General features: G+C 50.1%; 73 protein-coding genes across 73 annotated transcripts in view; 36 read left to right on the forward strand and 37 right to left on the reverse strand.

Annotated features, from left to right (window-relative positions):
- The window catches only part of CTRU02_213926 (cellulose-binding protein), a gene marked incomplete at both ends in the record, with an annotated part of 1,494 nt that extends 1,452 nt beyond the window's left edge, over positions 1 to 42 (reverse strand). Inside the window, one exon of the mRNA XM_036724481.1 lies at positions 1 to 42. This exon is cut by the window's left edge and continues 1,452 nt beyond it. Within this exon, the coding sequence (XP_036583601.1) occupies positions 1 to 42 (42 nt within the window).
- A 663-nt stretch (positions 43 to 705) lies between these two features.
- CTRU02_213928 (uncharacterized protein) lies at positions 706 to 2,236 on the reverse strand (the record flags this gene model as incomplete). Its single annotated transcript, XM_036724483.1, has 5 exons — positions 706 to 1,030; positions 1,084 to 1,179; positions 1,236 to 1,612; positions 1,675 to 1,748; positions 2,032 to 2,236. The coding sequence occupies 5 exons, from the start codon at positions 2,234 to 2,236 to the stop codon at positions 706 to 708; spliced, it is 1,077 nt and encodes a 358-aa protein (XP_036583602.1).
- A 2,227-nt stretch (positions 2,237 to 4,463) lies between these two features.
- On the forward strand, positions 4,464 to 6,363 carry CTRU02_213929 (FAD binding domain-containing protein; the record flags this gene model as incomplete). The annotated part of the gene is made up of 6 exons (XM_070206155.1): positions 4,464 to 4,559; positions 4,644 to 4,908; positions 4,966 to 5,129; positions 5,207 to 5,378; positions 5,475 to 5,787; positions 5,865 to 6,363. 6 exons carry the CDS (start codon positions 4,464 to 4,466, stop codon positions 6,361 to 6,363), a joined length of 1,509 nt encoding a protein of 502 aa, XP_070060187.1.
- Positions 6,364 to 9,054: 2,691 nt separating this feature from the next.
- Positions 9,055 to 10,338, forward strand: CTRU02_213930 (uncharacterized protein; the record flags this gene model as incomplete). The annotated part of the gene is made up of 2 exons (XM_036724485.1): positions 9,055 to 9,372; positions 9,448 to 10,338. The coding sequence occupies 2 exons, from the start codon at positions 9,055 to 9,057 to the stop codon at positions 10,336 to 10,338; spliced, it is 1,209 nt and encodes a 402-aa protein (XP_036583604.1).
- A 1,109-nt stretch (positions 10,339 to 11,447) lies between these two features.
- Positions 11,448 to 12,536, forward strand: CTRU02_213931 (1-aminocyclopropane-1-carboxylate deaminase; the record flags this gene model as incomplete). The annotated part of the gene is made up of 2 exons (XM_036724486.1): positions 11,448 to 11,629; positions 11,684 to 12,536. 2 exons carry the CDS (start codon positions 11,448 to 11,450, stop codon positions 12,534 to 12,536), a joined length of 1,035 nt encoding a protein of 344 aa, XP_036583605.1.
- A 2,450-nt stretch (positions 12,537 to 14,986) lies between these two features.
- CTRU02_213932 (putative F-box domain-containing protein) lies at positions 14,987 to 15,589 on the forward strand (the record flags this gene model as incomplete). The annotated part of the gene is made up of 1 exon (XM_036724487.1): positions 14,987 to 15,589. One exon carries the CDS (start codon positions 14,987 to 14,989, stop codon positions 15,587 to 15,589), a length of 603 nt encoding a protein of 200 aa, XP_036583606.1.
- Positions 15,590 to 17,514: 1,925 nt separating this feature from the next.
- CTRU02_213933 (heterokaryon incompatibility protein) lies at positions 17,515 to 18,585 on the reverse strand (the record flags this gene model as incomplete). The annotated part of the gene is made up of 1 exon (XM_036724488.2): positions 17,515 to 18,585. One exon carries the CDS (start codon positions 18,583 to 18,585, stop codon positions 17,515 to 17,517), a length of 1,071 nt encoding a protein of 356 aa, XP_036583607.2.
- A 616-nt stretch (positions 18,586 to 19,201) lies between these two features.
- On the reverse strand, positions 19,202 to 21,263 carry CTRU02_213934 (C6 finger domain-containing protein; the record flags this gene model as incomplete). Its single annotated transcript, XM_036724489.1, has 2 exons — positions 19,202 to 21,002; positions 21,214 to 21,263. 2 exons carry the CDS (start codon positions 21,261 to 21,263, stop codon positions 19,202 to 19,204), a joined length of 1,851 nt encoding a protein of 616 aa, XP_036583608.1.
- Positions 21,264 to 24,273: 3,010 nt separating this feature from the next.
- CTRU02_213935 (uncharacterized protein) lies at positions 24,274 to 24,834 on the forward strand (the record flags this gene model as incomplete). The annotated part of the gene is made up of 1 exon (XM_036724490.1): positions 24,274 to 24,834. The coding sequence occupies one exon, from the start codon at positions 24,274 to 24,276 to the stop codon at positions 24,832 to 24,834; it is 561 nt and encodes a 186-aa protein (XP_036583609.1).
- Positions 24,835 to 25,589: 755 nt separating this feature from the next.
- On the forward strand, positions 25,590 to 27,034 carry CTRU02_213936 (N-acetylglucosaminyltransferase; the record flags this gene model as incomplete). The annotated part of the gene is made up of 5 exons (XM_070206156.1): positions 25,590 to 25,618; positions 25,681 to 26,124; positions 26,196 to 26,627; positions 26,678 to 26,788; positions 26,845 to 27,034. 5 exons carry the CDS (start codon positions 25,590 to 25,592, stop codon positions 27,032 to 27,034), a joined length of 1,206 nt encoding a protein of 401 aa, XP_070060188.1.
- A 930-nt stretch (positions 27,035 to 27,964) lies between these two features.
- CTRU02_213937 (uncharacterized protein) lies at positions 27,965 to 29,062 on the forward strand (the record flags this gene model as incomplete). Its single annotated transcript, XM_036724492.1, has 1 exon — positions 27,965 to 29,062. The coding sequence occupies one exon, from the start codon at positions 27,965 to 27,967 to the stop codon at positions 29,060 to 29,062; it is 1,098 nt and encodes a 365-aa protein (XP_036583611.1).
- A 1,095-nt stretch (positions 29,063 to 30,157) lies between these two features.
- On the forward strand, positions 30,158 to 30,380 carry CTRU02_213938 (uncharacterized protein; the record flags this gene model as incomplete). The annotated part of the gene is made up of 2 exons (XM_036724493.1): positions 30,158 to 30,212; positions 30,271 to 30,380. The coding sequence occupies 2 exons, from the start codon at positions 30,158 to 30,160 to the stop codon at positions 30,378 to 30,380; spliced, it is 165 nt and encodes a 54-aa protein (XP_036583612.1).
- Positions 30,381 to 31,208: 828 nt separating this feature from the next.
- On the reverse strand, positions 31,209 to 32,127 carry CTRU02_213939 (alkaline ceramidase family protein; the record flags this gene model as incomplete). The annotated part of the gene is made up of 3 exons (XM_036724494.1): positions 31,209 to 31,855; positions 31,909 to 31,982; positions 32,042 to 32,127. 3 exons carry the CDS (start codon positions 32,125 to 32,127, stop codon positions 31,209 to 31,211), a joined length of 807 nt encoding a protein of 268 aa, XP_036583613.1.
- Positions 32,128 to 32,836: 709 nt separating this feature from the next.
- CTRU02_213940 (uncharacterized protein) lies at positions 32,837 to 33,223 on the reverse strand (the record flags this gene model as incomplete). Its single annotated transcript, XM_036724495.1, has 1 exon — positions 32,837 to 33,223. One exon carries the CDS (start codon positions 33,221 to 33,223, stop codon positions 32,837 to 32,839), a length of 387 nt encoding a protein of 128 aa, XP_036583614.1.
- A 678-nt stretch (positions 33,224 to 33,901) lies between these two features.
- Positions 33,902 to 35,198, reverse strand: CTRU02_213941 (ligninase h2; the record flags this gene model as incomplete). The annotated part of the gene is made up of 2 exons (XM_036724496.1): positions 33,902 to 34,141; positions 34,203 to 35,198. The coding sequence occupies 2 exons, from the start codon at positions 35,196 to 35,198 to the stop codon at positions 33,902 to 33,904; spliced, it is 1,236 nt and encodes a 411-aa protein (XP_036583615.1).
- Positions 35,199 to 38,175: 2,977 nt separating this feature from the next.
- On the reverse strand, positions 38,176 to 43,606 carry CTRU02_213942 (rRNA biogenesis protein; the record flags this gene model as incomplete). Its single annotated transcript, XM_036724498.1, has 3 exons — positions 38,176 to 38,709; positions 38,761 to 43,131; positions 43,187 to 43,606. The coding sequence occupies 3 exons, from the start codon at positions 43,604 to 43,606 to the stop codon at positions 38,176 to 38,178; spliced, it is 5,325 nt and encodes a 1,774-aa protein (XP_036583616.1).
- A 561-nt stretch (positions 43,607 to 44,167) lies between these two features.
- CTRU02_213943 (uncharacterized protein) lies at positions 44,168 to 46,988 on the forward strand (the record flags this gene model as incomplete). The annotated part of the gene is made up of 3 exons (XM_070206157.1): positions 44,168 to 46,178; positions 46,231 to 46,510; positions 46,565 to 46,988. 3 exons carry the CDS (start codon positions 44,168 to 44,170, stop codon positions 46,986 to 46,988), a joined length of 2,715 nt encoding a protein of 904 aa, XP_070060189.1.
- An 885-nt stretch (positions 46,989 to 47,873) lies between these two features.
- CTRU02_213944 (insulinase) lies at positions 47,874 to 49,607 on the reverse strand (the record flags this gene model as incomplete). The annotated part of the gene is made up of 1 exon (XM_036724499.1): positions 47,874 to 49,607. The coding sequence occupies one exon, from the start codon at positions 49,605 to 49,607 to the stop codon at positions 47,874 to 47,876; it is 1,734 nt and encodes a 577-aa protein (XP_036583618.1).
- An 858-nt stretch (positions 49,608 to 50,465) lies between these two features.
- CTRU02_213945 (fha domain containing protein) lies at positions 50,466 to 52,446 on the reverse strand (the record flags this gene model as incomplete). Its single annotated transcript, XM_036724500.1, has 3 exons — positions 50,466 to 51,101; positions 51,173 to 51,269; positions 51,338 to 52,446. 3 exons carry the CDS (start codon positions 52,444 to 52,446, stop codon positions 50,466 to 50,468), a joined length of 1,842 nt encoding a protein of 613 aa, XP_036583619.1.
- A 5,598-nt stretch (positions 52,447 to 58,044) lies between these two features.
- On the reverse strand, positions 58,045 to 60,830 carry CTRU02_213946 (vacuolar protein sorting-associated protein 16-like protein; the record flags this gene model as incomplete). The annotated part of the gene is made up of 4 exons (XM_036724501.1): positions 58,045 to 58,296; positions 58,406 to 58,487; positions 58,600 to 59,842; positions 59,894 to 60,830. 4 exons carry the CDS (start codon positions 60,828 to 60,830, stop codon positions 58,045 to 58,047), a joined length of 2,514 nt encoding a protein of 837 aa, XP_036583620.1.
- A 650-nt stretch (positions 60,831 to 61,480) lies between these two features.
- Positions 61,481 to 62,219, forward strand: CTRU02_213947 (Autophagy protein 16; the record flags this gene model as incomplete). Its single annotated transcript, XM_036724502.1, has 3 exons — positions 61,481 to 61,568; positions 61,617 to 62,002; positions 62,064 to 62,219. 3 exons carry the CDS (start codon positions 61,481 to 61,483, stop codon positions 62,217 to 62,219), a joined length of 630 nt encoding a protein of 209 aa, XP_036583621.1.
- A 333-nt stretch (positions 62,220 to 62,552) lies between these two features.
- CTRU02_213948 (histone-lysine n-methyltransferase) lies at positions 62,553 to 64,125 on the reverse strand (the record flags this gene model as incomplete). Its single annotated transcript, XM_036724503.1, has 2 exons — positions 62,553 to 63,474; positions 63,557 to 64,125. The coding sequence occupies 2 exons, from the start codon at positions 64,123 to 64,125 to the stop codon at positions 62,553 to 62,555; spliced, it is 1,491 nt and encodes a 496-aa protein (XP_036583622.1).
- A 1,835-nt stretch (positions 64,126 to 65,960) lies between these two features.
- On the reverse strand, positions 65,961 to 66,992 carry CTRU02_213949 (F-box domain-containing protein; the record flags this gene model as incomplete). Its single annotated transcript, XM_036724504.1, has 1 exon — positions 65,961 to 66,992. The coding sequence occupies one exon, from the start codon at positions 66,990 to 66,992 to the stop codon at positions 65,961 to 65,963; it is 1,032 nt and encodes a 343-aa protein (XP_036583623.1).
- A 1,316-nt stretch (positions 66,993 to 68,308) lies between these two features.
- On the forward strand, positions 68,309 to 72,201 carry CTRU02_213950 (uncharacterized protein; the record flags this gene model as incomplete). Its single annotated transcript, XM_036724505.1, has 2 exons — positions 68,309 to 68,675; positions 68,747 to 72,201. The coding sequence occupies 2 exons, from the start codon at positions 68,309 to 68,311 to the stop codon at positions 72,199 to 72,201; spliced, it is 3,822 nt and encodes a 1,273-aa protein (XP_036583624.1).
- Positions 72,202 to 72,865: 664 nt separating this feature from the next.
- Positions 72,866 to 73,902, reverse strand: CTRU02_213951 (NmrA family transcriptional regulator; the record flags this gene model as incomplete). The annotated part of the gene is made up of 3 exons (XM_036724506.1): positions 72,866 to 73,200; positions 73,256 to 73,676; positions 73,729 to 73,902. The coding sequence occupies 3 exons, from the start codon at positions 73,900 to 73,902 to the stop codon at positions 72,866 to 72,868; spliced, it is 930 nt and encodes a 309-aa protein (XP_036583625.1).
- An 816-nt stretch (positions 73,903 to 74,718) lies between these two features.
- Positions 74,719 to 75,700, reverse strand: CTRU02_213952 (nucleoside-diphosphate-sugar epimerase family protein; the record flags this gene model as incomplete). The annotated part of the gene is made up of 2 exons (XM_036724507.1): positions 74,719 to 75,384; positions 75,446 to 75,700. The coding sequence occupies 2 exons, from the start codon at positions 75,698 to 75,700 to the stop codon at positions 74,719 to 74,721; spliced, it is 921 nt and encodes a 306-aa protein (XP_036583626.1).
- Positions 75,701 to 76,922: 1,222 nt separating this feature from the next.
- Positions 76,923 to 78,269, forward strand: CTRU02_213953 (uncharacterized protein; the record flags this gene model as incomplete). The annotated part of the gene is made up of 3 exons (XM_036724508.2): positions 76,923 to 77,424; positions 77,480 to 77,849; positions 77,909 to 78,269. 3 exons carry the CDS (start codon positions 76,923 to 76,925, stop codon positions 78,267 to 78,269), a joined length of 1,233 nt encoding a protein of 410 aa, XP_036583627.2.
- A 613-nt stretch (positions 78,270 to 78,882) lies between these two features.
- Positions 78,883 to 79,472, forward strand: CTRU02_213954 (uncharacterized protein; the record flags this gene model as incomplete). The annotated part of the gene is made up of 2 exons (XM_070206158.1): positions 78,883 to 79,079; positions 79,205 to 79,472. The coding sequence occupies 2 exons, from the start codon at positions 78,883 to 78,885 to the stop codon at positions 79,470 to 79,472; spliced, it is 465 nt and encodes a 154-aa protein (XP_070060190.1).
- A 583-nt stretch (positions 79,473 to 80,055) lies between these two features.
- Positions 80,056 to 81,009, forward strand: CTRU02_213955 (short-chain dehydrogenase reductase sdr; the record flags this gene model as incomplete). Its single annotated transcript, XM_036724509.1, has 3 exons — positions 80,056 to 80,539; positions 80,609 to 80,782; positions 80,840 to 81,009. 3 exons carry the CDS (start codon positions 80,056 to 80,058, stop codon positions 81,007 to 81,009), a joined length of 828 nt encoding a protein of 275 aa, XP_036583628.1.
- A 457-nt stretch (positions 81,010 to 81,466) lies between these two features.
- CTRU02_213956 (uncharacterized protein) lies at positions 81,467 to 84,301 on the reverse strand (the record flags this gene model as incomplete). The annotated part of the gene is made up of 3 exons (XM_036724510.1): positions 81,467 to 83,691; positions 83,745 to 84,072; positions 84,188 to 84,301. The coding sequence occupies 3 exons, from the start codon at positions 84,299 to 84,301 to the stop codon at positions 81,467 to 81,469; spliced, it is 2,667 nt and encodes an 888-aa protein (XP_036583629.1).
- A 3,206-nt stretch (positions 84,302 to 87,507) lies between these two features.
- CTRU02_213957 (uncharacterized protein) lies at positions 87,508 to 87,804 on the reverse strand (the record flags this gene model as incomplete). Its single annotated transcript, XM_036724511.1, has 1 exon — positions 87,508 to 87,804. The coding sequence occupies one exon, from the start codon at positions 87,802 to 87,804 to the stop codon at positions 87,508 to 87,510; it is 297 nt and encodes a 98-aa protein (XP_036583630.1).
- Positions 87,805 to 91,786: 3,982 nt separating this feature from the next.
- CTRU02_213958 (uncharacterized protein) lies at positions 91,787 to 93,486 on the reverse strand (the record flags this gene model as incomplete). Its single annotated transcript, XM_036724513.1, has 4 exons — positions 91,787 to 92,509; positions 92,581 to 92,818; positions 92,886 to 93,109; positions 93,178 to 93,486. 4 exons carry the CDS (start codon positions 93,484 to 93,486, stop codon positions 91,787 to 91,789), a joined length of 1,494 nt encoding a protein of 497 aa, XP_036583632.1.
- A 956-nt stretch (positions 93,487 to 94,442) lies between these two features.
- CTRU02_213959 (uncharacterized protein) lies at positions 94,443 to 95,354 on the forward strand (the record flags this gene model as incomplete). The annotated part of the gene is made up of 1 exon (XM_036724514.1): positions 94,443 to 95,354. The coding sequence occupies one exon, from the start codon at positions 94,443 to 94,445 to the stop codon at positions 95,352 to 95,354; it is 912 nt and encodes a 303-aa protein (XP_036583633.1).
- A 1,393-nt stretch (positions 95,355 to 96,747) lies between these two features.
- On the reverse strand, positions 96,748 to 97,137 carry CTRU02_213960 (uncharacterized protein; the record flags this gene model as incomplete). The annotated part of the gene is made up of 2 exons (XM_036724515.1): positions 96,748 to 96,851; positions 96,927 to 97,137. 2 exons carry the CDS (start codon positions 97,135 to 97,137, stop codon positions 96,748 to 96,750), a joined length of 315 nt encoding a protein of 104 aa, XP_036583634.1.
- Positions 97,138 to 99,223: 2,086 nt separating this feature from the next.
- On the forward strand, positions 99,224 to 100,381 carry CTRU02_213961 (transposase; the record flags this gene model as incomplete). The annotated part of the gene is made up of 1 exon (XM_036724516.2): positions 99,224 to 100,381. The coding sequence occupies one exon, from the start codon at positions 99,224 to 99,226 to the stop codon at positions 100,379 to 100,381; it is 1,158 nt and encodes a 385-aa protein (XP_036583635.2).
- A 437-nt stretch (positions 100,382 to 100,818) lies between these two features.
- CTRU02_213962 (uncharacterized protein) lies at positions 100,819 to 101,931 on the forward strand (the record flags this gene model as incomplete). The annotated part of the gene is made up of 3 exons (XM_036724517.1): positions 100,819 to 101,136; positions 101,213 to 101,276; positions 101,351 to 101,931. 3 exons carry the CDS (start codon positions 100,819 to 100,821, stop codon positions 101,929 to 101,931), a joined length of 963 nt encoding a protein of 320 aa, XP_036583636.1.
- Positions 101,932 to 103,762: 1,831 nt separating this feature from the next.
- Positions 103,763 to 104,554, reverse strand: CTRU02_213963 (uncharacterized protein; the record flags this gene model as incomplete). Its single annotated transcript, XM_036724518.1, has 2 exons — positions 103,763 to 104,401; positions 104,543 to 104,554. 2 exons carry the CDS (start codon positions 104,552 to 104,554, stop codon positions 103,763 to 103,765), a joined length of 651 nt encoding a protein of 216 aa, XP_036583637.1.
- A 4,256-nt stretch (positions 104,555 to 108,810) lies between these two features.
- Positions 108,811 to 109,961, forward strand: CTRU02_213964 (coq5 family; the record flags this gene model as incomplete). Its single annotated transcript, XM_036724519.1, has 3 exons — positions 108,811 to 109,254; positions 109,352 to 109,439; positions 109,495 to 109,961. The coding sequence occupies 3 exons, from the start codon at positions 108,811 to 108,813 to the stop codon at positions 109,959 to 109,961; spliced, it is 999 nt and encodes a 332-aa protein (XP_036583638.1).
- Positions 109,962 to 111,085: 1,124 nt separating this feature from the next.
- CTRU02_213965 (uncharacterized protein) lies at positions 111,086 to 111,970 on the forward strand (the record flags this gene model as incomplete). The annotated part of the gene is made up of 2 exons (XM_036724520.1): positions 111,086 to 111,448; positions 111,533 to 111,970. 2 exons carry the CDS (start codon positions 111,086 to 111,088, stop codon positions 111,968 to 111,970), a joined length of 801 nt encoding a protein of 266 aa, XP_036583639.1.
- Positions 111,971 to 112,101: 131 nt separating this feature from the next.
- On the reverse strand, positions 112,102 to 113,774 carry CTRU02_213966 (Carboxypeptidase 2-like protein 3; the record flags this gene model as incomplete). The annotated part of the gene is made up of 2 exons (XM_036724521.1): positions 112,102 to 113,489; positions 113,543 to 113,774. 2 exons carry the CDS (start codon positions 113,772 to 113,774, stop codon positions 112,102 to 112,104), a joined length of 1,620 nt encoding a protein of 539 aa, XP_036583640.1.
- An 826-nt stretch (positions 113,775 to 114,600) lies between these two features.
- Positions 114,601 to 116,295, reverse strand: CTRU02_213967 (major facilitator superfamily transporter; the record flags this gene model as incomplete). Its single annotated transcript, XM_036724522.1, has 3 exons — positions 114,601 to 114,729; positions 114,785 to 116,062; positions 116,137 to 116,295. 3 exons carry the CDS (start codon positions 116,293 to 116,295, stop codon positions 114,601 to 114,603), a joined length of 1,566 nt encoding a protein of 521 aa, XP_036583641.1.
- Positions 116,296 to 117,621: 1,326 nt separating this feature from the next.
- Positions 117,622 to 118,785, forward strand: CTRU02_213968 (inosine uridine-preferring nucleoside hydrolase; the record flags this gene model as incomplete). Its single annotated transcript, XM_036724523.1, has 2 exons — positions 117,622 to 117,722; positions 117,795 to 118,785. The coding sequence occupies 2 exons, from the start codon at positions 117,622 to 117,624 to the stop codon at positions 118,783 to 118,785; spliced, it is 1,092 nt and encodes a 363-aa protein (XP_036583642.1).
- A 41-nt stretch (positions 118,786 to 118,826) lies between these two features.
- On the reverse strand, positions 118,827 to 119,525 carry CTRU02_213969 (uncharacterized protein; the record flags this gene model as incomplete). The annotated part of the gene is made up of 2 exons (XM_036724524.1): positions 118,827 to 119,068; positions 119,123 to 119,525. The coding sequence occupies 2 exons, from the start codon at positions 119,523 to 119,525 to the stop codon at positions 118,827 to 118,829; spliced, it is 645 nt and encodes a 214-aa protein (XP_036583643.1).
- Positions 119,526 to 123,465: 3,940 nt separating this feature from the next.
- On the forward strand, positions 123,466 to 124,442 carry CTRU02_213970 (gpi anchored protein; the record flags this gene model as incomplete). Its single annotated transcript, XM_070206159.1, has 3 exons — positions 123,466 to 123,679; positions 123,728 to 123,799; positions 123,871 to 124,442. 3 exons carry the CDS (start codon positions 123,466 to 123,468, stop codon positions 124,440 to 124,442), a joined length of 858 nt encoding a protein of 285 aa, XP_070060191.1.
- A 595-nt stretch (positions 124,443 to 125,037) lies between these two features.
- CTRU02_213972 (DNA ligase I) lies at positions 125,038 to 128,074 on the forward strand (the record flags this gene model as incomplete). Its single annotated transcript, XM_036724527.1, has 2 exons — positions 125,038 to 125,141; positions 125,185 to 128,074. 2 exons carry the CDS (start codon positions 125,038 to 125,040, stop codon positions 128,072 to 128,074), a joined length of 2,994 nt encoding a protein of 997 aa, XP_036583645.1.
- Positions 128,075 to 128,271: 197 nt separating this feature from the next.
- CTRU02_213971 (uracil phosphoribosyltransferase) lies at positions 128,272 to 129,114 on the reverse strand (the record flags this gene model as incomplete). Its single annotated transcript, XM_036724526.1, has 3 exons — positions 128,272 to 128,678; positions 128,761 to 128,860; positions 128,932 to 129,114. 3 exons carry the CDS (start codon positions 129,112 to 129,114, stop codon positions 128,272 to 128,274), a joined length of 690 nt encoding a protein of 229 aa, XP_036583646.1.
- An 850-nt stretch (positions 129,115 to 129,964) lies between these two features.
- CTRU02_213973 (CrcB-like protein) lies at positions 129,965 to 131,644 on the forward strand (the record flags this gene model as incomplete). Its single annotated transcript, XM_036724528.1, has 1 exon — positions 129,965 to 131,644. One exon carries the CDS (start codon positions 129,965 to 129,967, stop codon positions 131,642 to 131,644), a length of 1,680 nt encoding a protein of 559 aa, XP_036583647.1.
- Positions 131,645 to 131,854: 210 nt separating this feature from the next.
- On the reverse strand, positions 131,855 to 132,873 carry CTRU02_213974 (NmrA family protein; the record flags this gene model as incomplete). The annotated part of the gene is made up of 3 exons (XM_036724529.1): positions 131,855 to 132,217; positions 132,271 to 132,447; positions 132,499 to 132,873. 3 exons carry the CDS (start codon positions 132,871 to 132,873, stop codon positions 131,855 to 131,857), a joined length of 915 nt encoding a protein of 304 aa, XP_036583648.1.
- A 2,725-nt stretch (positions 132,874 to 135,598) lies between these two features.
- On the forward strand, positions 135,599 to 137,164 carry CTRU02_213975 (uncharacterized protein; the record flags this gene model as incomplete). The annotated part of the gene is made up of 1 exon (XM_036724530.1): positions 135,599 to 137,164. The coding sequence occupies one exon, from the start codon at positions 135,599 to 135,601 to the stop codon at positions 137,162 to 137,164; it is 1,566 nt and encodes a 521-aa protein (XP_036583649.1).
- Positions 137,165 to 137,747: 583 nt separating this feature from the next.
- Positions 137,748 to 138,212, reverse strand: CTRU02_213976 (uncharacterized protein; the record flags this gene model as incomplete). The annotated part of the gene is made up of 2 exons (XM_036724531.1): positions 137,748 to 137,841; positions 137,908 to 138,212. 2 exons carry the CDS (start codon positions 138,210 to 138,212, stop codon positions 137,748 to 137,750), a joined length of 399 nt encoding a protein of 132 aa, XP_036583650.1.
- A 2,843-nt stretch (positions 138,213 to 141,055) lies between these two features.
- On the reverse strand, positions 141,056 to 142,084 carry CTRU02_213977 (uncharacterized protein; the record flags this gene model as incomplete). Its single annotated transcript, XM_070206160.1, has 2 exons — positions 141,056 to 141,709; positions 141,869 to 142,084. The coding sequence occupies 2 exons, from the start codon at positions 142,082 to 142,084 to the stop codon at positions 141,056 to 141,058; spliced, it is 870 nt and encodes a 289-aa protein (XP_070060192.1).
- A 608-nt stretch (positions 142,085 to 142,692) lies between these two features.
- On the forward strand, positions 142,693 to 143,085 carry CTRU02_213978 (uncharacterized protein; the record flags this gene model as incomplete). Its single annotated transcript, XM_036724533.1, has 1 exon — positions 142,693 to 143,085. One exon carries the CDS (start codon positions 142,693 to 142,695, stop codon positions 143,083 to 143,085), a length of 393 nt encoding a protein of 130 aa, XP_036583652.1.
- A 479-nt stretch (positions 143,086 to 143,564) lies between these two features.
- Positions 143,565 to 145,579, reverse strand: CTRU02_213979 (cytochrome p450 oxidoreductase; the record flags this gene model as incomplete). The annotated part of the gene is made up of 7 exons (XM_070206161.1): positions 143,565 to 143,961; positions 144,026 to 144,297; positions 144,353 to 144,591; positions 144,669 to 144,819; positions 144,866 to 145,076; positions 145,153 to 145,285; positions 145,372 to 145,579. 7 exons carry the CDS (start codon positions 145,577 to 145,579, stop codon positions 143,565 to 143,567), a joined length of 1,611 nt encoding a protein of 536 aa, XP_070060193.1.
- Positions 145,580 to 147,309: 1,730 nt separating this feature from the next.
- CTRU02_213980 (MFS sp general alpha glucoside:H+ symporter) lies at positions 147,310 to 149,207 on the reverse strand (the record flags this gene model as incomplete). The annotated part of the gene is made up of 5 exons (XM_036724535.1): positions 147,310 to 147,498; positions 147,570 to 147,961; positions 148,035 to 148,369; positions 148,436 to 148,911; positions 148,986 to 149,207. 5 exons carry the CDS (start codon positions 149,205 to 149,207, stop codon positions 147,310 to 147,312), a joined length of 1,614 nt encoding a protein of 537 aa, XP_036583654.1.
- Positions 149,208 to 150,967: 1,760 nt separating this feature from the next.
- CTRU02_213981 (regulatory protein (AmdA)) lies at positions 150,968 to 153,666 on the reverse strand (the record flags this gene model as incomplete). The annotated part of the gene is made up of 3 exons (XM_036724536.1): positions 150,968 to 153,335; positions 153,404 to 153,455; positions 153,564 to 153,666. 3 exons carry the CDS (start codon positions 153,664 to 153,666, stop codon positions 150,968 to 150,970), a joined length of 2,523 nt encoding a protein of 840 aa, XP_036583655.1.
- A 786-nt stretch (positions 153,667 to 154,452) lies between these two features.
- CTRU02_213982 (zinc-containing alcohol) lies at positions 154,453 to 155,549 on the forward strand (the record flags this gene model as incomplete). Its single annotated transcript, XM_036724537.1, has 2 exons — positions 154,453 to 154,966; positions 155,020 to 155,549. The coding sequence occupies 2 exons, from the start codon at positions 154,453 to 154,455 to the stop codon at positions 155,547 to 155,549; spliced, it is 1,044 nt and encodes a 347-aa protein (XP_036583656.1).
- A 785-nt stretch (positions 155,550 to 156,334) lies between these two features.
- CTRU02_213983 (uncharacterized protein) lies at positions 156,335 to 156,781 on the forward strand (the record flags this gene model as incomplete). The annotated part of the gene is made up of 2 exons (XM_036724538.1): positions 156,335 to 156,460; positions 156,518 to 156,781. The coding sequence occupies 2 exons, from the start codon at positions 156,335 to 156,337 to the stop codon at positions 156,779 to 156,781; spliced, it is 390 nt and encodes a 129-aa protein (XP_036583657.1).
- A 965-nt stretch (positions 156,782 to 157,746) lies between these two features.
- Positions 157,747 to 159,354, forward strand: CTRU02_213984 (uncharacterized protein; the record flags this gene model as incomplete). The annotated part of the gene is made up of 1 exon (XM_036724539.1): positions 157,747 to 159,354. One exon carries the CDS (start codon positions 157,747 to 157,749, stop codon positions 159,352 to 159,354), a length of 1,608 nt encoding a protein of 535 aa, XP_036583658.1.
- A 763-nt stretch (positions 159,355 to 160,117) lies between these two features.
- CTRU02_213985 (uncharacterized protein) lies at positions 160,118 to 160,527 on the reverse strand (the record flags this gene model as incomplete). The annotated part of the gene is made up of 2 exons (XM_036724540.1): positions 160,118 to 160,411; positions 160,477 to 160,527. 2 exons carry the CDS (start codon positions 160,525 to 160,527, stop codon positions 160,118 to 160,120), a joined length of 345 nt encoding a protein of 114 aa, XP_036583659.1.
- A 606-nt stretch (positions 160,528 to 161,133) lies between these two features.
- On the reverse strand, positions 161,134 to 161,986 carry CTRU02_213986 (putative glutathione s-transferase; the record flags this gene model as incomplete). The annotated part of the gene is made up of 2 exons (XM_036724541.1): positions 161,134 to 161,337; positions 161,387 to 161,986. 2 exons carry the CDS (start codon positions 161,984 to 161,986, stop codon positions 161,134 to 161,136), a joined length of 804 nt encoding a protein of 267 aa, XP_036583660.1.
- Positions 161,987 to 164,106: 2,120 nt separating this feature from the next.
- On the forward strand, positions 164,107 to 165,410 carry CTRU02_213987 (alcohol dehydrogenase; the record flags this gene model as incomplete). Its single annotated transcript, XM_036724542.1, has 3 exons — positions 164,107 to 165,112; positions 165,175 to 165,270; positions 165,319 to 165,410. The coding sequence occupies 3 exons, from the start codon at positions 164,107 to 164,109 to the stop codon at positions 165,408 to 165,410; spliced, it is 1,194 nt and encodes a 397-aa protein (XP_036583661.1).
- Positions 165,411 to 166,785: 1,375 nt separating this feature from the next.
- Positions 166,786 to 168,350, reverse strand: CTRU02_213988 (protein kinase-like (PK-like) protein; the record flags this gene model as incomplete). The annotated part of the gene is made up of 2 exons (XM_036724543.1): positions 166,786 to 167,571; positions 167,673 to 168,350. The coding sequence occupies 2 exons, from the start codon at positions 168,348 to 168,350 to the stop codon at positions 166,786 to 166,788; spliced, it is 1,464 nt and encodes a 487-aa protein (XP_036583662.1).
- Positions 168,351 to 171,116: 2,766 nt separating this feature from the next.
- On the forward strand, positions 171,117 to 172,678 carry CTRU02_213989 (serine/threonine protein kinase; the record flags this gene model as incomplete). Its single annotated transcript, XM_036724545.1, has 3 exons — positions 171,117 to 171,506; positions 171,568 to 172,302; positions 172,403 to 172,678. 3 exons carry the CDS (start codon positions 171,117 to 171,119, stop codon positions 172,676 to 172,678), a joined length of 1,401 nt encoding a protein of 466 aa, XP_036583664.1.
- Positions 172,679 to 175,063: 2,385 nt separating this feature from the next.
- On the forward strand, positions 175,064 to 175,688 carry CTRU02_213990 (uncharacterized protein; the record flags this gene model as incomplete). The annotated part of the gene is made up of 2 exons (XM_036724547.2): positions 175,064 to 175,483; positions 175,560 to 175,688. The coding sequence occupies 2 exons, from the start codon at positions 175,064 to 175,066 to the stop codon at positions 175,686 to 175,688; spliced, it is 549 nt and encodes a 182-aa protein (XP_036583666.2).
- A 1,000-nt stretch (positions 175,689 to 176,688) lies between these two features.
- CTRU02_213991 (benzoate 4-monooxygenase cytochrome) lies at positions 176,689 to 178,341 on the reverse strand (the record flags this gene model as incomplete). Its single annotated transcript, XM_036724548.1, has 4 exons — positions 176,689 to 176,870; positions 176,928 to 177,624; positions 177,697 to 178,218; positions 178,276 to 178,341. 4 exons carry the CDS (start codon positions 178,339 to 178,341, stop codon positions 176,689 to 176,691), a joined length of 1,467 nt encoding a protein of 488 aa, XP_036583667.1.
- Positions 178,342 to 181,451: 3,110 nt separating this feature from the next.
- On the forward strand, positions 181,452 to 183,130 carry CTRU02_213992 (vitamin H transporter; the record flags this gene model as incomplete). The annotated part of the gene is made up of 4 exons (XM_036724549.1): positions 181,452 to 181,617; positions 181,672 to 181,922; positions 181,981 to 182,921; positions 182,980 to 183,130. The coding sequence occupies 4 exons, from the start codon at positions 181,452 to 181,454 to the stop codon at positions 183,128 to 183,130; spliced, it is 1,509 nt and encodes a 502-aa protein (XP_036583668.1).
- A 2,644-nt stretch (positions 183,131 to 185,774) lies between these two features.
- On the forward strand, positions 185,775 to 186,679 carry CTRU02_213993 (endo-beta-glucanase; the record flags this gene model as incomplete). Its single annotated transcript, XM_036724550.1, has 2 exons — positions 185,775 to 186,545; positions 186,599 to 186,679. The coding sequence occupies 2 exons, from the start codon at positions 185,775 to 185,777 to the stop codon at positions 186,677 to 186,679; spliced, it is 852 nt and encodes a 283-aa protein (XP_036583669.1).
- Positions 186,680 to 186,976: 297 nt separating this feature from the next.
- On the reverse strand, positions 186,977 to 188,016 carry CTRU02_213994 (7alpha-cephem-methoxylase P8 chain related protein; the record flags this gene model as incomplete). Its single annotated transcript, XM_036724551.1, has 2 exons — positions 186,977 to 187,212; positions 187,269 to 188,016. The coding sequence occupies 2 exons, from the start codon at positions 188,014 to 188,016 to the stop codon at positions 186,977 to 186,979; spliced, it is 984 nt and encodes a 327-aa protein (XP_036583670.1).
- Positions 188,017 to 189,849: 1,833 nt separating this feature from the next.
- On the forward strand, positions 189,850 to 190,144 carry CTRU02_213995 (uncharacterized protein; the record flags this gene model as incomplete). The annotated part of the gene is made up of 2 exons (XM_070206162.1): positions 189,850 to 190,011; positions 190,130 to 190,144. 2 exons carry the CDS (start codon positions 189,850 to 189,852, stop codon positions 190,142 to 190,144), a joined length of 177 nt encoding a protein of 58 aa, XP_070060194.1.
- A 797-nt stretch (positions 190,145 to 190,941) lies between these two features.
- On the forward strand, positions 190,942 to 191,837 carry CTRU02_213996 (uncharacterized protein; the record flags this gene model as incomplete). The annotated part of the gene is made up of 2 exons (XM_036724552.2): positions 190,942 to 191,273; positions 191,333 to 191,837. The coding sequence occupies 2 exons, from the start codon at positions 190,942 to 190,944 to the stop codon at positions 191,835 to 191,837; spliced, it is 837 nt and encodes a 278-aa protein (XP_036583671.2).
- A 3,484-nt stretch (positions 191,838 to 195,321) lies between these two features.
- On the reverse strand, positions 195,322 to 195,891 carry CTRU02_213997 (uncharacterized protein; the record flags this gene model as incomplete). The annotated part of the gene is made up of 2 exons (XM_036724553.1): positions 195,322 to 195,559; positions 195,713 to 195,891. The coding sequence occupies 2 exons, from the start codon at positions 195,889 to 195,891 to the stop codon at positions 195,322 to 195,324; spliced, it is 417 nt and encodes a 138-aa protein (XP_036583672.1).
- Positions 195,892 to 206,624: 10,733 nt separating this feature from the next.
- On the forward strand, positions 206,625 to 208,130 carry CTRU02_213998 (uncharacterized protein; the record flags this gene model as incomplete). The annotated part of the gene is made up of 1 exon (XM_036724554.1): positions 206,625 to 208,130. One exon carries the CDS (start codon positions 206,625 to 206,627, stop codon positions 208,128 to 208,130), a length of 1,506 nt encoding a protein of 501 aa, XP_036583673.1.
- Positions 208,131 to 211,461: 3,331 nt separating this feature from the next.
- On the reverse strand, positions 211,462 to 213,558 carry CTRU02_213999 (heterokaryon incompatibility protein; the record flags this gene model as incomplete). Its single annotated transcript, XM_036724555.1, has 2 exons — positions 211,462 to 213,077; positions 213,162 to 213,558. The coding sequence occupies 2 exons, from the start codon at positions 213,556 to 213,558 to the stop codon at positions 211,462 to 211,464; spliced, it is 2,013 nt and encodes a 670-aa protein (XP_036583674.1).
- Positions 213,559 to 215,135: the final 1,577 nt, after the last annotated feature.

Consider the following 215,135-nt stretch of genomic DNA (forward strand, 5'->3'; position numbering starts at 1 on the left):
GAGCAAGATGGCAGCCTTGGCCAAAGTCTGTAGCCAAAACATGTCTACTGATGGTGTGCCAAAACTGTTTCTTTTCGACTGTTGGCTGAAATGTCATAAACCCCGAAGTAGCAAGGTACAAAGTTGGTTCATATACGACTTCGTCCCTCCGCAAGCCCCGTCGCTACGAGCGCTTAGGATTCCCCTTTTGGGCGGGCCCCAAAACATTCACATGGGTCAACAATGCCCCTCAACGTTGCGTCACCAACGGATGCCGAATGCGGTGTAACTCAAGTCTTTGACTGGCAACCACATCTTTTGCGCAGACGGGCGTTTTTTGTTTTTTGTTTTTTTCACTCCCTCCCCAACTTGTTTGAATAAATACAATGGCCTATTCAAAGAACATGGCCAGATCGCCGGACAGCTTGAAATATGAGATCCACCCCAATAGATCGAGGTCAGCGCCAACTAGTGTGCACAAATGACTGGCTATCTTAGTGACTTAGCATGCTGCAGCTAAGACGGTTATTGTACTATTCTTTTTTCACTAGTTTGAAAAGAATAACTGAAGTTTGATAATGAAGCTATGCTAATCTAAGAGTAATGGTAAAACTTATCGTTATTGAGTATTATTTAACCCATGTTTAAAACAAGTACTTAGGTATCGAATGGGTATCGTGGTATTCGCTCTAATAAGTGTACGATGTCTATGGGCCTCATTGACATCTAAGCCCAAATGTGAGGGGATGCGTACCCTTCTAAGGATACTGGGGTCTCAGATGTCATGGCCAAACTTTTGAAATCCATCAAGCCTTGGTGGAGCCTGTAGCCGCTGACAAGCTGCTCATGGTACATCTCCTGTGAACTCGTCATCTCTGGATCTGGGTTGGTAACCTGTCCAGATTGCTGACTAGGATCGGATATGTGTATAAGGTACGGTTTCTTGGAATCGGTGGAGCTCGCGCTTCCTGATTTCGGTGTGAAATGCTGGACGAACTTGCGTAACGTCGGCATGGAGCCGCAAATGATGAACAGATTTGTCTCCACAAAGCTGTATACTAATAAGGAAATTGTTTTAGACGTAGAGTAGAAAGAGTAACATACCTCCACACGTTTGCCGGGGCGCTATCCCATGAAGGATCGCTGCTTCTTAATAGTCGTGGTAAGAGTATTAATTTGATTACGGAGGTTGCACAAGTCCTCGAGTCAGTGTCAGCAGGTCGGTTAGAAAAGTGCCTTTCCAATGCGATACTTACATTGAGCCCACGGCAAACATGGCCAGAGCCCCAAGCTTTTTCCCAATACCCATGCGAAGGCTGCATATCATTGGGATTGGAAGAACAAATAGGATGATGTCGGTGATGATGTTGGCGACTGAGTTGGACATGTAAAGTGTGTCGGCGTCGATACAAGTTCCCCAGTCTATGCGAACATCAAATCCTTTCCTGATTGGAGCGCATCGAATGATCATGGTGAAGGATACTGCAGCCGTAGTGGTGGCAACAAACAATATTCCCATCCAGACTGCGACACGATACTTCTTTTGTGGCGAGAGTTGAAGGTAAACCGTTAGAAGCGAAAGTTTGCTAAAACCATTGCATAAAACGAATGTCGGACCCGCAACATACGTAATCTTGAATTGTATAAGCCAAATGTCTTTGTCGTTATTCAGCCTTTAATGCAAGATCTTCTTACCAGCAAGTAAGACTCAAATCGTGTGAGCGGCATATCCCAAGCATGTGAGCACATCCCGCCTTCCGTAATCGAGTCTGGAGTTCAAATATCAGTAGTCGCTATGTTAGGAAATGAACTTGATGCTTACCAATGATCATTATTTGCGTTGTGACGGACGCAATCTACTTATTGTCTTTTCGTCAGGCACAACGACGATATGGAGATGCAAGGAAAGCTCTTTAAAAGGCCTCAAACAAGTCCACTCACCCAAGCAAAGAACATGAAGACTAAAGACAGTTAGCATATAATCCAGGCATAGAACATGCATTATTTAGACCTTTCAAATATCATTCCAAACATTATCGTATGCCAACTTACCATCATCAACCTTCAATCCGTTGGATAACCAAATTTTGGTATAAAATCTTTGTAGCAACGCGATAAAAGCGATAGGGCAACCGATGCTGAACACTAGGTAATGTTCCAACACCAGGTGTTGTTGAGGATGATTGAAATCGACAACATAGCCGACAGGCGGCTGCGAAAATATTTCGGTGCCGTTGACGGTCGGAAATTCGGGCATGGTGCTTCATGAGGACGGATTGCACCAGGCTTGGGAAAAGTTGAATTCGAGGGCGTACACTCCATAATATGTAGGAAGTTATAGTTAATGTTCATACACCACTGTTAAACTTTGTTGGGCCATTAAACTACTTCATCTGCGGGTAGAAAGGATAGCTAGCTTGGGGCAGGTCGACCTGTTTCTAAGTATTTGGTGCCAACCTTGTTGATCAACCTTACCCAAGTCTCCCCTCACCTCTATCCTCATGATATCATTATTTTCAACATTGTCACAGATATGTATCTTGGTGGTTATTACTTTATCGCTACTGACCTAGTGAAAATGACACTGAAGCAAGATGTGCTACCGAGATGGCTTCCTCATATGTGCCTACCTACAGTAAGGTACGATTGCCCCATGGATCAAGATCATGTAACCACTGCAACGTACCACTGGTATTATTAGTCAGATGCCGACTCACTGAATCAGATGAGTTCGACTACTTCGAAGAGACATGATTCATGATGGATGATGGATTACTGATTCATGATGCGATTAGCCGCTCGGGTTTCATTCAGGCATTATTACTGGCGTAAGCAAATCTTCTTGTGAGCAAGCATTGAACCACGTGCCAATGTATCGACAACAAAGCTGTCATCCTTGGTCGTACATACGAACATCGGCACCCGCGGGGTATTCTTTTATGTGCCTACTGATCACCGTACCGTAATTCGTGGAAATTTCCGGCGAAAAAACAGATCAGAACGTTTATCCTGGGACGGCATGCCAAGAACTCTATCCGGATTTGTGTTAAGGTTTGTTCAAGTGCTTCCAGATCCTAAGGATTCAAACATTTCTAGCTGTCGAAACCCTGCAGACACGTTGCGAAAAAGGCCCGTGACAAACGATAGTTTGAGAGCGAAACCATTGGAGCCCAAAAAAATGTACTACATAGCATGGACGCTGCGTAAAACTTCTGCGGGGTACCATTGAAGCTTTGAGGAAGGAATGGACTGACCCTGCAAGAACTTACGAATCATGAGTTGGATGTTCTGCTCGGATCAATCCACAGGTCTCATTTGATGTCTGGCGGGAACTATCGAAAGACTGAGCTCAAGCTCCGCATGTCAGAATACTTGGCAAAGATTGGCACAGATGTGGTATCCACATGTCATCCGCTTTTAGATGAAAGGCTGCACCAACATCGCCGTCTAAGCGGCATGACCAATGATCTCTCTGTATGATCCGCGATCCGATCCGTGATCAGCAAACCTGATGGTGCCATTGAACATGATGAGCCAGGCAGAGCAAGCCCTGCATTGACAAAAAAGGAAGTTGAATGAAGTGGGGGTTTGATTGCAAATGATTTGATTCTAGGATGGACAGCGAAACAATAGGATACGATCCAGCTGAAGCAGGCAATACGAGACAATTCTTTCGCAGATCACTCAAACCTTTAAAAGATGATCATCCTTAAACGCTAGTTTTTCTTGGTAGTCATCTGAGAGCTAGAGTTTGCATTTGCGGGCCTGATCGAAAATACTGTCATGATTCGACATCTGAGCATCCCCTTATCATAGAAGCTACTTTTGTCTGATAGACCTCAGCACCATGTAATTGCTAAGCGTGCGTGGAATTTGCAGTGACAGTCTCTTCCAAGTTCATACGCTATTACCAGCGGCTTCCTTATGAAATAGGATCCAGTATATCTTGGAAAGTAAACCTCTCCCTTCGGAGGCTTGGAGTGAGACAACCTCCTTCGAACATCTTGAAGCAAGTCCACTCGCGTGGGTAGTCGACTCATTGAATTATTTGTATCAAGAGACTTTGGGTGCATGGCTCCACTAATACTACATGCTGAGGGAGAGACATGACTTTGACTGCTTGAGATTCATCAGCCAATTTATGCAAGGACCTCTTTCGGGCGTATTTTGAGGTTGCATGCGCGCCTTACACGCCACACTTTCGGGACTTTAGTAGAGCCATATGGAGACCACCTCGAACTAAGACATTTGAAAAGAGTAGACTGAGCATGATGCAGTAAACATAGTCCGTAAGTCGAGTACAAAAGACTTCTGACAGTCAACTCAACGCTGCTTGACGTCCGATATTCGGTACCTAGTTGCTGATTGTTCTACTCAATCAAGAATGCTAACTCTTGTCTAGCATTGTCTGTCTATTAAGCCCAGCAAACTTAATTCGATTCAAGTGCAAGCGCAGGAATCAGAGCGGTTTCAATCGAGCAACCATGAAGATGCCTACTAGTCCAACAATCCTTGTCCTCTTGCTCTCTTTAGCACTGGGCACTAATGCTGGTAACGCCCATGACCCAAAATGCATTTGTGTTAGCTCAACCCCCCTTCACTCTTGATTCTTCCCCAGACGTGGCACACGCTTACCGCTGTCCTCGTACTAACAGCCACAGTAGTGCTCTGCTCTTGCGAAAGATCCTGACCTGAGGGAGAAAGTCCTTTTTCCAAAAAGCATTCCTTACCTTGCCCGCCTGGACTCTTACTACTCCGCCAATGCGGCACAGGAACCCTGGTGCATGGTACTGCCAACCACCACGTCTGATGTGTCACGTGTAGCGGTGATAATTTCCAAGCACCAATGTCCATTCGGAATACGCAGCGGTGCGCATTCAGCTTTCAAGGGATCTAGTGGATGCGCTGAAGGCATCACCGTTGACTTAGGTAACACAACTTTTGACGAAGGTTAGAAGCATTTGCATTAACAGTTGGCTTCCTTAGGTTATATGAACACTACAACATACAATAAAACAAATGGTATTGCTTCCATTCAGCCTGGATCTAACTGGGAAATGGTCTTTTCCTCGCTTGCTCATCATGGGGTGACTGCTGTGGGAGGTCGAGCCTCAGTTGTTGGCGTAGGTGGATTTGTCACTGGTGGCGGTGTAAGTACACAGCTTTCCTTTGGGCAAATCAAGTCCTGGGACATGTGGAGATTCTTAGCTGATTTCACTTTCGATAGTACTCTTTTCATACCAATTCACACGGATTTGCGTGTGACTCAGTCGCCAATTTCGAAGTCGTGCTCGCCAACGGCACAATAACAAACGCTAATGCAAAAGATAACGCCGATCTCTGGAAAGCCCTGAAAGGTAGCTCCGGCAACCTAGGATTTGTGACCCGAATAGACCAGTGTAAGAAAGTTTAAACTTCTCATGTCCAGAGGCATTTGACCATGCTACTGGTGATCCCCTGCCTAGTAGTATGAATCATTGTTAATCTCAATTTAGATGTTGTTAACTCAACAGATATGTGGGGAGGTCTGGTCAGGTATAATCTTAGCCAAAGAGACAACGTCTTCAATGCCTATATCGATTTTGCCGACAACATGGCGAAGGACCTTGCGAGCCAGAACATTGTGGCAATGTCTTGGGGTAGTCAGGGGTATGGCCATAGTGCCATATTATCAAACATAGATGCCAAAGAAGCTCCTCCGGCTTTTGACAAGTACATGGCGATCCCTACATCTTCAAGCACGCTTCGCCTCGGAGCCGTCGCAGAGATAGTGCCGGAGTTCACTGGGCCAACCCCGCTTGGTCTTTAGTAAGTCCTCCCTCCTTTTAAACCCAAAGAGTTACCTCAAACTTAGTCGACTTACGTATAATTGTTATGGCTACTAGTGCCAACTGGATTGTAGGCCAGTTCAGAAATGATTTTCGTATGATGGATTTTATCGACAAGAAGCTTCAGCAGTACGGTACGATGATGGAGGAAGCGGCACCAAAGGCAAAATTTGATGTCCTTGTCCAATTGCAACCGTTCACCCAGTCAATGGTGGCCCACGGTCTTAGGAAAGGCGGGAATGTCCTGGGTCTCGAGCACGTGGTTGCTGATGGGCCTACAACCAACTGGCTCATCGTTCTGACCACTGATACCCTCGAAACCCAGAAAAAGATTCTTCCACTGGCGCTGCAATACCGCAAGGACATCAACGCACATGCTAAGAAGCTTGGAGTCTACAAAGAATGGACGTATCTCAACTATGCTTGGGCTGACCAGGATCCGATTGCTACTTATGGAGATGACAATATTGCGTTTCTCAAGCTTGTTGCAATGAAAGTTGACCCCGACGGTGTTTTTCAGAAGCGGAGGAAAACAGGATTTAAACTTCCAGTCTAAGCCGAGCAACTTAGCTAGTAAATGGGTGATAGCGAAGCTGTGTATGGGGTTTGGTCTAGATTGGGATATATTCAAATGCACTAGTACATGGCATTACAGTATTACTGACGGGGAACAACGCTTTCAGCCAGCCTAGGCGTAACTTCTCCACCTATCTCATTCCCTTGTCGACTGTCTAGAGGTTGAACTTCATTCACCTTTATCTCAAATGTTACTATTTGTGACTTCCCACGACATCGGCGCTGCAAATCTCGTTGACTTGAGTGTCAATCACCGCTTCTTTCCCAAACACCCGGGCACCTGAATCTTCAGTAAGCATAATAACCAGTTTAACGGCCTCCAGTGCAATGAATATGCCGTGCTTGTACTATTCATCAAACTCATCAAGAGGTGGGGGAGGAAAGAGGAAATGACAGGATAGAAAAGAGCGAATGATACAAGGAACCCAATAAAAGACGTAAAAAGTATAACTCATATGTTACATCATTGGCATCACTGTCATTCCAAATAATCAACATTAAACCACCGATAGTCGGCGCCCATTCAGCTGCTCAGCAGAGACTCACTCGCCAATTCGTACGATGCCAGTACCAAAGTTCCGAGCCTTCAGAGTGAAATAGATGTGATAACTCAGTAATAACTTAACTTTACGCTGCCGCAGGGAAAAGAAGTCGCAAACCATAACACCCATGATAGGTTCAAGGAATGCCTAGTTCCGAGTAGGGGCATCGTTGCCTTTCACAAGAGCAGCACAACAGCCAACCCAAGTGATGGTATCAACGCCGTCATCACAGTCAACAGTTGATCCGACCAACATGGCCAGCATAAAAATGGGACCATACACTTCATCGATGCCGTCGCATCTCGCGCAAACTGCTGTCATCCGTCTCTGTGGGCTGTTCTTGAGTATCCCTGAGAGGTTGACAGGTCACCGCAATTGCGCGTATCGGGGATTTACCGATGGTGGACTTGAATAGGCGGCAGTCTCATCGCTCAATTGTAAGAAGGTGCCGGGAGAACAGAAGGCGATATAATCATGGGCCCGTCAGCGACCGTGAAAAAAAAGTCTTGGGGGATTGAGAACGCCATTTTCTTATGATGTCCAAGCGGCCGAGCTGCAGTGTTCCCGCGGCGTAACAATAAAATCAACAGATTCGCTGAGGCTATTGTTGGTAAAGTCATTGGTTGTGAGTCTGCGAAAGTTCTCCTCAGGGGGAAGATTGTAGGCGTAAAGAGGGTGACACGGCTGGGCCACGCGTATGGTGAGGTGGTATCGCCGGTACATCTACAAGCAACAATGGTTTAGGAAAGCAGGGGATTCCGTTGAAGAATTAGAATACCCTTGGAAAGAAAGTGAATGTAGAGGGCAAGGAAGAGGTAAAGTCATCTGTCAGCCTGGTTCAGGCTCAGGATAAAATTCCAAATATTGCTATCGTACGGATCCTTGCGGGTACCCCGGGTTTAGTTTGCGATTAGTTTGCGATGCTCAAAACGGCGAGGCTACCTGCCTATAACTGTATTGTCACCGCCTTTTTGTTGTGGTTATTGGTCTCATAGCCTTTGAAAAATCGACATTTACTGTCCGCAGTATTGAATTTGATGGATTGAAGAGATTTGGCATGGATGACCTGGACTATATGCCACTCTGAAAGTTCAAAAAGCCTCCAAGTGTAACTGATGAGTGTCAGCTAGTCGCATGAAATACCAATTCATACACTCGAACGCGGGGAGGAAGATTCTTTTAGCTCTTGCGGAAAACAGGCATTTTAACGCCCAGAAAACCATCAATGAGTCGCTTCAGTGGTGATCAGATCCTCATCGACCCGTCATTTCGGGGTAACAGCATCTTGGCTAATTGTGCCAAAGCCTCGAGAAATGGCTCAAGTCCATCTATGAGAAATGAGGAGCTGCGGCAATCTAAGAACGAGTTGAGAATGTAATTCATGCCGCTAATACTTACTCGGCAGGTATGAAGCTCAGGAAAGATTCTTCGGCTGGCGGCGGAACCATGTACTGCTTTCCACGCCGTTAAAGAACAGACAGGCATTGAGGACGTCAACTTGCAGTGTTCTTACTGGGGTGGGATAACGCAACTAGACTAGTCCCATGAGATGGTGTGCCGAAGACACCCTACAATCGGAGCATTTAAACCGCCACGTTGCGAACGTGTCCTACCAGTCGGTTAACAAATTACTACGGGTACAGGCGGAGATTTCAGACATGGGGGAACTGCAAGCGACGAAGAAACAGATGGTACGATTTGAGAGATTTTTCTTTTTGGAATAGCACTGTAAAGCTTAAGAAGACCCCGGCTCCGTCTACCGTAACCACGGAGCACGACATCGGCGCTGCGGGGCATCCCGATCGGCGAACCCCACACCCATATTGTCTCGCGTCATCGGACGAGCTTCGCGATATGGGTCCCTGAGCACGCCATCTGTTGCGTCGAGCTCGACAACCTCTCGAGCCCCTCGAACCCTCCATCCCAATGGACTGGTTGCCGGTGATAAAGAGCGCAAGGCCCCCTTGCGGCGTCAGAGTTTCTGGCGAGTGAGGGGTAGATCATTGCTCTCTTTTCTTCCGTGTTCCCTTTCTCCAAATCCTTCAAAATCAATCATTGAGCACCGTCTTCTTTTCCCCTCATTGTAGTTCTTAAACACACATTTGATACCCAAAAACTCTGTGTTAGCCATGGCACCGGGTATTCTCATTGACGAGCCTGCCCAGGCTCCTGTCACGCCCTGGAAGGGCAAGAATGACGATGCTCCCCGCGACATCTTCCCCGATGGCATTAGAACCTCGGGACAGCACAACCCCCTCTACGATACCCTGCGACCGTATGAGGAGTTCCCCAAGGAGATTACAGGCCGAACGGTCTGGCAAAAAGAGGAGTTTGAGAACCACCCCGAGAAGTGGACGCACCGCTTCACCCCCGAAGAGGTCGAAGAGCTTGGCCGCACATCTGATGCTTTTATCGCCAGTGGTACCCCGCTGACGGGCATCTCCAAGGTATGTCAACTACGGTGCCCAGTAACGCCAATTGACCTGTATTTCCATCGACGATACTAACTCTCCTCCTTGCAGAGCAACTTTCCTCTCCCTACATTGGGCAAGGCGCTTACCGATCTCCGCGAGGATCTCCTCAACGGCAAGGGCTTCATTCTCTTCAAGGGGTTCCCTGCACAAGAATGGGGCCCTCACAAGACAGCCGTCGGATACATGGGCCTCGGTACATACCTTGGCTACTTTGTCTCTCAGAACGGCCGCGGCCACGTGCTGGGACATGTTAAGGACGTCGGCGATGACCCGACTCAGATTGACAAGGTGCGAATCTACCGCACCACGGCTCGGCAATTTTTCCACGCCGACGACGGCGACCTTGTCGGCCTTCTCTGCGTTCACCGCGCTGCCGAGGGTGGCGAGAGTGATCTCGTCAGCATCCACGCCGTCTGGAACGAGCTGCAGCGCTCTCACCCAGAGGTTGCCGAGCTGTTGACCAAGCCCGTGTGGTACTTCGACCGCAAGGGTGAGGTGTCTGAAGGTCAAGAAGAGTGGACGAAGCAGCCCGTGTTCTACATCGAGAACGGTGGACAGCAGCGCGTGTACTGCAAGTGGGATCCGTACTATGTGCGCTCGCTCACGCGGTTCTCCGACAAGGGCATTATCCCGCCGCTGAGCGAGGAGCAACTGCATGCTCTCAAGACTCTTGAGGACACTTGCCAGAAGCTTGCGTTGCACATGATTTTGGAGGTTGGCGACATCCAGTTCCTAAGCAATGCGCACTTGCTGCATGCCCGAACGGCGTACAGGGACTACCCTCCCCCTGCGCCCAGACGCCACTTGCTTCGTCTGTGGCTGTCGACGCCCGAGACGGAGGGCGGATGGGCTTTGCCGTTCCCCGACAGCAAGGAGAAGAAGCGCGGTGGCATCCAGGTCAACAACACTCCTCCTCGCGCGCCGCTTGACGCCGAGTAAACGAACCCTGACGGGATCTACTGTTTGGAAACTCTGCTTGTATAAACTACATGGATGTTATTAGCTCCATGCATTTGTTCGCAGCGAAAATTGATTACGAAGAAACGCACACATCGCAGTCATCTCACAATCCTGTGTTGATGAGATGGAACACCGGGAGGAAAAGGATTCAAAGGGGAATAAAACATATGTCTTGTCGTTTCGTTCATTGCCATTTGCGTGTGGAGGATAGGGAGAAAAGAAAATAGTCACACTGCAAAGTATAAATGAATAAAAAAAGTAAAATTGCTCATGAACCAAAAGAAAAGTCTCAAACCATTATGAAATGAGAATAATCACGTTCGAAGTCCTTACAGAACTAAAGCTGATTCCGACCTCCGGGAAGTGAGCGGATTCCGTGCCCCGGGCAAGTCCTCCGATCTCGTTAGTTCGGCGAAGTTGCCCGCCAATTTCCCGCGGGAAACCCAGTTTCCCGGCTTCTCCGTAGGGTTGCCCGAAATCGCGTGGTTTTCCGGTCGCGCCATCGCGGGGTCGTTGCTGGCTGGAACAGTGAACACCCCGCGTATGATGTGACCGAATTAGCGACTGCGGGGCACCTGTCTTCCCTGAGAGGAGGGGGAGGGGTTCCCTGAGACACAGTAAAACGCGAAGATGGAGGGGCAAAGGCCTCAGTAATGAGAATGACGTTCAGTGACATCAAGCAAATCTGCCATCTCGCTGTGTATAAGTCTTGGGCAACAAAACAGCTCCTGTCATATTTCAAGCTAACTTTCTATCTATTAAAATCTCAAAAAAATCTGTGAACCGTTCAGTAAACATCATTTTTAGCAACAGTCGTTACCTCGTCGATAGGACATTGATCATAGCCTCCACAATCCCGCCTCTTCCCGTTGCAGATAACGGTGGACCATTACTATCCACCCGCCCGCGTTTACCCCTCGAGTCAGCTTATTAGTCTTGGCTTCGACTTTCCGACGTCGCTGTCCTCAAGGTATCGCCATCGTGTTATTAAAGACGGCATCTGTTCGCCATTGATTCCCTCAGATGGTCTTCTACAGTCCCTTCTTTCTTCCTTAGATACCCCTTTCTGCATAACAACCATCATCAAAATGTCTCTCCTCCCAGAGCCTTTCGCTAGCATCCCGAGGGAATCCTTCCTCTTCGGCCCCTCTCCCATTGAGCCCCTCCCCCGCATATCCGCTGCTTTGGGTGGTAAGGTCAATGTTTATGCGAAGCGTGAGGACTGCAACTCTGGTCTAGCCTACGGCGGTAACAAGACCCGCAAGCTTGAGTAAGTCCATGGTATTCTTTAAGTTTCCTGGGGCTTGTATACTGACAACATCAGATATCTTGCTTCTGATGCTCTCGCCCAAGGTTGCGATACCCTCGTCAGCATCGGTGGTGTCCAATCCAACCACACCCGTCAGGTGACGGCTGTCGCCGCCAAGCTCGGCCTCAAGGCCGCCCTTGTGCAGGAGAAGTGGGTTGACTGGGAGGACCCTGTCTACGACAAGGTCGGCAACCTCCAGCTGTCCCGCCTCATGGGTGCCGATGTCCGTCTGGACCCCTCCAAGTTCGGTATTGAGCACAAGAACACCCTCGCCTCTCTCAAGGAAGAGCTCCAGGCCGCCGGCCGCAAGCCGTACTACATCCCTGCCGGTGCCTCCGACCACCCTCTTGGCGGTCTTGGTTTTGCCCGCTGGGCATTCGAGGTCGAGGCTCAGGAGAAGGAGCTGGGCGTCTTCTTTGACACCATCATCGTCTGCGCCGTTACCGGATCCACCATGGCTGGTATGGTCGCCGGCTTCAAGCTCGCGGAGAAGAATGGCTCGCGCAAGCGCAAGGTTATCGGTATCGATGCCTCTGCCACAGTAAAGCAGACTTTCGACCAGGTGCTGCGCATCGCGAAGAACACTGGTGTCAAGATCGGTCTTGAGGAGGGTGACATCACTGAGGCGGACATTATCCTGGATGACCGCTTCCACGGCGGCATCTACGGTGTTCCCGACCAGGTTACCATTGACGCCATCAAGTTTGGCGCCAGCACCGAGGGCTTCATCACGGACCCCGTCTACGAGGGAAAGAGTCTGGCGGGCATGATGGCCCTGATTAAGAACGAGGAGATCCCCGCAGGGAGCAATGTCTTGTATGCCCATCTGGGTGGCCAGCTGGCGCTGAACGCCTACTCCGGCATGTAAATTTTGACGCTTTAACGAATTAAATACCCCTGAAGCTTTGTTGATTGTTGGATCATACAATACCTTGATGACTCGCTGTGTGGTGATGCCGTCCCAGTGGGCCTAAATACGTATTGATGCTCTTGGGTTGCAAAATGTAATTGTCGTTGTTGCTGAAGGATTGTCGACGGCGTAAATCGCGTCCTGGACTGTCCATTTTTGTGACAGGAATAAACTCATCTCATGATAAGGGGGAACGCTCTCAGGTATCTCATCGACTGCGGCATGGCAACTGGTGCATAGCCTAAGGGGTACGAACCATCAAGCATGGGTGCTGTAACTTTCACTCGAATAGCGAGCATTATGTTATTTAGTATCTGGAGAAAGTTGGGTCTTAAAATGGAATGGTTCGTATCTGTTGCCATGCCGCAGTCGATAGGATACCGGAGGCCAGCATGTTGTCATTAACCAAGTAACTTGAGCCTATGATCAGAGAGAGATTGCTTTTGTGTTCTCGATGATTCTCTCGGCCCATGCAAACAACTGCGGCACAATTTTCAGCTCAAGCTCTTCATCTGTCACTATGGCGTTTAAAACGATCGGCTTTTATCACATTTGGGTACTACCGTAAGCCAATTCAAATACCTACGACTGCCCCAGCAATCTCAAAGATAACTTTGCTTAGGCGTAACGATTAGGCATCAGCATATAATAAGTATACCGAACCCGATGATACAACACCTGCCATGAACAGGTTTCAAGCATTTACAATCAAGGAGGAAATCTAGAGAATGACGCGGGTTGATCATTGATATTACGTATAGCCAAGAAGAAGATCAATGTTGAATACAGTACCTATTAAAGACATTCTCAAGTTAAGCTATCTTGGTGCATACCGTTATATTCAAAATAAGTTCAGTATTGGTTACAGTCCTGCTCTCGACAAAGCCAACACGAAGATTACCTGGCTGTAATAGTGTCAAATTAGTGAAGCGCCTCGTGGTTCAGGTCCAGACAACACACCCAATCAGCTTTACGACCCTAGTGAAAATATGCCCAGCTCTTTGTATTCAGAACATTGAGCTTCCCCCAGATTTCCTCCCCTGTCCCATCCTTCCTGTTGCCTCAACTCAGCCTACCCCGCCTACGTAGCTGACCTACCACAGCACGCCGATCGTGTCTTAAACAAGTAGCCAAATGGCCGGGGCCACTGAGGCCGGGGCCACTGAGGCCGGGCGGTATCTTCTGTATGCCTCTTTTCTTCTCTTTCTCGGTCTATTTATCAACAGCATGGCTAGGCTTACCTCCTAAAATCGAAATTGAAATGAACGAGAGGCAGAATCACCATGGTAGTTGCTATTGATTGTGATATGAGTAGCAAGCTTACATAGACTTCTTAGGGGGAAGACTAATAACAATACTGTTATTGGCGGCAATTATTTTTCTCGTTTTACTTTGCCCTTCTCTCAGAGCAGGCCCAAAATTTGATGCATCGGGCATCGTGTTACGTACTTGGATGCTTACCCATGGTGAATCAAACTAAGTAAGCCTTCCTTTTCAACAAGAGGTCCAACGAGCAGACGCCTGTCCAAGCCACTCTGAGATGAGGTTACACTAAGCAAGGGCACCATACGCAATCACTTTGCCGGGTCCGGAAGTCGTTGTCTCAGAAGAAGGTACTGTACAAGTTGCCGATCCTTCATAGCCACCCCCAGTACCGTTGCGGTGTCGTAGATAAAAACAGTTAGCGTCTTACTTCCAACCACTCACCGTCCCGTATGTAATGTGGCTGTATCTGACATGTTGAGCTGGAATTCCAATCGTCTTTTTGAAATCTCACGATAATAAAATCACTAGGCTTAGCCCTGCTTCGCGTAAACTCATGTGGTACATATTGGCCGTGTGTGTGGCAATTTGCACTTGGCAGAAGGCAGGCTCAGACGTCGGCTTACACACGTGATGGGTACGTGTTTAAACCATCGTGACTGTCATTGGGTCGACTATGTTGGGCTCCTCATCGTGTTTCTGCCCTGCCTTACTTCCATGAGAGACATGATGCGGGGTAAAGGATTTCGGTGAGAAGAGGTATGAGACGGAAAGATATCGTGAGTGGGTTAAATAGCAGCCTGCCTCTCCATCCCATTTGAGCGATAGTAATTCAACAAGCCTGTCATCCAAGACATCCTCGCAACACGTGCTTTGTTTCCCTTAGAGCAAGCACATGTACCTGCGGTAAACGAGACCACTTCATATACCTGAGAACACTGCTTACAGTCAAATACTATTGATTGTGGTTCAAAGTTTTGTTCTCCAAAGAAAATTCACAGAATCTAGTGACGGACAATCAATCGGTAGCTCATCCTCAAAAAGTCGAATAGCACCACTACCAAAACATCGTTATACGAGTTGCGGGCCCAGGCGACACCAATACCCTGTTACGTTTCCTACCTCCATATTCGCATTGAGCAGGCATGGATTCTCCAGATACTGGTATCCATCTTGGATGTCAATGCCAAAATCTTCCCACGCAGTCTCAACTGAGGATTACCGATCTTCCTCCGGAAATCCACCACTACATCGTAGATTTCTTGGATCGGATCGACAGTACGTGCTTTGGTTTGACCAACCGACACTTCTTTGCGATTCACCAACGCAGACATGGCTCTGTTCCACTTTCCACGGGACGAGACAAATTGAATGATATCGAATGGGTATGGGGACTTGCGACGGCAACGATTGACAAAGAATCGGGCCTCACGAGCTTCGAAGCAGATAACAGAGCAAACGTTGACCAAAAGTCAGCATCAGCTGGGGAACCTACAACTCCCAATAAGCCTTACTGTCGGATATGTAACTTCCTACGGTGCGAGCTTCATAGGCACTTGAATGAATGGATACCGCGAAACCTTGAGTACTGCTCGGTCTCTCAAAGACTTGGGCCACCAGCATTAAAAGATGCAGCTGACTATTGCCACAGACGTTCTCCCAGGGACCCGCGAAGATGTGGCAGGCATCATCCGAGAGTCCCTGCGGAAACATCAACCTGTCAGCTGATGGCAACGAAGGACGGTTGAACGAACGGTGCCAACATCCACGCACTCGCATAGAGTTATAGTTCCGGTAGAAGCTTATTATCCTGTCCTATCTTGCTTAGGCTGTGTAGCATCGACTATGATTAAAAGTCAGCTCCTAAAAATCAAAACTGGGCTACATCTTCAATCCAACTACCCCGGACATGTGTTGCATGAAACCTGCAGTCAGAGTGGGAAAGGAGATTACACGAGGCAACCGACCTGCGGTGTGTAGTCTCATGTTAGTCAAGATACCTAATTGCAAGAAAAGAAGAAAAAAAAAACTACAAAAAGATACGCTTGTCAACCGCTGACGGGAATTGAGCCCGACGTGGGGGTCGAACCCACAACCTTGAGATTAAGAGTCTCACGCTCTACCGATTGAGCTAGCCGGGCGGCTGAAGCGGTGCCATTGGCTGATGGGTGCTTGATTCTGAATTCTTTTGTTTCGTGGGAAACCTGGCAGTCAGTGGAGCTCTTTTGTTGTGGGTCATTGTGTTGTGGGCTTCAGTTTGGGGAGTGGGAATGTGCTCATGAAAATAAATGCTAGCGGAACAGAAAGACACAGCGTCTACAGCGCTTCGCCTAAGAACAGCCTGAAATAACAGAACAATCGGAGTGTGTTGATAAACCTAGGAGAAAAGTAAAACGGAGAGAAGATAAGAAAAATTTTACATGTATCAGAAGGGCACACTACTTTGGAAATCTACCTATTTCGCAACCTTATTTCCCCAAGCATCTTCTGCAAAACAAAGAAAACTCTTCAGTAAAAATTGAGTATACTGACAGTCTACTTTTGTTGAGTTTGGATTACCCAAGAATAAATTCTTTCCACTCTGGTCCAGGCCCATACCCGTCCTCGAGCGCCGTGTTGTTGATCCAGCCAAGCCCTCTCCTTTCGGCAACTGGGCCGTTACATTCAAGAAGCATCACAAAGTATTTTGTGCTATCGTGCGAGGAATCACCGTAACTAATTATCATCCAGGCCTCTGAAAGTAACGCAAACTCAAATGGGCCCTCGGATTCAAACATGGACGTTTCTTCCAATGCGTCTAGATGAGCTTCACCAATGACGTTCCCATGCCGGGCCAAAATCGACACCTCTCCTTCAAAGATGTTCTTCATTCGGATTTTAAAGTTTAAGGATAGAGTCCAGAACTGTAGGAACGGGTAATCCAAGCTTGGAAGCTGATATGGGAGATCCTCAGTAGGGTATGTTCGTGATACTAAAAGGCCAGCTAGCAAACCATTTGGCGGTTTAAACGGACGTCGCTTCCTGTATCCTGGGATACTATGATCTCCGATGGGGAAGGAGTCGTTTGCCGAGGGATCCCAAATGGGATTGACGACACCTGAGGGGCTTCTCTTGTACCATATGATCCATGTACTATCCGCCAACCATCTGTTAAGATCCCCAAATTGTAGCATTTCGCGACGTTGAATCAAGATTCCGCCTCTCCAGCCGGTCCACGAGTAGCTTGGAAATCCCCGCCGCCGGCGGAGCATCTGGTCTATTCCAGTGAACACCATGAAGGCGTCAAATGCTGCAGTTGGAATACCCTGGAAGAAAATGCATCTGGCTTTCGTAGATACTCTTCGAATTATACCGGACATTGCACGAAGGATGTCGCTTTGGTCTGTGAGACCTCTTTGGGTGTAGTAGAGAAGCATATTTGCGAAGTCCTCTACTGGTTGGTCCAAGCTTGCCGCAAGAGGGAGCATAGATGACCAGATCTCATTGTCCAACGCAAGTTTGCCCGGCCGAGGTTTATGGTCGGTGAGGTGCTCAGCGTACACGTCCTCTCTGCAGCGGAAGAACACTTTGTTGTCTACGAAGTATACGGCACGTCGAGCAAGTAGTTGTTCTTGGAAGCTTCCGTAAAGGGGTCAGTTAGTCAGAGCACATTTTGTTTGTTGGGTTTCACTTCTTACGTCCATGCCCTTGTGGAGTGAACAGAGCATTTTAGCAGTCGATCCAATGGAACGTAGACTCCGAGGTATAAGCCCTCCAAAATGCGAGATGAAGTGTTCACTTTTGGCCGACTTCCTTCCTGGACACCTGGTAAGCCGGCATTGGCATTGTGTCCAGAGGCCGCTATGATGGTCAACCAAGACCTCTCATAAATTTGGTCCATGACATTAACGCCGAGACTCAGGTCTTTCGGCTCATTCTGCACAAGACAGATTGCATCAACCCAGAGATACCGTGCGCCGAGCTTGCGCACCAATTCGATCGCGTCTTTAATGGTTCGGGGAAGAGCACTCCATGCTGCCTTGATTCCACCCCGCCGCAGAAGCTGCGGTCTATTGACGGTGGATAGCCTGACGCTGGGAACTTCTCCCCACACATAGCTTAGTGCAACATACTGTGGAACTGTTCGTAACTCCACCAGACACTCATTTGCGACATCGATAAGTCGCAAGACGGGTAGTCCTGGGAAGGTTTTCGAAAACTCGAGCGGTGGGACGTAGCAGCTTTCCTTGTGAGAAGTTGTGCAAACCGATATCCATTTCAAGAGGCGGTTGACGTCGAAGACAGGATTGATTGCGTGCTTGAGGTAGATGTAGTGAGCGTCTGCGGCTGAGGATGGTTTGGTCTCAACCTGACAGATCCAGTTCTGTAAAGCCCCGGCGTCAATGGCAAAAGCATTACGCCCACCAGGGCCATTGTTGTAGTGCCAGGTGATTTCGACGTCTTCTTGCAACATCAGCATCTTTGCGGTTCCAGCTGTATCTGTTTGATATAAACTGTCGTATGCCCGGGTCACAATCTTGCAAAAAGGACAGGGCCTGAACTGAACTCTTGCGCCATGCCCCAGCGACCAGCGGTTGACTTTTTCAGTGACTCTGAGGCCCTCCTCTGCTTTTTCTCGCGCCGCAGGGGTGAATGGAATTTGGCGGCAGTATTGACATAGTGGCTCTAAAGGCAGGGCTGAGGAGCTTTGGGAGCGCTGAGATGGCTTTCCCGCGCCCTTACTGTATGTCTGGTCATTTTGCATGGTCAGGTAAGACAAGGACGCCGGGTAGGGCCTTTGCAGTCCTAAGACAGCTTGAGCAGAGAAAAAACGCGGGGTGATGAGAAGCAGCTGACAGGCATCGGTAAGCCGCATCAGTCTTCGGCTTCTATCACGTGGTGTTATCCAATCCACGATAACAGAAAAAGCGGGTGCTTAATCGGTCACCTTATGCAAGGTGTAGTAATATCCGCACAGAATGACCAACACATGGGTATATTGAAATAACGGATTGGTTTCAAGTGTGGAACAGGTGGAAAGCAGTTGATAACTACAACTCCGATAATAAGCTCAGCTTGATTTAAGCCTACTTCCCCAGATGTCGTTCTATCTATTACCTAATCGAGGGGGTTGGATGGCATCAAGAATGCCGTGAAAAGTCAAATATCTTCCATGTGAAGGGAAAAGTCTAGGTAGACTTGAAAACTTAAGGAACCACAACAGCACCAGCGAGTGGCTTACCAAACAACATGGCATCAAATACTGATGTACAAACCACTTGCACATTACTGTAGGCATATTTCACCAGTTAATTTCCGCAATCGTTCAAGCAAAGGGTTGCGAAAGAGTGGTTGGCCGGATAATTTACTGGTGACTATATTTATGGTGCAGAAGCAACATCCTTGGCCACCCACCTAGCCAGCTCATCTAACTCATAACTGCCACACTGCAGAAGTAGCCGTTGGTTATAAGGCACCTGAATCCTCTTCGAGCCCCCTGTTTCGTCTGCAACTGCGAGATCTGCAAACCGGTGATCCGTAGTATAGTCTTTGATCCGCATCTCTTCCGCTGGCAACGAAAACAAATGAGCGTTTTCCCGGTTTATCTCTTCAATCTTGGCGTTATGTTCCCTTTCTATTGTTCGTTTTCCTACAAGGTGCAGATTCCTCAGTGTAATAGGCTCGTTGCGCGCTGTTGCGAGCCCCCAGACGATCATCCAGGCCTGATACCGGATATCAAGCCATCGGCATTTGGTTACAACGAACTCCAGAAGAGGAAGGTAGCTCATTTTGAAGTTGAATCTGTACTCTGCCGATTCGGCTGGAATCTCCAAACAGCTTTGGTATATCTCCTGTGCAAGGGCCGTAATACGTCTGAAACTGTCCTTGAAGCAGTCATATACTGATTCATCATGTGACCGGCAGATGCTGACGCATATCTTTGCAGTCAAATACTTCATCTCAGTCTCTGCACACACGATGCCAGTGTGTGATGGTAGAGGCTGGTCGGTGCCGTGCCTTGGCTCCCTAATAAATACCGTAAATGCAGCGTGCCACTTGTCGAAAGCGTTGCAGATCGCAGTCTGCTGTTCGTCCATGACTGGCCCCTTTGAAGCCAGTCGCGAATCTGTCCTCGATTCGGGGCCTGCCGTGCGTATATACCTAATGGCGTCTAGTATAATGGCATCCATTGCGCTCTGCGGCCTGTAGATGCTACTGTCCTTGTTGAATGGCCCCAGGTTATACCTAGGAGCGCCGCCATGAGTCAAGTCGAGGGAGGGAAACCCTGGTCTGTCATAGAAGCATAATTGAATTATACTTAGGCGATGAAATTGGGGGAGAACATTGATGACTGTAGAGGTGGCGAGCTCTTTATAGTCTACGTTGTTCAAAACGTCGATTCCCGAGGCAAGCTGTTCCATTGCCGCCTGAAGGCCATGCCGTAAGAACTCCACAGTAATGAAGAGAAGGCAGCCAGAAAGAGTAATGTTCACCTCGTTGTGCACTCTAGGGTCGGAATCACTATCATACTCATGTTGCTGAGGAGAGGCCACAGGATTTGTTAGCCCAGAGCACGACCCTGATGGGTTTATCTCCGGATTGGGTGTTATTGATAACCGGCTTGTTGAAGAAAGACTTGCTGGGGACGAGCTGGCCGGCGAGTTGATAACATTGGGATGGCCTAGATGGTGGCTGCTTCTCTTTGTTAGGTCACCCACTGGTTGACTGTCCACGCCCTCTTTCTGCTTGCGGGTGTTCCCTTCAAGAACACTCATGACTCTGGTGTAAGGATCAATGGCGTACCCAGTGTTCCCATCCTCCAAGGCATCATCTGAACATCCAGGCATGAGCGTGGCAATGGCGGCCATTGCTTGCCGAAAGGCGGGTTCGGTCCTGCCCATACGCGGCATTATATCGGTCCAGAACTGGCCCTCTAGATGCCCTGGCATCATCGGCGCAACCTCGCGTCGAAAGTGCTCCATGACTTTCTCCTCATCCATGTCCCCGTCCCATGCGGCCGATACATGTGCCAACGCAGCATTCAACCGCGTGGTCCTTGAGCGGGCCCGGGCAAGAGCGCGGTTACTGGGAACGACGACAGCATACCCATCACACTTTCGCCCGGTGCTCGTGCAACGGACGCATGCTGGTTTCGCCTCATCACATTTCACTTTACGTGATCTACCGTAAGGTTTTCAAGTCAGTATGAGATGATCAGGTAGAGATGTCTTTCCGTTTGGCCAGTGATTCCATGAAAGCCCGCCGTTGGAGCTCGGAGCCGGATCAGACCGCCCGGATCGCGTAGACACTTCAGGCTTTTGGGCTAAAGCCAAACAAATCTGTGTGATGCGCGGCGACAACATCAGATCATGGGGAATGAGAAAACACTTACTTGCATGTTAGACAACCGGTTCGGACCTTGGGTTGGCCCTTTCTTGTCATTGTAGCTCGAATCCGGGTTCATAGAGAAGAGATAGGTACGAAATAGGCCGCCCTCGATCACAGCTAGCCCTTAGGTACCTCTACCCGCAAGTCCAAGGCCACGTTCACCACTACCTGCAAAATAGCAGTAGTCCAGTGGTGCAGGCACAAATGTGCAAGGGGGAGATAAAAAAAAAACCCTCCCCCCAAAAAAAAGTCCGAGGCGACCTATCGAGAGGCTCTGATGATCTAGAAAAGACTTGTTTCAAGTTTGGAGGGGCAGAATCAGCCGGCCGAGAGATTGTCAGCGACCGAGGCTGTGGGAATTTGGTGCCTCAATAGTTTTGCGCCAAACGGTGTGCGGTGGTATCACTTCCGCCTCCCTGCGTCACGGTTTGGTTCTTAATTTGGGGGCCGCCGCACCAAGCCGTTCTCGCTGAATCAAATATTATCTCCCCTGTGCATGTCATGTCACCTGAGAACCTTGGTTCTGTGTTCAATCCAACATGGCGCTAATTTTGGTCACCACGACTTGGCGTTGGGGCCGGGGATGTTGCTGAGAGTGGTCCACCAGTTTGGCTGCTGGTGGCCGTATGGGGAAAATATGCTGCAGGAGACCTCGTTCCTAGCTCTCTTGGGTTATTATGGTGCTGACTGGGCAAAATACTGTGCCTGTTGGCGGCCAGCGCGGGTCAAATCAGGTCATCGAAACGTCAAAGAGCCTAACTGTTAGGGCTCGGATATTGACAAGACGGACGAACTTAGTGTCAGGATTCTAGACCCTGCCATGTCAGCTCAGCTGTGCCAATAGCGGACCAATAGGAACGTGAAGATTGAGACCTCGGAACGAGATGAGTTCGGGAAAAGCTCGCATTTTGCGTGCCCGTCCTCACTGCCGAAAAACATGGCTTCAGAGAATATGGGTCCGTTAGCAACGAAGGACGTATTGGCACGTGTCAGCGTGGTCCCTTCAAGTAGACAAGCTTGCCTAGAATGGCTTCTGTGGCTGGTTCGTAATTGAAGGGAATCGACAAGTGGATCAAGTGTTACTGACGAAAACTGTCTGACGCATTTTATTGGCCTGCGGCTGATCCTATCATCTCCCGTCTACGACGTACGCCTTACAAAGGACAGGGATTACTAGGAGGATTTTCAATGTTTTGATGGCCATTGGTACTCATCCCAATAATCGATACCAGCCCCTTCCATCTTGCATATTCTGGTGTGCGATTTGAAGATTTAAAGATGGTGAAACCCTCAATTATCGAACGATTGGGAAATCATACCGCTGTTCCATGGTGGTGGCTTTGTTAACTAACTGAATGCCGAGCGAGGATTCACCCGCAACTACCTTAGTATATTCTGCCCAGGCAGTCGAATGGGTAGTCCGTGTGGCAAGAGAACAATGCATCTGAGGAGTCACGACCTGTTCCTGTAAGAAAACAAAAGAGACTAGTTAATCGGTTGCGAGCTAGTTGAATTTTCGCTTATAGGTCGGCACATGGCCAAACGACAATGAGCTTCGGCAAGTAAAATCGTCTCAGCATAAGCCGCCTTGTCACAAATGGGAAACGGTTGGGAAATAGAAACAAGGACTGATCGTAATATCTGTGCCAACTCAATCAAAACATTCTAGCCATTTGCGAGAGATTCAATGGAAAGGAAAGGGGAGAGTAGCCTCGCTTACATCGAGCTATTCCAATTCGCGACTTAGAGGCTCCCCATACTCACGATAACCACATCATCTAGACCCGCCTTGCTAGCTCAATCGGTAGAGCGTGAGACTCTTAATCTCAAGGTTGCGGGTTCGACCCCCGCGTGAGGCTCAAATCCTCACCGCGATTGACTTAATCCAATCTACGGGTTCATCTTTTTGGAAATTTTCCTGCCTGGTGAGAGAAACCGTCAATAATGTCAATGACTGCGCTCTAAACGAAGTCATGTCCAAAACTTAGATTGGAACACTCGCCCGTTGGCGGGATTATTAGCTATTTTACTTTTTTAATGTAACGGGTTGGAGGTTATAGTTTCGTTGTATTGGTAAAGTCGTCTTCATAGTTGAGACTCTGGATTTCAAAACTTGCTCTCACACATTTGCATTTTCAGTTGGGTGAAGTCTAATCGTTGTTCACGCACGAGCACACACGGGATGTTCTTGAGAAGCTGTGATTCGTCCTTTCGCCTTGCGGTATTTGGCCACCAAGGGTCCTAGAACAACGACGACACGTGACAGACACATTGGGTTCATACCAAACTTCTTATCCTGGTGCGATATCCATGTTTCAGGTTTACTTGATCATGTACCATGATCCTGGCGCTCGCATCTGCATAGAAATTGGAGCAAGGAATGGAATTCGAAAGAATGCTAGACAACAAACGCAGCCCCAAAGCTCAGAGAATTCATGATAAGCACTACTATCTGAAAATGCGGGGTTTCTCTAGATATTTTAAAAGTTCTGGGACCTCAGATTGCTCAAAGTATTGCCGCCACCACACTCTCCAGCTTAGAGAATGAAACCGCGTCGTCGGCCGAACCGTACGAGCTGAGCCAAGTAGTCGACCTATGAGTTGTGAATTTGTGCTGTCAACGGCCCGCGATGAAAAATGTGTAAGGACTTCGGATCACAATGAGTTGTGACATGCATTTGTTGTAGGCAAGCTACGTCTTTTTAATGGCGAGGAATTATTTCCGAGTCCGCTTTCAACTTAGCACTTGCCGAGCAGACGAATATTACTGACCATCACTGACTGTTGAGCCCGAATTGCGGTTGGTACATGAATATGCTTAGTCATGTGGCATTTCTCTCGACTCATTTTCACTTTTCCTGAGGGTTGCCGTAAACGAGTCTGTCAGTAGCTCCGAACTTCACCTCAACAGGTCCCACCTCAGCTCATCTTTCCTCCCGCACCTAACTTGTTGTCCTGCAAATACATTGACACTCGCCTCGAACGATTCTTCGGCCATATTGGTAGCCATAATCACAAGAAGACCCGAATCCCGCCGTAATACGACAAGGCTGCTATAGTCTTAATGGCTAATATGATGCCCGCTCATCAAGATGTGTGTGACGCTTTCTGCTCCTCTCAAGATTTTGGGGGGTTTTTGGACGACTTCATCCGGACTCTCAACATGGTTACACCGCTTTGGGAGTGTTTGACCATAGGCCTCTTAGCTCTTGACCTTGCGATCACTCTTCACGGTATCAGTTCTAAGATAGCAGATACCGTTCTGTTGGAAGCACATGCAAACACCACTACAGTGCTTGCACTCACTGAGCTGATCACCCTCATGCAGCTTCTGCAAATGTTTCTTCCAGCTTATCCCACCGACGAATTTGAAAGCCTTGAACTGTCTAAAAAGCTTAGGGATCATGTGCACTGCAAGTGGATAGGCGGACTGTTCGGCACATATGGAGCAGAGTTCGCTGCATCTATCCCAAGACTTGACGAGGGCGAGCTAAGGACCTTTGGTCTTTTCTTGATTCCTGTCGGAATCGCCGTTGTAAGGAAATGGAGGAATTTAAGGCGGCGCTTGAGGGAATTGCGGAGGATGGAAGAGGAGGAGCTAATCGCAGGAGTGTTTCGAGGTTGAGAAGGCTGGAGATTATAAGTTCCGTAGATGGCTTTGCGTTCTACCAGTGCATGTTCAGTATATCCACATCATCAAAGTAAGGAGAATACGAGAACAAAACCAGCTTTGTCATCCATTTTGTTGAACTTGGAACCCCATGCTGGAGACTCTGTGACATGTTAATTTGAATAGAAGACTGGAGTTTTCCCAATGGTCTCACCAAGGCGTATGGATTTCTTGTTTTTCCGTACCTTTGACTTGATCTTGAACGTCTCCAGACTTTAATTGCACAGAAACGTATGGTAGATGGATGGTCGAATGTTTTCTCAATTCAGCGACCCATAAGTTATCAAATACAGGCGGTCCGATCTCCTACACTACGAACCAGCAAGAAAGAGGATGTTTCTTTGAGCCATCAAACAGCTATTTTTGCATTTCGTATTCAGACCGATAAAAATATTATACTGAAGTAGGAACGATCTTTCCACCTGCCGAATCCGTTTTTTTATTCACCAACAAGCACTTTCTTTAGGCTGGACTTGTGGGTCTCGTCGCTCTTTCCTTTGGTTGAAAGGAAAAGAAACTCAGGCCTCACTTTCACTTCAACCAAGCCTGAACACCCGCGACGGTGAATAATTCTGCAGAGCCATTTCCTTTCTAAATTCTGTTCATCAAGTATCAACACAGAAAACCCTTTCTTCTCATCACCGAAGAAAGATTTCAACTCTCACGGATCGCCAGTCACAAACCAGCACAACCAAGCACCAAGCAACACAATGGAGTCTGTGGTCCTCGGCACTTTCTGGTAAGTTCCACTCTTCTCCAGAACTTAATTCTATCTGGAAACTCACGGGAATTGGTTCACAGGGTCTGGTACCTTTATGACGATGCCCTCACTGCCCGCCTGGCCAAAAAGTATCAGTCTCTGCCTCTGCCTAAGGAGCCCTCCTACTCCAGCAGAGACGTGAGCATCATCATCCCAACTATCGATACACCTGATACTTTCACGGACTGCCTTCGTCTTTGGTTGGCCAACAATCCTCGTGAAATTATTATTGTCACCATCGAGCGTGATCTCCAGCGCGTTTACGACCTCGTCAAACCAGTTATTCCCGAAGGCGAGGAACGCATCAGTCTGATGACAGCTGACTATGCCAACAAGCGAGAGCAGCTAGTTGTAGGTATCAAGGAGGCAAAGGGTAAAATCTTGGCCCTTGTCGACGATGATGCCTTTTGGGGCTATGAGGTTCTACCTTCTCTTCTTGCTCCCTTTGAGGACAATAATGTTGGCGGTGCCGTGGGCAAGCAGAGGTACGTTGAAATTTACTTGTGTCAAGCTTCAACAGTGTAAACCTTCCAGTCTAACAACTTTCGTCTTGTAGCGCCCACATCCCGAAGTCGCGTCGTGATCCTGCGGTCATCACTCCTTGGGAGGTTGCTTCCCTTCGATCCCTTGACAACCAGAACAACATCCAGGCAATCCGTTTTGCTGCTGATGGAGGCTGCTTTTGTCTTGTCGGAAGAACTCTCCTGATGCGAACTGAGATCGCTATGGACGTCCGCTTCATACATGCCATCACTCACGAATACTGGCGCGGCAAGCGCCTCAACACTGGTGATGATGTCTTCATTACTCGCTGGCTTCTCAGCAAGGGGTGGGATGTTAGCATTCAAAATGCTCCTGAGGCAGAGATCACGACCAGTGTCATGCGTGACTCCAACTTGCTTCGTCAGATGACCCGCTGGCAGCGTAACGCAATCCAGTCATTCCTCACCACTGTGGTCTACAGTCCGGGCATCTGGAACATACACAAGTGAATCATCTCATGAACAATCCTTGGCTCCGTACCTGACATCCTCACAGGAAGCATCCTTACATGGCTCGCAAGATGATTGAACGTCTTCTTCGTCCTGTTCTGGCATGGATCCATATTGCTGCCTTTATTCAGGGCTTTCGCAACAGCTCGTGGGTAGCGTATGTCCTCTCGGTGTTCCTTCACCCCCAGATTTACCTGCTAACATGTGCCTAAGCTATTTCGCCGCCTTTTGGTACATTTGGAGAATGTTCAGTACATACACCCGCTTTGTCCGCCGCTTTCCGTGGGCTTCCAGAAGCATCTGGGCTGCTGTCCTTCTCGACAACTGCCATCCGATTCTTGATGTGTACGCATGGATCACTCTCAGCACAGAGGCCTGGGGCACTCGCAATGAGGATGCTTAGATAACTGGATGGCACTGGCGCCAATTAGGATTTGGTTTTGATTCCAAGGCGGGGTGAGGGACAGGCATATAGCAACAGGCTTGGACAGTTGCACAAGAACGGAGACGAAGGAGAAACACTTCACTAGAGCAAAGAAGCAGCCTCCTAGTGAAGAGAATTGCATGTAACCTAGTTACAAAAGCCGAAAATTCACTATTCTGGCCATTGAAGTGTGTAGTATCAATCTTGCCTCGGATGACAGTTTCGATATGCTTTTCTCCCTGGGCGCCGGGTCGGGCCGTGGGCCGTTCTGCAACTAAATTCTCTGGCATCATAGTTAAACGTTCATTCTTTAGATTTTTTTTCACTTTGCCCTTCTGAGTTTTCATGCCTCAGCAATGTAAGCACGTGACAGTTTCACAATCCCTTGGCCGAAGACCATTTTGTCTGACTGTCCACGGAAGTGATTGGGCCACAAACTGAAGCTAACCTGCACTCACTTTGCAACTAGGTCAAATTTTAAACCTGGTGACCCCAAATCGATCAGAAATCAAGAAGATCATGCAGCTAAATTCTCCCTTACAGCCCTACGATAACGGGTAACCCAATCGGGCGTCTTGTGGCGTCCCTTCCAAGTCACCAACCTCCCCTATGAGAGTAAAGGGCGATTCAGATTATCAAAAGCTTACCAGACATCTGTTGTCAGCGGCGATATCGCCGAATGAGCGCCAGATCGATTTCAAGAAGCCACATGATGTGGATTAAGTGATTTCAGTCCGCCAAGGCCATCTTTTCAATTTGAGCTGCCGGTACTCCCTTGCGGTCGATGGTTGGAATTTTGGCTATTCCCTGCTTGCTCAGAACATCATTGAGATTCACCAAACCTTGAAACTCCTACAAACTCCAGCAATTCTTGAAAGTCTGAGAGGCGTTCACACAGTTAAGCTAGCAATGTCGGAGCTGGTCGACGTTGGAAGTGCCGTTCGATTTAGGGACTGGTACAGCTATTATGGCCATATCTTCCAGAATATATCGACGGGCACGTGTAGTGAGTCTCTCGCCGCCTACATTGCCGACCATCAACAGTTCGTCACACCGACATGCGACCTTCACGTCGACTGCATACTCGAAGCAACCTCCGAAAGCCTCAAAGCAAAGATGGCCTCTGCTGCCATTTTCCTCGGTATCCTGCCGTCTGTACTGTCCATGCTGGGTCCATCCATGACCCAGCTCGCCCTCCTGTCTGCTCGCCGACCTATCCTTTCACTCTTGATTTCGGTTGGCAGCCCGGGTTTCTACCTTGAACGACTCTGCCGCCTCGAATCTCCCACCCAAATTCTGTCCATCGTACAAGGCGAGCGGTTTATACCCAGGCTCAAGAGCTCAAGATGGGGAGTAGTGGTGGGAATAGCGGAGTACATCTTTGTGGCAGGTTCCGTGCTCAATGTAATCAACTTGGCTGTCAGGGTAGGCGATCGGACCATCATGAGCTTCCGATGCAACACCTGGTTCCTTCCGCTTATATGGGTCTTCTCCATAACCTTTCTCTTCATCGTCGTCGCGATTCCATTTCAGTTCTCGGCTATCGCCAAACACATTCGGAACTGCACCGTCGAAAAGATACGTATGTCTGTTGACGCGGGACGGGGAAGCCCGGAAGATGCGCAGTGGTCTCCGCCCTCCTCAAGGACTGAGTGGCGCCCTTCTTCCACGGTCAATGTCGGAACAGTCAGGCAGAACAGCGGCTTGTCAATCTCCCAGTTCGTGATCAGAGAGCTGACGCCGGGTATGCGACATCCTGCTGTGAGAATCCACGAGCTTCCCGAGTTTGAGCCATGGGTGGCATTCTTGTTTAATGTTGGGTACCTTCTAGCTGCATTTCACGTCCTTTTAGGCACTTGTTGGTTTTCCTCTATTCTTTTTGTGTCTCCAATAGATGCCATTGGCGTCATCATGAGATTTTTCGGTTCTGCTGCGGCGTGCAGGCTTGTTGTTATGGTAGAACTTGCTAGTATGAAATCACAAGAGTTGCCGCAAGACGAGAAATGAAGGTATGGCCACCCAGTTTGAGAGGAATCAATTTCATTTCAACTTGCATAGACAATCGGTTCATCCCATAGAATAGCACAGCGACATACTCCAATACTACTTCAGGGTCTTCAGCTGCTAAATCTATGAAAAAGTGTCAACCCAATGTAAATCTTGGTCAAAAGCACAAGCGAAGCTAAGTCACCTCAATTCTCTTCTGTCTCAACTTTCATGGAGCTCACGTGCGCTTATTGACAGGGCTTCCGGACTGACCGTTCGTCTGTAAATAGGTGTGACATGTGTCAGACCATGCATGATGAACGGTTGGCTTCGGAGCTGAAGTAGCATGATTCGTTATACGTCTCAGATCCAGATGGTGGTCTGAGTTTGAACAGCAAGTAAGCCAAAGTCAATTTCTAGTGGCACCCAAACACTCGAAAGAGCCAATCAATACCCGGGCACACATGTTGCTGTTCAATATATGGAAGACTTATCAAGCATAGCAGTTTTAGCATCCTTATATGGCCAAGCTGTTTAGTCTGCCCACCGGTCTCCGCATTCACTGACGATTCGCTCAGCTGACATCTACCTTCAACAGTTGTTGATTGTTCTTATCGACCTCCCTACGTAATATCTTCGGTCCATGTCGATTCATACAATAATGCTAATGGAAGCTTTAGATTGGACAGTGGCTGGTCTCAGGACTTTTCAGCTTGAAACCGGCCTTCACTGGTGATGAGATCTAGACTGGATGATAGCTCAGCTCACCTTCGGCAATAAGCTTTAGGTTATGATACTTTCATGGGTTTGTAACTCCCGGAATAGAGCTTAAGACTTTTATCAAGCCCATAGCATGAATAGCCGCCGCGTAGCCTGTTCCACTCCTGTAACCATGCTCTCTACAAGCCTCAAAGCGCGCTTATGTGTTGAACAATAAAACGGAAAGCCAGCTCACAACAAAGGGCAAAATATAAAGAGTCACAATTTTCGCTATTGAAGTACTTCAGGTCAAGGAGAGACACAACAAAGTTCCTTGATTATCACCGCAAACCTACATCAATTTAAAATCTTTCTGCTGCATTTAAATATCGACACAAGCACTTTATTTTCATAACCATGCAGTTCAAGACATCTCTCCTCGTTATCATTGCTTCATATTTGTCTTTTTCCAGTAAGTCCTCTTTTCTTGTTACAACACATCAAATTCTGACCCAAAACCCTGTCAATAGTGGCTTGCAAGGACGCTCAAGGCAATGATGGCCAATGCAAACCTCCAAACTTTTGCTGTGCTGCCGATGGATTCCAATGTGTTTTTAGGGAAGAGTGCAGTAGCAAATAACAGTTTAGAGGAATGACATCTACTTTCTTCTTCCACGTTCTATCACTACATTTTCTAAGCTGCGGCGAATCGATCGCCTTGCGCGCTTATTTTACCAATTGAAACCTCTACCTGATCAGCTGACATGTCTGGCTGTGTTAATTGTGCGATACCTCTAGTTTTCCATTGGTACGATGACTACTGGATGCGACCTCGGCTCGTTTAATATCTAATCTTACCACATTGAGGGGAACGACGAATGTGGTTCGACACCACTGTTGTTTGCCACGGAAGGTGGACATGTTGAGATGGCCCGTTTTCAGCTGGAAAATGGTGCAAATATAGAGGCGCAGGATCAGCACGGCTATACGCCGCTTGATTGGGCTGTTAGATCCAGTGACTTAGAAGCCAAGAAGTTGGCAGAGTTGCTTCTGGACAACGGCGCTGACATCGAAGCACGTAACCGGTACAAGTACTCACTTCTTGCAGTAGCTACAGAGATCTTTAACGAAAAGAAGGTACGGCTTCTGCTCAAGGGTGCGTGGGTATTATCGACATGCTTCAAGCGGCAGGGTTAGGTCAAAGCAAGAACGAATTATGAATGAATTTACTGTTCTTGACTTATTTTAAAACGGTTATGTCGGATTAGGTGTTATGCCACAGGTCAAGGTGAATACAAGAACGACATTGTTGATTAGTGTGTTGGGTATTCTATTCTATCTTCAATGGCCAGTGTAAATATTGACAGCCGCATGCTTCCCCATCACTCGCTTTGAGACTGCTGTTCCTGGGCACTTGAGGTAATCAGCGTCGGATGAATGATGCCTGTGTCTCCAAAGCATCATCTCTTCATCTTGTCTTCTTCTCTGCGCCAGAAGGGTCAACAGTAATCTGTCTGATCAACCGCATATACCAACTCGCACCAAGGGCAGTGAAAATATGCCACCACCCATGCAACTCCAGAAACCACGCCACAGGCAGCCCAACGGCTTTTCTGGCAGCTCTTAACTCGGCGCAATAGTCCAAGTCGATATGCCACAATGTGAAACCAAAGATCAGGGCCATTACCGCCTTCCAAAAGTAACGCATGAACGCCTTCTTCTCCTCCTTTGAGTACAGCCCGGTGCCATAAACAAGGTACAACGTCCGCGGCCAAACGAAAGTAAGCAGCCCCGTAAAGGTCATTACGTGGATAAAGATGTCGCCGGAACGAACATAGATGACGGCCATAGTACCGATTCCAAGCCACAAACCCGCAATTATGAGGACGCGGACAAGAGGTGATTGGCGGTGCACGTACAATGGCTGAACCAAGGAGCCGGCAAGGATGAGCATGGAAAGGTCGTCGAGAAGTTGAGTTTCCTGATGCATTGTCCCATGGAAAATCCCGGAGAATATGCCGACTAGTAGGAGCCCTATGGATTGAATGTCCAGAGCCTGGTACCAGGGGACCGCAGCCTTGGGGTTGGCGCGGGGGTACTTGAGAGCCAAATAGACTGCCAATTATTTAGTGCGACAGAAACTCAGTCACTGAGTTGGGGCTACTAACTGTATGTGGCATTGGAAATGCAGTTAATGAATTCCGCGATGTACCTCGTAAAAACGTAGTCCTCCTCGCAGAAGCTGAGCAGAGCCTCAGGTCAGCATCTTGTCGATCGGTGAAATTTTCGGCGGCTGCTTACTTGGCCTTGCTGGTGGGATAACCCCAAATGCCATCCCCGGCGGTCGGGTCCTCCACAAACCGAAGCGTTTGATGCTTGTGACTCATTGCACTGGCGTGTTCTCAAAAGACAATATTCGCAGCCTCTTGTTGGATGGTTGTGATGGAGAGACGCGTGAGTTGACGCGACTCGAGGCTGTCGTGAGAGAAAATCTGGGCCCAACGTCGATCGCGGACAATAGGACTAATCGGGCTAACACGACCGATGCGCTTTTCTGTAGGGGTCCGGGAGAAATGGTCCGGATCTTTGGAGTCCAGCTGTCGTTGTCACGCACTTTCTCTCGTGGTTCGTCCGGTCTTTTTAGGCCAAGAAGACAGATAACATGTGTTCGGGAGAGCAGGGAGGGAGGAACCCACGCCCTTGGAAACGAAGGGTCGCGTAGCTGCAGGTAACCGAGAGCCCCACAAGCGGATGGGTTCCGCGACCCCGCGGAGGCCGGGGCCGGCTCCGATACGGTACGGCCCCCACTATCTCAGAGATTGAGCCGAGGCTTCTTCAACGGTGGGTCGGCGTTGAAATAAAATGAGGATCTCGCCGAGAGTGAATGTGTGTACATGTAATCATACACAGTTTGAAAGTACCCTCGGTATAGCCCGTTGCGATGAGTTTTGTAAATGTCTTAAAGATGAATGTTCATGCTTTACTACCAAATTGTTACCTCAACTTTTCCTCAGCACTGCCATCTGTTCATATGTAATTCTCAACCCTTTGTTGTTATCCTAGAGTATGGAGAATTTCTTCCTCGGCAAGTGAATATCATGTCTCTTCGCGCGTCTCGAAAGACCCTGAAATTTTCACGGCCCTTATTTTCCCTCTATCCAGAAATTGGTCTGTGTCCATTTTCAGCCTCTCTGCAGCCTCTCCGCTGTTTGTCGCTGCGAAGAATGCCTGCGCGGCATCGTCGTCCTTGAACACAACTTCCACTACGGCGTCTGCCTCGTGCTCCACATTTTCTCCCATGAGCACAACGGGCTTGCCATCGTCAGGCGAACGCTCGATGTACTTTCGCGAGTGCAACAGCGGAAACAGCGAGCCGGTGAGTTCCCTCGTGAGGGGAACGTGGACGTACTCATAGTGATCTTTGAACTCGGCGTGTGTAATGCCCTCTTTACGATGCAGAAATAGCAGCATCCGAAACGTCATGTTAGCCCGCCGTTACTTGGGGTCCTGGATAGGTACTGATTGATTTGGCGTGAGAATTTTGCTCTTTCTGTTATGTTGGAAGGATGATGCCGTTGAACTGCGGCGACTTTGTGGGGTGGTGGAGATAAGTATCAGCTCGAAAGTTTAACAAGATGACGATATCGTACGTGACATCAGGCGGATTTTCCAAAGACTTCGGACCGAACCAACCCTCGGCCCTGGTTAATCCGGCTCATCAGCAGAGCACAGGAACCAGTTAACGACAATCTTGCTTCAGAAACTGATTGAGGGAGAAGCTGTAACTTATGATTTTGAGTAAATGTAACCAATTTGTCGCAATATTTGTGCTGTCGTTTTCACTTTTTGGTTTGACATGTGAACTAAGAAGCTTGGAGTTAAAATCCTCTTTTCCCGGGGATTTTGTAGTGATTCTATGTGAAGTTGTATAACCTTTATATGCCTTCTGCAATAATTGAACTTTCAAGTGGACATAACTGTGCAACAAACAAGTTATAGTAGTATTTAATTATGATACAGTTGACTCGTCACAAAATGTAGCGATGCCTATGTACAGTTTGCAAGTCTAATAATAACCCGGCCACCCCTAATCCCCAACAATAATTATATAACTCGGCCTCTAATCGATATTATTTTCAAGAAAATAGACCCTGAGGCCTTCTAGTTGCGAGGGTTGACGGGGGGAACATCGACGGAAGCAACGTCGCCGTTCTCGACATCCTCAGCCACCTTCTTGGCAGCGCCCCTGTTGCCGGAGCTGTTGAGCCACTTGTCAAGCTTATACTGGTCAAGGATGCGGTAGCCCTTGACAACAGGGGGAAGGACCTTGGTGCATTCGGTAAGCTGGTTGATGTTGTCGACTCCGAGAAGTGAAAGACGAATGTATTCTCTGGCGTAGTCCTAATTTCATCTTTGTTAGTAAAAATGGCCCGATATTAAGCTTGTGAAAATTGAAGCATACCTCGTTCCAGTGGTTCTGTCCACCGGGGCCAGCAAAGTCCTTGAACTCCTTCCTGGTCTCGGGGTGCTGGGCAATGGCGATATCACTGGGGAACTTGAAAACACGGGGAGGAGAGCGGTCGCTCAGAGTCTCCTTGTAGTAGAGAACGTCCCAGACACCAGGGGTGCTGTCCTGCGGGTCGCCGGCGCGGGACTCGTTGACGAAGTTCTGCTGGCTGGTGGTGTGGGCGCCGAGGAGAGCAACCAGGCCGTGCGGGCCGATGGTCTTGTCGCGGAAGAGCTGGATAAGCTGGTCGGCCGGCTGGAAGGGGCTGGGCAAGAGACCACCGGGGGCCGGGTTGGAGCTGTCCTTGCGGCCGACGTAGGTCTTGATACGGGGGCCCAGGGGGCAGATGACAGTGGCGACGTTGGCACCGAACTGGATGAAGTCGCCCATGCCAATGTTCCAGCCCATGGCCTTGTACTTGCCGTGAAGCTCAGCGAACCGCGCGGCGACCTCGCCGAGGCCGCGGTTCTCAAACCGGCCAATCTCGGAGCCGCTGAGGATGATGCTGCCGTCAGCACCACCACCCTGCGAGGCGGTGGCCTTGGACCAGGTTCCCGCGTCGTGGAAGCCGAGGCGCACAGCGGCGTGCGCCCACTTCGTGCAGCGGCCAGACTTTCCAGCCATGAACTGGTACATGTCGTCGGCGACATAGCGCCAGACACAGCAGGTGTCCTTTCTGCATTTGTCTGAGTTGAGGTTGGGAACGTTGTTGTAACGATCGTTGGATTCGGGGTCTCCCTTGCCCTGGAGAATCTTCTTGATATCCTTTCCGACGGATGTAAGCTGGCGATCCTTCAGGGTAACAAGGTCACCAAGAAGCTCATTGGAGTCTCCTTTGTCCGCTGCGCGGGACATGATCTCGGAGATCTGGTTGCCCATACCCGGGTAGGCGAGAGTGCCGGGCACCGAGGCCACGGCCAGGGAGGTAGCGAGGAGCGATGTAAGATGCATTATGATTTGCGTGTAGCGAATGTATTATGAGAAGAGAAGATAAGAGAAACAGAGAAGGAAGCGAAAGAATTAGACCCGGTGTGTGGTCTTTGTGTGGAATAGAAAGGGAGAAGAAGAAGAAGCTTGACCCGATGAAGAGAAGAGAAAAATTGATCCAAGGACGGAAGATGAAGATGCCTTATATCATTCTGGCAAGCCGAGTTGTTGACCATCAAACACAAACATGATCTACATGTTTAGCTCACCGGTAACTAGGGTGCCCTCGGACACGAGAGAAATCCCACCTGGGGGAGGAAAAAAAGGGTCGAGATTGAACGTGCATGACTATTCCTCCGGGACAAGCCTCTTAGCTGCCCTCGTACCTGGGGCTAAGCTGACATCGGCTTTCTCAACTAGCCTGAATAGACCTCCCGGCACCAAACGAAACGGATGGCCGTTGGGGTACCATGGCAAACGTAGCCTCCAACATCTAGCGGCTTGTGCCTCACCCATTCTCGAATACGCTAAAGGAGATGGTAACCAGACAATGACACCCCGGACTTTGCGATGCCACAACGAAGGAGCAGGAAGCATATCACGCCTAGGTTGGCTTAGGTCTAGCCTCCACCAGCATCAGCAGATCTCTCTGTGTCGCCATTCGTCGGTGGTGGGCAGTGGATAGACAGACGTCTGATCAGAATAAGAGCCCCATGCGCCGACGCCGCCGCTTCTCGCTCGCTGCTACTGCAATGCAACGCACGCTAAGCCAAAATCTAACAATAGACGCACATACATAGACCTACAAGAAAAGCGTACGGTGGCCTCCTCAGGGATGAGCTGACCGTGTCCCGTCTCCCGCGCCCCGTCTTACCGTGCAGTCACCGGGGCGGCGTCCTCGTATCGTGCAACTTGGCACTTGGAAGGCGCCGCGCCAAGGACGACGGCGCGGGGATTGGACGATGATTGTTTAAGCTTCTCTGCGTTTCAAGCGCCACAAAAGGGTCCTATCAAGGAGAGAAAAAGGGGGGCGAGACGAACAGACGCCCCTTAGTTCGAACCGAACGTAAGGTGTGGCGTAGCACCGTCGACAGTCAGATAGGTGGACAAAACTCAACAACACCTGTAAAGAGACATTCGTTGCCTAGGTTGCGGTACGGTTTGTCGTCTATGCGAGCACGATGGATTTCGCATACAGACCCAAGAAGACGGTAAGGCATCGTGACTCGCGTGGCAATTGAGCTGGACAAACGTTCCCCGATGGCTCGAGTCTTCTCTTTTTTTTTTTCGATGCTTCTAGCTCGTCAGTGTGTCTGTCTCTGTCTCTCTCAGCTGCCGCTCCCGCTCCCCCTTCTTCGTTCCCAATCCTGGCGCTATTGAACGCCTCAATGCGCTGTCAAGGAATTGTTTATTTTCTTACTTTTATCTTCGTTCTGATTGGAACAGGAGGTCGACATGCAAAATCCGATGTCGATCAAGCCTAATCGATCCTGTGGAGCTCTAATGTTGGCCGGCGTGCTTCACAATCCCATGAATACGGGGGTCTCGTTCGGATTGAATGTTACTCCCGTACATATACGAGCACCCCCACATGTATATCGATCGCTATGCGTTCAATGCCCTACACATGTTACCTTACCGGTGAGTAAAGGGGACCCTAGAATTCCAGGGGTAAGGGTCGGTAGGGCAGAGACGGACGCACGAGGAAAACAGAGACACTGACCCCATCCAGCGCCTTCTTCTGTCTTGCCCTGTGCTTCTGCAGCTGTTGGTGCGACGGTAAACCACGAGGGAATGCACTCAACTTCGCAGAGTCAGTGTGCATTATGCATTGGCATTTCCTATCTTCGGACGAGCCCTCTCTCCTGCGACGCAGATACCGCTGTTGGCGGCTGAAGTTGTGTCAGAGATCAACCCCATTTAGACGCCGCTCGATCGTTCCTCAGCCGACCGGTCCATGGCGACTTTGTTTGCACGTCGATCAATCAATCAATGGGCAATGTTCATCCCGAAGGATCCGTTGAACAAGCTGAGCAACTGTAAAAAGGTTGGTCTATTATGCAAACAGGGAGCTTGTTCCTAAAAGCGGCCATGTGTTGCAAAGTTCACCGGAAAAAAAGCAAAAAAAGAAATTCGCAGAAAAGGTGAAAAAGCAAAAAACCAAACAAGAGGCTGCGGCATCAGTAAGCTGAGCGCGGTCCAAGACTGGGGGAAACAAACGTGGTGTGTGTACAAAATTAAAGCAGTGGCCTATTTTCAGGTGTGGCGCATGAAATCCAGGCGTAGCAAACTAACGGGTGGCCAGCCCTTCAGGCAATCCGGCCATAACCAGTTTGCTCACCGGTCATCATCCCAGCATTTAAGGAGGGTGTAAGCTTGGCTCACCTCAGCACCGAAGCCTGCAGTTTGGCTGCATCTTTCGTGATAGTTCCGGGTTGGTTGGCCATCAGAATACCTGCAAATATCGTAAGTTGTGATGCGAGGATGGAGCAACGCTCTCGGTAATCGAATAACTTTTGAACAAGTGCGACAAGTAGACAATTGATTATTGAGAGGCGGCCGCGTATCCCCACCGCACATGAGATATCTTTCAGTTCAAGCCGTTTTAAAGATCTCATCTCATCTTGACCACACCTTGGAACGACGCAAAGGATGCCACTTACCGATACTCGAAATGAGAATTAATATGAATCCCAGCGTCGATCTCGGGCATTCGCTGAACTTTCTCACCTAACCCAGGACGCTAGACTCTATACGGCTGCGTGAGGTGAGCTGTAAGTAGAAAAGCCCAGAGCAGACCACCTCAGAGCTATTGATTTCTTGCAGATGCACTGAATATCCCGTGTTATGCAGTTGAACTTTGATCTGATATTGACACATAAAAAAAATAAAGGCTCGGTCGAACCTGACAAACAGGGTGATTGGCTGGTCAACCCTATGCAAATTTTCATTACCTCCCAGAACTTTTCCGATTGTTTCCCCAATACAAGGCGCTCCACTCCTACTCGTCGTCCTCATCCTCCTCTGCCGTAGCTGCTGCCGCCTTCTTGGCGGCCACCCACTCCTGTGCCTTGGCCATCACCTTGTCCCGGCCCTTCGGGCTCAGCTTCTCCTCCCAGTCTGCCCAGCGCTTGAACCACTTCATGGCCTTCTTGGGCTTGAGGCCCTTCGCCTTGGTACCCCTCTCAAAGACATCCCTGATAGCTGTAGCATCCGGCTCGGCAGCTGAGAGCTCCAGATCAATGAGCTGGCCCCAGAAATCGAATCGCTTGGGCCAAGTAGCCAGGATTGTCTCGAACGTCGTACGACCACGCTCAGCATCGCCGTTGGGCGACTTGAACTCCAGAGCGGCAAATCTCGCCATCAACTGCGCGGTGTGGCGCTGCTCCAGTGCTTGTGTCGCACGTGGTAGGAGAGCGCGCGCTCTGTCGGGCTCATTCATCGTCACGTGGAGGAAGTGGGCGTAGTTCACCCACACGTCCGGTGACTTGGACTTGAACTTGTTGACCAGCGACTGGAAGACATCATCGGCTTGCTGTAGGACTGTGTTAACGAGTTTCTCGTCATCATAATGATCAAGTCTTACCTTGAGCTTTCCGGATTGGATGTAGATGCTGGCCAGGCGCTCGTGAACCTCTTGTTCGTCGTTGTACTGGCAGGCGCGCTTGAAAACTTCCTCCGTGGAAGTCTTGGTGCCATAGGCAACCTCCAAGTTGAGGTAGGCAATCCAGACGTTAAGCTTCTCGGCTTGCTCACGGATGTTGATGGTCTTGATAGCCCGCTCGGCGACCTCCCGGGCCTTGGAAAGCTCGCTAACCTTCATCTGGTGAGCCATGTACTCAATCCAGAGCTGAGACGAGTCAGGCTGACCCAACAGAAGTCGCTCGTAGTCGGTGGCAGTCTGCGGTCCGTGGGCATCGAGGTCACCGGTACGGTCAACCTGGATCTCGCCCTTCTTCTTCTTCTCCTTCTTGTCGGTCGCAGCAGACTTCGCAGCTCCGGCCGATTCATTGTCTGAATCGTCGAAAGCGTCGCCTGTCCAGTCGTACTTGCCAGCACCCAAGCCCTTGGGCTTAGCAGATGACTCATCCATATCAACGTCGCTTTCCTCCCCATCGGACTCCTCCTCGTCGTCCTCCTCATCATCAGAGCCGTCCATGTTGTCCGTTCCGCTGATGGTAAATTGAACGCCACCGTCACCCATCTCAACATCCGAGTCCTCGTCGCTGTCAAGCTCTGCGCCTCCGTCCACGTCGTCCATATCGCTATCTTCGTCAAAGTGGCTCGGCTTAAGGCTGAATGTAATACGCCTCTTCTCGTCGTCAACGGAGATAACCTTGGCCTTCACAACATCGCCCTCGTTGTAAAGCTTGCGGGCGTCGGCAACAGGCTTCTCAGCCATCTCGCTGCGATGGCACAGGCCACTGACGTTGGCTGAGTTGTCCACAACGATGAATGCGCCAAACTCTTCCACCTTGCGAACCTTGCCAGTCACGATTTGGCCCTCCTTGATGTCCTTGTACGAAACGGGCGGGGTGTAGTCATTCTCAACAACGGAAGCCTTCAGGTTGAGTTCGACCTGGTTGATGGCAGTATCAACATTGATGACACGACCCTTGACCAACTGATCAACCTGGAAACTCTCCTTCCAGTCTTTGATGTAGCGATCAGAAAGGTTGGCAATCTTCACAAGGGCAGACACGCTACCTCCCAGCTGAACGAATAGACCCTTATCGGCAACATTCTTCACAAAGCCCCTAATAATATCTCCAGACGAAAGCTGGGCCAGCGAAGTGATTTCGCGGTCAGCGACAGGTGATGTGGAACTGAGAGTACGGGAAGGACGCGTAGATAGTCTGAGTCTCTTGTTGCTCTTGTCAACCTCAACAACGGAAACCCTGATGATCTCGCCCTTGTTGAACTTAAGTGTGTTTGCCTCATCGTAATCATCGCAGAGGTCGACCACATGGACAGGACCAGAGACAGAGTCGCTAAGCTTGACCATAAGCTGACGGTCATTGACCTTGGTGACTCTTCCGGGAAGAACCATGTTCTTCTTCAGAGAATCCCATGTAACCTCGCTGGCTCCAGAAGAGGAACGAGCTGACAGATCCAAGTGGCCCTTATCGGCATCAACGGACAGGACACGGACCTTCAGGGCTGATCCGACAGGGAAGTACTTCTCAAGATTGCCAGCGTGAGACAAATCGTCCGAAACCTCCATGATGCTGATTCTTCCACGGACGGTCGGGGACAGGTTGACCCACAAACAGTTCTTTCCGTGGTTGTTGACAAAGGCGACGTGAGAGGAGCCGACCTCAACCTTGTCATAAGAAAGGAGCTCGACTTCCTTGGCCTCGAGGTCAGCTTTCTTGGCGGTGAGTTCGATTAGGGAGTGCGTTGATCTATGAGAGAAAGGTAGGAAGCGGTAGTTCTTGGAGTCGTGGATGCCAATGGCGCGGACACGGATAATCTCGTCAGGTCGAATCTTCTTCAAGGGGTTCTTGCGGTCGGTGATGTCTTCCCACTTGTCGAAAAACTGCGAAACGTCGATACGGCCTTGAATGTTGTCGGCGACCTTGACGTTCAACTGTGTGTTCTTGACGGAGGTAACCTTGGCGTTCATCACAGTACCCAATGCGACATCGTTGACGTTGCGGATCTTCTCATCGACAGAGTTCAGAGCAGCAGCAGCAGGGGCGGCCTCTGGTTCCTCAGCAGAAGCCGGAGCGACAATGATGCGGTTTTGCTCAGGGTTGGAGGAGATGATCTTGACCTCAATAGACTGGTGCTTGCGCATGCCAAAAGACTCCTTCTCTTGGTCGTCCTTGGGCAGCTTGGACTTTGGCAGAATCGCTGTCAGGTTACCACCAAACTGCACATAGACGGCATGGGGACCAATCTCTCGCACGTAAGCAGGAGCAACTGTGCCAACGGTAGCGTCATCAGAGCTTGACAAGAGTTTTCCACTCTTGCTAGCCTCGACAAAGCTGGGCTTTTGGGACAGAATGACGGCACGACGAAGCTCGTTCTTGTCAATGACAACCAAATCGGACAGAGTCTGGCCGACGTGAATGCGCTTGAGAGCGGCCTGAGTCTTGCTTGCAGACTTGTCGGTCAAGTGGCCAACGCGGAGAATGGCCTTGAGACCGCTTTCCTCCAGGTCAACGAAGACCTCATCTTCGGTCTTTTGGGAAACCTTGGCGGAGACGAGGTCTCCAACCTTGAGCGCCTTGAGAGCTGCCTGCTTGTCCAGACCGAAAGCTGAAGGGTCCTTGCAGGAAACAACCAGCTTACGCTCCTCAGGCACCACACTCAGAACGTGAACGCTGACAACCTGGCCCGCGCGGAAATGTTCCCTGGGGTCCTTAATGTAGGCTTCACTCATCTGCGACACAGGCAAAAAGCCTCTGATATCACCAAAGAACTCAAGACGAGCACCATCGGCGCTGACAGATGTAATTGTACCCAGGGTCTGCATGCCAACCTCAACATCGTCGTAGTTCTTGATAATAGCCGAATCCGAATTGACAAGCGTCTTCTTCAGAGTCAGGCGAAGCTGGTGCTTCCGCAGCCTAATGGAGAGCACTCGGGCCTTGACCTCTTGTCCCTCTCTAAACTTCTTCTCAGGGTGCTGGAGCTTGACATCGGCCAAGTGTGATTCGTGAACGTATCCAGAAATGTTTTCAGCCAACTTGACGATCAAGCCGCTAACACCGCTTCCGCCGACGATCATCTTCTCAATCTTGCCTGAGACGACCTCTCCAATGGGTACGTCCTCCAGACGGATGAAAGCCTGTTCAAGAACAGACTTCTCGAAAGAGAGAAGAAACATTCCATCAAGAGGACTGTAGCCCACAACTCTGCCGCGGTGAGTCGTGCCGACCTTGTAGGGCCCGCTAGTCTCGTACAGTGCGTCTACCTTGCCATCCTTGACACGAGAAATGTGGACAAAGCCGGACATGTTGGGAATACCGGTGTCGACGTAAAGACCGATCTCTGGCTCAACTTGGCGTACAGTACACTTCTCGACGAAAGAAGCAATAGGAAGCAGATCAAGAGGAGCCTTCGCTCTGCTGCCCTTACCCGATGCCTTGGACTGCAGGTTGGTAATGTGGGGCAACAGAGACATACCGAGCTTAGGTTCTCTCGCAGCCGGGAAATTGCAGATGATGCGTGCCTTGACACGGCCGCCAACCTTGTACTTTGCTTCGAGGTCGACACCATCGGGGCCGACGCCAGAGTGAATTAGATCAGCCGTAACAGGCAGGTGACCCAAAAGCTTGCCCTGAAGACCTCTCTTGGTCACTTCGGTGAGCAGGACATCGGCCAGAGTACCGGGCAAAAATGAGCTGATGGTGGGTGCATTTGAGGGAATGTTCGAGGTGTTGCCAAGCTTCTGGGGATCCGTGGAGAGCTGAACAACAATGCCGGTGACGCTCTTGACAGCGCAGAGGCAGACAGCACCGGGCTGAAGGCTGGCCTCGTCCATGCCTGGTCCAACCTCCTTCTTGGACAAGAAACCTTTAAGGTCTCCATCAATTCCCAGGTTCATCTCATAACCGTGGTCTTGCACGCTGGCAATGGACGCCATAAGGGTGATGTTCGCCACCACATCGTCGCCTGAAATGCCGGTGTTGGTGTCGACAGGTCGGAGAGACAGCTCAATGCGTCGCTTGGCCTTGCCGCCAGCCGAGTCGTCGGAAGTCGAGAGAACATGTGCGCGAACGTATTGTCCAACCTTGAACATCGAGTTCAGGTCAACATCGTCTGCCTCGTCCTCCGCTTCGCTTTCGTTGTCGGAGGTTTCCATAGCGCCTTCCAGTTTTGAGTTGATGGTGTCCGAGATCGCAGCAATCGAGACATGTCCAGTCAGGTTGTTCGGTAGCGCAATCGTGAGTTGGACGGGATCGATGTGGATAATCTGACCCAGGACCAGAGAGCCCTTCACCAATCGCTATTTACCCAGTTAGTTTGCACTCTTACCAGCAGAATGAACGATTTCCCCTTACCTTGAAATTCAGACCCTCAATCTTGACCGCATCCTCATCGCGGGCGGGCTTAAGATCCTTGGTCTCCTTGGCCTTACGTCTCTTCTCCTTCTTTGCCTTGCTCTTCTCGTTGACGTCGAACTCGGCCTCTTCCTTGGCAGCATCTGCCTTCGCCTCCATGGTGATCTGCTTCTGCTCAAGAGGAGTGAGGACACTGCCGCCTCCACGAGGAAACAGAGGCTCTTCATCCTTGAGAAGTCGGGACACCGCAGGCGCCTTGGGGGCGGGAGCGTCTGCTGCAAACTTCTTGTCCTTGCCGCCGTCCTGCTTGCGGTCCTTGGTGGGAGTGTCGCGTTTCGAGGGGCGTGATGACTTGGTCGACTTTGCCGACTTTGATGGAGGAGTACCCCCGGGGGCATCCTTCCTCTTGAGTGAGCTCATTTTTTCGAGTGTTCCGCCCAAAAACCAGGTGCAATTGCTTGCAACAGTCCCGGACTCGATGTTTTGGAGAGCGGATCAAGAAAAAAAAGAGTCCAGGGACCTATTCTCTTTGCGACTCCACCCCGAAATTTTCAGGCCGATAAGCGATAACGATAAGACATTGTCTTATCGGACCCAGGTGGATACATGTGGCATTGAGCCCGCCACAAACGACGGCACGCCTCGGCTCACAGACGCCCACCGGATGCAGCCCAGTCCAGGCCAGACCACCTTATCTAATCAGAAGGATGTACAGGTAGGCGTGGGCAGTCCAGGGTCATTTGGAGGGGTTGGCCACCCGCCAGCCAGGTAGTGTAATTAGTGCTCGCAGCCAGATCCTAGCCAAACACGGCCACACGCCGCTTCTCCAGGCAACCTACTCAACAAACAATAATTACAGGGCTGTTGTTATTATCCTTCTCCCAACCCCAAATGACGAATTCTTAAAACGAACATGTGGCAGATTGACTTCGACACTGCCAACCTGAACTTCATTCACGACTAAGCTGCCCTCCCCGCGTCATGTCTCCTCGAAAACGCCAGCGACCTAACCCTTCTGAGTCGAGCTCCTCTAACCCACCAGCGGCAATTGCCCCTGCGACAGCAACGTCGGCTACGTCACAGGTCACAGCCGTCTCAGAACCCGTCAACCGGCCAGCGCGAGCGATGCCTCTGTCGAGGGATAGGAGCGGCAGCGAAACCAAAAACATTCCCCAAAACACACAAAAACAGGTAGTTAAAGATTCCTCTTTTTTTTTCGTTTGTTACATGTATAGATGCAGGCCTCTAAACAAGATGGCGCAGGTCCGCAAAGCCAGAAGTTGGTACGGCTCTTGGCCGCGCACCCCCAAATCTTCTGCCTCAACGCAACTTGCACGAGAAACGATATTCGGAGGCACCCTGAAGCCGTCTAGTACACCTGATTTCCGACGATTCGAGTCGAAAAGAAGCATCGATTCCGCCAGTTTTGACGGGCCGGCAGACTCGTCGGCGTCACTACCCCAGATTCCGGAGAACGGGGCAACGACAGGGGAGGACACCACAATAAGCAACACAGATAGTGATACCACGAAGGGGCCGGCATCGGTTGCGAATGATACTGCACAACCAGAGACTCCTGCAAAAGTCGACGATACAGTGAAGGCTACCGAAGAATCACATGTTACACAGCGACCGGTGACGGCATCGAGTTGGTTTGGCTGGTTAGGACGCTCCCCGGCAACAGAAACGGAGACACAAACCACAGCGCCGGCCGAAGAACCACCCAAAGAGGCAGAACCTCCGAAAGAACCCGAGGTTGAACAGTCACCACCCGAGGAACCATCAGCAACAGCGGCCCCAGAGCAGCCTGTCGCGACCGTGCCAGCGCCGACGACATCGTGGTTTGGGTTTTGGTCCTCCAGTACCCCTGCAACCCAGGCACCCACAGCGACCGATACCGCCAAGCCGGCAGACGACCCCAAGGTAACGAGCACAATGGCGCCGCCTGCGAAAGATCCAGAGGACGTGGTGATGGAGGACGCCCCAGCGCCTAAACAAGATGCTCCCCCGAAACAACCGTCGGCCGGCTCTACTTGGGCATTTTGGTCTAGAGATACACGCCCGAAGACAGAGGGGTCAAAGACACCAACCACTCAACCGGAATCCGGCGAGTTAGCAGTCATTGGTCAAGGCTCAGAGGCGCATCCTGAGCGAACGACTGAGATGAATGTAGACCAAAGCCAACAACATGGTTCTGTCAAGGACGGCAAGAACGGCAAGGCTTCAAAGGATGCAAAGTCAGTCAAGGGCGCCAAGCCGGGAACCGCATCGGCGCCGTCAACATTTGGGAGGAAATCCAAGAGAGTCCGCCCCCAGTCCATGGACATTGATGTGCAGTCCAGGCCTGAGACGCCTAATCGACCAGAGTCGGCAGCGTCTTCAAGAGCTTCCATCACCGAACCCGTCCAGAAAGAGCCGCCTCTAAAACCTGGAACACCAAAGAGTACCACCCAAGAGACTCCAACGAAGTCGACACCATCAAACCTACTGCTCCCTTCATTTGGAAGCACATATCGCATGAAGGATAACCCATCCATCATCAAACAAATCACCTCGCTACTACTGCGAAACCAACAGCCTCCCGCCAATCATGTTTACAGAGTAAAGGAGACACCAAAAGTTCGGAAAGCACTAGCCATCGGAGTCCATGGTCTGTTTCCAGCCTCATATCTTCGCCCGATGGTTGGTCAACCCACGGGAACGTCGCTGCGTTTTGCAAGTCTATGCGCCGAAGCGATCGGGCGATGGGCAGACGCCCACGGCTGTTCCGATTGTGAGATTGAAAAGATTGCACTGGAAGGCGAGGGTCGGATTGGAGACAGGGTGGACAACCTTTGGAAGCTCCTTCTTAACTGGATTGAGCAGATCCGAAACGCAGATCTTATCATACTGGCGTGCCACTCGCAAGGTGTGCCAGTTGGCGTGATGTTGCTGGCAAAGCTGATCGATCTGGGTATCATCACTAACGCGAAGATCGGAGTCTGTGCCATGGGTAAGTTTATCAAATTCGTTGTTTTGGAGAGATTGGGACTGACGACCACCAGCCGGAGTTTCACTCGGGCCATTCCCTGACTACAAGTCCAGCATGGGCATTCTGATGGGGTCTGCTAACGAGCTATGGGAATTCTCTAATCCTGACAGCGATATTTCGAAGAGATACGAGAATGCTCTCAAGGAGGTTCTCCACTACGGCGTCAGAATCACATACATCGGCAGCATCGACGACCAACTGGTCCCTATGGAATCTGCAATCTATTCCCCTGCCTCTCACCCTTACATTTACCGCGCCGTTTTTATTGATGGCCGAATCCACGCTCCCGACTTGTAAGCAGCCCCCTCTCTTACGTTCACGCCCCGCCCATCTAACAATGGTCATAGCATCGCCCATCTAGTCGGCTTCGCCCTCAAGCTCCGCAACCTGGGCGTCTCCGATCACGGCCTCGTACGAGAACTCTCCACCCCGCTCGCGGGCAGCCTTTACTCGGGAGAAGGTCACTCCCGACTTTACTACGACGACCAAGTCTACGACCTCGCCGTCACTCACGCTCTTGAGACCGCCGACGTTAAGCCTAACATCCCTGCCGTTGTTGCCCACCGCCGCGACGTAGCCTCCTCCCTCGCGAACCCGAACCCGTATCATCTACCATGGATCATGAGGGGACTGCTCGAGGAGGACTATGTTCGTACCGAGCTTTCGTCCGAGACGGAAGAGCTACTCCGCCAGTTTGACGACTGGAAGCCTATCACAAAGGCATTGAAGGATGTGAAGTACCGGCTTGAGGCTATCAGATCAAAGCTTTGACGAACGAAGGCATCAGACACAGAGCCACTGGGGGAAGACTACCCGTATTATGCGCAAGCATTACCTTATTTTCTTTTCCTTTCTCTACGGATAATCATATTGGAGTAATCGGGCATCATCAAGGGGGTAGGATGTTTTTTCGAGGCAAACCGCGGAGTTTTTTTTTAGTTTTTTCTTCTGTGGTCTTTGGGAAGTAACATCTAGATTTTTACACGGGAGAGCGTATGACAAATGGTGTTCACGCACCGTAACCAGACGAACAGATACAATATACCAGACTTTTCTTTTTTTTTTTTATTCACATTTTTGTTTAAATTACAAGACACGAAAGTGATTTCAGCACCCTTTGTCATATATGAATTACCAAGTTGAAGGCAAACACCACTATCAGGCATGGAACTTAGAATTAAAAGATGAAGTTTGGATTTTCTTCCATGATATTTCTACAGATTTATTTTTATGGTCCTTTTTTTTTTCTCCCCTTTTTTTTGACTTTGCAAGCGATACAGATCGTATACTCAGACTTGCAACAAGTAAAAGTAAAGAAGAAGAAAAAAAAAAAAAGAGCTGTTCAAGGTATTCTTTTGCCTCAAAAGTGCCAACCATTAATTTTACACGAGTTGTTTTTTGTTGTGCCGTCTTTGACGTGACGACATGTATATGGTACAAATGGCCCACGCATCCCCCCTTTCTTTCGCCATCTCTATGTCTCTCCGGTCGTTCTCCTTCCCCCTTCTCCCCTTGCCTTCTTTTCACTGTCGTCTAGATGAACGTCATAAAAAGCATCTAGCGCGCAAACGTACCAAATCTTCTAGGCTACGCCAGAGGCAATGCAGGTAACGCAAAAAATGCATCATGTGCTTTTTCTCAGGATGGAGCTCTCGTTTACCTGCGTCCCAACTGCCAATCATAAATCGTGTTCTGGATCGTCTCCCACTCGAGGGTATGCGTGCTGATGCCGTGCGCCTGCGCCTCCTGCAACACGACGGTCGGGGCGCCGCTGCCCTTGCCCTTGTTCTCGACCATGCCGCCAACGACGATGCGCGCGACGCGGCGGAGGTCCTCGACGGTGAGCTCCTCTATACGACGGCACATGTCCGTGACGGGGATCTTGTGGCCATGGACCTGTACCTGGCGGCCGAGGTCCTCGAGCTCGACCATGCGGCTCTCGAGGTTCATGAGCAGGCTCGAGCGGAGCTGGTTCTTGGCGCGGTTAACTTCGCCCGTCTTGAGCGCCGAGAAGCCTGTATCGAGCGTGAGGGCGCGGAGCTCGCGGCACATGACGTCCAACATGCTGGCCGTGCGGCCGGGGATGCAGCTGGCGGAGATTCCGAAGAGGCCGGAATCGGTGTATGAGTGGTTGAAGGCGACGCAAGACTCGACCCAGCCATGCTGGTTGAGAACGTTGGTGTAGAGGCGAGAATACATGCCCTTTCCGGGGCCACCGGCAGAGAAGGATCCACCGCCACCGAGGAGGGTTTGCAGAGTGGCGAGGGCGTAGATGTCCTCTGAGGAGATGGGCAGACCCTCGAAGGCAAGGTGAATGTGGGTGAAGTTGGGCATGTTGGGGTTCAGAGAAGGTGGCTGAGGAGGGAGTGAGAGGAAGCCGCCGGTGTAGTGCGCCGGGGAGTTGAGATCGTAGGTGAGCGAAGAAGTGCCGTTTTGGACGCCGGCGTTGTTTGGCGCTGAGGTGGAGATGTTCTTGAAGAAGGGGACTTTGGACAAGAGTTTCGATGGCTGCTGGACGGGAGATGAAGAGCCGGAGGAGACGGACGATGCATCGCTGGATTCTGAGGCCTGGGAGCTGATGTCTGTCTCAGACCCCGTTCTCGAGAGTGTCGGCGCCGAAGCCTTCATATCGCCAAAGTAGTGCTCCGCCAACTTCACTGCCTCATTGTGCTCAACACCTGCAAACGCAACAACGATGCGCTCAGGGCGGTAGAACATATCCCTATACCGCAGAATCGTCTCCCGCGAAATGCTTCCCAATCTATCTTCGGGGCACAATAGAGGGTTGCCCAGTGTATTGTCCTTGAACGCAGCAGTGTGCACGAGCTCCGGCAGGATCAGCTCGGGCTTGCTCCAGATCTCTTTAATCTCGTACTCAGCGGTGCCAAGCTGCTCCGCAACCTCGTCTTCTGTCAACTTCGGGTCGCGGATTGTCTCGGCCAGCAAAGCGATTGTCGTCGGCACAGCGCCGTTGAAGGTAGCCGCCTGGTACATCATGCTTTCTCTTGAGCTTGCACACTGGATGTTTCCTCCCAGCGCCTCGACCTGCTCGATCATGTCGTCTGCGCTTCGACTGTTGGTGGACTTGAAGGCGAGCCGGTCCATGATATGACTAACTCCCCTGAGTCCTGCATCCTCATATCTTGATCCGGCATCAACGTAAACGCCTACGCCAGAAAACGACCCGGGAAGCGCTTCTGAAGCGACACGCAGGCCGTTAGGAAGCGTCGTGATCGCGTCAAGGTCGGTAGGTTCTTTGGGGATAGGGTCGATGATGGTTGCGAGGGTACGGCGGGACTGGGTTGAGGGGCGGAGCGAGGCGGTCGTGAGCCGGGAGGGTGCGGCAGCGGCGGCGCGCCGCGGGAGGCGCGTCGCTAATGTTCGAAGCATCGTAGTATTTGGCTTGTGTGCGATCGGACCAGCAACCAGGGGCGTTAGGTTGAGATGGATCCTGGTGGTGGTGGTGGTGGGTTTGCGCGATGGCAAAGACTTGGGAAAAGTTCGCTGCCCTCGGAAAGTTGGTTCGCTGCCAATTCTGGTTGCTCCTTATCAGCTCTTATCGCTCTCGGAAATATCGGGGGCCCATGCTGCCGTGTAGGCCAATCAGGTAACGAAGCAATGCATGCGGCAGGAAGACGTCATCCGGACCCTTAGTCCTCGCGTAAGGTGAGAGGACGATCGCACATGGGAGAATGAGGCTCAGGACCACGAGGATGAAATATATGAACCATAATGCAGTTGCAGAAATTCATCCAAGAGCAAGAAGAAGAAATTGACGGTGAAGTTAGACAAGCTTTTATGCGCTTCTAATCTTCCTCGCACGCTACTTCAGGACGGCTCAGACATCAATGCTGCAGCCCAACAAGCGATGAGATATTTGGTAGAGCTCTCAAAACTACTATTCTGTCGCTACTATGTATTACCATGATGCTAAGCTTGACTTTATTCAATATAAGAGCTCCAATTGTCATGTAAAAGCTCTTGTCACAGCTGAAATCGACGATGCTAGGCCTCCCAATTGTCCCATTTCCTTTAACCAGTAATCATAGATCAACATTGTTCTGTTTCAATGTAACAAGCAGAGTGCGCTACACAATGCAATATAACGCCTGACACCACCCCGCGCGTCGCTCATGCAACCCATCTCTTCCTAGACTCCGTTGGTAAAGCCGTTTCAGTATCCGATGACATCAAACTTGACCTCCGCTTCCGACGGCTCTCGATAACCCCGACAAGCCGAGTCCGGTTCTACCGGTCGACGTCCATCTCTGCAGCCTCGTCAAGGCTCCTCATGCCGTTGGAAGCTTCGGCCGCACGGCGGCCAGCACTTCCGTCAAAGACCCATGGCCCTGCATCGTTACGCGGGGTGATAGGACCCTCCGTGCCATTGACCAAGTGGTTGCCAATGGGAGAAGGGGTGCGAGTATCACGCCCGCTTCGCTGAACAGCCGCTTGCGACGATCCTACAGCGGGAATCGGAACGGGTTCGGTAGTGGTGTTGGGGGCGACCGTTTGCGGTGGAGGCATTTCTGCCATAGTACGCGCCCGATCAAGGGCTACGGTAAAATCCATGGCATCCGGCTCCGTGCCAATTTCTGGCAGCTGCGGCCGTGAAGTCTCGGCAGAAATGGGAGCAGGCACAGATGGGGCTTCGGTCGGAGCCGCTGCTGCCTTGTCCTTAACCTCCTCCTTGTGTTCTGGCTCCTCATCCTCGTCCATTTGTTCCCATTCCTCAGCAGGGTCCTCAATATCCGCCTCAAGATCGGCAGCCATGCGGCAGTTGGGGCAGACGAAAATAGGGTACTGTGGGGAATTCAAGAGCGAACGAATACACTTGAAGTGCCAGGTATGCGAACAAGGCGCCACGAACAGGCACTGGCATGGCTAAAAAAAATTGTTAGTTCTCACGTTGGCACGCGATGTGGAGATCCAGTGCATGCCAGGCGGCTACTTACCGCGATCGAGTTGAGACATATGGAACAGTCCTGTGTTGATGAAGAATTTGCCGAGTTGGCCGATGTCATATTGCGCAGTCTCTTGTGCGTCGCCATGCTACCATCACGTCAGTATCAGTAGTTCGATTTGATAAAGGAAGGAAAAAAAAAATTGAGTGTGCATACTTGAACGTGTTGAGCTTGTTTTGCCAGCCTCGGTTAAGCTCAAGCCGCATCTTCACGCAGCGGAAGATCATCTCTTCGCCGCCCTTGAAATCGATGCCTAATTGCACGATGTCGCCATCGTTGATAGGAAATGGCTTCGATTCGGTGCCAGGAGGGCTGAGACGGATGTGATTGAGAAAGGTACCGGAAGAACTCTTGACATCCTTGATGTACCATTTTCCATCGTCATACCAGAATTCGCAATGGCGGCGACTGACAACCTTACTCTTGAAACCAACGGGGGCAGCAGAGGGAGTGTTGTTGGGCACGTTGGGCTGATTGTCACGCTCCGAGTAGCGACCAACGCGGATGATCTCGCTACCACTGGGCAAAGTTCTTGAGACGGGAGGAAACGTCAAACTGGGTCGGGTGGCGCGCGGGTCGTAGTAGGCGGAGAAACGGATCGACGGTAAGTTGTCGGGCACAGGAGATGGAGCGGCAGGGGCGACATCGCCGGTCGTTGAGGCACGTGCTCTCGTCATGTTCGGGGATTCGGTGTTGACTTGAGGCTGCGATGGCTGCTCAGCGTGGTGGACTGCTTGGCTGCTGCTACTGCTGCTGCTGCTGCTTGCGGCGACGGCGTCGTCCACAATGGACGAGAGCGCATTCACTGGCGGCGGACGCTCGAAGGCGGGGGATGAAGGCGTTGTGGAAGGCTCGTTCGCGACCGAAGCTGACGATGCGGGCTCTTGCAGCGAAGCAACAAGGGAGAGTGGGTTCAGACTGGAGTCTGTGTCGGCACGACGAGGGGTTGAAGTGGGCGAATAGCTAAGTGAGCGCTGCAGGCTCTGGGTGGGACGAGTGGTGCCGTTCCGGGTTTGACTTTGGGTTTGACTTTGGGTCTGAGAGTTGGAGTTGTGATGAAAGTGAGAGTGGGCGTGGGAATTCGAGGTTGGAGAACTGGAACCCTGGCTGCTGTGCTCCCTAGAAAGTAGGTGAGTTTGGGTGTAGTTGCGGAGATAACTTAGGCCTCGCAGGCGACTGGACCGCGTTGAGGGCGAGGCGGGATTAGTGACAGACGTTGGCACGGGGCCCACGGTTGGTGGCGATGAGACTGGTTGTGTAAACATTTGCGCCTAGAGGGGGGTAAAGAAGTGGGCGGGCGGTCTTGGTTTTGGTCCTTGTCGAAGGAGTAGTGCCAGTAATCAGTGGTGGCACAGGACTGAAAATGGTAGGTAAGCAGACCAGCTGGTTGGTAGTGTTGCAATGGTGCCGACTCGACTCGTGGGTTTCGGGGTGGGCTGGCTGACTAGTTGACTGAATCACTGAGCGCAGCAGGTGAGCGGGCTGGTCTAAGAATGACCACTTCTTGGGGAATGGTATCGCAGAGTCCTTTGATTTGCGTTCGGGACTTTTTTCCTTTCTTTTTCGGGACCCGGATATGGTAGACAGTAGAGGTTGTATCAAAAGGAGGTAAAAAAAAAAAGAAAAGAAACAAGATCAAGGGCAAATGGTGACGAAAGGGGGAGAGAGAGAGGGGCGGCAGCGAGGTGGTAGTAGTCGAGGTTCGAGACAGCTGCTTGGAATGTCACGGATGTACCCAGAAGCAAGGTAGGCACCTTATTTTGCAAGTTTACGGCGCAGGGTAACAAGGCCGAGGGCGAGACGAGAGGTTGGACGAAGGGACGAAGAGGAATCGTCGAAGAGATGGGAGGGAGGGAGGTCCGAGGACTTTAGATACTGGTGGTGACAGACGATGGGACAATATTATGGACCAAGAGAAGGGCAACAGATGGACTGTCGGGGTTGGAAAACTGGGGAAAGGCGGATTTTTAGTCGGACTGGCCACCGCAGGCCTTTTGAGGTAGTGGTGCTGTTTACGCTGCGTGTTTGTGGTTGTGGTTGCGGTGTTAGGGGGGGTGCAGAGCTGAACCTGAGGATAGGTGGTAGGCAGGTGGAAGTGAAGGGTGCTGGATGTCTGTGGTGCTGGCTGGATTGGGGAAGGGGCTAGTAGGTATTTCGGTTGGTGGCCAAGAAAGATGGGCTTCCGGTTTTTTTTTTTTTTTTACAGTGCCTGTCGCTGTACGTAGCAGTCGTCAGTGTCAATCCAGGTTTGGTCAAGTGCGTAGGGGAAGGGCCCGGGCAGCAGGACAGCCTAGGCGCACAGCGGTGCCAAGTTGCCGTACTAGTAGGCTTCTACCTAATCAGTAGGGGAGAAAGGTAGGACCAAAGGTAGTACCTATGCAAAGTGTTGTAGGGGGGTACTTGTTGGGTAGTGCGTACAAAGTACTCCGTACCTTTTTTCAATGACCACCTTCAGGGCACTTGTAGGTAATGCACGTAGGAAGAGGGTGTGTGTGTTTGGTACTTGGCAGGGCAACAGGCTTGTCGTCCTCAAGGAGACGTTCTATCAGAGGATAAAAGAGAGTGGCAGGGGAGCAACAGTAAATACGGAATTTCTGCTTTTCTCAATCACTCTTACGGTGGCCGTCGTCGTCGATGCAGCAGGGGCCTGGACAAGAGTGACCAGAACACGAGTGACCCAGGTTGGGTCCAGCCCAGTCGGTCAGGTTTTCTTTGGCGCGCGTGCCACTATTTTGCCTGCTGGAGAGGGGGCGTTTATGGAGATAATGACGACGTTCGGATCAAGCAAGAGACACAACAAGGACCAAAAGTGTGCCAGTCCCGTAGGGGTCGAGCCGGGTTTGGATTGTTGCTGCAGGGAAGCCCAGGGGAGGACCCCTTGAAGGGCCACTTTCTTTGCCTTGAGTTAGCCCCGTAAGAGAGGCCGGGCTAGGTTGAATTGGATTCAATGGACAGGGGGGCAGGACTGCATCGATGCTGGGATTGGACGCCAACGGCGGGGAGGGGACTGGCGCGGTGCTTTTTTTTTTTTTTTTTTTTTTTGGTGCTGCAGGAGGGTGAGTGATGGACTCTGGTGCTGTTGGTGAGGAGACACAGTGACCGAGGGCGATGTCAATGAGTGAGGGTTAGTAATGATGTTGTTGCTGTAGTTCAACGATGCCTGGCCGGTGATCCTTTGTCTCTTCACGCGACGATCACTGACGAAAGTCCGAGCCGAGGACCCTGGAACCAAATGTCTGAGGGTCCATGGCAGCTATAGTGACATACATGTACGTAGTACGTATCGATAATTGCGCATGCATCTAAAAGTGCCGCTGCCATCATTCTGTACAGAATATTAGAAAAAAGAAGCAACGGGAACAGCTGGGCGGCGCGGGACGCAGGGCATGACCCGGTCATATGCATCAAAGGTCTCAGTCTCAGCCAGCTCCAGGAGGCTGGGAAACAAAATAATAAAAATAAAAATAAAATAAAACAAAAAGACAAAAAGCTCCCTATCTCTCTACGGAGGAATCGTGCCGCAAGCGGTAGCAGGTCCGAAGGGGAGACAAATTAAGGTGACCAAGGTATCCTCACCTTGGTAAGTGTCAGTGAGGTGTTTATTATGTTGCCACCACGGATGCGCCGAGCAGGCATCGGACCTTTACCGGTCGTGTCGGGGGAGGGATCACGGAATGATCTCGGATCTGGCAGGGCAGGACCGAGAGATATATGCAGTACAAGCACCTTCCAACTCAAATTGGCTCTGAAAGTTTGAAGTTTAGACCTTTCATTCTCTCTGCTGTAGATATGATTGATGGTAACGCACGGGTCGGTGACATTCGACGAGGAAACCCCCCCCCCCCCCCCCCCCCGATGCCCTCTGCACCACCATCATCCGATCCTCGGTAATGGCACAATCTGGAAAGCACGATGTGGAAAATACGATGACTGACTGCAAAGAGTGGCAAGTCCCCAACTCACTCTGCCATGTTCCGTCCTTAGTCATCCCTTGAGGCAGGTACATACCAGCCAATATTGTCGGGTATGCACTTCCTAGTTCAAAACAAAAATCATCCGTGTGGTTAATTAAGGTGTTTGTGGAAGGCGGCAGAAGGCAGGCCACTTTCCTCCAAATGCCGCACATAGAGAAGAAGAAAAAGACACCCCCTTGGTTGTAATATGCGCTTGTTCTGGATCTCATCAGATGCAGGAATCAGCAGAGAGGCTGAGGATTCAATTCTTATCGATCCACTTGACCGTTATTTCCGGCTTTCCCGCCGTCCATCTCCACCGTCACACATCGACGAACAAGATCCCATCGTCAGCTCATTGTCAACTTCTCCTGAACCCACTGCCGTTCACTTACCCCCCCCCCCCCCCCCCCCCCCCCCGCTGTCAATGGCGGGAGTGATTTGACATGCAGCCGACCAGTATCACAGGCCGGTTCGCTGGATCTTCACCTGCATGACCGTGGACCATGGTGACCTTTAGCGGGACTCCCGTGGACGGTTTACAACCTCTCACAGCTCTCTGCAAATACCGGTCTGGCCTGTCCTCGTGAGACATGCTGCCCTGAAGAGTGAGGCCCTCCCACTTCAGGCACTCACGCGAGGGAACTAATCCCTCAAGGGGGGTTCGCGCTAACATAGTTGCCAGCTTAGCGTCCATTCAGCGCCTCAGCACCCTGCTAGCCTCCCTTAATGAGATGCCAGGCCGACCCATCGCCCAGGCCGTCTAGACCAGAGTCAGTCCTCTCTCACGGCGTACTTCGCCTGACAAGTCGAATCTTAATTCTGCGTGGCCGAAGCTACAAAAGACGTTTAGGAGTCAATACATGTGCGTGAAGAGGCAGACCTACGGCCTTCTGGGAGCTTCTGTAACTGTACGCCTAGAATCGTTGCCCTGGCCTTGAGGCACTGATCATTCGTCTCAACTACCGTTGGGCAAACCGTACCTAGCACAAGAGCAGATCGATGTACGGTTACAGTCTGCCTGTTTCAAGGACCAGGGAATCAAGTTGACATCTCTTCGCCTTCATCATGACTCGCCCGGCCCGCACTCCGCTCTTCCCCCGATGCACACTCGGCTTCCCTCGACGGTCTGCTGCAGAGGAAAAGTACAGCAAACTCTAAAGCATATCCTTACGGTCTTGCTTCCCAGCCTCTCACCGACATACAGGGCCATCTTGGCAAAACAGGACCACATTGAACAAAGTATTTCTAGAAGACGTGGAGTTGGTTGAAACACGGCTGTAATCCCGGCAGAGCCAACTTGCTCTCCCCAACAGGCGGGGAATACTCGCTTTCCGCCTCGCCTTGCCTCGCCACTGTCCTGTGTCGCCACATTCAAGCACGCCGCCAAGACCTTTCAAGATCGTATCTTTATGCGCCCTCCGATTGTTCTCCGTGGCCGCGCCCACGATCGACCCTGCTGTGGACACGTCCGTCCGCATTTCAGACCACCTTTCTTTGTGAGGAGATATCTATGAGGAGATTCTTCCGGAATGATTACCCCCTTCCGCGTCCCCATATACCTCGTCCAATCTCCCCTTGCCCAATGCATCCTCACAAGATTCAGATACAGATCCACCGGCGTTCCAGCGGCCTGGTTGAGGACCCCGCCCTCTCTTCACTCAGTTGAGCCTGCCAAAACCGACACGCTGACGGGTGAGCTCTTGAATCCGGAAGAACTAGCACGCGAATCGATGAACTCACGACGCCGCAGCCGGTCGTCCTGCAATGCTAACCCAAGCTGGGTTTGATCTCCAGTCTTATTATGATAGATCCTCTTTACTTTGCTGCTAGAGTGTCACAAACACGAACCTTCTCCTCGGTGCGCCAGCCGCAAGCATCCAGAGAAAGCATATCTGCCAAAAGGATGAACTTGCTTCCGCACATTTGACCTCATGCTTTTGCCGTCTCGAACAAACGTGTTCAGAGCTCCGCCAGCGTTACACACAAACCGGACCATCAACTCCATCTAAGGGGGCCGTCCCCAGAAAGCTACCTGATTCGTGACGTTCTCCCGTCTGTCCCGTCCTGGGTCCAACCCGGGGCGCTCTGCAATGCTCACCGTCTGAGGATCTGTACTCCCTTTTCCAAGTGGCCTGATGTTCTGAGCGCCAAACGTGCCAAAGGGGACTTGCCCATCTTGGATGAGCGATCTACCAGGCATTTTGCCCATGTGCTGCAGCGCAGAATGCCCGCTTCAAAACGATCCACTACGCTAGCTCCGCGAGTCTGGTCTTGAGGACCCATGTCCCGTGGCACGCACACGTGTGGCCCTTCACGCGACCTCCAATCACTCATTTCACCCTTCAAGGGCTACGGCAGGTCGTCTAATTGAGCCGCAAACAGTAACACAACCGGCACGTATCTTGACGACATGCATACAGAACTGCACATTCCAACTCTAATAAGTCCAACTGACTCTGCAGTCGCACCCAAGGCACCGAGTCTTTGGACACGCCTGAAGGTTTTTCTTTGGCATAATGTTCACAAAAACCTAGGCGGGAACCATCACGATGTCCTTACTATTAGGCACCGCTGACTGGTCCACGGGTAATCCTAGTCATCGCCTCACCAACCCAGCTTACCCCAGATTGCCCCCACCGCCTCAATGCAACCAACATCCTTTAACAGCACTGCTCCCTTCGCAAAGTGCGCCGCATCGTCACGTTAATTCTATGAGATTACGTATGTATATTGAGATTAGCACCCGTGCCTTTATCGGGCTTAATCTCCGTCATTTGACCGCCTTTCGAGAATAGAGCAAATAAATAAAAAGTAAACGCACTACTGTATGGCCTGCTTCATCCGATCTCGTTCGACACCAACTTCACTCTTCTCGAAACCTCTTCTAAGGACTATTTTTTTTTCACGCTATTTCTTGAACACGGAAGCTCCGAGCCTCTCAATCTCCCGCCCTTCCTGCGTTCCCCGCCCGGCCGCCTCGACAAGCCTGCCCCACGCCTCAGCATCCTTGAGCTTGACCGCTTCTTCAGCAGCCTTGACGCGCATCCCGCACTTTTCGTACATGGTGATGGTCGTGCCGGGTTCCAGACCGGTGCATTTAGGTACAAAGACAGCCGCCAGACGCGGGTTACCCGCTTGTAGCGTAAGGTTAAAGAATGGCTGCCGCGGCAACAACGTTAGTATACTTGGGAACAGTGCGCATTATGGAAACGAGAAGAACAATGTGTCATGCACACAAAATACAAGAAAAAGGAAAAAAAAAACTCACCTCCCATCCAATTGGGCTTTTCCTCGTCTTCGCGAGCTCTTCAATCTCTGCCCAATCGCGTTTCGCGACAAGTGCGCGGAGCCTATATAGATGGAGCAAAGTTAGCCAGTATTCCAGACATGTCGTGATAAGCCTTGATGAAGAAAAAGGGGGGAGGGGCGTTGACAGGGGGTGTGTAAAGCAGAATATCTGACCTGATCCACCAAGCAACCTTTTCCGGTACCTTGAACTCGCTCTGGATATTCTTCGCGCGCTTGTGATAACCCAGACGGATGAGCTTGAACATGGTCTCGTTAACGCTGAGCCCCGTGAACGTATCCGTCAGGTCCCGGTCGAAGGCTTCTTGCATCTTGAGCAGCGTCTGGGCTTCTTTCAGGGCGTGTACTTCAAACGACGCCTCCCGCGAATCCGAGAGCAGCTTCGCTGCGAGAGCGAGCTTATCCGATGCAGTCCGTGCGTCTGGTTGACGCAGGGCCTCGCGGAGGAAGACGCTTGCGCCGTCGACTCTGCGGTCGTCCTGGTAGTATAGATCCTTGAGAAGTGCGTTGTCGTTTTCCCGGGCGGCGGACGCCTCGACCAGCGCCGTGGCGGTCGGCCGGGCGTTGATGACTCTGAAGAAGGCGGCGAGCGGTAGCTTCTTCTTGAGCTGGAGGAGGACGTTGTACATGAGGTCGGTATCGCCGCTCTCGATCGCCTTGTCGAGGGCGAGCTCGTCCTCCTCCATGCTGAGGAGAAGCGGGACCTGTCTGCCGCCGCGCGGCTCGTGGTTGAGCAGTTCGGTGGCGAGACGGCTCCGGCCCTCATCGTATGCGGCACGGGCAATCTCCTCAAAGGAGATGCCAGGCTTGCCCGAAAGACGCTCGACGACGAGCCGGCAGATGGTATCGTCGTCCTCCGCTCCCGAGCGGACTTTTGCCGAGGCCCAGTGGACGTATATCCGGTCTGTGGGCAGTTTCAGATATCCTGCAATCTTGAGTGCGAGGAGGTACTCGTGGCGGTTAATGAGTCTCTTAATCAGACCCTCGGGAGTGAGACGCTGGTACTGTTCGTACGATAACGGGAGTCCAATCTCGAAAAACCTGACGGCGTTCAACACTCGTAGAATCTCGCACATGTCGACAAAGTCGTCGCTGTTGTAGATGTCCAGCACGGACTTGCCGAATGAGGCAGCCTTGAGGAGCTGCTTCTGCCAGTGCACGCTGAATTCCCTGCCGGCGGCGTTGACGCACGTGTCGACGGCCTCCGTCAGGTTGGCCCGGATGAGCTGGATGTAGTCGTCCGCCTTTGGGGACTGCAGCTCCAGCTGGCCGACGGCGTCGAGCAGAATGGACGCAGGAGACGACTCGGCCCGCGTACCAAAGACCTCTTCGGTTGCGCTGGGGACACGCTCGAGAAAGTCGCAGACGTCGTTTGTTATGAGCCTTGCACCATCGTGTTCTACGACACGTTAGAATCTTTATATGCTGGGGTTGCAGGGGAAATTTTTACCTGATATAACGTGAACGCGGCCGTCGTAAAAGAATTCGGCAGAAGCGTTGTCCGCTCCGATAATGTGCACCTCGTCTTCCCACGCAATCAACGCGTCGGAGCCACACCACTCAACATACTTTGGCGGAATCTTGGACTCTGAATCGTGCTCGATGAGACGCTCTTGGAAGTCGCTTGCGATGACGTGGGCCTTGCCCGTCTTCGTATACAGAGCGATGAGTTTGCCATCAGGAGACACACTGATGTGGCTGAAAGGTCCAATGTCGAGGAACCTGTCCTCGCACTCCGCAGCGTCGACGACAAATATCGTCTCCCCGATGCTCAACAACACCTCTACTGACCTCGAGAGCGTGTGGTCGGGAGACACGACGGCCCAGCTGTGAATCTCGCCCAGCCCCTCTGGCGCCTGCGCAAGCAACCTCGGCCTCGGCTCCGCGTAGCTCGTCACGGAAATGAGCGCATTACTGGCGAGCAGGGCCACCATGCCCGACTCGTAAAACCGACATCCCACAACGCCGAAGTCGTCCGCTCCGTTGCCCAGTGAGAACTGCGTGAAGTCGCCTTGCAGGTCATAAACCCTCACCGTTCCGTCTGCCGTAACAACGAGCAGCTTCTCCTCGCCGCCCGCCACCGACGCCCAACCTAGACCCTTGATGGAGCCTGATGGCTGCTCCCACGGGATGCTGCGCAGAAGCTTGCCGGCGTACGAGTAAATATCAATGCTTGGTTTTGAGGTGGATGGCTTGTTGGCGCGGTAAGCCTGGATCTTGGTGTCATCCCTAAAGAGGGCGAGTGCGCCAGCATAAGGGGCGCCCGCAACGATGTGGTTGTCGAGGTCGAGGTCCTGGTCAAAGACCTCGGTGTAGAGCTGGATCTTGCGGTACCACTTGTCACCGACGCTCTCCCATCCGGCTGAGGGATGAGACACTTCCATCATGTCATCTTCTCATTGCCAGGATTGCAGTCTTTGCTATTCGATTTCCTCTTGAGAATAATCCCCCGCGCTGTGAGGATTAAATAAAAGTGCTGAATTCGACGTTGACCGAAACTGAAAAATGCCGATGAGATTCGAGTGTCTTGTCGTTGAGAGTTCAAGCGAATGGAAGCTCCCGGAGCTGTGTCGCTAAAGCTCAAGGTACCTTACCTGCCTGGCACCGACTGGAGCTTGCGCCACGAATCAAACGCGGTGAGCCTCATTGCGGAGAGGTAATGGGCCGGGTAATCTCCGGCGCCATGGTGCTGCGTCATTACACCCCACCAACGACAAACCCCGATAAGACAAGCCTACTAGTGTAAGCAATGGAGACCCCCTCCCCTAACCGTAGCAGCCTGTCCCATCAACCCCAAGTTTGGGCCGCTCTGGGAACAGGTCTGGCGTCTGGAATGCAGCGCAACTCATGCACTAAGCCGGCCCATTACCCGTATGCTTGAGCAGAGGTGATTCACCCCCCATCACTCAGATTTTCCTCGATTTACGCGAGTGGAATTCTGCGACTTAGGGTACTTTTTGGTCGCATTTAAGCCAATGCGACTGACTCCATCTTGCACCATCTTCGTTCCCATCGACTCCAAAGACCATCGTCAGCCATGCCTTCTGATTGGCGTTCTGAGTATCTAGCCTCATTCAGAGAGCAAGAGAAGAACAACCCTGTTAATCTGGAGATTGTTCAGCTCTGTATGTTGATACCCCTCCATCCCTTACGTCCTCCCTTGGCTCCGAAATTATCACAGTATGCTGACCATCTCCCTCTCTTCAAACACACAGGCTCCCAGCTCTCCGACCGCGTCGCAGCCCTCGAGGCCGAAAAAGAACTCCTCAAGTCCAAGATCGAGCCTAACGCGGCGCCGAGAGGTAGAGAGACGTCAATAGATACCATTAGTACCGATCCCAACTTCAACCAGCTGCAACTCAACCTCGCCGAAGCGTTGCGGTCGAACGGGACGCTCCAGACTCGAGCGAAAACGGCGGAAGAAGAAGTGCAGGCCTTGCGGAAGAAGGCAAGGGAGGATGCGAGGCAAATCAAGCACCTCACAGCCGAGAAGACTGCTATAGCGACGAAACTGCAAGACAGAGAACACGAGCTTCGAGAGAAGCGGAAACTTGTCGAGGTAACATCGCATCGTTTCTTTACGAGGCGGCACGAAAGGTTAGCTGACCCCTCCGCGACAGAATGTCCAGGACGAAATGATCACATTAAACCTGCAAATGGCCATGGCCGAGAAGGAGAGAGACAAGGTCAAGAAAGAGAACAAGGAGCTCGTCGACCGCTGGATGAAGAGAATGGCACAAGAGGCCGAGGCCATGAACCTCGCAAACGAGCGCTGATGATGCGGTCTATTCATCTCCATGTGCAGATTGCGCCAAATCCCCCTGCCATAAGACCCGCGCTTCTCCGATGCTCTCAGCTCCTCTGCTCTGCTCTCGCTCTATGGGAGTATCAAAATTCTACAGGTAACGAACCGAACGCTATTTCCTCACCCTATGCCAACGTTGTTTCTGCTCTTTCTTTTTTCCCCCTCTCACCCTCAATGTACAAGGCATAATTGCGTCCAGCAAATGCCCTTCGTCCCCTTCTAGTCAAAAAGAGAAAAAAAAAAAAAATCCCTTGGGGCATCATACAGCGCTTTGGCGTATGCTGACATGAAATGCCTTAACAGTCTACTTCTTGGTCGAGATGCAATAGCTGCCGCCGGTATCCGTCCAGCTGACATAACCTCCGCCGGGGTAGGTCAGTTGCTCGACGTCGAGGATGTTGTTTGCAACGTCATTCATGTTCCGCGACCCCTGATCGTTGACAAAGGATTTCAGCGAGACAACCTTGCACCCTTTCTTCAAGTCAAGGAACATGTTAACGAGCGCACTGTTCAGCTGAGGAGTGAAAGCCTGGTTGTTCACCAGCACGACATCGGCACGCTTAAGGACATCATGTATCCTGGTGCTCTTGGTAAAGTCGCCCCGCTCGAGGTTCACCCTGCCCGGCAGGAGGCCCCACATCTTGCAGCGGGCGCCGAACTCCTTCTCCTGGGCCTCGGCGAAATCGCAGGGGTTGTCCATCATCTCGCAGCCCCAGCTCTCGCAGCCGATCTCCAGCGCGGCCTGAAACACCACGTTACCGACGCCGGAGCCCAGGTCGACAAAGACTTGGTCGGACGTCATTCGTGTCCTCTCCTGCAGGATCTCGGTAATGAATAGGTAGCCTAGCTCGCCATACACGTTATCCGTGCCGTTCTTGTATTGCCTCAGCTTTTCCACGTCTGGTGAAACAGTGCGGTCGTAGACCTGGCTGAGGATGAACTCGACCAGCTCGCGCGGCAGCCCATGCATCTTATCCAAATTGCTGCGTATTGTACCGTCGGCGGCGAGAGCACGGATTCTCTTGTTCGCATCTTTCAGGGCTGTTGTGAAGCCTTTCAAGTCGCCCGTGTTCTTCGCCCTGGTCAAGCGCCGGATGATGCCGGTATTCGGGTCGTGGAACTCTTCCGCCTGCTCCCTCGTGAGGTAAACGTCGGCGACGAATTTGACAACCTCCATGATATCCTTAATTGCATCGATCTTTCCGTCCTCGTAGAGCAGTTCGTAGCTATTAAACAAAATCATCCGTTAGCAAGGCAAAGGGAGGGGGATGGGCGGGATTGAGACGCAAAAAAAAGTTCATGACTCACCATTCCGGTCCGTACATACTCGGGTATTGCAGCCTGACTCGAATATCATCCTGCTCAGTGGCACCGAGCACGCGTTTGGCCTTGGGGCAGGATTTGACGTTGGTGATGTCGGCGGCGTGAATCAGCCTGCTGAGGTCCCGCAGCCCCTCTTTAAAAGCGCTGGCGCGGGTCAGCACGCGCTTCGTGTCGATGAGCTGGCCGTCGGCGAGGCGCTGGCGCTTCCGGACCTCGAGGTTCTGGATAAAGTCCCCCTCCTCGTCGCTGTCGGAGTCATTGTCGAACTTGGGCTGCGAGGGCCCCGCGCTGCCGACCTTGCGCTTGCGCTCGACGGTCCGCTTCTCGTCCGACGACGAGGGGTAGGGCGAGGCGCTCTTCTTCCGAGAGAGCAGCGACTTGTTGCTGCTGCTGGCGGGGTTCGGCGAGGCGCGCGGGGAAGGTCTAGCGGAAGAGTTGGACGATGTCGCGTGCGGGAGCCTCGGTCGTGGCTTCGGGGCGGCTACCTCGACCTTTTCGACGCGGATGACCGGGGGTTTGGCGTTGAACTTGTTCTTGCCGCCGAGGATTGGCATGGCGGCAGACGGTACGGCTGGCAAAGGCCGGGCTTTTCTGGTGGAAAGGAGGGGAAGATAAAGTGTGCGAAAGGCGCAGCGCGTGATTTTGGGTCAGGACGCAATTTGCAGCGTTCCGCAGTTTTTAGTGTCGCTCGGTGGGTGGCGGGGGAAGGCAATGAGTGTGCTTATCAAAGAGAAAAAAAAAAGTTAAAAAAAATGCAGGTCGGTATAATATTCGTGCCAGGCTTACAACGAATGAAAGATGCTTCAGAGTGATTGGAATTCTTCCCGTCGTGAGCGTCGGAGCATGACAGGTGAGAAGAGGGGGGGGAAGAAGAGTATCGGTGGACGATCGGTGGAGGCTCGGGACGGAGGGAGAAGTCGAAGTTGAGTGAGACGAGACGGACACGAGGGCGATTTTTCGGGAGAGGACGTGGACCTTCGCCCCGGGACGTGAACTGGGAAAAGTGGAGTGCGAAGCTGGGACCTTCCTGACCCAGGACCCCGAAAGTGTAGAAATTCCCCGGGTGAAGAGCCAAGCAGGCAAGTCAGGCCAGGAAGGTAGGTTTGGGGGTCGCTGCCACCACCAACGGAGTAAAGATCGGATTATTAAGGCAACAAAAGTACTTTGTACAATGTACTTTGGCTTCCCCAAGGAAAAGGCCAGAAAATCATGTATAATAATAATGGAAGAGAGATGACTTGGGCAGAGCCACCTACAACCAAGGCAGACAGACAGACGACATACGATATGCGACATGCGATAGGCGACCGGGAAGTGCATGGCGGCGCCACCTCACTGGTTGTTCTACCTACCAATTCTCGCCTCGATGCAGCCTTGAAGCCTTGCATTGCAGCAAACCAACCTGCACCTGTCCGCTGCCCCAGTTGTGTGCTTTGCTTCGCTGCTTTTGCCTCCGAGCCACTGGGCTTAGTAGCGGTACGTAGCACTACTCCGTACTCAGTACTACGCAGTAAGTAGCTGGTTGGTGTTGTCTCCACCTTTAGCGTATCCACTGCGGATGCCGCGTCACCCGACCTCGTCCTGCAGATGTGACGTTTTGATTGGCTGTACTCGGCACTATGAACCCTTCCCCCCCCGCTCCCCCCAACACCGCTGTCATCCAGTGTCACTTTCCCACTGTCATGCCCTATTTGGAAACCGTTGGGTGGCATCTTTCACGTCTTCAATTTTAAGCTTGTCTCAAGACGAAATTTACCAACCAACCCGTTCGGTCTCAGACACTTGGGTCCGCTATCATTGCGGAAAGTCAGTAAGGCTGTAGGTACTTAATTTTCTGGAGTGCCTACCGAACCAACTTTAGATCCAGAACGATGGAATAGAACGTCGAGAGTTGTAGCAACAACCCCCGTGTGAACATTAACCAATACCATTGTCTTGATTTCTCAGCCGATATGGACTACATCGTATCGTTCATGCAGATGACCGCTGAGCCGCCGAAGCTGAAAATATAAGACTGACGAGGATTCTGACCCAAAACAAAAATCAAGAGAAAAAGCAAAACTAGAAGAATCATTGCAAGACGTATGACGAGCAGAGTCGGTACAAAAGAGCTCAAAAATCATCCAAAATTCTCAGCATCATATACAATCCATATTCAACTCCGAGTTTTCCCTATTACATGTACATGCAATTGCGTAAGATGTTGACCTCATCGCTCTTTACCGTGATGTGGCCCAGTGTCTGTTGTAAATCAAAGATTCACTAGGGTCAGTCTTCTGACGGTCAGGATGCCGCAAACCAGTCAATTTCATATTCAGGCGTGAAAAGCAAGAGAATCACAGTGGCCCTTCGCTTCCCTCTTGTTCGATACTTTCAGGCAAGCTGAGCTTCACGACCGTCCTTCACTCATCATCGTGGTCGCCCTTTCATGTTCTAGAAGTCGCCAATGCCAGATAACGAACCGGCCATCAAACATGGGAAATTCCGGCGGGTATGCCAGTGTCTCTTCGGGTTCAAGCTTAACCTCACGGTATTCCTCGCATCGAAACGCGGCATCGAACCGCCCTACATCAGCCGGGTCTTGCGGATGATTCGGGAGCGAGGTATCGTCGGCATGCATAAACTCCACAACGACATGCGTCTGCAACATCAACTTCTCAAACGTCTCCCGGACCCGCGAGATTGCAAATTCGCTCGTAGGTTTACCCCAGAGAACTCTGAACCACAGCGAGTGCCGCCCGTGGTGGCCAGCGTGGTCTTGCACAATATCGTACAGCTCCCCCATGCGCAGTCCGATGAAGGGCGAGTCTGAGGCAGGTTGTAAGGAAGCGCTCCACACTTTGTGCCCTTCCACAGGCATGTCAGAAATATCGAATCTCACGTATCCCAGTGATGGCGGCGGCGGCTGGGAGACGAACATACGCCGCCAACTCGCCCCGCTGCGTGTGAACCGCCGTCTGCATTCTTCCTCTAAACGAGTTGCCTCGGAGTCGAGATCAGACGGTCTCAACTGGCTCCAGCCTCCCCAGATCTCTTGGGCAGTCTGAATTGGCTTGCGGGACCACGGGAGCTCATAGAAGGAGTTCGCGCGGCGGTGGAGCGAGTACGTCTGTCCAAAGTCGAAGAAACACTTATTGAACTTTTTGGCTAGGAGGGGATTGATCACTGGGCGAACACGTTGCTTCTTTTCTTTCGCACCTTCGTGGCATTCTTCGTTCTGGGATACATCGGCAGAAACAGGCTTCAAGAAGAGAGCTTGCTGAATAGCCGGAGACTCGTCCATGAGACTCTTCCACGTCTTGCTCACTCGCATAGCCGATAGTAGAAGGGTCGTCATGTCGAGCTGGATCAGGATGGACTCCAGGAGCTCCGGGATGGCGAGGACCACCTCCATCGCGGACTGGGTTTGCATTGACGACATCGCTCCTTTGCAAAATTCAAGAAGGTCAAGCGATTTCACGTATTCGGCTCACGAAAGATGAAGATGAGGAGATTCACTTGGCTCTTGCCGGCTCGCGCGGGGTTCATACGTCCTCAGATCTCCCCCTCTTCCGGTTAAGAAGAACCGTGTGCCATCATACAGCCACGGATGACTAAGCTTACACCTGTTGGAGAACACATGTGATGCAGTAGTCTCATCAACCAGCTTTCATGTGACTCTACTTATTCTCAAGTTCTTACTTACTGAGAAATAATACTGGTCTTTTGGTTAAAAAGGTTTTCTTCGTAACTGTCGTTTTCCTTTTTTCTTACTTTTCGTCCACTTCGTTGTGTAGTTACTACTTGTTAAGTTGACTATTCTTGCCGCCCGGGCTACAGTTGAAACAAGTTTAAATCAACAACCTCTCTGCTTTGTTTGGTACCAAAACAGCTTAGGATACTTCTGCTAAGTCTGTAAAGCATTTTAAATATAGTGCTTGGAACGCACTACAATGTTGTAATTGAATGGGCATGTCAACGATGACCGCCAAACCCGTTGTTCTTGGCTGAGGTTGTTGACACGCAGGCAGTTTCTTGCCTTTTCGATCAATGAGGATCCCTTGAAGCTGTGCAAGCTAACTCAAGTGCTCAATGGGAACAAGCATCACCGACTATGTTCAAGGCCCCGGAGTTCTCAAAATGTTGAAAACCGCAATACGCATAAACCGATAAAAAACTACACCTTTACCGTAATTGATTTGTATTCTGCCTCCCATACCTAATGCTAGCTGGCCTGTCAGTCACTAGGCACAACGGAGATGCATCCAGAGTAACATAGTGATCATCCTACAGGGGCATCAATTCAGCGGTTACAGATTTTGCATGCCCCCTGCCAATTAGCTGCGGAATATAAAGGCTGTAAGGATACTGCCAGGGGTGCTGCGCCTTTTTCGGGGGCTAAGGCGGCAGAATCCTATTTGTCTCGCGAAAAAAGAACTTTTGTTTTACGAATCCCCTCTTGCGGTAGAGAAATTAAGTGGTCCTGGTCAGCTTATGCATTTTGACCACCTTCCAGAAGAGCCCAATTGAGCGATCTGACGATTATGTTGGTGAATGTCTTGCTGAGGTTACACGGCACGCACAGCCTGATCTTGTCCAGCCCCTAGTTAATTAATAGAATGCACTTATGCCTCACTGTTGGTACTTGGTAGGTCCCTCTTCCAACCATATCAGTGGCTGGAACGCCACCCAACTTGGACATTTCGTCGCAAACCACATTAGACACTCGTCCTTTCGCGCACAGCTGGATGTTTTGCCATGGACCAGTACCAGTACAGCCGAGGGCCCAACGGCCGCGACGCGGTTGATGCACCCGGTCATGTCGATTCCCTCGGCCCCGACTCCGGTCGACAACCAGACGACCATGCAGTTCGTCACGGCCTGCTGAGTGACCTATCTGATGGTCATGATGTCAAAACCAGACAGGAGGACGACGTTGTTGTTACTCAACGAGCGACTTGGCGTCCGAAATGGCTTCGAACACCTCTACTTTCAGCCTTCCTCGCCTTTTTTATTTTGTGCGTTGCCAGCCTTCCTGCAATGTATGTCTATTCTCGAGATCACAACGGTCTCGTACAAACTCGGCAAAACCTTGTATATCTGTGGCGTTTTGGCCCGACAGCGAGTATGACTTCACAATTCCAGCTACCAATAGCTTTCACCGCTGTAAGCGATTACTGACACCAAGGCCCATAGTTATTACAATTTGTTCCATCTTCTGGTCAAGGGTTGAATACCAAGCACTCCGTTACATGCCCTGGATCGCCCACCACCGCAAGCAGTCACTTGAAGATGAAAAGAATGGATATACCCTCGACTATACGGCCATGCTAATGCCAGTTGTCGTATATCAATCTTTGCGAAGGAAGCACTTTCTTGTATTCCTCGTGACCCTTGCATCGATTCTATTGAGGGTTCTGATCGTTCTCGCCCCAAGTTTGTACAGCCTGGCAAACATCGAGGTCCCTCGGTCTGTCGACATACAACTTCTTGACTCCTTCAACACGACTGATCGGCCAGTTGATGAGTTAACTGACGTGCCTGGGTTGGTTCGTTCATTCTATCTCTCACTAGCGCTTCGAAATTTCGAACTTCAACGCCCTTTCGGCCTCGGCACAGACGTGGCGTATCAGACCTTCACGTCTCGAAATGGAACCGCGAGGGGGACAGTGAGCGCGCCTCTGACGGCGGTCGTTGACGGCATTTTCGCTGATACGCATTGCTCGAAACTCGAATCCTGGACCGCGTCACCTTTCAGGCTGGAAGACCCACAGCCGAATAATTACTACTACTTTTATGAAGCTGATGCCAGCCTCCAATTTGAAGGCTGTGATACCCCAGTCGACCTGGGAGAGATCAAAGTCTCACTAAAGAAGGACAATAAGACGATTACAGATGAATGGCTCCCAATAAGGCAACTAGATTTCGGATGGCTGCAGACCAGGCCTTGCCCAAACCTGCCACAGCAGGGTGATCAGTGGGTGTACTATACGGCTAGAGCCAAACCTCAGTCAAACGCTGCTCGAGCACCGTCCCTCATTGACGTCGCGGCTGTTGTCTGCACGTCAACATCTTGGGTGTCAAAACTGCGGGTGGCCGATGATGGCATCAATGTAAACACCACGCTGGTACCCGGAGAAGCCAAGAGACCTTTTACTGCATCCTTCTGGGATGATATATTACTCAGTGGAGAATCAAACAGAATGACCGGGGCAATAAACAACAAAGTAGTTGAGACAGCCTCTTGGTTACAGAGAGATTGGTCCGGCCCGATCGCACTGCCGGGCAACCAGACGTTGACCCAATATTCAACCGACATTATGTACGATTCCATCATGAACATCTCTCGCGTTCTGCTCCCATCGATTGGTCACCATGTTCTCCGACAAGCAAACGACAACGCAACTTCTACTGATGGGTTTACAATCATTGGTATCGATAAGCTCGTGGTGAACCAGTGGGTTTGCATTGCTATGGCGGCACTGTTTGGCTTGCTCGCCTGCATAGTGTTGGCGATCATCATCCAACGTGGCAAGGTCAACGTCTGGTGTAGGAACCCCACGACCGTCCTTGGACATGCGATGTTCTTGCAAAGCAACCAAGAGTTCTCGAGTCGACTGGGTCAATCCGTGCCTGATGAAAAGACAACAAATTGGGGAGAGAACGACTTTACTCCATTGGTTCTCAGGACATGGGTCAGAACGTCATTTGTTATTCTCGTCCTATTGATCACGGCCGTTTTAATATGGGCGTTGCAGTACTCGCAGTTGAACAACGGACTAATCACGGTACCCAAAGACGGTTATGTCCATTTAGTATGGACATCACTACCCACAATCATCATGCTCAGTGTTGCGCTATACGTCAGTTCTTGCGACTATGTATCCAGGACGCTGGCAACGTTATATAGCTTGTCATCGAGATCATGTGGCGCGCCAGAGCTTGACATGTCGTACGCAGACATGCTGGGATTCAAAGCCTTGGCCCATTCCATCCAGAAACGGATTTGGAATGTTACAATTGCACAATTTCTTGCAATCATTTGTGGATTCCTGACAACCTTGACATCTGTCTTATATGTCACCGAGGCTGTCCCGGAGCCAAAGGCTACAGAATTTCGACAAGAGACATGGTTCGGATCGCGAGTGCTCGAAGATTTCCAAAGCACAAATATTTCTCGAAGCAACCGGGAGATAATCGGCAGTCTACTCATACGTCAAAAGACTGATGCCATCACCTATCCTCTAAATACATACGATGACCTCCTTTTTCCAGTTCTCGAAAACATGGGCGACCTGGAGCTATCCCGTAATCTTTCGGTGGAAGTTACAGTGCCGGCCGCCAAGTTGCAACCTACGTGCCACAGACTACCTTCTACAAGTTACAACGCCTCCTGCCAGTCTTTCGGCTGTACAATTGTGGAAACTTTCAAGTGTCCGAATGGCTCCCAAGCTGAATACCGCCAATTCCCCAAAGCCGTAAAGGACAACAGGATGAATCTCACGGACGCTAAGGAATATATTTTTGAGGCGTATGGATCTTCAAGCAACTTATACTCCATGAACCTCCCTTGTAAGCTGGGTCTCAACGGCACCGACTTCGACCATTCGACATGGAGGTCTATGACATATGCATGGGGAAGCCTCGCCAAGAACAAGGGATTCGACTATCTCGCTATGTGGAGCTGCAATTACACCTGGGTGGAAGTTGACACCAAAGTGAACCTCATAGCTTCTGAAGGAAACCTCGTCTTGAACCCGGAAAAGCCGCCGGTACCGGACTTGGCTACTGCCAGACCCTGGTCTCGTCCTTTCGACGTCCCGCCCATTTCGAATGCGTTCAGCGGCCAACCATTTGGTAGTCCGTACCCCTTGACTCCTGGAGCGGATGGCGTCGGCACAGACTACCTTTCCCGAGAGCTTACGACACTGCTAAAACCATACGGCCAGTTCGATTTGAAGGCATTCGGGGATCCGGAACAAGAAGACGATGTCCTGGCGGCGCTTACTTACAACTTCGCCTTCATCGGATCTCAACTCGCCAACATAGAAAATCGCCTGGGCAAAGACAAAGATGACATGTACCACTTCTCCCCGCAGAACAGCCTTTCAAACCTCAACGCAATCGCCGCTAATAATGACCGGTACCGCCTTGTTCAAACCTCAACAGTCACTTACATAATTGTCGGTATCCTTGTAGCAGTGGCCATCGTCAACATTCTAGTGCTGCTTTCCGTTGCGTTGCGGCGCTTTGTGGGACGGCCCATCCTATTTGACATGGATATTAAAGGACTGGCGCCCGATGGTTTCCAGAGCATAGCAGCCATGAACGATTTACTGAAAGACTCGAACATCTTCAAGTATCTACCCGACGGTGTGTTGCTTTTGTCTTCGAAGGAGCTTTATGGCAGACTGTCTGATCTTAACTTCCGAATGGGTTGGTTCAGTCGCACTTCTGACATGGACAAAGTCTTCACTGTTGGTGTGGAAGGGGACGATGACTTTGTTTACATGGGAAGTAAGGCAAATAGTAAGAAGAATACCGACGTGGAAATGATAACAAGTGAAGATAACTCGAAGGCCGGGGTTCAAACGAGAATTTATGCTGGGAATAACGATAGAGTTGATGGAGACACGGATATGTCACGATGAGGGAAGGAAGCGGAGCCGATAGTAGCAGTATGGACAAAGACAAGGAGGGGAAAGGAAGAGAAACCGATAAGAGAACAAAGACTGAACGGGATCCCACAGAACCCAAAATGGCCGATGAGTTAGACTGTAGTCATATTTCTGCTTACTATGCCCCGGCTAGTGGTCTTACATCCCACCCAATAGTCGGCTGGCACGGAATACCCATTAGACTGCAAAGGTTGATAGTTTAGACATTACTACAATCGGAAATGAAAGGAATAAAAATAATAGATGAAGGCTATGGTTAGCAAGCTAATCCTGAATTCTAAAGGAAGGAATAGTGTCTAAATGCTCGAAGTTGTTTCTTAAGAATTAAATCAAAAGTGAATAAAGGGGCTTTCAGTGGAAGGTAACCCGTGAAAAGACACGGATCAAGAGAAGTGAAAGTCACACTTAAATAGAACTCCGAGCCACACTTGCTACTTAAGGGCCGTTGATGCCAATGGAACAGAAGCCTACAAGCAAGAAACCAATTCTGTAATTTATGTATTTCCTGAAACCGATGCGATGTGGGTTACACGGCCGCCTGTATCAAAAGGCGACTGTACTTTGATGTCTATTTTGCAAACTGAGATGGATACAACTGTCCCACCCTGACACGAACCAGTAGATATCATGCAGGCCCCTAGAAAGCGGCCTTGTTCGCCTCCAAGAACTCCTTCCAAGATGTTGGCTTCAGTCCAACCCCGGCCAAGAGGTCCAGGCTCTCCTTCAGGTCCTTGCCAGCAAAGTAGCCTGGTTCCTCGATAAACAGATGGTTCTCCAACATCTCATCAGCCAAGGGCCCAGGCAGGAAGCTCTTGTACGTCTCTGCGTCAATAGGGACAAAACGGGCAGCCTTGCCAGTCACCTCCGTGAACTCAGAGACGATACGGGTCGGGGTGTAGTAGTCAGCCGCCGCCAGGATCTGCTTTCCGAGCACGGAGGCTTCGTTGCGGATGACAGCGACCACGTACTTGCCTTCAGTCATCATTGTCAGTTATATCTTTAGGTCCATGGCAGCGAGGCAACTTACCGATGTCGGATTCAGTGTCGATAAGCGGGAACTTGGCCTTGTCTCCGACAGGGTAGGAGAGGTTGTAGACGCCGTCTTCGCCTTTGCGGATCATTTGCAGTGCGGTGAAGTTGCTCATGAAGTATCCAGGCAGGACGAAAGTGCTTGGGATACCCTTGGAGCGGATGTAACGCTCGACTTCCGCCTTGTCATCGAAGTGAACAACGTGCTTGAGACGGCCGTTGGTGGTATCCGTGACGTGAAGAAGAGAGGAGTAGATCAGATGCTTCACTCCAGCGTCAGAGGCGACATCAGCAACGTTCTTGCCGTGAAGCTGTTCTTGAGTACCACCACCAGACATGAAGTCAGGGGTAGTAACAAGGAAAACGGTATGGGAACCCTTGATGGCCTCGGCCAAGGAGGCCTTAGAGGTCATGTCGGCCTTCATTGTGTTAGCGCGCATCTCAAGAGGGAGTAGTGATAAGAGGACGTACGGCGACAACCTCAACCCCCTTGCCAGCCAACGCCTGGGCTGCTGGCTTGGAAACATTGCGAGTGATGCCCCTGATCTTGAACTCCTTGGAGAGAATGGGGTCGGAGAGGACTGCCTTAACAACGGAACCGCCCTGGTTTCCGGTTGCTCCAAAAACAGTCAAAAGTTTGGACATATTTGTAGATTTGATGGGGTTTAGAAGAATCTTATGAGAAGTTGTTTATATGGGCTGCAGTATATGATGAGCGAGTTGCGGAGGCTAAGATATCAGTGATCCAGCGAAGTGTTGCTTGTCTTTATACCTGCTGTCACTCGCCGGGAAGTGGCAAACCAGTACCCTTACATGTTCTCGTACCAAATAGAAGATGGAAACTCAAGGTGAATAATCATTCAGCGCACGGAATGGTAATAGACGGAGTCACTTGAGTCAGGGTACTCTGCGTCGGGTTCCTCTTACGATCCGGCGACGCAGATAGCGGAGTTTCTCGGCAGATTAGCCAGCGTTATGTAACGCTCATCAATATGAAAACCATCTGCATGGCTGTTTGATAATGGAACACAGTTATAAAGCGAAGGCCCGATTCCAGACCAAAGGGGGCTGAAATCGGCACTTGTCGGAGGCCGATTCTTATAATTGATCGGCTTGACCCACAATGTGCCTTATCATGATGGGGTGTAAAGTTAAATTGTTGGGAGTAGATTTTATTTCAGGGTATGCTGGTTCGTGAACTGTTAGATGGCAGAGAATTTCCCTTTGGTATTTGGAAGGACAAAGACGACAAAGTGTGGATTTCCATGCGCTGTTGTCAACATTTGAACTTCAAATTTATAATGCGAGAGACAGCTACACCTTTTCTGTGTAAGATAGAAAACCACAAGAGATAGATACACTAGAGTATGAAAAGACTATTACAAGATAATACAGACACTATTCTAACACAGAAGCTGCCTACTGTGAAGACGCTTATTGTCAACTGGACAGTCCCCCTCATCATTTAATATACTTCTTAAACTCGCTCTCTGTCCTCAACCAAGTCTCGAAGTCCTTAAGCCCGGCGTGCTTCTTCTTCAGTTCTGCAATGTCAGCGCCATACCCAACATCGTAAAACCATTTAAACATCACCCCAAAATCCTTCACAAGAGCCATAAAAAGCCAGCAGAGGATTCTATATGTCCCTTCTGGAGCCCTTCCAACGGTCTTCTGGAACACTCCAACCATCTGATCGAATGTCAATTCATCTCCGGCCAGCGAAACTCCCTGCCCCTTATACTTTTCCGGGTTCATGAATGCCTGAGCCCCAAAGAACCCGATGTCACTGGTCGCAACCAACTGTAGAGGCTTCTCCTTCACAGCCATTTTCCATGATGTGACAAACACCCGCCCAAAGAAGTTATCCGTGAAGTTATCCATGAACGCCACGGGCCGGAGGATAGTCCACTCCATATTGCTGCCCTTGGATTTGGCGATGAGATGCTTTTCGATCTGGTGCTTGTGAATAAAATGGGGGATGTCGGTCGGATTATCCAGCGAGGACTCGCCGTTGCGGTCGACGGACGTATAAACGAAGAACTCGACACCTGCAGCAAGAGAGGCGTCGACAAGAGCTTTACCTTGCCCAAGCTCGCCGCCACCGCCTTGATTGAACCCCATCGGGGACTGAAAGTGTTGGTTAGAAAAGAAATTTTGAAAAGAATCGCTACGAGCGATTGTCGCATACCTGAACGCTAAAGACACCCCATATGGGGTTCTCGGTGACGCTTTTGGCCGTCTTGAACAGTGCTGTAGGGTCGGCAAGGTTTCCCTGTACTAGCTTGATCTGTGCCGACTTATTCAACAGTCGTTGAGCGGACCCGGAAGTTGCGTCTCGTGTGACAGCAAGGATCTCGAAGTCGGCCTTCTCGCGCAGTAGTTGGTCAATGACGGCACCACCCTGCTTTCCAGTGGCACCGCAAATCAACAAGGCGCGGGACATGATGGATACAATTTAGGCGGTGTAAAGTTACAAAGGTGAGTGAAGCAAGTTGCCGGGGGGTTTGGAAGGGCTGAGGGATATAAGAGCAGGAAATCGTGGTGCGGTTGAGGTGCGCAGTGGGGACGATGCAACTTTGAAGTTTCTTGATGGTTGCGGCGGTAATTGTGAACAGGCGCGCAATGATGCTGTTGTCTCGAACGCTCAGACGTATATAGCTCCCTTGCTTGCTTGTGGAATGGCGTGGCGTGGCGCCGAAAAAGGTAGTATGGCCACTTACCAATCGCAGTGCATGATTGCCCCGGTGTTGCGGAAGCGGAGTGCCTAAGCCGATTATGTAGGTGGAGGATCCGGCCTCCGACTATGACCGAGCTGTGGGACTCGCCCGCAATGAGAGCTCCGGCCGCAGTGGGAATTTTGGACTGACTTGATGTTGATAATCCACTGTGCTTGAATCGGCAGTTAACAACCATTTAGTGCCACTTCTGGACATAGTTCTTTGAGGTCTTCGCATGTCAATGCTCACTAATATACTTCACAAGAAGCGGATTTTTTTTATTTTTTTTTTAACAGAACAGCCCTGGCCGTAGAATAGAGGCCAGCATACAACTCTCTGTCACCGCTGCAAATTCGTTGGCTGAGGATGCTGGCGCAGAGGTCAAATTCGGCTCTTACGCGGACTTTGCGGAGTTCTGTAGTCTAAAGGCAGGTTTCGGCGCCGAGAATGACTGCAGTGAGTTAAAATAGGATCGCGGTTTCTGATTTGTCATCGACGGTCTGACGAAAACAATAAGCAAAGCAACGATTTTGCTTCACAAGAATTCGTACAATTCAGTGATCAGACCTAATCGCGCACAGACACAGCTGGTGGTGTGTTAGACAGCCGTTATGATTATTTCAAATGGGTTTGGATTGTGTTTGCCGACTGTCAAAGAGCGAAATGTCCCCAAGGACTTTCCCAGTTAGCCCGGCCTATATCAGAGTCTCCATAAATAGCCGAGACAGCACCTCCAGACGATATTTGAAGGCGTATACTTTTAACCTTTCGGTATATCAGCGTAGAATGCCCGCTATGAATAGAATTTCGGTTATTGCCACGTATTTCCATCGAGCGGGGTCATTCCAAGTTTTCTGTAGATAGCCTACTAATCGGCACCTGGTAATGTCATAGCTCTGAATGCTTCGCTTGCAGTAATCCCTTTTTCAACTAAGACGGGTAACAACAATGAGTGGTAGTGCCAACTCAGAAAACAGGCTTCGTATCGTGGTTGTAGGCGGTGGCATAGCAGGCCTCGCCGCCGCTGCCGTTCTCCGGCAGAAGCACAACGTCGTTGTCTACGATCGCGATGCGGAAGACGCACCGGAGAGAGGTGCCGGGATCGGCCTGGGGCCAAACGGGAGCAAAATGCTCAAAAAGGCCTTTCCATTTAGCCCCGAGAACGTCAAGGCTACGGTCTGCTCCGGCACGAGGACTTACGACAAGGAAGGAAATCTGCTGAGGGAGGTCACCGGCGTTACGGAACCTTTCGGAGGCGAGTGGTTATTGATGCATCGCCAGGACTTGAAGGCCGAGTTATTGAGGCTTGCGACCTGGGACGCAGCCAAGCTTGGCATTTCAGGGCCACCAGCAAGAGTAGTGCATGAGATGGAGGTAACTGAGGTAGATATCGAAGCAGGAAAGGTCACTTTGAAAGACGGGGAGGTTGTTGCTGCGGATGTTATAGTTGGTTAGTCGGACAATCCACCTCGAATGGCTGATGTATGATGCTGACGACGTATTAGGAGCTGATGGCATACACTCCATCGTCCGACAAGCCATCCTCGGCGGCGAGTCAGAGATGATTTCGGCGGGTGTCTCATTATACCGCTTCGTATACCCATTAGATAAAGTGAAAGAAATCCTCGGGGGGCTTCCAGATGCCCTTGATCCCAAGGGGGGAGGGTTTTTAAACTTGATGACTGCCAACGATGATTTGAACCGAAACATCATATTCTATCCATGTCGAAATTACACCATTCTCAACGTCGTGGCTCGCGTTCCCGACAGCATTCTCGCACAAGACAGCGAGACATCATGGAGCGCAGAGGGAAACATAAAGGAGATGTTAGAGCATTTCAGTGATTTTGCGCCGTGGATGCTGGACATCATAAGGTGAGTTTTTCGCAGAGGCTTTTACGCTGCGAGATATCCTAGCTTACATCGAGCGAAAGACACGTCGACAACGTGAGACTGTATAAAGTCAAAGATGCAGATCCACTAAGCCATTATGTGGGCGGGCGCGCCGTGATAATCGGCGACGCAGCCCATCCAATGACGCCCTTCCAAGGCCAGGGCGCGACGCAAGCGATTGAGGATGCCGAGGGTCTTCGGCTGCTCCTTCATGACAGAGTAGACGCCAACAACGTGTTTGGAGTATTGCAGACCTGGGATTCAGTGAGGAGACCAAGAGCCTCACAAGTGCAGAACAACTCTCGTCACGTCATGGATATGTCGGCGCAGGCCCAACTGGATCGAATGAGATTGAATTGGACGTACAATGGCATTCACGCAGCGTTAAGAAACAGGCAATGAGAACGGTTCTTGGGTATAAAATGGTATGTTTCACCAAATTGCTCGCGGATGATTTACGTAGGAGTGGGAATTGGCACATGGGAGGAAGTGCGGTGACCTCCAATGTGAGTATGCGGACTTCATACGGCTGGATCCGTACAATGATGCACCAAAACGTACTAAGAACAGGCCATTGTTTGAATTTCTCCACTACTTTTATAAAATCTGATGAATCACTGATTATGATTTTATAAACGTCACAATTGAAAGGGGTTGCAGAAGCCTGCCGTCGGGCTGAGGCTGGCGTGTTCAGACTCGAGGTTTCTCCACACCGAATCGCCCCAGAGCATCTTTCGTCTACATCATCATTCTGTCATTTCGAGCACCTCATCAGGAACACATCAGACAGCAGTCATAAACGCCCCTGGAATTCAATTGAGTTAGCAAATAATAATTGTTTCACGAGATATATATTCAAATGGAGCCCAGACTTGGCTTTTTCATATCCCGTCTTGAGCGCCTTACTATTGACGTTCATCCCAGCATCAACCCACATTGACGATTCGTACCAACACAAAGTCTCCATTCTCAATCATCGCAGTTGATAGTACCTGAGAAAGATACACATCAGTAAATGTCAGCATTCAGAGCACTAAGGCTGCAATCGGTCATCCGACCATCCACATCCCGCACCGTACAGCACATCTCCCGCCGAGGCTACGCCGTCGAGAAGAAGGCGGAGAACACCCGCTCATATACCGGCGGCGACCAGCCGCCCCCGGCCGGATCGCAACAAAAAGTTCCCACACGCCCGAGCGAGGTTAACAACCGGTATGTTCCTTTACCCCTCATCAGCGATCCGGCCTCGTCCAGCCGGCTCTTCCCCATCCATTCCTTTCCAACAAGAACCACACCATCTTAGCCCATACGCGTATAACTAACCAACGCAATTCCAGCGCCACTCTATACACGATCGGCGGCGTAGCAGTTATCCTAGGCGGATTTTTCGCCTTCCTCACAGGCTCGCCCGATCGCGCCGCCGGCGTCGCAGACGCAACTACCCGCGGCGGCGGCGGCTCGCTACTATCAGGACCGTTGAGCGGCAAGGAGGGCGGCGAGAAGGATCTGGAGGCCCATACCGGCCTTGACCAGAACCGGAGCACGGGTCTGGCGGGCCTCAAGAGCGACGCGACGAACCCTCACGCCCGGAAAGCGAAGAACTAAATTTCTTCATGGTTGTTTGAAAAGGTACCCGGAGCCGTTAACCTTGCGGCAGTGTAAATTAGCAGCATGTTCATCTGAATTGACTCGATGAACCCCATATCTCTTGAGTGAATGAGCCGTTGTGGTTATCCTCGGGGTCGCTATCGCTCTTGTGACAAAAGAGACATCCAACTACGAGTTTGGTCTTAAGCTGCCCATGGCCGCCAAGTAAACTTAACCAAATTGTATCCTCTTCTAATGCATTGCCATTCCCAGATCTGCGGGGTGGCTCGCGAAATCTGGGGGACGGGTGACTCCCGCCGCGGGCTTGAGACGGGTGCCCTTGGCCATCGGTCTCGGTCTCGGTTTCGGCTTACCCCAGTATGCTCGCATCTCAAACTGCATAGCTTCACGATATTCGTATGACATTGTCCCGTTGTTTGGGACTCATTCATAGAGACAATCACTCAAATAAAGCTCACAGTCATCTCTCAGCTCAGAGAAACAGTCAGTCTCATCATCCCATTGACAGAATTCCACGAAAGTTGATCTCAGTTGGCTACAAATACTTGGCAAAACTCCAACCAACACCAAAATCAACATCATGTCCGTAGACTACACCTCCAAGACAGTGATAATAACAGGCGGCGCCGCAGGCCTAGGCCTCGCCCTGACAAACACCTTCCTCGCCGCCAACGCAAACGTAATCGTCCTCGACATCTCCCCGGCAGCCCTCGCCTCTCTCCCCTCACATGTCGCAGAACAACATCGCGACCGCCTGCATCCCATAGAATGCGACATCACATCGGCGTCCTCCGTCGAGGGCGCATTCTCAACGTACCTCTCGGGGGGCGAGGGCCGCAGGCTGGACGTGCTGGTCAACAACGCCGGCATCTCAGATAAGATGCACCCGACGGGAGACTGCGACATGGCCATGTGGGAGAAGAACATCCTGGTCAACATGACGGGGCTGTTTGTGACATCGCAGCATGCTATCCGGCAGTTCCTGAAGCAGGAGCCGGTTGGCGGACAGAGGGGTGTGATTTTGAACGTCATCAGCGCCGCGGGCGTGAATGGTGCGAGAGCCGGTGAGTCGCCTCGTCCATGACTGCAACCAGTCCGTATCGGAGTTTTTAAGTTAAACTGAGAAATATCAGGCGTCGCGTACACCGCATCAAAACACGGCACCGTCGGCCTCACAAAGAGCACTGCCGCATTCTACGGGCCAAAGGGCATCCGATGCCTGGCCATCATGCCAGGACCGATGCAAACCAATATGGCCAGAGATAAGGACCACATTGCTGATTTTCATAAGGAAGGATTGGCACTTGGTAAGCGCTCACTTCTACCCGAGAATGATTATTACCAAGTACTAACTAGGAAAACAGTTGTCTCGACGTTCAACACAGTCCACGGCAATCCTGCTCAAGGAGGTTGGAATTTCGGTTGGTCGGCTTTGGAACAGGTTGCGAAGACTGTGCTGGTTTTGTGCTCTGACGGGATGAATACCATAAACGGCGCACTCGTCCCAACTGACATGGGATGGACGACTATATAGGTAGCTACAGAGGTATTCGGCTGTAGCAACATGTGTTTATGCCATCTCTATTCCTCGCCAACTATGATTCAAAATCACTACACATAAGACAGTGTCTATTATGATGAGACATGTGTAAAGGCAGTATGTTAGGAGCTATAATGCACATTTCAAAAACAATTTGAGAACACAAGCAAAGTAAGCGTTTTCACAAACATCACATTTTTAGACCGTGATACACATACTCAAGATCAGAGTAAGCATGACAGAGCAAGACTTAGTGAAAGGCAATGTTTAGCCTATGGAAAACCAATAGAATACTAATAGTACAACAATTATTACCAAGGAACAAGGTCATTAGTTAAAGTCGTCGATAACCCCAATCTCTCAATCCGGGTATAAGCCTTTTCGTTTGCAGGTCACTCATCATGCAATTTCCTTCCCGCTAACAAAAGAAATGGGTCTAGTGGTGATGCCTCTAGTAGCCACTGACGTGGGCGGAGTTGGACAGCGGGTTGGCGTTGTTGTTAAGGTTGGGTTGGACGTTGCCGTTAAGGTTTCCGCCAAGTCCGTTGTTAACATTCTTGTTGAAGCCGTTAATGTCGTTGAAGTTGTTGTTGAGGTTACCGTTCAAATTGCCATTCAGGTTACCGTTCAGGTTGGGGTGGGTGTGGCCGTTGAGCGAAGCATTAGGACCGACGTTTTGCTGGGACCGAAGAGTATGCTTCTTGCGTTCGACACGAGGAGCATCAGGAATATCGTTCGACTTGTTGGCCTTTCCGATGGAGAAGACAGGGCTCTCCCAGCGTTCTCCCTTACGAGCCAACTCCTTGTATTCAGTGGCCTTGGAGCTGATGCCTCCAGGAAGGTTGATGTTGGGGAAGATAGAATCTTCCTTGGTAATGGCCATGTTAACCTTCTTGTCAACAACAGCCTGCTGGGCCTTCTGCTTGCCCTGAAGGGCACGCTTCTGGACGGCGGTGACATAGCGGTTGTAGATGTTGGGGGTTCTCTCAGGGTCAGAGCGGGCCTCGTCAATTGCACGGTCAGCCTCCTGTTTAACTTGGAAGAGGAAGCTGTCCAGCTGAGAAGCCTGCTGCTTGATAGCCTGTTCAACAGCCTTCTGCAACGCGGGGCGGAGAACCTTGAGCATGATTGGCTTGACGACACTGAAGAGAAGTTTGTGGTTGGACTTCTTCAGCTTGATGCTCATTTGCTTAATGTCGACGTCGACCTTGTCGATCTTGAAGAAGTTCTGGCTATCCTTTTTATCCGCAGAAGACATCTTCATCTTGAAAGAGAAGCCGTCGCCAGCAAGGAGAATATCAGCAACACCAGTATCGGTAAGAGATGGGAAACCCTGCTTGCGCTTGACATGGTAGCTGACGTCGCGGAGATCAAGCTGAACACCAGCAACCTTGACTTCGAAAGATTGGTTGTGCTTGCTGGTGATCTTCTTGCGGCCCCACCGGAAGTGGTTCTCGCTGGCAACCTCAAGAACATTGGGCATGAAGTTGTCGGACTCGAGCACAAGGTTCTCAATGACAGCATCAAACTTGGGATCGCTGTACTCGATACGAGGAATGGGGATGTAAGCAACATTCTCAAAGAGAGAAGGAATGATGACCTCGGAAAGATCCTTGATGAGATGGGGCTTGAATGTGGGCTTGCCGTTCTCGTCGTTGCCCAGGTCGTTGAAGAGTTTCTGGACGGCTTCACCGAAGCGCTTGTTTTGAGGATCCTGATCGAACTGGTCGATCAAAAACTTGATCTCATCAAAGACACGGTCGGTGTGAGTGCGGTACTTCTCGCGGAGGAGGTAGCGACCATGGTCATACAAGTGGTTCCACTCTTGGTTAGAATCCTCGTCCAGGATGTAGCCCTGCTCAAGAAGGCAACGGCGGACGTAACGGTCCATAGCCTTGAACCAATCCTTCAACTCGCGGTCCTGGTCGGCATCACGGTAAATCTGGTTGATTGACTCGAACAAGTCATCGGTAGAAGTGCCATTGGCAAAGCGCTCAATCAAGGTCTTGAGATCCGACTCAGCCTCAGCAAGTCCAGCACGGGTGTCTCTGACAGTGCTGCTTCCACCCTGAGCAAGAGCACGCGAGTGCCCGGCGTACTCCTCAGCGAGTCCGAGGAGAGTCTCGATAGCCTGAGCGTAGTCAGGATGCTGCTGGCACTCGAGCACCATCTTCTTCAGGCGCCAGATGGTCTGTTCCTTCCTCTCCTGAGGCATCTTCTTGTTGAAGTACTCCTTGGTGCGACGGCGATACTCCTCGTTGCGCTGACGAGCCTTCTCGCGGGTCTCTTCGTCAACGTTCTCATTGTACTTCTGCTCAACAACGTTGCGAGCGGCATTGATACCACCCTGGGCGTTGACACCGGAGTTGGTGCCCAACTGTTGGTCACGAGCAGCTGTAGCAGCCAGGTCTTGGGGATTCTGCTGTCCCTGAGGGTGAGCACTTTGAGTGCTGGCATTGAGGACGTCGCGAGCATCCCCAGTTGGGTTGCCCTTGTAGACGCCTTGAGCCTGCTTCTTCAGGTTTTCCTTGGAGAAGTCAGGTGCGTCATGCCAGGTGTTGTCCTCGGCAGGTCGGTCTATCTGGTCCAAAGCTTCACCCGAAGGCCGGACACGCTGAGCGGCCTCGGTGGCGGCATCGCCGGCCATGTCGCGAAGGAGGACGCTAGCATCCTTGACTAATGAAGTGGTCAGCACAAGTCGGGGGTAAGCAGAGAAGGAGGGAACCTACGCAATTTGCGGAATTGCCCGTTGGTGATGATCAGGGTTCCGAGGGTCCGCAGACCCTGCATCGCCTTGTCGCCATGCTGCTGAGCAACCTCCTTGTTGACAGGGGCGCCGGGAACATCAAGAGTCTTGGGGTCGAAGCGCTCAGTCTGCCAAATGAAGTCTTGAAGCAGATTGCCTTGGTTCTTGGAAAGCAAAAGGTACTTTGCTTGTGTGACAACCTCACGCACATCAGCGATCAGCGCCTTACCCTCGGCAGAGAGCTTCTCGGGGGGGTTCGACAATGCCTTGGAGGCCAGGAAACTGTTTAGGGCGACGTCGATTTGGTCATTCTATTACAGGGGTCACGTCAGTATCATGTAAACCTGCAGGGTCTAGTGGTTGAGGTGGAGACAGGGATCAGCCCAGCAGAGATGCGTGGGCCAAGCCATGCCGGCAGTGACGTACCGAGGGGACCTTGCCAGCCTGGAAAGCGGAGATGATGCCATAGAGCTGGAGCTTGCGGTTGACATCCGCCTCCTTCTGCTTCAAGTCGGTTGGCTTGTTGACGTTTGCTGACATGATGAAGTATCGGTTTTATCGTAATATGTAATTTTCTTCTCGAGTATAGGCGGGTATGGTGATTATTGGTAGTGTTGTACAGAAAAAGGGGAATAACAGAGGCGTGGTCGGAGGGTGGGGGTATCACAAGAGTGGTTTGGGTATAATGGGAATCGTTAAGGTGGTGTCCCTGTAAAAAAAGGCAAAACAGGAATAGGTATCTATCGATGAGAGAGAAAAAATCAAAGAGAGAAAGGCTTGGGTAGAAGCGCGGAGTGCAAGCAGGTGTTTATAGGTTGTTAATTTTTGTGTGCCCAGGCGCAAATGCGTCAGAATCGATCAATCTTGAGCTAGCAATTGGCAGGGAGGCAAGGCAGGGCACGGCAAGGCGCGTGGGTAGGAGATGGCTTCGTCAACAGGCGAAGAGATAGGGGTAGGGGAGGGATTCCGGAGCTTGGTCCTGACCGTGGTTCATTCCCTGTGATCGAAACTGGCCTGGCCTTGATGGACCACTTTGGCTGGGCCTAGGTCGTGCAATTGTGACGGTGACGTGAATGAAGAGGCAGGAATGTTGATGTACGTGATACGTCATAGGTCGATGTGGCACGGCAGAGCTAAAGGCAGGTACCTCCTCTAGTACGGAGTACCTTCCGCAACGCACCAAAAAATTTCAGACGAAGCAGCAGCAGCAGCGGGTGTGACAGAAGCTGAACCTGCCCTGTTAGTTCGGCTTTCCTGCTGCCCCTGCCTCCTGTGGCTAGCTTTAGGCTCTTCCAGCGGGTGCAGCGCCGCTAAGTGGGATTTCTAGCGGACTTTCTTGGCATTTTAGTGGATCGGGGAAGATTCACACCAGCGTTTTAGTGATCTATCATCCCGCATCCCGCATCGGGGCCACAGTACTACCCCATTGTAGCGTGGTGTAGCCATCTTCAAAAACCAGTGCCCTGTTTGAAACTTGCAGATCTTGGTCCAATTTCACCGTACTGTGGCTTTCTTTAGGAAAGGCGCAAACGATTGGAACGTGGTCTAGACTACCGTCGGCTCGTATCATCATGTCTACAATCTCGTTTGACGACGCTTGGGCATTGAAGCGGTTAATTTCTGCTTCTCAGACAACCGTTTCCCAGCCTCCCTCGTGATAAGTTCCTGTTTGCTCTAAAGATATCTGACCGTGTCAAAGTTTGTCTCTAAGGACGAGGGAGTCTAGAAATTGCAACGGCTGCGCTTCTACGAAACTTACAATGCCCCTTGAGCCACTTCAATAGGGAGGTGGCTTGCAGAGCTGCCAACTGGCCATCTCGATCGGAGCCGGCTCGGTGGCTAGCTCCATCAAACCCTCATCAAGGAGCCTTGCTTCTGCTTGGCTACCACTAATGCATTTGTGTCCAATTTCGCCAGCTAATGGACCGACCACCAAATACATATACTAGTAATGCGACTTGATGACAAGATGATGTGCACCAGGATGTGTATGGGATGCAGCGGGAGGTACCTACTATGGGTGTCTGAGGGTCTTGTTCAGGATTGTATACGGCGGTCTGTGGAAATACTCCAGCTGTTCTTGCCAGAGATAGCCGCTCTGATGGGGCCAACACGTCTGTCTGAGAAAAATAATGGAGTGGTGCAGAGACACATGGTGATTTTTAGTGTTTCAGCGGCATCGTAGCTTCCTGTAAGTTCCATCTTCTGCGTTGTGTTTCGAGCCATGTCGTCATATCAACCACCCACTATTGTTCTGAGCATGCGACCTCTATCGCGAGTCGATGGCAAATACGACGGAAGAAGGAGATTCCTACTCAATCTATTTTTTCTTTCCTTCTTGGTCGACCTTTTGTTCTTATTTTTATTATTTCTGAAAAGGAAGGCAAAGTTTTTACCAGGAAGGAAGGGAAAGTGGGGCCAACAGAATAACTGGCAGGAACGAGGGAGGGAGGAAAGACATGGTCCTCTTCAGGTCGGTATCTCTTCATTCAGCCGCTAGAAAGCATTCATTCTTAGGATTCCTACCTTTTCACGCAGCTGCCAGTGCCGACTTTACAATAGCTGTATAAGCTGTACACTTTCGGTCGTTTTCTTCTCGACCACATGTCCCGGCCTGCCCTTGATCCATCCATGACCCATGGATCGCCACGGCATTCGGAAGAAAGCTGCAAAGACCGTCAAGGGCCTGCAACCACCCCCATCCAATTCCACTCGCGGCTTGCCAGTCTGAACATGGCATTGGCAGCGGCTGGACGGCCACTTAGGGGGCCCTAGAACGAACGATCACCCTCCCTTTTGGGCAGTCTATTGCTGTCAACGGCACCCAATTCGTCACCAAGTGGATGCCACTACGCGATGGACACGTAATCGCCTAGCCAGCCATGGTCCAAATTGCCATGCTCGCAATGCTTCTCGGCTTCTCATCCATTACATTTCACATTTGATTTTCATTTGCTCTGCTTTCTTCTTCTTCTTCTCTTAGCATGCCAAATCGCGATCGTGCACATACCCACTACCACTCAAAAGCTTCGCTGTGCGATCCATGACGTCAAAGACCAGGTGCTAGCGCGACGCACCTCACAGACATCCCAGCTCCAGGCTCCCTCTGACGCCATGTCCTTGTGTCACAACAAGCCACTGCATCACCAGCCAACAAACGTTTCTTCTGATTGTGCCACTAAATTTCCAATCAACGGAGACTCAACGTCCAAAACGGTCTGCTTTCCAGCCAACAAGCCACGGTTCCAACAAAGCTCTATGCCGATTGCCCGGCCCGGACTCTTGCCATCCCACTCCATCCCTCTCGCTACCGTCTCCTCAGTGATTGTTCCCTTTTGGAGCGGCTGAAAGATGCAACATGGTGCCCAATGAAACATCCCAGATATCTTAGAGACAAGTGCAGTAGACAGCTCTTCCGGCGGAGGAATTTCTCCTTTCGGCTTTTCACCAGCATCAAGCCCCAATTGTCCCTTAACCTCTAAAGTCATTCGCGGCCTATTTGCAACAACTTTACAGCGAAAGAGCCAATGGATAAGTCACTTGTCAAATACCCTCACGCTTTTGCGCACTAACTGGGGTACCCATTCCAGTGATCGTCACTATGTGAACTCAGTATGAACAAACTAGAAACATAGCTCATCTTGAGCTGTAGTCAATTTTCCGCAATCAAGTAACATTTCATGTATACATCCAATCTATGAACAGCAATGCAACCTACAAGAAATCCTGCGATCGTCGACCCTCAGCTACAGCAAGTTTGTCAGTCGTCTCTTCATTCTTTTAAAAGGTCCCGTTTTGCTTTTGGATGAATGTGGATCGGAGGGGTCGGCAAAACACGACGGACCATCGCTTTCAGGACAAGAATGGCCATAACCGAGAGAGTGTCTGGGATACATGAGGGGACGTCCTAAGCGGAATGGCTCACAGCATGAGCCCATGGGCTTGAACAAATCATCGGTGGCGCATCGCTGGTACATTTCGTCGAGTTTGTTGATCGCTTCTTGCCAAGCCGTAGGCATGACTACTGCATCCTCCCATCCCATGATGGCGACAATGTCACCATTCTCGTTGACAAGAATATTGCCGGCATGGAGGTTCGTATGGTTTAGGGTGACGGGCCGATCAACGACTTTTCCACCCCAAGGAATCTCGCGCCGCGTAGCAACGATGTAGTCTATGTGGTTCTTGTCTTCCGCCTCAAGTCTTGCGTCGAGCTTTCGATTCAAGTAGTACTGCTCATCGGACTCTAATTCGCAATAGGCGGCCTTGAAGTATTCCTTGAGGTAGTCGTGGAAAGAATAAAACGGTCCAGCGTCAGCCTCGTACTTGAACAGATGCTCACGGATGTAGAATGGCTTACAGACCAACTCGCCCCTGTTGAAGCGCGAATCAACCCAATTCACTTTTAAACTGCCGACAACGGACCCCAGCCAAGGGTAATGCATGAAGTCGTCCGTGATACGTACAAAGAGGTTTAGAACATCGTTGCCGATTTTCATCAGTTTTTCTGCAGTCAACCGAGGGTTCTTTCGCGCTACAGGCTTGAGACCCTGAAGGCCCGTTTCGCACGTGCAAACATTCTCATCAATACAGTTCTGCAGTATGAAACCTTGCACAACTTCCATGATGAGCCACTCGAGATGCAGTTCGTTCTGTCCCCAAGGGTCGAACATGAGTACTTTGGGAACCCAGTCAGTCAGCTTCGATACCCAAGACATGGTCGAGATCTCATGCTGGAGCTGGGTGACTGGGCAAACAGGCAGACTAAAGCGGAGAATGACTTTCTCGGGTAGTTCCGAGCGCTCTCCACAGGCATAGCCCGGCCAAAAGCGCACGAGGAAGTACATCTTTGTGAATCCCTTCCCCAGGGGCGTGATGCTCTTCACGGGTGGGAACTGGTAAACGCCGTTCTTGGTGTACCATTCCAACATCTTCCGGATGGCGTGGGGGTCGAGGATGAAGTCGGGGTTCCAGCGAGCAAAGTACTCGCCCGACTTATCCTTTTGGAACATGACGTACTTCTTGGTTACTCGCTTCATTTCCTTGCGCGAGTGTTGCTTGTTGAGCTCCGGTGCGCGTTTCTCGTCGGGCAGGTCTGGGCGGAAAGGAAGTTGACAGGGGAGGTTGTGTGTTGCTCTGCGAGCGGCACGGGCCTCTGGGGTTCTTGTCATGCCGTGATAGAAACCCGAATATTCTCCAGTCTCCATTGCGTTTTTCTGTTGTAGTAGTAGTAGGTTGATGAGGTGTGGTTTTGTCTGGTAATTCCGCAGAAGGACTTTCTTGCGGAGGTGCTGGGTAGTCTTTGCTTGGATGTTGATGTTATGGGCATGCCTGGATGCTGATGATTCTAGTGTCTTCATTTATACTCGAATCCGCGGGTCTACATAAAGCGCATTGTTCTGAACCATCTTTGCTACTTTGTAGAAAGCTCGGTGCCTGTGCAATATCAATTGGATTGTTCCACTTCAGAGGGCGTTGTTATGAGGTTTTCTTTGAGATGATTCTGGAAGGAACAATAGAATTTCTTAAGCTACTAAAGACAAAGGCTAAGATACAGGTAACTAACAGGACATGAGTCTTGTAAATTCCAATAAATCATGAGATGATTGTTTTGATGCCAACATGTGCAAAGCGTATCTCGAAGATCTTCAGCTTTTCTGTCTTCGAGATTTTGGAACTGATTCATTGGTGTATTATTCGGGCTGTACTTCCAATGACATTGTCTCAGTTCAGTCATTAGGTTGTAAAATAAAATGGACAAGGTGCATCTGAGGAATTGTGATATCGGTCACTGGGCAAAGCCAGTTAATTCAAGCTAATACATCTTCTATTAGCACATATATGTCAAGGGTTGACACACTTCTGCGGAGAGAAACCGACTTATTGGGGATAGTACAACTGGAGATTGCTCTAATCAAGCGGAGACTGGTGTACAAAACACTTTCAGAGAGTTTGACAATACAAGTCTGGACACCACATTGTTGTCCCATTTTGGATAGAGCCATATAAAATCAATTTATGAAATCCGATTTAGATCTCCATCTCAATGACAGTGCTTACGGCGCATCGCAATCTTTGCCTATCAACCCAGATTTAACACGCACCATAACTTTCGCGATGCTCGCCTCCATCCACAGCTGTCCCATCATTCGCATCACCCCTTCCTCCTGATTCTTGAGCCTCGCAGTCATCCTTCTTTCGTGCCACAACCCTCTTCACCTCTTGCAGAAGCGTTCCTCGGGAAAATCCTCGCCCCGATCGATGCTGCACCGTAATAAAAATCTGCACGAGGAAGACGACGACGTTCAACCTTAGAGGAATGTCCGCCAGAAGTACATTTCCCCAGTTGCCACGCCACAGGGCTACCAACAAATGGCCAAAAGACCCAGAAAAGACGAAAGCCATCAGAAACAGCGCGAGACCTTGTCTGTAGGCGAGCACACAGTTACTCGCGATGTAGAGCAGTATGACCACCACAAGGTACCCCGTTGTCGGCTCCCAAAACGGCCCCATGGCCCATTTGAGGAACCAGTCGATGAAGATTCTATCTTCTTCCGGGATACCTATGAATGCATCTTGTTAGCACCGAACAGAGTTTCTGGATTGAGACGACGGGAAATGATGTTTACCTTCCGAGTAGTTGTACATTGAATATGCCGATAGAAAACCGATGAGAATCAACAGCCAATTCTTTCCCGATGCAGCAGCAGTGGGGTGTCTCCAGTATGTGTCGGGTTCACCGTCGGTAGCTTGTGCATATTGCAGTTCTGGGTCTTTGTGTCCATCGTCATCTTCTAGTTGAATCAAATAATCTCCGGCCTTGCTCTGATCCTTCGTCGAATCCACATCATCGGCGCCCTCGCCAGTTACGGTCTCGCCATCAACGTCGTCGCTACATTACTTCTACTCAGCAAGATCCCGGTAACAGAATAATGTCTCTTACATTTCATTATACTGGCCAGCTACTGGAAATATAGCCGGATTCCGGTCCTGCAAAGTCCAGTCGGAAAAGCGTGAATGATCGGACATCACCTCAGGACACCGATTTCGCGGGTTCGTTGATAAGGCGGCAGAAAGAGGGCACTAGCGTACAGTCGCTTCGTCGGTTTTCGACGGTGAAGATCTCACGATGATGCAGGACAACGACAGCAGCGCCTGGGGCAGTGGGCCTCAGCTGGGTCTTATCTCGCGCCATCTCCCCGGTTGGCGTACCCGCGCGTGACCAGTGAGAGGCACACCATACGAGTGCCAAGCGTACGTTCTTCAGCTCACGCCCGAAGGTGGTGTGTTGGGCTGTCTTGACCGTTGTGCCTCGATTTGATTGGCAGGTTCTTTTTCTACATGCCGACTGCAGGACTAGGCTGATCAAGGTGTAAAACTAGCCATCGATAGGACAATCTTATTTGACAAAGCGAAGTCTTAATTCTCGTGGGCTTTGAACAAAATAATGTCCCCCCTGTCTGTAAGAAAGGCCCTGAAAATTCGCTGGTTATCCGCGCCAAGAAAGCGACAGCTGCACACCACCATTCGCTTATCTCCAGTTACTGGGTCACGCGAGGTGTGACGCCAGCTGTAAATCGCCCAAAAGGAACAGTTGCTGTTATTTTCAAGGGTTGATGCTTTAACTGTATGCGCCTCTTGTGATAATAGATTAGAACTCTGAAAAGCTGTTGAAGTTGCCCGAATAGTTCGTTTTGGAATCACTCGATGAAGGAAGACATCATACGGATGATAAAAAGCAAGAGCAGTAGAGCAGTAAGGTACCTAGGCTTATGTATGACATAGATATCTAAAAAAAAAAAAAAAACGACTTTGTACAGCACCCCATTAACTACCTTTACGTTTCCGCTGCTGATATCCCATGTAAATCATCTCAAATGTTCGCTATGTAACTTGGCACTGGGCCTGGTATCCATGATTTGTCCGTCATTCGTAAAAATACAAAGGAAAAAAAAACACAAGTTCGAATACATCCAGATGCAAACCTGTCAACGCAAAAGACCGGTGAAAGCCGCATACCTTGAGTCAAGGATTGGCAATCAAAGGCAGGAATTTGTTTCCTGTGATGTAAATCCCCCGTGGCTGTTCTCGAAGTGAAACAAAATCCTCAATGTAAAAGTACCCACGACAAAACACATACAAAGCGCAAACGATGGTCGTCGGCGCGACCACTTTCAAAGGTACAGTCATGTCCGGATCGTTGTCTGCGGATATGTTTCTCCACGAACGAATTCTAGCCAAGCAACCGTCCACAAAACCGCGAGGCTTGTTCTTAGGCTGACTGTCACTACTATCATCGGAGCGTAGTTGCTGGGCTTCGGGGTCGACCATTTCGATTGCCGCGACGGTAGTTCCGTACTGCCGGGTCCGCTTGAAGCTCCTCCAAGCCTCAACACTGTAATACCCGCCTCCGTACAACGAGAAGGCCATGTGGTAGACGCTGAATATTCTCCACGTCAGCTGCTCGGTGGCAGTTGGGAAGTAGAAGTTCCATCCAAACATGAAGGAGGCGCTGAAGCCAGTGATGAGGAAGAGGCTTAACGGCAACGTGGTGGAACCAATGGGAAACCAAATGTCGGATGGGAAACGGTCCCACAAGTGCTGCTTAATGGGTCGCCCGTACAAGTTGACGCCCACTATTTCAGAAATTCTTTTGTAGTACGCCCAGTGAGTGTCGATCCGAAACTCCCGGCGACTGATAAAATCCAAAGGAGTGCGGTACCACTTCTCGGCGAGCCCAACGTGTGTCTGTTCTCGGTCTCAGCCTTCAAAACGCAAGACGACAATGAGATGTGAAAGCCAGCAGGCTTCCGACTTACCCTTGTTGCAGCGAATTTTCTAATATCTTCGATTTTGGTCTGGCGTTCATTGCAAAACTTTGTTTCAATGAACCGAGGATATGATATGGAAGGCTTCAAATACCAACAAATCGAGGTTGCAAACATCGCAAAGGTGAACGACAGGGCGGTCAGTTCTAGGGGGGTAATAGGCAAGCCGTTTTTGATACGGTCCATCTCCGTAATGAAAAAGAATAATGCTTGCCACAATGTGATGAATCTAGACCGAACGGGCCTGTCAGCATAGTGCGCTGAAGAGATCACGTCACTGTGGGAGCCCTGCGTACCTGGATAGAGTATCTACGCTGTTGCGTTCTTTAATATCCATTGAGTCCATGTCAGGAAACTCGACAAATCCATGTTTGACGAGGTAGAACAATTGTTCCGCATTGATTGGGAAACCTTCTGGGTAGTCTGGGCTTTTGAGGTGAATACCTCCCATGTCAACAAACAAGGCATGCGTGTACGTCCATTTCAGACCTCCGGACAATCGTGGCTCGGCTTTGAATTGCTGTTCCAGATAATGTTAGACAAGAATTCGGGTCTTCGTTACGAGCAGAAATATTTTCTTCGACTTACTTTTACGCTTCTGCCAGCGTTGGCAAGTTGTCCAACGGCAATGCCAAATAGAAAATCAGGACCGAGGAGCCCAATCATAGCAAGATTAAACTTGTCAATGAAGCCATGATACCATTTGTCTTTGGGCGCTAGAGCATTAGGATGCGTGGAAACCCAAATGCAAAGCACTATGGTAATGATGCTGGACCACAGAATGTCGATGGTTCCTCGGTCCCTGCCATCGTCGACCCAACCGTAAACAGGAGCCCAAATGTCGGTTCCATTCTTAGAGGCTGAGTTATTTGAGGCGCTTATGCTCGGACCCGCCATTACGTGCTGCGTACGTGCTACGTAATCCAATAAGCATCCACAGCATGTATTATAGTATTCGCATGTAATTTCGTTACAATTGCGGCGATTGTCGGGATATTGTGGCTGTGGCGGTGTAATAACGTGGTGCGTATGTTGAAACGCAAGCTCAAAGAGCAACGAAGCTCACGTTCTCACACCATCAATTTCAATATGAAGGGCAAACCAACAGTTAAGTAAGTAATAGGGGGGAAGGGGAGGAATAACACGCCTGCAGTTGTCGTTCTATCTTGAGCATCTCTTCACACCACAACGACACCAACAGGAGTTTCCCCCCCTGTAATTGTGTAGACGTGCATTTCGCATTTGTAGAAGAGGGATGCATAGCCGACGCTTGAAAGTTTGCTTTACGAGGACTAATTGAACAGCAACCCTGGACAAACCCGTCTCATACATGGGCATCTATGTTGTCGAGACATCATGGGCGATGGAACTCACATGCGCGGGTATGCAGCCTGGCGTCCCGCTGACCAGGGTTGTTGAGGGGCTATCCGTCCAACAACGAATTTGCATGTCACTGGGGCATTGTACATCGCTAAAGCCAATGAGGTTGCCGGATAGCACGGAGGGGTTGCTTTTCGCGTCCTCGGCGCTGGCTGGGGTGTCGTCCAACGAGCGAATCGCATACCGGGTGGCGCGGCCGCATGTCGCGGATAGCCGCCCGCCCCAGCCCCTCCGACCTGTGCCGCAAACCTGGCCACACCTCTCCCATCAATTGTGGTGCGCGTCGCTTCGCTTGCCATGAGGCTGCGTTTTGGATTTCTCCCTTTTTCATCCTGCAGTTTCTATTTGGGGGTTCCCATTTCTTCTTATACCATTTCATTTCGATAGCAGTACGGAGCCGAAAGAAACAGAGAGAGAGAGAGAGGCCCGCCCCCGCCCTTGACCAGTTTATGTCGTATTGATCGGATTTCATCATGGCCTCCTCCACAGGAACCGCTGAGACGGAGCCTCTCATCAACTCAAACCCGGGGCTGCAATCTTACTATGCATCGCTTGAGTCCCGTATCGGTTACCGCTTGGTTCTTGGGGGCACAAGGCACTTCGGCTATTGGGACCACGACACCTACTTCCCTTTCCCCCTCAGCCGTGGCCTGCGGCGTATGGAGGACAAGATGGCCGAGGTCTTGAACCTGCCCAAAGGCTCGACAGTCTTGGATGCCGGCTGTGGTTATGGACATGTCGCGTTGCATCTCGCCCGCGAGCACGGCCTGAAGATTGAGGCCTTTGACGTGGTCCAACGGCACGTCGACAGAGCTCGCAAGACCATCAAGCGTTCAGGTCTGCCGCAGGGTACCGTGACCGTTAATAGAAGAGATTACCATCATCTCGAAGCACTGGAGGATGAGTCCTTCGACGGTATTTACACGATGGAGACCCTGGTCCACGCTACGGACCCAGAAGCCGTCCTTGCAGGATTCTACCGACTTTTGCGTCCCGGTGGCCATATCTCCCACTTTGAGTATGACCATCAATTTTTGGAAGGGTCGCCCACAGATATGGTCGACAACATGCGCAAGATTAACGAATTTGCCGCCATGCCTACGAACGACCGGTCAAATCCTGGCGTCTTCAAGCAGATGCTAGAGGATGCAGGCTTCGTAGACGTTCAGGTCCGAGATTATTCCGAGAACATCCGTCCGCTGTGCCGCATCTTCTTCTTGCTTGGCATCATCCCTTACATTTTCATCAAGGCTTTCGGATTGGAAAGGCACTTTATCAACACTGTCGCTGGCGTTGAAACGTATCGCGGCAAGGGTCGTTGGCGGTATGTTGCCATTTCGGCCACCAAGCCAGGTGGTCCTCTCGAGGCTCCCAAGACTCGGTAAATCGCCAGCATCAATGGCGATAATGGGAATTAAGCGTTGAATCGGGACATTTACTCGGAATTGCTTACCGCCTGTTTTGATGGGGCAAGTAGTTTCAAATCGGCAAATGGGGCAATCGGCTTGAAAATTGAGGGCTTGAAAGTTCTTTGCATTGAGCAAATAGACCTAGGAAATGGGGCGGTAGGAATGAATTAGGCTGTTCACTGATGATTGATTGATTGGATAGAATCGCGCTACACGAGTAGATCAAATGACTTCAGATATGATCGATATATGAATGCAAAGCGTTGGTTACCTAAGAAAGCCAAGCCCTTATGACACAGTCAGCCTGGATCATTCTGGGGATATTTCGCGACTGTGACGGCTCTCCCAAAGTTTAAGGGATACACATAGTTCCCAAACAAGTGCCGCTAATAGCCGGCTTAGTTACGGCACTACCTTGGAGGAATGAATTGGACTGATCTGTCAGGCAAGTATCATCGGCCTGTAGGCCAGGTGGACATTCCAAGGCAATGCGAGCAGGGACATGAATACCAAGACGGAGAAAAGGGACCTATAAGATTATAAGATCTCCATTAGAAAAAGGCTTTCGTGAGTGGAAGACAATTCACGAGCCGATGGCAGTGCAACTAAGCTTAACACCATTCTGTCAATGTAAGTAGACTAGGGGTATTGCTGCTAGTATCCTGCCAGGGTCCAGTTCGCTACAGCTACATAGTTCTCAATTCACACCCACTCTTTTCCCCTCATATCAGAGGTACATAACCGCAGACTATTAATCATATGTTCCATCGGTTGCTTTCTTGGAACTCTGATAATGCAGGAGCTTGTTCCATTGCTAAAATTCTGCAAATTTTGCAAGTATCCTTCATTTAATTGTTCGGCTGGCTAGAAATTGTCTTGGCTGGCCTCGTAATGGCTCATTGTCCTCACGAGGATGTACCTGTAGCCAACTGCATCTCGATGGGATACCCGGAAACGAAGACGGTGCCGCTGATCCATGGATCCGCATTCGCTGATCACCTGATGCTTCTTGAATGAACAGCAGACTCGAAATGTCATGTTTATTGATGCAGGAAATGAAATATGACAATGTGTAGAGGTGTACATGTTTACCATCCCATTCCCCCTCCGGTTAAAATTTCTCTTTCCGTGTATGTGCAGGCAAACTGATTTCGGCTACGACATAGCCGAGGATGTAATTGAATGGAAAGAAGAGTAGAACGTGGACATCGATCGCGCGGCATTATAGCGGGCTTGATTTAAAAGAGTGACTGATTTTATTCAAGTTCAAAGAGCGAATAGGTACCTGTGCCAGTCTGCAGACTAAACGTTTCCTGACCATCAACGAACAAAGAAATCCCAACGAGCGGAAATGAACATGTTTGACCGCTTAGCACTCAACCTTGGCAGAGTTTCTACCCGAAAGGGTCCAGCAGCCGTTGGTGTTCAGCGTTCTCTTGCTTCCGTCGCAGTCACCGGAGGTATAAGTCACCACTTTCAAAAGTGTATCAGATTAGCAGAAGTCTAAGAAGCAGGAAATATGATAGTAAAAATTTGTGTAGAACGTACAGTTACATGAGCCACTGCGCGAAAGGATGTTGACCGAGTTGCTGGTCGAGCTAAGGCCGATGCACTGGCCGCGCTTGTAAGTCCTCTGAGGGCCTCCACTGGTGCCACAGTTTCCCGAGGGATGCCACTGCAATTTAACATCTGCCAGGGCGGTGGGCACCAGAAGCACGCAAGCTGCGAGAGTAGCGGAAGCGATGTTGTTGAAGAGCATTTTGAAGAGTTGAAAAGATGGAATGGGAGAAGTCTGTGTTATTTATCAGAATGTTGTTCTTGTTTATTGAAACCAATGGTGTCAAATGAGGAGTGTTGTGGATGAGATGGGAAAGCTAAATTGTCAGTCAGAGTCCGGATATTCGAGAGCTTTTATAGTCAATTGTGTTCTCCAAGATACTCTACTATTGTTACTGATCTTGTCATTATTTTACTCAACGTGTTTTGAAATTTGTATCTATGTAAAGCTCAGGTATTTGATTCTGTCATGATGATACATCGCAGTTACCAATGTCACATCCAAAGCTGGGCTTGCATGTTTATGACTTGGTTGTCCACACCGCCTGTATTCATTTGTAAGTCATGATCAACAGGTCTCATCCTTCAACTAGTAGGAGTCGTTTAGGCTAAAGCAGCAATCCAGTCGCTTGATAAGTTCTTTTATGTTTCACAAGGTCTCCCCAGAACTTCCTTGTCGATTAACCATTGAATGAATATTAAGTATGTGAGAAACAAATATCCCAGGTTCTCTAGTAGAGGAAACTGTTGCGAAAATGGAAAAGGGCCCAAAATGTGCCTTTCCATTGACCTGGAAGCGGTTCGGAAATTGCATGAGTTGCTTGGATGTATCCCTTACTTTGCCCCAGAGAATGGGGACATATTTGTCGACAAGTTATTTAGGCTTCATTCAAGATCAGAAACTGAATGCTAGTCAGCAAAGGGAGTGTTGATGATCAGAAGGCCAAAGTTTCTACTGCCGCCTTACGCAACGCCTTTGTTAGCCTGGCTGATGCCTACACCAACGTCGTGATACGTAGGACTTTTACGACAACTTGGCGGCTTACGCGGCGCCCGAGTTTGCTGAGGAACCTAGGTCCCTTGCAGAAGCGACGGTGAAGATCAACGGCATCCACTTCCCGGCTCGTCAATGAGTACTCCTCCCCACAAGAAGATCGGAGTCCTTCGTCTGGGGTAAGCGGCTGATCGGCGCGGTTGTGGCGTGCGGGTTCAGCCCTGTCGGCTGCATTTTCTCAACTTAAGACATAAGTATACACACCATGACGTAAAATTTCAGACATACTATAGGTTTCACAGGGGGTGAAACGGAATTCCGTTCGTCAATAACAAATAACAGTAAATTGGTTCTAATCGATGGTTCATTATTGTTGAAAGTGGTGTTGTTGACTAGAAGGTGGGGATATTCCCCCTTGGCCTGTCACGTGAGTCTGGGAGGCTTGGGCCTCTCAGCCTGGCGGGCGTGTGGCTGGAAGTGCCACACGACTCCGTATTCCAACTATCGCAACACATACTGACTCTGTTCAGATGAGATTGTTCTACATCCCGTGTTGCCAGTGAGAATCAGCTTATTCTTGTAGAAGCGTGTCTGAATTGTGCAAGAAAAAGCATAGCATCAATCAAAGATTACAATACAAGCGATGTACTTTGTACAGTTGAATTGCCTAACGTCGCACACCCACTTCTCGCACACCCCCACATTTCGCACACCCATAAATCGCTCATGTGGAATTTTACCCTCTTCAACATTCTTTAATATCTTCACCACTTTTACAGCGATTATTATAATTCTTTGAATAGTTACTCTTATACGCTTAATGGGCCAGTATACGGAAACAGAAGTCAATCAAGCTCTCAATGCAGTTGCAAGTGGGCAGAGTGTCCGAAAGGCAGCTCATGATGCTGGAATTCCACCATCAACCCTCCAGTCTCGATTAAAGGGTTCACAGGCAAGAAATGTAGCTTTCTCTAGCTTCCAGAAGCTATCTCCAGCACAGGAAAGTCACTTAGCTGAATGGGTGCGTATCCAGGCGGCGTTAGGGCTGCCGCCAACACATCAACAACTCAAGGAATTTGCCCAGCGAATCCTAGACATCAGAGGCACTACCCAGCCACTTGGGAGAAACTGGATTCAGTTCTTTATTAAGAGAAATCCATCAATCAAGGTTCATAGAGCTAGAGCCATCGATTCTAAGCGTGTCAATGGGGCCTCAACTAATGTAATCAGGCAATGGTTTCAACAACTCGCCCTTCCAGAGATCAAGGCGATCAAACCACATCATCGCTATAACATGGATGAAACTGGTATCCTAGAAGGCAGAGGATCAAATGGCTTAGTACTGGGATCATCAGAAAGCTCATCAATGCGAAAAAAACAGCCTGGGTCTCGGGCTTGGACAACTATGCTTGAGTGTGTCTCTGCAACTGGTCAGGCGCTTCCTCCACTTGTTATTTATCGAGGGAAATCGGTTCAACAACAATGGTTTCCTCTTGATATCCATAAACGTGATATTTACAGTGGTTGGAAGTTCACAGCAACTGAGAATGGCTGGACTTCAGACTCTACAGCTGTGGAATGGCTTGAGAACATCTTTATCCCTCTGACTAAGCCTGATCATCCCTCTGAGCAGAGACTATTGATCCTAGACGGTCATGGCAGTCATGAAACAACAGAATTTATGTATCTCTGTTATAAACACAAGATATATCTCCTTTTCCTACCGCCACATACATCCCACGTTCTCCAACCTCTAGACCAAGCAGTCTTTAGGCCTCTCAAGGCGACCTATCGAAAAGAGCTTGGATACCTCATTCAACACAACGATTCTATAGTTGTAGGCAAACGGAACTTTCTTACCTGCTATGGAAAAGCACGCCAGATGGCATTTTCAAGCAAGAATATCAGAAGCGGCTGGAAAGCAACAGGACTATGGCCCATTTCGATAGCTCGACCGCTCATGAGCCCTCTACTGCTTGAGAATGCTTCCAAGCCCTCAAAGCCAGGCTATTCTACGCCTATGAGGGCCTCTGATGGTGGAAAAGACGAAAACTGGGCATCTGCTACATCCATAGTAGCCTGGTCAACGCCCAAGAAGACAGTTGATCTATATGATCAACTTAGCTTATTCAGCAAGTTGGATAAAGATCAGCAAACGCAGCGACTGTTGTTTCGGAAGGTTCAAAAGGGATTTGATGAAAAGGACTATCAATTGGCTACAGCAGAGAAGAAGATTGCAATGTTGGAAGCAGAAGTTGAGGCTGGAATGGTACGGAAGCGGCGTAAGGTCCAAATGAGCCCAAATTCGAAGTTTGCCAACATTGAGGCAATTCACAAAGCCCAAATTGAGGCTGGCGAAATTGAGGATAGCTCAGATGAATCTAGCGAGCCTGAATTACCTATTAAAACTGGCGATAGTATCACAGTTGCAGGAGACGAATCAGACTTATAGTTATGAAGTTGATGAATACCTCATGATGACCCAATTTATGGGTGTGCGAAATGTGGGGGTGTGCGAGAAGTGGGTGTGCGACGTTAAGTAGTCAGTTGAAGTACAGTTGCCGCCAGTCATCCTTGGGCCAAGCGACAAAACAGCCAACAGGACCAGGGGTATACACTACGAGCGTCCGCTTTCAACGTTACCTCCAAGTCACCACTTTGGTGGGCTGATTTAGTCAGATGGTATCCGTATCCACTCAGGGTTACTGGAGCACTGCCTCAACCTAGGCAACCGCCGGGAGGCAGCCATAGATGTTGTGATCCACGTAACATGAAACTAGGTCCTAACCTTACATTGCTCTACTTACTCCGGCCAAACACTAAATTATTGGCTACTTTCCGTATATAGTCGAAATCAATCATTGCCGACCGGCTTAAGGTTTTGTCATTATGGCTGATGTTGATTTTGGAGTCTTGAATGAGCCTAACCTTCCCCAAGGCCAAGCCGACGTACTCCGCATCTTGGAAGGGACTTTGAACTCTAGCAATGATCCCGCTACGGCAGCGACCAAGCTGGCGGATGACTTGCGGCAATTTTTCATCTCGAGTGGCTCGGAAGATGCTGCTTCTGGGCTGCTCTGGGACTTGTGGATGATGCTCTTAGATGCAGTGAGGATTGTGCCCATCGACCATCCATGGCACGAGACCCTCATTGCCGCCGTCAAAGAATTGCGGCTTAATGGTGGGTCAGTGGCCGGACTCGAAGACGTGAGTAGAACATCACTCTCTGTTCTTTACTACTTGTTGTAATCAGTGAACAGGACTAACCGCAGCATTCATCTAGAATTCCACTTTGCAGTGGGGGGATTTGCCTCATTTAAGCATGTATCTATTCGATAAATGGGCTGGTAAGTGGGATCATTCAATTCATTGTCTAGTAACACAATGCAATAGCGGGACGTTACTCTAACAAGCCTTAAAGACCCCACGGACTTCGATGAATACACTCCTGAAGACATCGAAACCTGGAAACGCTTCAACTCATTTGCTTCTCGGCTTCTAAGCGATGATTTTACGCAGTGGATTGTGCTGCCCTATTGGGAGATACGTGCAACCCTAGAGACAGCGCCGCAGGAGGTGAGTGTTTTTGAATGCAAACTCTGGGTCGCGACCGAGTGGCTGGCGCGCTGCGGCCAACTCTTGTATAAGGATATGGCCTCTACAGATGCCTTGACCGAGCGTGAACAGGCTTCCATCGCTCCTGGTCCGCTTTGCAAGGACATTCCTCCACGGAGTCTCGAGCGATGGAATTTTTGGCGATCAAGGCTCACAGAACTCTCGAGAGCAGATCCCTCGGCAGAGGACAGAGTGGAACAACCTCCTCTCAGTGACGAATCACTATCCCGCATTACGCAGGCCATCGGTCTGATGGATGAGGCGCAAGGCAGTTCTCAAGGGCGAGATTTGGAAGGATCAGGGGACACAGCAGAGAGTGCATGTAGGGTAGAAGACCATGGGATCGAAGATACAAAGGATGAGAAGATAATGGAGACTGAGAAGTAATGAACTTATATCGAGGAAGCTTATGGTTGTTAGCTTGAAGCGCCTGCCCTAAGATAAATAAAACGCTACTTAGAAACTTTGATATTCTTTCTTTCAAACGTGATTTTTCTTTTTAGAAAAAAAATCAAACTTTGAGCATTGATACAGTCCTGATTGAGTGTTTTGAGCTAAAGTGGTGATTATCTTAACTATTCAGTTTCTAAATGACCTCCGAGTCAAAGAAGTCTACCATTATCAACTGTCTTCATTCCTACGCCTCCGATACTGGGCCGTGACTGACTACCATAACCTCTATTACCACGTTCACGCTCGTCTCCATTCTCTGTTGTTTGCTCTAGAACCCCATGACAAGAAATTAAACGCGTTGGAGTTGAGATATAGGACGAGGCAGCCGACTCAAAAGGAGGCAGTCGACTAAAAGCAAAAGTGCCTAGTTTGCTACCACGATTGAGTTCCAAATCTCTAGCTTGCCTACACTTCGTGAGAAACTTAAAAGCGGCGTAACTTTGAGCCCAACCAAGTACGGATCTAGCGATAGCGAAAGCGAGCTCCACCTTATCTGGGATTCCTTGTCCGATGCATAGATGTACCTGATGTCAAAAGCCCTCCCTTCGACGTGAGAAGTGGGAGGAAGAAGTTCCGGGACCCGGTTAAGATGTGAGCTGCGGGACGGCTGATTGTCACTAGGAGTCTCCACAAGTAAGCATGTTAGAAACATCCGTTGCCTGTTCAATTCAACCGTTAAAGAAATCTAGCAAGGTTAGCATATCGCTAGTCAGCATCTCCATATCATGTTGCTGTTACAACAACAGCCCCCTTCGAGGTACAACTTCTATTCCCCGCTTAGGCACACGTCTAGGCCTAGGTCGACTCGACCGTGGAGCCGCTGTGGTATTGTTAAACTATGGAAGACCGATATTGGCGTATTCGGGTGCTCCCGGCTAAAGTGCACCCTAGCTAGCGTGCACCGGCTTATCCACATGCTTAAAGGGTAAGCCAGGTAATGCAGAAACTCATCTTATTGAAGCTTCTCCGTGGAGGTTTGATTGACACCCTCAGCTGTCTTTAGCCTTACTCGCGGGAGAATGCCAAGCACCACCCACCGTATTTTCGTGGGGGCTTGTCCTCTGAGAAATTTCATCAGAGCGAGCTTCTCCGGTAAACTGGTGGATGACCCCTTGCTCATACCCTGTCTGGGTCATTGGACAGAGCTGAGTTGATGAGGGTGGGGAACAGATGTTTTCGTTCTCGGCATCAATCTTGGGGAGTTCAAATTTCAAGAGGAACAGCCCACTACTAGCTAGTCCTATTCAGACCCGAGCTGAAAAATAACCGGTTAACTTTAACGATGCCTTGTTCGTGTCCCAAGTCACGCCCAAGGCCCCGAAATTCACCGTGGGAGATAAAAGCAACTGCCAAGGCGCCTGTCATGCTCAGGATGAAGCTTAATAGCCCGCCAGAATAGGTTAAGGCTCTACCTGCTTTTTCAAACTCTCGCGTATTGCCAAACCAACCTCATAAGCACTTCAAAAACACCAAGTTACCGCGCCCGAATGCAAGCACATGACATAACATTCTTGATCAGATAGCCTTAAATATCTTTTTTAGGAGGTAATCCACCAACATGTTTCTATTTTTCTTTTCAATGTTCTCAATCACTTGTAATTTTACGACAAATAAATTCGGTCGATGACATGGGCAATCAAGCCTCTGAAAGATTTAGATTAAGTTATTTACTATTAAACATCAGAGGCTGGTACCCTCCCCCAAGCCTAGTAGGTCTCGTGATGATGGCAATATTTAACCTGCCAGCTACCCACAAGTGCTACGCTCAGACGAAGTTACCGGAGCCTTGGCAGCGAGAAAGAGGGCGGTGGACACCGGGCTTCTCGCAAGGGGTGATGGCTCCGCGAATCCACTTCACACCACCGTAGCTGCCCTCCTCGTAGGCATCGCTCATGAAGGTTCCGATCTGAGTTTGCCTACCGAGGCAACCACGCATGACACGGCCATATCTCCTGGTCTTGAAAGGGTTGTTAACCATGACACCAGTGTGCTTGGCGGTAATGGTTCCCTTAACCATGATGGCCTGAGCAGTAGCCCATGATCTGGAGCCAGAGATGCCAAAGTTGGCAGTCAGGTAGCCTGTGACGACAGTGGGGGTAATACCACCGTTGACAGTGATGGTGTCGGTGACCGTGTAGGTCGAGGTGAGACTAATGTCGAAGTTGTTGGAACCGGCGATCACGACAGGACTCATCTGGAGGTCCCAGTCGTAGAATCTGTCAGTCCTGGTAATAATGACAGCCGTAGTCGAGCTACAACTGGCTTGGCGAGCGTCTAGTTCCTTGATCTCCTCCTCAGAAGGGGCCTCGAAGTCCAAAAGCGAGTGGTCAATCTCGGGAACACTGGATAGAATGCCCTGGGACGCCAACATAGCGCTGTAGGTGTCCTGGTTTACCACCTCCACTAGAACGAAGATGTCAGTTCGCTGGAACTAAGAATGCCTAGCCTCTTTAAGCAGAGCAAAGGCCATTTTGTGGCTTGGTTTCTCTGCATTCGGAAACTGAAGTTTTGCTGGAAGCAAGTGGAAGAGAACTAATCTACTTACTGTGTTCAGCATCAACAAGGAGGACTTCGCCGGGGAGGAGACCGCGCTCCGGGTCAAACTCGGTGGCGTTGGCGGTTCTCGGAACAAAAACCGGGGACGCAGCCACAGCCGTAGCAAGGCAGAGGGTGACGAAGCGGAACGCCATCTTGACGAAGGAACTAGGATAAGAGAGAGAGAGAGAGGCTTTGAGGGGTTAGGGTGATGAAAGAGATGAGACCATGCTCAGCAAGAGGTTGTTCCCACTCGTTTTATACTCACAACATCATGTTGAGATGTTGAATCTTATCTAAGTTTGCTATGCACATAACGTCCCACACCCACTTCTGGGCACCCCCCACATTTGGGCACCCCATTTACACCAAAAACGCCGTTTTTCGAAATTCTATATTAAACTAACTACTATACTTACTAAGAAAAGAAAATATATATAAACTATGTTAAGTATAATTATAGCCATCTAATTTTTTATAAAGGTTTAAATATAATAATAGTTATAATATAGAAGTTTAAAACTAAAAGCTTTAAAATGTTAGTAGATACTAGTAACTTACTAGTATTCCTTAACATTAGAAAAATATATTTTCGCTTATATATACTTATTTAAAAAATCTAGGAAATTAATATTTATACTTATTAAAAGTATATAATTATATCTAAAAGAGATTTAAAAGTATTACTTTAGTAAATATAGTATAATTAAGGGTTAAAATTCTATAATAGAAACTTTTCTTAAGGGAAATTTTAAAATATTATTCTAAGCTTAAAGAATTTTTTACTAAGTATAAGAATATATAAATCTACTATATCTTACTTAAAAATTCTAATCATATTAGTTAAATATCTCTACCTATTTTATATATTAAGATATAGGCTAGGTAAATTAGTATTATAAATGTTAAACCTTGAATTTATAATACTTATTATCAATAATACTAGTATATAGCTACTTAAGTATTATAATTAAGTCTTAATCTATTTAACATATATTTATTCTCTTTAATAAGTAAAGTATTTAGTTTAATATAGAATTTCGAAAAACGGCGTTTTTGGTGTAAATTGTTACGACCCGTAAACAAGGATAACAGCTGAACGACCCACTTGGGCGTCGGGCGGCTAGAACAGGACATTTGTACTGCAGGATCACGGGAACAACAGGGACTCACTCGGGAACGGAAGAACTATGGTGCAAGTCACGTGACGATAAGATAAGAGATTAGATCCGTACGCCAAGAATACGGAGTCCGTCCTTGGCACATACGGGATCCGTATGAACGAGGAACGGACCCCGTCAGGATCAGGAACGGTAAAACAAACAAAGGGTACTGTTCGGACTTGTATATAGTATGACCTGAGCTCGACTCATAGTCAGACTTCCATAGCTCTTCAGCAATCAACTTTGTATTCATCCTCAGGATACTTTCAGCTTACCTTCACTGCGAATACTTGTTGAGCCTAAGATTGATCACCTTAGCCTCTGACTACCGATCTACGACACAGCCTACGACCTACGAACCAGACTTACGACACGACAATACTGTTTACTAGCGTCAATCCCCAACTTCTGTTAGCAGACCCTACTGTCGGATAGCTGACCGTAACATAAATGGGGTGCCCAAATGTGGGGGGTGCCCAGAAGTGGGTGTGGGACGTTAGGTCATTAGCATCTGTTAACGCTCCACCCTGCTCAGGTAACCGGTCTTGTTGCGTTAGCGCAGGGCGGCCTGCTGACATACAGCTTAGCTATGGCTAGATGTCCTAACGTCATAAACGCCGTAAACATCTTACGTATAAGCTATCTGGAGTCTTCACCAATTACCAGCATGGTTTTCCTGGATTAACCTGCGAAGGTAAACTAAGAGACTGGCATGCTGTTGGAGGGCGACTCTCCAGAGGCAGCTTTGCGTGCAACCAGCCTTACGAAACTGTGTTTGTACCCGCCAATGATCTCTTTGGTGGACGGCGAATCCAAAGTGTTCGTAGTGCGGGGGTAATCCCAGTTAAACTCTGAGCAAGTCAACTTAGTATTGGCGGTGAAGCCAAGAACTTGCTGAACGAAGATATCGCCGAGCTGGGTTTACAATTGGGGAGCAGGTAGGTGGTGGGTCTTTTGTAAGAAGGGAACCAGCCGCCCCAGTGAAGATTTCCATCATCCATCTGGCCGTACCTACAAAGGGTAGAAGGGGAGGTGGTGGGAAGGCTTGCAAGGGCATCTCAGTGCAAGAACTCCAGGGAGTTGAACGGAGGTGGACCGAATCAAACGGGGAGGGTGGGTGGCCGTCTTACGGCACGTAACTAATTTCAGACAGTTTCAGAGCGTCTGACATGTTATTTTAAATGACTTGCCTGATGTGTTCGGCGTGTGTGTCGGCTTATTTGCTCTTGCTCGGAATTATCGATGTTGATGGTTGCGTGTAGGTAGCTTCATCATCCAATGATTCTCGGGAAGATGTTTTTTACTTATCACCGAAATCTCCGTTAAATCGAAAGCCTCCACTTTGAATCAAATGCCGAAGCTAGGAAAGTCTCATAATTAGCGGGTATCAAGCATGAGAAGCAGTGGAATCTAAACATGGATGGAAGGTTTTATCCTTCTTTTTTTCCGGCTTTCGGAAACACAAAATTTACCGATGGCTCCTCGGGTCATTGACGGATTCTCCGGCCTAAATTTACTGCTTCTGGAACAAGTTTGAAGGTGACATGAACCCGAAAAGTGCGTCAAATAATAGTTGATAAATGCCACTTTTTCGCATCACTTACGACTTGATGCGGCGGTGGTGGTGATCAAACTTCAAAATTATCTGTCTAATTCAATGATTGGGCGCAGCGCTCCTTCAAGGCTACTCAGAACGAAGGAAATCCGGTTATTAATCATCATTACCTCGGTCGGCCATTCATCTTGAAACAGCTGTTTCTCTGAGGCTTGCTGGCGGGCTAAAGAACCATTGCAATTGAACCACTCACTCATAACATGTCCGATACTGTCATATACCACGCTGACTGGAGTACAAATAAGGAAGTCTAAGCCTTATAGTTGCCGTTTTAGGAAGAGATGCTCTGGTACATGACACGGTGAAACACAATAAGTCAAAACTCCAAGTGTTATCCTGCTGTTGGACATGTCGTGTGAGTGGACCCGACCTAATGGGTTCAAAGTCGCTCAATAGTAAATATGAAGACAAGAAATACCATGCCTGCGAGTGACAAGCGAATAAGTCAATTTATTGCTAGACAATACCGGGTTTGAATCTTGCGGTTCCTTCCCGTAGGTTTGTGGAGATACATCCAATCGAGTAAATGACAGAACCGATAGTGGAGCATCAATTCTCGAAGTCAAATGCCTATCTGCAAGATCCAAAAGGAAAATGGACAAAAAATAAGCTGCATGGTCTATCTAAGTTCATTCAGGCTCTCACACACAGGAACAGTAAACACAGCATAGACTCCCGACTTACGCATTCCGTGTTGTCCGGGGCCGAGGCCCAGTGGGAGTAATCCGCATCCTTAGGTGCCACAACTTGACTTTGGACTCGAACACACCATCACCTTCGTTTTATTCCTTCTGATGTGGTATTTAAGTTAGTATTCGGAACATGAAATCCGGCGACACAGCCTTGTTGCAAAAGTACGTGCCCTGCTGGAACTGAAGGCTGCATAGATACATCACCTGGAAACTTTTGATATAATGCCAAGGGAAGGCCACAAAAAGGCTTAGATCGAAAATTTACGCGTAAAATATTTGGCACAAGTGGCAGTGAGTCAGCTATCACATAGAGTGCTGCTGGACCTAGGTTCGGCCAAGAACAAAAGTTACATTTTCATACACACCTTTTCTACTGTTCGATCGACACCTTGCGGTACGCCATAATAGACACTCTATTTCCGCTTGGAAAGACACTTTTTCTCCGCACCCCAGTGGGTACGTGAGCAGTACGTTATTTACATTTACATTCTTCCTATTATAGTCATGTAGCCGTCCGTACCGTTCCGGTTGGTTGGCACCTTTAGCATGCCCAGCATCTGTGAAAAATAGACGTGCCGCGAATCTTAACTGATAATGCAAAAGGATGGATGAGCACAAGGTCCCCGGTCGGCTTCCTTCCCGAGCGTCAAAAGTGAGGTCCAGCAGCATTGAATATTATAAAAATGGCCTAGTTTCCCTCTTACAATTTATCAAGTGTGATAAATTATCAAGTGTGATAAATCCACTTACTTTATCACCAAATTAAAAAATAAAGCATACAAGCGCAGTCTCCTACAACAATAACAAGATGCAGTCTTTTGAAATCTCACAGTCCAACATGCATCTCCAGTCCAAGCTGTTCCTTAAGCCTAAGGGCAGCGATAACGTCCTCAAGCCAGCCGGCGATAGAGCCAATTACACCACTCTCTGGCGAAGGCCCGACGCCGGTACCATATACAGAAACACTGAGCATGTTACAGCTCCGACAACTCAGCCCCTTCTAGACTATTGCGGCCTGACCGAGGAGAGAATCGCCTCACTCGACCAGCCCATCGAAGTATTGGATATGTGCTGCGGCGCAGGGGTGGTGGCGGCGCACATTCATGCCATGCTGAAGAGACTGGGACTGGAGAAGAAAGGTCTCGTCAAGGTGACATGCGCGGACTCCAGTGAAGCGCAAATTAGTCACGTTAGGGAGAGGATTAAAGTGGAGGACTGGAACGATACTACGACCGTGCAGGCTGATATTGCTGTAAGTGAAAGCCTCAAAAGCCCCGAGTTACTTATTATAGACGAAATGCAGTTGCGGAAATGAAGAAAAACTGTTGACATGTCTGATTCTAATACAGCGCCTTCCCTTCGAGTCTAACACCTTCGACTATGTCGTGGTGGGGCTGGCTATTCATGTCGTCGCAGAGCCCTACGTCGGCCTCTCTGGTGAGAATAATCAAATACTAGTTATTGAAAACGCTTGCTTACGGTACGCAATCAGAGTTAAACCGAGTACTCAAGCCTGGCGGTCGAATTAGTTGCTCGACATGGGCAGTCGAGGGCTGGGTCGCCATTACCCGTGAAGCCGTCGCAGAGCTCAGCCTCCCAGGCCAGCAGCCCGTCCCTTGGCCGCAAAAGTCGTTGCATTTAACGAGGCTCTGGTCGCCAGGTGCATGGGATGACGAATACTTTACGTACGCCATGCTCAATTGTGCCGGGTTTGAGAAGATCGATACCAAGATCATCACAAAGTACATCCCCTTCCAAAGCGCCGAACATTTCTGCACCGTACTCGGGGCGTATGAGATTGCTATTGTTGAGAGGTATTGGAATCAAGAACAGAAATGCAAACTGCTTCCTAAGCTAAGGCCTACTCTGATCGAGTATCTTACCAACAAGTACAACAAGAAGCAGTTTGAAATGGAAAGATCTGTGGTTATTAGTTGTGGGACTAAGCCTTCAGCTTGAATTCAAAATTTGTAACCATTAAGCGGGCTACTGCTAGTGCTAGATAGGGCTGAATTTGATAATTCGACACGGAATTCGGTACTCTAGCAGAATGGTTTGGCCAAAATGTATGATGAGATTTTGTGAAGAGTAAGTTATTGTTTTGAGCGAGTTGTTCTTGTAGGGAGTTTGGTAGCTGCCGAAGGCAGTAAAACAGATACAAAAGAGTGCGCTGTTCACTGTGGTAAGTTGCTATGTAAAAGAATTTCTCGAGGCACTTGCACCGGAAATAGTGCCTATAATTGGTAAGTTGAACCGACGACCACAGTACAAGATTCCTACAGGCCAAGCCCATCAACTCGGGCAATATGGCGTCGGCCCGGCCACCCTCTGCGGCTTGATGGTGCCTGTATTTGGTTGAACTTGAGTTCTCAGAACCTGAGTCAGTCTTTACCTGCTACCGATAAGATTAAGCTTCTATCCAATCAAAGCACGTTGTAGAAGACTAACGTTTTCATCTCTTTTCAAAGAGAGGTGTCTCAATTTGACAAGTCTGCCGAGAAATTCGGCGAAAGAGCAAAGTCAGTAAGGTTTCTGAGTTACGGTAGTTTAAAGGGCCCAATTTACAATCTTTGACGATCTAAATATTTGTGAAGTTTGAAGTATATTCAATGGTCCATTCATGGGTACTTGAGCTGGGTCAACAGGATGACGCAATTGCCAGGTTCACGAACCTTAACTTTCCCTCCGAGAAGATAAGTTTTTAATGGAGCTATTACCTAACATGAACATGGTGCAATTATCAATCTAGACGTGTGGCCGTTCAAAGAACATTCAAATGCCGTTTTGCTCTAAATGACGCCGGCCTCCACCACCCTCGGCGCACCGGCCCCCCAAGCACGGCCTCATCCGATGTCAAACGGGGGTGACAAACCCCACATTTGCCGGACCATCCGCGCTTCCCCAGCGGATTCTCAATCTACCTACGTCAGCCACACGCCCCCCCAACAAGTCGCCGTTCGGACCCTCCACCTCCGTCCGACTTTCAGCCTCCTCATCTCAATTCACATAAACAACATCTCCTCATTCAACATTGTCTGTGTTTGTAATAGTATCAACGATAGCAAATCTCATCCATAGCATTAATGGCATCCGAAAGCAGTCTCATTGCGTTGACAAACCAACTCACCCGCCGGCCGGTCGTCTCATCGCTCTCCGCAGCACTCGCCGCAACGGTGTTGGCCTGGGCAGTCCGCGACTACCGTGACTATATCGCCCTCGGTCCGGGGGGCGTGCCTCACAACTTTGCGGGATGGCTCATGGTCACGCTCGGCATACGTCCCTTTGCGCTCTCCAAGAGCTCCGCGACGTGGACAGGTGACTATCCTGAAAAGGGATACCATGAAGACATGAAAGCTTTGCCGGAGAGGAAGGGCGAGAGGGCGGCGCTGGGAGGCATCGTTCCGCATAGACAGCTGAGCCAACACGCGCCAGAAAACATGAGAGAGGTATGGCCACCATCCCGTTTCAAGTCCCACGACACCCCAACTCTCTTCTGTCCTCTCATGAGCCATAGACTTACTGTGAGATAGTTCATCCAAAATCTATTTGCCAACGCCGCCACTCAAAACCCAGCACTCTTGGAAACAAAGCGCTCCCTCTACGAACGTCAGAATCCAGCCTTATTCGTCGCCCCGGGTGTCCTTTCTCAAACGGTCGTAGAGACAGCACGTACCGCCCGGGGCGAGATTGCCCATCACCACGGCGATCTTTCTATCCACATGTATCTTTCCCCCGCCGATGCCAGGCTCGCCATTGAAAAGGGCTGGGCCGAGCGTCACCGCCTCGCCTTGCCGCAAAAGTCGTGGTTTGCGAACCGCTATCACGTCGCCGACTCGTACGTCATGATCTACGGACCGCGGGACGAGGAGGAAATGGAGATTTTTGCAACCATCTTGCGAAGCGGGATCCAGTTTATGACAGGGAGGGAGGACGTCGAGCCTATCGAGTGGAAGCAGCTGATCGTATGAAGCTGCGTGTAAACAAATGAGATATGCTCGACTTGACCAGGAATCATGTGTAAGATGCACGAGTAATTCTTAAATATCTTGTATTTTATCAATGAATATCTAATTTTCTAATTGTCCGACATTCAGGGTGTTCACGCCAGGATCCTGTAAACGGGATACTCATCACCCTTGTCGAGGGGAACAACGTTGAAGCTGGCGTACGAGTCAATGTTCTCCGGTTCCAGCGCCACGAAAGCAAGCGCGGCGTTCTTCTGCTTCGTGCTAACAAGGAAACTGCCAGCGGGCAACTCGACCTCCTTCTCAAACGACGCGGTGGTCACGGTTGCGCGAACGACACCCTCGTAGTACTCCGAATCAAACTTCACAGAAGTGATGTTGAGGGCCTCAACGGTGCCCTTGTACGAATCGCCCAGCGTCTCGACCTCGAGGCCGCCAACCTTCAGACGCTCCGCGAGATCCGCCCAGGCTGCGGGAATGAGATACGCCTCGGGGCGGGCACGCGTAATGTTGGCCGTGACGGGGGTAGTGGAGGCGAACTTGATGGGTACCTGGACGACGGAGCCGTTGCTGATGCTGACCATGGAAAAGGGGCGGTCAACGACGGAAGAGAAGTCAGTGACGATGATCTCTGCGTCGGAGGACTTGAAGTCGGCAATGGAGGACTCGACGGTGGTGTACACCTTCTCGGCATTGTCGGCGGCGGTTTGCAGGATGCTAGACGCCATGGTGAGACCTGCGACGGTGCGACGCTGGAACTCTTGGTCTGCAAGGTAGATACCGCGCATCTCAATGAGGAAGGTAACGGACTGCGTCAGACCCATGGCGTTACGGCCAATCTTTGCGTCGGAGCCTGCCTCGGCGAAGTTGGGTGTGAAGTTCGGATCGGTGCTGGTGGACCCGGTCACGTAGGGCTCCCATCGCAGGCCACGGGATTCCATGGCGGCGCCGATGTTCTTGGCGAAGAGCTCCTCGGAAAGAGACCGGATGTTGGGATGAATGTTGAGGTTCTTGGCGGCGGAGAACAGTCCATCGGCGGCGTGGTAGTAGCTACCGTAGCGAGACGTAGCTCCGTACTCGTGCATGTCGACGACAACATGGGGGTTGAACTCGTTGAAGAGGGACTTGATGTCGCGCGTCTGCTTGCGGGCGAGCTTGATGTGGTCGCGGTTGGGGTCGTAGTTGGTGGCCAAGGTGCGCTGGAAGTAGAAGACACCGTCGGGGTTGTAGCGGGGAAGGACAACGATGTCGAGCTTCTCGAGGAGGGAAGCAGCCCAGGTTTGGTTTGCATCCAGAGCACCAAGGAGCGCTAGCATGGACTCGTCGCCGGCGGGCTCGTTGCCGTGGACGGCGCCCTGTAGCCAAACGCGAACCTTCTCAGTGGAGTTGGCGACCCTACGAGACTTCTTCGACCCGGTGGACAAGTGCAGGTAGGGGAACGGGCGGCCCTCTTCAGAGGTGAAGTTCGCCTTGTTGTATGTCAACCAATCGTTCTTGTCGGCGAGTCCTTGAACGAAAGCATCTATGTGGTGGTTAGCGACATGCCAGTTGAGAATCAGGTTTCTTTGAGCGTACCGAGAACATCTTCGTCAGTCGGGCCCTTGGTGCCGTCTGAGAACCCAGCAGGGATTCCCTCAGGGTTCAAGAATGCGGGCGAAAACAAATCAACGCCCTCGACATCTGGAAATGCCGCTGCAACGATATCACTGTCCGGGCGAACACTGACGTGGTTGTATCCGTACTTTGCAGCTTCCGCAGACGCCAGCAAAGAAAGGCCGAGGAGGCCAACACGGGACGAGGTAACCATTGTTTTAGACTACTCGAGGCTGTCTAAAGTTTCTTTGACTACAGAGCCGCGCTAGAGGTTAACCTTTCGATCTAGAAACTGACGAGCGATGATGGCCTTTGGGCAAGCTTTATACCCTCAATTAACGTCACATCGCGACCTGCCAGCCACGCAAAATGCACCCAGATGCATGGATAAAAGGTGTTCCTGGCATGACCAAAGTCTTGGCTGAGCTCATTCGGAGCTTTGCAATTGGTAATACCACAAACATCTCACAATAGCCGATAACAGGAACAGCAATAAGGTAGTAGTGCAAGTCCCATCTCAGTTGGCGTCAACATTGGCAACGAAACTAGATGAGGCAGCTCGGTACAATAGATGAGGGGAAAGCGGGGGAGCCCCGTGGACAAGATAACGGCGGCCCATGATGCCAAGGCTCTGGGACCCGTAGCGAAATATGCCACTCGCAATTGACGTATTAAATGGCCTCAATGAATCTCAAATGCTCCACGCGCCGATGCTGAAGTGCCGATGGTCGGGACTCGGGCTCCCGATTGCAGTCGCCAAGAGTCCGGCTACGCTGTTGCGGTATGGATCAGCAGATATGCAACTGGCCGAGCCCGCGGAAAGTGATGAAATGCCGGGCCGGTTGTCATCGGCTTCAATTGCTGCTGGGCTCAAGGGAGATTAGAGACCGGAGGCATTCATCGATATCGGAGTAGCTTCTCTACTAGTTGATCGGTGTTCCCTGCAAACCGCAGGGTTGATTAATATTATTCCCGCCCTGTACTACTTGAGCCTAATCTTTGTCTTCAAAACAAAAGTACGTGATATTGGTATCCAGCAATTACAAAGCTGCCTTTCCTCTTGACTCGAAAGGCATAATCAGCACCAAAACACCTGCTGCGATGAAGAGGGCGCCGCTCGTGTACACTGGCGCAGATGTCTCGAGGTTGGCGAACATGGCAACGATAGGCTACAATGGCATGTTAGCAACCGAGGCATTGGTGATACAAGAGTGTCTTACTTACTGCCATGATACCGAAGATTCTGTTGCAAGTCGCAGTCAAAGCATTGCCAGTACCGCGCTGGGGAGTGGGGAACAACTCTGGCGTGAAGCCGTAAAGAACTGCATACATGACGTTGCTGCAGAAGTTGAATGCACAGTTCCATCCTAGGAGCGCATTACTCGTAAGCGCCGTCGTCGAGCAGTAGAGGAATACCCCGGTGAGGATTGTGCTGATGGAGAGCGTGCCTTTTCGTCCAAGATAAGGTAGCTCAACCAGCCACCCTCCTAGGAGCGCACCTGGAACCCCAAGAACAGCAATGATGAGACTGTTGCGGTAGGTTAGATATGTGCTGCCGTCGCCGAGCTCTGCGCCTCGAGTCGCTTGGATATAAGGCAAGAATGCGTTGTACAGAGGGTAACCGAGACCAATGAGTGCCCATACGGCCATGATTAAGCTTGTGCTCAGAGCCAGCCTAGGAGTCGCGAACAAGACACGGACGTGGCTGAGGTCGAGCTTTTCCAAGTTCCTCTTGACTGCAGCGGTAGCGTCGGTACGAGCAACATATCCCTCGGGCTCGCATGCTTTGAGGTCCTCGATTGACAATGACGATGTCTTGCCGTTTCGCCGGGCAACTTCGTGGACGATTCGGACTGCGTCTTCATCGCGGCCCTTGCCCATCAAGTATTTAGGTGACTCGAAGATCGTGAAAAGAACGAATCGTACAAGGAACATCAAGAGGGTTAATCCGCCCACAGTAATGATAAAGTACCGCCATCCCATATTCTTGGACTTCGTACAGGTCTCGCCCTGTTGGCATGTGAGATTGCCGAGAAGGGGCCAGGCAATGAGTGTTGCAATGACTTGGGCAATGGCCCAGTCGATGGAGAGAACCGTCAACAAGTATTGATGAGTAGCGGGGAGGAATTCGAGGAATATAGCCGAATCCACAGGCAGGTTGCCGCCAACACCAAAGGACCAGAACGCGGCAAACACGCCGATGGCTGCAAAGTTGGGAGCGCCAGCAGCTACCAGTCCCCAAAGAGCCGTAAGGCCTAGTGTAAAATTAAACGCAATCTTCCGGCCAAAGAGGTCGCAGCCGAAGCCCCAAAACATGGCGCCAGCTAGGAGACCAATGTTTTGAGATAGGGTTAATAGAGGCGGGCGAGTCGGTTTGAATTCGTTGGCGATTGGCGTGAAGATTAGCGAGGTCACGATAGGCCAGAGGTTGTCGCTTGCCCAGCCGAACCCCACGACGATGAATAGTTGCCATTGGTACCATCCCATGCCAATATCTTGGATCTGGAGATCAGAGTTAGCGACGCTTTCAACGGTCACGGCCAATTCAGTGTGCTAGAAGTCGGATCGGAACGTACCGCGCGGTTTAGGACTCGCGCCTTGGCTTCGTAGACCGGGTCGAGGGCGCCCTTGGGGATAATGGCAGCATCATCGACACCGTGAATATCGACACCGGTGTCATGCGCAACGGGTTGCGGCGACTCGCCTTTTGGCGTCGTATCAGACTTGGTGCCCATCTTGTGCAAGTCACGTTTATTTTCCTGGAGATTCAACTCTCTGTGGGAAACCGGTATTGTGGCGCATCAACTACCTTTGCTATCTTTGAGAAGACGGAAATGTTTCGTGAGAAACGACAAGGTAATGTCGCGCGGGTGATCAGCAGCATGAAATACGGCAATTTTAGCTGTCGTCCTCGGCGAATTTTGATGTAACCGGCGCAAGTTCTCCAGGTCGCCTTGTTTCTTCGCGTCGTACTCAGCTAGAATGGCGCAATCCGGACGGTAAGCAAGCTTTATGGCTGTTGATTGGTTTCGCTGGCCCTAAGGTGGTCGGAACACATGCCGATCTGCACTCTGTTTCTGCACCATCTCTGGGAGGGAGGGGAGGGAGAGGGGTCCTAGCGAGCAAATGTGTGGGGGGATCTGACTATATCCAGGGAGATTTTCTCTGTCTCATCCGATTTGAGGCAGCTTTTGTCACGTTCCAGCGCCATGGGCGACAGGGAGTATCGTCTGTTGCGTCATGGATGCGTTCTTCAAGGGGGGTCGATGCAGACGGCTGCTTCTCGGTGAGCTGCAGAGTGCTGAATAAACGTCGGCCTTTCCGAGAAGCTGTAGAATAGTAGAGATAAGATGTCACTTTGTGGGAGCTAAGCTAGGCTGGCTAGCTGGAGATTGACTGGGACAAACGTGGTGGCGCGATGATGTGGTGGTGTGGTGGTGGAACAACGTTGGCATAGAAAAGTTCCAAAGACCTGACAATTGATGGTCCACTATGTTTCGTTCACCCTTGCCGTTGCAGAGCCACTGCGCCTGCTTTGTCCAGAGGAGACAAACGCACAGGTTCCCGCCTCCGGATCAGGCCCACAGCGGTTGTTCAGTGGGGCCGATCAGCGATTGTGTCCACTGAAGCCTCCAAATATCCCGCACGAGCCTCAATTCCAGCCTCTTCAGGCCAAGCACATGTCTCGATAGACTGGTGATTATAGACAATTTTACCATGTAATTGTTGCAAAAGTGCAACAAAATTGAGACAAATGTCACTCTCATTTAACATATATCTTTCTGGGGAAAATGAGGGAGATTGGACTGCTAGGTAGCTTGCTACATCCATCTCCCAATTCTGAGCCCCTCAATTCGATTCTGACAGCTGCCATCAGCTGTAACACTCCCAGTCAGTGTCATCATCATCCCCTCATAAACATCAACAGAGACCCCACCAGGTAAGAAGAATGAGAATCGGATGATGACTGGGGGTTCGATGGCACAACAATGGTTTGGCCGAGACACTGGATCGTTTAATCGGCCTTATCATCTCAAGATCTAATCTTGGCAATAGTTACAATGTTTAACAGAGTGGCATGGTTCTTCATTCTTGGCCTCTCTATTGTCGCTGCGGCCCGCAAGAATTTGATCGTTGACACAGACTTGTTCAGCGACTGCGAGTAAGAATAACTTCAATGCACTGATTTCGATATGAGTTTAAATTTTCTATAGGCCCGGCTGATCTTGTACAGTGACGCAGGTGCACTTCTCCTCGCCGCAACTTCGCCTGAAGTGAACCTGCTCGGAGTCAATATCAACTCCCAGTCGTCATACTCGGTCCTAGCCGCTTCTGCCATCCTCAATCATTACGAACATTCCCATGTTCCCATAGGCGCTCGGCGTCCTTTGAATGATGTTCCTTTCTTCGACAACTGGACTAAGTTACTAGGGGAGTTCGCCAGCAAGCTTGCAACACACTGGCCCAGAAGCCTTTCTACTGCAGACGAAGCCTGGGGTCCTGTCGAACTCTATCGGAAGCTTCTAGCCGAGGCCGAAGATGGATCTGTGACGATTGTGTCAATTGGCTTTCTCCACAACTTGTCGGGTCTTCTCAACTCAACAGCAGACGCCTATTCCAGTCTCACTGGGCCTCAATTAGTAGAGGCCAAGGTGAAGGAACTCGTAGTTATGGGGGGTGATTATCCGACAGGGTACGAGTTCAACTTTTGGGGAGACAACCCATATACGGCAGCACATGTGATACACAATTGGAAAGGGTCCATTGTTTACGCCGGGTTTCAACTTGGCGGTTCAGTTTATTCCGGAGGGCCGCTCATGGCCGACGGCCCGAAAACAGATCCTGTGCGCGCGGCGTACATTCTTTACTCATATTACCAGCCACGATGGTCATTCGATCCCATCGCCATGCTATACGCCATCAAGGGCTTGGGCAATCACTTCAAATTTGGAAATGATAATGGATACAACACTATCAAACTTGACGGGGAAGGTAGCGTTGGCCGCAACGAATGGGTTTTTGACGAAAAGGTCTCGAGCCAGCACTGGCTTAACCCAACCGTCGCGTACTCGGAGCTTGCTGAGACGCTTGATAGTCTCTATCTAAAGGGTGCAAGGTCTTCAAAGAGGAGTTCCGATCCTCTCGACAAACTTCCAAAGTTTGGCAATTGCAAACCAGAGGACGTGGACGTGACAGAACCTCCCCAAGAGAGATCTGAGTTGTGATGGATGATATGCAAACATGGCTTGACATCCGAAATTCACATTTATACTTTTCTGATCATAGCCCGCGAACAAATCACTTTCGGGACTCCAAACGGTGTGAAGTCGGTTTCAGTCTCGTCCACAACCACAAATCCACATTTCTGATACAAAGAAAGCCCGTCTGACGAAGACAGAAGAAAAGCAGGAAGATTCAATCTCGCCGCCTCATCCAGACCCCACTGAACCATTCGTGTTCCGATGCCTTGTCGCTGGTAATCGGGGTGAGTAATCAGAGGCTGGAGATCTACGGATGTTAGCAAAGATGAACATATCCACGTGGATGATGCGCAGTCCTCACAAACACAACTTTTGCCCATCATCACGCGTTCCTTCAACTTATCCATGCCCCCAAAGAACTTCCCGCATGCTTCCGCGTTGCATCCAACACCCCACTGCCGCTGCGGTGAAGGCGGCATTCCATCCGTCCACACATGCCACTTTGCAAACCCGACAATAGCCTCTTCGCAAGATAGCTCCGTGTCAACGGCCTTGATAAAATGGGCGCTCGGGTCCTCCCTCATTATCTTGGCCATCAATGCGGCCCTACGGGCGGTTGGGGCATCTTCTTCGACGGCCGAAGACGGAGGAAACAGGATTCTCTGAATGTCGCCTTCACTGCTGCTGGCCCCGAAAGCTGCCTTGTCCAACTGTGCGAATCGCCGACAGTCGGCTTCGACAGCAGGGACGATTTCAATGGTCATGACTTGGAACTTTTAGGTTTATTTTGATTATAACGTAGCGGACTTTGTATTGTCTGGAGTTGATCATGAACATGGGGCCTGAATGAGGGGGTTGCATTATCAACTGTGATTCCTAATTCTTGGATGACTCATCCGGAGAGAAGCGTCAAGTTCCATGTAAGCAAGGAGGATTTATCCTCCGCATCTATTACAGGTGTTGCAAATAAGCCTTTCATATTAGGGTGACGAATGTGTTGATATGGGGATTAAGTCTATGTCACGTTTGTTCAAAACTGCAGCTACCAGTTGTGGATCGATCGTTCAGTTGTGAGGAAGTCAATTTGAGCAACAAAGTCATGTTATCTATGCCATCCCTACTAAAGCCGTGATTATATAGTGCATTTACAGAAATGACTCAATTCTACTATTTTCTGCTATGAATTCGTTTTTATCAAAGAATCTCTTTCTAGTCAAAATCCCATTGACTGATATAAGGCAACAAGTACATTGATTTCACTTACCTGGTACGTACTCCTCAAGGCAGGAATAGAAAATGGTGGATCATCAACATCCATGTTTCTCAGCTGCATTTAGTACAGATTGAGTAGCCCCGTTACTTGCTGGTGTATTCTTCACACTCAGAATCTTTCTACAACTTAAGTACCTCCGAATTGAAGCACGTAACTGGGCACGAAGAGCCTTGGCTGTCTCCTGAGAGGCCAGTTCCTCTTGCGGGTGTATACAAATCAACTTGAACAGCTTGTGGGATAATAACCATTCAAAGAAGCTGTGGGCCAGGGCTGGGGAAGAACGAAAAGCCAAGTAGAACCAAGACTCATCATGCGGCATGATGAAAGTTCGGGTACAGTCACGCAAGGGCAGACAAGTGAAGGTTGTGGCTATTACAGGCCGGTTGTTCGGCTGAGGAGATACCGAACTTGATGAGAGGTTTTCTTTCCATCCGAGAAAGTTACTGCCGGAAGCTGAATCCATCCAGTAACAGATCCAGTATTCATACATGACTAACACCTGCAAGGTCATCAATATAAGCCGGACACAGTATTCGCCAACAGTTTCGTGTGCCAAGACCAATTAACCATGGCGTGACTATGTATTGCATGAACATAAATTAACGGAAAATTCTTCAACGCCAACAGATGAGTTGACTTTTAGAATTCAGAAGACGTCGGGGAGTATTATACCAGGCTAACCAAGCCCTTCGTCATCCGGGACATTCCGCCTCCCGCGGGCAGCCTGAGGGAATTTCACACCACCATAACGGCTATTTCGGATACTTTTGTGGCGAACTCGTTTCGTTCCAGTGGCCTTCGGAGTACGAGAACGTGACTACTAGCTGTTGGCTCATCGCATCTCCCCCACCGTTTCCCTGTTTCCAAGCTTCCGTGTTTCCACAATATTCAATAGCAAGTTGTCAAATTTAGCCCGTGCCGTTCTCGTGGACACCGCCCAGATTTACCTCAAATCCTGTTTCCTCAAGCCAAACGATTTCGATTGCCGTCAATACTGCGATGGACTCCAGGCAGTGTAAGTGGCATGAAAGATATTAACCCTTACAGCGAGACCTTTTACAAAGCGGCGCATCAATGTTGTATTGATACAACCCAACGGTGCGGGACGAGGGCAGTGCCGCCAGGGGCGCGATTTTCAAAACCGAGCCTGGGCAATCAGAGGAGAAAGATCACGATGCTTATGGGAATCTTATCAATCTAATCCACGCCGTGGCAACGCCAAGTCTCTCTGTCTTTGAGTGTGGCCCAGGACATCCCCTGTATGGGATCACGAGAGGACAGGCCCCCGGGCCAGGGCCGCCAGACCAAGTTGCAAAAGTTCCCCAAAAGGAACCTTGCTCGTGGAAGTCCGGAGGTACGAAGGCATGTTTGTTGTCAATGTGTTGGCGGGCTATCCGCTTCCAGGCACCAGGGCTAGGCTTGCCTATTAGTGAATATTTTGATGGACAATAGGCAATCCATTGAAGGATACGTTACTTACCGCCATTGCCATCCCGACTGGAACGCTTGAGCGGTGTAAAACAGACGATTTGTGTTTGGGCTCATCACTTGGGAGTGCCACGTATCTCGCTGGGTTCTTCAGCAGCAACTCCATACTAGAAAGTCAAAACACATTTACGACATTATCGGAGACTGAAGGTCACTTGTATGCCATATGAAGATTATTGCGCTTGAGGCAATTGTTAGGTAAAGAATTGTACATCGCAGAGGATGAGGTTTGAAAAACGACAGTGATCAATAAGCCAGCAAGGATGGAAAACCAGTCATAGCACAGACCAAGAGTTTCACAGGCGTTGGCCAGGCCGGGAACCCGAAGTAGGGCACACGACCGCTCGTGTGCCGAGAGATCCATAAGTGATGTTGCCTTGGAGGGAAGTGAGTTCCACCACTAGTGTGTGACTGGCACTGGGCATCAGTGCAGGCATTGTCACACTCCGAACCTGGACAACAGAGGCGCTCGAGGCAGACACAATTGGATAGACCTGGCATGAAGAGACCAGGGGGCGGCAGTGGGGCGTTGGATTTTGCCTTTTCGAGGGCTGAAGCCTTGCAGTTAAGGTATTTCGAACATACGAGTGTGCTCGCCCAATGAATTAGGACGGCTTGGGCCCGGCCATTGGGTCTGTTGTTCGCCCGCCTGTTCCTTTCGAATCGCCTAGGTACCGTTTAGTGAGCTTATCGCGCCGAGTCTCGTCTCAGGCCTGAACCGTCTGAATGCCTGCAAATACTCCCGCTGAATGGTGCCGATGTGAAGCCGAATCGAGTTCGGCTGAGCCTTTGCTGGTCGTCGATGATCCGTTTATCACATGCTGCCCAGGCCTCTTGGCCCGAAAGCAATGTGCTCTCCTCCACAAGATCGAAGACCTGATGCCATCATCCGATGGGATGAACTGGGGCTTCGGAAAGCCTGGACCGAGTTCGACCCAACGGCGTCTTTTGACTAATGGACTTCCATGGGGGGTGGTGGGCAACGGTTTACCCAATTTCCGGTCTCGCAGGACAAGACTGATGGAGTAGGTCAAGACTTTTTTATATTGCCGGGCTATCGCCGACATCGCGGCGAGCTGACCTCGGACGCCGACTTTAATCCTTAGGAACGCAATGATTCGTCGTTGGCACAAGAGTTGCTCGAAACGGGTTTTATCGCCAAGACAAAGTAAACTAGATTACTGATACCTCGTGCGGCGCCGTTTCCTTTTAGATCTCAACACGGAATCTCCCAAGAGTCAGGAAAACAAATTTTCAGTCAGGGTCGGGGCAAATACGAGAATGAGGATATTGAACCGAAAACAGAAGCTGGACTTTGGAAACGTGTGAAAATTGGGACCCCGGCCACCGCGCCGAGAGGCGCTAGTGATGCAGAGCTGATGTATGCGGCCAATGAATGGTAGGGGATCCATCTTATCAGATGATCAGATATGATGCGATTCCGCTCCTGTTGGAGCACCGACCAACCCTATCCAGGTTTCGCATGCGCCAATGTGCGGACCAAACAAGTAGTGGATACCGCCATGGGTGATTTCATCAGATAACTTTTTCAAGTGGGGAACCACACGACGGTGGGACTGTAGCAACACCTGCGAAGAGAACCGGGTCAGGGTCGTGATCGGTGCCAGGGGTTGGCGCCGGTTTGTCGGCTCAACTGAACTTGGCGGATCAATCCGCTGACGGGTTCGCTGCGCGCGCTCCTATCTGTTTCTCGGCATGGGAAGCGGTTGGCTGGCTCGGCGCCAACCTTGCGGCAGCGAAGGCGAGCATATATGGAGGGCCGAAGATCCTCTATCCCTTTGATTTGGACTTCTTCTCGTACAAGTTCATCTTGTGGTCATCTGAGCCTTGAACCTTGCTCACCACTTCTTCACACCTGAGACCTGATCTCCCCTTCTCAGACTCTTGTCAAGTCAATCTTCCCCAAGATTCATCCCGTCAAGATGGTTTCCGCCAAGTCAGTCGCTTTGTTCGGCAGCATGCTGCTGGGCAACGTCATTGCTGATGACAAGATGGGCCCGGCCGCCTTCCTCTGGCCCCCTGACCGTGAGTGGAGCGCCGACGCCGACAACAAGGCGCCTTGCGGATCCACCAAGGGCCCCGGTGTCCGCACCTCGTTCCCCCTCGGTAAGTTGAACATCAACCAGTCTTCGGACGGTACGCCTCGCCGGAAAGTAGAATCGTCGGACTAACTTTCATAACTAGTCAACGGCAAGCTCGCCCTTGTCACCCAGGACCACACCCGTGCTGTCCACCTGAGTGTCTCTTACGACAACGGTAAGCCATCTCACCCAGCAACACTCTCGTGCTCGTCTACTAGATATTCATGAGCTGACGACCGGCCATAGACCCGAAGTCCGCTTCCGACTTCGAGACCTTCATTGGTCCCAGCGACATCAGCAGCCTCGACCTCGGTCACACCTGTGTCACCGTGCCCTCCGCTCCCGCCGGCGTCACTGCCGGCTCCAACGCCACCTACCGCATGCTCTACGTCTCCAACTTCGACCAGGACGAGTCCAAGCGTGAGACCTTCTACGCCTGCTCTGACGTTACCTTTGTCGACGTCTTCACCGCCTCCATCCCCTGCTTCAACGCCACCGTCTCCGACCCCGACGTCGACATTGACAACACTGTCAACGTCACCACCACTGACGCCGGTGGCAACACCCCCCACACCGCCGCTGACTTCACTGCTGCCGGCGAGTCCAAGTCCTCCGGCCTCCCCCGCGCTACCATCGCCGGCGCTGTCGTCGGTTCCATTGCTGGTGTCTCTCTCCTTGGTCTTGCTGGTTTCTTCCTCTGGCGCCGCAAGTCCGCCAAGAAGAACGCCGTTACCGAGCCCATGCAGCAGCGCTGGGACGCCGAGAAGGCTGTCAGCGAGACTTCTTCTCAGCACAGCGGCCGCACTGGTCGCCAGTAAGCGCCTCCTCGCCGTGGCCAACTCCTAGTGTATCAGACGTCGTCTGCATACGCGAAACGATCAAATATTGAGGAAACTGTTTCTGCATCGCAGGATGAGATATGAAATGATTAATGTAGCTCATGAGTGTAGGAAACTGTTTAATCGAGAAAAGGAGCCCACCGGTTCTGGTTACCTCTTAAGTTCTGTCTAATTGCAATAAGGAGTGAGAAAACAAGGTGAATGTTTGTTTAAATGAATATTCTCATAGCATATTTCGCCATGTAGTTAAGAGATTTCAACGGCCGCGCTAGCTTGTGTTGCCCCACCTGTGCCCCTTTCCTGCTTTCTGCAACTCCAGGCAGCATCACCCAAGGCAACCAATCCACAGCTGAATGCCTAGCTGTCAGACCAGCGACATGCGACGGGAAACTTATAAGTGATGACGCGACCCAACGCGTCTAAACTTTTTTCCTTGGACATTGACGACTTTGCGATACATTAGACATTCATTTCCGTCAAAGTTAATAAAACTGTCTTTTTTTCTGGCTTTTTCTTCCCTCAACCCAGCCGTTATCCCCACATAGAGGCAATCGACGCATAACAGGTACGAACCATGAGCCAGCGCAAACGTCGGCAATCGCCCGATGAGGCTGCAATCAAGGAAGAAGAAAAGCAATATGTAGTGGGTGGAGTAACCCTTGAAGAACTCGATGAGAAGTAGGTAAACCCCTGTACCACTCCCGTTGCTCACAGGACGCAGGTATCCTAATCGCCCGCGCAACCACTCCCGGACAATGCGTTTCTCGGAGCTCTTCCAAAGTCTTTTCAACCCTCTTAACGAGAATAAGAAACAGCCTGCTGGAAGAGGACCTCCGCGTACGAAGAGAGGACCGCATGGTCCCACTAAGCTTTCACCCCAGGAGCAGAGACGCCACATCATCGAGCGCTTCATCTCGAGATGGCGGAATGAAGTAGGCAATGACATTTACCCGGCATTTCGGCTCATCCTTCCCGACAAGGATAGGGACCGTGGCGTTTACGGCTTGAAAGAGAACACCATTGGCAAGCTCCTGGTTAAGTTGATGAAGATCGACAAAAACTCGGAAGATGGCTACAATCTCCTTCACTGGAAGCTCCCTGGCCATACCACTGCGTCGCGGTTAGCGGGAGACTTTGCAGGGAGGTGCTTTGAGGTTCTGTCGAAGCGACCCATGCGAACTGAAGTGGGCGACATGACGATTGCCGAGGTCAATGAATTGCTAGATAAGCTTGCCGCCTCGGCGGGAGAGCTGGAGAATCTCGAGGTTTTTGAAGTCTTTTATGAACGCATGAATGCAGAAGAGCTCATGTGGTTGATCCGCATCATATTGAAGCAGATGAAGGTCGGTGCAACAGAGAGGACCTTACTAAACCTATGGCATCCGGACGGAGAGACACTCTTCAGTGTGTCTTCCAGCCTCAGACGTGTCTGCTGGGAGCTTTCTGATCCTCAGGTCCGGCTAGAGCAGGAGGATACCGGAGTTACTCTCATGGAATGTTTTCAGCCCCAGCTTGCACAGTTCCAGATGCCTTCCTCCTTCCAAAAGATGGTTGATTACCTGCGACCAACCGAAGATGACCCTGAGTTCTGGATTGAGGAGAAGCTGGATGGAGAGCGCATGCAGATGCACATGACGGAAGACTCAAGTGTCCCTGGGGGATTCCGGTTTTGCTTCTGGTCCCGAAAAGCCAAGGACTACACATATCTTTATGGTAACGGCCTCAAGGATGAAAAAGCTGCTCTGACGCGACATCTTGCAGGCGCCTTTGCGCTCGGGGTACGGAATGTTATTTTGGATGGCGAGATGATCACTTGGGACCCTGAAATCGATAAGATAATGCCTTTCGGAACTTTGAAGACGGCAGCTCTGGCAGAGCAGACCAATCCCTTCAACCAGAACGGTCCCCGGCCTCTCTACAGAGTATTCGACATCCTCCTGCTCAACGATCAACCGTTGACACAATACACTCTCCGAGACCGCCATCGCGCATTAGAAAAGGCCGTCAAGGGAGTTCACCGACGACTTGAGATCCATCAGTACGAATCTGCCACATCGCCGGACGCCATCGAGCCGCTACTGCGCAAGGTGGTTGCGGAGGCATCTGAAGGCTTAGTCCTGAAGAACCCGAGATCAATGTACCGACTCAATAGCCGCAACGACGATTGGCTAAAGGTTAAGCCGGAGTATATGACAGAGTTCGGAGAGTCGTTGGACTGTGTCGTTGTTGGCGGCTATTACGGCTCCGGACGTAGAGGCGGTGCGCTTTCGAGCTTCCTGTGCGGGCTACGCGTGACTGAGAATCACATCCAAGCAGGCGCAAACCCAGAGAAATGTTTCAGTTTCTTCAAAGTAGGCGGTGGTTTCAAGGCTGAAGACTACGCCGAGATTCGTCACCGGACAGATGGCAAATGGCATACGTGGGACTCGAAAAAGCCTCCAGTGGAGTACATCGAACTGGCTGGAGACAGCCGCCAATTCGAAAAGCCTGACGTATGGATCAGACCAAGAGACTCTTTCGTGCTCGAGGCAAAGGCGGCGAGCATCGGCTCTTCGGATCAATTCGCTCTCGGCTTCACTTTGCGATTTCCGCGCTTCCGCAGGCTGCGACCCGACAAAAGCTGGAACGATGGGCTTAGTGTGCAGGAATTCCAGGACCTTCGTAGGCGGGTGGAGGAAGAGGCAAAGGAGAAGACGATGAGCGTCGAGAACCGCAAACGAAGGGCGACGAAGCGCGTCAAGCGTGAGTTGACCATTGCAGGGACGGAGAACATTCCTGCGCAGTTCAAAGGGGAGACAACGAAGCTATTCGAAGGACTTGAATTCTGCATCTTGTCAGAGTCACTCAAGCCCTTCAAGAAGACCAAGGCACAGATCGAGACGTTGGTCAAGGAAAACGGCGGACACATTTCCCAGCGAGCGGTGGCCGGGTCTGGAATGACTCTCATAGCCGACAAGAACGTGGTCAAGGTTGCCAGTTTGGTGAAGGAGGGCCAAAAGGAGGGAGGTGTCAATATAATCCGGCCGATATGGTTACGGGACTGCCTCGCCCAGAACGACCCGTTCATTTTGCCATACGAAGAGAGGCACCTCCTGCATGCGACAGAGGCGATGAAGACGGTTGCTATCCAGAACACGGACATGTATGGCGACAGCTACGCTCGAGACATCAGCATTGATGAGCTGCGGGTGATCTTCAGGGATATGCCGAAAAAAGAACCTGACGCTGAACCATTCAACAAGGGGCACTTTTTGAACCAGCTGGAAGAGCGGGGTCACGGGATGGGTCGGCTGCAAGGGGCAATGTTCCACCGATGCATTGTGCATTTGTTCAACGCAACCAACAGCAGCGACGACGACGACATCGGACTGTTGAAGCTCAGGAACTACTTGTTGTTTGGCAGTGCTCGCTTGACTCCCGACGTCGAGGACGAAGAAGCCACGCACATTGTGATTGTCGGAAGCGGGGACAAACTGAAGGAGGCAGCAGAGTCATTGCGCAAGGAGGTCAGCACCCGCCGTAAGATCCCGTATATTGTTACGGGAAGCTGGGTTGAGGATTCCTGGAGTGAGAAGACGATGGTGGATGAAGAGAGATATACTCGTATCTAACACGGTAATGGGGGGCAAAGGTGGTATTTTCATACGTGGCATCCTCAAAAAGGAAGGGGGCTCTTATACCCGAACATATGCAATTACATTCAACTCCAGCATCCAGACCTTCTATGAATGCCATGACCTTATCCGTAAAACGACCCATAAGTAAGGCGCGCAAAGTCACTCTTCGCTCCAACACGTAATACCCCGGCTTATTTGCCAATAGTCAAGAATAAGCGGTCACCCACATCACCGACACCAGGCTTCAACATGCCATTTGGTGTTAATTCGGAGTCCACACCAGCAATCCAAATCTCCGTCGCATCCGCCCACTCCTGCGCAGCACGCTTGACACCCTCAGTAGCACCGATGACTGACATGACGATGATTCGCTTGACGCCCCATTCGCGTAGTGTCTGAATAGCGGCTGCGCAGGTACCACCGGTCGCGATGACGGGATCGAGAACGATGGCGAGACTGCTGACGTCCGGGTTAGAGCCGTCGGAGGAGATGTGGTGGGGGAGGTTGTTGTAGTATTCCACAGGCTCGAGAGTAGTCGGTTCGCGGTAGAGACCGAGGTGATGGACGGGCACAGGGCCGGGAAGGATAGTTTGTACGGCTTTAGAGAGGTTAATAAGACTTGCTTGGGGCCGTAGTAAAGGGGGGGGGGGGGGGGGGGGGGGGGGGGTGCCAAAACGTACCATCTACCATGCCGAGACCTGAACGCAGGATCGGGACGAGACAAAGGCGGGATGGAGAGATCTCGGTCGAGGTGAACTCGAAGCCTAGCGGGGTCGCATCCTATGGCGGTCAGTCCTGTACGGAGCTGGCAAGGGAAGTATCTACGCAGGGAGAGAGAGAGCACGACATACCTTGGGACCATCTGTCGCTTTAGTCGAGGCAGCGAGAGCTTCGCATGCCACAATGAGGCCGATTTCATGAATCAACGTCTTCACCTCCTTTGCCGGAGTCGACTTGGATCTCAATTGGGAGAGCTTCGCCCGCAGGCAAGGGTGCTGCGAGACGTGGACGTTGGGAGGAAGTTCCGGAGCCATGATTAAGTCTTGATATCTTGGTATTTGAAAGAGGAAACACACGAAGCAATTGCAAAGGAGAAAAAGACGTAAAGAAGTAGAGAAATAGAAGTTCAAAGACGAAGGACAGAAAGCAGCCCAAGAGAGAGGCTGGGGGGGAAACGAAGGAGGGGGGTTCGCGCCGGCTCAACGTCCGTCCCTTGTCCTCCTGATCAGCGCCGGTACCTTGAGTGGGGCATCTTGCATGCGGGAGGAGCTTCCCTGATAAGATAAGACGGTTTGGCGCCCGCTAGCTTAGCCCCCTCGTCAAAGGTAAACTCCGGGGTCCGGTAAGGTGTCGGAGGTCGCCGCCCTGCAGATGGATATGAGCTGCAGGGCTTGGAGGTGGATGGAGCTGTGTAGATAGGATCTGAGATTTTATAAACGTGTTCATTCTTGAAACGTTGTCCGTAGCTCTGGCCGTTTAACCGCGGAGAGAGAGATATCAGCCATGAACCCCGAAATCCACATGCTCTTAGTCACCGACCGGTGTACTCCGCCTTTCTCGGTGAGGGACCCCACTAATGACGCTATGGCCATCGGTGAAGCAATCCACATGCCGATGTAGCCGTCCAGCCCACATCTTCGCCGTCGCCGAGGGGCCGAAATTGTGACGTCCACACAGCAACGTCAAAGGCATTCCATCCACTCCAGATCCGGCTCCAGAACCCTTTTTTTCTCATTTCTCGCACATTGTTGGTAGAGATGAATCTCTCCTCAATAACATTTCCTCCCGACGGCTGAGGAGACTGCACGAGCAGAAGGGGAAAAAAAACACCGAATCTCACCATTTCGGCAGTCATGAATTGCTGCAGTACCACTGCCAGGCAGGATGGAAAGCGGCAACACTAGTGAACCGACGCGCGCACACGATCCTGAAACGGAGAATGATCGATTCGATGATAATACGGAAGAAGGACTCAGTCCCAGGCGGAGGAGCACGTTTGGCAGGATGACACCTGGGAACCGGTCAAGGAGGAGCAGCGTCTGGCAGGACGATGCGACGGAAGGATATGGCTTCATGCGGAGGGGCACATTTGGCAAGGTGATCTCTGGCAGCCGGTCAAGGAGGAGTAGTGTCCGACAGGAAGATTCGACGGAGGGACATGGCTTCATGCGGCGGGGCACGTTTGGCTTTAACCTGTTTAGCCGCTCGAGGAAGAACAGCGAGCAGCATGATGGCCCTACCAGACAAAACTCGACGGTTCATGATGGCGGCGGCGGCGTCAGTGAGGTGGTTGCCGATCCCGTTGGGGTTGCCGACCCCGTTGGTCAAAGCCCCGGCGAGACCCAGGCAGGCAATGAGAATGCCTTGGACAAGACACCTAGCCAGAGACAAGATGGACATGAGCCAACAAGCCGTGATATCGAGATGCAGGACGGACAGAACGGGACGGCTGAAACACCCCCTCATTCTGCGGTGCAGGTGTCCAAGGCCGCGACGGAGTTGTATACCCTATCGTACCTCGTCTTCTTCGCCATCTTTGGCACACTCGCTCGCCTAGGACTCCAAGCTCTAACGACGTATCCCGACGCACCTGTGTCGTTTGGGGTTCTATGGGCCAACGTTGGGGGTAGTTTAGTCATGGGCTTCTTGGCGGAAGACAGGAAGCTCTTCCGGTATGAATGGGGCACAGCGACGTACGACGAGGCTGTCAAACGGGCGCGTGGGCAGCGAGACTCCGAGGCAACCGCAGCGTCAGCGGTAGACCTTGCTGCAGCAAAAAAGGCACATTTGGCGACGAAGAAGACGATTCCGCTATACATTGGCCTTGCGACAGGCTTTTGCGGTTCCTTCACGTCTTTCTCTTCATTCATCCGCGACGTCTTTCTCGCCATGAGCAATGATCTTCCCGGCGCCGGTGGCGTGGTCCCTACGCCCCGCAACGGGGGATACTCCTTCATGGCCCTGTTAGCCGTTATAATCACAACCGTAAGCCTCTCACTCTCTGCGCTCTTTGTCGGCGGGCATCTCGCGGCCGCTCTCGAGCCGATCATCCCTTCTATCCCGTACCCGTTCAGTCGCAGAATTCTCGATCGCGCGGCAGTGCTGCTGGGTTGGGGTAGTTGGCTTGGCGCTATTTTCCTCTCCATCTGGCCGCCCCACGACGCCTGGCGCGGTCAGGCCGTTTTCTCACTAGTGTTCGCGCCGCTGGGCTGTCTGGCAAGGTTCTATGTGAGCCTCTGGCTCAACTCGCGCATTACGACGTTTCCCTTGGGTACTTTTACCGTCAATATCGCCGGCGTCGCCGTGCTCGGCATGTGCTGGGACCTAGGGCACGCGGGTATCGGCGGCCTTGTGGGGTGTCAAGTGCTACAGGGTGTCGAGGATGGTTTCTGCGGGTGCTTGACTACGGTATCGACGTGGGTTGCGGAGCTGGCGGCATTGAGGAGGCGCCATGCGTATGTCTATGGTGCTGCCAGCGTTGTGGCTGGTTTCGCCATCATGGTTGTCATTATGGGTGGCCTTCGATGGTCGGACGGCTTTCAGCCATTGATGTGCATCCACTGATGCTCTGGTTCGAGCTACTGACGGATCTCGCCGGATGAGTCTAAGCGCCGCCGTTCGCGTTGTGCGCCGGTGAACCTAAGGGTTTTTGCATAAGATCTAGATCTCACCTCTTTTGCTGTTATTAATAATATGTGATGATTACTGTCCATGTCCATCTTTCTTCAATCTGCAAAAATCCCTATCCATCCATTTTCGTAAGACGACAATGCCTCATGCTGCGTAAGCCTTCCGCAACACATCAATAAGCTCCACTTGTCCCCATACAGTATTCTCATCCCCGTCGAACTTGTCCGCCATGACCCCGCCAGGCAGTGCCGCGGATGTGAATTCTCCCATCTCCTCCAAGTAGCAATTTGGTATTCCGTAAGCTGTCCAGTACTCTGCGAGCTGGTCTTTCTCGAACAGAACAGTATTGACTTTTTTGCCCATGACCTCTTCCATGGCAGCTTGAACATCCCCAGTGCTGTAATGCCGAGGCCCGAACAGCTCAAAGACGAAGGTCCGCTTCGGGAGTGGCGTGGACAGATCCAACAGCTTGCGGGCGCAGATTCGGCTTATATCTTGCAGACTGACCTGTTCCGTCGTCAGCGCCCAGAAATGGTCCAAGGTTTGTTCACGCGACCTACCATTGGAATTTTGTGGTCAATCGGCGTCAAAGGAGAGTGGAACACGGGAGGATCGGCCTTGGTTGTCTCAAGAGGTTGGGTCCAGCTCTCTTGGAAGTATCCCGGCTTGACGATGGCTACTTCGGGTGCAGACACCTGTAGGATCTTGTCTGAAATGTGATTGATTTTCAGGATACCCTAGTCTGTCATCAGGTTGGCATTCTCGAGGAACGTTTTGAATTTGCTCACAATTCCATGGTCGTGTTCCGCTCCTATGGAGGAGAAAAGAAGCAGTCTCTTCACTGAGGGCGCTCTGTCAAGGGCGACTTTCACATTGTTCGCTGCTGCGGTTGCAAACTCGGCGGTGTCTGTTTCGCCTGAGTAGTAAGGCGGCGGAGGGATGTAGAGCACGGCGTCTGAACCGCCAAAGTCGAGATCAGGGCTGGTCGATACGTCGCCTTGGATGCCGGTGAAGTTTGGGTGGTTGGTGAAGTCGATGGGGGCCTTGGACAAGTCACGATAGAAGGCGCGGATGAGCGGTTGTGATTCGTCTTCGAGAAGGACCCTGATGGTTTCTCTTCCGGCCTGGGTAGATGCCGGTACAACGGTGATGGTGTAAGTCATTTTGGCTGAGGATTATGCGAAGTCTGTCTGAGTATGCTCTGGAGAACCCAGCTAGAATGGTAATCTCACGGCCCCTTTAAATACATAGACATGACAACCCGACGTCGTTAACTGCAGACTGCACAACATGATCGTGTAAGACTGCGGGATCCGCGGCGCGCGAAGTCCGCAAAGAGCAACCACTTGGCGCAGAAAGTCCGCAGCCGAGTTCAAGTCCGCCGGCCGACCTCTACCTGAAGTATGCGCATTTCATCGCGAGGACAAGCAGTATGCGCGGTGGCCGAACAATCCGCCCAGCGGAACAAAAGAAACCAGTCGACATTCGCTCGGTTCTCTGGTCAAAATACGTTGGAACGTCGTATGACTTGCTCACCTGATCTCATCTTGCAGAAATCTTTTTGTTATTAAGGAATGAAGAAAAGTAACCTAAAAGGTAAATATTTTGCGATGAAAGGAGGTTGGAGGTCTGGAAACAGGTTATTTATTAGAATGGTGCGGGTTGTAGCGATACTGGGTCTCGGCAAGCGGTGTGAATTTTTCTTTGGGTAATCTCCGCCAACGTTCAGATTATTTCTCAAACGACGGCTTGTTTTCAAGCAAGTAATATTATGTTATAGTGATTATTCTTATCTTATACTAGTATTTTAGATTAGATACCTGTTCATGTTAGTAAGTTGTTTGATCTTACTTCAAGGTTCCCTGGAGTGCCAGCTGTTTACAATATCCCCACATCTTTACTGTGCTTATATTACCTAGTTCTTCGACCCAAGTCTTTATAGTTCCAAAAAAGGTATTTCTTTTGTGTAAGTTTTTATTCCACGTTTGAAGCTAGATTTCCGCAGTAAAATGTCAAGAAAGATTGAGACTCGGGAGAAGTACGACTCAGAACCAACGGAAGGTGTCGTACGGCAAACGATCTTACCAGCATGGAATGATTTTCTTGGGCATTTCGCGGCAAACACTCACAGATATGCTGCCAGTTACTTGAAACTGCTGACAAGTAGGCTGTGCAAAGGCTTGCCCTGTTCAACTGTGGTTTGATCGTGGTGTCGAAAAGCCGGGTGCCATTGGGACTCGAGAAGTAGTAAGGAGGCTGTGCTCGATGAAACTATACGATAGAACGTCGATCTCAGACCCTGTATCTCTCGAACTGGCAGCATGTTCGTTGTTTGTTCGGTGAAATAGTGACCCTATGTCTTGGCAGTTGAAGCTGTGCTCTTGGCATGACGGGCGTGACTGCCCTCTTCTTATTCTTTTGTGCGGCTTGGCATGAAGCAAAATAACGCAAGACCAATTTAAAGAACGAGAGCCAACCATTTGAACACATGGTATCCCTCTGATTCTCGTTTTACATTTTGTTCTTTTGCTCTTGAATGTGGTCCTGTTCGATGTTGCAGCAGTAAAGGAAAGAAATGCTCTTCGAGAGTAGATGCCACAGGACGTACCTTCTTTACCCCACAGTGAGTATCCACACCCCACAGCATCAAGGTGCCATGCCTCAAGCGCTGATAGGTAGCCCAAGATACGGCGAAAGCTTATCTCACGGCTGGCGCACTAACACTGGGGCAAGTCTGTCAACGATGGCAATCACGATCTTGTGCCCGACTTTCCCAAAACACCTTCGGTCAAGAGGCACACGCATATGCCTCACACTACCAACCCCAGCCAGCAAGTGCCGTACACGACAACATCATCGTCGTTTCTTGGCAATCAAATCACCAGCCAAAGCATATCACATTAGCATGCAATAAATGTTAGCTTAGTCCCACCATTCATCCCGCCAAGACATCGGCGGCCTCCCAGTCATGGTTGTCAAACTCCCTCAGGGCGCATAGAACGAAAATGGTGTCTAATACTGCGAGAGGTATCTACTGAATACCTATGGTAGGCCAAGTATCCACGGTTGAATACCTTTACCACCCATGAAGCATTGCGGGGACGGGTTCGTGGGCAATTCGCAAGCTAGTTGCCACAGCCAAGAGACAACACTTACGAGTCAAAGGTTTCGATGGCCTGTGCTGGGATGGCGGTGTCAAGAAATAAACTCATTGCCCCAGTTCGCAGCGCGGATCTTTACTGTCATCTTAAGGACGCTGATATCATGGGAATATAGGTTGATTGTTCTACATATTCTATTTCGCTCAGGATGACGTTCTTGGCCTGGGAAAAGCGGTGGCTGTATGAATGAATGAAATTTCAATTCATCACCGGTTATGCATTGCCTTATTCAGGCCAACCTGGGAAGGGGCCAAGGAAACGTAGACTATGAGAAACACAGGTGGAGGAAGCTCTTGGCAACCGCAGCCTTTATACCTTCCGTGCTACATCTGGAATACTTCCAACAAGGTTGACGGAAGCTAAAAGTTGGGCCCACGCCTACAAACCAGGCAGTTTCCTTACTTAATATCGACAAAAACAGCATGAACTGCGGTACCCAGCCCGTAACTGTCAACCTAAATGCCAAGAAGTCAAATATCTCTCCGCTGTTGTCCAGCCAGGGACTTCGTCCCTTCCATGGTACAATGTCATCCTTCCTCCCAGTTTTATTGCTTCTTTCTTTAAATTTAATCCCCTACCTGATATTTATTCACGTGGATGTAGAACGCGTTCCGATTTGACAATCTCAGAGCGGATGGAATGTCGTCTTCGCCTTGGACTTATATACAGACATTATTCCCCAGGGCAATCATCGCTAAACGCCATATCCCTTCATCATCCCCCAACAATGGCACTCTTTCAAGGCTTCATCGATAGGCTCGGGTCCTTTACCCCCCAGGAAAGGAAAGCCATCTTCCTCTACATCTGCGGCATCATGCTTTACAAGTTTGGCCTCGAAGCATTTAACGGCTCCATCACCGCCTTGGTTACCAATCGGTATGACTACGAGAGCATCACAACAGGAACTCCTTCTCGTACTTTCGAGCGCCTCGGCCTAATACAGGGGCTAAATCAGGCCACGCAATGTGTCGGCTCTATTCTCATCGCACCGCTTATCAAGCACTTCCCGACGAAGAACGTACTGTCCGCCGCTATCTTGCTTTTTGGCCTGATGACAGCGATACTCCTCATCCTCGACGCTGCTACCGGAGGATCCTTTATTCCCGCAGCTTTTCGCAAAGACCATCCCGAAGACAGCTGGCCGTATTATGGTGATTACCCTAACGACTCGATAATCCCCATCTATGCCGTAGCCGGAATCACTTACGGTATGGTCGAGCTCATTCGTAGGGTTATCCCTAGGGATATTGTTGGTGGAAACGTTTCAAAGCTCCGTCAAATGGACGCATTGGTGCACATATTCTATGAAGTCGCCGGAACCACTGGGGCGTTTGTTACTGCGCTAGTTCTGATCCCCAATCTGGGGAACAACCGATCTTTCGTCATCACACCAATCTGTTTCACCCTTGCTGCCATCATATGGTTCTTCGTCGCCGATGGAAGCCATGAAAGAAACGCCCTCGCCCGTTCAGAGGCCCGTAGCTCCAACTACTTCGTCGCCGCAGGCAAAGGTTTCATCACATTTTTCGAATCCATTTGGGTCGGCGGCAAGATCATTTTCAGCTCCAGCCGCTTCATTTGGTTGCTGCCTGCATACGGCATCGCGCTCTACGCCCATAGATATCTCGAAAATGGTATTGCACCTCAGATCGCCCGTCGTTACCTCAAGCAGTCGGCATGGTCACAGATAATGGTCGGCGGATCCAACTTTGGTGAATTACTTGGCGCTCTCTTCGTATTCTTGTTCACCAATGTCATCAAGACTCCCATTCCATGGCTCAGGCTGGATGCTGTCTTGTTGCTCATTGTTTGGTACATACCTTCTTGGTACCCTCCGGAGAATCAAGTCAGCCAGGCATGGGTCGTCGCTGCAACATTCTTGCCCATTAGCTTTGGCTGGGCTGCTGGTGACGTTTCTCTTGCCGCTTACATTCAGGCATCTCTTGCTCGTCTTGAAAGCAATGAACATAGGGTGTCACCGCTGGGCGCTGTCATGTCTTTCTTGTACTCGTTTTATATCGTCACGTACGCTATCGCGAATACTTTTCTCGGGCGATACGTCGATCAGATATACAGAGAAACTGGAGAGGTGCGGAAAGCTCTCACTAACACAGCTGGTGTTCAGTTCACCGTAATCTTCGCCATCGTTTTCCTGTCGACATTCATTCCTGTAGGATCACGCACTTTCAACCCGAGGATGCTTGAGGACACAAATTTGGAGGAAGATGTCACTGAACCGGAAGTGTCGGAGGACCTCAAAATCAAGGAGAAAGCTCCTGCCATTGTAGTGTAATTGTTCGGTTTTCATTGTCAGGGGTACCGCAGGGTGTTGTCGTAGCATTACTCAGCATCAATGTTTCTAGTATGATTCTATGATTTTATCAACATTTTTGTCTCATCATGCATGATACGAAGTAGTGAATAGAGATGATGAGTTAAACTTGTATGCCACTAACTATTATGAGCCATGATATTTTTTGAAGAGTGTTGTACTGATCTCATCAATCCTAGCATGGAAAAAATAGCCGAGACTGATTGGCGTTTTTTTTTCTTTTCTTTTTTTAATTACCTGACTCCCACAGGGCCGTTGTGCTTAAAGCTCCCCTCCATCAAAACCAAAGTCTCGCACACTCTCGTCACCAATGTCAGCGGCACTCCATCAGCCTTCTAATGAGACCAACGGCATGCTTGTGAGTTGATTGATATGCATCGTCCCTTGCGTCACTCTCGTTAATTTCGTGCTCAGTTCAACAAGTATGTATTGGGCTTATAACTATACAGGAAGCACAGGCGCTAGTAGTCTTGATGAGATATTTACAGGCAGGCGAGCGAGCTATGTGCATATCTCTTACTCGTATCCCTTCTTCATGCTACTACTACTGGAACAAAGTTGACTCTGCATAGTGATATCGCAGGACGGCCAAGACGATGTCCGAGTCGGTCTTGCTCAACCTGGCCTTCAGTTTGTTCCTATTGCGTCCGTAGAGTCAGCATCGGCATCGCGAAATGTTGGGGATGTGGCCGAGGGAAACTTACCAGTATTCGGCCATGCTCTGAGGGTTCTGCTTCATGATTTCCCAGAAAATCAGGCGCTTGTCAAACTGCCAACCCATCTGTCTCTGGTCGAACGGCGCATCGACGTTGCCGATGTTGTTGCTCACCGTGGGGAAAACGTCGAGCTTTCGGTCGACGAGTTCTAGAATCGCCGCGGCGATGCGCCCCTCGTCCATGGCGAGGCCGATGGGAGCGCAGTTGTAGACCTCGAAATCCTCGTTAAATGTAGGACCTTGGTGAAAGATCATGTAGGGGTCGTCGAATCCCGTCTGGTCAAGGGCCTGCATGCCAAAGGCCGTGGCATAACCCTCTGAGAATGTGAGCCCCTCGTGGTAGGTTTTGCCGTCGCAGATGCTATGAGGCCCGCCAGGACCTGGGAAACTATTGACGCCAATGGCCAGGTAATGGAGGTAGTGCCCGAGCTCGTGTGCAATCGTTCCTGGATATCCGGCATATATCTGAGGTAGATTGACGTACACATTGGGGGCCTCCGACATGATCAGAGCCGCCGTCGAGGGGGTTTTACCGTCGGAGTTCAAACGAGTCGAGGGGTACCAGACGGTGACCGGCTTAAACTCACTGCCGACCAGGATGTTCTTCTTTGCGTAGTCAATGACCGTCTTGAATGAATCGGCGGCCAAAAGACCCTTGTTGGCCTCGCTGTCGGGGTAGGTCGTGTTAACGACGATGGATTTTCCTGCCTCGACCACCCAGGGGGAGGAGGTCAGGTCGACGAGCGCGTTGCTGGTAGAGAAGTCAGTGAACCCCGGCTTGTACTCCTTTCGGACCGCCAGACGGTAGGCGTTTTCCGAGGAGAGCTGAGCGATGACGCTGTTGACGACGACAGTCTGGCCCTCGCGGATGCTAAACCTGAAACTGGCTATACCGTTGTCGTCCGTTGTGGCAAAAGAAATCCACCATCCAATCTTGTCCTTGCCCTTGAAAAGTTCCGCGATAAGGCTAATGTACTGACGTCGGATTGGTCGGACTACACCGTTGTAGCCTTTGTAGGTGAAGGTCCCGCTGATAAAGGCGGCCGAGACGGGTCCGGAGCCACCGCCACCGCCGATATTGCCGGGATCCTGCCGCTTCTCTTGCCGCGGTCGCTGCCCGCTCTCGAGTTTCTCATCAGGGCACGGAGGCGGAGGAGGGGTGGGGTCAGGGCAGAAGGTGGTCGTTCGAGTGACGACAACCACAGTCTTTCCACGGCCGCCTCCGCCGCCAGGGGGTGTGGGTGTCCCGTTAGGGTTAGGAGTGGTGGTGGTGTTGTCTTTAGGAACGTTCTCCTTGACCTCCTTGGGAATGATCTCGGGATTTTTTCTCCCAGGCTCCTCAGCAGCTGGTGGAGTGATGTCCGTACCAGTAGCGGGGATGCTTTTCACATAGTCGATGATTTGCTGGTTGATGTTGTTCTGGTGCACACCGACATCGACAGCAGTCCATTGACCGCCCTGGTCGACGACAATGACAAAGTCACCGCCGGAGTTCACCGTGCCCCTTCTATCGTTCCGGGTCGTGACCTCGGCATGGATGTAGTAGTCCTCCCAAGGACCGCTGTTGTTGAGATGTACAAAGACGGAATACGGAGCCTTGTTCACACCAGACGCAACCGCGAACGTCTCGGACGATAGACGGGTAGTTGGGATGCCACCCGCGGCATAGCTCGCGTTTTGCACCTTGTATGGCTTGGCGAAGACTTCGATGAGCAGAGAGGTAGCGACAGAATTGACCCGGTTAAGGGTAAGGGGGACATGGAAGTGAAGACGGTCGTCGTACTGGAGGACCTTGACGGTGTCGAGCTCGACATCGGCAACCCAGCCGCTGCCAGGCTGGGTAGCTTGAACGGAAAGGAGTGAAGCCGCGAGGGCTATCCACCCGAGAAATCGAACCATCGCTACGGCGGAGCTTATGATAAAGAGCGGAATTATTCTGGCAACAGGTGCCAGAGTTCGGTGTGATTCCTCCCTTCCTGAACTTCAAGCCGTGTCTTCACACGCCTATATACTTGAGAAACAACATATCATGATATGGGCCTTGGGGGAAGCACAAATATTCGCCAAGCTTTCTCCCCTGAGTTATTGATTTCGTACATTCCTAGGCTGTTGCGAAAGCGTCCAAGCAAGGCTGGGCAGTGATTGTTGACTGGCTGTCTAGGGAATTCCGCCTCGTTTAAGCGAAGTGCACATCCCAGATATGTTTTTTTTGAGTAAGGTTAAGTCAAACGTGACAAAATGTCAAAGTGGCTTGTTCTAGGCTAGGTGGTAGCTGTTAAAAAGACTGAATCTAAGCTTAATTTGGTGCTTTAGTCGCCGCCACCGTTATTCTGGATTGGCCGCGCAAATGCGACCATCAGCCGCAGCATCTCCGAAACGGTCTCTCCTTTTTTTCTTGGCTCCCCAGACTGGATGGACGCCTCAAATTCTACTAAGGTGGCCTTGGCAGGGGAGCTTTTTTTCTCCCTTGAGATGGCTCAAACTGGTGTTATATTTGTGACTGAGGCCAGGTGTCATACTGCGTAAAGGACGGTCATGTTATGATTGCATAATGATAAACAAGTTGAGCGAGTGTCTGTGTATTATAGTGGTAAAAAAAACAAGCCAGTCTATTTCATCCGCAGGTCTGAGAAGAAAATGAGCAGAGATGCAACCTCGCTCAGCGCCTGTTCAAGCCTGCGACAATAGGTCGCAAATTTTCTTTCTTCTGCTTGAACTAAAGTCTTCTAAGCTATTAAAGAATGGAAGGAGTTCTCAAGCCACTTCAGTATGGCAAGCACCCTTAGTAAAACGATAAGATTAGAGTAGCACATGGAAACATTATGTCTTGGCCCCCAGATTGCCTAGCAACCACGCATAACGCAAGGCAAGAACCAAACGGAAGTGGGGTTGTCATCGACACAATGAGATCTCAGTTTCTATAACTTACGCTGACGATAGTAGGCAGGATGAATGCAGAAGCTGCGACGATGAGGTGGGTAAAACTGTATTAGCTAGCTATGCATCCTTGCCCGACAAAGCTGAACGATTTCTACCCAGCTGTAATCTGTACATTTCTTCGCGACGCCGAATCACTGTAATCCAACACAAAAGCCTTTTATCCTTCAACAAGACATCCAAAACCGTTCCAAGTGCCATCAACGATGAAGATGAGTGCCTTTGCAGGGCGTGAACCGAAGACCAAGCTGATTGAAGTAGACGAGCAGGTCTGCATCTGACTTGACGTGCTCGGGAATGATGTAGTTTCTCTGGAAGCTATCGTGTAAAGGCACACCATCTGAGCTTGCCGGCGAATTACAGATCCTCTCGATATCCCCCAGAGCTTTTGTAAGCACGCAGCCATTTCTTCTCATTTCGTTCTTCCTGGCGTAGTACCGCTTCCTCCTCTCCCTCTTCTCTGCAGTTCTTCTAGCAGCTCTGTGTGTTTCAGGACAATCATCTTCCTCCACATCGGCATCGTATTTCATTTCCTTTGCTTCTTCACGCACAGCTCTCCACCATGCCAGCTGCGAGTGTAAGAACCGGCGATTGCGACGCTTATGACGGCGGCGTAAAGCTTTGGATTCCTGACGGCGGCTGAGTTTCTCGGCGAGAAGGTCAGCCCATTTGGCATTGACGGAGACTAGACTGGAACGGTAGTCTCGGAGCAGAATGGTAGTAGGGTCGGTGGCTGGGAGGCTGCCTGTGGGTGTTGGGTAGGCCACGAAGTTGTGGAAGAGGGCGATGGATATCTCGCGAGCGCGGAGGTTGAGAGTGCCGCGGATCATAGCGAGCTCGATTTCTTTGGGAGACTTGAAGAACGTCAGCTGTTTTTGTGATACCTGATCTATTGATAATATTATGATCAAAAGGGCGGAAGGTGTTGTGTTGGGTGATGCCGAATGACGAAACGATTCAACTCATTGGACATGGACAGGTACTGGAGAGAGTGACGGAAGAGCTGAACGTACGGCATACTCTGGGACCTTGTATTTAGCCATTTTGTACTCTTTCTGGAAAGCTTCGACCTCGCGATACAGAGCCACAGCTTCGTCTATGGTCAAATTCCCGGCGACGGGGAAGGTCGTGGTAACATTTTCTTCGTTCGTAGATACTGACAAAAGTTTGCGCGTCGCTGAAGAAAAGGGACCTTTTAAAGATGTGGCTCTTTGTTCCATTTCGCCCATACTGGGCAGTGAGGATGAAAAGATCGGCTTTAATGCAATGAAGGTGGAAAATTTGAAAGACTTTGATTTTTCGACTTCTTCTTATGGAAGGACTCAGAATCTGTCGCCGTGAGGAAAGCTCTTGTCGAAGATGACTCGTTTTGTTACCACTATCACCTTTCTCTTGCACCTGCTGTATTGTTCTTATCTTATTCTTTCACTGTGCACCTTCCTTGTAAATGTAATAGGACTCATGGTGGCTAGTATCATAAGGAAAGAAGTCAACTTAGGGCAACGTGAAGGAAGCTACAAAGTACAAATGACGATATTAAGGCTTTCTGTTACTTTTTAGCCACGACGTGCAAACATCTCCATTAAGAAAACCCCTAGCGACCATCGAAAAGTTCACAGTTTTCGCCATGGCAGACGAAGACCAGAAATCAGCCACGCTATCCCCTATTTCCACCCAACCTAAAACTCCGCTCGGTATTTCTCAGCTTGAGGGCGACTAGAGGATCGCCAGCCCTACCAGCCTCAATGACATCAATACGAAAAAGGGCTTCATTGCAGTTTACAGCATCACGCCAGACGCTATCAAAACGCTACCCTACACTCAAGCTTGCTACACGATGATGCAGAACTACTGCCACGAGCTCGACTCAATGATTTTAAAGGCGGTACAAAATGAAGAAGAGTACAATCGCCAGATGGCCGGGGAGCCACCGACCCCTGGACTGACGATGGTAACCTTGGATACGAACTGGAAGATTATCAACGATATACATTTGAGAATTCTCTCGGCGCTGGAGAAGCTATCGACAGAGTGGATTAGCCGGTTTGTTACCCAGAAGGAGACCGAAGAGCTGGGAGCTCAACCAGCAGGGGAGGTTGAGGAGCTTATTGCAGACTTGTCATTACAAACCCTCCCTAACACTATCTTTGGCTTTCCAGACTTGGACTTTGCAGATTCACCACCTCCACAGTCGCCTAAAAAGCCGACCAAGGACTCAGGCCTCGAGTGATATCATGATAGGGAGCATGGAGTAGGGCTATGGTTCTACGGGGTATGGTATTGTCACTGGGTGCTGGCTACAGATCCAGCACGGAATGAAAAATAGCACTGGCTTAGAATAGCGTCACGTTAAAAGCGATAGAATACATGTGGATGCCTGCTATTTTGGTTCTTTACAGTGTGCAATAGGCAGCTTCCTGTGAAAATTTATGGGGCTTGTGGCTCATAGAATGAGCTGCGAGATACTGACAACAACTAATATTTTCTTTGCTTCAGATCCAGGTATAAGCGCAATAGTAGATGTTCTTAACGTATAATTGCAAAGCGGCTGTCGTTTTGTTGCCCTGGAAAAAAGTGGGCAAATGAGCATGAATATTTCATTGTCAAAGTATATGGATGAGAAGTTCTCCTCATGACCACCATCAGTTCAAGATTGTACATTCAAGAATACACCGGAGTCGGAAGCCAAGACAAGGCGATTGTCCGCCATCAGCTGGTCACTTTCTCAAACACCTCCGCGTGAGACTTCCTCCACGGATACACCTGTTCGACGGAGCGGATCAACTGCTCGTGATGCGGGGATCTCGGCTTGATCGACGTCTCGAAATGCGCCGGATGACTGATTAACCCAGGCAAGAACTTTTCTTCAGGTTCGATAACCTTTCCATCAATGATCTTCTTCTCAATGTTGAAAACAGCCAACACTTGCACAATAGTAAGGTATAATGTGTTTTCCGCCAAGAGCCTTCCCGGGCAGATCCGTCTGCCGAAGCCAAACACATACTTTCGTGGATCAGTCTCCGGCTCGTGACCTTGACCGTCCACGTATCTTTCTGGTCGAAATTCCATAGGATCCTTATAGACGGCAGGATCATGTGTAAACCACCTACAAACGTAATCGTCAATAACAGGTCTTCCTGCACTACCTGGAAGAGCATGGAAGATCATACCAGATATTTCCAACTACTATCGCCCCGGCCGGAATAAAGTAGCCATTAAAGGTAGCGTCTTCTGAACTGGCATGACCGATACCCATGGGGGCAATGGGGTGCCAGCGGAAGACCTCCGACAAGAGAGCCTCAATGTAAGGCAGGTTTTCACGGTCGTCTAGATTAGGCAGTCGCTCACTACCTATTACGCGATCGATTTCCGCTTGTGCCTTTTTCTGAATGTCGGGGTAGAGCGTCATGGCCAAAAAGAAACTGTATAGTGCCGATACGCTCTGAGCTAATCAGCAAAAAACTCCTTTTCCTTGTTGTCAGAGAGGTGATCTTAACTGTATCTGATCCACCCGCGAATAAAGATTGGGCAGTCATTTTAACATCATATGTATCGTCCGGTTCATCTCCAGTTGCTGATAGGAGACGCGAGAGGTACGACTGGTCGTCTTTGCCCTCGGCCATCTGATGTTGCACAAACCTGTACGGCTTCTCGACGGTCGCCATGTATTCCTCGGCGTACTGTTTAGCCTCTTGCTTCCAGCCGGTGCCAGGGAACCATTCGGGTACATATCTTACTGGTAACAATCAGCATATATAACTACGTTTTGGGCCTCTCACTGCTATGAGGCCGGAAAAAGGCCACAATACTCACGCAAGGGGAATATATCGACCATGTAGGTACCAATCGTAGCTATCCGAGTGAAATCATCCATCACCTTGTTCATCAGATCCAAAAGACCATCTTTCTTGAATTGTTCCGTATTATAGCCAAAGACCATGCTGAGAATAATTGAGCCAACTTCCCTAAAGCAAATGCGCATTAGTCTTCTGCTTCGGAGCCTCACAAATCGGGTCAGCGTTCACCAACCTTTTTATGTGATCTTCGAGATTCTGGGGGCTTTCCAGTAGATGTAACAGAAAATGGCCCGCCTCTTCCTCTTGCAACTTATCATATTGCGCCGTAGACGTTTTAGAGCCAATGATACGAGCCATGTGTTTCCGGTGGACGCGCCATGTGTTGTTATACGGCAAGCCGCCGGTAGAATCTTTCCATCCAACCCTAACAATTCGTCAGAGAGCATTCACAATGATTCATTGGCAGGAAAAAGTCTGTCCAGTAATGAGCCTTTACATACAGATCACCTGCAACTGTCAATTTTGCTCTCGACGAAAACGTGGTAGATCGCTTCTCAAATATCTCAGAAGCCATATCAGCGTCATTGACAACGATGATTGTTTTGCCCATGACCTGAACCGAGCTGATTGGGCCTATGAGTGGTTTAGTTCCGCTGAATCGAGCATAAACACGTCCGACAACTGATCCGAGCAACATGTTGTGTAGGCGCTACGCATACCGTACAGATCCTTAAATTTCACCCAGTGGTGCGCTCCAAAAGTGCCTCTCTTAGGCAGGTCCCGTATGTTTCCCACAAAGGGGAGCGGCTTTGGGCCGGGCGGAAGAGGGAGGCGGTTTGCATTCTTCCTTGATCGGAGGAGCCTATCTACCACGTAGGCAGTGATAAGGGCGGCGCCGAAGCCGACCAGAAACGTTGCAATTTTCATTGGATCAGGATACAGTAGTACGCAAGGGGATAGTTGTGGTGTAACAAGAAGCGATCAGCCATCCCTTATATAATATCCTGTTTTTTTTTAATGGTAAGACACGGTATTTGATCCCTTGGACAAAGTCCCCGAGGGCTTAGCCAATCAAGAGTGTAATTGTTGTGCACTAGGTGACTTTCAATTGGTCGGAGCCGGTTTTGTTCGTGATTACTCTCCAAATTGGATCTGGCCTGCAGTCAGCTTACTGTTCCCAGAGACCACGGTCGCAGTCTTGATTTCAACAGGCCGATTCGCGAAAAAAGTCATGAGAGAGATTCTTGGGTAAAGGGCCAAAAACGGTATAGGACTCGGTCTGATCGGAGAACGCCGCACAAATCACACATGCCACATTACCGCTTACATGATGCATTATTCCCCTGTCTCATATTACGCCTGTTGACCCCGCCTGGCCGCAGCGGACAAGCTTGCCAAGCCAAGTAGTGGCAGCTGAGGTGTCTTGTCGAGGACGCGAGTAAGTCTAGGGCTTGAGCCTCAATTGTTTTTCAACCTCGATCCCTTGCTGGAGCTCAAAACCAAGCTTGGATGTATTGACATGAGAGTATATTGGGCAAGATTGCACATCTGGCTCAAAAGTTCTCATTCATGAACCGCCTTGCCGCAAGATCACGATCTTTATAAGGACAAGACTTTGTGACATGTGGTTTGATGATCTGTGAAGTTCCAAGCCAAAGGCCCTACTGACATGCATGGCGCCCTTGGCAGAGGGCCTTGTCACTAATGAGCCAAGCCTGCAGCAGTTTGGGGTGAGGCAGACACGTGCTGTTTTAGTGATGGCGTTGACATGGTAGGCTAAATATAACAGACCACGCAACTACTGTGTTTGAGGATTCTTTAGACATGGCAATAATTTGGTTCAACGTTCGTTCCTTTGCTACGTGTTGCGAAGCCTAGCCGGGTCGTCTCATGTCGAAACTATATTCTTTCCTTCATACGCACATACTTTGTATGAAGCCCTTCCTGCGCGCAATTTGTCACTTTGTTTACGTATAAAGTTTCTGGTGACTACCACGGCTCACAATATACAACTGCCTTATACGCTAAACAATGCGGATGCCATCGCTTGTGCAGGTTGTCGCGAAAGGGGCTTCCTAAACTCACTCTGGTTTGGTATCTTTCGCAGGTTAACGCAAGTTTGACACCAAGCGATCACCAAGGACCTACGCAAACCCTTGTACAAGTATTCCTATTCATTGTTTTGTGAGGGTTTCAAAAGGTTTCCAAAGGTTTCGCCATCTGATATGATTCTAGAGAAGCGTCCTTCAAGACCTTGAGGCATGCTTGAACAGACACTCTTTAAGTGATTCTTTCTCTAACTCATCAGCTAACTTGAAAAAGCGGGTACCTCTTTATCAATGGTGATCCAACATGGCAACATCTTGGATATTCAAGTGTAGGGCAAAGTAATAATCACAATAAGAGGGTTCTTTGTTTATGTAGCAAAAGTTTGCTTATTATCCAAGGTATTATTATAATATGCCTCTTACGCTAGACTTAACAAAATGTTCACAAGTCTCCGCTTATTCTGGCATCCACTACAAGATGTTTCCCCTTGCCCCTCAACTTGACGCTCTTCAACAGGAGCGCGCTGGGGGGGGCCATGCGTGACTCAGTCAAGCCGGTAGACCTTTGGTCTAGAACCTAACAATAGCACAAAAGCAACAAATGCACATTTACTCGTCATCGTTGATGTCGATGACGGTCTTCTTCCACTTGCGAGCGGGGATGCGACGCTTGAACATGATGTCAATCTCACGGACGGAACGGTTCTTCATCTCAGGAATGTAGAAGAAGGCCATGACGAAGCAGAAGAAACCGGTGGCACCCCAGACGTAACCGCACTTGCCGCCCAAGTCGACACCCTATTTATCATGTTAGCGAATCTGCTTTTTCTTTTTGTCGGATTGTGGGGGGGAGGGGGGAGCAAACATACCGTGCTGTTGAGCATGTAAGTAGAGAGGAAGATACAGGGGATGTTGACGACGTAGTAGGCGGCACGTCCAATACCGGTGGTAAGGGGACGGAGACGGATGGCGGAGGTCTCGGCGATGATGACCCAGGAAGCGGGGGCAGGTCCGAGGGTGAAACCGACGGAGACGATGAGACCCAAAGAAGCCATGGCCAAAGAGGCAGCGGTAGAATCGCCGACAGAGCCAGCAACACCAAGGGCGATGAGGAAGAGGACGTTGATGAACGAACCCCAGACGTAAATGGTGCGGCGGCCGAGGTACGTCGTGAGAATCCAGGAAAGCATGACGAAAACGGTCTGCAGGGCGGAGGTGATGAGACCAAGGGCGAAGGCAAGCTGGGAACCGATACCAGCCTCTGTTGATGTGTTAGTTAAAAAAGGCTTCACGGGCTACCTACTAAAAAGCAGATAGAAAGGGGGGAAACTCACGTCTGAAGAAGAAGACGGCCTGGTTGGCAATAAGATTACCAGTAAGGTTCTGAGCAGCATACACACCGCAAACGATGAGGGTGCGGTATCTGTCGGTGCCCCTGAAGAGCTCGACGTAGCCGGGCTCCTTTTCGGTCTTCTCAAGCTCAATGGTACGACGAATCATGGCGACGGACTCTTCAACATTGGTGCCAGAGGCACGTCCAAGGCGGCGGACGGCAACGGCAGCGTCGTCAAGACGTCCCTTGCGAACCAGCCACCAGGGGGACTCGGGAGCGATGTAGAGGAGGATGGCGAGGGGGGTGGGGAACATCCATTGAAGGGCGATAGGAACCCTGTTGAATATCTCTTGTTAGCAAAAGGGAAAAAGACGTCCATCACGCGGAAAAGGGGCCACAGACTTCCATGCGCTCTGGTCGGTCTTGCTCTCGTATACGTAGCAGACACCACCGACGATAATGGCACCAATAGCCCAGAACATCTGCAACATCTGGGTGGCAGGGGCTCTCAGTCTCATGGGCACGATCTCACTGCAGTAGGCGGGTGCGTTGGCGATGAAGATGCCCCAGGGGACACCCTCGAGAAGCTGGCTGACAAACATGACGGCAAGCGAGTTGGCGAAGTAGAAGACGAAGATGAAGGCGTTCAAGACCATGAGACCGCCAATGGTGGCCCAGCGGTAACCGATACGGCTGGTAATGGGACCAGCGATGCAGACACCAATGATGGCACCGAGAGGGCCACCGACCTGGAGAGCAGACTGCCACGATGCCTCGATTTGGTACTTGCCCTTGGAGTCTTTGATGCCATACTCCAGCTGGAACTGATTCATGGCGACGAAGGCGCCCATGAGGAAGACGCAGTAGGACTCCATGATCTAACAGTGGTTTTGTCAGCTGCAAGCGCTTTTTAAATTGGGAGTGAGTTAATGTGAAGGGTTCAGTCGCTTACAATTGTCGTGGACATGATGAAAGCCCACATGGAGGCCATGGGATAGAGCTTGACGGCCTCCAACACTCCCATCTTGAGCTCAGCCAGCTCTGCCTCGATGGCATCCGCCTTGTAAGCGGCGGGCGAGGCCTTCTCGTCGAGGTCGGCGATGTGGTCGACATCGGCGGCGGCGGCCTCGACCTTGGCGGGGTCGGCGCCGGATTTCTCGTCGACTTTACTCATGTTTGTTGATCCCGAAGATTAGAGGTGTATTGGCCGGACTTGAAAGGGGAGGTTGTATTGAGAAAGAGAGCAGAGGGGGACAAAGAAGAAAGGAAGCCAAGAGGGAGAGAGAGAGAGAGGGTGGTACTGGGCCTGTCTATTAAAAAGAAGTTTGTGTTGCTTCGACTCTCTCTTTCTCACGCATCCATTCTCTCTTTTCCGCCAGCGCAGCCAATACAGAACGGCCCGACTAGGATGTGGATCCGCTAGAGTGCATTCTGGGCAACTTGGGCCGCTAACCCCGCCCCCCGCAAAGGCCAGAACCGTCCCACAAAACCCCAGAGTGTCACCCGCCTTTCTAACAGAGGCCAAAAACCGGGTCTTAATAGCACGAGCCCGGAAGGCAATTCTCCTGCGCGTTGGACGCGCTCCAATCGGGACGCGTCCAAGGGTTGAAAGCGGCGGAATCCTACACTTAGTTTGGGTTGATAACTGTAACTTCATTACTGAGTCTCCATAGCTCAGAGAACCGGCCATGTCTTTAATGGTTTGCTCTGCTCAAACAGTCGCAACTCTTCAGTTCCATATGACTTGTGATGAGTTGCTGATTCTATTCTTTCTTGTCGGTGTTGATGCAGGCGAGTTGTGGACACTCAGGGTGGTAATGGTGTGTGTGACCACGTAGCATAGCACATATATCCGTACATGGTAATGAGTAAATCCCTACATACATATGACCTGAGTCTGGATGCCCCCTGGTCGTACATCAAGAATGCTACTGTAACGTAGCTAAGAGTTGAAAAAGAAAAAACGGGGCAAAGGTATCAAGCTAAGATTACTGGGATCAAAGACCAATAAAAGTCTGGAGATGCGGAGGGAAGGATGGGGAAAACTGGGGTCTCCAGGGGGGTTCTTCAGGGGGGGAGGTGTAAGCGCAACGTTTTGGAGTAAAGTACCCTAGGTAGGGGCAAAAAAAGCATAAGTAAAAAAACCTCCAGATTTGGAGACAAACCCAACTGAAGCGCGGACTCGGTTCGGCGGAGATTAGCGTCCGAAACACGAGTGTGAAAGCGCCCTTCCCCTCGGCAATTCGGGGGAGCTCTAGGCCGCCAACCGAGGAGTTTTCTAGCCGCCCCCGTTACAGAGGGGGACGAACCCCCCCAGGCTCAGAAAAACCTTAGGTAGTTTTGGCAGCAGGAAAAGCAGGGAACCAACAACATGGCCTTGAATAATGGAATTGCGCCCTCTTCCCAGAAAAATTACCAGTCAGCGTTTTGCACCAGGCGCCCGGGGCCCTGCTTCGGCCAGGATCACAAGCGCAAAGACCTTTTGCCGCTCGACTTAGGCTTCTAGTCAGCCGATGTCTTCGGATTATATCCAGATGATGGTGTAAATGCCAAGTGCCGATTGTGTAAAGATATAGTAACCTAGGCCGAAATCATCTTAGAGAATCAGACATACGCCGCACAAAGGTGACGGTGTAATAGGTTCGCATAGCATTGTTGCGCGCAACAACAAACCATTCTGGCCTAATGCCGAAACCAGACAACCCCCCCTTCTAAGCGATCCGAGTGTTCAGTCCTCAATCGCAATACCCGCCAACTTATATTACGAAGTAAAAGCATGCTGCCGACCTAGGATCCCATTTGCAGTAGGAACTTTGCCATTTCCCAGGATTAGGGGGATCACCAACAGCGGTCAGCTGACTTTTCCTGGGGTTAATGTTAATGGGGGGGTGGGCGTCGTCCTCGTTTTTCCCCATCTTCCCCAGGAACCTGGGATTAGTGGGTTGGCCCCTGTAAACTGCCCGCCGCCCCAAACGTTTGCCTCTCCAGCTCATCGGCCACCATCGACAAGCCTGTACCCACCACATCGACAACATCGAACGCGTGGGTGCCTTTCAATATTTGGGCCCAGAGCCGCATAGTCGCAGCAGCTAGGTTTCTTATCTGGGCCGCATGACTTGGCTCGTCATCCAGAATGTCACCGTACTCCGTTTCCCGCACCAGACTCGCCGCCATGTTCACGAGCCTCCGCTCGTCACCCCGCAGCGAACCAAGCCCTGAAGCTTCCACGGACTCGGAGACGGCCAAGAGCCACTGTCCAAGAACGAATGCGCATTCTAGGTTGCACAGGGCGTGCTGGATGCTCCAGTTTAATGTCTGCGTACGCGACACAAACGTGATGCCGATCCTTACAGGGATGCTGAGGGCATGAATACACTGGAGCACTGCCCGGTCCAGGCAAAGTGACCGTTTTTCTGAAGTGATTATAGGCTGCTTGAAAGCCTTGAGTATACCGTGAGGATCACGAGATAGTACATGTCTGTTAGGCCCCAGATTTACGTTGAGGCGGATATAGACAAGACGTAGTATCGCAGTAGAGTTGAATCCCATGGGCCCTTTTGGGGATGAAGGATCCGTGGTCGACTCGTATGTAGCCTCCCAGGACTCCTGCCAAACACGAAGCGCAGCCTCCATGCGTCCGACATGGTCGTCGCTGAAGGGAGTGTTTTCGTTGGTTGGGCCCTCGCGAGCATGGTTGGTTAATAAAGTCTGCTGCAGCAGGCCGTGAACGAGAACATAATTCCCAAACGACGAGAGGGGCGATTCGACGTGAGTCCGCCGCCCCGATAGGATATCATGCAGTCTTTTCTGAAACGGGTCTGGCGGCATGTACCTGTCGAGCAGAAGGGACCATTCCGTCGAGTTTGTAGCCTTCCATGCAGACGCACAGCCAGGCAAGTCTATGGCGATCTCCCGATTGAGGAGTAGTGGCGGCACGTCGAATGCAACAGACTGCAAGTTGAGCAGCACGTAAGCGCAAAAGAGTGTACGACGGCGCTCTTCCCGACCTGTCCATTCCTCCCAGCACATGTCCCTTGTTGATCCCCTCTCCGGCTGGGCAATTCCTACTTCGCGGGCGAACATCGCCACTTGGCTAGACATTGACAACGCGTCCGATAGTAGATCGCGGGCACCCCATGATGCCATCGCCATGATTACAATCATGGCCTGTAATGTTTGAAGTTTGGTTCCGTTTCTCTCGACTGGAGCGCCAGCCCCAAGCCCGCTACTCAAACTCACATCAGGGACGTCACTAGGCACATTCGGAGATCTTGAGTAACTCGAGTGGCTTGCGGACTCGTTGGTGAGTCGACTGAGAACGGCACGACGATTTTCTCCAAGGCGCCAAGTAATCAGGCACTGGGCGGCCTCATAGAGCCGGTATGCTTTGATGCGCTCAAATCGATAAAGAGCGCCGACCGCGGCCAGGGAAAGAAGGAGTTCGGGACTAGCAGATGAGGCAGAAAAGGTGACGCAGTGTAGAAAGGGCATGTGAATGTGGAAACCGCGAAAATACCCTTCCAGAAAACGGGATAGGGTATGCTTTGACGGAAGCTGAAATGTCGATGGTAAGACATCTTTACATGCTGCGACGTTGTGGAGAATTTGGACGTGCTCAGAGGATGAAATCTTCCAGGGGCGGATGGAGTGAGTCTGCCCTGCTACAGGCACTAGCTCGGGACCGGCTGTCAGGGAAGCGGGAATCGATCCGGTGCCTTCGGGTTCCATGGAAGGCATCCTCGAGGCAAAAGCCGAGTGCTCTTCTGGTGCTGTAGAGTCCATCTGTTGCTGCGAACTGGACGAAGGTTCCCATGTCCCCAAGTTTAAGTCAACGGTTGGTCTTATATGATTGCTTTGGCCGGAGGTTGGAGTTGTGTGACATTCTGTCAAGCCTTCAGTGGATGGAAAGTTATTGTCGAACAGACTGTCGGACAAAAGAGGGTTCAAAAGCTGGGTATCATTCCAGAAAAAGTCAAAATCAAGGCTGATCATCCCAAGAAGAAGGTCATTAGTGAATGGGTGTTCTTCTGTCGAGGCGTCAAATGATGTCGTAGGGTGTGGAACCTGAAAATCTCCATCTCCTTCAGGTAGCATCAATTTCAAAGATTGCTCATTTTGTAGATTCGTCTCGTCTACAACTGTCGTTTGGTGCTCAACTGCAGTGGCGTTCTGGGTGTAAGTCTTGGTAGTTGGCGCATCGGCGGTTGTAGCTTCAACCGCGTCCACATTGGCGTCGTCCGGACTCTCTTGCTCTTGGTGTGCACCGGCATGAGACAATCTCTGATGTCTGGATAAAAGATCCCTGTTGGGATGGTAAGTAAAAAGCTCAGCACAATTATAACTCTGTTGCCATCATCTGATATCACTTACTGGCGAGAAAAAGTACGTCCACAGTCACACGAGAATGGCTGTTCCCGGGTGTCTTTGCAAACATGTTAACAATCCCACCACTGTTCATTCGACCAATAGGGAGAGACATAAATACAGTTGTAAGATAGAGGCTAGAAGAGATTTGGGGCTGAAAACATACGAGTGCGTTCATGGCGCTCAAGATGCTCCTGTCTCTTGAACTGTTTTTGGCAAAATCTGCAGGGTGCCACATTACGACGTGGCCGACCACGGGGCATTGGCATAGCCAAGTACGATCCAAGAAAGTCTTGATTCCGATACCCGTAGTGCAACGTGGCAGGGGTTTGATGTTGTCCAGGGTTCAGAAGCTTAGCACGATAGCTTGTCTAGCTGCGATTCACAGCTCTGACAGAGGTGGAAAACCTGATTACAAAGAAACTCAGGACCACCGTTAGTCACGCTTAGCGATTAATAATCTGGGCCCAAGACATTTTCACTCCAGGGGTAAACTTCGGCTTCTGACATTTTTTTCCTTATTTGGTTTGCCACAGAACCAATGCCATTGAACAACTCAGTTCTGGGTATTTTGACCCCAAGTTGGAGTAGAAAATACCCACGATGCCCAGACCAACCAACTAACAACTCATGAACAAGACGACAGAGTCATCCTCAGCTGCTACAAGTAGAAAGCTTTTTCGTAATTTTGGGGTTAAAAATAATATTTGTCAGTAGACATGACGTTTGTCCGTGATTTATTCAAGTGCATTACTGCTTCATCATGATTAAGCTAGGCCTCCATGGCAGTCTGGTTTTTGACCCCAACAGCCGGTGGGATTCCGCCAATGAATCGCGATGATTGACCGTGTTTGAATGGTAGTTTCGTCACTTCATTCTTGACATGAACTAAACGTAAAAGTTCTTGAGGAGGAAAATTTGCACAGTAAATACAGGCAAACAGATATGTATATATATTGACCATCTCCCATCTCCAAAGCATCCAACATCTTTCTCTGCCTCCTCATCAGACAGACAACACACAGCCTATTACGACAATCATAACAACCATAGAAATGGCAACTCAGCAGGTTTTCAGACTTCCCCAGAGGTCCTCCATTCACGACCTTCGCCAGGACACCGAGCCGGTCCCCGAGCCCTCCTCCTACGAGGTCCTGATCCGCATCCGAAGTGTCGCCCTCAACTTCCGCGACTTCGCTGTCGCGATTGGAAAGTACCCCTTCCCTGTCAAAGACAACGTCATTCCATGCTCCGATATCTCTGGCGACGTCGTCAAGGTTGGCAACCAAGTCGACGGATTTTCCGAAGGAGACAAGGTCATTGCAGCTTTCGACCTTAATACCTTGTACGGTGTGATCAAGGACTCGCCCCGTACCCTCGGTGGTAACATCGACGGCGCGTTGCGACAGTTCATCGTCCTTCCAAGCTCCGCGCTTGTCAAGGTTCCATCGGACGCTCATCACCTTAGCTACGCGCAGCTGTCTGCTCTGGTCTGCGCTGGAAGTACGGCGTGGAACTCGTTGTACGGGAACGTCCCACTGAAGCCTGGCCAAACTGTCTTGTTTCTCGGTAAGCCCTTTAGCCATAGACCAGGTATGAACTTGATCTAAACAATGTCCCAGGAACCGGCGGCGTTTCAATCACGGGCCTCATTCTCGCCAAGGCGGCCGGAGCCACGACCATCATCACATCTTCTTCCGACTCCAAGTTGAAGTACGTCCAGGACACCTACGGCGCTGACTTCGTCATCAATTACAAGACTACCCCAGACTGGTCTAAGGAAGTCTTGAAGATCACAAAGGGCCAGGGCGCCGACTACATCTTCGAGAACGGAGGAGCTGGAACGATCGCTCAAAGCATCAACGCCGTCGCATACGGCGGGTCCGTTGCCGTCATCGGTTTCCTGGCTTCATGCCCTCAGGACCAGATGCCAGATGTTGCGGCTTTGGCCATGTCCAAGGGAGCGGTAGTGCGCGGAATCATGGTGGGATCGAGACAGCAATTGGAGGAAGTAACCCGCTACGTTGTGACTCGGGGCCTACAGGTTCCGGTGGAGAAGGAGTTCGGGTTCGGGAGAGACGAGGTGATTGCTGCTTTTGAGTACCTTTCTAGCGGAACTCACATTGGCAAGGTGTGCATCAACATTTCCTAAAGTGCTAGCAGCACCGATTCTCCAAATGGATTTGGAGATCCAAGTATGATGGAAATTCGGAAGAACTCCATCTTTCATGTTGAAGAGAAACAAGCATTAGGTAGCTTATAAAAGGACAATGGAGCTTCATCTTAGAAACCAAAATTGAGAAATTAGGAAGCGGAATCTGCAGGAACGAGGATATTATATAACCAAGGTCTCGTGATTCATATGCGACATCCTTACAAACAACCTGAATACCTATAAAAGAAGACACTTTAGATAAAAAATAGTGTCATCCACTGTTACTGCCTATGTCAAAATCAGTCAAAATCGCCCAAAAATCAAATTCCTTACTCAAATTACAAAATCAAATATTTTGATAGCAGAGACCAGTGAATTTAACCCTGACAGCTCAGTCTCCGTTGTTGAGTCAACGGACAGAGGTGGGTTGAAAGGTGAGATTTCGGTCGCGTGAGACTAAGCATCAGATACGCGCTCCCTCCCCAGTGAATTGGGCTCTGGGTAGGGCAAAAGCTCATTCACAATAAACACTCTAGACTAGCTCACTCTGTGTGATTATATGAGCGCGTTCATCTCTTCTTGTGACGAGTATACACTTTCTTCTTCTTCAAACCACTACCTCAACCTTTCACAAAATCACAAACAACCTAACTTTACTCCATTGTCAACCAAACAGCAACATTAGTAAAGATAATACTTCATTGTTCTCATCAATTCTCCCGATTCTGACCAAAAAGACACTTCTCTTTTGATCTCTACCTTCTGATCCATTCGTCTTCAACATGCCTGTCGTTGACAAAAGTCCGGCCAAGGAGCCCGACATCACCTTGGGAGACTGCATTGACTTCTTGAGCGTCATACGCGAGTTCAAAATGCTACCTGGAACGATGGAGACCAACGAAATGATGGTAAGTACACAGGGTGGTCAGTTGACCATTGAAACCGCATTAATAAGCCTTCTACAGAACCAGATTGGGCAGAAGACTCATGCTTTGGCGGTGCGAAGTCTGCTTAAGAAACGAAAGCTTCTTTGGGACAGGATTCCACGGCTGTTCGAAATCATGAGCTCGGCAATGGATTCGCAAAGCAGAGGATATGACATGCTGTTCAATCACCAGGCAGGAAATACTGTCGGTGAGCTGAAAGAATACATTCTGGCGTGGAAAGCGCTCATGGCAGAGATCGAAGAGATTGAAGCGAAGCATGCGAAGAATGAGGCCTCGAAATGAGGCACAATACGTATCGCGCGGAACGGGTTATTGCTAGAGAGCAGGTCTCCGCATACCTACATGTAAATATTCAACGCGCAGAAATGAGAGAAGTAACGATGTGATTATGGCTTTGATTTGTAGCCACGTCTATGATGGCGATCCTTAACTCAAAAGGTCTTTTGATTGTGACAAACAACCAAAGCTGAATTCAATAAGCCAGGTCGGTCCCAATGAAGAGGTGATGTGATAGTACATGCCAACTTAGTTCATTGTTTTCTTTATTCCCAGTATCTTCGTTCAATCCTCGTGCTATATTCTTTAGCCTTGGATCAACTGACAAGAATCACACAGCCAACCGTGAGGCAATCAGGTTGAGACTCATACAGCACCACTGTTCTATTGACTTTTATAGCCACACTAGAGGAATACTGGTTTGTGATACACAGTTAGCTCCAAGCTTCCCTCGCAAAGTTGATTGGAGGCGAAGACCTCGGACTGCCCCCAATTTTCGGCTAGGATTGTAGATTGACAAAGTGGGCCAGGCCTAATACGTGCTTCGCCGGATTCAGCATCTTTTGCATAATCTTATCAATCAGCCGATCTTCCGATGGCGTACCCAAAAGGCGCCCCTCTGGAGGACTTTTAACGAAGTAACGAAGCAACGAATCGCTGTCATGGTTCCGGGGACTTTTGCTCCTCTGCGTCGTCGTAAGCGAATTACGTGGTTTAATCAAGCAAATACGGGATGTGGTTGAATGCACCTGGAACTACGCTGACAACTTGCCCATCGGTCTTCGGTAATAGACCGTGCGCCTTTGGGCTCCGCCGAGCCTATTCCGAGCCCAGTTACTAATTAAAATATGACCACTACCGCGTAGGCAAAAAGCCCGATTTTGTTTCATTCTTCGAAGCTTTTGCTTGGGAGGATCTGAAGACCCCACCAACGACTAACCGGCAGCAACGGCTGCACCAGGGCCGCAGAGATGATGGCATTTACTGTTCCTGCAGTTGTCGTTCTCTGCTTGTCTACACTGACACAATGCAACCCGGTGGACTTGCATCCTAGCGAAGAGGTTGCCCGAAGCCGGGGACCCCAAATCTTTAACGCCGTACATGATTCTATGAAGCAGTGGGGCTCGTCTCTTCATCACAATGGCATGTCCATCTTCCTCGCAACGGTCCCTGAAGGTGTGCTTCTGTACCATGGAAACACTAGCCCAGAGTCGCCTTCTGAGCCGGATTGGCTGGCGTACGAAATCGAGCATGCCGAACAGTTTGCCCATTCATTTTCCAGACGACCACCCAAGGGACCTCCTGGCGGACCACCGGGAGGTCCACCAAAAGAGCCACCAGGAGAACCGCCACAAGGCCCTCCTGGACACCCCGACGCAGGATTCTTCGATACGAATGGGCGGCAACACGTACTCGGCAGCAGAGCTGAGAAGCGCGCCGAAGGGGCAAGAGGCTGGCTACACGTGTATCGAGCAACCGAGCCTCTCCAGCTTCTCTACGTCGACGGCATGAGCGGCGGCAAAACTACCATGGGGACACTCGACACCCAAGACTACCTCCTACGGAGCGTCAGATCTGATCCGTGGGCAGAGAAAGAACCACCAAAAGCCCTTGGCGGTGGCCCGATGGGAGAGCGAGAGCGCGCCGTTGACCTCTGCAAACTCAGCACGTCATGGGGCTTGCACGGAATTTTGCGGATGGAAGCTGGCTTTGAAATCATCATGTGCGATTTTGAAAAGGGTCTGGAACAGGTACAAGCGCTGCGACGCCCGGAGCCGAGCCGTCAAAATGAGCGCCGGGGCGAGGTTCGGGGACTCGAAACTCTCCGCGGCTTTGCGGAGAGATACCAAGGTATCGGCGCTTCGCGAACACTAGTGGACTACTCGTCCATGGTTTCCGCCTTCTTCTTCCCGGTCAACCTTACGAATCCCGACGAAAAACGACCGGATCTTCCCAGACTTTCAGAAGTCTCCGATTCCGAACTTGCATCCATCAAGGACTACCTGCACGAGACCATCCAGTCCCGTCTAGGTGCCCAAACTTCTCCAGTTAACTGGCAGGGTATTGCGGATCTCATCGTCGGTCGATACTCGGATAGGATTGAGTTCATGGCGAGCCGTTCATCTTCGCCCACCCTTTTGGCTGACGAAGTAAGCTTTCTGTTGGATGTCTACATCCACTACCCCGATGACGGAGGAAAACCAGATCTGCCTGAAGCTATTTCGCGGTGCAGCGAATTCTACCTTCAAATCATGAATCCCTCGACCGAAGCCGACCGTCTCATACACGCAGCTTTCCAGACGGTGACATCAAGGATTTGCTCGACGCTGTTCGATATAAGGGAACGGGTATCCGGAGTGGCTGAAGTAAGCCGGTCCGACCTGGAGTGGTCCGCTGAAGCGCTTCAGTCTCTCATCAGCTTCCTTGGATGGAGTCGTTTCAAGCGATGTGAGAGCTGCGACCTTGATGCGGTGTGTTTTATCCCTATGTGGCCGATGGGAAGCCAAGACGACTACTATTCTCCCAATTGCAAGAATGGATCAGATTTGCGCGGCGGAAACAGTTATTGGAAGATGTAGTTGGCGTACATATGGAGGATATTCATCAAGATCTGCCGAGCGTCTGGGTGTGGTGTCTGCATGAAGTTCCATGATTGAAAACCATTATTAGCGAAAAATCTTTGGACTGTTAGAAATCAGGAGTTTTGGGTCTTGTGTTTAAGAAGATGGGGTAAGAAAGTCTTGTGTTCTAGTGGAGAGCACTGCGAAGACACGTTCTTGTCAAGCCTGCCCAGAGTGAATAGACATAGGACAGCAAGAGGAAGCATACACAAAAATAAAAAAGTAATAGAGTTATTTTCTTGATCGCAAGCAAGCGGGTGCTATCAATCCCCAAAGAGCTATAGACAGCTTCATCTTTATTGGCCATGATTTAAAAGGGTTTATGATCCTGCTGGCAGAATCCCATAGCTCGGCTACGAATTCACACATCATGATGCATTTGTGTGTACTTTTTCATGATACCCCACAGAGGTAGACCTTTTCGTGTTGCCTCAGTCGACTCAAAGCCCAAAAGCTCAGCTCCCTTTTTTCATGTATGATCCTTCACCTAGTAGCCGCTTTTTAAGTGCCCCCTCCCCATGCTGTATGCCACAAAGAACATGCGCTGGCATCAAAACTTCGACACAGTCGTGTGAGCGACCTAGACACGGTGTGTGGTCTCGATACAGAACAGAGCATTCTGGCATTGTGTGAGGATGGTTGTCCTCTCGATTTCCAAGGTCTCCATGAAGTAATAATTGATATTTCCGATGTCGTTTGAGGCGGTGTTGCTGGCCTTGTCCTACTCAGCCGAGTTACCATTCGCAGGCTTCGCACCACCGTCAACATCGTCTTTGTTCGTCTCCCTTGCTTTCTCAATGGCGGCTTTGATTTCTTTATTCATGCTTTGCGCATTCTGAAGCAGCTTTTCAGTGTTCCGGCGGAGCACCAGAGTGGTGATGATCATATCCTCAAGAGAATGCTGCACTGAGGGTTGGACAAGCTTCGGTGTCTCGAGGATCACGGTCGCTTCCTCGCCAATCTGGGCCAAAACATCTGCGAACTCAATTCGGGTCATTGATGTCCTCTTTTTTGCCTGGTTTCCGTGTTTCGTCAGATTGAATGTCGTGGATGTCGGATCTCAGCTGGAGAGACACTTACCGACTCCGAGAGGAGGGCTTGAGTCATCGTCTGCTTGTTACCGTTACTCATGGTCAATCAGTGTAGCGATCCAAAGAGTGAGTGGATAAAAGGTTTGTTGAACAATTCTCCATCGAAGTGGTATTGAGTGTTGAAGGATCATGGTCATGTGAAAAAGTGAGAAAAGCTGGTAGCAGCGTGTTTTGTCGGAAAGGGCAGGAAGCTGCTGCCATAACAAGGTGCAAAAGTGAATTCGCCCTCAGACCATATTTTTTTAGTATTCGAGGTAGCCGTGGAACTTATATCCACAACTAGAGAAGTGTTCCATAGCATTGGGTATATCCTACCTTTTCAGCACCAAAGTATGGGGAATTTCTTGCTCAGTTCAACACAGCCGAAACTCTCCTTACTTCAACGAAGATACTATCCCATTTCGCAGCCAACAAATTTCATCAAGCCATGGCGGCATACAATAATCTAATGGACGGCATGTTTCCTCACCTTGCCCAACTGGCCGCCCTCTCAGGCTCCTCAGTCAGAGTTCGCGCCCACTCCCCCTGGCGTGGTCATCACATTGGAAAGATTCTCACTTGCTCTCATGTGAAATTGTTTAACTGGTTGAGTTCATTCAATGTGAAAAGATTTTATCTTTTCCTCTTGCTACCTAAGCACTTTTTCTCATGCCGAAGCTTCTTCATCCAGCTCAGGGTAATGGCGGTAAATGCCCTGTGAGTACTTTTGCCGGCGGTCACTGGCGAGGTACTCCTTGATCTTGGGTCGCTCCTTGACAGCATCATAGAGCTCGAACAAGCCCTTGTACTCGCCGCTGGCCTCAATGCGCTTCAAGGCGTTGGGGAACGCAAATTTAAGGCCATCAACACACTGTAAATGTCAGTATTCGTCGCCGGTATTTACACCGGGGTGAACTTACCTGAAACAGAACCAAATCCGCATAGGTCAACGATCCTCCGTACAACCAAGGTCCGTCCCCGCTGGCCTTGCCCTTCAGCACCCTCTCGAAGTACCCAAAGAACTTGGGCAGGCGGTTTTCAATGTAATCCTTGGCCTTGCGCTTACTCTCCTCCTTTTGGTCGTCATAGTACAAGCCCGTCGCGACTGGGTGGTGTGTATCGTGAGCCTCGTTACTCAATCCATCCAGCGCCGTCAGCGCAAGCGCATTGATACGGTAGATTCCGTCGCCATCCTCTTCAGTCTTGGGCGCCAGCCCGAGGCGTGGGCCGAGGTACAGCAGAATGTTGGGGGTCTGACTGATCACTAGGTCGCCGTGCTTAAGAATTGGCGGTGCCAGAGGCGGGGGGTTGTGCTCATCGCCGAGATTCTCGCCATCGATCTGCGCAAGCACCGTCTTGATGCCGTCCTCGATGTGCGCAGTATCGGTATACTCAGCACCGGCTTCCTCGAACGCGAGACGAATGTGCTCGCCGCGACCGGGGATTCCAGGCCAGTAAATAAGCTCGTAGGGAACGTCCTTGGAGGACTTTTGGCGCTTGGCGGTGGGTGAAGTAGCCATTGTGGGACGTGCTGGTGGAGGTGATGGATAAGACACGATAGGGATGTGGTAAGATGAGAGGATAAGAAGGTAAGAAGAAGGTTGAGGAGAACTTTAAGATGGCGGTGTGGAGTTTAGAAGATTACGAAAGACAGGTAAGGTAGGTATAGGTTGTCACGTACGACGAGAATGTGAGCATGAAGTCATAGGGCGTACGGATGCTCGGATCACTCTGCCGCCAGGGGCGACGGCGGGGTAGTGGACCCCTTGCAGCCGATGGAGGGGCGATACGGCAATATGACGAACGGGTGAGCATCCCGTCTTTGGCAACGTTGGTAGCTTCTCATACATATGAATTGCTGTTCTCAAGCAAAACTAATATCAACCGAGAGGATTCAATGCAGAAAAGAACCAAAAGTCTTTTGCTTTTTTGGCCTTGCAGCCACTTGGGGGCTAGCAATCTCTCCTGTTGACCATTTACTACGGTCTGCCTCCCAGCCCACTTCAATGGCGACATTCCTTTTCAGCTGAGTTACGCGACTCAGGCAGAGTTTATTGATGCATCGCCAGGAATGTAAACGTCTGGGGTTGTCATCAAACAGAAACTACAGCCAAGGAGCTATAAAGCAGGTCAATTGACCTAAAAGCGACCTGCAGCTGCAGCTTCCCATAGCAACCATGAGGGGCAGGTTTTGAGGCTGTGAGAGCCCGGGGCTTTTTTGGTTCCGTCGAGCTGAAAATCGGCCCGGGTCCTTTTTGATTCCGCCGAACTGAATGCCCGTCCAGCGCCGGGTTTTGCTCCGCTCCGGCCGTATTGACCCCAAGGAAAATCGTACTTGGCCAGTATATGAAGCTGAGCCTCACCAAGGTAAGAGTGTCTCCGGACAGGACTAAAGCAATGTTTTCTTCATTCACATAAATTAGAAGCAATGCGATACTGATGCATGCTCCCTTCCCCATTTACCTGTCTTTGGTTAACTGTCGGCGTTGGTCAGCAATTTAGCATCAAGGATATGAAGCAAGATGGAGCCATAGTGTTATGTTGGTTTCGTACATCGTTCAATCTCCGTCTATAATCGGCCCCGACCCGGCGCCGAACTCCACAACGATACCTATGCCCTTGTCTTCTGTCGGGGCGAACATCATTCTCCGGAAGGAGTTAGCAAGTGTCTCGACTATTGTTGTTCCTGGATCAACTACCGGGTACAATAAGTTCCTGACGCTTCGGCGTGAATGCATCGAGGCAGCAACAGGGATTTGTACAATCTCAGCTTATACGTTTCAGAATGACCAGAATGCCACAAGACATCTCTTCAACATCTGCGCTTTTACTTTCAACATGCCCTTAAGCATTCATTCATGGACTAATATTTTCTCATTGCCTTGTATCCTTTTTGGTGTTCAACAGTATCGAACTATTTTCATTGCAGGGCCATCGATCACATTCTCAACTTCTTAATCTCATCATTATCATTGCCGCGGCCAAAGAGACCCACTGGTTTTGTCTGCGGAGTACATGTTTGCAGGTCCTGGATTGTGGGTTATGAACAGCGTAATAAGATTATTGAACAATGCCCTCCGTTGCTTGGACCTCCGCGGCCTGCCAAAAGGATTCATTCCCATGATCCTGTCAACTTTGAGTCAGCCAATTGAAATGACCAAACATGCCAGTACGGCAAGTTTGCTCTCCTGTCATTGAGTGAGCCGGAACCAACCCAAGAACCGAAATCAGGTGCTCAACCCCACTTGTGAGCCAGTTCCCCACAATCTGACATCGCCAACAACAAGGCGCATCACACCACGGACTGAGCACACTTTCTAGAACGAATGATCTGATAGCCCACGAAAAAACAATGTGACCACGATTCGGAAGTTGCTTCATGCTGCTATATCTACCTGCGATTTTGCCTGGCTAATGGATTATGTCCTTCACGCACTACTTGGTTACATCGTTATCACACTAACCACTGCAGTGACAATCACGTATTCCCCAAAAGCAAGCTCACCTAAGTAAAGTGTTCATCCTACAACTTCTAAGCTTTCTCCTCAACCCACCTAATCCCTACCCACTGATATCATTCTTGAAACCTCCGGTCAGCCGAGCAACCCCGCACAGCTCACTTATACGCCTAGTTCTCACAATGGCAGCAACCTCACGAGCAGCCAAATCATTCTTGTTGCGAGCTTCAAGATCAACTCTCCCAATTCTCGCAAACACCTCAAGGCTTTCTTCCGCACCAATAGCTCATAGGAAACTTGCTGCAAGCCCCTTGACTCTTCGTTATATATCAACAATGAAGGCTCTTGTCTACGGCGGCAACAATTCCGTTGCTCTTCAGGACAAACCGGTTCCAGAAATAATCAACCCTACAGACGCCATCATCAAGGTGTCTAAGACAACCATATGCGGCACCGACTTGCATATTCGCAAGGGCGACGTGGCAACCTGTGAACCGGGGCGAATCTTGGGCCATGAGGGCGTCGGCGTCGTCCACAAAACCGGCACCTCCGTAACTCGATACAAGGAGGGCGACAAAGTATTAATCTCTGCAATCTCCAATTGCGGCACCTGCGAGTATTGCCGCAGAGGCATGTACAGTCACTGCACCTCAGGTGGCTGGATTCTCGGCAACAAGATTGACGGCACCCAAGCAGAGTATGTCCGCATCCCGCACGCGGAATCGAGTCTGCACCCAATTCCTGAAGGAGCGGATGAAGCCTCGTTGGTGATGCTGAGCGACATCTTCCCAACTGGGTATGAGTGCGGTGTGCTCTGCGGCAAGGTGCAGCCCGGTGGTACCGTCGCCGTTGTCGGAGCAGGGCCAGTTGGTCTGGCGTCCATCATAACCGCCCAGATGTACGCTCCATCAAAGATCATTGCCATTGATACAGACCCGAACAGACTTGAAGTGGCGAGGCAGTTCGGTGCTACCTATACTATTGATAGCAGTGACAATAACACCGTGGACGACGTTAAGGCCATGACTGAAGGCAAAGGTTGCGATACCGTGATTGAGGCAGTCGGAATCCCGGCAACGTTCGATCTCTGCCAGGAACTGCTTGCTCCTGGTGGTGTACTAGCTAATGTCGGCGTTCATGGAACAAAGGTGGATCTCCATCTTCAAAATCTCTGGGACAAAAATATCGGTAAGCCTTACTTCTTTGTTCAGCTGAGTGTATTCCATTCCATGACTTACTTGGCGTTTAAGCTATTACTACCAGGCTCGTCGACACAACGACCACGCCCATGTTACTCAAACTTGTCCAGTCTGGCAAATTACAGCCTTCTCAACTGATTACTCACCGTAAGTCTACCCGAGTGTAGCAAGGAACTTTACTAATAGCTCTTATAGATTTCAAGCTTAGCGAAATGGAAGAAGCTTACGCAACCTTTGGCGAAGCTTCGAAACACGGAGCCTTGAAAGTTGTCATCGATGTGGAGTAGATAGTGAAGCATTACTCTTCGCAGACATATTGAATCAGAGAGATCGTTCAGGGAATTAAGACGATGGAAAAGGGCTGAAATGACATAAGGCTAAATTTCAAGGTAATCAATCGTTTTACTGCAGATATGTGACGAACTATGCAAATAGCAATCAGGATAACGACTGTTTATAAGAGTTACTTGGCTTAAAAACAGAGAATTTGCGTGAGAAACCGCATACTTGTATACGTCTTAGTGTGTGTCTTGTATGGGGATTCGTGAACGCGCCCCTCTCAGTGCGCTCGGTGTCGTCTTTAAGAACAGCCATCACAGGCATAGGTACGGCGCTATCTGCTGTGATATAATCGAGCTGGGGTGTGGACAATGATGCAGAGGATGAACAGAGATCGACGGCTTAACACAATGAGATTTTCTCTGTGCCTTTTCTCGGTATGCAGTGGACCATGCTCATACGTTCAAATAAACCATATATTCATACAATCAATGTTCTCAGTGTCTGCTCCAAGCTTTGTGCCAAAAGCACAAAGTAATCGCTAACGCACTACCCCATATCCATGGGCTTTCAAGGTTCTTCCAACTGCAGATTGAAAATTGGCGAGTGTATCCATCTATCGGTGTTGAGGTTGTATCTGTGTTGTCAATGCGACATCCCTCCTCCTTCATAGGAAGAAAAGTCTTGTGGTCAAAATGTGAACACTCGCAATTATCCGAGTTGACAGTGCTTCCATCATAATCTGTGTTATCATGTGAGCACTTCATTCCATGGTTGGAAGAAATAGCTGTTGTCATACAACTTGACTGAGAAGGTAGTTCAAAGAGGACGGGCAGTGAAACCTGTTCACTCTTGACCATGAGCTTTTTCGAGTTTTTAATCTCTTTATCGTCAATAGTTTCAGACGATTGTTCCAGTGTCTTTGCGTCTGAACTATTTTCATTGGAAAACTGAGCATCAACATTCCCCAACAGTTGATGCGTTCGAATTATTCGGTCAGACAGATGTGAAGAGTCATTACTGCTAACCGCCCATGTTGAAAATTCGCTTGGCTGAGCATGGAATGAAGAATACCAATATCCTGGTAAAGTTTGGGATTCTTGCGAATGCGAAGGAACGTGTAGCATTCCTCCAGCGGCAGATAGGTGATCTCGCTGATCGACCACTATGTCTTCATCGGGATAGTTGTCTTGTAGCGATTGGTCTAGCTCCCTCAAAGTGATAACAAGTAGGTCACACTTTTCTCTATCCTTAGGCTCTGTGCAAAGAAGCCTGTTTTGGATCAGGTCTAACAACCCGTTGAAGTATGTGGTGCAATGCTGATTTCGCCGTAAATCTGTTATAAGCTACGCCAGTTAGGACAGTTGTTAGACTGCGTCATTCCTAAGCTTGAAAGAGACTTACGTTTGTGACTGAACGCTTTAACTCCGCGCCATGGCCGCCGTTTTCTGTAGGACTGAGATTGAAAAACTTGTCCTGTCTAAATGACTCTATTTGTCCTCGGTCATCTTGAATCCTTCGTTGAATGCTGTTTTCGAGGCCTTCAAAGCCGATCAAATACCACGTGACAAATTCCAAATAGACACAACCCAGCGCCCATATATCAGCAGCTCGAGAAATGCCATTATGAAATCCGTATTCAGGAGCTTGGTAAGTAGGGTCCTTTCCGGGTGGAAGCGCATTGGATCTGGTTTCTTCTCCGTGAAATCGAGTGAGCCCAAAATCACTGATGACTAATTTTCCGCCTTTGTCCTCTGGGTCGTTAAACCACAAGATATTCTGTGGTTTTATGTCTCCATGGATTCCCCACTGCCTCATAGGGTCTGAGCGACTTTTATGAATGCTTCTCAGGCCTTCAGCTAAGCCAAGACATTGCTTTGACACCCATTTCGTAAATCGTAGATTTCTTCCAGGTGTTTTACTGCGCCAAAATCCTTCGAGGTTGCTATTTGCCCATGGGAATAGAAGACACCAGGTATCGTTTTGTCTCCATGTAGCCAACAGTCTGATTAGATGAGGATGTTTTGAAACACCGGCAGACTTTGCCCAGCTTCGTACCTCTTCTTTAAAGTCAAGTTCGCGCTTGCCATACTGGACCTCACGGTAGCGATGAAGTTCTTTGACTGCAAAAAAAGGTTGTCCCTGACTGGAATCCTGGTGAATTGTCAGCTGAAATCAAGGTATCAACTCCACATAACCGGATGCAGTACCTCATCATGGTGTGCCGGATGAATTTGTACTCGTCTCACCGTGCTGAATCCCCCTGATGCTGTTTCTAATTTGCCGAAGTCACCAACAAATGGTAACACCGTCCCCACATCCAAGTCGTAATGGGGCAACTTGTTGTTGCTTTGTCGCAGCTCAAAAAATGGAGACCTTGTCATTCTCTGGTACGTCTGGAATGCTGTCCACTCCCATCGTTTCCAGGTTTGCCCGATGGTCCAACATTCCAACTCGCCAGTTGCAAAGCTCTTCGGACAAAGACGATGCCCAGTATTATTGGGCGGAGAAACCAGAGGTAGGTCTTCGTCCGTGAACCCGTTGTCAATATATTGCTTGATTTCGTCTACCTTATCAATCATCACCAAAATGGCAAACATACTCCTCGCACCTGATGACGACAGTTGGTCTCTGTGGTCAACATATTCAATCAGTCCACACACCCTTGCCGCGTACCCTCTTACATCGGTTGCATCGACTTGATCCGGGTTCAAAGTATGAGTCAAAGCCTTGTATACCGATTCTTCGTTGACGATTCTGTACAAATCATTCACGGGGAGCCAATATGGGGCGTCCATGTTTCCAGAGTAGTATACCCGAGACTTGTGAATGTCTTGAGCCATCATGTCAATTACCGTCAGTTCCGAGTTAGTCTGCTGACCGGCAGCTTTGAAAGCAGACCCAATACCGTTCAAATCAAAACTGTCTTTCAAGGATTTAAGAGACATGTTGTCTTGGGAATTTTCTTGCTGCAGCTTCTTCGCAGCGGTCGAGTAGCCACGATTGCGTCGGGTCTGGACACTGACTTCATCATCTGGTCGTGGATATCGACTGTTTTGCACTTCAAGGTCGGCTGTGTGAGGCGACAAGTTTCGAGTCACACGTCTTGCATCCCCAAATTTCTCAATGTCGTTGTGTGAGACATTGGCGTCGGGGTTCCATGGAGCAGGTACGACCTATGTTGGCTTGAGTCATTTCAATTCGGATTTCACAGTCTTCAAGGTGTACACTAACTGTTTTAGGTTCATTCATTTCAGTGATCGACCTTTGTAAGGTAAAGAATAATGGGCACAATTGTGGAATTTGCACAAAAGTTTGCCGGGGAGGATTGGTTGATCTACATATATACAAGCTTTGCATACGCTCATCCGCGTTCAGAATCGAAAGGCTCAGACCAAAGAACAGCTAGCTAGTTGCTGACAAACGAATCTCAAGAAACCAAAAAGAAATAAAAGCGAAGTGCAACGCCCATACAGCCACCACAAAGGGAGACCTAAGAATGCCTACGAATATCAATTGAGGTTGAAAACTAGAAGTTGCACACCCAATTGTCTCGCGAATAAATCCATTTTCAAGCATAGCTCCCAAGCTGACAGCCTGGGAGCCTAAGAGCCTCATGTGTCTTACTTTTCGGTAAGTCTCTAGTACGTCGAAAGGGTGTAGTGGTGTTAAGGCAGTGCATGTTTAAGGCAGCCATTCTCGTCTTAGGGATGACCTTGATTTTTCTACATCCAAGAAAGCCTCGAGGGGACGGTTCAATCATGTTCCATGGACTCGTGACGTGACCGCCCCCGAAGGATTGCACAGCCTGATCTTTTGGGGCGAAGTGAATATAGATCTACGCTTAAACTCAACTGCTTGCGGCATTACTTGCAGCATGGTATTTTTATGAACGGATCTCAATTATTTCAGGCCTCCAGGCAGGCGGTATCCCTTTTCGGCTGGTTTGCCTGATTCTCTGAATTATATAAATTGTACTGGACGGACTTTCTGTTTGCACGTTACTCCTATCAAAAGATCCATCACAGTTCTGCATCATTTCCTTTCGAGCTACCTTCACTGCCTATTAATCCGAGTCTTTGATATTACTCACCTGAAGGCCTGTTTCATGACTGATTAAGCTTTGAAGAGCTAATCTTGACAAATTATCTGATGCACTCGACATCAACCTTCAAAAGCCATGATGGAGGATGGCAACTTATCCATTGCAATTTGGTAAGAAGCCCAAGAGCGCTCTCCAACCTCTTGACAAAGCTTTATGGAGAAGGAAAGTTTGAGATAGAGGTAATTTCCCCATTTACAACAAAGCAAGTAACTGGAAAACCAGACGCATCGTAAAGTATTCATAGTTTAAACTTGTTCTTGTCTCTCCATTGCTTTGCTCCGAGCTCACAGAAACAACACACAGACACGGCAAAGTTTATATCGCATTAGAGCACATGACACACCTCAACCTCTAGATCTTGTATGTATATCAAAATCCAAGCTTATTTGCTACACAGCTAATTTTGTTTAGGAACTACCGGAAGTTCGAGACTGTTTGAATGGAAAAATCATTGAATGAGTCTAGATATGGAAGCCAATTCGTACTCATTTAAAAAGATAGCTTTAGTATCTTGGGTGCGCGTTATTTGCGCTTGTGTATGTCTATTCAATTCGGCGTTGAGCCTGGAAATTTTGTTTAATATTTTAAAGATAGCATCAAATGAATGAGAGCCATTTTCCTGTGCCACACAGCGTAACTGTAAATAAGTAGGAAAAGGAAGGGCCAACAGCCTGGAACGTTCGCACTCACCAGATGAATCGGAGGATACACTAAATGTTATGCACGCTGCACCTTTGCAATTGGGTAGCACCAGCCGCAACACAGTACCGCGCAATATTGCTAGCTAGTTCTGACGTGCATCCTACACCAGATTTCTCGCCCGTGATGGCAGGCGACTGACTACCTGAGATTCCAAGACCCAAGGTAGCATCGAGCCATCGGCAAGGAAAGACAAGGCAAGTGACGCAGTCTGCCTATCGGTTAAACAGAAATGATTGGCAGTACTTGCAGCCAGGATGGTGTGCTGAACGAGGCTTCCTCTTATTGACAAGCCACATCTTTATGGTGTGCAGACTTCTGTAGGCATACTGAGCCATGGTCGCCAAGAATGCGTCTGAGGGTTGCGACTTGATGATAAGGAAGCAGTTGCCTTAATGCTTCCTGACTTTATCGTCCGAAATAATATTTATTTTCCCCTCGGCCTTTTCTCCCAGGCCATCAGCTGTTTACGGTAGTCGAATAAGCCATGGAGTCGCATCCTTCAGTCCCAACTATTGTCATCAACGACAATGACGAGATACACCCTCCTGGTCACTTCGACGAGACTGATCAAGAGCGCCGCAATATGGAGCAATGGATGTTTCCAACTTTTCCCCAACTTCAATGGATCTACGATTCTCAAGAACATTCTGCGGATGAACAGGTCGAAGAACGACTCAGCATGCATGCCGTGAAGGGCTCTGCCGATAACCTCTATAAGGACGGATTTTGGCCTCAAGGATTAGTCGAACATCTTATGGACGAAGAGGCGGTTCGTAAGATCGTCGCAAACTTACTAAACCGAAGAGCTCTTCCGAAGAACGTCTCGGAGTCGGATTGGATCGAACGCGTTTTGGGAACAGGAGGCCGTTCCCCAAGTTACCGCAAAGTCTTGGCAATCCTGGTGCTTATGGACAAGACAGTTTATCTCAAATGGTTCATTGACAAGAGATTTGATGATGAAAAAGTACGTCTACAGCACGGCCTGGTACTCAAATGTCTCTCATCTGAGAACCCCGATCCTACAAGTCCTCGGAAGAGGGTGCCCCGATGTGAGCCGACAACCTTTGATTCCCTTAGAATCGAAATGTATCCGCCGTTTATTTCAAAGTCAAAACATTCGGGAAAGGTATCCCGGCATGTATTCGAAGCGAGAAGCATTTTGCCCTGGAAAATATTAAGGTATTCTCAAATCAACTCAACCCCCACGAACATCTCATCCCTATATGGGGGCTATGGGGACGTCCAGAAAATTGTTATTCACCCCTGGCAACATGATTTTCATAAAGATCTTGAAAAGGTTAGTTTAATGACCTGGAAAATCGATACCTTGTGTGATTGGATGACTGACTTTTACTCAGATGGGCGCCGAGTCAAGCTGCTTCGCTTTGAAGAGACTATATGCCTCTAATGAGAAAGCATTCGACCAAGAAGTACAACAGTTGGAGCGTTTTGGGGGGCGTCACCCCCATATTGTAACTCTCCTTTCGACAATAATCTTACAATCTAGTCAGCCTACTTACCAGCTTCTGTTCCCTTTGGCGGATTGTGACTTGCTAGGCTATTGGGAACTAAGGCCTCAGCCGAAAGATCAGGTAGCCCTGAGTTGGGTAGCAGAGCAGTTGTTTGGTATGGCTGATGCATTGTCCTTCATTCATAATCCTGGTTTAAAGGTTGGAGACAAAAGCCTATACGGAAGGCACGGTGATATCAAGCCAGAGAACGTCTTGCTTTTCAAACGCAGAGATCGGGACACCCTGGTTCTTTCGGATTTGGGTTTGACGATGACACATGGTGAACAAAGTCGGTCAAATAGACCTGGAGAAACAATTCCTACATCACCCAATTATAGGCCACCAGAATGCGATATTGATGGGAAAAAAGGTCACGTCTCCAGAGCTTTCGACATCTGGACTCTAGGCTGCTTATTTCTTGAGTTTTTGGTGTGGATTTTTGACGGCTGGGATGGATATATCAAGTTTAAAGAACGGCTATATTCTCTTTATATTAACGGTATGGTTACGTGTCTCTACTTTGAAATCGTTCGTGTTGGAGAGAGAGACTTTGCCTTCAAGGTTAAAGACGTCATTCATGAGGTAAAGTCTTTGAGAAACCCCACCAAGTTCGTGTGATAATAACAATCGGCAGGAATTCAATCGTCTCCATGAGCACCCGAGTTGCTCCAAGTTTCTACATAGCATGTTGAACTTGGTCGAAACACGCATGTTACTGGTGAGATCAAAAGAAGTCGACCGAATTACCGCACAAGACCTTCGCAATAAATTGCAAGCCATAAAGAATGATTGCAAGAGCAAATCTTACTGCGTAGATCCATGCCCACGACCAAGTTTTAACCAGCCCCGATTGCCGGTCAGAGCTCGACTCAATAGCATGGCGCAGCAATACATAGATCGCGACCATATCAACTTCAAAGATCATCGAGGTGCGACGTCTTCTTTTGAGAATATTTAAGACGAGAAGGCGCCCATGTTCGACTTTATTTACAAGTACGATTCTCTCTACTCAGCAAGATATGAATGAAACAAGGCATTTTCTTTTTGTTTTTTCGATGGCTCTAATTCACAGTTGACTCAGTTTTGTGTGTAATGATCCGCTTCGATTGCCCTCAAAATGACATCCCGCTCAGTCTGCCATTCGGTTAGTAACTTGGCCTAGTTCTTCGTCTATGTCATACCTCTGTCAACTTTCGCGGAATCGTGCAGAAAAAGCGACCTCGTTCGGACTAAATTCAATTAGATCTTGTGGCTATTGAATTTTGGCCCGATTCCATACAGATATCCTCAATATTTCTCTTGGAAAGATGGTTTTCAGGTGAATAAGAATCACAGTCTCATCTGTGTACCGACCTCGAAATACTTCAACAGCCATAATTCGTACTTATTTCACGTGGTCCCACAATTTTATCGCAGCTTGAATTTTCTCTGCCCCGTTATTGACTGCCGGCGTATGAACCTGACGGATGTGTTAAAATTCTAGGATCTAGGTTGATGGGAAAAGTTTGGAGATAATGGTCTGAAGAGGGGAGGTGAAGAGTGTCAAAATTTTACTACGCGCTGCCTTTGAGAAGGCCATAGGAGCCTATCCAAGGATGTCTTGCATTACTATATCCACCGCACCTACCTTCTCCTCAGACGATCTCCCACATCTTGACCACAACCCTTTCCCCGTGCCAATACATGTGACTTGGTTGTCGACAAAGACGTATGTAACCACGTTCTAGTCTAACACAGCCTACTGATGTGAAATGAGTAATTTTCATGGCATCCATAAACACAACCCAATTACTTCGGCCTTCAGCTTGGGCTCCCCAAAGGGCTCCCCAAAGGGCTGGATTCCGAATATCCAATTGGCTGTGTAGCCCAGATGACATTTTCAATCACACCGAAAATGCGACCATCATCATAATTCGGACCGCATGTGGCCGGCTAGTGCATCGAAATTGACGTGGGCTGTTTTGCCTCGCCTCTGGTTGTCTTACTGCGCCGCTGCGCAGGCGACGTGGGAATACAGCAGGGCGAACGGCAAGCTACTGGTTCAATAAAATCAGGCTGTGCAGGAAATGGCTAGCAGCGTTTCAATGCATATGCAGTGATTCGAAGATGGTGTGGACAGGTAAAAAATTTGTGTAATCGGTGTAACCGCCACATCACATTCCACGTGTCCAGTCCTTGCCACCAAATCACACTTCTGAAGGCTCCCCGTTTCTGGCTGCTGCAACCCTTTTCTTGAGAAGCTTTGCAAATTATTTGGGTCTTGATGGAAAGCATACTGATGCGGCAGTGAATGTACACTCATCAAAACAGTAATGGACTGGCCTCATGAGAATAGTATCATGAACGATGCCGACTTCGAAAATGTCTTTCATTATCAATCTCAAGAAACGACGGTCGTTAAATATTTAACGAAAGACCATGTTAGCCAGAATCTCCGCCACATATTACAGCTTACTGACACTAGTTAAATACAGTGTCCGATTTCTTGGTCATTAACAACGTCAAAAGATTGGACAAACTGGTTGAGTGTACGTTCAATGATAGCCATCACCTTCTTTGTCGTTTACTGTGATTATGACTGACCCCATAAAAGTCTTTGCCCTCAGTCCATGGAAATTCCGGTCTAGTACTCATGTAGGTTTCAATCAACCGGGACCAAGTTACGCCTAATGCCTCAAGGCTCGATTCTGACCTGGCATAAAAAGTTTAGCACGGAAACCTGGGGAGCATCAGAGTTTTATTAGTAAGCTTCGTTCAAATCAAGCGCGAATAACTCTGGAGCCTACAGATGATATTGATGGCACGTTCAACGAGAAGGCTCAGCCGTCAAATACTCTGGAAAATCCTTTTACTTCGCTTTCTGAACACGCCAACCTCAAAGCAAACAGCCAAAAAGCACGCGGTGGTAAACGAGATGTACGGCAACTTCCCTTCGAGGAGAGTACTTTCAGAGACATATGCAAAAGGTTTTATGTGCACCCATCTATTGCACGCGTCATCAACAGAGCAGATACGTCAGTCTTCAGTAGGTCTATGGTGAACATGGCAACAGAAAATTCGGAATCTTCAGGTCATCCTGCTATAGGTAAATTTACATCACCTTAAGTTACAAGATCGCATCTCACATATCCCAGTATACCATTGCCGATCCTCGAATGTTTGGGCAGATGATATGGCTCTGACTGCAACATACTTCCCTGAAAGCAAATTGACATTTGCAATAGTTTTTGGTTGCAACGCAGATGCTGAAATGAAAATCCTCAATAGACTGAGCCGAGCAAAAGGTCACGTAGCTTTCCCCCTTTTACTCCCGGGAATATTTGCAGAGATAGAAAGGGATCGCATGGTCAGAATCGTCGAAAAGACCATAGATGAAATTGAGGAAGCCATTTTCGAAATAGGCTCTAGAGATACTGCTATTACTGGGACTCCGGATCACGAGGTTGCTACCGGTACGAGGCAGAACAGAAAGACAGCATGGTTGAACACTACCTTCTTGCGTAACAGTCTTAGGATGTGGAATAAACAGCTTAGGAAAATGTCGGAGCACGTTGGGGAGCTTTCCACAATGCACAAAGAATTGTGCACGCAGAACCGTTATCTCGGTCCTAAGCCTATAGAGCAAGAGGGAAAACACAATGAAGTGATGGAGAGAACAGGAAGAATGATTTATGATCGTCTTCACAATCTAATGGAGGAATATGAAGACAGAATTCATGAATGTACAATGTCTGTGGAAGGAATGACAATTGCAACACAATGGGCAAGTTTTCTTCTGGGCTGATTTCTTTGCTCTTGTTGAGTTTTGAAAGTTTGCTGACAAATGAACGAGTTATCAGGCACAAGGTGATACCAACGTAGATATTGCAACGGCTACTGGGCAAGATTCGCGGCAAATGCGATCCATTGCTTTGGTTACAATGGTTTTTCTTCCGGGGACGTTTTTCGCTGTAAGTCATGACCTGTGATCCCACAACAGCATTCGCTAATCAAACAGACCCTGTTCTCCATGACCTTCTTTGACTGGTCACCTGGAGAAGATAAAAAATCACTCGTCTCAGGCTACATATGGATATACTTTCTCGTTACCGGAGTTTTCACTGCAACAACCCTGGTCATTTGGTGGTACTTTCTTTCTAGCCGCCGCAAAAAGTTAACATCTTTTCATTGAGGCAGCAATGAGTACTTTTGAAGTAAAACTGCAAACTCAAAAACATTTGATTGCCAGTCATAGTGGCTAAGCCCAGAAGGTATACCTGCCCATTCATTTCAGACACGCTCATTAAGGATATTAGAAGGTCAAATCCCGACAACCTTCATCAGAAACAGCACCAAATAGAATGTCAACATAAATTTGGCAAGGGCAGGTCATGAATAGCAGGATAAGGTTCAAACACAGAATTTCTGAAGGAATTCTCATTCTCCAGTTTTCTTATACTTAGATCTCATCAAACCATCTCAATCGTTTCATTCTTATGGACTAAACATTTTATATGTTGCTATCTTCTGGAAAAACTCTGGCCTCATGAGTACGCGACATTAGAAGCTCACTGTTTGGCAGTGATTAGTTATGTTCTGCGTTGTCCTTAGATCGACAACTGGCTACTACAAAGTCTTTAAACCATCTCGACGTTGCCAGCAACAACTTGCAGACAATAAAGCTCGCCAGTTAAAAAACTCACTGCTATGGGTCCATCACGGTTAATTCATAGTCAAGGCCAGTGCATCTATTGTGAACATCAAACATCCACTTAAAATAGGTAAGTTCTGATACCGGACCTCGATATTTGATATTTGGATTGCATATTGTGATAGGTATTTCATTGCCACTTGTATACCCTACATCTAGACAAAGGCTTCCAACCACAAGAATCTTTAAGAAACACCACACTATCGCCTCCAAAGTGTCTGAAATTAACCATCCGGGAGGTTATCTTACACCGAGGGCACACTTCTTTCTACCTTGAGTTAGGCATTCAACTTGATGAGACACCGGTGGCCGCTTGGTACCATGAGAAAATGTAAAGCTGGTTCCATGTCTTTGTCACACATGCCTTCCTGTTCCGAGACCGTGGCATTGGGGAAGTTGCGGAAAAACCGAGCAGTGATCAAGCGAAGCTCGATCCTCGCCAGGTGCCGACCAAGACATGCTAATCCTTTCGTTAGAGACGCAGGAAGCTAGGTTTATGCGTCAAGAGATGACTTACTTCTTGAGCCGCCGCCAAATGGCATGGTGCAATCTTTCATCTCCTGAGTTGTGTTCTCCCATCGTTCAGGGTAGAAGCGATACGGGTCGGGGAACGCATGCTCGTCACGATGCAGACTGTAAGCCTGTGTTGTAACCGTGGCACCCTCGGGTATAAAGTGGCCTACAAGCTCAGAACCTCCGCTTGGCACGATTCTGGGAAGACCACACGGCAGGGCAGTGTAAAGACGCAGCGTTTCGTTCACGATCCAGTTCAGATACGGCATTTCCCTCAGTTGTTCGTAGTTAAAGTCTTCCGGGAGAGTTTCGAGTTCCTTGAGAAGTCTGGCCTTGACATCAGGCAACTTGCAAACCGCCCATATAAGGTATATCATAGAGTTTGCTGTGGTATCGCTACCCCCGACGATGAACACTTGTGCGTTGTCGCGAATCTCGATCGGTGACCAAGAGTCCTCTGCACCAGCTGTATAGAGCTTTGAGAACACTGTCGGCTTGGGGTCGTCACCCAGCTCCTCCACGCGCTTAGCGTGGCGGTCAAGAGCACCTTGAGCATAGTCAAAAGTGCGGTATTGGATCTTGGTGGCGTCACGGAAGACAGGGATCGGAAGGTATAGAGACAGCCACGCTATGGTCGGAAACATGGAACGAAGGCCACCGACGAAGCCTAAGCTAACGAAATCATTGACTGATCGGTTTTTCTATCGCCAGTGATTAGCTTTTAGTAAGCTATATTGGAAAAAACTCGTTATTTCAAGAGAATGGAGACCTACCACACCACTTTCAAGTTGACCAAAACCTTCGCCAAATGTCAAGTCGCCGATGACATCGAATGATAGAAACATAAACCACTTTGCAATATCGGCAGCGCCTCGTGTTTTACTCTCTTCACGGATGCGTTCAATAGCAAGGCGTACCTTACCATCGATACGAGGCAAGAAGGTCTTCAGTCCAGTTTCTGACATGGGATTCGAGAGAAGGCGTTTGTACTTGCGGTGAATCTCGGGCCGGATTTCATTGAATACACTCGATGAGTCTGTAATCAGCAAGGAATAAAATGGTGACTTTAGGAAGCCACCCTTGACACTGTGGATGCGTTGACATGTCGGTGCGTCGGAAACATCAACTTCATGTGGGCTGATGCGTACCACGGGACCATATTTCGCGTGTAGCGCGTGTACCCAGTCCGGATGGTGTGCGGTGATGACAAAGTACGTGGACACTAGAGTAGTGTAACGTGTATACCATGGGCCTGGGATATTTGATAGTGGATTTGTCAAGCCTGCATAGATATACTGTGATTCGCCGTGTTAAATCGAGGCCATCAAGTTGGAGGTTGCTGGGGTACAGACCGTTGCAAGGGCGACGCAGACGAATGCGCCTCCAAGGTATAGTGGATTCGTTTTGATGAAATCCATTTTCAAATACAACACTTCACCAAAATAACTTGAGAATACTGCTCGATAGCACCCTTTTTTGGCGACATATCTCTCTTATAGGCCTAGTAAATCATTTCTTCTTGATGTCATCACCCTGCCTCCGTCGGAGACCCCCAACTAAGCCGTACGGACATGTTTGTAAGCATTAATCCAGGACGGGTAGGGTGTGAAACGATGCTGAGGCGGCATATGTATTTGAAGTTGGCATTGGGATGACATTTCAACCAGTCAAGTTGGGACACACCATTGGTATGGCTTGTACTACCTAGTATGGTTCATTCGTTCGGCATGGTCCGATTGCTCCGTTTACTGCCAAGGTGAACGTGTGCGTAAGATGAGAAGTGTAACACGAATTCTATAGATAATACAGCTATAGTATTTAGAGGAAACAAAAAGCGAAATTCCTTTTTGACAAATAATGACTGTAGCTGCCCAAAAACCTTCTTTTAACTCCGTACATACACGGCCATGTTGTGGTGTCGAAATCCAAACTTTGTATTGGACACCACCAATAGAATGGTCTTGGGGTATTGTTACTCCTTTTCTGCGCTGCGCGGAAGCCTTAACCACTATGTTTCCCAAAACGCCATGTTTAAATGCAATACAAAATACCTTACGCATAGGACAGGAATATTCAGAATGGAAAGTCGAGACATTGCAAACCCTGGCTACTGTCTCTCGAATGACTGATGTACTTGTTATTCCTGCACACATGCTACAGGTCATAGCATCAAGGTGTGGAGATTTTGTAACGTTGCCGGCTCCAGTGAACATTGGCTGACAATGAGCGCTGACTCTCTACTCGTCCACTGCAGGCGGAACGGACAGTACGGGGAAACTGCTGGAGTCGTCCGGTGTACAAGGTTTTTGTCCCAGACAGTTGTGTCTGAGGGCCCACACCGGCTGTCACTTGTCCATGAGAGGGGGCGAATACGAACTACAACTTCCGATCCGAAAATCGAGATTAGATGAAGCTTCGGACTGCCGCATTGTACCTTCGCCAAATCTGTTCATACAAAGAGGTGCAGCACCGTGATATTTCGGCTTTCGGTTGACCATAAGAGGCCGTCTCGTCTGTATTATGGTGTCGAAGAAGAGGGAATGTTAATATTAATGATCGCTTCTGGTTCACAAACTCGGCCAACGACCAATGTCAATCAACACAATCTAAGGAGAATAAGAACATATCTGCCATCTTTGGCCATTCTAGCTTGGAAAAGACCTGTCATGGGTACTTCAGTTAAGCTCAGCCAGGAGATCGGGACGAGACTGAGGCCACCCCAAGCAATCCAAACCATAACCACCGCAGGGAAACTCGAATCGGGCTGAAAGTTAGCGATTAGTAAAGGCAACAACCTTCAGCTGACTTTGGAGGTGTAAGCCACGAGTAGCACGGCAGCAGAATGATCAAAGCGGCGGGTCCGCCGGCTTTAAACCGTTGATGACGTTTACACTTGGAAAGGTGCAAATTTAATAGTTTCTCATCATCTTTGGATTTTCAATATTGATAGGATGCGAACAGTTTTACTGTTTTGGGACCATTCGGGCTTGACTCCTGCGACAAGCAGCGACATGCAATTTATTTCCTTTCTTGCTTCAATGTCAAGCGAACTTTGTTTGCGATAGCGACATGTAAATTGTGGGAAGATTCAATAGATGAGCTGAATCTAAAATGATTCTAAGTTCACGGTGCACTCGATGTCAGTGAATGATTTTGTTATAGGTTTCACTGGATAAAAGCTCCGCACAGGCAGAGAAAAAGTAAACAAACCGTGAATTGGTGCCGCTCATAACACCTTATAACACCTTATGTAAGTTACAGTCAAATTATGGTTTTAAACGTACGGGAGAGATATTGTCTCCCGGGCCATCGCGTGTGGGTGGGAGGTTGTCTCTCCCCACCTGACCGTGACTGGCGTTTGGCCCGGCCTGGTGGCCACACAAGCCGGATCCTGATGATTGCAACAGTTTTTATGCTTGCAATAGAGCTAACTGTTTGAAGGTGATGCGTGCGAGCAACCGCTATCAACCGACACATTTGCCTTTGCTTTTGGCAAGAGACATGATTTTGGCTATTACGAATGGCGGAAAAATGATCATCAGTCTCACGGCTGCTGCAGAGTCTTGAACCATTTCTATGAAAAACAAGCTTTAATATTAAAAGAAAACTTACAGAGAATTTGGCGACCATCAAAGCTTGAAAGATTCGCAGAGATTGTCGACTTTGAGCAATAGGTAGGTGGTGAAAGCCATGAAATTATGGACTTGGCATCTTGAGAAAAAGGTGAGCATGTCGCTGATGTTCAACTGCTTAATGTCAGTCAAGGCGCAACAGTGATGCTTTCTAATCGATTAGTATTCCAAAAATACTCTGGACTCTGAAAGCTGAAGCATGAAGTCCGATAGACGGAGAGGGTCGGCCGTCACGATAATCTGCGCGTCTGGCACCATCACCAGCATCAAGCACGTCATTTCGTAGCCACCTGGCCGACCCAAACATGCAGCGGATTCTCCGCAGTGTGCCCCCCTAAAACCGACATCAACATCTCACTCTAGTTGTTATTCCCGTTTTTAAGCATGTTAATGTCAGCGAACCAGCGGGACGAACAGATGCCAAAGGCAATTATCCCACGCAAATCCCCCATCTCGGCCTGCCACTAGCCCCGCCCCACCCACATTCTTCCAAGGGCGTCGACCGTTCAGAACAAGATGTCGGGCAATCCCCGGCAAAGCCCTGCACCACGCTCACCATGTATGTAATTGCCACGAGTAACCCCCGCGGAAGTGGTGACTATCTGTTAAGGTCGGACAAGGCCCGACTCCCGGAAGTGCGCGGAAGCGGGCCTTTTCCCACAAAACTTGCCTGGATCAAGAGCCGTCCGCATGGCATAAGGCCGAGGAGCTCTGGCGCAATCGATGGCTTTGGGAGAATTTTGACCGACAGGGGTTCTTGAATGGCAAATATCAATCATCTATGCCTTCTCCAGAGAGCTGGACCTCTGGGTTGGAGGTTCAACTAGTTTCTGCAGTTACAATACCAGAATCTCAAAAACGAAAGCAGGGTTATCCTGCAACGTCAGCAGCACAGAATGCCGACTCTAAATACAGTCCCCCGAAAGAAGTGGTGGAAGATTCAATGGTACTCCGACGATGACACGCCCGAAGAACGCAAGCTCATTATGAAGCTTGATATGATTGTGGTTCCGTACGCTGTTCTCAGCTACTGGGTCAAGTACATTGACCAGGCCAACCTTAGTAAGTCTGGTCATTCTTGGGAAACCTGCGACAACACAAGACTGACTTGAGAAGACAATGCCTACGTCGGAGGTATGAAAGAAGAGCTCGGCTTCCAAGGTAACGAGCTGGTTGAGCTGCAGACCATGTACACTGTTGGTGCCGTCGTGGGGATGGTCCCGTTCATGTTCCTATTCACCTATGTTCCTATGTATTGGACGATCCCCGCCATGGATATCCTTTGGGGTATTTTTACTCTTTTGCAATACCGCGGACAGACATTTGGAGAGATGGCTGCTTACCGCTTCATGGTCGGCTTTTTTGAGGTAAGCAGTCTCCCGTAGCTCTGTTGTTTGTTGAACGACTTTATCTGACATTTTACAGGCTGCATTCTTCCCTGCCATGCACTACGTCTTCGGTTCGTGGTACAGAGGGCATGAAATTTCTCGAAGGGGTGGCATCTTTTACACTGGACTCAACCTCGGAACCTTAACAGCAGGTCTCATCGCTGCTGGCGCCTCTCGTCGCTTGGAAGGCGTCCATGGTATGTCCAGCTGGCGATGGATGTACATCATTTGCGCCATAATCACCATTCCCGTTGGTATTCTCGGTTATTTCCTTCTTCCTGGAACCGTTGATCAGCCTAACCGATGGGTACTCAACGACCACGACATCAAAGTTGCCAAAGCCCGCCTCGAGAGAAGTGGTCACGTCACTCGCGGGAAGTTCAAGCTCGGACATCTTAAGAAGATCTTCTTGAGTCCGCAATTCTGGACAGTCGTGCTTGTTGATGTACTCTTCTGGAATGCCGGTATTCACAAGAGCACTGGCAGCTTTCTTCTCTGGATCAAGAGCTTAGGACGCTACACACCTGCAGAGGTCAACGAGATGGGAACTATTGCACCTGCGCTGGGAATATTCTATAACCTGGTAGCATGCTTCCTGTCAGACCTGGTCTTGGGACCCGCCTGGGCTATCACATTTTCATCGTTATGGAACATAACGGGTCTAATCATTCTCGTCAAATGGGACGCACCCGAAAGCGCAAAGTGGTTCGCGTTCGCCACAATGTACTGGTCTAACGCGCTATCAAGTGTGTTACACGGCTGGGTTAATACCATTCTTCGAGACTCGCCAGAACAGCGGTCCTTCACCCTCGTCACGATTACAATCATTGCTCAATCATCCACAGCATGGACGCCTCTATTGACCTTCCCCACGGTCGAGTCGCCGAGATACCCCAAAGGATTTTCCTTCTGCCTTGGGTGCGCTATATCGCTCATCATTGCAACGCATGTTCTCAACGTCTACATCAAACGCAAAGAGTAAGTTCAGAAGGCCTGGGTCTCTATTGCATAATTGTCTTCTAACCTGTGTAAACAGAAAAGCGAAACTGGCGCATCTCGAAAGCGAAAGTGACCGTGAAGGCAGCTATGGTCATTCGCCTGAGGCCGAGGCCGCCACAGGCAAGAAAGTGAACCCTACAGTTACAACGGCAGTCAATACCTCTGAAGAGTCTATCGCTCATCGATAAGCCTGGCGCGCACTTGGTAGTTACAGATGGGGCATAAACGCTGAATGAAAATCCACCTTGTTTTTAGCCACTTTGGTCAAAATCATATTTTCTTTTGATTCAGTATTTCTGGTGATCTTCTGTCATGCTGTAGTAATCTGGACGTGGTCAAATTAGCCTCTCCTAATATTAAATGTTTTCGGATTTGCCTCCAGTCCAACCTGTTTCAGCCTTGTAGTAACTGCGGTGTTTTCCTTTCTCTCGTTTTGCTACAGAAGTTGATTCATTCTATTACGTATAGGAACGGATAATGTTTAGTTGCTGACCTATCCCAGCTACGTCCATCGGCCAATGTACTTTTGCTACCTTAGATACCGGTGGGTGCCTGCCACGAAACATGTTCAGTACAAGACATCCTGGAATGAGGGGAAAGGTTCTAGAATGTTGCATCTACCGAAAGAACGGTGAGATTCGTGACCGTGTCGCCTGACATGTCTACAGCGAAGATCACTCCGAGGTGGTACCGACAGCACCGAATCTGAGACCGCGCGGAGACTGTGGGGTAGCGCCGGCAAACCGTTCGGGGGGACTCCAGAGGGGCCACCAGACGCCGGCCCAGTGACCCGGAGCTGGTGACTGCACCGTCATAATGTGTGATACCCTTGGTTAATAGCGACATCGTGTGAATCATGAGGTTTTCTCTTGTCGCAAAACTCTAGGATACTTTCCTCCGGGACACTTTTTCTCCCTGTCCACACTGCTTCTTAGGTGGCTTGCCCACGTCTAAGCGGCCCGACAAGCACCACACCACTACAAAATTCGGTTCAGGATCATAACCCCTTTGCACTTAAACCACCAACCAATCATACCTCAAATCGCTGCCGACTTAGGGAGCTGCCCACATCCCTTTAGCCGCCTTTGGCCCGCTCTAATTCCTGTTGTTGTTGGCAGGTTTCATCGCACCCTTTTCACATGCCCTGGACTTTTCCCTACGTGGGCAAATTGCCGGCCAAAGTCGCGATTATGGCCAAGTATCTGCTTGAAACTCGATTTGTTTGGCCGGAGCCAACATTTTCTTCCATTTGGTTCAGAGAAGACCCCAACTCCCTTCCTAGACCACCAAGACAAGACACCTGTCAAAGGTGCAGCTGGCCAAGTTTGCTCCTCGTGCATCTGTCCTGCATACTGATGCAGGCTCTCTCATGATTCATCACGCCTCCCAAACGCCGCACATTGAGTAAAGGGAGAAAACTAGTCGTTGCCACAAAAGTACCTGCTACTAGTTGTCTAGATCTTGCAGCCTCTGGCACTAACCACACAACTGCCGTTAGCGTGGTGGCGTCAGGTACTGTTCTCCCCCTCTGACTGGCTATTACACAAGGTCATCCAATATATGTCGTCTGCTGGTCTCTTCATAAGCTTGGTCACCATGTCAAATTTGACTGGACATGATGAAAACAAGTGTCTGCTTGGCGAAGACGGGAGGAGTTAATAAAGTGTGGACGGGCTTCAAGGGTCATTTGGAGTAAAGGGGAAACCCCTTGAAGCCCAAATGCCACTTCCCGCGTGGTAATCCAAGGGTATAGCAAATCGGGTCCCACCAACCAGATCGACGGAGAGCTTGTTAAATCATCCACACGGGAGGCTTGGGGGCCAGGCTCGTCTTTGAACAGATGTCTGTCGCCAGTACTGATTGGTGGATGGTTGAAATGAAACGGCGCCTCTCCCGATAAATCTTTCAAGGAGGATTCTCCTTGGAAAGGACCCGGTTCTGGGTATACGCCTTTACAATTTATCATTGGTCGCCGCTCAGCGCCTTAATATTTTCTTTTTTTCCGCCCAGCACGTTTTCTCAAGCCTTCGTCTGTTGTATTCATTCCGTGCGCACCGCTCTTTTGGGAATAATGTCCGCCTTATACCCATTCTCTGCCCAGTTTGACCCTAGCCTCAAAGTAGGGGTTAAAAAATTAGAGGATGTCGGTTAACAGCTCGTTTCCAGCAGGAAGCCGCTGCTTCGATCGCGTGCGGATCTATTCCCGTGGGCTTTCATCGAACCGATGTGCCATCTGATTTTTCGAACACCATCTTTTACCTTGTGCAAGACCAGGATCAAGTGTTTAGGAACAGGATATCTACTGGGTAACGAACTACCGCCTCCCGGGCTATTCCGTCTAATGAACTGGGCCCATCTACAAGGCCTGGGGTCTCTTCTCTCTAAGAGGAACAAGTATGAATTTGTCCCCAGCATATTGGCTCCCTGCGATTGCGGTCTGGACTCCGTCTTTTTGGTTAGTTCGATGAACTACACGTCCTCTATAGTTTAGACCGAATCAACCCCTAGCTGACTTGGCATCTGCTTCTTCTTCCCCCGGCCGTATCTCGCTCTTTCTTGTTGTATATAGCTGGTGAGTCCCATGATGAAAGCTGCCGTTTTGTTCTCATGGTCGCCTCAGCCCACCCTCGCGCGACCCCACGACCGTACTTACCATCGTGATCTTGGTCTCAAAGACATGTCGTTCTTTTGGTGATAATCTCACTTCAGTCTCTCATTTATAAAGCTTGATATCTTGCAGTCTCGTCCGTCATCTGAAGCCTCTTTACACATCAGCCACTCCTTACATCTTATTACACTCCTTTCAAGCCTTGTGCATCCAACAGCATTATCATGTATCTCAAAGCCTTTCTCTCAACCTTGCTGCTCCCCGCCGCTCTGGTCTCAGCCTGGGACTCCCCTTCTTACGCCGGTCTCACCCGCATCTGGCAGGACACCTTCTCTGGCGCCTCCGGCTCGGGTGTAAACGAGGGTAACTGGAACATCATCACTAACCTCCGCGTCAACAACGAGCTGCAGGACTATACCACATCGCGCTCCAACCTCCAGCTATCTGGCGGTAACACAGTGCAGATTGTACCCTGGAAGGAGTCCTCCGGACGCTGGACCTCGGCTCGCATCGAATCCAAGTACACGTTCACCCCCGCCGCAGGCCGTCTCACCGTAGCAGAAGGCCAGATCCGTTTCGGTGACAACGCCATCGCCAACAAGCGCGGTATTTGGCCCGCCTTCTGGATCCTGGGCGATGCCATCCGCAACGGCGTTTCATGGCCCCGCTGCGGAGAACTCGACATTCTCGAGACGGTCAACGGGCAGCTTACGGGTTACGGGACGGTGCACTGCGACGTGACTCCGGGCGGCGCGTGTAACGAGCCCAACGGGATCGGCGGGACGACGGGAATCCCCGACCAGGGATGGCATACATGGCGCATCCAGTGGGATCGCCGGTCGAACAACTGGCAGACGGAGACGATCACTTGGTTCCGTGACGGCCAGCAGTTTCACCAAATCAGCGGTGCCCGGATCGGGAGCGAGGGGATCTGGAACACGCTTGCTCGCGCGCCGCTCTTTTTCATTTTGAACGTCGCTGTCGGGGGTAACTGGGTAAGTTCCGCCGTTTTGTTTTACAAACTGAAAACCCCTACTGACTTTCGTAGCCTGGTAACCCTGACGGTTCGACTTTGGGTGGTTATGGCAGTATGATGGAGACTGCCTATGTCGCTGTCTATCAGTCGTAGATGGAACACTGTCTTATCTTGCCATGTTTTACACTTTGATGGAATCTGTCTTGTTGCTGCTCCTGCAACTACGCCATTCATTGCACATACATACTTAAATACCCTTGTCGATGTAGTTCACGAACAATCACGCTCTTTAAAGCAATCAACTGTATATGCTAAAATCTCTATGGCCGTATGTTAACCAGTATGGAAATGATTTAACGTCTTTGTTTCATTGATCATTAATCTTGCATTGTGCAAGATGTGCAGTCATGACATATCTAGATCTAATTCTGGAACACATTCTTTCCGAACCTAGTCGTAAAACACCAGACATCTAACCTCGATGCTCTGTCGACCCTTCGCATCAGCAGGCGTGGCAGGGTCAACAAACGCCGTGTGAGGTGTCAGTCCCGCAAGTCCAGGCTTGCCACCGGGCTTCCCCTCGCTCCTTGAATCAAAGCACTTGATGAACATGGCTTCATCGGGAGTCATGTCCTTCATGTAGTAAAGCTTGTGATTGTCATTAGGCGCAATAGAGTAAGTTTCACCTACGAAATGGTTAGCATGTATGTTTCACTCGTAAGCGAATTGGAATTAAACTCACCCTTGACTTCGTAACCCTCAGTCGACCGCGCCAAAGTGGGATCAGGGAGAACTTCCTTTCCCCGATCGTCGTCGTCATTATCCGTCCTCTTCGGATACAGCAAGTCCACCGCAACCAGGTCTTCAGGCACTGTCGTCCGCCAGTCGATGACGGCCAGCGGGAAATCCGTCGCAGGGTGGCCGATCGGCCTCCAGACGTTGATGATTTGATACCGGCCCTTCAGAAGCTCTTCCACTTCATCGGCGGGGGCATGCCTCCTTACACGAACCTCGGCGGCGCCGGGCGTCTGGTCAACGTGAACCTGCTGCACTGGCTGTCTCGGGGACGCCTTCTCCCGGCGGCGGATGGTGTGATCGAAAATAATGACCTTCTTCACCCCAGGCAGCTTTTCCTTCAAAAGCGCCTCGACCTCGCCGTAGTACCCATTGCGGACGGCAGCGTCATCGGTGAAGGCCTTCTCCTTGGCGGGGGAGTTGTATACTGCAAAACCAGAAATGTCTGTGCCGAACTCGATACCCGAGTCGCGGATGTTGGCGACGGAGCGCCGGCGCTCCGTCCGGCTGAAAGATGTCACATCTGTATCGACCTTGGCCCAGGGCTTACTGTTGCCGCCCTCAAGCGTGGCAGGGTCGAGGTAGCGGAAGACGCCGGTAGTCATTGTCGCTAGGGGTCTGCTGTGTGTAATGCGGGGAACGCTGGCTGTCAATTTTGATGTGAGAATTGGGGCTCGTCGTAGGATCGTGGTCATAATACAAGTAACACGTACAAAGGACAAGAAACTTCAATTACAGGGCTGATGATGAGATGTTCGGCTTTGGTATTGAGGATCTCTATCGTGCGGGGGCGAGGGGTGGACTTTTAAAACAGATCGGAGGCGGGCCGGATGGAATGGAAGGGCGGCGATTGCATCACCATTGACCAGTGAAAATAGAATTAGTCATACAGCATTTCTAAGCCAGTTGTTCGGGACCCACCACCGGCGCCGGCAGCTATTGCCGGCTTGATTTCAAATCGCCGGCTTACCGTGCAGCCGCGGCGATCCACTGCCGGCCGTAAGGATTCAATTTCTGGCAATGATTTACGGACTATGAATCGGAATGCATCTTTACCAAGCTCCTCATGAACACCCGAGCGACAAAGACAAAAAACCAACAATTATCTGCTTTTTGCAAGCGTCTCTACCCTTCCATCAGAAAAACCACAATCATGGCGGCAAAAGTCAGGGGGGCCCTTTTACTTTCATATCAAGGTCTAAAGTATTTTATGATTGTTTCTTCTAGGTTTTTCCAAACGTCTTTTATTGAGGCTAAGTTTGTTGACCTTTAAAGTACTATTTTTGTGCAGCAGAATTTCCTTTTTTTTTTTTTTTTTTAAATTGTCCCCCACGTGGTGATCCAATCCATGGGTTTTACTTTGTATGCGTGCGCTATTGGGCTGACTCTGTAGTGTACCTTAGATTGCGAGTTGGAACATTGCGAAACTGATTTTTTTTGTTATTCCCTTTTCTAACTTACATGATGATAACCCAGAGTGGCGATTCATCTGCTCGAACTGGAGAAAGAACATCTTAATCCAAGTTACCTAGTTGTGATTACGCGATTCAAAATAGCCGTTTCACAATCTCATTCACGCATTTCCCTACCCGGCCTCTCCCCCTTACTTTTTTTTTTCGCTGCTTTTTTCATGCCGGAAATAATTCTTCCATATCAGCTGAATCTCACGCAAGGGTTTGTGCAGAATGCAGCAGCTAGGCATCAGAAACGGGCTGGCTGGTCATTTTGCAGTTGAAGGCGAGTCATGGGCTAGTCACCCAGCTGAATTATGCATAAGACCCTGGACTTTTTGGCGCTTGCGTTGGTCGTTCAAAATTTTAATCATCGCGTCCGACTAAATAGGCAGCTCAAAGGATAGCCAAGCTTTTGGTCGTTGGTTCCCACCTTCCAACGACATAAAGCATGTAAGGTTGTCCACAGATGGCTATGCCAAGATATAACCTTTTGGTATGAGTATGGAGCTAGCCTGGCCTATGGGGCTGCCCATGTTGAATTGACCGGAAATCATGCCATTCTCCACATTACCTTGCTTCACGGTTCGCTTGACTGTAAGAAGTGTAATTGACGTTGATGCTCGGCCATTTTTGCATAGCACTTGACATTTGACCGTTTTGGGTTCCTCGATGGCCTTCGTCAACAGAAAAGAGATATACAAGTATTAAGTATCACAATATGGTAATCCTTGCCGTAGCCATGGCCTTGTCATTTAGCTGCTCCTCTTGGCTCATTTATCCAACTCACAACTTGCTAACTTCTGCTTCACGAGGGCTTAAATGGAACAGGCACCGAAAATATGTCTCGCGCCTGCCCTGCACTTTCTCAAATGGAGACACTGTCGATAACAAGCAAGTCAACTTCAGCCAGAGTTTTCTTCGCATCATGGTGTGCAAGTCAAGTTATATCCCTAAGCTATCCTTGCGGTGCCGGCAGTAGTAACAGCGTAACACGACAGAGTGAGAAGGTCACCGTTTGTATTCTACTCTCGAGAGGTTGCCTAGTCCTCGCAAGGATAGATAGTCCAGCCTTCAATGCCGAAAGTTACCATGAGAGATTCACAAACTGGAACCTTTGGGCCAGGAATCCCATTGTCCCTGATTCCATCTCTGCTACAACTCCGCAGTCGCGCAATGACCAAGCATGAGTCAAAGGAACTGGTGCTGGAAACTTCAAAGAGCTCTTCGAGTTTGACTGTAAGTACAGTCATTGCCCTATATTTTCCTTTGCTCTTCAAGAAATGTGACAACTGGGCGTCTGCTCTATGTAACAACATCGTTTTCGCTAACGGCGCCGTAACTGACGGTACCTTAGCCCTGCACGCCATGACCATTAGCGAAGCTCTGCAATATGAACTGAGAGGGTTTTCGGAAATAGGACAATGCTTGTAAGGGATGTTATCAATCCGCTTCCTGATATATCAGTATTTATCTCTTTTAATTGTTCTATTACTAGCATTCCTTGGCTTATTTTCTTTACCTCCATCAGGCGAGGTAGTTTGGAGGAGACGAGGCGAGGGATTATAGAATTCTATATCTTTAAGGTTGATTGAATAAGCCTAGACGCGGTACTTCTTCTGCTACATGCTGCACACTAGTCCTGGACAGCCAGTCTGTCTAGCAACACCAATGAAACCTAGCACATACCACACAGCTTTAGGAAGAACACAGCAAAGATGAAATACAAGTACGACCATGTGCGATAGTAGTCCAAGTATGAATAGTAGCCTAAGATAGTCGAGAGCTCATTCCTAGCTTCCAAAACTGGCCACCAACATTAGTTGGGGCCAGGCATATCGTGCCGTTACAATTATTCAACAGCTGCGCCAAATCTCTTGTTGGTGCATGGAAGAATCAATTTATGGTATACCCTTTTGGAACAAAGCCGCCCCCAGTTGACATACCCATGCTTATGCATACCGGCATGCCCAAAAAGCTCATTTTTCATTTCCCCAAGCACGACGCCAAGACCTACGTCCAACATGTATTTTTCCCAACCGCGTTGTTAACATAACCAACCATAACCTTCCGACAGCTAACAGTTTCCCTCCCACATCATGTAAACACTATTGACCATCTTACTATTTCAGTCGAAACTCCGTACTCCCAAAATCGAAGGCCATCAGCATGGCCACCGCGACCACGAAAGCGCCCCCGCTCACAACACCTTTTGTCTTCCCGAAAAACTGTTACATGAGCGAAGTGGTTGCTTTTTCGGCTATCGGTGACAATGTTTCTCGAAATGCGTCGGTCGAATATGCGCTCTACGCGAACCCCGATAGATCAGCCTTCGCCGTTTGCCAACCGTCCGGCTGGAAGGGCGACGGCACGTCGAGCACATTCGCCTTCAGCCCCGCAGTCTGCCCCAAATCATGGGTCATGTATCACATGACTATGCATAAGCAGGTGATAGAGGGGACGTCGACGAAAACGGTTACTACTGGATATTGCTGCAGTGGGTGAGTCATCTATGTCTGGTTTGTTTTTCATCACTACGTGTCTAACGGAAAGCCAAAAGCCGAGAGAAAATCTACCCATCTGGGGTCCCGGGTCTAGGCATTGACTACTACTCTTCGAACCCGGTTTGTCTCCAGTCATTCGCTAGCTGGCAAGATGTGACCTTGACCGGCCGGTTGGGTGGAACAGGAGCTGAAGTGACTTTCACAACGGGAACAGCGGTGCAGCCAGCGTGGCGCGTTGCATGGGAGGAATCGGATCGGCCCACATTGACGCCTGCACCGCCGTCGCTTAAAACTGGTCAGTCAGTGTTGGATTGGTTTCCTGGTGAGCCTCTCTCCACATCCGGGTCCGGCAAAATCTGCACTAGTCGTGATACCTGTGACCGCAACGACGGTGCCGCACTTGGAGGCATTCTTTGGGCTATCGTTGTGCCGGTAGTCGTTGTTATTGCGTTGATTTTGGCTGTATGGATTTGGTGCGTGGTGCACAGGAGCAAAAAGAGAAAGAGGGAGGCTGCTTTACGTAGCCAGGGAGAGACCGGGATGGAATTGAAGCCGCAATGAATCTGACATGATCGACCTCCGTATTAAGCTGCGGAATCGGTAACTCAGGCCAACATCGAATGAGAAACTTGTAAACCAATCGGAGGAGTATAGAAGCGTATCCTTGACACTACCATTTCTGTGGCCTACTAAAGGTGCTAGTGTAGCATACCTCTGTTAGGAGGCATGGAGAACGGACAGTGAGGATTACAGCCGTTGGAAGCTCCATGTGTATCATTAACGAGCGCCTGCTGTCCTAATCTTGCTTTTATTTCTGGTCAACGCTTTGGCAGATGTAGTTGTACATGGCCTCTGTTAAATAAACCAGCGATCTCTCTTAAATCCGTGCTTCAACGTAGTTTCAACTTGCGGCACCGAAGTCCTGCTCCATGAAAATACTTTGATACACTACGAGCTGCCTCGTTCTCACACCCTACTTGTGGTTATGAAACTTGAAAGCACTTTTAAAATTGCCCTCAAAGTGAGTCTTCAGCCCTTGGCCTTTTCACGAAAGGTACCATGGCCTATCTGAGAGTTTGATTGATGGAACTGGTAGAATTGTTCTTAGCCGTTCGGAAACTAAGTCTTCAAAGGGGATTCATGGTTGATCCAAGAGTAAGTTTCCTGTTCCCAAACTCACAATGCCTTGCCTTCCTTTCCCTACTCCTGGTGAGCTCTTTGATCTGTCAAACAGCCTAAATGGCCTAAGGCCAGGTCTACTCTAAAATACGAATTTAAGGCCGTTGATAACCTGATCTAGTTATGGGAAGTCTGAAGACGCGGTTTTCCTAGTTTAACCCCTCAACATATCTAAAGCCTTTCTTCAGACTGACGGAGGCAATCAACTGAAAGTTAAGATAAGAAGTTACAAATAAAGAGGATGGCGTTTAGATCAGTCATGCTGGTGCAGGTCTGCGCTGTACGGATAGACTGCTGAATTATATATGGTTGTATGAAACAAGGCATGGGTCCAACCAGCAGGCGGTAACAGGTTTGTCCTTGTCAGGCTGGGTGTTGCACGGAGTGAAAGAGTCAACGATGACGCAACGTAGGGGTTAGCTTGTACTATCATTCCAATCTGCCTCCTCTAAACCTTCCTGCGCGCGTTCCTTCATCCCTCGTATAGACTATTGTACTTCCTGCTGGTACTCTACTGGTGCCTTGCTGATAGCCTCCCGACCGTGGGCCTGGGTTCCTCCCCGTAGTGCCCGCGTCTCTGACAGTCATTTCCCGACATCATGTTGCCAACCAGACTGCCTGTACAACGGTCTGGTAGTCTCGGACATTTGGCCAAATTCATGTTGTTGAGTTGATGCTATCCCAAAGAGTGACAATCCGAACTCATCATGCGCCTGCACCTGTCAGCCTTAGAACCACCAACTTGTACGCTCATCCTATCTTGTAATTTCGCGGATTTTCAAACTCTTCGATAAAACTACGATGCCGCATGTTTAAGAACTTTGCAGAATCCTCAAGATCGCTGGGCTTTCAGAAGTCTATCTGTTTTACAGACGTTGACCATTGTGTTCCGAGTAGGAGTGCTCCAAGAATTCCCATCACTCGTGGCTCCTGTCGTCTGATACCATCTTATGGTCTTACATAGAGAGAGCTCTAGGGCAATCAACATTCTGTAGTAGGAAAGTTACAGCGCTCATCCAGGTAAGAATACCGTCACGAAACTCGTAATGCTCGTCTTGTATATGGCAAGCGAGGTCACTGCCTTCGCAAAGATGTGGAATATTCGTTTCAGAGTAGAAGCGAAGATAGCGAAAGTCTCAACGGCTTATGAAACAGAATGAAGGATACTATGCTTCTGTAGACAGAGACCTGCAGGCATCGGATCAAACACTTTTTTGATAGGAGATGGATAACTAAAATATCCAATATCCTTACTACCTTACGTGGAAAATCGCACAGACTGTAACTTCCAAGCGTAACTTTCGTACTGGGCCAAAGTCACTATGCCATAACCAGCTCCCGCGGAAGAATGACAGAAACAGCATATGCAAACCCGAACGGAAGTAGAAGCAGCATGCCACCCCTCCGCTGCCCTGAGATCGCAAACAGACTACCTAACAGAAGAATTTTCTCCAACAGTCCAGACAGCACTAGTCCATAACGCAAGAGGTAACATTGAAATTTATAAGCAAAAGGAAAGCTGGATCTAATGTAGATGTATGAAAATGCACTCTTTTTTTTGTACATTAACTTTTCTCACCCAACGTGTCTACCACCGCCATCCTCATATTTCCCATTGTTCTTTCCAGCCCAAACGTCGATCCGTCGCAACCCTAATACGAAGTCCACTACAAATCCCACTATAAATAAATACAACCCAAACAACATCCCAGACCAGAATTCCAATGTTACAATCATGACGTATCCAGCGCCGTTAGCAAACACCCCCCCCCCGGACTGCGATCGGCGTCGCGGGGGATCGGCGCTGTGTTCCGCACATCATGTTTCCCGCACATCAGGAACCGCATCGATCTGCACCCCCACGGAATGACTGATTTTGCGATTGTGCAGAGCAAGAAATTGGTGAAAGCGGATCTGTCCGTCATGGACTTTGGTCTAGCGACGATCTTTGGACATCGGGACGCGCTTTTCCGTGGTAATGAGCTGGTGGGGGATGACATCAATTCAGCTGTCTGCGGAGGTAAGCTCCCGTCAAAGTTGGAGTACGTCTTAAATGTCAAGGAACTTAAGGTTCTGCTGAAGGCGACATCAAGCTCGGCGAAGCTTTGGTAAATGCAAAAGGAGTGCTTGGAAGCTCCAGCTAAGCTCTGCTACCCCGTTGCGAACAAGGTGTTGGCGCAAAAGCTAGTGACAGCCACTCGTGCCGGTGGCTTGGCGTCCCGCGCCTTGCAACTGGCAGAATTAAAGGGGGCGCGACGGAGCTCTGGTAAAAAAAGACATGCCATCAATACTTTGTATTATGCTGGGTGGGCAGCATCACAGATGCCTTGCGGTCATCTCTCGAAAGAAAGAAGAAAAAAAAACCCCTCGGCCACTCCAGCACGCAAAGCCGTCACGAAAGCCCATAAACCATAACCCAAACCTCCCCACAATCCGCATTTGTTTCCAGTGCGGATCGGTCGACCCGTTTCCAATAGTTGTACGTGTACATGGTGTTGGTACATCCCCTCCCGTGCCTTCTTCTCCATTTCATAGTCCTAAACGACATATCTCCAAGCCAAGGCCGTCACAAATCAATGTCGGGTCGGTAACTCCGGAAAGCCGCCATTCATAATAATCCTATTCCTCCCTCGACGGCAAGACCAAATGATCGAAGGACGCAACGCCATGCTCGCAAATGTGGCTAGTCGAATCAAAGGCGCAAAGACCTTGTCGGATTGCAAGGCCAGCGCAAGACGATAGTGAGCGGATAAAAATGTTCCGCAAGGCGTGACCTCCAGTAAAGTCTCCTTCATTATTGTCCATAAAAGAACATGGCCACTATATCATGTGCCGAAGCAGTATGCTCCCAGTCACGGGAGGTTTACTACCGGCGGCCCGGCTCGAATGGGTTCTGTTGCGGCTGCGTCGGCTGCGGCTCGAAGGGGTTTTCCTGTCTTTGCTGGCCGTTGCGCTGCCAAGTGGCAGGTGGCTTGCCCATAGTCGGGTGGTCGTCGACATCACCGTCTAGCTCAAAGTCGATGTCGTCCTCCTTCTTATCGATGCGCTGCTTTCTCATGTGCAGATAGGTGAGGACACCTCCGAGACCGATGACGATGACACCCCTGCAGAACGCGATTGTTAGATTTCTGAACTTCAGATGAAGATTGGATGGTTTGCAAGGTTTGAATGACAGGCCAGATGATGCAGACACGGAGTCTGTTTTAGGATGCAGGGGCCGAGAGCATTGGGAGAATAGGAGGCTAAAGAACACATACATTGTAACGCCGATGGTGATACCAATGATTTTGGACGAGGCATAGGGCTTCTCGCAGCGGGGGCTGTTGTCGCCATCCTCGCAGCTGCTGTCACGCACCGCGAGTTGGTGAGCAGCGCGAGCAAGAGGTGGCAGCAAGCTATCTGCGCGGCGCGCAATAGTAGTAATGGACGAAGTCATGATTGCTGAGGATGTTTCTTGTTCGAGGTTGGAAAAGTGATGTAATGCGACGGGTATAATTGCTGTTCGGTGTTTTTTCGGTCTAGGCGGATGGAGAGGACCCGTCTTTCTGTGGTGCAATGCCCAGACTCAATGCCGTCGCGATGGGTGGTGATGGTGATGGTATAGTATGTTACTGCCCCCTGGGTTTTTTTTGGTGTTGTGTTCTCCTATCCCTTTCCCTTTCCGAGTCTCCAAATTCCTATTTGCTGTGCAAATGCCTGGGATTGCGCGCGTTCCTTTCGAAATTCCTCGAGCCCGGGTACGACGGAGATGGGGCTATAGGCGGTGGCGGGCTTCGTTCTGCAAAGAGTGGATATTGCCCCTGGATTCGCTTGGGGTGAGACTGGTTCCGTGCCCCTGCTATGGCATTCTCTCAAGTGTCAACGGTTTTATGCAAGGAGTGACGATGGAAGTGAAGAACTGAAAGACAGAAAAAAAAAGGAGGGTCGGTCAGCAACAATAAAAGCAGGAAAACAACACAGCGGCAAGCGCAAGGCGAGGCGGGGGATGATGCAACGAAGAAAAAAAAAGAGTGAATGAGTGACGGAAACAGGTTTGAGTTTGTGTTGTAGGAGAGATGAGATGCCGAGAAAGGGACCAAGGCAGACGGAAAAAGAATGGAAGGAGTGGATTCTGGGAAAGGGAAGGTCCCAACCGCTCACTGAAAACACGGGGAAGGGGCGGGCGGACACCGGGAAGGCAGGAACCAAAGTGTGGGAATGGGAAGGTGAGGCAATCAATCTATTCAGGGGAGGGGCGGCCGTCTCAGGCAATCAGGGTCCAGCGGCAGCAGGAGCAGCTCTCACTCAGGAGATGTACTATGCATGCTTACTACTAACATAGTACAGCAGACAGAAGCACACCACTACCACACAGACCCAAGGGACCAGTAACACACAGAGACACATACTACGCAGTAGACTCAGAAACGGGGGAATGTGGCTGTGTTTCACTCGTTTTCCCATGCCGACCAAGCCGGAATTGGCTGGCCTGATTGGTTACAGAAATTCCTTCCCCCCTTGAAAGTCTGCCACCTATTCTACTCCAACAGTTACGAATGCGAGAAGGAAAAAAAAAAAAAAAAGGATACCACCAAATGATCCAGCAATCCGAGTCAATCAGGGGGCGATAGGCCACTGAGTCTGCCATTCTCATTTACTTTCCCCAACTTTCCCTACGCTAGACGATGGCAACACGAGGATGGCAAAGAGGGGTTCTTCGCCTTCATTCAAGGGTATGGCAGGGCATGACAGGGCTTGCAGGGCTCTACAGGGCATCGCGGACCTCACAAGGCACCCGATGCCAAAGTGAAAGTGGGCGCGTATGGAATTAAAGTGGCTGCCGGATAGGGCTTGCGGGGAAATGCTTGTCTTGTGTTTCACATTCTGAACAGTTGTTCGCCGCGTCCGGCTCTCCCAGTATGCGCTGCTACTGCTGGTGTTGCCAATACCATCTAAGCCTTTTGTCGCGCGCGGGATGTCGCTGTTTTGGTGCAATTTGTTCAGCGATGCCCCCTGACAGCCTGTCTGTCACTGCGCAGGTGACTGCTGACGGGTGTGTTCGTCCCTGGCAAAAACCTTGTCCGGTGGGCTGTGGCTGTATCGCCCGAACTCTCTGCTTACTCATGTCGCAGGCGGCAATCAAGTTGGAGTGTTTTGAGTTTCATCATGGCAGTGATGGGTGTTGCTCTGGTTGTTGTTGTTGTTGTTGTTGTTGTTGTTGTTGTGGTTGTGGTGGTGGTGGCTTTTTATTATCGCCTTTCTCTCCTCGTGCGCCAGCATTGCTCCGCAAGTACGACGCAATATAATAAGATGCTTCTTAGGCCTACCTGTGACATTCTTCCCGCATGATATATGACGGAGATGACAGGCCGAGGAAGCATGTGGCCTCATTTCCCTACGATCCACTCAATCCAGAACACTCTCACTAAAAATATAGGGCGGTACGAAGGGAAAAAACGCACTGACCAACGGCGAGAAAGAAAGGTTGTTAATAATAGCGCCGAACCAACCCCATTTCTTTTTCCGGAATCCCCTCGCCTGTTGCCGATTGTCCGTCTGCGCAGTTGTTCGGTCAATTTACCTGTGGGGATTCGGGATTTATCACGAGCCAGGGCCGGAAGCGAGCATGGGCAGTGCATTCGCACTCTTTTGAAGCTACTCGTGTATTCTCAGGCTGCCTCAATGCCGGATGCGGCGAGAGGCCGCCTACACGGCACCGCCAATGATGAATACGATCTTGATATTGTTCCTATACAGCACTCTTGCTTTTTATGCTTCAACGCATTCAGCAGCCAAAAACGAACAAGGCAGGGTCGGAACCGCCGTCGGCCCGAGTAGTGACAATTTATAGTGGATCCCGGCACCGAATAATGACCCACCAGCCGTTGCATCGGCCGGGCCCGACACTGTGGGATGGAAGTGGGGCCTCGTAAATCGGTAAGCACCGCCCCGCCGTGCCGAATCTCCCGAGATGCAATTCCCGTACCCAAGCCCCGGGTCATAGAAGCGAGGAACACATCTTAGTCACAAAAACACAACGCAAAGAAGACGAGCGTGGGAGGGGGAAAAAAAAACGGACAGGAATGATCGACGAGATACATGAGATCAGTGGATCGCAATGTCGCATCCATCTCGCATAAGGGCCGTCTGCTTGGCTGCCTGTGCTAAAAATGCAAGTTTCGAGGCTATCCAAAACACCTTCCGCAGCGCCCGAGCCGGACCGGGAAAGTCAAGAACAGGCAACTGGGCATCGGACGGAGCTGCAACGCGGACACAGACGGCATCGTCATTGTGCACGAGAGACGAGACGACAAGAAATAGATGCATCTAGCGCTGTTCGTGTCCTCGAAGCCATGATTGACTGCATGGGTTGAGCACACTCCTATATTTGCCACATTTGCGGGCTCCAAACATTGTAAGTGGAAGAAAGTCTCCGGCGAGGCATGGAATTCTGTTTCGATCTACAAAACGGAAAGACGAGACGAGCTCAAATGGGACCCAGCAGTTCTAAGTGAAGATCACCACCGTTCCATAAAAAAAAGAAGAAAGAAAATCAATAGAAAAAAAAAAAATCAATTTTTTGTTGACGAAAACTTTACGTCGTTCGCCCCAGTGATCCTCGCGTGGATGGGGCAGACCCAGCGCCCAACGCACAGGTTAGCGTAGTGTGTAGTGTATGTACTCTACAAGCTCTGGTTAAAAAAAAATGCCCCATTCTCTCTTCTCCGCTGCTCGTCGCTCTTCCATGGAGATGCACCCGCCGAGGTCAGCCCTGCAGCGTTAGCGAAGCTGCGGCTGCGGCTGTTAGCCCCATTGGCGCTGTCTAGCAAGCAGGCCGCGAAGCCAAGCATCACCAAAGTAGGTACTGCTTTTACCATGTAGAGAGAATAAAATAAAAAAATAAAAATAATCAAGCACACCATGCCCTGTCGCGGGTGCGGGTGATGCGCAGCGCCATTAGGTAACAACAACGCAAATGTTTGGTTCTGACAGTCCGATCCAACCCACTTTCAAGGTGCTGCAATCCCTCTTTTAACCTCAATTGCAGAACGAGGCTCTTTGAACGACATGTCATGAATTGAGCCCCAAAGCAGACGACTGCGACTTCTCATGGAATGGGGAAAGGGGGGGGGTGGGAGGCTTGAGGCGCGCACTACGTCTTTGCGGAGGAAATGACAACATTTACGGCGTGAATTAGCACGCGTTCCTCATCCGGGGGAAAGCACATCATCGATCCACGTCTTGGACATCTCCGAGGGGGAGCACGCAGCTCTCAGGGTGGTGCTACGTCTGCAAGCTAGCAGTAGGCTTTTAGGCAAAGAAAGAAACACACGCAAAAAACAGGACGGACTGGGGGCGGAGGGCTGGGACAGGCCACTTTGCAATATTGTCCTATTCCTACCGCCATCTTTGCATGGGGGGGCTTTTTTCGTCCTTTTTGTTGGCGTGACATTGACGAGCTGGGTGCCATGGCAAGTTTTACCTTTTACCTTGGCGCGCGCACATGATCATGACGACGACGGCCTGTAGACGAAGAGACTAGAACAGACTTCCTTGGTACCCCTCAATCGTACGGTAAATTAAAACCCGGGGTAAAGCGAGCTGAGCGATGGGCGCAGACGCCCAGGGTATACATGTTCACATGACGCGACAAAATATCTGAAATCCCGCGGAGATTGAAGAAGATGCCCATCCCGTTACCGTAACGAGCTATACACGTTGCTGTGCGACCTCCCCAGGGCATATTAGATCCCGCATGCAACCAGGCTTGCCCCAGCTAATAAGAGCACATTGTCGAGGATTTATTAGGAATGCGGGGTGGAAGAAGGGTGAGGGTGACACAAGAAACGAAGCCGAAAAGCTGGGGAAAGCGCAGCAGCAGCAGCAGCAGCAGCGGCAGGATGCTTTTTTGCCATGTCCGCGTGAGGTTTCACAAGCCTAGTTGGTGCTACCGCGTATCCGCATGAAGCGGGGGATCGTCGCCCATGGGACGCGGGCCATTGGGTGAAATGAGGCGGGGGATAAGGGCACTGGACAGTGGTTTGTAATCTCGACGTCTATGTGTATGTGTAGCAGCAATGGATGGAAAGTGGGCGCACGTTTTTGTTTTTCTGCTCCGTCTGTCTTTGGCATCAGTCATTCTGGAGTGTCATATCGCCTCGTTGTTCGATGGGTTCCTCTGGAAGGATTCCTCCTCGAGGTTATTCTGCTCGGGCACAGCACATGTCTGTGGGCAGTTTAGGTTGGACGAATAGCGGCTTCGCGTGGGAGTCTGGGATGTCGAATGCGCGTAATTTGCCAGTCTGTGTCTGCGCGCAGACGAGAACGAAGCGATCTGAGGGGCGAAAGAGTAGCAAAGCTGCAACAAGCAAGCAAAGTAGAAAAAGACGTTTCTTGGCTCTCAACTATCGAGCACATCTTCAATGCGGTGTGCAAGAGGGGGAGAACGAAGGAAAATAGATTCCTTCTTCGGATGAATAATCAAACCTCTGCCCGTGGCTCCCCCTCTGCTGCCTCTGGGCGTGTTTGATGCCCGGCTTGGATGACGACCAAGTCAGTCGATTTAAGATTTCCTGTCAGTGTTCGGACTGATCTCTCTCGTCGCCGTTTCCATCATGCCGTCCATCCGCCCACCCACCACACCTGGGACAAATTGGGATGAGCTGTTGCCCAGATGCATGTGCCTTTCCACTAGTGCCTGAGCTGGCGTTTTTTGCCAAAACGGTTCGCGAAGAAAAAATGCAATTGACAATCACAGCCTGCCGCTGCACTTTGGCGCACACGCCGGCGCGAAAGCCATGGATGGATGGATGTAAGCTGACGGGAGTCAATGACACGATGGTGTCACGATGCGGGAAAAGCAAACATTAGACTCGGCGTAGCGAGGCCGAAGCCGAAGCCGGCTGTCGTGCGACTCACGAGCACGCAAAGCCGGTGTCGAATAGACAAAGTATGACTCCCATTCCTCGCTGCGACGTCGGGGGGGGTTTGCTCACTGGGCGGGAATATGGCGGGGTTGACTCGGGAAGGTTCCCGGTTCACCGAGAAGGGGGATGATCGGCATTTGACAGCTTTTTTCTCGGGGACTGACACCCCGCGGACCGTCCAGCATCAAACTCCGTTCCAGCGGTGACGAGAAAAAACTCACGATGAGGCGAGGTTGTTCCAACGGACATCAGCTCCGTGAGGGCGGGGTGGGAGAGGGGGACCGCCGAAACATGCTCGCGGAAGACAGATGCGAGGCCCGGAAGAGACAGCCGAATTGACCCCCCCTGGAATGATCAAGTTTGGCATAATGCCGGCTACCGTTCCGTTGCAGTTATGACTCTAGCGTACCAAAGTGTGTGTAATTTTTTAAATTTTCCTTTATTTCACCCACAGTTTAGTTTACCTAGTCAGTCCCCAGTACAAAAGTAGAAACCGTGCCCGTAAAAAAAACCACACAAAAATATCCACCCCAGCGTCAGGGCTGCAGGAATTGTGGCTCGTTGCCTGAATTGAGAGTAGCGCCGAGATCGGGCTCTACAGCATGACGGCCTGGATCGTAATGGACCGTCTGGATCTCCCTCACGCGGCGTTTCGCTTCGATGACTGATGGATCACGATGGGGAGGGGCGGGCTTCAAAACGTGCTCCAGCAGTTCTCCAGTCCTGCAACGTTGACATTTGGCATGTGTGGAATCAAGTGGACGGCGATCCCAGGCCAAGGCCAGGCCGGGGGGTGAAAATGGATTAGCAGAGAGGGGCAACAAGAAAAAAACCCACGGGGAAGAGAAGAAAATTTTCAACCGTTGGCCTGCCGCCCCCCCTCTTGGAAAATGGTATTCCCCTTTGGATGAGAGCGGCATGGGATGACTACCCCCGAGATCCACCGAGAAAAGCTTCACGATCAGCCGGGACTACAGCCGCAATGTGTGTGTGTGTGTGTTTGTGTACGAAGTGAGTAGTTAGTGTGTGTGACTGTATAGGCTTTCGAGAGACTGTGTGCTCCGTAAAGGGCAGGCCAAAAGAGTGCTCTGAGAAATTTCCGTCGAAACTGGATGGGCAGGTGATGCCGTTCATACGTAAGAGAAATACTATGACTGGTCCGATGGCCTTGGAAGTGGACCATCCCGCGATCCGTTACCTTGTTTCCCGCTTCCCGTTTTTACATGGTATAATTTTTCTCTCTCGCTTTTTCTGCTTTCTATGCAGGTTGACAGGCAAAGAGAGCAGGTCTTGTAAGTGCCTGAAGGGGGGGCCCATAATCCACTTTCCGCTCTATTTTTTGTACTCTACTCTACCAGGTACGGTGTGGCGTCTGTCCGCCCACCCCCCCTTTTGGGTCCAAAGTGCCCACGTTCCCTGGGTGCTTGGATGGCGTCGAGTCCAGGCCTCTCTGCCTGTGCTTTGTCTCTTGGAGGGGGTGAAGCACGTTTTCGTGATGGAGAATCGCAAAATGAAAATTTTCGTAAAAAGGGCTCCATCGTGAGATGAGGCTATGGCTTGGCGACCAACCTCTCCGGGCTAATGTCCGCTCTCCCGCTGATGCCCACTGATGGACGAACGGCACCGGGATACAATTCCGTTACGAGCTGATCGCTATTTTGGGGATGAGAGTGATAGTAACCATGGGCGAGTATACGGTGCCCTCCGTCAGGACATGCCTGATTAGGGAAGTCTTCTCGATCGTTCTTGGCTGTGAACGAACGACCAAGAGATGCGGTGGCACGATGGGATCTGAGATCAGAAATATCAAAGACACGAGATTGCGCACGGCTGCTGACACGACGTGGTCGTCAATACGGGGTTTCAGTTTGCGAGATGTGATTAGATTAGAGTCGGTAGATGTAGTGAGCCAGGAAGTCAGGCAACTTTGGAAGTCGAAATCAAGTGTTGGAGTCGGACGTACGTCAAAGAGGCACCACCGTGTAAGTCGTCAAATTGTCGAAGCATCACGATTTCGAGCAAGAAGGACTTCACTACCTGGTGCCATTTTTTTAATGCACTGTATAACACGGCCTTGCGAACAGACAAGAGTTTAAACAGGCAACGACAAGGCGAAAGGAGCGGTCAACCACTGGTAGTGTGTGTATTCTGTCATTCTCGTTCGTTGGTCATCGAAAAAAAGTGTCACGATGAATATGTCACCAGCGGGCCATGTGCCCTCCTGACTTTCCCCAGTCTTGCTTTTTGGCTTCCCCCTTCTCCGCTCTCCGGAGCATTCAAGCCTAACCTCCCTTGCACTCTGTCTACCGGCTTCTGACAAGGGGGGGAGGTGCATCGAGATGGCCTCACTTCAAAAGCAACAACTGGGACTTTTGGAGGATCGTGGAGTAATTTGACGAGAGTGAGCGAAGACGAGCCGAACCCCTCCACAAAACATCACTCCGACGGACAGGCAACGGAACGGCAATCGTACCACATGGCATTGTGAGGCGGCAATGTGAGAGAAAGCGATGCCTGTCCGCCAACAAGGTGCCTGACGCCCGTTTGAGAGTTCATGTTTCCCATCTGATCTGAGTAGCATCGCATCGCATCATGTTTCCAAGGGCGATGCCGGCCAAGCTAGCGAAGCTTCTGGGCCATTACGGTGACGGCGTGCTGGCACCAGTATGCACGATACTGACACCATACCTACAGGACGGACGGTCAAACAGGGTACGGCATCACTGAACCGTTTACCGTCCTGGTGCTACCAGACCGCTCTCACTACCCTCTGTAATGCTCTGCTACCCTAAAGCGGGTAGGGATCTTGATGGCATGAGACGGCGATCTCAGGACGACCAAGAAGGGGGGTCCGGAAAGCCAACCTGGATGGGCGGCTCCTTGCTGCGACCGGGAATGTTGCGACGGCAGAACGAACATGATGCCATCCCGGTATGTGTCCGTCTCTTTTTGAAGCTTCCCTCGAGTAACGTGGTCCAGTCGCTTTCGTCGACTCCATTCACGTTTCCCTTACAGGCGCTGTAACTTGTAGCCAAACCAAACCTACGTGGACACACTCTCTTGTTTCCGCCGCCCCTCCCTCCGTTCCCATTGCGACGCAGTGCCCCTGGCGTTGCGCAATTGTGGGCAACCGGGCACTAGTTTTAGGGCCGCAAATCGCCATCGAAGCTAAACGGCCGCAACTGAAGGTTGGTTGTTCCTTGGAGCGGTCAGGTACTCCGTGTCGAACTGTAGTGAAGACGGAGGTACAGTACATTGGCGTATCTGGCCCGTGGGCAGCGGGATACACACCGAAGCTTTGCCTGACCGCCGCTCTTTTGCAAGCCGGCTACCTGAAGGACGCGAACAGGCCCTAACCTCAGCCCCCTTTCATCCCCCTACATTCAGGCATACGGTGGTGATGAATTTGGACGGAGAGCCGCGGTTATGTGTAGGTAGCGGTAGCGGTAGTAGTAGCCGATGACTGTAGCGGACGCCTCCGTTCTCCGGTACGTACTAAGAATATGCGTGGGCCCTATTCATCCCCTCTCCCACTGTCAGTGTGATGGCTCAGGAGAGCCTGGACATCACGGTGAACCAGGGCAAAAGGGTCAGGCGGGCTTCTCGACCCATGGGGCAGGCTATGCCATGCCTTGTCAGTGGACTCCTAGCCTGGCTTTGAACAAAGTGCCCAGCTCCTTTGATGGAGAGGGGTGTGTGTATGGTAGTGTAATGGTGCTGTTGTTGGCTGGGCGGAATAGTCATGTTGGCCCAAAGTACAGTACAAACTGGGCTCACATTTTTTTGGGACGAGGAACCTGGCGGCGGACCCTCAGTGGAGTATGGCTGGACTCTTTTTTTCACACTTTTTTTCCCTCTCCCTCTCTTTCATCCTGTCGACTCGGCTGGGCTTGCTTGGAATAGGTAGATTCAACGCGGTTCAGTGACTGATGTGTTCTGAACAAGGCCGTGTCAAACGCTAGAGCGGAGCTGGCTCGTCAGGTACCCTCCCAACCCATGACACATAATTACTCGATGAAAAGCTTGACCATCACGAGCTGGCGAGACATAATAACGCGACGTACTGTGGTGGGAGGTAAAAGGTTCTATTACAAGAGTAGAGCCGTAACCACTTTTTTCGTGAACCAGTTTTTTGCTGTTCTATTCTGCAACTTGACGATACCTTCACAACAAGACCTTCGTTTTTTTGGGACAAAATACAGAACGTCACTAATACAGCTCAAGAGGAAACCTGCATCTTCTCCGCATCCACTCGCTGCATCTGATCTGAAGCCGCCATTAAGCGCTACAGCTGCACATAATCACACAACCACACCCCCCCTAGTCACCCACCTCCAACGACTTACACGGGAAAATCCAAGACTACAAGAGTCATCAAGAGAAGGAAATCCTTTCGAACGACAGCTTTCACATTCAACTTCCTCGACTCGAATCGACCTAGGACACCAGAACAGATCAAACATCGCTTTGACCAGTCAAAGTTTGTTTTCTCTTTCTCTCAGATTTCTTCGACCAGCAGATCCCATCTGCTCCCCCCACCACGGCCGTTACCCTAGCGCAAACAAACTTCAGTCTCCTTGGCTGACACGAAAGCCAAAAGAACAAGAAGAGAAGGAAAATCACAGACCTTGCGTCTTCATTGCTACTACATCACACCCTCCAGTTCCGGCAAGGGTTCGAGAAAATCAAAGAAGGACAAAAAGAAAAACAAAGCCAGGGCAAACCTACCTTACCCTCCACTACTCGGACATAAAAAAAGTACAAAGGGATCTGCCCCCCTTCTCCCTCGCCCCCCCATCCCACTCAGTCATCAGTCCAGGGGACAAGACTGCACACACACATCAGCAGACCTCGACCTTACAGGCCCTTGTTGCCCCTCCTGCCGTATTCCGTAACCCGTGCTGCGAATCAGCACAGTCTATCACGCCCTTCCGGCAGCCACCTCACTTACACAGCGCCCAGGCGCCCAGATCCCATCCTTTCCATCTACTTCGCCCATCCTTCGGGATCCGGCGAATCGACCCTTTTTGTCCCTTTTACTGGGAGCTCCATATTTTGACCCGGGCCCTGCGCCCAACGTCACATCACATCATCCCCCATCGGCCAGAAAACTGCCCCTCCCCTGTCCAGGAGAGAGGTGACTCCGATCCAATCTTAGGCCAGGCCAAGCATTAAAAGAAGCGCCTTGGAAGCCGCATCCGAGGCCATATACAGCTACTCAAAAGCCCAAAATCCGGGGAATTCCCAAAAATCAACCACCAAAATGCCCCACAGAGTCGCCAACTTCCTTCGCAACTCTACTGAGAACTTCAGTGTCTCTGCCATTGCGAACCTCAAGACCATTCGCAACCAGTCGACACACCACAACCACAAGCAGCACAACACAAACGTCCAAGACCAAGGCTTGCTGCGTAGGGTCCCTCTCGACCGCCACTCATCTTACTCTTCCGATGACGGCGAGCACATCCCTTACAACAAGATGTTCGCCGCCGAGCCCCCCGTCGACCATCACCACAAGGAGAAGAAGCACCACCACCACCGCCTCTCTCTGCCTTTTGGCCGTTCCAACAAGGATCACCACGAGAACCCCCACGCGAGGCTAGACCTCAAGATCGAGAGCCCTCCCATTGTCTTTTTTGGCGATGCCGAGACCTCTACCGGCGCTCTCGTCTCTGGTCAGATGTTCCTCGATGTCAAGGACGACCACCTCGAGGTCGAGGCCTTCGAGGCCAAGCTCAACATCCACGTTCAACACAAGCGCCCCTTTGCCAACCACTGTAACGAGTGCCAGAACCAGTACACCGAGCTTAAGCGCTGGACGTTCCTCGCTCACCCCACCACCCTGAAGAAGGGACTGCACCCGTTCCCCTTCTCCATCCTCCTGGAAGGCCACCTCCCCGCGTCCATGGACACGCCCATCACCTCCATCGCCTACGAGTTCAAGGCCGAGGCCACTCTGGTCAAGGGCACACCGGGCTCCCAGACGCCCATCAAGTTCGAGCAAAACTTCGACGTCAAGCGCTCCCTCCCCCAGCCCGAGTTCCCTCACCACTCGGTCCGCGTCTTCCCCCCCACCAACATCAAGGCCAGCGCCCACTACAACCAGGTGATCCACCCCGCCGGCACCCACAACGTGTCTTTCCGGCTCGACGGCCTCACCAGCGCCAACGCATCCAACAAGACGGTCGAGTTCTGGAAGCTCAAGAAGGTTACTTGGAAGCTCGAGGAGACCATCAAGACGGTGGCCCCCGCCTGCGACAAGCACGCTCCCGCCGGCGCCCAGGCCAACCAGAAGGGCCTCCACCGCTCCGAGACGCGCATCCTCGGCGAGAAGTACATGCACGACGGCTGGAAGTCGGACTACTCCAGCACCGACGGCCACGTCGAGTTCGAGTTCGATTACGGCGTCATCGCCAGCAAGCACGGCCACGGCCCGCGCTACGCCTGCGACATGAAGTCCCACGACGGCACCGAGGTCACCCACGCCCTCATGATCGAGATGGTCGTCTCCAAGGAGTGGGCGCCCGTCGGAAAGCCCCACCTCGCCACGCAGACTGGCACCGGTCGCATCCTTCGCATGCACTACCATGTCATGCTCACCGAGTGCCCCGGCCTCGGCGTTAGCTGGGACAACGAGGCGCCTCCCGTCTACCAAGACGTTCCCCCTTCGCCGCCCGCATACCCCGACCAGCCGGCACCCATCGAGTACGATAGCCTCGAGTCCCTTGACGGACAAACGCACAGCACCGAGGGATCAGTTACATCATAATGCATATTACACACATGAGAGAGAGAGAGAGAAGTTAAAGAGGAGGAGACTTAATACGAAAGTTAATAATACAGTTCAAAGAGGAGGGAACACGGAACGAGAACGAAATCGGGAAAAAGGAAAAGTTTTTTGATTTTTTTGAAGCTTTATTTTGGAAACTCTGGGATTCCGCGCATTATACCCCTCGGGCTACGAACCGGGTGCCTTCATTACTTTGTTCTTTTTTTTTTCTGTTTTGGATTTGTTTATAGGATTTATCACGGGCGGAAAGACTATTGTCTCAACTCAACTTATGGCCATTTGTTTTGTTTGTTGTTTTTTAATTGGTATCTTCCAAAGAGAAGTACGGCATTCATGTGAAAATGGTGGACGAACAGGGACATTTGACAAAACATGTTTGCATTGCGAGGCGTTTGGTTTAAACAACTCCCTACAAAGAGCTGGGCGGACGAATCATTCCCGTCGCATGACTTCTCAGTGGTTAGCTCACGGTGAGAACACAAAAAAGATACTATACTCTATAACAGAATAATTCTATTCCATCTATAACATCAACACTCTAAATCTCGCGTGATTGCTTCATGTCTGAATTCCCATAATTTTGGCTTTAGCAATGTTGGGACTTGCGATTACGACCATCAAGGTTCCAATTCAAACACGAGCATCAAAAAAGTGGTCGTCAGCTTGTGGAGTTTGTTAGTTTTGGTAGTGTATGTGATTTGTACGGGCGATTCATTCATCTACAGCAATGAACAAAACTCATTGAGACAACAACGTCACAAAAGTTGCCCCTCCTTTGTCACAACTAATGCGGCATCCCGAAAGACAAATAATTCAAGAAAAGGTGGGATGACATGTGAAAAAAAGGGCGAAGGAAACAAGACCTAAACGCGCCGCACACCACCACACCACACACACCACACACACCACACAAAAATAGACTTTGCACAGGCATGGCGGAAATGCGAACTTTTCACCATTTTTACCATTTTTGCGGCTCATCCCACGTTGTTCATGGTAGGGCGGGAACGGGAAAGCCTTTTTTTTTTTTTCCTTTTTCTTTTTACTTCCGGTCTTGATCCCTCCCTCGCATTATGCCCGCCGTCCAAACGGGTTGCAGAGCGAGTTAATCTTACGAAACCATTACACGATGAAAACCACCTAGAGTTCTAGAACGCCCTGAGCGGCGTAACGGCCTGGGCTTACACACCCCCTGGTCTGAGCTTCCTCGCCCACGGGCTAACATGCCTGTGGCAAGCTTCAGGGCCCCGCGAGGGAATTTAAGAAAAAACTCAATTAGGGGAGGGCTGTTTGAGGGCGTAAAGTTGGGAAACCAACATCCTGGGAGTCCGAGTCGTGGTTGGAGGATCTTGGGAAACCTTGAACGTGGGATGGATGCATTGTGGATGAACGGGAGGTCACAGCTTGGTGGGCAACACTCTGTACGTTTTGCTGGTGGGCCTTTCTCTCTGCAGCATTTGTTGTGTTGGAATCACGACAAGTCACGATACAGTAAGCAGTAGGACTGGGCGGAGATATTGTAAGTTTGATCCGCTTGTGATGGCGCCATCCAGCCTTTCGGATGGACGATGCCAATGTTTTCACGATAGTTGCGGTGTAAGCGCACGCTTCACCTGCCCGCTGCGGGCACGGTGTGCTGTACTATGTGATGCTGGGGTGGGTTATGGTGGACTGTGACATGATGCTTTTGCCAGCCAAGACATTAAACAGAAGAAGCAAACGCCGCACCGGCCCGGTGTGCAGTAGCAGCCAGGCATCGGGTGTAATCCCGCGATGGGATGGGTGGTGCTGGCTCTCCTTGCGTGTCCCGGGGTGAGCAAAGGAGGGAGGCGTGCCCGATGCTGAGATGAAGTATCGTGAGTCAAGTCAGGCCGAAGTCATGCCAGAGCCGTGTCAGGCGTGGCGGCGGCCCTTGCAGCAACCGGAGCCGGCCGGTTCGATGGTAGGTTCAGGAATGGGAAATGTGCCATTGTGGCCCGGGGTCGGGGCCAGACGGGCTTACTAGGGGGTTTGGGAGAAACACACACAAACGAGCATTTTCTTAGGCGCCGGTGCGGAGGACCCAGGAGAAGGCTGTGTGTTTTCGTTACGTGACAGATGGGGACGGCTTCCCGGGAGGGCCATACCGGGATCAACTTCCGAACTGTATTGTAGTGTACTACTGTACCTCTCGGACAGGCGCTTAGGCAAATCCGTCCTGGATGAAGAAGGGTGGATCTCGGGAGAAGTAGAGTACTCGACTTTGATTTTTTTGCTTCTTGGCCCGGGGTGGGCACAATAAGTCTAGATTGCCTTGTTAATGCCGTCGTGGACTAGTGTATAAGCTGATGCCGTCCTTCTCCAGGAACGGTTCTCGTTACGTCCGATACGGTGCGGAGGCTCCGCATGAATCTTCCCTAGTACCGTTTCCTTGGAACTCGTCAGCGACACGAAACTAACTTGGAATCACTGCCTTGGTGTGAGAAGTTTCTTGAAGAAAATTTTCCCTGGCTCTGGTTTTGTTACCCGCACAACCCACTTGGTTAATCGTCACCTTGGGCCCTAGTACTAGCAAACTAGGAACCACAAGGCCGCATTGGTACAGTTCACTCCAGTCTTCCCCATGGATCTCCGCTGGGAGGTAGAGTAAGTCTCCATTTCCAAGGTCTGCAACCTGCTATGTACCCTACACTATGTGGAATGCTGCAAGCACTCAAACCAGAGGGGGGAGAATATACTAGCACACTAGCGAGAGAAGAAAAAAGTCGTTACCGGAATGATCCCCGCAACGAATAATTGCGTCAGGTGGGGGGCAATCCAACCCACCACCATCCCACTGTGTGACACAGAGTCTGCTCACTGCATGGGTACGGTGAGTCAGAAGATCTCTCTCAATGTGGACAATCCAGCAAACAATGTAGCGTGTCAGTCATAATCTGCACGAAGCAAACCTATCTAAATACACTTTCGATCTCCGGCAGCAACAATCTCCACAACGGGAGATGGGTCACCCGGATCGTCCCAGGACATCCATAATATGGCCGGCTGGCGCAATGGTAGCGCGTCAGACTTCTAATCAGTTCTTCGGAGCGGATGAGATGTTATCTGAAGGCTGCGGGGTCGAGACCCGCGTTGGTCATTGACTCTTTCTTTTGATTCTTTTTGCCCTTTTTGCTTATCGAATTTGATGCTACGTGTATGCTGGCTATCTAATATTGTCCGCTTAGTGGACTTAAAAAACAATTACAACATCATCGAAACTTTAACTATTAGCATGTTTACAACCCCACTACAACCACCCTGCTATATACAGATAATAGAGTTACATCCATTACACTATGGTTATAACTTTGTCTTCCGCTTGACCGGAACATAAAAGTTGCATTATACTCGCCTTTTCATCAACAATGATAAACATTCCGACCCTCTTGAAAGAATCCTCTGCATCGCCGACCCTCTCCAAGACCACACAGTTGACACTAGCATATTGGTCAAATTCCCCAAAGGGATGATCACGGCTATAGATGAAAAAATGAACCGTGCCAATTCCCAACAGCTCTGAATCGTCCAGGGAATCCCGCCAATAAGCATTTACTCTGATGGGACGGAAACGCCCGCCCTTGGGCTTGATTAACAAACGCGCAGTGCCATCTTCGCCTTGGCGGAAGTACCACGCAGTCACCACAGGACATCTCAACTTGAGAAATCCACTGACGGCGTCCAGCGTCGGGTCCGAGTCCTTCGTTGTGACATTCACGTCCACGACCTGGACAAAGTACTCATTCGGCGTATCCTCATCTCTGACGAACAGGTACACTGGACCATCGACGGACGCCCAGGACCACGACGGTGCCCTGTATCTTCTCGACAGCCGATGCACCGGTTTGAGAACGGACCACCCGATCTGCTCCAACATCCTGGACCGCCACATGCCGGCCAAGTAAGTATCCCCCGTGACCTCCTGGAAAAGCTTCGCAACGCCGGCGAAGGCGTAAAGTCGGTCCTCCGGGAACGAGAACCTGCAACGGCAGTAGCTGTTAACCAATCCTACCCAGCTCAGGAAATCTTTATAAGACATCACGGCGCCATCTGATGAGTCAGTGTCTTTTTCGTCCCCCTCGGGCTTTTTGAACATTTCGGCCTTTTGTGAGTTGTAATGAGGGATCCCGTTAGGAAAGCCCTCGCACCTGTGTTTCTCGGAACATTCCCACATTAGCTGGTCCTCCGCGAAGTACAGCAGCCGCGGCGAGAGGAACCGCTCCTGAAACACCCATCCGCGCTGGTGGAGGGTCCCTTTGTACAGCTGGTGATTCCAGTACTCGTAGTTGAAGATGCAATGGGGGCTTAACGATTCAGTTGCCAAAGTAGAGTCGACGATGCCAGGCCTGATGGCTTCAGGGTCACGCGTGCGAAATAGGCCGCCGTCGGGGTCTCCTGATGCCGTCGCCGCAACGGTGCAGTACGAGTTGGCGTAGACGTGCCTCATCATCGGCGCTTCGGCTTCCCAGTCGTCTATTGAATCCTGTATGATACACAGACAGTCGATCCACACGTACCGAACGCCGAAACGCCGGGCGACGACAACCAGGTCGCGGAACGTCAGGGGTAGATCTGCAATTGGGTGTCCGTCGCGGAACATTGGCAAGTTTGACGATGACAGTAGGATCTTCGGTTCGGGACTCCATCGGTAGCTTAGAGTCATGTACAGCGAGCTCTGGTTTTTTGGAATGTCTTCCGCGGTGATGACGAGCCTCCATTGGCTGTCGTTTTGGAGGCTAATATCGACGAGACGCGTTGGGAGCCATCCGGGCTCCGATCTTTGAAGACTGGTACAACTTTTATGTGAAGATACGCACTCCTGAAGCCAGCTATAAGCCAAGTTCAGTGTTCTATCCGACGATGTACTGCTCTCAATTTCAGGAAACGGGTCTGGACCTAGTGGACTATCTGCAAACAACGGTCATCAGTCACGGTTATAAGCTACGAAAGCCATCTGATGGCAGACACAGAGGCAGCCAAAATCATGCGTACCGCTCATGGGACATAGTAAAAATGAGGGAGACCTGACGCCATTAGCAGCGATGAAAACGAGCATCTCGACGTATTTTCCCGTTGGAGGTAACCTCTCAAAGACCGAATAGCTCATCGTCTCCCACTCGCTTTCGTCCATGGTCTCCCACTGGCGACGATATTTCTCGACGCCATTCCACAAGTAGGAGCATATAAAACACCCTTCAGCCGCCGCGTCACGAAAGTCCGTGAAGCGCTGATTCGTGTCGACGGGCGACTCATCCCACTTGCCGTCTTTGGCCTGGACGACCTCGGTGCAGACCGAGCAGAGCCGATTCAGACGTCGGGTCGCCCCCGGCGCCGCCCTATACGGGAGGACGACGTCTTGCTGCCCTTCGTTGCTCGTTTGTAAGGCCATCGGTTATTGGTATTTGACAACGTGGACGGAAGAATCGAAATGCGCCTGCAATTGAACCCCGCTTCAAAACCCCTGTCGTATCTTTATGCAAGTGACTCCCCTGCTGACGCTAACCAATATTACTCAGATAAGCGGCTGAAAGTGAGGCCTACCGAGGTCACGTCAACTAAGATTTGGGCAAATAAAGCCACGACTAGGCCTCAGATTAAATCGATCTGGGATGTAGATGTCATAAAAAGCAGACTCGGCGTATCTTAGAAACGCTGATTTCAGACGCATCGCCTCATAGTGCTTTATTGAGGTGTTACTAGAATGAGTAATCTTGAACTAGATTTAGGAAGATCAATGAAGTAGCCAGCATCATTGAGAACGCCATGATAACAGTCAGCACTACTATTGTACGTATTTATACTGCCTTGGCAGCCGTACGTGGGGAGGTGAGCTGAATCTCGGGAATCTATCCTGTTAAGGGCTAGTTGATAACAGGTTCAACCTACACATTTCAAAGCCTATATTTCTCCAAAACTAAGCAAATGAAACTCATCCATCATTCGAAAAGATCCACACTACCAGAATGTTATTGGCTAGTGCCCCGCATGTCATATTCCTTCTGCCAAACAGCTCTTGACGGGGTAGAGACAGTAAAGACACCGTAAACCAAGCGAGACTTGTCGTCGCAGTAACAGACAGCATAGCCAATCAGACGCAACCAGCGGTGACAACAACTGGTAACACAATGACACTATATGAGCTAACTCGGGGGCAATCGCTTGCCCTGTCAATAACACTGCCAATGTGTGATGGCAACAAGAAACACGAGTGGTCGGATGCAGCACACTTTGATGGAGACGAAGAGGACAGTGAAAAAAACGAGAAAGCTACTAGCAGTTGAAAGTACCATCAAAAATTGAAAACAAATTAATGTTCAGAATATGCTGGCAAACATCTATCAAGGGTTAATCCGAAGTGATAACAAGTCACACAAAAGCTGGCCGAATTCAGAGAAACACAAAAGGCCGCTCAAGATCTTCAGATTCAAGTTCGACCAGGATAATTATCGCAAGTGGCTGAAAAGCTTCAATACTAAGCTTCCGCAGTTTCAGTCATCAACAAATCACTGAATTTTCTACGTCATATCGCGCATTCAACAAATTGTCGGGTGAGAAAGATGTCAGACAAAAGTGGGACTCTCAATTGCGGTCTAGCAATATCGCCTCACATACCCGAGTAGTGTTAGTAAGCACCGACAGGTACACCGGCCCATTGAAAGACCCAGATTCCTCTCCGAGCACCAACTGATGCTAACGTAATGCTCGCTATTCGAGCGGAAGTTGCAGTTTTTGTGTCTGATTGGCTAGTATTCAACAGACCATATACCTGTTCCGATAGTAGCTGGCGTTGCCTAGATCACGATCAGCACAAAAGCTTAGCAGGGGCGCTGAGTAACACACTCTCTCAAGTGGACTGGCTGTGGTCACTGGTATGTCAGCAACACAACATATGAGCTGATCTCCGCAATTTAGCATAGTAAACGAATAAATTAATGTAGATAGTTCGCCTTATAATTAAGTCAAAGT

Source organism: Colletotrichum truncatum (genome assembly GCF_014235925.2).
Source record: "Colletotrichum truncatum strain CMES1059 chromosome Unknown Contig_0010, whole genome shotgun sequence".
Classification (NCBI taxonomy): Eukaryota; Fungi; Ascomycota; class Sordariomycetes; order Glomerellales; family Glomerellaceae; genus Colletotrichum; species Colletotrichum truncatum.